Source organism: Tyto alba, unplaced genomic scaffold, assembly GCF_018691265.1.
Source record: "Tyto alba isolate M040663 unplaced genomic scaffold, T.alba_DEE_v4.0 Super-Scaffold_2, whole genome shotgun sequence".
In the NCBI taxonomy this organism is placed as follows: Eukaryota; Metazoa; Chordata; class Aves; order Strigiformes; family Tytonidae; genus Tyto; species Tyto alba.
Window position 1 is genome coordinate 85800927 of NW_024881282.1, and position 240202 is coordinate 86041128.

At 42.8% G+C, this 240202-nt stretch overlaps 5 protein-coding genes and 2 long non-coding RNA genes across 13 annotated transcripts; 3 read left to right on the forward strand and 4 right to left on the reverse strand.

The window, feature by feature from the left end:
- Window positions 1–622: 622 nt before the first annotated feature.
- GATA3 (GATA binding protein 3) lies at window positions 623–31356 on the reverse strand. Of its 4 annotated transcripts, none has more exons than XM_042792827.1 (6): window positions 31226–31356; window positions 20499–21150; window positions 17146–17682; window positions 13938–14080; window positions 8292–8417; window positions 623–2074 (listed from the first exon to the last, which is right to left on the reverse strand). In XM_042792827.1, exons 2-6 carry the CDS (start codon window positions 20737–20739, stop codon window positions 1790–1792), a joined length of 1332 nt encoding a protein of 443 aa, XP_042648761.1. In that variant the 5' UTR covers window positions 20740–21150; window positions 31226–31356; the 3' UTR covers window positions 623–1789. The 4 variants fall into 4 exon arrangements, with proteins under 4 accessions (XP_042648761.1, XP_042648758.1, XP_042648760.1 ...); XM_042792824.1 differs by having other exon boundaries at window positions 13938–14083; window positions 31226–31355; XM_042792826.1 differs by lacking the exon at window positions 31226–31356 and adding an exon at window positions 23825–24107 and having other exon boundaries at window positions 13938–14083.
- Window positions 31357–56830: 25474 nt separating this feature from the next.
- Window positions 56831–178389, reverse strand: TAF3 (TATA-box binding protein associated factor 3). Of its 2 annotated transcripts, XM_042792229.1 has the most exons (7): window positions 178108–178389; window positions 166799–167041; window positions 84136–85952; window positions 79067–79149; window positions 61731–61986; window positions 57735–57841; window positions 56831–56966 (listed from the first exon to the last, which is right to left on the reverse strand). In XM_042792229.1, the coding sequence occupies exons 1-7, from the start codon at window positions 178271–178273 to the stop codon at window positions 56852–56854; spliced, it is 2787 nt and encodes a 928-aa protein (XP_042648163.1). In that variant the 5' UTR covers window positions 178274–178389; the 3' UTR covers window positions 56831–56851. The 2 variants fall into 2 exon arrangements, with proteins under 2 accessions (XP_042648163.1, XP_042648164.1); XM_042792230.1 differs by lacking the exon at window positions 166799–167041 and having other exon boundaries at window positions 178108–178197.
- An 87-nt stretch (window positions 178390–178476) lies between these two features.
- Window positions 178477–179527, forward strand: LOC116962360. The gene is made up of 2 exons (XR_004407529.2): window positions 178477–178610; window positions 178816–179527. It is a non-coding gene; the product is annotated as an uncharacterized LOC116962360 (long non-coding RNA).
- Window positions 179528–181242: 1715 nt separating this feature from the next.
- Window positions 181243–185255, forward strand: LOC116962361. The gene is made up of 2 exons (XR_004407530.2): window positions 181243–181388; window positions 185080–185255. It is a non-coding gene; the product is annotated as an uncharacterized LOC116962361 (long non-coding RNA).
- ATP5F1C (ATP synthase F1 subunit gamma) lies at window positions 183267–190567 on the reverse strand. 2 transcript variants are annotated; one of them, XM_042792569.1, is made up of 10 exons: window positions 190468–190567; window positions 189694–189728; window positions 188618–188749; window positions 187780–187984; window positions 187269–187412; window positions 186811–186875; window positions 186034–186189; window positions 184839–184935; window positions 183946–183983; window positions 183267–183405 (listed from the first exon to the last, which is right to left on the reverse strand). In XM_042792569.1, the coding sequence occupies exons 1-9, from the start codon at window positions 190548–190550 to the stop codon at window positions 183977–183979; spliced, it is 924 nt and encodes a 307-aa protein (XP_042648503.1). In that variant the 5' UTR covers window positions 190551–190567; the 3' UTR covers window positions 183267–183405; window positions 183946–183976. The 2 variants fall into 2 exon arrangements, with proteins under 2 accessions (XP_042648503.1, XP_042648504.1); XM_042792570.1 differs by lacking the exons at window positions 183267–183405; window positions 183946–183983 and having other exon boundaries at window positions 184835–184935.
- Window positions 190568–190610: 43 nt separating this feature from the next.
- On the forward strand, window positions 190611–208545 carry KIN (Kin17 DNA and RNA binding protein). 2 transcript variants are annotated; one of them, XM_042792651.1, is made up of 13 exons: window positions 190611–190770; window positions 194519–194613; window positions 195486–195529; window positions 195654–195776; window positions 196709–196890; window positions 198309–198357; window positions 198672–198729; window positions 202249–202372; window positions 202855–202905; window positions 203593–203661; window positions 204748–204847; window positions 206691–206791; window positions 208267–208545. In XM_042792651.1, the coding sequence occupies exons 1-13, from the start codon at window positions 190657–190659 to the stop codon at window positions 208327–208329; spliced, it is 1173 nt and encodes a 390-aa protein (XP_042648585.1). In that variant the 5' UTR covers window positions 190611–190656; the 3' UTR covers window positions 208330–208545. The 2 variants fall into 2 exon arrangements, with proteins under 2 accessions (XP_042648585.1, XP_042648586.1); XM_042792652.1 differs by having other exon boundaries at window positions 202252–202372.
- A 2533-nt stretch (window positions 208546–211078) lies between these two features.
- On the reverse strand, window positions 211079–239348 carry ITIH2 (inter-alpha-trypsin inhibitor heavy chain 2). The gene is made up of 21 exons (XM_009975625.3): window positions 239179–239348; window positions 237478–237552; window positions 232339–232374; window positions 231438–231610; window positions 230614–230718; window positions 230146–230308; window positions 228760–228867; window positions 227697–227825; window positions 226928–227044; window positions 225513–225681; window positions 223973–224098; window positions 222924–223105; window positions 221607–221792; window positions 220453–220592; window positions 219734–219906; window positions 217041–217175; window positions 214420–214533; window positions 213635–213833; window positions 212789–212961; window positions 211924–212035; window positions 211079–211520 (listed from the first exon to the last, which is right to left on the reverse strand). Exons 1-21 carry the CDS (start codon window positions 239260–239262, stop codon window positions 211373–211375), a joined length of 2847 nt encoding a protein of 948 aa, XP_009973927.3. The 5' UTR covers window positions 239263–239348; the 3' UTR covers window positions 211079–211372.
- Window positions 239349–240202: the final 854 nt, after the last annotated feature.

Consider the following 240202-nt stretch of genomic DNA (forward strand, 5'->3'; position numbering starts at 1 on the left):
TTGTCCTCTGTCATCAAATCCAGCCTTTTGTAACAGGTTCTACCCATTCCTCCAAACACAGGGACAGGGTCTGGTCCATCCTGATTTCCCATCCAGACCTCAGCTGTAAGCCATTAAATTATACCCCTGAGTACCCAACAGGGAAGAGCAGAAAGTGCTTTTCCAGCTCCTGCCCAAAGTCTTTCACAGTACTGACCAAAAAGCAGCCTGGATCATAGGAACCCTGTCATACCTTTGCACTTATCCCAGTCCCAAATTGTCCTCAACATGGGTTTGCCACTGTGGTGGCCATGGTTGACTGAGACCAAAAGGGACCTGTGCCATGTGGGAGCCCAACATCAGGTGGGGACATTCGAGGGTCAGAGAGCACACACCAGACAATGGGGTTAAATTAACATGCAGTCCATCTTTTCCTGAGGGTTTTTTTTTTTTTTTTCTGTGGGGTTTTTTTGTCAAGCCACTGCAAAGACTGCTTTGTCTGTCAGCATGAGTGCACAGACACAAATTCCCGCACCCGTGGTAACTATGTAATAAATACCATCAAAACAAATTTTTAAAAAATAAATTAATAAAGAAAGAAACATATTCCCCTTCCCACCCCCAAGCACAAAACACTTTTAAGTCAACAGAATTTAATCTAGTTTATTCTCAAAAAAAAAAAAAAAAAAAGGAGGAAAAAATATGAAAACAAAACAAAAAAAGCAGGTCTTATCACTAGCAGTAAATAAATTTGTACAACCATTCAGTCTGTATAATAGGATGAAATAAATCTACATCTTTCTTATTTTGGTGCTTTGAATTATACATACAAACAACAATTACAGGAACTTGTTCACAATGCGTATAGACCTGGAGAATGGCTATCTGAAAACCCCTTGTTGGCAATGTCCGCATGTTAACACTGATTGCCTGACACCATTGGTACTTCCTATGTAAAAGGCCCATGGCCCAAAATGAATGATCTCCCTACAGGTTTTATTTATTTAGTTAGTTAGTTATTTAGTTAGTTAATGCATCATCAAAACCGTTCTAGCCAGCCCCCTCCCCCTCCCCGGAAACAAAAATGAAACTGAAAAAAAAAAAAAAAACAAAACAACAAAAAAAATTAAAATAAAATAAAAGGAGAAGACATGACTGGCAGTTGGTCCATTTGTTCGTAAGACCGCGTTTCCTCTTGGTCTGCATTGTTTGTTTTTCTGGTTTTTAAATTGTCCTCCCGTCCTCTTTTTTTTTTCTTTTCCTTTAAAAAAAAATCTCTCAGAGTCCTTCATGCCTTTTTCTTTACAGCTCCCCAGATGCAATAAAGTCTTCCTCAAATGTACAGTATTTCTTACAATATAAGTTATATGCAATGTTCAGCATTTTTTATTTTATTTTATTTTATTTTTTTCACAGCACTAGAGATCCTGTCCAATAGGGAATGCAAGTTCTGAATGGCTTATTCACAAATGGTATCCAGATTCAGTGGGTAAGAATACATAGACGCCATAGTGAGTTCCTTTAAAAAGTGGCAAACATCACTTTTTTAAAACTTTTTTTTTTACTTTTTTCTCTTTTTTTTTCTTTTTTTTTCCTTTTTTGTACTTTTTGTAGTTTTTTTCTGGGTTTTTTTATTTTTTTCTCTCTTACGCCTTCAAATAACATTTTTATTTATTTTTTTTTTTATTCTTTTTTTCCCCCTCCCATTTGATTCGGGACGCCAGACCCATAACCACACGCCTGCAAAAATGCAAGTATATAAAGTAAATCTCATTTTGAGACCGTAAGCATTCAGCAGGGGAGTCTCTCTCTAACCCATGGCGGTGACCATACTGGAAGGATGGTGAGGTCCGAAGGAGAGGCTGGATGGAGGATGCATCGGTGTCGGTGTAGTCAGCATGTGGCTGGAGTGACTGAAAGGTGAAATGTGGCTGATGGAGGACATGTGTCTGGAGAGGGCGGCGGGGTTAAAGGAGCTGCTCTTGGGAAAGTCTTCAAGGTTGTCATGGACCTTTTTGCACTTTTTGGATTTGCTAGACATTTTTCGGTTTCTGGTCTGAATTCCTTCTTTCTTCATAGTCAGGGGTCTGTTAATCTAAACAAAAATCAATTATTTTTTTTGTGCTTCCATCCCTTCTCCCCAGATCACCATGGGATTTGTGCAACCCATGCCTGGACAGTCCCAGGCAAGTGCCCAGGACCACCTGAGCAGTCAGCACCTCCCCTCCTCCCCTTGCACACCCCATGTACCACAGCTACACAAACTCTATCCCCCCCTCCCAAAATTCAGATCCCATCAGGAAATCCCAAGTTCCATTGAAATTTCTGAAGGCAGGGTGACAAAAAAAATTGCTGGCAGAGCCTCACAGGAGCAAAGCATACCCAAATAACTCACAGTGGCTGAAAAATATCAGCTACCTGCACATTAGGTATTTGTACTGTGTTTAGGAACGAAAACAATCATTATCACCTTGAAATATTCCCCACAGACTCTGTCTCACTCCAAGGCTTCCTGACTGATCTAAAACCATTATCAGCAAGAGCTGCTGGGATTTCAGTGCTATGAGGGGTCTCAAACTTTCACAGTGGCATTAGGGAGCGGGGCAAACTCTTCAAAAAAGCAGCAGGTATTTGCCTTTTTTTTTTCTTCTTTGGAAAGATTTTGTTCTGACCATCCTTTCAGGTTTACTTTAGCCAATTTGATTTTATTTCTAAAGCCTTCCAGGGTTTTGGGGAAGGCCTGAAAAAGGTATCTGTGATGCCCAGCAGAGTATTTTTCTACTTGCATGCAGACGCATCTGTAGGAAACCTAATCATTAAATTCTCCTGCATGAATATACACAGCAGCAATAACCATCTGTACACCCATCGGGGCTAGGAAATGGTAACAAAAGGTCTGTTGGACCTCCTGTAAAAAGCTCCAGTTGCTGCATTACAACATGCACTAGCACAGGTGCCGTGACAGCCCCAAAGACCACACTTGAGAAGGGAATTATCTGTAAACATCCTTAAAAACCTGAACTTGTGAGCCTACATGGGGAATTACACACGTCTTACACTGGCTTCTCACAGAATTTCACCCATAGAAGAAGACAGGAGAGCCTAGCAAACCCCCCAGGGCTGAACACCACTTTTCATAATAAATGTAAGCACATGTCAGTGCTGATGGATATTCTGCAAAAGGGAGAAAATGAGGAAAAAAATGGATCTGCTCTCCACTGGCAACTACTGTTTCAACCTCGGTGAAGGACAATGAAAAGAGGCTCCTGCATGAGTCCTGATCAGATCTTCATCCATAAAATCTTAAACCAGTACAAGGGACAAAGCACTCCTTCTTCTCGATCACAGCAAAGTTTCACTTTTTGATTATCAACCACTGCTTGGTGCTTTCCCTGCATCATGGGTATCATTCATGGATTTCTCTCCCTGAGAAGGAAGGGATACAGTAGTTCCCTGTTACATGTGGGGATGGAGGCATGGGGAGAGGAAGGACAAGGCTCATCTGCTCCAGTTTAAGCATCCCAAAGTTTGTCAAAATTAGTGACCCCAGACTCTCCATACTGGCAGTGATGGGAAACTTCACCTCATCCTAAAAATGGGGGAATAAAAGGCTGATTCCTCTACCTCTGTATAAAGGGAATGGGAGGGACAAGCCCTGCTTGCTAAATGCTGGAAGGAGGAATCTGCCCATGCACAGCCCAACAGCAGCCCTGGGGCAGCAAGAAGCAAAAACCTCAAGTGTCATGGGCTTTAAACACAATGTTACCCACCTCTCCGGTTTCCTGTCCTCACTGAGGGAACAGGGATACACATACAAGGAAGGCCCTTTGCTCCAGCTGGATAGCTGGGATGGGAAATCTTTGCCTGTGCTGTTTTAAGTCAGGCAGCAGGGACATGCTGCCCAAGTTCAAAGCCAGGAGGCAGCCCCAAGTGAGCCCCATCAGGCAGCAACACTAGAGGAGACTTGGAAGTCCTGATCCCCAATGAGTCCAGCTCACATCTGGGGAGGCACACACGAGCCCCAGCCTCCCTCACTCCTAATGAGAATTTTGCATCATGACACCAAGCCTCAGGGGCAGCCAGAACTGATTTCCAGGTGAAGCAGCAAAGGTGCAAGCTCAGGATCTGGTGGTGGCAAAGCAACAACAGCTTGGTGCTGGGAATGGGACTTTTACAGCAAGGACAGGGTCCTGACCCTGTGTATCATGGTGTCATGTCCTACAGGACAGTAACTGCTTCCTCAAAGCAACGTCTCTTGTATTTCTCTCAAACACTAAGAACAGATTGGCCCAGGCCATGTTTTGATGTGAAACTTAAGGATGGGGATACCAGTTCAGCTCTGGATGGTGACAAAGCCATGTCCAGCCCCACAACTGAGGTCAGAGATACCATCCAAGCTGTTAGCTGGACACATCATCTCAGTGTACGTGGTCTCACCTTCCTGGCAGGTACCTGGCCCAAGTGCTAAACAGATGAGGACTTGGATAAATGTCAGGAGGATTGAGACCAGCACAGTCACAGCAGCAGGCTGGGAAATTTTTTCCAGGGACTTCAAAGGCCAGTCACAGCAGAGTTCAAGTGGTCCCCAAAACATCAAATACATGGACCTATCTCTGGTTTTGGGATAGAGAAATGAGAGACCTAGAGGGAAGACCTTCTCAATGAAAATTCGTTGTGATAAAAATGACAAACATATGCTAAAGTAAAATTAAACCAGCCCAATGCATGTGTATGAAATTCATTAATTTCAGATGGACTCAATTAATTATGGGCAGGAATTATGCTCTTTGTTTTATACATGCAAAATACCGACTGTGCTGCTCTTGGGATGCATAGCCCTGATTTAGGATGTTGTGAAAGGCCTTTTCTGAGGACTTTTACCAAAAACAATGGCAACTCACTCATTTCTATGGGCACAGGCTAGTCTGCTGTGCATCTCCAGCAAGTTACACTTCCACCCATCCCTGAAGTGAGTGAAGGCTCATCCCACTTCTGAGAAGGACTAAAATAACAAGGATGAGAACCTCACATTCAACAGACCAAATCCAGGGGATAGCCTTAAACATTATAGGTCTGATCTTGCTCTGACTGAAGACAATGGGATTTTGCCATTGACCTCAATAAGGTCCTGTCACTGAAGCGGATTTATCCTTCAGACATAGTCATTACAATGTTGGGTTAATCTTCCAGGCTGGCTGTATCTTAGAAAGCACTCTGGGATGCCACAGGATGAAAGGCGCCGTATCAATGTGAAATATTAGTCATTGTTAATACTGGTGTTAATGGAGCCAGCTCTTGTTGAAGTCAGTGGGAGAAATGCCAGCAGCTTCACGAAATGCACCCCAAGACTATTATGATTATTGCTTATATCCTACTGACAAATGGGTTTGCTTAAGCTGTGGGAGTCAACAGTAAAACAAACTGATATAGCCCCATGAAAAAAATAACCCCATGAAAAAAATAGCTTTTTCACTGCAGTTGTTCCTGGTGTGGACCTTAAAACTGGGTAAATTTCATCCTCAGAGCAATCCATTAAAATACTCTAATGACCTGAATATCCAAGAAAAATTTGTTAAACTAAAAAAAAAAAAAAAAAAAAGAAAGAAAAGACAAAATGGGGGGAGGGGGTAAAAAAGCAGTCAGGAATTTTTTACAACTTAGCCTGAAACATGTGAAGGCATCTTCCAAGCAGATGAAGACCTTCCACTGGCATTGACACAACATCTGTGCAGAAACACTTGGCTGCTTGGGAGGGACGTGCTACTATGAGCCTCTCTATTTCTGACACCTCTCCTGATGTAGAACCAATGCCGGCAAGATACGCAAAGGGGGCAGGACCACACCCTACACAAACAAGACTTGCACCTCAACGGACCAGAGCAATATGCACCAGCCAAGAAACCTTGTCCACATGCAACCACTAAACTTCCTTCCTGCCTTGAGTTAATGAAAGGATGGCACTGGTGCCATTCACCAGGCAGTTAGCACAGCTCCCTTAGGTCCTGCCTCCCCGCAGCCAAAAAGAGAAGGCATCTCCATCAAACTACCCCCGCCTTATCACCGGTCACAGAAAACTCACTCTCAGCTTCTGAAGCACAATGTGGCCTTCAGTCACAGCCACTAAAGCCATCTGGGCTGCAGAATAATACTCCAATGCTCTGCCATCATGGACCTTTAAAGCTGAGGGTTGTGTGTGCAAGGATGATCAGCTGCAGTATTGCCTGTTTCTTACCTCAGCAAATAAGCATCATATTAAAAAAGTAAAAATAAAAGGATCTACCCTCTCATAGCCGAGTTTTAGTATCCTTGCCTAGTTATGTTGCTGCACACAGTAACTCAGTCCTCTGGGGGTTTCATTTAAACAGGTCCCATTAATGGAGTTGCTCACAAGGCAAGATACTACTTGACTTTGGTAAGTAGCTGTGCTGAGCTTTTAAGCAGCTGTCGGTGGTTTTAATGAGTTTGAAAATGGTTCCAATGCGCTCAAGGCCTGCCCCATGTCACAAATTTCACAGCTGGATTGGAGTTTCCCTAAACAGCGGATGTAGGGGTCAATTCAGGCTGACTAGGTTCACAACGTTAGCGTGAAAAAGAAAAGGATTTGCTCTTGCAGGCACATTTCTGGAGAACCCAGGCACCATTCTAGACACCTTAGGGGGGATTCCTCCAGGAAGATGCCTACAATGCAGGTGAACACGTCCTGCCACCTTTTGTAGTCATGGAAAGAAACTACACCATCTTCAAGGATACGAGTTATCGAAACACAGGCATCTCCATCAGGTCCAACCAATGCCACCTGAGAAAAGCCTATTTTCTTCAAAGGGTTTTGCTGGGGTACACGGAGAGCAGCTCAGGTATATGTCTCCCTATAGATCTCTCAATTTATGTGATTTAAGTCCTACCAGTGGTGGCTACAAAGCCAGTTTGAAAACATAGCACAGGCTCCTCCAGTGAAGCTGGCTGACCTTGCTCCCTTCTTGCCATGGAAATAGCAAGCAGAATATTTTCTTGTGATATTCTGAGAGCTTTCACTCCAGGTCCAACCCCTCTGTTTACAGTGATCACACTGAGAGTTTGATGACAAGCTTTGCTTGCTACATAGGACTCAAAACGTGATGAGACTCCTGCCCACTAAAGGGTAAACACATTTTCCTTTTTTCCAACACAGATGCCTCTCACAGAACAGGTGAAAAATTAGCCTGGTTAGGGTTTTTTCCTACTTAATCCAAACTTGTTTACTCATCCCAAGAAACCAAAGAGCTTGAAATAACAAATGGAAGGGACTGAGACACCACAAGGGTTGGGTGCCCCATGAAACCCGATCCATCTTTGATGTGTTTGTGTGGGTGGACATGAGGGCAAAACATAGACCGAGATTTCTAAGTCAAACATAAAACAAATGACCACTAGGAAAAAAAAAAAAAAAAAAAAAAAAAAAAAAAAAAGAAAAGAAAAAGAAAAAAAAGTGATATCAAAGCAGAGAAATTGAAAGTCTTTTCCTTCTTCTGACATAATAATTATTCTAATGCCACATGTGGAATGAGAGAACAGGAGTAGCCTTAAGACTCCTTTATTAGCAGTATTATTCAGTAGAAGACTTTTCAGATTCCTTTAGCTCTTTCCCTGGGGCACATATCCCTGGTTCCTGCAAGCTGGCTTTGCATGGAGATATTAGATTAAATCTGCCAGCCATTTCATTTCATTTCTCCTTCCTTTCCATGACAGACACTTTAAAATTCACATCACAGGTTGAGCAGATTCTGCAACCCGCTAACTAAATCGAGTCCTTTTTGGTTTAGGAATTGCTTGCGTCAACCGGGGCAAACGCAAGACCTAAATAAATCATCTTTGGGGACGGGTGGAGGAACAGGACAAAGGCAGCCACAAACCCAAGAAAGATCTAAATAGTTGCTGGCACATTTTGCTTTTTTTCCAGAGTTTGTATTTGCTGGAGGAACCAAGATACACATAGAAGGGGTATCGGCTTGCAGGACGGCGTGTTGTCTTTTCCAACACACTGAGCCCAATCAGCAGCGGATAATGTCTCTCTGTGTTGATCTACCCCTCCTTTCTTGGCTCAGGCATGGGAAAGCTCTAACATTACCCATGGACAGCCCGGTTTTATACCTCCCCAAGTCGGATCAGCTACGTTTGAGGCGATGCCGACTCATCGCTCCAACCCCCAAGGTCCCCAAAGGGATAAAGGAGGTCTCAGCACTACCCGAGACTTGAAACCCTTAAGTCAAGGAAGAGTTTGGACCGTCGAGCACCAAAACTGAGGCCCCGTTATCAAGTGTTACAGTCACACTTACATTGTGCAGCTTGTAGTAGAGCCCGCAGGCGTTACAGACAGGATCGCCGTTGGCATTTCTCCTCCACAGGGTGGTAGTGGTGGTCTGACAGTTTGCGCAGGACGTGCCTGCCCTCCTGGCTGCAGACTGCAGGGAGGAGGGGGAGAGACAGGGGAAGAGAAGGAGAGGGAGAGAGAAGCACCCTCGTTAAAAAAATAAAATAAAATAAAACATGCAATCAGCAAAATTTCTGAGAGAGAATTCATCAACACTGCAAGACTGACACACATCGGCGGAGGCCTCCAGAAACTGGCTTGTGAGAACAAATAATCATTCTGAAAAAAATCCCTGAGGTACTTTAATCCCAAATTATATATGAACTGAATCAGGTGCCAAAGGGCATCCTAAAAGTGAGTCCTAAACCTCTGATAGAACTCATCAAAATTAGCAGCACTGGCACAGCCCATTCCAGAGGGGAAAACACTATTTAAATGCCAACATGTCTTTCCATCTTAATTCTCTCAGACCCCCCAGGGGTCTAATTCTGCAGTCAGGGCCTGAACCAACAATTGCCGGAGTCAACGGCATGAGTCACGCCGGCTGCAGCGAGCGCCGGGTGAGACCCGCGCTGAGCTTGGTGGGCAGCTGCTCGCCGGATCCGACCGCAAGCACAGCCCGGTCCCGTAAATTCAGCTCAGCTTCAAAGGATACAGGCTCCAGATCGGAAATAACACTGTGGCAAAGAGCGAGAATCCCAACTTTTTAATTACACCCTTTTGCAGCCTAACCCTTCATGTTTATTTAAGGATTGGTAACGAGCCTGAAAGAAGAATTTACCATTTCATAAAGGCGGAACAAGAAAAAAAAGTCTACGTGTCAAGGTGTATACAGAAGCTTTTTTTGTTAGCTGTGATAATGATTTGGCAAAACCAAATTTAGCAAAGTCGCTCTTCTTTCACATGCATGAATTCATCCTTATGATTTAAAAACTGTAACTTTAACAAACAAATTGTTCTTCTGCCACTGAAGGAGGAAAAGGAGTTTGTAGACTTCTATGTGAATGTGTGTGCATGTTTGCGTGTGTGCAAGTGCCTACAGCTCCTAAAAAAAGACCTTTAGATCCCCGTTCTATCTCTTCTCCATCAATATGACACAGTCCCAGAGCTCTGATTTCATCCTGATGCGTTGCTTTCAATGGGACTGCTCATGTGCTTAAAGTTAAAACATGTGCTTAAGCGATTTGCCAGATCATAGCAATGCTTGGCACCTTGCAGAACTGAGCCTTTAATGCTCTCTTTTGTGCTCTTACTGTTTCAAATTTACCCCTCACCCCACACAGTCGCACACTGTAGCACATTCAACATTTAAAAAAAAAAAAAAAAATACCGCATCTTTGGATACCGTACAACAAACCCAAAATGCAAACATGGACACTGGCACAGCGCTAGCATTAATACCAACTCTTGTTAGGTCATGTTTCAATTTTAATCATAATTGAATGTGGCGTAGGTGGAGAGAGGACGGGTTGGTTTTGTTTTAGATAGAGTAGGATTATTTTTTTTTTCTTTTAATTAGGCAAAAAGAACTATCTAAAAAATAAATAATACAATGCCCATGACCATTAGAAAACATCACAGAGAGCCTGATCTGACAACAAGGGGCTCTCACCGGCTGCCCACAGAGACAGTTCCATTTTGCCTGACAGTAAACCGCGCTAAAACGAGCTGATCTCAAGCCCGATGAGGCCTCTTCGCTGACTTCTCCGTGCTGATGACAAGCAGGAGTTAGGAACGGCACACGAGCCTTTGGTTGCAAAAAACCCAGCGCCAGCAGGAGAAGCTGAAGCATCCCACCACAAGCGGCAGAGCCCCCAGCAGAGATACGCACACACGCCCCGGTCCTGTCCTCCTCCAGACCATGCCACGGCCCCAAAATTTGGTTCCCACCAAAATCGCCTGGTTAATACACGTGCTTGAAATACAGCACGGACACAACAGCTTGCAGAGCCGGGCTCTCACTGAGACCCAGGGGACAAGTCTGCAAGTCTCTGCCCCGCCGGCTCCCTCCAGCCTGCACGGGTGGCTCAGAGGCTGGATTGAGGCTCTCAGTGGCAGCTTTGCCCTTATCAGACCCAAAAATCAAGCCTAAGGAAATTTCTAAAAACCAGTGATATTTGACTCAGCCCACACAGGGGAAACATCCTCTTTGAAGATATTTGGGGTTTCTACACGGCGCTTGCCATAATTTCTCTTACAGCAAGTGTGTTTAAAAGATACGCCTGGTCACCACCTTGCTACCTTCAAACAAACTCTGACATTAAATAAATGAGTAAATCACAACATCCACTGTCTTCTCTAAAACCTTTTCCCTCTGCCGTGTTTCCCCTATAAAAATTCAGCATTGTTAGATGAATATTTTAAACTCTGTGCTCTTTTGGTCCCAGACTACACCTTTTATGCTGTATCAGTTTATACTGGAGACACCGGCAGTGGGGAGGAAACAATGAATAATAATGCTATTGTAAAAGCTCCCAGCAATGGCATCCACCGACGCTAAGCACCGACCTGAGCCTAGCCATGTAAGTAATGGGATGACTAATAGGGTGCCCCATATCATCTGTAGGACCAGATCCCATGGCCCAGTTGCACGTGAGCGAGGGCATAACTTCAGAAGCGCCGACAGTGATGAGAAGGTGGAATTGAAGATGGTGCAGGAAGAACCAAGCACTGATAAAGATGCTTAATTAAGGGGCATTTTCATTGTCTTGATTTACACGGGGTACCCAAAAAGCTGCAAGCATCAGCTTCCTAAAATAAGACTGCACATGCACGGGCCTTCTGAGAAATTGGCTATAATCCTCCCAAAATCAGCACGGCTGGACACGGAAACGGAGAGCTCTGCACCCGCATGGGCAGGGAAAGAAAATCCAAAGGAAGGTTTTCACTCAGCAACAGCAGTGATAGGGTTGCTGCTGGTTTCAGTGGGGACAGGAACGGTCTCCAAGAGGGCTATAGACCTTTTAAGCAGAACAGTGGTGTGGTACAACCCGCCTGTTCCTGATGCCCCTGCCAACATGTCCAGATCTTCCACCTTTCCCCCAAAGCAGATCTGCTTGAGCCCCCTCGACCGGCGAGGCTCCATCCGTCTCCCCTAAAGGAAGCCCTTACAGAGACGCCCATTGAGTTTAATAAAGCTTGGGCTGGGTTTTCAGCATCTAAGGATTTATTTGCCTTCTCTCTCCAACCCGTCAGAGTCCTTTCATTAGTTCCAGCACGCCTGGGATCAGAGTCTACAAAACCAGCCCAAGGTCACGCAGGAAATTTGTGGCAAAGGAAGAGGAGCATGCATTGGATCCCCACCCTGAGCCTCCATACCCACGCTGCCTTCCCCAGCCCGCTCACCTTCGCAAGTCAGGAAAAATCAAGTCAAGCCACAGACACACACGTATCTACATCTATGCACACAAAATGCAAACACGGGCCCAGCTTTGGTGCCTTCTGACTTTTTTTTTTGGAGGTTAGCAAGGGAAATAAATACAGATGCAAACAGCATTGCAAATGTTTGTTGTTTTTTTTTTTTTTTTTCTCCAGGCAGTGCTGGAGAAAAAAAAAAAAAAATAAAAAAAATCAGAAGTTCTTATTTAGAAAAGGCCGCATTCAAAGAACAGGAACTTTTTGTAACTTTAACTAAAATGTCCAAGATAAAAGTGATTATGCAAGACAAGATCTTTCTTTACTTTCTTTCTTTCTCTTATTTTTTTTTCCCCCAAGAATGACCTTTCACAATGTATTTATTTATATAGTTCATTTTACATGTGCTGGGCCGAGGGTGACTCGGGACATTCTTTCGTGGTTCCATCAGACACTTTTTGAAAGCTCTCCCCCCTTTCCAGCCGCTTTCCTATTCTGCCTCCCCCTCCACTTGTTTGGATACGCTCAAGCTCCTGTGTGTTTGGGCTGGGGAAACAGAGCTGTTGTTTAGGAGTTATCTCCAGGGCTCAGATATCCGGCAGCTTTTTCCTAGGAAGTTAACTTTACACATAAAGAGAGAACGAGGAGAAAAAAAAAAAAAAAATAAGAAAGAAAACGAGGTGTGTGTGTGTGTTTAAGACAGGAGGACTGGGGGCGAGGAGAAGAAGAGAACAGGAGAGCTGCCCAAAAAAGTTAAAATCCCAGCCTGTACTTCCCTCCCTAGAAAGCTTTTCCTTTTTTCTAACAAGGCTGTGAAAGATGAGGAAGACCGACGTTTTCCTCTACGGAAAAAGCCTGTGTAGGAAGGCACGGAGAGGTTTCACCCACGGGAAGTTTGGGGGTAGAGGAGCAAACCCGCATCTTCCCCAAAACCCGCACAGCCGACGCCGCTGCCCCTCGCAGTGTAACCCCCTCCTGGGCCACATCCTGCAAACGCTCCCCGGCGCCTGTGGGAATAAAGCCAGGCCGGTTTTTGGGGCATCTTGCAGGTGAGGAAGCTGAATTCATGACTAAGACTTGCTGGACCGAGGCCGTGGACACCTTCACGGGGAACACGGGGCCAACGAGCCCCCCCTCTCCTGCCTGCGGGACCCGGCCACGCCGGCTACAACCCTCACGCAACCGGCCAGACCCATCCACCAGCTCAGAAACTCCACGGAGAGGCAAGAGCCACTTTTCCTCCGCATTTTGCGCAGCCCCCGGGAGCCCATCCACATCTCTAATCCTAACGAAACCAAACGTGCCTCGATCCAAAACATTCAATAACTTCCCAAGCAAGGAATATATTTTTTTTCCGCCGCTTGATATACTTTTCCCTTGTGGTTTGCCTGCATTTATTAGCCATGCCCACAGCTTCCAGATCTTTTTGTGGCTTCCAGGGAAATTCATAAATAGATCACTGGGGATGCTGTAACATATTGCCTGTACATAGTACAGTCGTGAGGCTTGCAACTATTATTTCAACTATTTACCCGTGCATTTTGTCTTCCTCCAACTTCTGTGGCCCTGGGCACACGCTCGGCTTTGCACACTCACCAGGTTTTGCCATCCCCTACCTTTTGTCCTTGCTCACACCAACTCAGAGGGGAATGACACAGTTTGAGACCCATGTAGCTCAGGTACAAATGACCACAACGGGCTGAAGGGGCACCAGGTCCATCAGCCAAGCGCTCTGTAGGACCAAGGTCTGGCTGATGCTCCAGTGGCACCCAGTACCCACCTTGGGTCCCTCAAGCCATGACACTGCCAGTCAAGGGGGATGGAAACACACTTGGGAAGGGGAGGACAGCAGTGTGGAGAGCCCAGGAGAAATCCCGCTCTCCTGATAATCTCTTTAGTCACTAGGAAATTATTACTCTGCCCTTAGCCCCTGGACAGAGCTAATGTCCTTGGGTCACCTCCCAGAAGCGCTGTGCAGAGGCATCGGCCTCATTGCAACCTGGGAGAAAACTCCGTTCTGGTTTTCAAGAAGCCCTGGATCTTCATTTTTTAACCTGTTTTGCAGTTTGCAAGAAGTTCAGACAACTGAGGCCCACAGTGTCTGGGAGGATCTCTCCAAACATCTCCCCCCACACACCAGCCCTTTGTGGGACCAGTTTTTGGAGTTGACTGAGCTTCCCTGTCCATCGTAAGCTACAGACAAGAAGCAAAAGTTGCAGAAGGAGGAAAAGAAAGAATAAAAAAGAAGGAGACTCACCAGCCTTCTCTTGGGTTTGATCAGGGGCCGGTTCTGCCCGTTCATTTTGTGATAGAGTCCACAGGCGTTACACAAATAGTGCCCGGTGCCGTCTCTTCTCCACAGAGGGGTTGAGGTAGCCCCACAATTTACACACTCCCTGCCTTCTGGAAACAAGAGAGCACATAGTTCACTTAGGGAAAGCAGAGGTAAAAGGGACTGAGGAAAGTGTGTTCCCCCCCCCCCCAAAAAAAAAAAAAACACAACCCCTCAAGAGACCCAGTCATGCCAGACACTGCCAGTCCTCTCCAAGCTCAGGATGTCCAAGCAAGAGTCCAAGGCCATGGCTGAGCAACATCCCTGGCACAGGCTGGGGAGGGTTGGGGGCGCCTGATCCTGTCCCCCCTGCCCAGTACCACGCCGCAGACAGCATCAGGCCTCTGTCACAGCAGCAGGGAAGAAGGATGGTGATAATGACAACCTGAACCCCATGGTGGCTTGAGGGACTCCCTGAAGAAGCTCTCACCCCTCCTGCAGGTCCCTCCTTTGCGACGGGGGGGCTGGCAATTCCCCCTCACCTCTGGATTAAAGGGTTCTACAGCCCTCCAGACCCTGTGCTGCCATATGGACCAGAAAAACCTTGGCAAGTTCTACAAGGAGCCTCCAACCCTCCCCCTCCAAGATGGATTGATACCAAATTTAAGTCCACATCCCCCTTTCTGATGTGTACGAGGACCCCAGGGTCACTCCTTGAGCACTGCCCCAGCTCCTGGGGGGGGGGGGGGGGGGGCCTGAGCTCAGGGGAGGCTCCTACTTTGGCCTCAGGTCCCACCACATCAAGGACCCCCAAAATAACCACAGATCAACAGCCAAAACCCCACCCCGGCCCCAGCCAATACACAACCACTCTTCCGATATCCACTATCGATTAATTTGTAATTAAGCTTCCAACACCCAATTTACGGAAACCCCTCCATCTTCCCCATCGTGTCTGCAACCTGATGGTCCAACCCTGGTGTTTAGGATCCCAAATCACCCCAAGCCTGCCTGAGCCCTTTTCCTCCTTCTTCTTCTCCTTTTTGGCACCTCTCTATCCTCTCCCCAGCTATCGGGTGGGGGGGGACTCCTCCAGCCCACCGTCTCCCAGCTCAGAGGAGGGAATTGGAGAGGTGTAGACAGGCCTCTCAGCTACTTTCAGAGGGTTGAGTGTTTTTTACGCTGGGTGTTTGGCTTGCTGGGGTGTTTTTTGTTGATTGTTTTTTTGTTTTTTTTTTTTTTTTTCCTTGCACCTAATGACTCTCCTGGCCCATCTGAGAGCAGCAGAAGACCTCAGCCGGCCGGAGCAGAGCTAACTCAGCACAGAGCTGGCTCCCCGCTGCCCCAGCCCGCGCTGCGTTCGAGCAAGAGGCATCCGCGCCCTAACCACAAACGGCAACCGTTTTTCCAGGGCCTTTGCACTAAACCCCTCTCCTCTCACTGTCCCCCCCAGCAAAAGACAAAACAAAACAAAAATACATTTGCAGCCGTTTCTCCCTCTTTCATCCTGCAAAAACACCCCCTCCCTCCTTTTCCTCCACCACTAACCCTCTTTGTCTGTGAGCTTCCCAGATTGCTAAAACCAACTTTAAAAAAAAAAAAAAAAAAAGAAAAAAAAAAGAAAAAGAAAAAGAAAGGGGAAAAAAAAAAAATAGGTGTTGCTGCTGGGGTTGGTTTATCACGAACCGCAGATGTCTCTCTAGAAGGTAAAGTAACAGAAAGTGGCAAAAGGAAAACAAGGAGGGGGGTGAAAGGGGGGGGGGGGGGGGCGCAAGACGGTTTGAAAATACCGCGCAGCCGGTGCCCCGGCGGGAGCTGCGGCTCGGCGGGGAGCGCAGCATCGCCCGGCTTGCACCGGGGACGAGAATAAACCGATCCCTGCCCCGACACAGCCCCGGCCCGGCCCGGGGCAGGGAGGGGACCCGAGCCCCTTAATACCCGGGTCGTTTTGTTCCCCTCCGGTTAAACGGGGCAGCCGCTCCGGGGCTGTTTGAGTCTCTGTCCCTCTCTTTTGTTTCATTCCATCTCTCTCTCTCTCCTGCTTTCATGTACAAAACATACAGGTCTGGGTTTTTTTGTCACTCTAACCGCATCCGGACTCTATTAAAGTTCCTGGCGCTGGATAAACAATGCAACTGTCGCGTGCAGCAGTCTGAAAATAATTGGATTAGCTCAAACATATCAGCTAAATAGAGACAGTCCCTGCTCAGACAGACAGAGTAAATGTCACCCTGGAAAAACCCTGAAAACTGATCTCATTCATGCCAGGCAACCCTGCAGCAGCCTCCTCGGGAAAAAAAAAAAAAAAAAAAAAAAAAAAAAGATAAAAAAAAAATAAGAGTTTTGACTAATCCCCCTTTCCTCTGCGCACACACACACACAAACAAACCCCCACAGCTCACCCACTACCCCTCCGTGCACACGCACGGAGCGTTCAGCCGTGGGGAGCCGGAGCCGTGCAAACGGCCCCCCGTGTCCAACACACACACACACACACACCGTGGGGTGCGCACAGCGCTGGGACACCCTCAGCACCCACCACCCCCCCGAGTGGCACAGGGGGATGTTTTGAGAGTCTCGCTCCGGGAGTGGTCAAAGATCCGGCTGTGGAGCTGGATGGGGCTGGGGGCTGCGTGGGTGAGCCCCACGCCCCAGGGACAAACCCCCCCCTCCGCATCTCCGGGCAGAGGCCCTGGGAAGAGCGAGGCGGAGGGCAAGGGAGGGAGGGGGGAAATTGGCCGGGATTTAGTACCATTATTAAAATACAGAAGAGATACACTAATGCTGCGGTTCCCTCGGTTTCGCTTCCTCCTCAGGCACCGCAGCTGAGCGCACCGTGGGCGCCGGGGGGGGGGGGGGGGGGGGGGGCGGACCGCCGTGGGGGCCAGAGCCCTGCGGCAGCAGCCGGGAGGGCGTTTGGGGTCCCGGGCCGGTGCGCCTGGGGTTGTACCCCACAACCCGGGCTGGACAAGGGGGAGTTTGGTTAGAAACTCAGCTGTGAGGAAGCTAAAGAGGGGTAATGGGGGGTGTCCCCAGGGGTTCAGCCCCCCGCTGCTTTCATCACACGGCTGCCTGGGAGCATCCCTCTGCATACAGAGGGGAGAGGGGGGTGCAGCCCTCCCCTTTTGCCCCCCCGTTTCCCCCCAGAGCTTCCTCTCCCGAGCAACGGGGAGGAAGAAGCCAAAAGCCCTACCTGTGCTTGACCGTGCTTTCGGTCGCGATTTACACCCGAAGCCGGTGGGCGATCCTCCTAAGAGGCTACTGGGGGGAAAAAGTCCAGAGCCATATTCTGGGACATACGGTGGGTAGGTAGTGATGGGGTGATGAGCGGAGGAGGTGGCTCCTCCTAAAGAGGCCATGCTGCTCCGAGAGTGAGAGGACTCCAGCTTCATGGTATCGGCCAGGGACACCTGGTATTTGATGCATTCCTTCTCGTCCTGCCGGGTGGAACCGGTGGAGCCGGGAGTGGAGATGGACGGATCCGGGGACACATCTTTAGGAGGGGTCGGCGGGAAGGTGAAAAGGTGCGGGCTGGAGTGGCCGGCGGATAAAGTGGAAGAGGAGGCGGGCGGGTAGACAGAAAGGGGTCCCGGTGAGCTGTGATGGATGGAAGTCTTGGAGAAAGGGCTGAGGTTCCAGGGGGAAGCGCTGTGGTGGCTGCTCAGCGCCTTGCTGCCGTCCAGCCAGGGCAGCGAGCCGTGCAGCAGCGGGGGACGGCACACCTGGCTCCCTGCTCGGAGAAAACACAGCGAAATGCCTGTTACACTCCCTTCACCACCCTGGCAAACCCGCCGGGGGGGTGCCGGGCGGTGCCCCCCACCCTCCTCCTTCCTAAAGGGCTCAGCATGCAGGGGGAAGCAAGTAAAACTGCACCTGATGCTTGAAAGTCCACTTTAAAAATTAAAAGTTGAAAGGTACAGCAGCTCCAAGTGGCAGCCCTGGTTCTGCTCAGGAGCGAGGGTCGGGGTCGGGACCCCCCCGAGCAGGGATGCCAGCCTTGGGACACGGCATTTGGCCATCCCTGCTTCACTCTTTCCCTTTTCCAGACAATCCCACGCAGACTTTGAAGCGAAGATCCTGCATGAAATTGTCAAGCCCCAACTGCAGAAATTTATTTTTTTTTTTTCTTAGCTGGAAAATAAATTCCTGAATGCAGCCATGGGCTATAAACTCTGGGAATATTCTGACCAAATGAAGAAGATCAGAAGATGACCACAGATGTGATAATAACCTTTCCAACAGAGCTGATAAATTTTGCAAATTGCCCGGTTTGTCTTTTTTTCTTCCATGAGGCTGCACAGAAATGTTAGACGGCTTTTTCGTGGCACGATGACACATGCAAAGAGTACCAGCTGCCTCAAAAGAAACTCTCCATCCCCTTCTTATGACAAAAGACCTTTCACTTGTATTTTAAAATACAAGACCTGGACTGTGCAAAGGGAAAAAAACACTACATTTATGCAGTTAAACCTTTTTTCTTTGGTTATAAATGTTCTTAAAGGATGGTATCTGTTATTTTAAATTAATCGCAGCCCTTGCTAAATGTGTGTATATATATATATATATATATATATATCTCCAAAGAATCAAATCTACCCAAATCCACAGCAACTTGAGCAAATCGCTATAAGCTGAAAAACACAGTTATTCAACTGGAAGAGAGCAGGTTTGTGCCTGCTAATAAAGCCCTGGAAATGCATTGACATCTAGAGAACCTTAACCTCGGTAGGTAGCGTGGCATGTGTATAAAGACTGCTAAATATACAGAAAAAGAGATGCAAACAGAGATCTATAGAGTCACAGACAGTTAAAGAACTGGTGTAGTGTGAACACGTATGTCTGCATGGGAGCTTGTGTGTGTCTAGAAAATCTCCAAGCTAGTTTTCAGTGTACCAGACATTTGTGAACAATACTGAAAGTAACTGCTCGAAAGGAAGGGAAGGTGGGTTATACGAATAGAAAGGGTCAAGATTCATTATCTTCTCCAGGAAGTAGCATAGTAAATAATATTCAGGCTAGATCAGAGAGACCGCATTTCCACTTTCTGCTGATATATTGGAAAAAAAATAAATGAAAAGAAAAGAAAGACAGGACAAAGGCTGCTGATCCTTAGAAATAATTGTTTTAAAGGGACTAATAGCAGAACAATGCAGTTACTGAGCAGAGCCTAATGCAGACTTGCATTCAACAAGTAGCTGAGGGCTGGGAGCAGCCCCCTGAACCCAGCTCGGCTCCATCTCCACTCACTTGTCCCACTTTCTTCTCCTTGATTTTGGGGTGATTTCCACTGTAAACCTCAGGTATTTAGATTCCGCCATGACAGAGGTCACTGTCCAGCTTCACAAACCAGTATCTGCTTTTTTCCCCTCTTTTTTTTCTTTTCTTTTTTTTATTTTTCCCTTTTTTCTGTTTTTCAACTGTACAGGTAAACTCCAACTATAAATACTGGATCTCTGTGATTTTTCATAAAAGATGGCACCAAAGCACTCATCCCTCCATGGGTCTGGGCCCCATCGGCCCCAGGTATTTCACCTCCTTTCTAAAAGCTGTGACCAGCAACGAAATTCACGTGGTAGATCATTACTTTCCTGCAGGACCCTCAGGAAAACACCCCAAGTCTGGTACCTAATTACACCAAGGGATTTTTTTCTTTCTTTCTTTCTTTCTTGTTTTTAACAAACGCCGTGGTGCGGCCCTGGGTGCCTGTGCAAAACTTTCGACCCAAGACTAACAAGCTCACCAAGTGCGAATGAGATAGCCCAAGCGTGAGGACAGCAGGGTCATTTTCACACCCCTGTTCTCCAGCTTGCATTTCTTCTCCAGAGCAGCTTAATCGTGCAAAAACTAAACACAGTATGAAAACCCTAACTGTTAACCTAATTAAAGAGAGGGGGGGAGGGGGGGGGAGGGAACTAAAGAGAAAGAGAGAGGGAAAGAGAAAGAAAACAAGAGAAAGATGAAAGGGAAAGAAAGAGAAAGAAGGAGAGCAAAGGGGGGGGGGGAAGGGAGACAGAAGATAGAGGGGAGAGATAAAAGAGAGGAGAGCGCAAGAGAAAGAATGAGAGAATGAGAGCAAGAAGTATAAAGGAAGGATAGAAAGAAAGAGAGAAAGAAAGGAAAAAATGAAAGCAGGGAAGGAAAAGAAAGAGAGAGAGAAAGAGAGAAAGGGGAAAGGGAGAAAGGGAGAAAGAGAATTAGAGAGGAAGAGGGAAAGAGATGAAGAGAGAAAGAGAGAAATAGAAAAAGAGAAAGAGAAAAATAGAAAAAGAGAAAGAGAGTAAGAGGGAGAGGAAGAAAGATGAAAAGAGAGAAAGAGGGGAAGAGAGGAAGAGAGGAAGAGCGGAAGAAAGAGAGAGAAAAAGAGAAAGAAAGATAAAAAATAAATAGAAAAGAAGGAAACCTGGATTTTGATTTATTTCCAATCAGCCAACCCCAAAATCCACCCGTGACGTCGTTTCCCCGCCGGCAGGAGAGGGTCAGCCCGCCGGCAGCGCGGAGCCGCCGGGGCCGCCCCGTGGGAGCCGCGGTCTCGGCGGGGACACTCACCGTGGTGGGCCGTGGGGTATCGCTGCACCGTGGCTCTCACGGAGTTGCCGTAGTACGGAGGGACGGGGTTGCCTTGTCCGTCGATATTAAAAAGTACATCCACTTCCTCGGCGAGAGGATACTGCGTGGGGTCCATGTAGGTATGGCCAAGCGTGGGGTGATGCGAGTCCGGGTGCTGCCCGTTGAGCACGGCCGGGTGGTGGTGGCTCACCCACCGCGGCTGGTCCGTGGAGACCTCCATCTTCCGCGCTCGCTGCTCCGCCGCTGATCTTCTTCCTCCTCCTCCTCCTCCTCCTCCTCCTCCTCCTCCTGCGGAGGGCTTGAGATAGGAGGGGGAGACGGTGCTGGAGTTATGCGGGGCGGGGGGGGGGGGGGGGGGGGGAAGTGCTCGGTGAGTTTGGGGATGTTTCTGGTTAGGTTTAAAGTGGAAGGAGGGGGGTTATGGTGATAAACGATCGATTCCAAAAACAAAACAAAAAAAAAAAAACAAAAAAAAAAAAGAGAGAAAAATTAAAAAAAAAAAAAAAAAAAGAATGTAATAAAAATTTTTTAAAAAGGGAAAGCAAACAAACTCAGGGGGAAAAAATCTCTACGAAGTGAGATCCCCTCGGTATCTTCCGCTCTTTTGCAGATGTTTCTCTTCTTTGATCACCTGTAACGAGAAAGAGGAAAGGGAAGGAGCAGAGAGAGAGAGAGAGAGAGAGAGGGAGGCAGAGACAGAAACGTGCTTGAGAAGTTCTGAACTTTAGCACCTGACTTTTTAGGCAGGAGAAAACCCATCCCATCCCTCGGCAGCCATCCCTGGGAAGCGCCTGGACCCACCTCTCCCCAACGCCTCTTTCTCTTTCGCTCTCTCCTCTCCCGGCTCGGAGCGGAGCCCAGCAGCTCTAACCGCGCTCCTGCCGCCTCAGCTCTTACTCTTGCTAATTTTTGTTTTGTTTTGTTTTGTTTTTGTCGTCGCGGTTGTTTGTTTATTTGTTTATTTGCTCCATTTGCACCTGAGAAGCTCCCGTGGCTTAAGCCGGTGAGAACTTGTGCCGTTCGCTGCTCTGCAGCCCCGAGTCACTTTGATTGCTCATTAATTATTATGCAACCGAGAAAGAGGGGAAGAAGGGGAAAGAGAAGTGGGGGGAAAAATAAAAAATCGAGGACGGGGAAGGGGAGGGGGGGGGTAAAGGGATGGAGAAGAGGGTGGGGGTGAAGGGAAGGAGCGAGGAGAAAAGGAAGGAGGGAGAGGGGGGAAAAAAAAAAGCGACAAGTTGCTAAAGAAATTCCGCACAAACCTTGGTGGAGAAGCAGAATGTGACCCAGGAGGGATGAAGCTGAAAGTGCTTGATCAGATCAGATTGTGCTCGCTCGCTCGCCCTATTTTTTTCCCTATTTTTTTTTTTCTCCCTCTTTTTTTTTTTTCTTCCTCTTTTTTTTTTTTTTTTTTTTTTTTTTTTTTACAGGGAAGGCATTCTTTCTGAAAGGAGCAGGATGGCGCCAGCCGGCTCAGTGCTTACAGACAGCTGTGGCGAGACGCAACTTAAGGAGGTTCCAGTGTCATAAGCCCGGGGGAGGCGGAGCCTGTCCCCGCCTGAGGAGGGGACCGGCGGGGCGCACCGGCCGCCTCCGCGCTGCCCCCGCCGCGCACCCGCGGGAACCCCCTTTTACCAATTTATTTTAATTCTTCCCCCCCTCCTCCTAAGTTTGGATGTTTGTTTGTTTTTGTTTGTTTTTTTTTTTCTTTCTTTTTTTAATTCCCCCTTTTTAAGGGGGAAAAAAAACCAAAGTTTTCCCGCTGGCCGGGAAACTCTGCGAGTGACCGCTCCAGGAGGTCGGAGACGGGCTCGGTTCTCCCGCCGACAGCCGGGGGGGACGCGAAGAGGGACCGGAGCCCCCCCCGGGAGCCAGGCCGGGCCGAGCCGGGATGTGCCGGCAGGTGCAGGACTCCGGGGACAGACCACCTGAAATAAAGCCGCCTCTCCTCCTACACCGACGGGATAAGAGCCGCTCCGTCTCACAAAGGAGTGAATTACTACTAATGTTAAGGACAGAAGCGCAGAGAGGAGGCAGCGTTTGGAAAACATACGATTTGGGGTTGGTTTAAGGGTGGTTTGGGTTGGTGTTTGGTTTGTTTTTTTTTTTTTTTTTATCCCTCTGAGTTACACGGCGGTGGGCGAGTAGAGACGGGGAGGCTGCGCGGGTTCTGAGGGCAGGAGGAGGGAAGGAAGGAGGGAAGGAGGCTCCCCGGCCGCGGCGGGGCTGCGGGAGGGACCCCCGGGCGCCCCGGCCCCGCCGACCCCCCGCGGGCTCCGCGCCCGCAGCGCCGCCCGCCGCCCAGCGGGGGTCGCCGCCACGGCCGCCGCAGCCAATGGGGGGCGAGCAGGAACTGGGGCGCCGGCCCCGGCGGGCGCTGATTGGCTGCCCGCCCTCGCCCCGCAGGCCGGTCCGGGCGCTGCGTTAGAGCCAGGGCATCCCCTAGCGGCCCCGCCGGCACCTCCGCCCGGCCGGGGACAGAGCCGGGACCGGGGGTCGGGAGGGGGAGAGAGGGGGAAAGGGAGAGGGACGGAGGAAAGGGGGAGAGAAGGGGGGAAAGGGAGGAAGGGGAGAGAGGGGAAGGAGGAGGGAGAGGGGAAAGAGCGAGACAAAGGCGAAAAGCGTGGAGAGGAAGGAAAGACGGGCGGAAAGACAGACAGATGGAGGGGGGAAAATAGAAAAAAAGAAAGAAGAAAAGAGGACAAAAACAAAAAAAAAAAGAAAAGAGAAAAAATAAAAGAGGAAAATAAAATAATTAAAAAAAAAAAAGAGAAATATAAAAGGTTAAAAGGCAAAAGAAAAAAAAATAAAAGGTTAAAATGAAAAAGAGGAAAGGAAAAGAAAAATAAAAGAGGAAAAGAAAAGAGGAAACTAAAAGAGGAAAAGGAAAGAGGAAACTAAAAGAGGAAAAGAAAAGAGGAAAAGAACAGAGGAAAATAAAAGAGGAAAAGGAAAGAGAAAAAAAAAGGAAAAAAAAAAAAAGAGGAAAATGAAATAGAAAAAAAAGAGAGAAAAAAAGAAAAGAAAAGAAAAAAAGAAAAGAAAGAAAAGAAAGAAAAGAAAGAAAAGAAAAGAAAAGAAAAGAAAAGAAAAGAAAAGAAAAGAAAAGAAAAGAAAAGAAAAGAAAAGAAAAGAAAAGAAAAGAAAAGAAAAGAAAAGAAAAGAAAAGAAAAGAAAAGAAAAGAAAAGAAAAGAAAAGAAAAGAAAAGAAAGAAAAGAAAAGAAAAGGAGAAAAAAAAAAGAAAAGAGAAAAAAAAAAAAAAGAAAAGAAAAAAGAAAAACAAGATCTAGAAAAAGTCACTTACAGGGTGCCGTTGCGCGCTGTCTCTCCGCACGCCGGCAAGAGCGCGTCTGCCCGGGTGCGAGGGGAAGCGGCTCCCCGGCGTTTTTATACAGGGGGGTCTAATTAAAAACTGGGGCTCCGCAGCGGCGGCCGCGCCGGTGCCGGTGTTGCCGGTGTCCCCGCCGGCTGCCGCCGGGGCGGGCTCCCGTCGGCGGGGCCAGCGCCGCTCCCCGCGGCGGCAGCGCCGGGCTGGGCTCGGCCCGCAACCTCCCCGGCCCGACCGCTCCGCGCCTCGACGGGCGGAGGAGCCGAAATTCCAGACGGGGCCTTGCGCCCATTTTCAACCCGGTTTTAAACATCCCCCCCCCCCCCCCCCCCCCCCCCCCCCGGTGCGGCCCATCCGCTGTTGGGCGTGGGGAAGCGCCGCCGGGGTTTCGTGCTTCTCAGTGGGGATGCGCATCTCTCTATATTTATTTTATTAAAAAAAAAAAAAAAAAACCAACCCAAAACTCTGGGGCAGGTATCAAACCGGGGAACCGGCTGTGCTTTGGGGTCGAGGGGGAACCAGGGAGACGTTACCCGTTGAGAACAGGGGGGTGGACAAGCCGGAATGGGGGTGACAGGTCCGACACCACCCCCCCACACACACACTCCCCTCAGAGACAGATCGGGGGGGGCAGCGGCAGGACCAGCCTCGCCGACGCCGCCGGGCCGAGCCCCCCCGCCCGGGGGGAGCCGGGCACCGCTCCCGGCAGCCCATTATGAAGACGAGGAAAGGGGGGGTACTGGGAGAGCGAGGGGGGGGGGATGGGGGTGGGGATGCTCATGGCCTTCCCCGAGCCGGGGGCTTTGACTCACCTCGGGAAAACTCGTGTTTCCCTTTCCCCCCCTACCCCCCACCCCCCCAGTTAGACAGAAGACGCTTTGCCTGAAGCTTCATTTTTTTTTTCTGCACAGTGCCCCCCCCTCCCCGACTTTCCCTACTCCATTTATTAGGGTACGCTGGGGAGAAAAGGGAGGAGGAACCAGCGCGATCTCTTGGGATGCCCCGCCGGCCGCCTCCGCACCGGGGGTCCCACGACAGCTCCCCCGGACCCTCCCGGCAGTAAGGGGGGGCAGCAGGGCGCCCCATCACCGGGAGTGTTCCTTGCCCACCCCTCCTCCTTGGGGGGGGGCGATTTCTTTGAGAGGAGGAGAACAGTAAAGAGGGGAGCATCATTTGCAAAGCATTTATTTGCAGACAAGAACACAAACTTTCCAGCTCCCCCCTCCCAGGTTTAAGCGTTTTATGGACGTGAGGACAATGTGTTTCCCCGGGATTTGGCCCTTTATTTGCTCCCCAAATTTCCTCAGATCCGAAGCAGATCCTGCGGGAGGAGTTGGTCTCCAGCACTTGGAAAAAGTCACTTTAAAAAAGAAATCTCTTTTAACATCTGGGGGGGATCTTAGTGTCGATCTTTGGACAGGTGAGCTGAGATTCCCAGCACACACACCCCCCCTCCAGTAGCTACAGCCCTGGGACCTACAGCCATGGGATCACAGGAGGGGAATTTCCATCTAGAGGTCACAACATTGCTAAACTATCGAGAAAACGTGCCTTTCCCCCCTGTCCGGGGGTAGGGGAAAACCGCTTTTCTTCAGCTGTTTGGAGGGCATAGAATGTTTAATGCAAATTCGAATGAATAAAGTCCAAAAATCTAAAATAAAATTTTAAAATAAAATAAAATAAAATAAAATAAAATAAAATAAAATAAAATAAAATAAAATAAAATAAAAAATAAAATGCTACACCAAGTCTGATCAGTGACAGGGGGGTGAAGAAGTGAGAACAGCCTTGAGGGCCCCGTCTTGCCCGGGGAGACATGGTGGGTCCCTGCGCGCCGCCCCCCCCCCTCGCAGCCACATCCCCAATGTCGGATGGAGAACACCCGCTTTCAAATTCTAGTTTTTTCAGCCTCTTCCCTGCATTTTCTCGGCCTCGATAGCTGCAATCTTTCTATCCACTTCCCAGCCGGGAGGAAAACCGCGGTGGGGAATGAAAAAACACCACCCTTCAAGAGGAAAAAAGAAAAAATAATAATTTTTTTCCTCTCTCCTCGGATGAATCTGTGATTCCCGGGGGTTTAGCGAGGAGTGCTGGCCTTGACCATCCTTTTCCCAGGCTGTGGCTGCAGATCCATCACGTCGCCTCCCCCCCCCCGCCCCGGCAGCCCCCAGCAGGGTTTCCAGTGACAGCTCGGCGTTAATAGGAGCCCATTGTTGGAGCAATTAGCCCCAAGCTCGCCACCAGCCGTCAGATAAGACTCGGGGGCTCGGGGGTTAATTCTGCCGGGGGGTGGGGTGAGGGGGGAGGCTGCGGGGAGCGGGGCTCCAGCATCCCTCCTAGCTAGGGGAGGGATGGAGGGGGGCAGAAAATGGGTCTGACGCTAAAAGGTCTGTGGAAACGCTTTTGACAAAAGTCACTGAAAGTCCCAAAAGGAGGGAAATTAAAAAACAAACAAACAAACAGACCAAAAAAAACACCCACAACCTCGGGGAGATGGGGCGGTTACCCAGCCTACCCCTCCCCTAAAAATGAGCAGTCAAAGGGCACTGAAGCTGCCGCCCCCCGTCTCCCCCCGCTTTTTTTTTTTTTTTTTTTTTTCTTCCTATTAAAATAGACCGAGGGGAGGTTTTGCTGGTGCCGGGACCCCGCCGGCTCCGGCCCCAGCGGTGCCCATCGCTGCGACTGGCACCTCGGGGCGGGGACGGGCAGAAAAAGCCCCCCCACACACACACTTTAGCCCCCTTTTAGACGACAATTGACTGAAAGCGGATTAAGTTACGTTTGCCGGACTGGGTATTTTTTTTTACAGGGTACCAGAATAGTACAGGTAAAGCTGTACAAACAGCCGGGAGCGACGAATCGGAGGGTTATGGAGAGGACACGGCCCAGGGCAGAGCTCCGAATATTTTTTTTTTTTTTTTTTTTTTTTTTTTGCCTGTGTACAGCAACTTGCTCTCTTGTTGAGGGAGACAGACCCGGGGTTTTGAGCTGCGTTGCCATCCCCATGGCTGGACCGGGGGAGGGGGGAGGGAACAGCCCCTCCCGGGGCACGGAGCCTGCCAGTCCCCGGGGACGGGGACGGCTGGGCCCTGCTAACGCTACTGAGATAATCTCGGGTTAAACAAAGGTGGAGAGAAGAGGGAATATTTTGTTTTCCTCTCTTTTTTTTTTTTTTTTCCTTTCCCCGTCGTGAATCAGGCAGAAATTATGATCTGTTTGCCAAAGGCCAACCCCCCCCTCCCTTTATCAGTAAAACGGTAGTCAGCATCCCTCCAACTAGGGGCTGGCAAATAATAATAATAATAATAATAATAATAATAATAATAATAATAATAATAATAATAATAATAATAATAATAATAATAATAGAAACGACACTAGACTGGCATTTCTGCGTCTCCCCCTTCTCATCCCATGCGAACCTTCCCTTCCGCTTCAAAACCAGACACATGGGTGGGTTTTTTTCTTTTACTGCTTCTTTTAATTTTTTTTTTTTGCTATTGTTGTTTTAAATATATGCATGCATAGTTCTGGTTTTCTTCTAATAATTAATTTGCCTCCCCTTCGCGAAGATCGGGAGGAAACACAAACACACTCACACAAAGAAATGCCGAGCCATGCAAATTCAGAGAAAAAAATCAATGTTTGATTACACCGGGTCCAATTTTTTCTCCCTTCGTGCAACACCCCCCCTCCTGCCCAAACAGTTTTTTTCAGCGTAAATGATGCTATTTGATGGGGGGGGGGGGGGGGGGGGGGGGGGGGAAGAGGGAGGGAGGAAACCGCGCTCTGCCGAGGAAGAGAAATTCGAAGAATTAAAATTGGGAGGAGAGAAACTGGGACTTTTATTTCCCCTCCCCCCCCGCCCGCCCCCCCCCCCCCCCCCCCCCTTTCTTTGAAGCTGAGAGGAGGGCGACTGCCCCGGGACACTGCAGGAGTAGGGGGAAAAAAAAAAAAAAAAAAAAAAAAAAAAGTCTGAGAAAGATCAAAAACCGGCTCCGCAAGTCCCAGAGGCGACCTCTCCCCCCCGACACATTCCCCAAACTGCGCGGCAGAGACGCGGAGAGGAGCCGGGCAAAGAGGAGAAGGGGGGGGGGGGGGGACCGTGTCACCCCCGCTGCCTGTGCCCCGTCCTGCTCCAGGATGGGAAGCAGACCCCAGCTCCCTTCCCTCCTTCCTTCCCTCCTTCCTTCCCGCCTTCTTTCCCTCTCCTTCCTTCCCTCCTTCCTTCCCTCTCCTTCCTTCCCTCCCTCCTTCCTTCCCTCTGCAGCACAGCCCCGGTTTCAAGCTCAACCCGGTAAGTCCCTTTCCCCCCCCGCCTCTTTCCCTTTCTCAGACAGCAAAAAGGTGGCTTGAAAAGGGGTTCTCCTTCTCCCACTTTCTTTTTTTTTTTTTTTTTCCCCCCCTTTTTTCCCCCCTCTCCAAGCTGCCGGGAGATGCTCCCCGCCCCGCCGCGGCACCGGGCTTCGCTGCCGCCCGCCCGGCGCTGGGGTAGGGACGGTGGGGCAGCTCTCCGGAAAGCCTTCTGCTCCAGAAATTAAAAAATAAGAGAAGAAAAATAACCTAGAAATCCGCCTGAACAGCCTCCCCAACCCCCCAAATTAAGGTGAGGTTAAGGACATGAGCAGTAGCAAAAAAAGAAAAAAAGAAAAAATAAGGGAGGGAAAGTCGTTTTATTTCGGGTTTCTCGGCTTTGCTTCATCGTCCAGGACCGTTCTGAGCGACTGATTTAAAGGCGAGTTGAAGCGAAGGCAAAGCATCTTGCGGGCTTTAAATTCGAGCCGCGCCGTTTTCCTCGCACCCCACGAAGACGGTGAAGCTGCCGGCGGATTTAATGACTTTTTTTTTTTTTTTTTTTTCCCCACCCCAAAAAAAGCAGAAATTACCCCGGGACTTAGATAAAGCAGAAAACACAAATCGCCAGGCGGTTGGCGTGAGAAGATGCGGCAGAGTTAACACCAGCGCCTTGGCAGATCCCGACGTCCCGGGATTAAAACCGGAGCGATTTACTCCGGGAAATAAATGTCCGGCTGCCTCTAGTTTACAGCTGTCCCTGCACCGCCAACACCCCCCCAAAACAAACCTCCCGTGTCCACAGACACCCACCCCTCGGGTGTAACCCGGCACGAGACGGCCACCTCGCACTGTGGCAAACCCCCTCCGTAAATGTGGGACTCCCATTTACTGTCCCAAATTCAGATAGTACCGGGATGGGCGGGTGTCTGTGTGTGAAAAATCCGCACGATTTCTTTTTGCTTTAAGCGGGGAGACTCTTTCTCCCCAGATTCCCCCGAGGTGCCCGTACAGGCAGCCCTGAGATGCTATTCCCCGCCACCCCCCCAAGCACAACAAAGATGCTGCCCGCATCCTGGGGGCTAGCGGAGCCCCCAGCCGGGTCGCCCCCACCCCCACCTCCCCCCCCCCCGCTCCCTACCTGCCCTTGTGGAGAAGCACTTCCTAGTATTTTTTTTCCCCCTTTGAAATCAAAAAAAAAAAACCAAAAAAACAAAAAAACCAAAAACAACAACCCAAAACCATCCCCGGGGGGAAGGAAGCGCTTTGCCCCAGCCGGGAGCAAAGTGCCAGGGGGGAAACCTTCTCTCTCCCCCCCCCCCCCCGCCTTTCTTCCCGACAGCCTGTTTCTCCTTTCCCATGCGCCCCCCCCAGCTGCCGAGACCCTTTTTGTCCCCCCCACCTGCCCCGGTGGACCGGGGATGCCGGCCCCGGTGTGCCCGGGGAGGGGGGGACTGGAGCCCCGACTCCCTCGCTCTGCAGCTGCGGCCCATAAATAATGGAGAAAACAAGCAGGGCCGGTGATTATTAATTATCCGGTTGCATTAAAATCCGTCCCCCAGAGCCCGCCGCCTGTGTATGGACACGTGAAGGTAAGAGGAGCTGGGATGGATGGATGGATGGATGGATGGATGGATGGATGGATGGATGGATGGATGGATGGATGGATGGATGGATGGATGGATGGATGGATAGATAGATAGATAGATAGATAGATAGATAGATAGATAGATAGATAGATAGATAGATAGATAGATAGATAGATAGATAGATAGATAGATAGATAGATAGATAGATAGATAGATAGATAGATAGATAGATAGATAGATAGATAGATAGATAGATAGATAGATAGATAGATAGATATTTTATCCCCTCTCTGTTTTGAAGACGCTCAATGACAGCTAATGCTCATTACTGGACAGCCCGATCCATTTCCAGCCTCCCTCCCGAAACCTCCTTCGCCCAGTCTGGAGGGTGGAAATTTTTCTTACAAAGGAGGAAGAAGGAGAGAGACCTAAATCCAGGGATGCCGGGAGAGAGGGGAAACTCTCCTCTTGTCCTTGGGGCACCGAGTCCTGCCGGAGCCCAGGAGGGCCCGGCCCGGCCCGCGGGTCTCCCCGGGCGCTGCGGGGTTGGGGGGGGGGCGGGGGGGGCCGGGCCCGGAACGGAGCCATCTCCCACCTCACCTGACCCTAACGGCACATCTCTCCCCTGCGCCTGGGGTAGCCCTGGTCTGGTTTTCTAAGGTATATAAAAAAAAAAGGAGGAATATCTGCGGAAAAGGGCGGAAGATCGCCCTGATTAGATCCTATTAGAAGCACGGTATGCTTGTTAGGCATTCTATATGTTTTAACAAAAGCGTATAAAGTGTATATTATGTACTATTCAGTGCTGATCGACCTGACATGATCAAATCAACATCGGTGAGTATTATACATGGGAACAGGATAGAAACGCAGACGTCCTGCGGCTCACATCGGCACACGCCTGCCCGCACGGACATCGCTGTATACAGAAATATATGAGTGATACTCGTATGCAGGTGTCTATACACAAAGGTATATGCCCATAGGTATGAAGCCAAGCACGGAAAGGCCCCGATCCCGCATACACAGATCCAGCCCTTCCCGTCCTGAGATTCGTATTTCACGCTCCAGATATGACTGCCACGTCTCATCTCCCACCCGCGACCATCCCAGCCTCGCTCCTTCGCCACTCACACACAGGGGGAAAGCAGCTTTTTCTCACACGTTTCCCAAATTTCGGCTCCCGGGCCGAGGAGGGGGTGGGGGGGGAAGGGGGGAATGCCTTTCCCCAAGGTCACCGAGAAAACCTAACTCCCCCCTCCTCACCCCAAACAAGAAGGGGGGGTCGGGTTGAGTTTCAAGCCGGCGGTCGCTGCCCTTTGAGCCGAGATCCCCATCCTAATTCCCTCCACGTGGAGGAGTAAAAGGAGGAGGTGAAGGAATTATTTCAGGGAAAAAAAAAAAAAAATGAAAGAAAAAGGAAAAAAAAAAAAAAAAAAAAAAAAAAAAGGAGAAGGGACATACAGACACAGAAACCGGGGGGTTCACCACTGACCTGGGCAGATGCTTTTTATTTTGTCCGGTTGGGCTGGAGCTCTCAGGGCAGGAGTGCGGCAGGAGCGGAGCCGCGGCGGAGGCTGCTGGCATGTCGCAAGCTCCCACCGAGGGGGAAAACCTGGGGAGCCGCATCCTCCAAACGCCCACCCTTGCCCTCCTCCTCCTCCTCCTCCTCCTCCTCCTCCTCCTCCTCCTCCGGGCTGGGCTGAAGATCAGAGCTCTTCCGGGTTGGGAGAGGGCAGAGAAAGAGGGAGAGAAATATGATGGGCCATTTCTTTACACACCCATCCCGGGAATCACATGGGGCGGGGAGGTGGAGATTGGGGGGGGGGGGAGGGCGGGGAAGGGGGACAGGGGCAGGGCCGGGGGGGGGACGCGCCAGGTACTGGGGCTCGCAGAGGTGTGAGCGTGATGTAACCCGTCCCGGGAGCAACTGTCACTGCCGTGAGCCTGCAACGCCTGGGGAGAGAGAGAGAGAGAGAGAGAGGAGGAAAAAAAAAAAAAAAATAAACGTATGATCATACAAATAACGCCGGGGCTCTCTCCGGTTGCATCGAAAGCTTTCGAGGAAGAGCGGTGACATAAACTACCAGGGGCTGTTTCTTCTTCTCTGTCCCCTCTCCTCCTCGAGGAGGACATTTATTCACCATATTTTCCTTTATTTTATTTATTTAAAATTATTGTGCTTTTGTATTTTTATTTTGCATATATGCCTGTGTAAGGCTCCAGAATCTGGATAAATATATATATATATATGTAATCCACATGCATGTCCTAGCACTCCGAGAGCAGGGGGAACTGTGTTCCTGTCCCCCGGTCAGTGTGTCTTCGTGTCATTCCCCCCCCCCCCCCCTCTTTTTCGGTCAGGAGAGTGGCATCTCTGCAGGCAGCAGACACCGGCCTTAGGGTTCAGTCCCAGCCCGGGGGTCTGTCCGCCTCCCCACTGTCTGTTTTTCCAGACCTGGACGGGCTTGAACCCGGGGCCGATCTCGGTGCGGAGCGAACGGGACGGCCAGGGGGGAGCTGCACCCCTCCCCAGTCCCCCCCTCCCCCTCAGGGGGGTTTCCAGGGCTGAGGAGGGAGATAAAAGTGTGTGTCCTGTCGTGTCCGCCCCCCCCCCCCCCAAAAAAAAAAAAATCCGGCTGAAGGAGAAGGAGAAGCCTGGAGCCGCAGGCTCCGGGGGATGCCCCAAACCTTGTAGCGATGAGATGGAGGGACCAGAGGGTGGAGCGGGGGTGTGTGTGTCTGATTTGCTACACTTAACCCCCCCACTCGTGTCAGTCCCCAAAACCTAATGCTGCAACATCAGTGCGCCCCCCTCCCCGCCCTCCCTTGGTGCTTGCAAGGAAACTTCCCTGCGGTTTGGTGATGGTGATGTTCTTTTTTTTATTAAGGGTGTTGTTAAAGTGCTAATTTCTGCACACGCACTCCCACCCCCCCCCGGGGGGTCGTGTCCTGCCAGCAAAGCCGGACAGAACCCCGAGGACCAGCCTGGGTGGGGGGAGGGCTTCGCCACGGAAAACGCGTCCCGGAGTGGCCACGCTGTTCAACCAGGGGGGCAGCCACTTCCCGGGTGGGAGAAGAAGTGGGGAGGGGGCAAAAGTGTGTGGGTTGGGGGGGTTGGGGGAGAAACATCCCTTTCCCATTTAACATCAAACCCCACTGGCGTGAAATGCTCCCACGGATATAAACCAGAAGTGCTTCATTCCCAGGGCTAAAAAAGGTGCGTGCGGAGTCCCCAGGCCCCACACGTGGGACACCCACCCGTGCTGGTGGGGGGGGGAGGGGGCATGCAGAGCTGCCCCACCCCGGCCCGTCTCCGCGGCACCCGGCGGAGATCCCTCGCAAGTCAGAGGCGCTGAGTCCTGACTCAACCGGCGCTTCAGAAACGGGGGCGAAAAAGAAAAAAAAAATCTATATATCTATATACTCCTGGTCCTGGAGGGATTTTTTTTTTTTTTTTTCTGCTGACGTTGGGGGTTCGCTATCTCCGCTTCTAGAGTGACTCTCTGTAAGGTGAAAGGTAACGCGATCGCCTCCCAATTCTATCTTTAGAAAACACATTCAATTAAGGTAATAACTTAAAGCTCATTAGAGCTGCGAAGGGAACCTTCCCACCGCGAACCACGGGTGGAAACAGCTCGGGCACCCCAAGAGCGGGGGGAGGCGGGCTGAACCCATCTCCCCTCGCCACGAAATGTGGCTTTTGCTAAGGAAAGGCTTCGAAAATTAGTATTTTAAAGCCAGGAGGCTTGTGTGGTTTGCACTGAGTAGAGCGGAGGAGCCGGGGCTAAATCATTGCACAGTATGGGGTAAAAAAAAAAAATAATACAGCTGAAGATCACTCGGGGTATGTGTTCCCCATCACCGGGAAGGGAAAATCCCTGGGAAATCTGTTCGCCACGATTTCTGCTCCCCCAAACAGTGCTGTGGGAGGGCGACGAGATCAACGTGGAAGAAGATGTTGCCGGATCCCTCCAAAACTGCCCAGAAAAACAAAACAAAACAAAACAAAAAACAAAACAAAACAAAACAAAAACCAACCAAACAAGGAGAGGGGGAGAAGGGGGAGGGAGCTGGCTCTGGGATGTCTGAGGACTTCGTGGAAGTGGGGAAACGGAAAATCAAGGATCCTTTTGCAAAAACCGCTTGGGAAACCCATGGGGATGGTGTCCCTGCGCTATTGTCTCTATTCCCCCGGTTGGGGCTTGCGGGGTGCAGAGGGAAGGGGGGGGGCGGAAAGAGAATTTGGGCACAGGCGCAGGCGCACCCACATCCCCCCACCCCCCACCCCCCCCCCTTCACCCCGCACCGTGAAGTTCATTTCCAGCTGTGATGGCTGGTGATTCAAAGGTTAAACATAACTAATGAGGCTTTAAATGGCACCCGGTGTTTATCATAAATATCACAGACCTTCCCTGATGCCTGCAGTTTAGGTCCGAATATACCTTAAAAGCAACAGTCAGGTAGTCAGAGGTCATTTAAATAAATAAATACACGCATAAATATACATACACACACACACTTGTTTTTTCCTTGTATGTGTGCCTGTGTATATATATATATATATATATACACACATGGAATATATATATGGTAAGCATGTCTGTATATATATATATTCCATATATACAGAGATATATAGAGAGAATATATTTTTTTTCCTTGTCTTTTCCAACTTCCTAGGGGAGCCTGTGATTTTCCGAGTGCATGCGGCTAATTCCACTTCTTGCTCTCCTCCTGGCACACATTTAGACGTGTATACATCGAAATAAATACCTACTGAAACACACACACACACACACACACACACACACACACACACAATCGATTTCGGCTCCGCCTGAACCAAGATTTGCAGTCGGACCCTCCATAAATATAGTCCATACGTTATTGTTAGTGATAACCGTTCCGTCGGCTGCAGAAGGGAGGTTAGGGATGTTTTATTCGCTATAATTAAACTGCCTTGTCTGATCCGGAGAGAAAACCCACCCTGTCTGCCCCCACCCCGGAGTAAAAGTTGTCAATAATCAATAATTTCCCCTTCCCCGGCTGTGAAAACGGAGTCTCAGATAGGTTATTTTTTAATATCATGGTTGCAATCTTCATTTCCAAGGAGAGGGAGGCAGCCCCCTTCGCCCTGATCTCCCCAAATCACCCGGTTTGGCATTGATCCTGGGCTTTGTGTGCGCGGAGTATATTCGCTTTAAAACGATTTCCATTAAACGCAGCCTCCTACATTGGTAGGATCGACCTAATGACTTTGTGTGAACGGTGGGGAGGGGGAGCGGGCTGGGGGGAAACCTCGGAAATTCAAATAACACCCCCCCACACACACACACCCCTTCCATTCACCCAAATCAGGGACTTGGAAATAAAGTCAAAGCCGGTGCCGAGCAAATAGCCCCGGTTGAAAATTCCTATCCATTACAACCAAGGTGCAAAATATATTTATAAAAATATATAAAGCACGTGGAAGTGGAGAATTTTAATTAAATCTTACTGCGGCTCTAACAACATCGAAGTGATATTTCATTCGGAGCCCGCCTCTTGCTTGTGTTTTATAGCGTTTTCTTGCCTCTGACTTTTTTTAAAATATTAGTCGAGGTACAGAATTATAAATGACTCTTTCCTTATCTGTGCTGCTCACATATCCAGGATCAGAGGAGCTGATTAAGAAAGAAGTCAGAGGCAACGTTGGATTCATAATGATTCGGAATAATGAATCCTTATCTCTGCTTTCCAGATTATCACCCTTTCAGCTCCCAATGTTTTGTTACATGGGATAATTTATTGCATCTAATACATCACAATGAATCTGATGGCGGAAAGCGATGGGCAACGTTGGGGAAAAAAAAAAAAAAAAAAAAAAAAAAAGAAAAAACGGGGGTCCTTATTTTAGTTTAGTTTTTTTTCCTGGGGGTAGCGAAACTGATTTTTTTTTTAATTATTATTGGGAAAATATAAGGTAAATCTGATAATAATAATAAAAATAATGGGGGGGGACGGGACGAGGCACTTTAATTAGTGTGTCACTTTCAGACTGAAATTAAGAAAATCGACCGGAGCTTCTCTTCTCGGTGGCTGCGAAATCCTAATTTTACATGATTTATTTTTTATTTAAGGGGGAGATAATGCATCATAAACATTGAACAAAGCACGGAGCCGGGTTAAGATAAAACGCAATTTGCATCTCTATTTTTTTTCCCTCTTTTTTTTTTTGTTTTTAAAGGGAGGGCTGCCAATAATGTTCATTTTTTCTCCCCGCCCTGTTGCCAAATAAATACATGCATAGCAAAAAATCGATAAGATTTCTGCTGGGAGTCTCTGCCCTCTCTCTCCCAGTGTCTCTGCCTCCTTTTTTTTTTTTTTTTTTTTTTTTTTTAAGGCATTTCTCATAAACTGGAGAAACTCCGCGGCTTGCTTTGTATGCAAATGAACGCTGCTGTGTGTTTCTGGCTGCAGAAATGAAAAAGGGGGGGGCATTCACCTGGAATTATTGATATTCCTGTGCCTGGGGAGGGGAAGATCTGCTGATACTTTGCTGGATTTGAATGTATTCGTTTGAATCCTTGAAGGGAAGCAGCAGCCGGTGTCTGCCTCCTCACCTGCGCAGGGAAAAGATGTTTTTCAAACATTTTCTGCGGCGAATAAACCCTCTTTGCTCCTTTCTGAGGGATGGGGGAGGGAGGGATTCCCACAGCAATAACAACTCAGCCCCAAAGTTCATCTCGACTGAACCACCGCGTGGGTCCAACCCGATAACGGCTCAACCCACCCCCCAAAATACCCCGCCGAGGGTCTGGGGATGCTCCCGACCCGCGTTAGAGCATCCCCGACTCTTCATTTCTTGGCCAGCACCGGAGAGAAAATGGTGACTGAAATCCTCTTCGTGGTCAATTTGCTGCGCCTCGGGTTTGATTGTGGTTTGTTCCCCCCCGCCCCGCTTTTTTTTTTTTTTTTTCTCTTTTTTTTTTTTTTTTTTTTTTTTTTTCTTTGTGTACAGGCACTCCTGATGCTAAAATTTCTGGGGACAGGTGCTGGCAGCCGTATTCTGCCTTGGTTTAAGTTTCCCTGGCTCCTTCTCATCCCTTCTTGGCTCTCACGGCACAGGGACGGTGTTTAATCATTAACCAGGTCTAAGCACGGTCCTTTTTTCCAGGAAGCGGGAGACGCTTCTGAAATGAGGTTGAAAAATAACTCGTTTTTCCCCTTTGCCTAAAGGGAAAGGCTCCCACCTGGGGTCTTGAGTGGGGGGGACCTTCCCTCCCCCCACCCGTGTGCGTGTCGCAACCGCACGTCTCCCTGCTATAGGTGCATCCTTTTATATGCGGTGTTTCACAAATCCCATCCGAACGGTAATCTCTGCTGCTTTACTCTTCCTCCACCGTAAATTCCGTGCAGTATTTGTCAAGGAATTTCAAGTATCAATTATAACCGCAATTTTTGATCCCCCCAATTTGAAGTGTAGATGGTTTGATAGGAATATACATATATATAATACCAGTTCTCCCTCAGATGAATTTATTGGACCACGTCCCACCCTCAGCTGAACATTCAATATTCCAGCATTATCTCCGCACTTAAACTCGCTTTCTCCATTTCTGTGCCAAGATAAATTTGCATAATATTTGCAGTTGTAATTAGCTGATGAACATCTCCCAGCCTTCCCCTTTGTTTTCCGTGCGTTTGGTCTTCAATTGATGCCACTTTTGATCTTTAATATTACAGTATCCCGATAGAGTATTTTATATCTTATCTGCAGCACATGAAAGTCACGCAGAAAGGGAGCGAGGGGGGAAGAAAAAAAAAAAAAAAAAAAAGGATAAAAACACAAAACTGAGGAGAAAGGAGAGGGAGGAAAAGGCACTGAACGAAGCTGAACTAATCAGAGTTTCGAAAGGTTGCTTCAGATGCCTGAATCTGCAGTTACGGGGCAAATGCAATAAATGTTGAAATTAGAGCCATTTAAAAGAATCTAGGGCTTGATCAGGTGAGGTACCGGCAGCATCTCTGCACCAGCCGAGGAGGGTGCCAGGGGGGGCTGTGGGGGGGACAGCGGCTGTGTCCCCCCCACCACCACCCCGGGCTGGGAAAACCTCGTGGGAAGGCGCCCCGTGGACTTTTAGTCACTTTAGCAACACCAAAGTTGGTTTGGTTTTTTTTGCTTGGTTTGGTTTTGTTGTGTTGTGTTTGTTTTTTTTTTTTTTTTTTTGTGGGGGGGGGGGGGTCGGGGGAGAAGATGCTTTTTTTCACCCGGCAATTGCATCAGGAGCAGCCCGTGCTGGCTGCCCCGTATCCCCCCAGCCCCCTCCAACACATCCCAGAGCATCTCGAGTGAGCAGTCCCCCGCTTTGCGCGACACCACCCCCCCACCCCCCCACCCCCCCCCACCTCCAGGGTCACCTCCGCTCGCAGAGCCGGGAGTAAAGGATGTTATCACGTCGGGAGGGTTATTAAACCGCTAATGAATGAGTGTCTGTGAGACTCTGGACGGGCTGGAGAGACTGCGGGAGGGGGGCCAGGGGGGGAGAGGAGGCAGAAAGGCTCGATCTTCATGCCAATCTCTGGAACAAATAGCTAACATTTAACGTTTACACCCTGCTTGGCGACGAACTGGCGCTCCACGGACCCCTGATCCAGGCTAAAATGTCCAGAAAGCCTTTGGAGAGAACAAGTTCCTAGCTATCAGGTTCTTCTGATCTCTCTCCTCCTTTCATAGGGCTTTGGTTTCAGGCTGGACTTGTCCAATGTCTGCTTTACCGCTGCGCGCTCCTAAATGAGTGTCAAGGAGGCGAATATCAAATAGCAGAGAGGTCAAGGCGATTTGGTTAACCGTTGGCTGGGCTGATGGCTTTAAACTTGTGTGGGAGGCTGGGGACGTGGCAGGGGGGGAGGGAAGGAAAGGGGGGAAGGAGTGGGAGCCGAGGGGAAATAAACCTGAGAGAAAGGAAAGCAAGGAGCGGCGAAGGAAGAGGATAGGGGTGTGGGGAGAGATGCGGGGCTTGGAGAGCCCCAAAAAGCCAGGGCCGAGGGTTTCATGGTGGTGGAAGGCTGTGGGAACCTTTGGTGGAGGGTTTACTGGTGGCCCTGGGTAGGCTGGGGGGTGTCCCTGTCCGTAGGGGCAGGGCGATGCGTTTGGGAGCGTCTGGGCACTGGCGTGTGTTTTGATGGCATCTACCCTTCTGGGGTTGTGCGTGCTTGATCCCGGGTGGTTTGTACGGGAGGTGCACCCCGGATGAGCGGGTGCAGCCGTAGGGGTTTGAAGACACCGGGGGGAATTTGTAGCGTGTGGGCAGAGTGGCCTCACGGTGTTTGTGTGTGTGTGTGTGTGTGTGTGTGTGTGTGTGAAAACCCGAAGATGCATCTGAGAAGATGCGTTTGTGCAAAGGGTGTGGGAAGGCAGGGCTGGCCGGGAAGGCTGGGCCCCTGGTTGTGGTCCTAGGGGGGGATGTGGGGCACGAGGGCTATAGGGACAGCTAGGGAGATGCCATATGTGTCTGTGCATTAGGAGGGGAGAAGGATGTATGGAAGCGTTTGCCTGTGGTGATGAGGGTGGGGCAGGATGGGGGCAGGTGAAGAGCCTGTGCACGTATGGAAACGTATAGCAGCTGTGCCTGTAGCTGAAGCATGGGGTATGAATCAGCTGTGGGTGCAGGGTGAGATGAGCAGGGGGCTCGTGGAGGGACGTAGGCTCGTGGGTGTGAGGGGCCCGCGCTGGGCCCACGAGTGGGTGTGAGTGGGACGTGCTGGGTGATGAGCACAGGGAGAGCCTTGGGCTGGGGAGGGCTGGGTGACCCAGCGTAGCTTTTGGGGGGACAAATCCCCTCCCCGAGTGCTCGTGCACTTCCCAGCATGGGGGAGGGCTGGGCAGCTCAGGAGGCAGCTCAGAAACCAAAGAGAAATTTTACTTTCCCTGTAATAATCATCTGCTTTAAAAAAATAAATAAAAAAGAGAGAGAGAATTTCCTGGAAGAGAAAGTTTTCTATTACTGAAGTGGCCAATGAACAGAACAAATACTCGAGGCCTTTTCCAGCCACACTCCTCAGCTACGAAGCCGCACGAGCCCTCCCTTCCCAGCAATCACATTTTGCTCCCGACATTAGCAGAAAACTCACTCTGGTCCCAGGTAATGTAAAGCTCGTCAGCTGAATCAAGGCAAACAATCGCCATAGGAAATGTGTGCACAGCTACACACGGCTGAGCAGCGCCGGGGGTTGTAACTACCAGAGAGTTTGCAATAGCTAAAACCAAGAGGGAGTTAATCGTGGGTTTAGTTCCCATGCCCTTGACCTACAAGTTGCAGAGCTCAGGAGGGCGACGCTGATGGAAGATATTCAGGTGAAGCCACCGAGGCCCTCAGTCTAAAGCTATAGACTCCATATTGCCTTGGCTTTTGCATTTTGAGCGCCTTATAGGGGAACCACTTCCTTCTGCTCTCCCTTTTGGAGGTGCACGAAGGACTTCAGGGGGTTCAGCCCTTGGGCTGACCTGCAGGAATGAGGGATGCTGTCAGGGACACTCTAACGAAGCCCGGTGAGGACAGGAGAGAGGATGAGCAAAATTCAAGATCAAAATCGTATTTTGGATTATTTCAATTTTTCTTTTTTATTCTAATGGTTTTCATTTGCTTGGCTGCTCAGGGCAGCATGGAGCCCAGCAAGGATGGGGCCGCGCATCGTATAGGCATCACAAAGGTGTGTCCTTATGGAGAGGTGCTTCATGCATGGGTTTGGACACAAATGTATAAGTAGCATGTGTGCAGGGGGTGCTTGTGCATGTGCTTACCAGTGCCCGCAGATATCTTGCACTATATGTATCAAAATATATATATTTTCCATATGCGCTCTCTCTCTATATATATAAAAAAATATATTCCACACAAGGCTCAAAGCTATACATCTCTCCATCATGCCTGCATACATCCACATACATACACCCACTAAGGTTGCGTTTCCGGAGACATTCTCAAATAGAGCAGTGTAATTTCTCCGCTGATTTTGATTGACATGCTGTCCCTGGGATCATGTGTTAATCCCTTCTTCACTCAAGCCTTTTCATAACTCATTTCTCTCTGCTAGATGGAGACTCTGATGGTTACCGAGGCAACGATGATAGCACTAAGCCATTTCCCTCTCTGCACGGAGACCATTATTCCGCATGCATAGGCCATTTGCAACAAAGGTCGCCACAAAGTCATCCACAACACAGCACACGTTTATTAAACTTTTATTCTTTTTTTTTTTTTTTTTTTTTCCCCTAACAGAGAAACTAGCCAGCACGTGTGCAATCTCTTTTTTTTTTTTTTTTTTTTTTTTTGAGATCTTTGTAATACAGGTAATAATAACCGTAGCAGATATTATTGTACCCAAACTATATATCACACAGATCAGGGGCTTAGAGTTCCTGGTCCAGAAAGATCACGCTTAGATGGTGAGGTTTTGCACCAATGATTCCTATTTGTCTTTTGTTCTCCGATGAAATAGTAACTTTAATAGCAGTTGGAGGAATAAACAGCCAACAGTAACAACATAAGAGCAGTGTAAGGGGAATATCTGAATGTAAAACCCACATGGAGATGCGCCCAAGCACCTCCCAAAACTGAATAACTAAATAACCATCCGCAATGACCACCCCCTCGCCAGGGTGATTTTCTTTTTAAGTCCAATTTCTGTCTGGCTCCTTACCTGTTCTTCCTGGCTCTGGGTATAAGTTGTAGCGGGTCCTTCTCATGATGTTAGGAGCTGATTTAAGGATGTTAAAAGCCAGCTCCGGCTGCAAGAGGACAACGGGTTAATGCGCTGCTGGAAAGGGCCCCTGCTAACCTGAGGTGCTCCCTCCCCACCAGCGAGGCTTTGCCCATATGGGGCCACGCTGCTGGATTTGATTTCAGCCCCATCCTTCGCCTCTGGAGACCGAATGCGATGCACCGCTTTGGGCTGGCTTTTAGCGAGCAGCCCTTTCCCACCGGGAACGGCGCGGAAAAAGGCACAAACGCCTTTTCGTGGGCTGGTGAATTTAGCACTGCAGCTAACCTCAACAAATGTCCACGCTCAGCATCTGCTGGCCACCAGCCCCACCACCTCTCAGCGCCTGGGATCACGGCGAGTCCTTGGCCTGAAGATATATATCACCTCTTTCTGGCTGTTTTAAGGCAGCTAAACATCTCTGGATGTCTACATTTCCAACTGCGTCAGGACAGAGCCCCCCACCCTGCTGTGATGGGTCTTGCAGCCACGATGCCTGACGGCAGCAGGGCTGGGCAAGGGCTGGCAGGCTTCTCGGACAGTTCTGAGGCTTCAGGTCTGCCGCAGATGTGAAAGAGGAGGAGAAGATGGCCCACGGTGATAAGCTCCCAGGAAATTTCTATGGTGCCTCCTACTCTTCTCTGTCCAGACAGCTCCAGCACTGCTCTGGGATCTTATCTCTCCCTATTGCTGCACCTCTCTGGCCTCCCTCCTACAGTGTCCTGCTCAGCTTGGTGCAAAACACACTTCTAATTGCACCGGCCTGGCCCAAAGCTCTGATCCCATCTGCCTTCCCCGACTCCCCTCACTGGCTTCACTGGTTTTATCACCTATTTCGTTTAAATGTTTGATGCCACCTCTTCAAAGCTAGGCAGAGGTCAGCCCAGCCCAAGCTCCTCTGCTGTTTCTCCCCTTATTTTTAGTTTGGGAATTTAAAAAAAAAAAAAACAAACAAACAAAAACCCCAATATTTAAACATTCATATTTTTCTCTTGGATACATGGAGCCACTGAAATGACTGGGAAGTCCACATGAGTTGAACCTCTGCAAGTGCATGAAGTATGTCCTGAGCTTGGAGCTCCATCTAGAAGAAAATATCTCCCAAGAGCAAACCATCGCTCGGAGACAGCCACAGTGGTTTCCAAACCAGGCTGTGTGCTTGTTTACAAAGTTTCTGTTTTAGAAGATATTCAAATAATCAGAGACAAACAGGAGTTGGAGTTAAACCTCCCAATCTGCCATTTATCTGAAGAATCACTCTCCCACTGCAATGCAACCACCGCAGAGGAAGGTGAAACACCATCGGTCTGGCTGACACACGGGAGCGTGGTTTATGGAGTGGGGTGAAGTGGCTCCTCTGCTGAGGTGCTGATTTAGCAGAGGTGTTTGGAGAAAGCCCTGGATCCTCGGTGGTTGGTGCCCAAGACCTGCCACATCCGCCCCTTTGAGCTGGTGGTGAGCAAGAGCGCGGCTCACTCTACCAGTGTGATGTGATGGTGGGAGGACCCGGGAGGGACTGATCCTGCAGACAAGGTCTTGCTGTCAGGAGGGTGCACTGTCTCATGGCATTTTTCACTGTGTTCCTCAACCACGTCCAATCTTTTTGACCTAAAGCCCATTTCCCTTTTTCCCCATCCCCTGCACCATCCAGCGCCCTGTCTGCCCTTGCACTGCTCCTTCCATGGAAAGTCTCCAGCCTGGCCTGGCTTTATATAAAAAAAAAAGGGTGGAAAAAAATACAAGTATCATGATTTCCACTCATAACGAGCTCTCCCAGCTCATGCAGGGATGCTTGAGGCTGGGAAACGCACAGGAATATTTATTTGTGATGCAGCCCTGGGATGGTGCTGGGACTTTTGAGTGAAACGTGGCAGGTATTTCCAAGCCCCCTACACTAATTGATGGGCTCTCTATATATCATGCCAGATAAAGGGCTCTTGTGCAGTAAATGCTGATGTTTAGAACATCCTGATAGTGTTTTGTTAACAAGAAGATAACGGGAGAGCAAGATACGTTTGTTTAGCTGCCTATAGATAAACCCAATAGGGTCTTTGTTAAGTTTTCATGACTGATGGCAGGTACTAAATGCGATAAATAATACCCCAGGTCCTGATTGGAGCTACTGTAGCACAAATTATAACCCACAGCACTGACCTGTGAGGGAGGACAGAGCCGTTGAAGGCTACAGGAGTGAAGACCTGGGATTTTTTGGGGGCAGTAATCCCTTCTTTCTGGACTGACAGTGGTCTGCTAAGGCTTTTCCAACACTCCTGCAAAGTGATACCCACCAGAAAAGCAAGGGATGAAAAGGAGGTTGGCAATAAGGTGTTTTTGGCAGAGGAAAGGCAGACAGAATGCAAAAATTCACAGGGAGAGGGTGGCAGTGGAGAGCCACAGTCTAAAACCAGTGGTGACCTTTTCTCCAGGGCTCTTCACCAGCTCCTCCAGCATGGGATGACCCAGGAGCCTTTGGAAATGGAGGGTGAGCAAGTCTATGTCACAAAATCATGTCCAGCAGATGCCAAGCATCCTTCTCCCCCTGCCCCAGGAGGACGCTGAGTCAAGGCAGAGTCCGCCTCCCTCCCAGGTTCACCTTCGTCAAGGTGCTTATTAATATTTCTCCCTGAACAACCTGTTAATTGCAAGGTGGGTCGCTGTCAGCCCTCTTACAAAAGACAGAATTGTTATTGAAAGGTTATGTGGCGGCCCTGGGTGTGAGTCATGGGAGGAGAAGAGGGGCCATGGGGTCTGCCCACGATGCTCCCCGGTGATGTCTCAAGGGTGGCCCCACCATGCACCAGCCTGCGAAGCCAAACCTCATCTTAAACCCATGACAAATTACCAGCAGGGGGAGAATTGCTCAGCAGAGGTTCTCCAAAGCCTACAGCTGCGAAACCTCTCAGTGTTCAGAAGACAGGCTATGAAACAACTCAAGTCCTTTCAGCTGCTGAAAGGGATTATAATCACACCATCTTCAGCGCCATCTTCCCTGAGAAGTCAGTAATTTGCTCCCATTTTTTTTTGTTTTATTCTTCTCGTGTGATTTTTTTTTATTTTATTTTTCTTGTGTCTTCTCCTAAAAAGGAGAAGAGACTGCAGAAGCTGTGCCGGGGTGGTGCTAAAAGCATCCACGAACCCTGGGTAGGTGCCTTTCTGGTGCATCCCGCCAAGCAAGGTACCCACCAGAAAAGCAGGGGATGAGAAGGATGTTGGAAATAAGGTGTTTTTGGCAGAGGAAAGGCAGAGAGGATGAAAAAATTCGCAGGGAGAGGGTGGCAGTGGAGAGCCCCAGTCTAAAACCTCCAAGCTTGGCTTCGTGGCTGAAAACCTCTGGGATGCTGGGAATCTGTTCTGTGTGGAGATGGAACCAGAGAGCAACTGTGGCACTTCCGAGCTGCTGCTGACTTTGCATGAGAGCCTGAGGCCCTGCCTGATGTCAGGTTTTGGATCCCCAGAAACTGGGAATGAGGAGTTCAGAGTCCTGGTTTCCACCTAAGAAAGGTGTCACCGCGAGATGAAATGGGTTGCTGGGGAGATTGTGCAGTTTGGGATTTGGTTTCCTATCCCAGCAGCTCACATGTGTATTTGTACGTTGTGGAATTTTAATACTCTTAAGGAGATGAAAAAGGCTGGAGAAGAAAGCACTGAACCGGGTTTGTATATTGTCCCAAATTATTTATGTTACTACCTGGACTGGCCCTGCTCATTGCCCAGGGAGATTCTAAGAGCTCCTAATTTCTACGCCTGCTTCATGCATGCCTCTCCCATTCAGCGTCAGTGCCATGCAAGCCCCCCAACCTGCTGGGTGGCTCAAATCTGGGAGTTCACGCAGCATCTCTCACCCCGCTGGGTCCTCATGAGCACCACACACCAGCTGAGCAATCCAGCTCACAGGAGACAACTGGGCTAGAAATAATGCAGGGAGAAAGAAATGGGTGATTAAGCAAATTTTAGAGGTTTTTTTGCCTTCTTTAGTTTTTCTCGTCATTGGTAACAATAGCCAGAGCATATTCATTCCTATCTTCTGGCCAGCTCCACTTTTGTAAGGGCAGCTGTAGGATCTGGTTGTAGATAAACCCACTCCTGGCATATATGCTCTAAATCCAGATTAATTTCCAGCTATGGGTTCTCCTCAAGCACAAATCTCGAAAGAGGAGGAAGACTTTGTACCTAAGGCTGGAGTATACACATTCAAACACTCAAAGCTTGAAAATTTGTGGATGGGGGTAGAAACTCTGTCCCATAACTGTTGGGAAGACACTAAATCTCCATTTCACAACCATCTGCGATGCAGGACTCATGCTGCGCTCCTGAGCGAGCACTCAGCCCCGGCATCAGAGCCGGCCAAGAGTGATGGAGAGATGTAAATGAAAACTAGTGGGTCTTCCTGAGAAAACTTTGAACAGGCATCCAAAAAACGAATGCGTTTTCTTCTAATTAGGAGTGTTCGTTATATCTCATGGTGATCTACAAAACAAGCCACATGCCAGTTATTGTTGGTACAAGCACAACAATTCTGACTGTGGGAAAAAAATATTTCCAGGCATGTAGGACACAAAACGTACTAAAGGCATTTTAATGACACTTTAATTAATCTCTAGGCATAGGTTAAACAGAGAATATCTAAAAAGGTGTGTATGTGTGTGTGGGGTAATAACGAAAGTTAGGACTCAAATCAAAAGATACTTTAGTACCTGCAAAAGCTATTAAATATAATTATATTCATTTAAAATATCCCCACGCACAAAAAATGGTAAACTGGAACGAAGGTTGCAAGAAAATCTCAGTAAATCAAGGCTTAAAAAAAAATGTATCAAAAGAATGCTGTGATTATCATATGAACAAAAACAAACCTGAATAAATTTAGAGGCAAGGTGAGACTTAAAAAAAGAAATCCAAAGAAGTTAGGTGTGGAAAATTACAGTGGAGGCAGCTTCAAACCACTTCAACTTGGAGATGCCATGCAATAACTTAAAGAAAAAGCAAGTGTGGATTTAGAAACACATTATCCTGACCTGGGACCACAGAAATGGAAATGCCTTTCTCAGATGTCTGTTGGCTGATAGAGTTTATCGCAACCAGTTGGGAGACTCTCATTTCCAGTTTTCTTACCAGACCACAGTCCTGTCTACATGTTGTGACAAAGCAACTGGGGTCTCTGCAGAGGTGTATCTTTTGGTTCAAGAAGAAATGAACCTGAATTTATCCAAAATCATCACTTCCTGCTCAATTCCTGCAAGTGCTTTGCTGAGCTCGCCTTGCATTGTATCCCAGTTGTGGTTGGGAGGTGTGTCAATCAGCCTCGGGGGGAGCCCATGTACAGACATCTCCTCATGCCTTTGGTTTGGAAGGACCTTGCAGAGGGATCCAGACTTCTGCATGTGTCTTACATGGAGATCTTGGCAGCCGAGACTCACTTTTGGGATAAAAACTCAACGTAAGCTGGTGCCCCCAGTAATAGGTTCATATAAAGGTGTCTGGAAAAGTACCTGGAGAGGTACCCAAGGATGAAGGAGGCTCAAAGGTGTAGTTTGCAACAGATGTCACTATTAAAGCAAGGATTAGCTGCTAGAGGGGTCCTCAAGCTTAGCAAGCAGAAGAATTTCCCTTCTTGTATCATCAGGCGACTCTTCTCTGCAGATACTGACCCTCTTGGCCTCGGACGGCTCTGGCACCAGCCTCGTCTGCTTGGTGTCGAGGGGAGCTGGGAGCTCGGAGGTGCCCGTTCCCATCTCGGCTTTGCCCCTGACATGCTCTGTGACCTGGCACAAATCACTTCACCACCCTGCTTCGGTTTCGCTGTTCGTAATGCCAGCAGAAAACAAATCAGTCCTTGTTCACAGAAAGCGAGTGACGCTAGCCTGGCCCCATGATTTCTTCAAGCACATCTGATGGGAACTATCACAGCTTTTGAGTCCTTAAGCCAATAAACTAATACCCACCTTGAATAGTTATCTGTTTTTATTAACCTCTCCCAGTGATTGTTGGGGCCATCTACTCGCCTTGCCCAAACACATGCAAGTGTAGGAATGGCATGATGGGACGTGTTGCACTGTGACAGCAAAACTTGACTAGATGTCTCAGGAGGTCCTCTTATGCCTTAAATTCATATAAATACTGATCAGTTGTGCTGCCTGGCTGTAGAATATGTTGCCAGCAGGGAAGGGGCAGGTTGCTCTCTGCTAAGGTCTGATCTCCAGCAGCTTCCATTCTGCTGGACACCAGAGGTGTGTCATCCAGCAGATGACAACAGGCACTTCTCTTCCACAGAGGGGAAATGTGCAGTGTCAGACCAGTAAAAGTGAGGGACCCATTGCAAGCAGCAGGACACTGGGATAAGGATAACTCAAAATGGAGAAAACCAGCTCAATTACTAAGTTGTTGCAGAAAATTGGAGTACCTTGGGGGAGGTAATGCCAAGAGCGCACTCAGCTCTGCAACTATTTTGCAATGTGTGCAACCAAGGCTGGATTCATACCAGAAGTCCGAGTAATAGTATTTGGTAAGTGCTAACTCCATGACCAGTGCATGCGATCCAGAAGGGAGCAGAAAAACAAAGACGTGATGTAGCTCTGCAGCCATTTAAGCATGGCTTTGGTAAACAGAGCTGGTATAATACTCACTGGAGCCTCGGGCACGGGCTAAGGCACTGGCTCCTCCCTCCACCCACCTGCACACTGCATGACTTGTACAAAACTTGGCCTAGTGGGAGACCTGGCAATTAAACTGGTCCCCCCGTGTCTCCCCACCACCCTCCTTCTCCGACACCAAACCAGCACGCTTGGTTCTGCTTGTAAACACAACCAGACCATCAACTGAGGCCAACTGAAAATAAGGAGTTGGGAGGGCATCAAGAGATCTGTAGTCTGTTAAAAACCTGGGGAAGGTTTTCCAGCAAGCTGGTGGAGCGTAGCTTTGCCAACATGGGCACCTGGGTGTGGGAAGAATGCTGGCAGGGCGATGTACTCATTAAGGTGGAGCTCTGTCACCACCTCCCGAAGGAATCTGAGATGAGTCCATCGCACCGCTGTACCCTTGTGCAAGCGAGTGTAGGAAGGATCAGTCACTGGAGCTCCGCGCTCCCCTGCTCTACACGCCAAAGTCAACGCCACCAGGAGAAATAGGAGCCCTTTCCATGTAAGCGAACTGATCTGGCTGATATCAAGTGACTCATTAACGGCTTACAAAACTTAAGTAGACCATAGCGTTGCTCTCTAGTAGTGGGAACTTGTTGGCTTGAAAGGAGGATTTGATACCTGCCAAAAGCTCACCTTGGGCCTAACCATCATCAGCAATAGCAGATCTGCCCTTAGACATGCTTGCAAGAAGTTGCAAACTGTGCCTGTTTTCACTCCGAAGAATTAAGTTTTCCAAAGATCCGGGGCACAGAGGTGAGCTGAACCTGCACTGGGCAAATGATGAACTCCAAAGCTTGCAATGCGGGTGATGAGGGGTGAAAGTGGAACTCAGCTGTTCTTATGCTGGACAAATTCACCTACTCAAGCTGCCTATTTTCTCTGTAGTTTATAACATTTCACCCTCTTCTTGCTCCTTCATCCTTTTCCAATCCAAGCCCCTCAAAAAGAATGAAAATATCCCGTGATGATTAGATTCATTAAGGAAAAATTAATCTCATTTTCTATATTCATAGAAGCCATGCTAAGAAAAAATGGGTCCATGCCCTTAATGGTACAGAAGAATCAGTGTTTTGCCACCCGTGGAGAAAAGAAAGGTACACAGAGGACAGCTGAAACTTTGCCACCAGCAGTATGGATCATGTAGGAACTACCTGTTTCTCCTACACTTTTGTTACCACGATAATAAAGAGGAAAAAAGCACCACAGGGTCCTGAGCATTGGTTTCATCACGTAGCCGTGCTACCTCATGTGCTATGGGTGAAAGAGTGAATACACATCAGATTTACTCCTTACAAGGCATATTTGCTTTAGTAGCTGCTAATCTAGAGGCTACACAGAAAAGATGAACTTGTCAGGAGTTGCCTTGGTGTGCTGCTCCTGCCTGCATTTCTGTTCTCCATGGCACAGGTGCATCCTTGCTTGAAAGGGGAGGTACGTACACTGTTTTCAAAATAGCTAATAGTCATCTTAAACACATCTGAATTGGAATCACTGACTTGGAAGCACAGGGCAAAAAAACAGTCCATCCTTCTGGCCCCCATAGGTCATGTGGCCAAATTTTGCAGAGCACAGAAATAACAGACAAATAATCAAATGGAGGAAGATCAGCTTCAAAAGGGGTTGGTAGGTAGGAAACGTTTTTCCCAATTATAAGGGACACAAGGGTTTTGCAAAATAGATCCATTGTGATCTGATTAAAATGAGTAAATAGAGTCTGAATAAAGGTTAAGTGGATGCACTACAATGGTTACTTGAGCTCGTGGCTTTGCCATGTTTGCTATGAACTCTCCAGGTAGACCTAAAAAACATCCCAGACAGAATATACATATAACACCCGAGGTTTAGGTTCAGTGAATTTGAAAGACTTTTCTCCGTTGCAAACTGTCCACCAAACCAGATCATCTCTGTGGGACTGTTGTTGGTTCAGCTCAAGATTTGCATAGGTCATGGTTATATTCCCTAAACACCATCTCACGTATTAGATAGCTATGACACCTTCAGTGGGATCCTCAGCACAAAATCACTGAATATCTTGCTTTGGGCATTGTGTTTTTTTTTTGTTTGTTTGTTTGTTTGGTTTTTTTTTTTTTTTTTTTTGGTCTGGACAAATCAATCCTGAAAGCAAATAAATGGGCCATTTAGCCAGTGGCAACTGGGAGGGTTGAAGGGACGTGCTTCCTCCTGAGCCGTGGCACTGCAAATCCAGCCTTTTAGAAAGTAGGTGGCATCGAGAGTCAATGGTCGGGCTGGGTTATTAGATACTGAGGCCAAGGCCTGGATTTTGGGCTTGACTGAGCATCAGTCTTTGCTGAAAGTATAGAGAACAACAGCATCACTTCATCCTCAGCATCTCAATACATGCCAACTCCAAGCACTAACGCAGACATTTCACAGCCCACAAAGCCCAGAGAAGGCAGCTATTGTACGAATTATGAGAGGTGTATTTTGACATCCCTGAAGTAATTTTAAGCAAGAAGTTGTTTCTCAGATAAACCCCACCAGATATCCCTGGAAACGAAAAAGAGCTAGGAGCAAAATAAGGGCTCAATGTAAGCCCAGCCAGGCTCCTTTCACAGAAAGGCTCAAAATCAGTGGATGAAAGACAGTTGGATTTACGTTGGAAAACTTGTTGGAAGAGGGTCAGCTGAAACCTGCAAAGCTAAAAGATCTATCTGGTTCAGGAGTGTAGCAGATAGTTTCCAGTTCCTAACCTCAATGAAAACACAAGTGCCGAAGTGCAGAGAAAGGCTCAGTTGAGGAGCGGGTTCAAGGACAGTCCCGGCACTGGGGGAGCTCCTAATTGCTCTGCAGTTTTATCCACCCCGTGAGAAGGGTGTTATTCTAGTTATTTAACCCGTGGGAAGGTCTGGGCTGTCTTTACAAGCTTCACTTCACCTGGGTCCAAGGCCGAAGCAGAGCTGCCAGAGCAGGAAACGTTATCCTCCTCCTGCGGATGGAAACTGGGACACGCACCAATCCTGCGCCGAAATGCACCAGTAAAGTCATGACAGAGTGGAGAACTGTATCCAGCTTTCCTGATAACAAGACGGTATTTCTCCCTTTGAATATGTGCAATGGTTACCATGTGGACAACAAAACCTGCAAGCAGGTATATACCCTAAACACAACAACTCTTACAGCACTTATTAGAGAAGCGCCGTAAATGACATCTCAATTAAAAATAAACAATTGCACACTACTCCCTGCCCCTATTTCCTAATTTATTTCTGCATAAGGAAAAAAAAAAAGTTATTTTTTTTAAATTCGGATGCCAAATTTTAAAAATCCACAGCAAACAGTGCCCAGTCCCACACCTGGGGCGGGATCAGATTGAAGGAAGAAGGCTGAAGGTCTCCTGCACGCAGCTAAGCAGCAGTGGCACTGGGGGCCCTGTGTGACACCAGGGTGGTGGGACGGTGACACCCCATCACATTTATCATTAGTCCCACAGAAAGCAAACGACAGGCACAGTAAGTTGTCAAAACCACACTGGCTTAGGGAGGAATTGACAGGCAAGACTTTCTAATTTATAAACCAAATTCCTACTTGTGACAGGTGATGAAACCTAAATTTTTGTAAATGTGTTTTAAGCCTCTTTCTCCCTCGTTCGGACAATAAAATAATCTATTTTCTGTTTGGTTTAATACATCTGTTTCAAAGTCCTTATGGGAATGTTCACACTGAGAACACAACCAGGAGCTGTGTATTCATTAGAAACGACTTAGTGTTTTTAAAAAATACGTGGAGGATCTTCCACCTATCCAAGGTTTACTTAACATTTTGCTTTTTGAAAAACTGGCCTCCTTGGTTTTAGCTTGAGGCAGCAATATTCCACAAAATCTCAACTATCAGCCTCTGCTCGGTGCCACCATATTTGAATGCAAGTCCCGTTTGTTCAAGGCACCGAACAGCCGCCGGGCTGCTGTGGTTTTGGCACTGGCCGCCAGAAACCTGAGTTAAGGGTCAGGGTCTCTGGAGCACACAGGGACTGGAGGGAAAATGAAGGGTGAGACTGCCAAGGGGGAGCAGGCAAAGCGGGCATGGTGGTCTGGTAGCCCCCAGCTCTGCTCCTCTCTCCCTCCAGAGAACGTCACAGGTTTTAAAGCCCTGGTGCAAAATGTCACTCCATAAACATGAAGGGCTGAACCTTAGAATCACAGAATGGTTCGGGTTGGAAGGGACCCTAAAGCTCATCTAGTTCCAAACCCCCTGCCCCGGGCAGGGCCCCCTTCCCCCAGGCCAGGGGGCTCCCAGCCCCGTCCAACCTGGCCTGGAACCCTTCCAGGGAGGGGGCAGCCACAGCTGCTCTGGGCACCCTGGGCCAGCGCCTCATCACCCTCATAATAAACCATTTCTTCCTTAAACCTAGTCTGAATCTACCCTCCTTTAGTTTAAAACCTCTCCCTTGTCCTATCACTACAGGCTCTATTAAAAAGTCTGTCCCCCCTTCACCCATTGCAAACCTTAGACAGGCTGAAACAGCACCTTCAAGGGAAAGCACACCAGGATCAGTTGCCATAGCTCACGTTTAAAGGCTTCTGCTCACATCAGCCAGGTACGAGCTGTTTGCTGGCCGTAAATCTCCCGTTACAGCCTCCTCTGCCATACAGCACACATGGATTAATAGCAGCTTTCTACTTTTTAGTTTACAGCTGATCCGAAAGTCCCCAGAAGAAAGGGAGAGTTTCCTAAGTAGCATGACTGACAAGACTGTGAAGAGGGAGTTTATTCAGAGCATTATCTAATTCATTCCCCGGCGAAGGAAACTCATCTACTTTTGAGACTTAAAACTTCTAAAGAAAACTGCTATGATCTAAAGAGATTGGCCATAAAACTATTTGTATTGAAAACTTAGCCAGCATGCCTTTAGTGAACTTCATTCATTAACATTCTTCCTGGCAAGGTTTCCATATCTCAGCGTTCATTTTATACTTTAATTTGGTTAGTAGGTCTTTGTTTAATCGTCCTATTGAAAGGAGAACAAAGAAGGTTTAGGTGATACAGTGAAGTAATACACTATATTTTATCTCTGGAAAGCCCAGACAAAGTCAGCAGGCTCTGATACCCTCCAGTTCGGGGTTTTTTATTCCCTTTCTCTTCCAGGACATTTGGAATCACAAATCAGTTGCAGAGCATAAAGATCCTCACTGTACTTAGCTCCGGACACCTTCAGAAGAGAAACACCTTGTCAAGCAGAGAAATGATGCTTTGAGCACAACATACAGCCCCGAAGGAAGATTATCTCAGGAAAAGTGCATCCCCATTACTCCGTGGATGGATGCTCTGCATTCATATCTCTGTCCTCCAATACAAATCAGTAGTCAAGATAGTTTCTCCTACTTCTGAGCTTTGTGCTTACCATCTTGATATTAATGGCATAGATTTTTCTGGGTGCAAAACTCATTAAGAAGTTGCAGTTTGGCCTAATGACTAACACGCTTTGCAGCGAGCACCCAGCACTGCCGTTTTCTCCAGCGACCTGCGGGCACAGGCTGCCCTACAGGAGGATTTACAGGATAAAAAAACCTGCCTCATTTCACAATCAACGGAGCTGCTCCCCGGCCCCGACATCGGCCGCGCGAGCAGGCAGCTCCTGGGCTGGTGTAAACTGACACAGCTCCAACTGACTCCCAACTGACTCCAGATAATAATCTGGCCCCAGAGTAAAGGCAGGATTCAACAAGTTTTTCTCACGGAATAGCTTTTACGCTCTTTTCTTGAATATTTGCTACCAATACTCACTGTACTGCTTAAATCCACCATGTATGGCGCATCAGTAAAGGGGGGAAAATTGTAGCTGTCTTCTCTTTCTACCGTGGGTAGATGGTGAGTTGTCTTCTTCTCACTGAAAACCCTTTAATTTTTTTAACTTTCTAAACCTTTAACCAGTTTTACTCCAACTACCCATGGGAACAGATGTTTTCCAGAGGCAGTGCTCACGACAGACTTTCCTCTTGGATGAAGCTGCCCTCTGAGGCAGGAAAACCATTCGGTGATGCTCTCCCATGACATCCAACGAGCAAACCAACCTGCCACCCACCCACCGTGGCCCCTTCCACAGACAGGGGCGCCCAAAGCCCAAATCACAAAAGGATTCAAAGGAATACAAACGCCCAACCATAAAGTCAAACAGAGGATCAAGGGAGCAGCCCTATAACTGGCAGAGGTTATGGAGAAGAAACACAACCCGTGAAGTTAGAGCAGCAAATATAAACATCTGGGGAAGCAGCTGGGCTTGCTCGGCGTTGGGTGGTAAGAGGGGCTGTTAGGAAGGTCCATGCCACATGGCTGCTCAGGGGGTAACTATTTTTGGAAGCTGATTATTCTTTTATACCACCAATTCTTGAAACACACCAGCGTAAGTGAAAGGGGAGGCAGGCTCTGCACGGCTACGGACCCAGGCTGGCTTCAAACCGATGACCCGGAGGTGAAGGGCCCCTTCTCCCGTTACTAATCCTGTCAGCCACACAAGCCTCCTGAAAATGATGCTTTGGTTTTATTGCCACAGGGGTCATTTATAAAATCATAAAACCCAGGGTAGGAAACCAACCCGGCGGCAGCAATGCACAAGCATGCATAGAAATAGCGGAACGGCCGTCAAAACAGCAAAGTTCAGCCCTCCCATGGTACCCTGAATAATTTAGTTGATTAAATGTGAGAAGTTCTGATTAACGGAGGGGAGGAGGAAATGGATAAACAACTTACCAAAAGCTAGTTCTTTATTATCGCAACCAGAAATGACCAAAGACTGTGTAGTATGTATGTCTGTGCATTACACATGGAAAAAAAAAAAAACAAACAAGAATCAGGTTTGCAACATCCAACAATTCAAAATAAAATAAAAAAATCAAACCCATGAACTTTCTTCACTGGTAATTAGCAGGGACAGAATATAAATGAGGTGGCATTGAACAAAGAAGGTAACAGTGCACTTTTAATAAACCAATTTCATCCATATCTCCACTGATTTTCAATTTAACAGTTCTATCAGCAAAGCCTCATTTCGCTAACTAGACTGGTACTTTTAAAAACATGACTAATTCATTCTCATTAATATCAATTTGGATGCATTTAAAAAATAACTCTTAATATCTGTGCAACAGGTTAAAGGGCCATATTCTCAAACATCAAATGTTTCTCACTGTATGGTTTAAAGCAGAAATATCTCCAAATTAACCAATGAAGTCTTCAATTGCTTCAGGAAACACAAGGTATACATTTTTTTCCAGATTCAGTCTTACAATAGCTCTGAGACTCATTGCACTACAATATCTAATACTTTTTCTTTTGTGCAATTTCCCCCCTCATTTTTGACGGGGAATACAACTCGTATTCACTTTATTGGTCTTTCCAAGGGGATACACAAAGCAGAGTTAACGCACCTTCTGGCTTCGACGCTATTCCGCATCTCCTTCATCTAAACAGGAGCCTGATCGTTTTGGCAAACTCACTACCACTTGTTACAAAAAAAAAAAAAAAAAAAAAAAAAAAAAAAAAAAAAGCAAAAAAGCTCAGTTGCAGCTACAGATTAACACACTGTTGCTACCATTAAAAGTGCAGAGCCCCCTGGCCTAAGCTCTCAATTCAGACGGCATTTAAGCACATGTATAACCAAGTGTGGGAACAGGCTCCTTGAAGGCAATAGGATTACTCACTCCTTAAGAAGTTACCACATGTTTAAGTATCTGAATCGAGGCCTAATTATGGTGCTGGCCGACTCCTCGTGCACGCACCACTGGGGCAGATCTCGCCAATCCCTTAAAGCCATAAGGACAGGCGTATGTCGCGCGGGCTTTTAATAGCTGCTAGGTTTGTATTCTCAGGCAAACGAAAATAAAAAACCTGAAGCCCTAAAACATAATTAAAACAAAAAGTACTTTATAAATATCGGGTATTTACACGTGTGAAAATCTTTTAATGGGAAGTGTTTTTACACACCAATGAAATGTACAAGCAATGAAAAGGTACATTGACAAAGACTAAAAAACAAAAACCAAAGTATAAAATATATTACAGGTCCACCAAAATAAATTCACACGGAAGAAAAAAATCGACACAATAGAAACTTTTTTTTCTTAAAAATAGAAGATATATCACAAAAGCTTGAATGTGTTTATTTTATGTTAGTACTAAAAATCAAGGAAAAAAGCTTCATATATTCTCGTCACAAAAATATTTACCAGCCACTTTTTATTTCCACATTATGATTATCTGGCTCAGCAGGAGTAGAGGCTGAACTGTACCCAGACTACAGAAATCATTCAGAAGGTCTCCTCAGTTTACAACTTACTGCAATTTACATTTTCTCCTCCTCCCGGCGCCTTACTGCAAAGGTCCAAGAGGGATTAATAACAAATCGAGAAAGAATAGGACAGATATCTGTATTTACAACATTCATCTTTGTTGCTGCCGAGCCACAGGAGCGGTACCATGAACCACCGAAGCCTTCACAGCGCTCTGTGCAAATTCCCCTCGGTAGGTGACAGGCAGCATCGGGATGTTCCAAAATCCAACCCCCCGGGCTTGGGCGCTCCGCGACACGCAACGGCCCCTGGCAGGGAGCATCCCCTCGCCCCCGGTCCCCTCCAGAGCCGCAGCCCCAGCAGCCGGTGATGAGGGTGAGACGCGAGCGGGCCGGCTCCCCCCTGCCCCCCCCCCCCCCCCCCCCCCCCCCCAAAACCGAGCCAGGGCAGAAGGTGCCGTGGTGACCGCGCGACTTCAGTCCGCTGCGAAAGTCTTCAGTGTGCCCTGTGCTTCCTCTTCTTGTGTTTTTTATCCTTCTTTTTGTTGGCACACTTGGAGCAGAACCATTGTATCTCTTCTGGGGGTGCAGTCGTAATCCCAACGCAAGGCCTGTGAAGGACAGGAAAATATCCTGTCACCTCAGTGGAATAACATTACTTTTGTTTCGTACCCAAAGAAAGGAAACTTTTCAGTGGGAGACAGGATCTGGCCTTCAAATTACTATAGCGATTATATTATCATTATCTTAATGAATGTAACGATCAAACAGAAGCCTAAAAAACACCTGCTTTGAAACAAAACAAAACAAAACAAAAAATCGAAAGAACACTTGGATAAGAAATGTTATTTTAACAGAAAATGTGAGTGCTCTTTCAGGTATAATAGGCTAGATTTAAAATAATTTCAAATGCTCCCTCAACACATCTGCAAAAAACCTTACAATTTTATGTAGCTGTTTAAGAAGAGGCCTAAAAAGTGATTAATTTCCTCCAACCCTTTTATAAGAGCTGACATTTATATTACTGTTCATACAATGCTTCATAATTTGAAATGTCTATCTGTATACACTATGCTCATAATCCTGTAGTTCTCACAAAATTACCGGTATCAGCAATATTTCCCAGCAGTTTCAAAAACAACTGTTATCACCAGTGCCCATTAATTAAAAAGTAACTCTCCTTCACAGCTTAAAATTTGCTTTTTCAAATTCCAGAGAAAGAGAGATAAAAATATCTTCCAGATTATTAAATTGGACATAGGAAAGTCATTCAAATATTCCCAGCATCAGGAACCTTAAAAAAAAAAAAAGGGTTTTAATAATAATATAGCCTCAATCTGCCAGGGAAGAGCAGAATAGGATGGATGAGAGGAACTTACCAGTGATACCAATCATCACAGTCATCACAACCTATCATTGGACTGCCATCATCTGGCTTGTTACAGCCAGGACAGATCCAGATCTGGTTACCCCACTCGTCTCGGATCTGGTGCAAAGAAAAGGAAAGTTAGCTGGATTTCAGGGCTAAGCAGGCAGCAAAATTGACATTAAAAAAAAAAAAAAAAGTTTATTGCTTATTCGACAAAGCTATTCAGTGGTCACTGTTGTTATTTAGGAATTCTCCAATTGTTGTTATTTATGAATTCTCCGTAAGTGCTCAGCGTTATGTTTAATTGATTTTCCTATACTGTACATGACAACAAAAGCATGCATTTTTCTGTATTGTCCTGTAAACCAGTAAAGCCAGTTACACCACCCGACCTAAGCACAGGCATTCACATATAGCAGCCAGGGCTTAAGGACACAATTCCTTCTCTGTCTATACTATCTCGACTTTTTAAATTCTACCCTGTTAATGGCAAGAACAAGCAACGGCAGCCTCCTGCGTAAGATAACAGTCCTATATGCATGTAAAATATACAGTGCCATGTGTATATATTGCCGTATTACTTATTAGCCAAAGTCTTCAACTTCAACTAGCTGATAAGATCAGGATATAAAAAAAGTTGTTACTGAGTAACTTTCCATTCCCCTTATGACATTTATGTCACAGTACAATTTACTAAAGGGTAAATGAAACAAGAAAGGCAGATCATTTACAGCATTAGGCAGCTGCTTACTGGATTTATCATATTCAGAGTTTTATGATTTTTTTAATGCTTATATCATGCTAGACCCATTATTTGTATTTTTTAATTTCAAGTGGTTTCTTTAACAGTTCTTTGGTAAAAACATACATGCAAAATGTCATGAAGTCCACCCAAAGAAGTACAAGTAACAATACAAATACAAAATGTCTGGAGTTTTACCCTGATTTCATCATTTCTTTATGAAGATTTGCATGTTATCACTGAATCTCAAAAACATAAACTGTTTTGTTCTCTGTTTTTGTGCATTTACATGTATCTAAGGCAATATCATTTTGCTATCTGTACAGCTTACAAAAACTATATTAAAAATTAGTAGATGAAAAGCCTCAAATACTCTTAGGAAAAAAACCCAAACCCCTATACAGTGGTCTGTACATCTTACACCACTTCCTGAAAAAACAATATGAACGTACCAGAGCTGCAACCAACACATCTTGACTGACTCCTCTTAAAGCCCTGAAATTTTTTGTAGCTTAAAACTAGAAAATATGAAGCCCAGGAATATTCAGCAGGGAACAATTCCCAACAGCAATATGGAGTAGGCGACGTCATAAAATGAACTTGAGTTTAAAGCTGATTGATTGCAATAATCATTCCTATCTAAGCATCTGATCTCACATCTGCAAAGTCATTTTAAGTCGGTCGAGAAGCATCTGCTCCGCAGGTAAACTGTCTGTGCCCAGCGTGAAAAGGTCCGCAGTCATTTGGAAGTGCTCAAGGGCAGGTTGGACGGGGCTCTGAGCAACTTGGGATAGTGGAAGGTGTCCCTGCCTGTGGCAGAGGGGTTGGAACTAGGTGAGCTTTAAGGTCCTTTCCAACCCGAACCATTCTGTGATTTCTGTGGGGTTATCCTGCTGGGGCAGGAGACGCCGTGCCATGGTGCTGAACGGAGGCAGTGCTGCGGGCTGTCGGGCTGACAGCTACAGCCCTTTAGAACCTGCTTGAGCGATCCAGCTGCACCAGCACCGTCCTCCAGCACCAGCACCAGCACCGGCACCAGCACCAGCACCAGCACCAGCACCAGCACCAGCACCAGCACCAGCACCAGCACTCGCCCCATCCACGGTGCTGCCTGGTTTGGGCACTGGCGGTGCTGGGTGTAGGCAGCGCTGCCTGATGTTGCCCCATTAGAAGATAGATACCTTATCTTTCCCAAACTTAGTTTTTCAGGGGGGATGCTTTTGTCTGCAGAACACCCATCTCAGGCTTTTGGAGGCTGGAGAAGGGCAGGGTGGTCTGTAATCATGGAAACCTCTGCTTGTTTGCTAAACAAGATCTTGGGTTGCTGAATGAGGATGTTAAAAATATTGCGTAACTTCTCACTCCTTAATGAGCCAAGCGTCATGGAACGAGGAACAGTACGTGATTGCTGAATGCTATTTTAGTACAAACCGCTGAGAGTTAATGATCAGAGCACACTTACTGAGATGCTATCCTACAGGGACATCCCACATCCTATGGGGTTTTTTTGTAAACTATAAAATCATCCCCCTGTCCTCCCCTGCAGAAGGGAGTTGCGCACCTCTGTCACACTGGCTCCAATCTTATCTCTAGAAGAGCTTTCCCTTGAGACCTGGGGAAAGCCATTTCATCATTCTGTGTCCTGGATTCCCTTCATACAAGAGGCTAATAGTTATTAATTATTCTCTTCTTCCCCAACCACTCTCTCAGCTTTTTGACTAACAAATGTTTCACATCAGGAGTCTCTCTGCCTGTTGGATCCTAATGCAGTAAAGCCCTGGTTTCCACTATAATGTTGTAAAAGAAAGAAAGAACCTGGAGCCTACACGTCCTCTCATTTCTCCATAAGGTGCTAAGAGTATTACCACTAGAAATACCTAGGGAACTTCAACATAATTTCTAAATTATCTGCTTTTAACGCTTACAGAAGAAAATGGGGTGTAGAACAGTATTTTGGAAATGTTTCTCTCTCAGAGTTAATTTTCAAGCTTCTGGGCACTACTGGAATACGTGACATTGCACTTACACCTGTGATACAGAAGGTGAGGATGTGTATCCTGCACCCTAAAGATACGCATAGCCTATGTGAGGTCATCTAGTGCTGTAACTAACTCGGGAGTGAAATGTAGCAGCTGTTTAAATAGAGACCAGTAACACGATACAACAGTTTAAGTCCAGCAGGGAAGAGCACCTTTTCCATTAGAAACAGCAGGGTAGATTTACACTAGGAAACATTATAAAACCAGGAATAAAAAAAAAAAAAAAAAAAAAAAAAAAAAAAGAGAGAGAGAAAAATCATGCATACGTTGCAATTAAAGCACAGGAAACGCAGTAATAAAAGCAAGTTTTAGGTGTTTTAAAAGGTGAGACTTTTAAATTGCTACTCACTGCAGATAAGCAAGGTGTTACCAACCAAACTGGAACTTAGCCAGGACAGGGAGGATAACAACACTGCTACTGCTGTTAATGGTATCTGCTGCTCTTCAATGATCAGAAACGGTCAGGACTTCTACTCTGCACTGCATCTAAAGCAGAAATTTTCAGTGGTGCAGCAGTGCTAGACCTACCCAGAGGTACGCCTATGTTCTTTTAGAGAATGTAGTTCCTACACCGTGTTAGATGGGAGACTTTTCTAAAAGAGTGAAGAAGTCTTAATGTGAACAGACAGAGGCCAAGTTCACAGCATATGTCAAACAGACTAAGGAACTGTAGATTAATGAACTATCTACAGACTTCCTGAGATGCACAAACATTTGCAATTTCTGTATGTTGAGAAACCCAGAAAAGAGATTAGTGGACTCCACACATTTCAAATGAGGGCTAAGTCAAATTCTTGATGTTGTATGAGGGTTTTTGTACTTTACTTGACTGACAGCAAAATCTATGGTGAGTTTGACATTTGAGGTTTTAATTCAGCACTTATGAAAGCATCTATAAAAAAATCTCTACCTCCAAAAATAAATGTGCTAGCTCAGTTAGCAGAAAATACCAAGTGGGATATAACTGGACTTGTTAGAAGAAACTTAAACACCAAACTTGGAAAGAAGAAAAAATTCAGTCCAAGTAGTAGTGTTTTAATTACATTATTAACCCCTCAAAACACGTGCATGGAAGCTAGGGCTGGATAAAGAGTAGCTTAATAGAGAGCAACATCAAAAGTCCAGGTACCGTCAGTTTGAGATGATGAGTCACCCAGGAGCTCAACAATTCAAGAGGTGAACGTCACTGGCACTGGGACAGAACACGGCAGTGTGTGTCACTTACCACGTAAGTACTGACGGTCTCGGTCACCACGCTCCTAACCGGAGCTTTGGAGCCTCCTGCTGCCGAGACGGCTGGAGAGGGTGGTGGGATCAGGACCGGCGAGACTGTAGCCTGTGGAGGAGGAGGAGCTGGAGCTGGAGGAGGGGTGACATGAACGGGAGCTGGTACCGGTGACGGCACAGGCGGAGGTGTTTTGGGCCGGCTCACAGGGGTGGCAGGTTTGGCTTCTGGAGCTGGCACCACTTTGCTGATGACTCTGTAGGACCGAAAATGAGAATTGTTAAGAGTTGATGGGAAAGAAAGCAATGATCGATCACCTACTAGATATAAAGAAAATATAGTGCAGCTAATTCTCATCACCTTTGAGTCGGCAAACAGGCAGTTTCAACCCAACGCAAGGACTGCTGCCATTGCTACACCCACCCATCGGATGGGATAAAGCACAGAGCCATTACAAAGTGAACGCCAGGATGGCCTGAACCACTCCATAGCTCACTGTCATATAAATATTCTCTGTGGCTTTACTAAACCTTGTTTTGTTAAGTTTTATTACATTAGCTCCATTTGTGGGAAATATTAGAAAGGAGGGTTAATCAGCTGTGAACAGCACTGATTTTAATCTTCATACTGAGAGACGGTATCATCCTCTTAAGATCCTACATTAGGGGGTTCTCCAAATATTTGCTAGTTTGGTATTTCTTTCCCCAAATGTTTATGAAATCAGCAGTGGATCTAGTCAGGACAAATAAATGACGCATACTATATACTCAGCAGTTAAAATATTGCTACTTTCTCGAGTAGCTGAAGTAGACAGGATGTAGCTCTAGTAAATACACAGTATAGAATAATCATGCCCACGAAGGGGGATACATAGAGCACCCAATGTTTATTAATGACTGTTGATACACAGTGCTATTGATGTGCATGCAATTTAATGGACAAGACACAAAAAGCCCTTACTATAAGGCTCCAGATTAGAAACATAAAGAGAAGGAAAAGGATGTTTTAGGAAACAAGAAAACCCCGAATCTCAAACAAAACACAGGATAGGTCTATTTGTTTTACCACATTTTGGTAAATCATTTAACTAATTTATCTTTGAATGGTAACTGTGGGAGTGCAATTGATTTGACAGGACTGTAGGAGGAAGGCGATTTAAAGAAAGGTTAGACATTCCAGAGAGAAGGGTATCTTAAGAAAGCAAAAAATGGGGACATCAGTAGGAAAACCATGATGAAAATCATATTCCAACAACTCCTGAGAGCCAGGAAAGTCCAGATCCACTGCCAACAGGAATTTCACATTCAATTGTAGAGTTTACTGCAACTCTCTTACGATATTCAAGAGGCAGTATCACTACGATCGGAGGCACTGTCTGCATTTCAAGTCAATAATCCAAGCCATCATTTGAGAAAGGCTTGGAATTATACAGTCTTTAATGCTTGGCTGAGATAATAGTGTTTCTCTCCCAAGATATGCCACTTGCACTACTAAATGAGAACTACGGCAAGTTATAGAAAATACAGACTTAGTAAAAGAAAACAGAGCAATGGGTTTGGTATTCCAGCCTAACCTGCCAACTGAAGCATAATACCTATCTTTTGAGATCTACCATGAGTGACTAGGGGAAGAAAACAAAAACCCAAGGAAGTTTAGAAACTTAGAGTGGAGCAGAATCTAAAGTTTTAGATGCTTTTCCATCAGCAACACTGAAGACATTCACACTGCTTCATGTCCCCGTGATTGCTTCAGGTACCTAGTCTGGGAGGTCAGGCTGTTTATATGTGTCAGTAAGGTGCTGGACTGTGAGTCAAAGTATAGGACTCCTAATTTATGTTGTTTGTGACTTCCAGAAGGAAGGAAGTCCTATTATCAGGCCAGCCTGGAAGCAACCTACACATCAAATCCAGCCTCCTTCTCCTGTTAGTGGGGTACAACCGAAAACCCACTGTTACCTCCCACCAAGAAAGTTTTCTCTTTGGCTTTTGAATGTCCGTGATGTGTGTCTGCTTCCATGAAAGTCTTGGTGTGTGGCTCTTTGGGGCTCCTGCCAGACTGGCCACCGCAACTCAGATGCTTCTTCTGTGCCTTCCTCCTTCCACTGCTCCCACAGAGAGCCCTGGCTCCCAATGCCGAACACCTAAGACCTTGGTTGGTGGCAATACTCCCATGGTTTGCAAAGTCACCCTCATGACTTGAGAGCCACCTCTTAATAAAAAAAAATCTTGGCAATAATAAAAGTGAGGAGAGGAACAGGCAACAAAATATTTGGCACGGCAAAAGTCATTTGGCCAGTTTCAAACATCACTACCCCTTCTTTCCCCGACTCTCTCCTACCACCTGCAAGTAAACAAAGTCCTGCTACAAGTTCTTCAGGGAGTCAACCCTCCCCGAGTCTAGACTAGGAAATGTACTAGCTAATACGATTTTAAACACAACTTTGCACGCAGTGTAAACAGTTTTAAAGAAGTATTAGCTAATACAATTTTAATAAGAGTGACCATGCCCAGCTAACATATGAAATTAAATGACACAGTTTCTTGGTCTAGATAAAGCCAGGTTCTCTGCCTGAAGAGGGTCTTCAAAGCCACTCTGCTAATAACTTCAGGAGCTACATGGAACATCACATATGAAATCTTCCAAAACTACAAATATTCATTAGCGGGTGACATACACTCATCGATTGGCTGGCTTGCTTGAAGTGTGCAATTAGGACATATTCAGTATATAGGGCAGCTTGTTTATCTTGATTTTAGAGCTCAGTTATCAAAATAGGAGATCGGCATTTCAGAGCACGCTTGGGCCTACCACTCCCTTGGGCTAATAAAGTTCAGAGACTTTAGACTCCAGAGTAAAGAAATGAATGGCTTCATGCTACACCATTAGAGGTGATGGGGTAATCTCAGCGAGGGTGGTTTAGCCTGTCCTCTTTCCTGAAGAAGGGGCTGCATACATGGCAATATGGAGGTGGGGAGAAATCAAAGGGAAATAGCAGTCCCACGACTAATAATTAATGTTACTTCAGACTCAGAGAGAAACCTGATATCAAAACACTATGTAAATGATGACAAGATTTATGAGCTCTGTTTTATAGACAGGAAAAGTGAGGCACAGGGCACACTGCAAGTAGGCGGTACTCGCTACAGCAAAGCTTCGAGCCCCCTGGTACCTAGGTCACTGCTAGGATTTAAACTCTACATTTGGACAGCACTATATTGTTACTTTCTTTCCTAAATGTGCTTTTCATATGCTTCTAAAATCACCGCTTCTATATTAAAAGGCACTAAATACTAAATAAGTCAAAATTTCATCTCCTTCCCCACCCTAATCCAAAAACTCTAATACTGACTCTGGATTAATATTTTTTGGGTAATCAAATACAAATGAACATCAACCACCATCAACACACTCAAGAGTCCCAAGACAAGAATTACACTTCTCTGCAGGCTGCTTGCCTGGCAAGGTATCACAAACACGTTCTACAGTGAAAGATAAAAAGTCAGTTAAAAGTTGTTTTTGAATCAAAATAGCTGCTCCAGAATGAAGGGGTGTGAGAAAACCCTTGGAATAGATGTGGTAATAAGAGTCTCTATAAATTATAACTAAAGGCTACCACTCCCTTTAAAAAAAAAAAAAAAAGAATAAATGTAAACACTGTGCATCTGGTTGTGTCCAAACTAAGTTCACTTTGGATTTCTTTTGAAATGTTAGCAGGAACTGTATTTCTTTCAAAACTTCAGCATACTTACAACTGAATGCACATATCGATACACCTCTTCATAATGGTAGAGTGAATGAAAACCCCATTTTAATCATTATTCCGGGGCAATCACCCCGCTCACAGCTAGAGATCCAAACCCAAACAGGATGAAAACGAAGTGTCGGCTTGCTTTTAAAGTGCAAATTCTACCAAGATTTTAAGTGTCGCAACAGGTCAGTTGGTTTATAATTGGCTCTAACTGGCATGAACTGTAACACCCTACATCTGGAAAAAAACGAAGCTGCAAGGTGTGAAATGGTTTCCTATCTTTGGAAGTAATTTATCTGATTTCATTCTGATCCTTACGGCTGAAAGCCCCATTGACTGCTTCATATAAACACAGGGAAAAGACATGTGCACCGAAAGGAAATGGCTTTTCAAAAATAGGATATGAACCACAGGGCTGAATGATTGCTATGGGTGATGAGCTCCAAAAAAATGCTGTATCAGTACTTTGAAAGGTCTAGTAAAACATCACAGAAATCTTTGTTTCTCAGAGGCAGAGCTCCAAAGAAGCTGTTTGTCTGCCCAGAGGAAAAAGATCTGAAAAGTCCCAATTCTTTCCTGAAACTATGACCCATTTTCAAGCAAGGAGCAGGAGCTAAAGGGGTCTTCATACGTAGGTAAATGACATCATCGACTGCACTGCCATAACCAAAAGTAGTACAACTCACTTGGATTATTATGACCTACATTATTATCTATTAGTATTTATATTCCTTTATGGAAGTAAGTTCCTCGATGCTAGAAAGCTAAGTGGTGTAACTATTTTATGACTGAAAAAACTCACACCTGGAACTGAGATTATTGCACCAGGAAAAAACAAAATACTCTAAGACATATTGGTAAGAGTGTCAAAACCACCCTGGGGAATTAGGAAGATTTCCATATCGTTTAGATTGTTCACAGATTAGAGGTGATTTTGAAAATTTTATTCCAAGCCTGGAGGAGAATCAGTGTAATTTAAGCTCTGTAACATAGGCTAATTCCCATATTACTTTTAGAAAGCGAAATTTAGTTTTTATCTCTTATGCCCTGCTGAATATTTTATTCTGTGCAAACAAGTCATATTGGCAAATACAAGTTCCACAAATACATGCTATGACCAACTCGTGCAATTTGCAGAGTGACAAAATGTACCAAACCTCCAGCGGAGCCCCCAGCAATTTTGCAAGTGGAAAGACTTCAGTACTTAAACTTGAAATTAAAAAAATATAAATATTTTCATACGGTAAATTGCCTGCAGTGTCATATTCTTCTCTATAAAGGAAAATGAGCTTTGAACACTTATTCCAAGACATTATCCATTTTTATGGACACTGCTTAGTCTCATACAAATGGCACAACTTCCATGTAAGTGTGTTGACCTTCAATGGTGCTCGCTCAACAGCCCATTCTCCATTTCATCACTACAGCAAAACCTCACAAACATCCCTTCCTGGGCAAGTGAGTCTAGTGATTTTTCAGGCATCCTGTCACCTAATTCCATTCACAAGTTTATTGAATTTCATCTTAAAAACGGTTAATCTTTTAGTCCCCACCATTACCCTGTTCCAGGATCACACTGCTCTGGTGGCACAGCAACCTCTTCTAATTTCCAGCCTACATTCATAGCCAATTAAGTCCCATTTGCTTTTGTGCCAACATTGTTCTTTAGCTTAAATTGCTTTTTCCCTCCAAAATATTTACTTGCTTGAGGTATTTGTAACCAGCAATCATATCCCCTCTTCACATGCTAGACTAAACACACGAAGTTGCTCTCCTCTCCTATCGAAACACAGACTCTCCCATGCTCCCTCTCACAGTGCTCCAAGACCTGCTCTGCACCTTCTCTTCTCAATTCATCCTTCCTGGACGCAAGCTGCCTTCAAGAATTGAATATATTATTTCAGAAGAAGTATCATCAGGTTCTCATACGATGACCCAGACTCTTCTATTATCTCTGCTAAAATTACCTCTTGCAACGCATCCTATGGTCGCACTTGTATCATGTTGGCAACTCCATCATGCTGCGATCAACTCATGATCCCTCACCCACTTACTGCACCTCCCGCAGTGATACAACTACTGATCAGCTCTTTACTTCTGGCTGAAGTTGCTATTGGTACACTTCAAATGCAAAGCCTTAACTGCAATTTTTCATTTACCGAATTAAATATCGTTTTTCCCTTCTATTCAAGGGGATTGAGTTCTTTCCAGAAAATCATCAGATCCTCATTTGTACTGACATGGTCCTTCAATCTTACTGCTGACAAAAAGCAACAGTTCTCCTCATTCCGTGACAAAATTTTAAATAAAATTATTAAATCAGACCAGTCCTGAAATTCATCCTTGAGTATGTCTAGCTAGTAACCTCCTCTCTCTGGTTAGAATAGCTCTCTTACAGCTCTCAGTTCCTGTCTTCCTTTGAGCTAGCTCCTTATTGCTAATCCCGTCTTTGTCAGCTTCACTATGAACGTCCTGTGCGACAGTATTAAATGTTTCCCTGAAATCCAGCTGGAATTTGCCACTCTTTATTCATCCAGAAGAGAGCGTTCTTTCTTCCAATGGTAGGACAGATGTCAACTTTATTCCAGCCACGCATGTGCGAGTGAAGTGCCTCACCTCTTCACCGCAGCTGAGACCTTCCCTTGGAGGGGAAGTGATTTGATCCTGCACCCAGTGACTGCGTCCCCAGTCCAGAAGAAGCCGCTTTGCAGTGGGAGGTGGAGGCAGCTGCTCTCAGCATTGGTGGTGGAAATAAATACTTGAGATTCATGGCAAAAAATCAGCCACTGCCAGCCACATCTCTTGCAGGGGCTGCCAACTCGACCTAGAAAAGCAGTTGCTCTGTCAAAGATTGATATCAAGCCTGTTGGTATGGTTTACTTCCGTTCTGTGCTCTGTTCCATTAATTCCAAGCTTTTAATCAGCTCTTCCTCCAAAATTAGTTTTATAACTATGTGCACTGCTGTCACCAAGCATCTAGATCACTTTGCCTTTCTTCTGCACTTCTATTGATTCTATTATTCATTTAAAATAGACATAACAAACATTGCAGTTTAAAATAAAAAGAAATGTATTAAAAATTACTTGTCACTGTGTTTGCATATTCACAACCCAGTTCTTCTAGAACTTGGGAGAAAGATTATCCCATTCTTTGATTTCAGTGCGTAAAGGTCCCTATATTTTGCTTCCCAATTCATTATGGTATTTCCTACTGCCGTCAACCTGCTGCTGTTATCCATCCTGTCCTAGTTTTCAGTAAAGGAGAGAATGAACATAGGATTAGAAGGAAAGTATTCTTTCTGTTCTTGGCTCATATCTGTATTATTGTTCTTCTCCCTGCCATCATTTCCATATTCCTTCCTTCCCTTCTTGCTCAATATTCTTCACAACTTTGAATTCAGCTTGACTTCTGCCAAGCCTGACTTCACCTCCACAGTCTTTTGCCTCGAAGATGTAACTTCTTTGCTAACAGTCCTTTTCTTCTAGAGGTACAATGCTTATTCCCAACATACTTTTGGAAGGAGTTATTCATACAATTCACTCTGTAGTCATTTTGCTACAAGTGCCCCCCTCCCACTGGCAGGAAACACTACTTTTGAATCCATTAGGTCTTCAGTCCAGCTGACATTTCTAGGTAACTCCTTTGGTTTATGGACATTTGCACTCCTGAAATTGAATTACCGGCTTTCTACTGTTTATTTTTCCATTACTTTAAGTGAAACAGAGTTCTGCCCTTGGCCTCCGCCCTCCGTATCTGTTACACCAAAGTATTTCTCCCAACAACCACAAACACTTTTCTGCCGATGACTCCTAAATCTCCCTCCCATTGTTTCTCACCATTTCTGACTTACATCTCCGGATGGTTCATCGCCAGTCTGACAAAACAAAACTGAGCTGGTAGCGTGGCGTCTTGGTATCTTTCATCTTCTTTTCTCTCTTATCATCAATAACAAGCTGCTCAGAGCTTCGATGTGAAAACCACCTGGCATTATCCCCTTCTGCTGAGCTCTCAACAGCAAAACCAGAAGCTGGTAAAACATGTTTATGCCAATGAGCTCTTTGCAAACTTTCTCTTATGTGTTCCTTGCAAACTACCCTTTAGTGCCACTTGTTTTGGGAAATATTATGGGATGCATGATCTAGAAGCTTGCCCGCAAACCAGTCCTACATCTACCCTCCTTAATGGGAACTAGTGTAGAATAGGAATTTCATAAACTACCAAAAAATTATGCCAGCATGGGTTTAGAAACTTCTAAAACTGTAATTTCCAGCTTGTTACTGAGACATGTTTTTGTAAGAATCAAGCAAACCAGCCAGCCCTGAACTTGGAGCTCTGTACAGCTACAGATCAATTGCTTAGAGGACAACTTTAGTAAATTCAGGTAGGATGATCTTTTTCCTTTGTGGCTATGGATGGCTACGTCTCCATGGCCCTCCTGTCCACATCCAGCACGCAGGACGTATATTGTGAATCCTTGGGTCTATACGGTTTACGCATTTTTGTTTAAAAGCTTCAATGAAAGAGTGAATAAAAAAGAGCACCACTGTCAATGACAAGGACAAATTAGTACCCTTCTCCTACAGTCATCTTCTATGGAGGCAAAGTCTATTTTTTAAACAAATACTCATCTGCCTTTCTAATCCTTCACACATATTTGATCAGTTTCTGTTGTGCTTTATAAGCGCAGCTGCTCATGCCCATTTACACAAGCAATTCGGTTATGTGTCTAAACCTGCCTGAAGTATTTTTCTTTTTTTTAATTGTGGTATACAGTATACAATTTCTTTAACTCTTGAGCAATAAGCAGCAAAATCAAAGAATCTCACAGTAGGTTGTTTTGTTTTCTAATGACTCAAGCCTTTTTATGGATTCACTTTTGCAGTCATCACCCAGTGTGGCCAGCAGCAAAATGAAAATAATTTGCCACAGCCTACCAACTACCATAAACAGGATGAATAATTAGTTGGGGTGGCTTCATTAATTAAAACAAAAAAGAAGAAAAAAGCTAAGGACTACATCTGAAGTTGGAAATAACTCACACTCAGGGAAGAAAAAACTCTTATAAATCACCTCTAGAAATATAAACAAAAATGATCATTTAGCTGTTTTGGTAAATGGAATATGGTATTTTTCACTTTTTTTTTTTTTTTTTTTTATTCCATATAAAAGCTGGAATCCTGAAGGAAGGGAGAGGCTGGGGAACCTCCACCAAAGCGAACGAGCCTTTTGGATGGATACAAGACCACACATGGGGATTTTACTGCAGGATTGAGGCCAATATGTTACACTCAAAAAGAACAATCGGGAAAGGGATATGAATCATACCCCAGACAATATCTTCATTAGAATACATTCAGTATTTAAAAAGGCATTGAAAATCAGTCCTCCAGCTCTTATAAATTAAAAGACTACAGAACAGAAAAATGCAGGTATGTATATACACACAGAAACACACACAAAGATTTATGAAAGCTGCAAAGATCACTGGAATTCCTCAAGCACACCTCTGAAGCCTTGGAGAGGAGAAAGATCATTTTTCATTACCCTGCCTCCTCACTTAGGTGGTCTATTGATCATATCAAAAATGATTTCACCATTACATGCTCTTTTCTGTCTTACAGTAAAAGTTGGATTGACACCCAGAGCGTTAATTCTGTTAACGCACGGTTAATGCAGTCTTTCTCTGCTAAGTGCTACACCGTAAAATAATTGGGATACCCATTAGCACTGCAATAAGCACAGACTTTCGCTGCCCGGACTCTATTGTTTAATTTTCCCAAACAGTGGTTTACCCTTCTACATTTTTCTCCCTGAAGTATCACTTTTTCCCTCCTCTTTAATTCCACAATAAGTTCTCCTCCAGAGCTTTCTGTTGAATAAGCAACGTCTCGCAGGGTAACCAACACCGCCCACAGCTGTGTCCCACAATAGCCCCATGCTGCTTGCATTACGTCTTTCGGAGGATTTGGTCACGGTGCCTTAACTGCTCCAAACACTGCTCTTATTCATAAAAACGTGCAGAAGGAGGGGCTTCCAGCAGGATTCCTTTACCTGTTTCCCCACCACAAAACAGTGAAATAAATGGAATGGGTCATGAGCTACTTGGCTGGTAATGCAAACCTACGGCTTGACAAGTCAATAAAAAGCCAATCCTTTCCTCCCCAGCCACACGTAGGGAGCCAAGGCTAGAGGCAAACAATTTGGATATGCCTACACAGGGAGGTTAATGAACCCCATTATTCAGCTATTGTGGGCAAACACTGTGAAGACAGTAATCTAAATTATCAAAGTCTGAGTAGCTCTCCACTAAATAGCACCCAAAGTTCAAAAGTTTCTTCACACAGTCTGATTTACCCATACAAGAACAACCGCATTAAAAACTAAAGCTCCTGAATATCCACTAAAAATGATAATGTAAAAATAAGATGCATTCTTGGAAACTACACAGGGCAGAATTCTAGTTTAATTAAAGCTAACAGCAAAGTCCTCTCTTAGAGATCTAACTTTTTGCCACAACTTCCCGGGAGTTTGAGCAGTTTCAAAAAAAATACATATTCTTGTTACAACTGCAACTACAGGTCCCCAGTGAGCTTAGGGGAACACCAACATGGCCCTTGCCTCATTGCTTGTCTTCAACCAGATCAATAAAAAGTGTATCAATGGATTTGCTAATATCTTCTTCTCGAATCCCTTGGTGCCATTACTTCATTAAAATCTGACTGTGTATGTGTGTATGTATAGTTTTCCTAAGAAAATTCAATCTCTGGAGAGTTTGCAGCTCAACTCTTAGGTAAATTAAGCTTGTTGCAGATAGAAGATCCATCATTCAGGCATCTGTTTTTTGGAGAACATTACCCTATAATAAACTTGGTGGTACCCTGCATGGTGCAGGTTAGATAATAAAGTTTTCCAGAATTTTAAAAAGTATGAATAAAGAACTGTTTTACTGCAGTTCTGTTGCTCAACTGTGGTTGAGCAAGTAGCAGTGGTGACACAAACCATGTAAATTTATGAAAAATAAACTCCTCTGACAGTCCAGCTGTGTTCCAGGTAGGGTTATAGCTTCAATGAGGAGCTTTCTCAAGCTGCATTTCCTCTTAAGCTTCCACTTTTTCAGACACATGCTATTGTGACAACTTATAAAAATACAGGCTATGAGCACCTTACTGTGGTAGAAGTTCTTAGATGGATGATGACAGAAACTTGATGTAATAGAACAGAAAGCAACAGGACAGTCTTCCCTGTCCTCCTCGTCCCAAAAGTATGCTTCTGGGTCACCACTATTACATAGAGAGGTCACATCTACTGGTCCCCAAATAATTTGGTTTATATTGCCACCTGGCTTTGAGATGCCCTAGAAAGGATGTCAGCTAGCTATGCTGGTGGCTTTTGTCATGGGGATATCATGCAGTCAGGAGAGCCTCCAAATGAACATAAATTAGGGCTTGAACTGATAATATCCTACCAAATGACAAAAAGTTTTAGTGGAGCCAATTAAGTATCCGGATAACAGATTTTTAGGATTTTATTTTACAATCCTCAGGTTATTTAATATACATTTTTTAGAGACACATATGCACACATATGTGAGCATGTGTGTGATTTGTTTTTGGAAAAAGTCACACATCTACTCACTTTAAAAATATTTAAGACAAAGGGCAACTTCATTAGAGCAGCAAGCCAGGTTTACAAGTTAAACACTTAAAATACCTGTCCTTCCCTTTCTCATGTCTGGTTTTGAGGTTTTCTGCTGATGGCAGAGCTATGATACAACGCAGTACAAGTCTGGAGCAAAAGCCTGAAATTTTAAAGTAAATCTGGAGACCTGGTTTCACAAAAAATATATATCCTGCTTCTAAGTCACAGAAACACTGAAACAGCAACCACTGAGTGGTACTCTGCTTTGTGGGCTGGTATTAGTGTCAGAAGCCATGTGTTTTTTTCTGAAAAATTCTATTTAAATGTAGAATAAATTTATCTAAAGTATCAAAAATTACAGCACATATTTTTGCTGAAGTTTGTCAACTGTGGTAGCAGCTGGAATGTCAACACCTCATCAATAGATACACTTTTTAAAACCTTATGTGTATGGAAAATGACTGTGCTTAGGAAAAATAACTAGACACAAAGGAACCATGATGCAATTGAATAGAAGTATTAAATTGTGCTCATCATTTGCAGTTGATTTAAAATTGAGAAGTCTATACTAGCTATGGGGTTTTTTTTGTTTGTTATTTTTTTAAAAAAGATAGCATCTCTAGTTCCTTCCTATACTAAATCAGTTAGCAATCTACCTTGATAACACTGGAGTGGAAAAAAACCCAGTGAAAAACCCTTCCAACATATCATTCAAATCATATCTAAAAAGGTGGTCATAAATATTTTAGAACCCAAGCAAACCAATAAGAGCTAGGCCCATTAAGGATAAGATCTTTTACAACAAATTAAATAAAACAATTTATTGAAGCTTGGACTTGAGATAAACTAGATTTACTAGCTGACCTTTTATTCATTTAAAGAACAAAATTAGCTCTAATTGCATTAGAATGGAATCCAGTAAATTTCTTCTAATGTGGCATCCATGCAAGTATTGCTGTAATTGTTTACAACTAAGATGGAAATGCTTTGATTATAATCTACTTTCTTCTTGTTTTACTGTGCAGTTAAAACACTTGCAAAAAACCCTGAAGTAGAACAGTTTTTCCAATATCGGTTTATTCATCCTTCAGCAACGGTACATTTTCATGTCTATTAACCTGATGTTATTAATAGCCATCTCTTTTGAACTGATGTGTGTTGTAAGAATATTTGAACACCAGACAAGCTCGAATGCAGATATCTCTTTGAATCTAGAAGCAATATGGAATCGTATTCACAGAAACAAGAAAGGAGACTTCTCTGCCATTACCATCACTGCTTTTTATGTTGATCCAAGCAGAGGAGCCAAGAAGTAAAATGACAGAGAATAAACTGTTCGCCACACTGCAAAGGCATTTTCCTCACCATTGCTGCATTATTTGAGTAAACTTGTGTTGCTGTTACTGTGCTGTGTTTATGGTGTGATGTGAATCTCCATTTCAAGCACTATAAATCTGACACTTCAGACACCTGAAAGACTCCATGGCCTCACCATGATCTGTAAGTACTGCCATTGAAGACAATGTTTTATGTGAAGTTCCCCCAAATGAACCAACCTCCAGATGAACAAGTACTTAAAAGTACTTCCAAAAGCCTCCAAACAGCTCTTCTCTCTAACAGAGGAAACTGAAATAACTCATTACTCCATCTAGTTTTTACTCATCAAATTCTGTGAATCCCCAAAAACTTCTCTCATACCTTTCTATGGCTGTATTGGGTTTGCGTGGCAAAGTTTTGGTAGTGGGGGGCTACAGGAGTGGCTTCTGTGAGAAGCTGCTAGAAGATTCCCCCATATCTGATGAAGCCAATGCCAGACGGCTCCAAGGTGGACCTGCTGCTGGCCAAGGCCAGGCCAATCTGTGGTGGTGGTGGCACCTCTGTGATAATATATTTAGGAAGGGGAAAAAGAAAATCTGAGCAATTGCAGCTCGAAAGAGGAGTGAGAATAGGTGAGAGAAACAACTCCAGACACCAAGGTCAGCGAAGGAGGAGGGGGAGAAGGTGCTCCAGGAGCTGGAGCAGAGATTCCCCTGCAGCCCATGGTGAAGACCATGGCGAGGCAGGCTGTGCCCTGAACCCAGGGAGGTCCATGGTGGAACAGAAGTCCACCTCCAGCCCAGGGAGGACCCCACGCTGGAGCAGGGGGGATGCCTGAAGGATGCTGTGACCCTGTGGGAAGCCCCCGCTGGAGCAGGCTCCTGGAAGGACCTGTGGACTTGTGGAAAGAGGGAGGACGGTTTGCTGGTTTGCTGACAGGACTTGTGACCCCGTGGGGAAGCCACGCTGGAGCAGTCTGCTCCTGAAGGACTGCGCCCTGTGGAAGGGACCCACGCTGGAGCAGTCTGTGAAGAGCTGCAGCCTGTGGGCAGTACTCACATTGGAGAATTTGATGGAGGACTGTCTCCCGCAAGAGGGACCCCACACTGAAGCAGGGTAAGAGTGAGGAGTCCTCCCCCTGAGGAGGAAGGAGCAGTAGAGACAATGTGTGATGAACTGACCACAACCCCCCATTCCCTGTCCCCCTGAGCCACTGGTGGGGAGGAGGTAGAGAAATCAGGAGTAAAGTTGAGCCCAGGAAGAAGGGAGGGATGGGGGGCAGGTGTTTTAAGATTTGGGTTTATTTCTCATTATCCTACTCTGGTTTGAATGGTAGTAAGTCAAACTAGTTTCCCCAAGTCAAGTCTGTTTTGCCCATTATGAGTGAATTGCTGAGTGATCTCCCTGTTCTTATCTTGACCCACGAGCCTTTTGTTATATTCCCTCTCTCCCGTCCATCTGAGGAGGGGAGTGATAGAGCAGCTTTGGTGGGCACCTGGCATCCAGCCGAGGTCAACCCACCACAATGGTGACTTACGGTATTCTCAAACAATCCCATGCTAGTAAACTCCAAAGACATGCTAATTGAAACACAGCAATTCTCTATGATAATTACCAGTTATTCAGAACTTCATTACCAACGGAGATGAAACATAAGTTTAACCTTCCCTTACCATAACACACCACAAAAACTTCTGTTTCTCCCTATTATGAGCTACTCAAAAGATCGATGATCCTACTGTAGTCTTTTCAACTAATAACTTTAAATTGAGGTCACAGACTTCAGAGGTCCAAGCCACACACAGAGCTATGTAATGCTTTGCCTCAGAGCCACACCAGTCCTTTTCATAATGATCACAACATGTGAAAATTAAAATATGCCCTGAGTTCAAGCTGAATATTAATTGTTGAGGAGGAAAGCAAAAGTATTTAGAGTAGGACAGCTCCACTGTGAGCCCTGCCACATTAGACCAACACACAACACAACAGTTTCCAGAGCCACGTGGCGCAAACTGTGTTTACTTGTGTAACGAAAAATTTCTTCCTGTATTTTCCCTTGGAAAACTTTGACAAATCCTAAAAGCAATTAAAAACCTCAATAAGTTCTTTTTTGCCATCAGCCAGAAGGTGCAACTGAGTGATACAGTCATTACACCAGGACAACTTTAGAGTGCCAGTATGGTGGGCGGTGAGGAGATATTTAAGGTAGAAAAAGGAAACCAGTAAGCAAATAGAGATGGAATGCTAATGACTCAAACCTTGTTTGGTTATGTATCCTAAAGTAATCTCAAGAATGAGTGTTATGTGGAGAAGATGAAGTTCCCCTCCTAGGCCCAGTATAGACGCTGCAGAGAGTTGCAGGACAACCGCTTTTTCACATTTCCTACCAGCTGCTTCCAGGACTCTCCCAACCCTGAAGATGTCAGCCTTGGTGCTTAATTCTCCTGTAATTTATTTAGAAACTTTGAACTAAGTCAGCTTTGTGTATCTCCCATCCTGGAGTTGGGGTTTAAACTCTAGGCTTTGCCGTGCTAAGGATCACAACAACTGAGGCCCTCAGTTGGAGGCCAAGGTGCCACTAAAGATTTAGAAAGGAAACTGGGATAGAAGTGGGTTTCCCAAAAGGCCATGAAACAAGATGTCAGTATCTCCCACCCACTACGGACTGGCAGGGCTGCTGATGATGGCAGAATCACAGAATGGTTTGGGTTGGAAGGGACCTTAAAGCCCACCCAGTTCCAACCCCCCTGCCCTGGGCAGGGCCCCCTTCCCCCAGCCCAGGGGGCTCCCAGCCCCGTCCAACCTGGCCTGGAACCCTTCCAGGGAGGGGGCAGCCACAGCTGCTCTGGGCACCCTGGGCCAGCGCCTCACCCCCCGCACAGGGAAGAATTTCTTCCTTATACCTAATCTAAATCCACTCTCAGCTTAAACTCATTACCCTTCATCCTCTCCCTACACCCCCCGATAAAGAGTCCCTCCCCACCTCCCCTGTCCCCCCTTTAAGCCCTGGGAGGCTGCTCGAAGGTCTCCCTGGAGCCTTCTCTTCTCCAGGCTGAACCCCCCCAACTCTCTCAGCCCGGCCTCCCAGGGGAGCTGCTCCAGTCCCTGATCATCTTAACGGCCTCCTCCGCACTCACTTGAGCAGGTCCATGTCTTTCTGACACCGGTAAGTGTAAAATGTACTCGTACTGCTGGTAAGTAATGATGCACCCATGTGATTTGTAGCAAGCAGATGGAGTCTGAAGTACCTCCTCAAAATGTGTGAGGGTATGAGAAAGATGGCGGTGAGATAAGATGGGAAGCCAAGTCAGCTCTTTGGTGCTAAAATGTGGCTTCAGAACTTTGATTCAGAAGTTCTGTTTTGAAAATATGACTTAATTTTCTCCATATAAAAACCTGTACTGTCCTTGAGAAAGAGGAGTTTAAAAGTATCCATAGCTCCTCAAGGAGGAAAATAGACTTGTGGGCTTTAAAGGGACAGTCTGTCCACCCGTGCACATTCAAATCTGCACATCAGGACAGACAATCTGAGGCACAGAGATTTTAGATCACACTCAAATATTACGAAAGGAAGAAAGCAGAAATGGCTGAAGAGCAGGAAAAACCCCCAATACTTCGGGTGGAGCATGTCCCAAAGAAACCAAGAAATGACTGAAGTCCCATAGCTACTTCAAACTAGTAAAACTCAGTTACCTACTGAGAAGGGGTAGGACAGCACAGAAAAAACAGAATAATCATCAAAGATGCCATTTAACTTATCAAGCAGAAAAAGTAGAGATTAGGTGATTCAGTGCAGAATGGCTACAAAAGAGAAACAACTACATTAGCAATATTTAATGTGATGAATGGAAAGAAAAAATCTGTTTGGTGCTCATATTTACCATCAGACACTGAAAGTGTGCTCTACGCCATTAAAAACATGAAAAACCTGATTAAAAGAAACCCTTCACATACAGTACAGGACCAGCCTAAAAAGCCCAGTGACGCATGGTTTCCACAGCCTCTCCAGTCACCTGTTTATGCTGTATGATCTCAGGATAGGGATCATCCTATTTACACTTACACAGTACAAAGTAACTACTATTTGTACAACAGCACCCAATAATTAGGGAGCTAATGAACCAACATTTGAAATGCGTTAGGTAAACTCATGAATAAACATCAACAGTTACAATAAAACAGACGCGTATAAAGGAATTTCAACTGTTATGTTTTAAAGCATAAAAAACTGTTAGTTGAAGAGCGTTATGAAACTTAGCTGTAGGTTACACCAAGGATAACCGTCCATTACGGAAACCTCACTAAGTATCACCGGAGGCATCATACGAGTCTAGATAGAGTTTTGTAATCCATGCCCTCAAAAGGCATGGTGGAAGAAACGCTGTAGAATGGACAGAAGATGATGGGTGCCACTTGGAGAGCAGAAGAGAAAGGCCAAAACGTCCAAAATGTTTCTATTGGTAAGCGTTGTGCTTGAGTTTTCATTAGAACGGTCAAAAGATGTCAGAGCTGTATATAAGTCATTTGCTACTAATTTTTAAGTGTTTCCCACTGAAAATAAGAGCTACCACAAGTGACAGAGGATGAGCTGTGGTAAGCATACACCTTGCAGAGAGATTTATTTGTACTTACATCTTGTCTTGGCCTGCACCCACTCTTAATGTCAGCCGAGGAATAACCGGTGATGGAGCCGGAGCAACTGGTTCCACCTTTATCTGCACAAGGGAACACAATCATCAATCAAAGACTGAAAGCAGACTCCCAAAATATATTAATTACATGAAAGCATTAATGGAGTTAACCAAACAGAGTACACTGGCTTAATGAGACAAACCTATGACAGACGGATCACTGCTCTCTCACGCTTCATGGTGTGGCATGGATGGTCAGAGTTTGTTGGGAGCTCCCAGCCATAGCAAATCACAAACATGAATTGTAGACTAAAAAAACAACTAGAAACTAGAAACTTCATTGCATTTCTCATACACTTTGTTAACAAATCTTCCTGATTTAGTATTTTTCTAAGAACACAAAAAACCTCAGTACGCTTCTAAACAATGACATGAAATGCTTTGATCTCAGTACTCAAACTTGATAGGTGCCCACTGGTGTTTGCACTTTTTTTTGAGATTTAAATTACTTCCCAGGTTCATCGTATAAATGTACTGTGACCCTCCTGAATCAAAGTTAGATCCAGAGGAAGTAAATAAACCCCAAGCACCAACACTCTTCTCTGAGCTTTTTAAGGCAATTAGGCTGAGGTTTCTAATGGCTATTTTTCAAATGGCCTGGTTTCCAACCTCAGTGTCTGGTGGAGTTTAGATGACTTGAGTATGTCCTTAAGTCTTTGAACTATTATCTGCCAAAAGTACCAACTCTCATTGAGCTACTGCTTTGCAAAACCTGTACAGAATCACCTCAAATTTTACAGTTGACACTGTAATGATTCTCTGTATGTAAGTTGCTCAACTTATATCCATATATATGAGAAATGTATATACATTATATATGTGTGTGTGTATATATATATATATATATATATAAAGAGAGGGAGACTGGTTTCATTTTGAGCATGTGCGTCATCATATTTAATAAAATAACCACTTAGCTGAATCTGGTCCAGGAACTTAGGAGAGCCAAAAATAGTATGCACACACTAAATGCAAACCTGAGCAACCCTCAGTGGGAGAAATTAATTTTAAAAAGCTTTCATAAAGAAAGAAAGGACAATCAATTCAAAGCACAGAAAACAGTGCAGGAGACAGCAGGCCAGAGTGGGAGGACTCAATTAGGACTTACACTGAGGAATGGTAATGACAAAGTCATGTGCCATGCACCTTGACCAAAGAATCAAAGCTGCTCATTAGGAGATGTCTACTCCAGAGAGAGAAGGGCTGCAGCCTGAGTAGTACTTCTGTTTTGACACAGTTAACTGTGCTTTTCAATAAAGCTCTCTGTGGATATGTATTAGCCTAAATCACATGCCTCTATGCTTTTGTTTATGTAGCATGATTTTTTGGTATGTCATTACCCTGGAGTGTTGCAAGAGCTTTTTATCTCTGGAGCTCCTAATGCCTGCAACAATTTCACTGCCACTTTCCATAGGTAAATCTTTTACTGCTATCCCAGCATCTTAACCTGTAGCTTCATCCACTGGACAGAGACATGGAAATGAACCCTGGATACAGGAGGCTCAGGCACGTGACTCTGCACAGACTCTCTTACCTCTTTTGCTGCAGGTTTCTCCTCCTCTGTAGTGCCTACTTCAAATACAAAACTTTATAGGACAAGCACTGCTGCTTAGCTTCCAGGACACAGCACAGCACACCACACCTGTCCTTTGGATAAAGGTCCTTTGTATTATTATTTGTACACCACCAAGACGTTCTAAACAATGGTGCAGTGGGCTCATGTGGCAGAAGAAAAGCACATAAAACACTTCTTTATGCTCAGATACCAACATTGCAGGTGATGTGAGAGGAAAACTGGGCTCCACAACAATCCTAAACCTTACTCCTTTGATACATGAGGAGAGGAAGCATCTTTTTACAACATGGGTTTGTGTGTAGGGTTTGCATGTCTGAAGCAGAGGGAAAACTAAGAAGCATTCAGTTATATCCTGGATATCCTGGTCTTCCTCTACATTGACAACAGGATTTTGATTTACAAATAAAGGCAGTTTACTTCGGAGCAGCTCTGGCCAGCCCTGCCCCGATGCAAGGATGGCTCCATTTCTCATGAAAGCAGTTCCTCAATTACTTCAGTTTATAGATCAGCGTATTAAGGTTAGCTGAAACTGGGTCAGCAGCTGCTTCGTGAGCTGCTCAGTCCCTCCTACAGCACGCCCAGTAATCTCCACAGTAGAAGTGGGGTGTAACTGCTTCAACTGTTTCCTTTTAATTTGATAGTGCATGCAAGGCAGTGCCCCAGCTCACTGTCTCCTTCTCTGGTTCCAAGGGCAGCACCCCAACACTTACTGTGGAGCACAGTACTGCAGGCAAGCCCTGTGAAAAAGCTCTTCTTCCTCGGTGCCACCACCGAACACTTCCAGCATGCAGCCTTCAGCTTCTGCTTTCTGCCATTTATGCAGAGTACTGGTTGCTGTTCTGTGTCTTCCAACAGCTCAGGGCAAAATTACAGGGAAAACTTGATAAAAAAGCTTTACTTCCTCAACAGGATGGGATGCACACTTAGGTAGGAACTATAACAATACTCAAAATTGGAAACATTACCACTGAGTGGCTCTTTTGTTTGTGTATAGGGATATTAGAAATAGAAATCTGGTATTTTCTACTGACCATGAAGAGCTGAAACTGCAGCTAGCCCACACACTCATCTTTCAGGTTGCACCTACGCCTCCGAGGTGGACGCGCCGTGGAAGGTTAAGCATCCGAGCAGTGACTCGATCATTTGCTCTTACAGCACAACTGCTGGCTAAATAAGTCTTGTGTGATCTAAAAGCTAAATTAAGGAAATGCGTACTTTTAGGGGTTAAAACGAAAGAGCAGCATTCTGGAGTAATACTGGGAATTGGGGCCAGGAGAAGAGCATTTACAGTGGATTACTAAGCTTCCCAAATCACCAAAGAGGTAAAGTCCAGCAATATAAGACTCCTTTGTAGCTAACTAAAAATACATTGTCAGTGGATTTGTCCAGTTTTATGTATAAGCAATACTTCTTTCACCTGAACTAATACTAGTAGTCATATAAGCCCCTTATTGCCATGTGCTGCATTTTTTTTGCTAATCTTCAAGGATTTAGCTTCTTTGCCACATACCTCAGGGCACCAACTGATAAAGCTCTAACTCTCCATTTTTCCAGGACACCAGCAGTGCGGCCTTGCAAAAAATGAAAATCGCTCAAGAGATTTAAAGGGGAAATTTATTTTTAAAATCCTGACTTGCAGCAAAGAGGTGGATTTAAAAAAAGCTTATCTATCAAGAATCAGTTTAAATTTTAATTCTATCTGGGGACTCTTTCATGCATTCTAGCTTTAAAGTTTATCTTTTGACAGGGACTTTTTGCCAAGGTAATGGGCAGCTTTGTCAATTTAATTTGTCCAAGTTTTTATTACTGTTGAATTCCTTTTCCTAATATTTATATATATATATATTTATATATATGTATGTTCAGTCTATCCTGAAGCTTTAGCAGTTTGTATTTGTGTATCTGTTATATTGCTCTGAAGCAAACTAGATGTAGAGATTTGCAGAAGAAATGCAAAATCGAATGTAGGAAAAACAAGCAACTCTTCTCTATTTTATATACATGTGTATTTAACTTAAATCTCTGCAGAAATTCTCAATGAAACACTGACAAAACATCTCAGGCATGAAGAGCAGACAAAATGGGGAATCTGTGAAAGTGTTGCTGCAGTCTAAAACCTGGACATTAAATTAACACAGACAACTGGACCACCACCCTGTCAATCACCGACTCATCCACAGCAGACATATGTTAGTTCTCCAGATCACCCAGATTCTGCACTGAAAAACCACTTGTGAACTTAAAAAATATGTCATATTTTGAAATCAGCAGTTTGTTTCAAGTCCAGCAGGTAGCACAACAGGGTACAGTGGCAAATAAGGAAAGTGAGGAATGTGCTAAATCTGAAAATCTGAACTTGTACAAACTGAGTATTACACTCAAAGCAGGATGTAAAGAACATCTTGGTAAAACCAGAACTTACATAGTGCTTTCTAATGCTAAGGAGAGGGATTTAGGAAATCCTGTATCCAAGGTTATCACATATGAAGGCTATCTCTTCTTTTCTTCTTTTTTTCTCCTTTTTTTTTTTTTTTTTTATATATTAACAATTTAATGTGTATAATAAGGTGAAATGACAAAAAATTAGCTCAAACCCTGATTTAGGGGAGCTGTTTCTAATGGGATTTCAAATCTGATAACATGCAAATATGCTGGTTTCATTTCTTAAATATTAAATATATTCTCAAGATTAGGCGATATTGGAAAGAAGAAATTATCTTCAGCTGATGTAAATCAGTAAGAGTTACAGAAGTGGAAGGACTTCAGCCCACATGAAAACTATCTCTCCCTTTCTCTCTCTCAAGCATAATACTCAAAATGAAAGGTGACATTTGAACATTTAGACCATAATTTGAAAACAATTTTCTTCAAACAAATTGGAACAATAAGGGGGCGGTCTTGATAAGAGAGGATTCAGCAGCTCTTCTGAGCATTGGAGGTAACTGGTGAACTTGTTTATTTGAAGGCAGCCTGCTCCTCATTTCTGTCCACCTCGTAATTTACAGGCTTCTGCAAGCTTTGAAACAGTAGACTTTTAGAAACTAGATGTAAAATTTATATGGAAGGTATACAGTTGCTGGCCCTACTAGTGCAAAACTACAGAACAAAATTTGTGCACTGCAACACTACATACATTTGGTGTGTGTGTGCTGTTGTTGAGTCTGAGCCCCAGCTTTTCAAAGTGAAGAGTGAGTTGAGGAAAACCAGAAGGACAACCTCACATTTCAAAGTCACAGAACCGAACTTCCATTGTTTTGTCTTCCAAGGGATGGGACAATACCTGAAACTTCCAGCAGAGCTGTTATTTTTAAGAAATACCAAACTTGTAATCACACAGCTCCTCAAACCTCTCAAACAATGCTCAGCAGCAAATATGGGAATCCACATGCATTTTTCAAGCAAGTACGCCATCTCAACTCATCTAAACAGCTTACCTTTTCATGTTTGTGTTTCTCTTTTTCTTTCTCTTTCTTTTCTCTTTCTTTCCTCTCCTTTTCCTTCTCCTTCTTTTCCTTTTCTTTATCCTTCTCCCTTTCTTTCTTTTTCTTCTTCTCTTTTTTGTCTTTTTTCTTTTCTTTTGGTTTCTCTTTGTCCTCAAATAGTTTTTCAGGAAGCATTGGAGACAAGGAAGGTAACATGCTGGGAAGCCTCATAGCAGTTGGTGTGCTGAACAAGGGCAAAGACATTTCTTTGGAAGGTAACACATGAGGTGCTGATGGAGCCTTTATCTTATCTTCCTTACCCTTATCTTTAAGTTTCTCTTTGTCTTTCTTATCCTTGTCTTTTTTGCCTTTCTCTTTCTCTTTCTTTTTATCTTTATGTTTTTCTCTCTCTTTTTTGGTATTGCCATCTTTCAACTTTACTTTTGTGTCAGCATCCTCAAAGTCTTTTAGTTTGAATTTATAGGGATCAAGATCATCATCTTTGAGTAGTTCTTTCCACTGAAACTTTGCTTCCTTGTTTCCTTCCTTGTCTTTATCCTTCTCCTTATTCTTTTCCTTCTCCTTATTTTTCTCCTTGTTTTTCTCTTTATCTTTTTCTTTTTGTTTTTCTTTCTTCTTCATTTTTGTCTTCAGCTCTTTTTTCAATTTCTTTTTGACTTCTACTGATGAAGCCAACTTGGTTTTCTCCTCATAAACTTTGAGAAGAGGTTCTGGAGTTGGTGGTGAAGCAGAAGGAGAGGAGAAATAAGTGAAGTTTGTAGGTGGATTAGAAGGTGTCCCCATGTTTGCCTTTCGAATGACCTCATCGATTGAGTCATCCATTGTCCATGAAATGTCTGAACTTGAAGTCCCACCCGAGGGAGGTATTGGAGTTGCTCCTGCCTTATTTGCATTATTGGCAGAAACGGAAGGTTTAGGAGTTGTAGTCTCTGAAACAGAAAGTCTTTTAGGACTGGTAAAAATTTCCCCTTCTGATTCAGAACCAGAGGAAAACTCAAAGGGATCTGGTTCTCGTTCTGCACATGCACGAGCAATCACAGCATCGATTGAATCATCAATGGTCTTGTCCATTACTGGTACTTTCTTAGTCTGGTTTTCAATATTTGGCTTGGTGGCAAGCTCAGGTGGTGTCTGTCCTTGTTTTACTTGGATGTTTTCTTTTCCGATCTTGTCACTTAACGCAGCCAGAGGGGTTCTACTTGGTGTTTCAGGCTTGACAGGTGGTTGGGGAACATGAGCAGGAACCTTTGGACTTTTAGGACTTTTTGGGCTCTTGGCGCGACCTGGTGACTTTTTCTCTTTGGATCCAGTTTTTGGTGAACGTATGGGACTTCCAGTTACCACTGGTGAGGGCGTAGTTTTAGGTGATTTTGTCTTCTGTCCTGGAGAACTTGTTTTGGACTTTGTTTTGGGTACAAACGGCTTTGCCTCTACAGTTTTGGGGGTTGGGACTTGTGATTTTGCAATGGGAGCCAACATTGGTGGTTCTGGTGAAGGAGGGGCTAAGTCTGTACTGTCCTGAACATGAACTGGAGAAAGCATTGGTGGTACTTTTTGAGTATTGATTGAACTAAGAGGCTCACGTGGTTCCAAAGCTCCATCCAAGGAGTCCCCTTTGGAAACAGACAGTTTTGGCCGTTTCACAGGTGGAAATTCCTCAGCATCAGGACTTTCTAACGGTCTCTTGCTCAAGTAGTTCTCATCATTAATTGCCTCATCCTCTTCCATATCTCCTTCTTCTTCCAGTGGCACCTGCATGGCCTCTGCAGATGTACCTCCATCGGTAGGTACTTGTTCCTCTTCCTCTTCTGTAACAAAGAACATTTTTAAAAAGCGTTAGGATAACTGTGTTTTACAGAAACAAACAAACATCAGATCAAATGTTAATATGCATCTGAGCCCATATGAGATAAACGGCCACCTAACAGCTTACTGGTCTACTTGGAGGGAACGTGCGGCATCTCCTCCGTTTTGCATCAGCCACCATCACAACTGACAGGTACCCTCATCACAGTGTAACGTCAAACCCATGAGCAAAGGATATGAGGGTAGAGATCACCAATGATTGTCTACCTTGTGGAGCAGGTCCAAAGTGTCAGTTCTACCTAAAACGTCTCACTGCAGTTGTTGGGATTACAATAACACAAACCAGCTTCATTCATTTTAAATGAAGGGAGAGAGGTTGAACCATTTTTTGCTGTATCAAAGTGGACTGTGAAGCATACATCAAAGTAAAGTTCACTGGAATTAGCTGCCTTGCTTATATATCGTACAATTTTGACTGCAGATTAACCACTAGGAAAATGTCTTCCTAAACCTGGTTTGTTTTTCCTGAAGCAGCACTGTCTGAAGGTTAATGCAGAGGACTAAGCCCCATTCAACCTGCCCCGTTCTGTCTCTGATATCATCTTAAGAGCTTGCTGCAGATGGACGTTATCTGTTATGATAATATGGGAACACCCCAGCACTGCCTGTGTGCATGTTGGTTTGGATCAGGAGCATGCTTTTGAAATGCATCTTCCCTTCATCCCTCTGTACTGTTGTTTTGTTTGCATCATGGAGCAATCCTGGAGTGCATATGCTGGCTTCTTGCTGTAGTGAAACCAAAATGAAAGATAAGTTGTTAGAGGAATACACCTAAGATGTTCCAGTTTCAAAGTGGGCATTCAAGCTATAAGACCAGAAAAAAAGCTTCTGAAAATAAGATAAACCTGCAACATGCACAGTGTAGACATCAGGCACCAACTGTTTCAGGCCAGTGCGATTGCTCGGTATTTTTGTTTAATAGAGATTTTTTTTTTTCCTACATATAACACCATCTTCAGTCTTACACATGTGACTTTATGGTGCGGAGAAAGGAGAAAACTCGTTGGAATTTCCCAGCAAATCCACGGCAGGTTTAAGAAGAGAACCTCTGATCTCCCCAACCACAGCCAAGCACTTTATCCTCTTGGATACACTTTCTCACTTTAAAAATTGAATTATCCAAGCAGGAAAAAGGATTCTTAGTCTGGAATAAGAACGAGCAGACTGGCGTTAACGTGACACTTTATATTTGCTGTAATTACGTCATTACACCTATGCCGGTTAACATTTCTGTGTAGACAACCTTGCTTCACTTTACCCCATGTCTCTATGCACCTGCAAAACCTCATGACATTTTGTCTAGCAGGGTTTCTGCAGAAAGATATCAAGTGCCCTAGGATTCTCACATGAAATACAAAGTAAAAAATATTGATTATGACAGTGAATAAAACTCAACTTCTTAATGAGCAGGTGGTTTTAAAGAAGCAAACACTGAGAAACTTATAATGTTACATTAACACCATTTAAAGCTTTGTAAGACAGCATCTTTCTGAAATATCTTTCCAAGGCATTATTTTCAGGTTTTCTGTGCTGGTGTTTCTCTACTGTAATGTGTCAATGCTCTGATTTAGGAGAGTTGAGTCAAGAGCCCTGGGCTGCAGCACAAATCTTGCCAGCATCACAAATTAAGTAAAATGAGCTAGCAACTCTGGCTTTTGCCAGGGCCCAGAGGATTTACAGCAGCCAGCCCAGAGAGGAGACTTTGCCTGAGGATAAAGTCTTAGCCTTCCGTGAAAAACAGAAATGTTAGGGAGTTAGGTTTTGCCTGGCTGGGCACTGACATTAAATTTTTTAAACTGCAAAGTTAGAGTATAACTGAGAAATCACTGTGGACCGAGCCTGCACCTGCTATGGGGGAAAAAACCTGCTTCCAGATCATGGGAGTCATTTCAACCTCTGTTTAAGCTGTTGCAGAAATCAGCTGCCTTCATCTCCTCAAAACTGTTTTGGGGATGAAGAATTAGCATTCATCAGATGTTAGACAGCACTGCTTGCTACCAAGCAATTCCTTCCCAACCCCATTCAACCTAGTTTGCCACCGAGAGTTTGTTTTCATTTAAAATTTTAAAGAGCACTAAAATTTAAAACAAACACCATACTTTAAAATCGGTATTTAGAGAAGTCTTCTGCCTCAGCTACAAGATGAAAAGTGTAGACAAATTCAAACATTGTGAAAGACAGGGTTTGATCATGCAAACCTTAGAGACAGCAACATAAACCATTTTAATATAAAAAACACGGGGATAAAAAGAGTCAGTAAAGTGGAAGAGAAAATACTGCAATGAACAGTAAAAAAAAATTATCTTTACTAGAAAAACCGAAACATTTATTTGATAAAGATTTCTGCCCGGTGTCTGCTTAAACAGCCACGCTGTTACACTGTGTCTCACGGAAGTGCACTGCAATATTTCATATTTTTGTAACTCCTTCCCATCCCAAGGTGCTTCTCATGTTTTACCTACTCAGGATTGCAGAATACCAGCAGCTGCTGGATCAAAGGTGAAAAAACAATTTCAGAGGAGGTTTGGAGAACAGGGACTGGAGTTTTGTACAACAAAAAAAGAGCAATGCTTATTTTTTTTTTAATAAGGCCAAGCAAAGTTTGCACCAGGCCCACGAAGTTTCTGTGATCTTGTGTGGAGATGCCAGGGAAGGGCAGAAAAGGTTAAAGTGCAGTTTGTAGAGGTGAGACTAGAAATCGGGGTGTCTTGGCTCCAGCTTTCATGCACATTCCTGCAAGCCACAAAGACAACTTAGTAAGGAAGCAGAAGCATTACCATCCCTTTTATATGGACTTGGATTCCCCAGAACATCTGGAAAAAATTGCCTGGGTCAGTCCTGAACAATCCAGGGACTAAGGAAGTTCATGAGCACTTAACTACTGACACACATTCACCACTTTTCAGACATGCTCAGATGACAATCTGGAATCCTATCATGGTCAAATGAAATCCAAATTTCTCTTGGAACAAGGCCATGGTCTGATCCTCAGTGAGGACTGGTTTTCTGCCAGGCAGCAGCTTTCAAACCTGAGCCACTGCAGCTGTGGCCATGGCAGAAAACAATAAAGCACTTTTTTTTTGGGGGGAGGGGTTAATTAGAGAAAGTGAAATCTCTGTTTTATGTTCAAGAGCTACAGGCTCTTTTTTCTCCCAAAGGATTCACACTGGAGCAGGAACCAAATATGGGAAAACATCAGCTTTTAAGCGTAATCTGCTTGACTTGGTGACGAGCATTTAAAACCTTGTGGCCACTTTTTCACCTCTGTCCATCTCATTCACCACCCGGCACTTCTCGACGCGCAATCCTTTGTGCACAGGATTGCTTTTTAACTCTCTTTACTGCCCTCTCTCCCTATCTCTGGCCACCTTATTAATGATCCGACTCCTGAGTTAGCATCTATAGGTCAAATGGATATCATCTCAGCCATCTGCCCTAATAACTCTCTCCTGTAATGAAAGGAGACTAGAGCTGTTTGGGAGGTTTCTCAAGATAACAGATATGTATTTTTTTTTTTTTTTGGCTGTTGTTAGAGAAGTCAGTGCTGGATCAATATTAATGCTCACATTACTAAAGCTATACAGAGCAATTGTTTATTATGTCAGCCGGCCCCATGTGCAGAGCCTGGCTTCAGACGATGCACAGGCTACAGGAGGGATGAGTTCAGCCGTCACAGCACAGCCCCGAAAGTGAATTTGTCCACCGCTAAAATAAAACAAGCTGATAGCTGTTAGCATGCTGCTTATGAGAAAACTGTTTGCTAAGACAGCATTTCTTACTGGAGCATATTAGGATGTGTAACATCACCTGGGGATGTGTAACGAGGCAAATTCTTCACTTTCATGAAAGGATGATTTTGAAGTTAAGGGAGGAAGGAATCCACTCCTCCCTCGACACAGGTCTGCAGCGTGATCTCAGGCAGGTCACACTACGTACTGCTGTCTTCCCATCTGACAAGCAATGATAATTTCATCTCACAGAGGCGCTGTAAAAGCTGAACTTGATAAATACATAGCTCCTCAGGATCTCTGGACAGAAGGCATCAGAATCCCAAATACAAGCCATGGGGATCTGTCACCACTTCAAATGCTGGAAAATTTCTTAAGGTGAACAGTTCAGGCAAGAAACTGAAACTCCTGCACCTTTTTAAGAAAAAAAAACACTAAAGAAGCACAACATTTTTTCTTGGTACATCATGTTCCTGTAGCACAGCAGGGACTCTAAAACCAAAGGCTTATTGAATATATACCTTCTTAATTTGGCCACGGCTCAGTTTCAGGACAGCAATACTCAACACTTCAGTAATGAACTTCCAAGTTCACAATGATCGAGGGACTATGTGTCCCTAAACCTGACACAGGGGTATACAGAAACTGAAATTCTTTCTTTTTTGCAGAAAAAGAAGTGCAGTCACCTGTACCATGCTATCATGCTCTCCTGGCTGCCCCATTAGAGGAGGCTGCACACATTGCTCTTTCAATAACAGGTCAGATGAAAGTGAAGGCAGGAAAAAACAGATGTAAAACTCTTCTGACTGAAGAGAAAGGCACCTACGTACAGGCATTCTTCAAGCCAGGAAACCTATTTTTCTGTCTGTCTGTCTATTTATCTATCTATCCATCTGTCCATCCATCCATCTATAAAATCAACATTTTCATCATTTTGGTCACTACCAGACTTTACTTGGTAGCTTCAGAGACAGCAGCATAAGCACTTACAGCTGGGTGATGTCCTAGAGAACATGGCACAGACTGGGACAGACAAGATCCCTGCTCAGCTCCTGGCCCTGCCAAAAACTTACCCTGTCTGTTGGCTGGTATTTAATTTAAGCAAAGTTCCAGTCTCTCTTCTGGAAACTGGATTAATATTTACCCATGTCACAGGGTGGAGACAGAATAAAACCATCTGGCTAAAATCTGGAGATCTAAGAATAAACCAGTATTTCTTAGGTCCAAGATGAAGCAGAGGCAGACACGCTAGCCTAAAGGTGGACATCACTTTCTGAAGGAAGTATAACATGATGTTATTAACATCAGCCTCTTATCTCCCATGCAGTGGCTAATGTTTTAATTGCACAAAGATCTGGCAGGTAGAAGTTCCTGTGGAAGCCAATTCTTGTTATTATAATAATGGAAGATTTTGGCATTTGGTATTTGATATTAACTTTAGTAAAGTAGATAAACAGTATCAGCTATCAGAGCAAACCCATTAAGGATACAGTTCTGAATGAGCAGATGTTTCCATGCAACCCATACATGCCTATTTTCAACAATTAAATTTCTTCCATAACCCTTTCCTTTTTAAACAGAATTTGAACATTTTATTTTCTAATGGAATGCAAAATAACTAAATAAAGATCTAACAGTAGATCACACATTTCTTTCACACACAGTTCTGCTCATATCAGGACTCTCTGCTCCTTTGCACTGCATGGTACCAAGTACATAAGCAAGGAAGTTGAAAGCATCAGGGTTTTTAAGGAAAATTAGGACTCACAAAAGGAAATAATGTGGCAGTGCCTGCACTGAAATCTTCAACCTGAAATCTTCTTGTCTTTTCAAGCGTATGTTCCTTAGGATTGCATGGTTATTGAGCTGAAGGTTTTACACACAGGCCAGCTCAGTTTCTCAAATGCAAGAAAGGAAGGGATCATTCCCACCCAACCAACACCGAAGCTTTTTAGTGAAAAAAAAAATACCAAAAAACTTCCTGCAGACTTCCAGAATAACCTTCCCATTGCTTAGATAAAGCATAAAATTAAGACATAGATATATTTTGAGAAATTTTAAGTCACTAAGTTAAGAGCTTAACATCCCTATCATATCCTAGCAAGTAGAGGCTTTTGACTTCTGCTAAAAGTGAAAAGTCTTTTTCTTATGCCATAACAGGTTTTATCTATTTAACTTGTAATAACAATGGTCTCTCCCCGAAACAAACAGAAAGTGTGCTTGTAGTCCATAAAGGAAATTAATGGAAGAGTGTCAAAATTCAATCCTGATATCCTACAGGCCAATATCCTGATACCCCAATGCAAAATGAACACAGTAAGATACCTGCAATACATTTTGAGCTTAAAACACCAGATTTGATATTGATATATATGTGTGTGTATATATGGTATAAATATATTATTATATATATAATTTCTCTGCCATATGAACCAACTGATCACTGATGTGACTTGTTTACTGAACAGGCAAAACATCAACAGATTTATCTTCTACTGCATAAAGGAGATCAACCAGCCTACTACCAAACCCTGACATTTTCCAGTTGACACTTTCTATGGGAAGAGAGCTGGTAAGAGAGCACCATCAAGGAGCTCATCTTCCACGTGTCTCAAATTTTTCCACTGACATTGCCAGCAAGTTCATTCCAGTGCCTTCTCAGTATGTTCTGAACTGCAGAAACCGCAAATACATAAAAAAAAAAAAAAAAGGCACTTTCAGGTGTGGCTAGTGATTTTGCATACATAACTGAAACACTGTAAAGTGGATGTTAAAGGTGCCTGAAGCATCCAGACTTGTTAGTCACACTGGAAAATTTTGGCCCAAATGTCTGGGTGGTGCCTTCAACAATCAGTATTAGCCAGTATTGAACTTTGAGGTGTTCAACAAGACTAAGACTTTGTGTATACATTTATCAGTCACTCCAAAAGTAGTTATTAACCTGTCCAAAAAGCTACAAGTGGTCAACAAAACCCCTTCCATCCCTAATGACAAAATACATCCATCCATCTTGTAATATGGATGATAGCAATAATCTGGTTCAGGACTCACAAATTTCCAGACCAATTCAGTAACCTCTCCACCCTGTTGAACAACTGCTTCACAGTCTTGATTAAGCATTTCTTGGTATGAAACCAACAGAGATGAACTCTTGAACACCAGCATGAGAATAAGATATCGATGGTTTGTGAGAAACAAACCACAACTACTAAAACTGTAATTTTACATCACAGCGTTGCTTTAAAAAGAAACAGTCCCAATCTTTCTTTTGTCCTGGTTCAAGAATTTCTGCAGGAGAATGGGGAACTAACTGAGGCTAAAATGAGAAAGATTATCTGTTAGTTTGAACTCAAATCACCAGTCTGGTCTCTCATGATACTACTCAAACTTCTGGGCTAGAACAAGCCAGAGGAAGGTCCTGTACCTCCTTTCTTGTATCACTCTTCTCCACAGTGAAGGGACTTAATAGGCTAACTCAGATGGAAATGTATCTGGGGGTGGATGGGGAAAAAAAAAAAAAAAAAAAAAAGAAAGCATTTTTCTATCCAGTTGGCAAAGTAGAGAATCTACCTCAGGATCGCGCAAGCCTAAGGGTGAGGGAAAGAAGAGGCAAGAGGCACAGAGCATCTGTCTTCAGGCATCAGATCTTGGCTTAAGGTAAAATGTGCAACTTTGGCTTCCAGAGATGATTTAGGATACTGGATATGATGAGAATAACACTTTAAAATACTTACTAGTGGTGGTCCTCATTGTAGTACCTTTTAGAATATGCAATGTTTATGAAGCCAAACTACCCAGGCTTCTCAAAATGACACACCCAGCTTCCTGCTGAAGACAGAAAAACAGCGTTGGCAGATGGTTATCAGCTATACTCATAATCTCTCTCTGACCTGACAAAATATCAGTCCTGCACTTGTGCTGAATATAGCAAGCAAAAATATGTCTCTGTCTAAATACAGAGAGGGAGACTTGATTTTCACTTTGACTTTTTAATAGCGGCCAAACAGTTTTTGTAGATCATGCATACATACGTGAATAAACGCATGTGCATGGCAAGGCTATGCTAATGTGGCTGAAGCTGTTACGCAGACTTTGGATGGAGAGTAAAGACAACCACAGAAGCACATTTAGGAAGGTGCTTCCTAAAATTGGGTGAGAAGATAGGTGAGAACCAGCCAACGCCGTATCAGCAGGGCAGCCCTGGTTCAGTCGCTCTGGTGTTGAAATCTGCAGAACACTGTGACGCAAAAGCCACCGCTGTTTGATCAAAACATACAGCCAGGGACCTCCATAACAAAATCTGGATTAATCTGCATGCTTTTTATTTTACTTTTTACTCCCTCTGGGGTGTACAATCCTTAACAGAATCGGGAACTCGCCCCGAAGTACACGTGCAGGCGTAGGGGTTTTCTCTTTAAAGGAACATTTTGACTTCTAAAAAATGGAATTATTAGCAAAGACAAGGTAATTAGGCAATGACAATTCATAGAGTACAACCAATCAATAACAGAGTACATTAGCAAGACTGACAGAGGTGTGAAGCCGATACGTTATAAATGGCTCTATACTGACCTGTAAAAATGCAGCGTTTCCCTAACATTCGGCACAATAAAAAACTAAAATGCTATATAAGCAAGCCAACCTGAAATGACACCTAGTATTATAAATGGCCTAATCTATATGTTAATACTGTTGTATCACATAACTGCAGCAAGACTAAGATAACAATATGACTTTGGGGTTTCTATGGCTACATCCTGGGCTAACGTGCCTGAAAGGGCTTGCTGCTGACACCACACAAGCTTTCTGAGTGCTTCTCTTTGGTTATTTATGATATGATTTATGATAACGACAACATCTCCTATTTTCTCCCCTCGTCAGATACAATAAATTGCCATCGTTAATCACCGTTCTTGCTTCAGCTATGATTACAATAGTATAATAGGGCCTAGCTATGGTAATACTGTGCATTAAGGTGTTTTTTCCCCCCCTTTAAAGAAATATGCACAAGTAGATCTTTGTAGCCGATGTCAGTACCTGTAGTATTTTAATAATCTTCCTGGGAGTATTTCTGTATGAGAATTTCTGTTACAACCAAGATTCAGCACTGCTCCTCTTGCAAAGATCGAATTTATGATCTAAAGACTCAAAATCCACATCGTATTATCTGTATGTAACAATTCTCAAATCTAATACAAGGGGCTTATATGTATTTTTCTTGACAAAAGGAAAGCAGACGGTCAGTCTTTTCACTTTGCACCTCCGTATCTAATCTTCCTGGCTGAGCTTTCCAGACCAGCTTTTCAAGTATCACAAATCTTACCAAAAACAAAAACACTGAACCTATATAAACATCTGGAAGGATTTTACAGTGTCTTTCCTTTTATATATTATGGTCTTGTATAAGAAAATATACTGTTCTACCTTCAATAAAACCCTGTGCTAAAAAGCCCCAGACTCTTACAAATATTTTAGGAAGCAGCTATTTATACCTCCTATCAGAGGAACCAACTAGGTATTTATTACATTGGGGTACCCGCACTTCTGCCATACTAATAATTTTTACCTGGCATTGCAGAGTATGTTTGAGTTCTTCACAGATTTGCAACCTACATATGCATTCAGGTACTTTGATTCAGAAGTGAGAAAACAGTGATTATTTAATATCTTATTTTGCAACTGAGCTAAAGAACCCCCAAAATGTAAGGCGTAACTGCCCCATATACATCACATATTTCTTTTACCGTATTACTTCAGATCTTACCTTTTCTTCCCAAAAGTTTAAAATTTAAGCCCCAAAAGCTTTGCTTTCTGTGTAACGCACCCATGACAGCAGAAATGTGGTTTAGGGCACAGGTACTTGAATTTAGAAGTTGTGTTTCTTGTCCTCAGGAGTCTGAGAGACAGCGAGTAAGAGACAGACATGATGGCATGCTGGCGTATTTCAGACTGTATTGATAAGGTTATTTCTATTTATATTGCTGCTATAAATAGCTAACATACCCTTCAGCCCACTGATCATTAGTGACCCAACTCGTTACTGGTTTTGTGGCAAAGATTGCATAGATCATAGACAGTGGCAATACTGATCAGGACAGGGAGGATGTTTGATGTGTAAGTGGTAGCGTGGAAGAAATGGGAACATGAAGACAGTGGTCTCCTATCAAATGATTCGCTCATCTCAAAGTTCAGAGGATAAACACGGGCATTGCTGTGCTAGGTGTGGCACAAAATCCACGTTGAGAGAACACCTCTGGCAGACTGGGTCTGCAATCAGCTACAATTACCTGCATCTGCCTGTGACTTGATTTACTGCCTCAAAAGTAAAACCTGGGCTATTTTGGGTATTAATCTGTTATATACTTGCTCACATGATGGAGTTTCTGAAAAAACGCATTATCAGAAGGAAGCTTTGGCTCAACACAACCTAAACACCGTCATCACTCTTGCTATGCAGGACAAAGATGCAGCTTTACCATCGTAAAAAGGCTGCGAGTGTTTATATCACCTTCAAATAACTTTTTAGTTCAACAACTCATTTGGCCATTAATTGCCTTTCCTCTCCTCTTCCTATTGCGCATTACTTGCAATTGCAAAGGCACGTTCGAAACCAAATGATAAGCTGCTCAGGGCAAGAACCGTATCTGTATTTTTCAAAGTGCTTTGGTTACTTCTGGGCACTATAAAAAAAACCCAAACAATGGAGCACGTATTTAGAGACTCTTCCATCCATTTGATTGTCTCCATTGGATAGGAAAGGGAAATTAAGTATTTTCTCAGCAGTAAAAAAAATACTTTATAAAAATGACAAAGACTGGGGGAGGTAGAATTTCATTTTCATTCCATGAATTGAGATTTATAAGAATGTCAACCAGATCCTGTGCTCTAGAATAAACTGCAAAAAGTCTGTCTACACTTTTAGGCAACACCCTGATCTGCAGTATCCATCCACAGTGGCACAAATGAACACAAGTCACTGAAATTTAATTTAAAAACAAACAAACAAACAAACCAACCCCACTCAGCCATTGACTGGAAACTCCCACTAATCCAAACAGAGTAACTACATCTTCAAAGTAAAAAAGGGCATGTACTAACCCTCTCTCTTAATATATGTATGCACACCATACCCAGAAGTGTTTACCAAATACTCCAGCTGTTGGGAATGGGTGTATCAGCTCATTTCTTTAGGGATACCGGCTGCAATTAGGAATGCTTTTGCCATCCAGAGCAATGCATTTATTCCAACAGTTTCTAACACAGAAATACAAATGCAGTTCCAGATTATGATTTTGTCTGAGCAGCATCCAAAGTCTTCAAGAAAATGTGCTGGCAACGCACACCTTGGGACTTCAGTACTCTGAGTCAGTAGTGGTGTGTCTTGCTACATACGTGAAAACCCACATTTGCTGGGAAGAATTCTGGGACACAATACGAATCCCATAACAAATATAATCTTCTTGATCTAGCAGAGAAGGAAATCACTGATGATAAGGTTTTAATAAAGCTTGACAAGCCTCAAAATTAAATTTGCTGGGAAGGGTTCACCCCGAAACAGATACTTTCAAGCGGTCTTCACGAAAGAAGGCAAGGAAAGACTTAAAGAGAGGAAAATGTTTACTTTAAGAGTTTTTTTCTCACAGCTACAAATCCAATTAGTGACTCTCTTTGTCTTTCAGTCTCTCTGCTTTATTCTTATGGGAGCACATGTGTGTCCCTGGCTTTCCCTGTAACTCTGCCCTGCAGAAGGTGCCCATAGGCAGAGAGAAAACTAATCAGGGCATCGTGATCACCTACACAGCAGCACTTCTCAGGCGGCACTCAACAGCCATTTGAAACCGGATCGGACAGCCCCACGCTACGGCGGGTTCAAACTGCTGCTGTCAGCACGCTGGAAAAAAAAGTGCTATGAGAGCATGGGGTGACCGTGCTGAGTAATAATTCTGCGGGCAGCTTCCCACTCCAGCAAGGAGCCCAATTCCGGAGGCTGTAGGAAAATTTAAACCACATCCAATTTAAAACCTCTGCTTTTTTTTTCCAGCGACCTTATAATTTTTCAGGGACAGCTGCTAAAATCTATTGCTTCTTTCCGTAGGACCTCATGGATCACAGCAACATCTTCAAATAAATCTCACTTCCAAGGGAGCTCAGAGGCTAAAACCAGAGCAAAGGAGTCTGTTAGATGCTCTCACCATACAAGAGCTTTTTTGGGGGGACAACTGGATAAACCTTGTGGTCATTTGCAAAGCCACAAAGCAATGCTACTCTTCTGCAGTTGCTGCAAGCCTTTGTAGGACAATTAACCTAAGCAAAAAAGCAGTGCAAAAAGAGAAAAAGAATAAAGGAGAGATTCAGAGATATCTGAGTCCTGCATGTACATTAGGAGAGGTAGGCACGAAGATGAAATGATTTGTGAAACACTCCTCACGGTATTGCTTGCAATGGATGCAAAATAACAGGGGATAATTTTGTGGAAACATTAGGCAAGTTTCAAAACATTGTCTCTGTTTAGAAGCATTCCAACCTATTTTTTTAAATAAAAAATTACAGCTCCGACAATGACCTCAAAGCCAACGTAGCGTGATGCTGTACTTTACACTCAACTCTGAAGTACACAGCAGCCTTAATTTTGATGCAAGGTCTGCCCCAGTGCTCCCAATGACCTTGGCAAAATTCTTAAAACAAAACAAAAACAAAACCAAAAAACACACAGAAAAACCTTCAGGACCTCAGGCTCTAAAGCTATTTTAGAATTAGCTTTGAATAATTGTCCCACAATAGGAGTTTTCTTGATTAATTGCTTAAGATAAGGCCTCCTTTTCCTTGCTGGCCTCCAGTGACTCCCTCTACTTCCCATAATCACTTTTGTCTCAGTCTCCTGTTCACTGGGAACTGCTAAGAGAAAAATCAGAGATACACTAACTCCATTACCTGAGGATTAGCCACGAGATAACCCTATGTATTCCATTACTGACCATTATTTGAGTAATTATTCAATCAAGTTTAGACCATGTAAAAGATGCACTAATTGCTTTGCAAAGCTTGCCCAAGCTGTATATGGAAGGGATGCAACTTGTGTCCTTTAACAAAACAAAAATGATGTGGTGATTGCAAAGGAAAATGAGAAGTGGTTTTGTATCAAACTCTGCTTTTTTTTTTTTTTCTTTAAAAAAAACCCAAAGAAACTAATTAGGCTTAACTAGGAGTTAAGGATCTATTTTGATCAAGTATCCACACAAGATGGATTGTATTCATACTTGATTACAGAAATTTTGCAGGATATTGCTTTTCCATCTGAATTATTTAAAAAATGGTACCTGGCAGTTAGTTTTCTAGAAGTTTATGAGATAAGCATCCTGAATGTAGGGAAAGCAGGGATAGTGAAGAAACAAAGAGCCAGTAACCAGCAGGCTTAATTTAAACAAGAAGGTTGTGCACACACGTCAGTACTAGACTCAGAGGTCTTGATACCCTGATTTAAACTGAATTAATGTCTTTTAGCTAAGTAATATTTTTCTTGGACACACGGGAAAAATGAAAAAACCCTATGAAAACAAATTTAGCGATGGAATTGGCTTCAGTAGGCTGTTTTACGTAACATTAACTTTCCACTCAGACATTAAAAAAAAATTTTTAAAAACCCTTCATTATAGAGTTGTCGGGTTCCCTTGTAATCTTCCTATTTCAGGGACCTGAGACTGGTACACTACCAGGTGAGTCCCAGCCAAGAGGGAACTGAAATTCCCAGGGACACCAGCCGATGTTCTACAAAGACTCCCCCCAAAGAAGCTACAAACTAAAGACAACTTCTTCATCTCCAGATACAAAACTTCCCATAGCTATCAAACGTTGCACAGGCATCTACAGCCGATGCAAAATTAATTTGTAACTATTTATTTGATCTTTTTGTTGCCACGCTTTCTAAGCCTGTGTTCTTAAAACTGCCACTGTCAAACAAAATCTAGAACCTTTATTTTCAAAAGCCCATCAACCTTCCAGCTCCAGCAGATCTCAAGTAATACCTCGCATCAGCTATTTTCTAGACATAGTTTCCTCATAACTGTAAGTGCCATTCTGGTAGGTGGATATAACAAGCCCTTGCAAGCATCCGGAGGGGTAGTTCAGCAATTTTTAACCTAGGTTGCTTGACTGTCTTCCAGCTCTTGGCTAATGCAGATGAAACTTCCACAAGGCTTCCCCAAACTCAGACCTTTACCATCTCTATCTTCCTGAGTTTTGAGGGGTGGAGGGGAGATTTATCTGCGGGAGGGAGCACAAACTGTTGGTATTTTTGGGATTCAGGCAGAATGAAGCATGCTCAGCCATGGCAAGGGAGCTCCTTCCAAGCTAGAATTAAAGCCATTGGTAGGGAAGCTTGGGTTTTAATGGATAAATTGTTGCCGAGTTCGCTCAGCCAAACACCTTTGCTGATGAACAGGACCTGAAATTTGGTGGGGAGGGGATTATCTTCCTGCTGTGGCATGTAATTTTTAAGAACACCCCCCTATTAATCTAGTTACGTGCCAAATAGTAAGCAGCAGTCTGACCCAAATCCTATTAGCAGCAACAATCTGTTGTTACCTCCTCTCCCCAAAATGAAATATGCTCTGGGATGCGTTACAGAGAAATAAATTGAAACATGGGAGGTTTTTTCCATTCATTTCTCCCACCTCCCAGTTCAAATTGTAAATTCACGGGGCAGGGACCTGAATTATATTTGTAAAGCACTGCCTTCACCCACACTGCTGCATGAATAAATCATATATATTACGCTTTATATCATAATGCATAAACAATTATGAAGATTTTATTATTTCTTTGTTTCTTCTTTTCATTCTGATTCTCTGTTTTCCCTCACCCTTGTATTTTCCTCCTTTTGTTTGGTCTCCATTGCTTGCCCATCCCCAAGCTCAGAAAATATTAGTTTTTCTGTATTACAGTTTTTCTGCCTTTTCCTGGCTCTCACTAAGCTTTCTCTTTTGCTAGCATTTAGCAAGATAAAAACTAGAAGAGGGAAGAACACATTTGCTTTTCGTGTCACTCAGGATATTTTCATGAAGGAGACTGATGGCCAAAGGCAAAAGTGAAGCAAACAGTAAAGGAAAAACCATCCAGGAAACACGAGGCTGTAGGAAGCAGTCAGAAGAGGAGATAAAAAGGAGTTACAATAAACAAGTATTTCAGGGGCAAAATGAGGAAGATGTGACAAATAAAGGTGTTGTGGACACATGGTCAAAGTGGCTGTGGAAGAAGCCAATATGTGAATGGGCAGCAATCGCTTGCTAATTTGGTTTCGCCATCACGTGATGCTAAATCCTGCAAGTTTTGGTCCTCAAACACTCATTTAGGGAAAGTTTCTTCACTCTCGAGTTCTTCCATCTCATACCTGTCACTGAAGATACTGTGGCTTCATTTCTTATGCACATCCAGCAAAATAAAAAATGCCAGAGGATACTCTTAGATAAGAAGCTGTTCAGATGTGACATAGCAGTTATTAAAAAGTAATTACACCTCATTTTCACATCAAGCATTCATTACTTTCAGAAGCGATTTAGATATCTAACTTGTAGATATGTAACTTCTGCAGATCCTGCTTTGTTATTCATATGTTATAGCAGTAACCAGGAATAGCTGAAGAATCCCAGTTTGGTCACAAAGTTATAGATAGTCTTGCTTAAAACGGTGAATTCAGTGTCACCATGCCAAGCCACAAGAACACATCTGTCTGGCACATTACAGCCAAGATGAATTAGCTTACAACCTCTGGGGTTTTTCTGGTTTCTGATATAATGCTCAAGAGGATAAAGTTGCTTGCAATAACCAGCAGCTTGGGACATGGGGTACCGACACCATTTGAGGTAGACTACCTTAGAGCGTGGTTGCACATTACCCTTGCTTCAAGCACAGCCATTTGTCCTCCAGCATCCAGCAGCTGTACAGCCACAGGGCAAGATCAGTTTGGAGAGCTGAAGGAAAAGCCAAATTCTCTTCTCCCTCCTCTCCGAAAAAAAGCAACTTTTAGCCTAATCAACTTGTTGAACCAACTCAAAGAAAGGGGAGAAATGACCAGCCAGAGATGAGAGCACGCCTCCTCCTCCTCTTGGCAGTGTCCCACAGCTACAGCAGATAAACCTTCCACCCAGGATGCAGCAGCCTATGTCAGACACAGCAGTATTAGTCCTCTGACTTAAAAGAACTGCACGCGATGAAAACACAACGTTCAAGGTCAGTATATCACAGTGTACCTACATCATTTCCGTTGCTAATTTTGCTTTTTCTATTTTAGTACTTATGAGCCCTTCCAGGTGAGATGGGACTTCATTTGTCTTCTTCTAAGGGTAGATATGGACGCCTGTGTACCGATTCAGCCTCATGCTGCAGATGGAGCAAGTTCAGGAGAAGACTTATTCAGACCTCTTACTTTCCAGTAGGACAGAGGATTCTTTTTCCAGCTGGGGCAGGAGATGTATTTATTTTTCCTGAATGGCTTCTTTGACTTGGCAGATATCACACCTCAATTTACCTTTTAAATTGTTTCATTTCACTCTCTTTACACCATATTATTCCCCGGTAAAGTGGGAGAAGAAAACTTCTTTCCTTTCTCCCTCCCACTAAGAACTGTCACTATTCCAAGCTGAAAGACAGACAGCAGGAGAAGAACTTCAGATAATGTCTAGAAATCTCTTTCAAAGATGAAATATCACTGAAATGTAAAAAAAAGGACCTGCCACCATTTCTTTTGCAGAGAGCTAAAGAGCCTTTAACAAAGAATTTCAGATCCACAAATATCTGAGTTTGTTTCAAGTGCTTCATAAGGCCCTGGCAGAAATCAAATTGTTTTATTTCTGAGCTTCTCTCCCCTCCTCCACAATTTCTGGGCTAAAGAAACAAACACAAAACTTTGGTGTACTCTGTGTACAGCCAGGAACTCATTAAGTTCAATCAAAATGACCTCCACAACTGTGGGATGAAGTAACAAGAAAAATAAAGCATTAGGAATTTTAATACAATAACTACTTGCTTCCTTTTGCCATAAATTCTTTATGGGTCTCTAAGATACAGCTGCTACCGTAGGATAAATATATTGTGCTCTGGCTATTAAAGGTTTCCTACAAAAATCTAAGATTTACTCAGCTATCTGCCCAGAAAGCTCAGTAAAAAATCTAGGTGCATTACAGGGAGAGAGAACTCTAACCATAAAATCCGTGAGCAAGAACAAGGATACCTTCTTAATCCTCTAAGTAAAAAAGGTCTTGTCAGGACTTGCATCTATGCCTTCTGAAACTTAGAATAGAAAAAAAATAGTCAGTTATCGTCAAAAGCGTAAGGAAGTGGGAGAAGGCAGGTAACCATTTCAGTCAGGATACCTGAGAAACTGTAAATACATTATTTCCATTTTCAATATGCAACACCACTGTGAGGGAGTATTACCCATGACATATACAAGACATGCTAGAAGACAGAGTGGTAAAAATTATAATTTATCATAAGCAATATGATTAATAAGCTCTATGACTGCTCAAGAACAGCAGGTATTTAGAGACACAAGATACCTGATTCAGAATAAAAGTCTAAATTCATTCTTGTTCAAGAATAATATTTTTACCAAGTCACTGTTTTGGGAATTTTCTGTTACCAAGACCAGATATTTCAAGACAACCTGCTCATGGCATGGCCACATATTTTTACAGGCTCTTCATCCACAAGTGGCAAAGAATTTGCACAGATAAACAAAATCACAGGTCTCATCTTACAGAAAAGATAGGAAATAGGGCTCAGAAAGGACAAACTATTTATGTATGGTCACTGTCACACAAAATAATGGTGGCAGAGCTGAAAATTAGAAGGATAGGATCAGTTTGGAAATCTAACACTGAACCTACCAGCTCACCTTTTGCTTAAGAGAAGGTATAATCTGGCTAATCAGACATTTTTTATACAGTCAGAAGGAGAACGAGTCCTTCTCTCACTCCTCAGATTAGGGGAGATACCTTAAAAAAAAAAAAGGAAATGTTATTTGTTCATCTGCAGTGTGATCCTACATCTCTCCTTAGGAGAGGCAAACTTCTCCTGCCACTGAAACCATTAGTAGTTTCTTCTGGAGAAAAAAGTAGTTTAATTCCTTGCAATTCATTAGCTACTTAGTCACTGGCCTGTAACTGATTCGGGAATGACCATCACTTTATGGCTGATGCGCCATTCAGAAAAGGTATAATTTTAAATTTTAAAATAAATTGCAAAAGGACCATGAGATTGTAACATCCTCTTTTTGTACCACATCCTTCTCCCTGCCTCCACCCCCTCCCAGTGTGGATTAGGATGGGGAGAGGGATGAATTATCTCTGGAGAACTATAAAAGATAGAATTGATTTTTGGTAAGAACTCCAAGGAAGTTCTTAATACTGCCTTATCTTTGTGAGTAATACAGAAATGTTCCTCCACTGAGTGAGCGCCTATCTTCGAAGCTATCCTTGCCAATGTTATCTCTACAGAAAAGCAGCTTTGAAGGATAGAAAATAATGTATGTTCCCCATTGGTTGAAACAGAGTTGTGTCAAAACTTGTAATACAGAGTTTAGGTTCTACACTAGGTATTTCCATAACTTAGGGGAATTCAACAAGTTCACTGCTGTGACACTAGCATGAGGCCAAGATAAGATTTGCCCATCTCACGTAATGAAATTTAATAACTGTGATGAACTTCAGAGCACCTGCGCACACCTAATGATGTGACATTGCCCAAATTTACAAAATCTTGCATGTTAATATTCTTATTACAGTGTGACTTTGTGAAGCTTCTTTAAATAAATTTTAAAAATCCATCATCTTTAAGTATTTGTTGAAGAAAGGCAGCAAAGTCTAGGTTTATAAGGGGAAGCAATTTCCTATTAGACTAGTAAGAAGAGATGAAAAAAATGGACGTTAGTTTTGGATGAACAAGCTATTTCTCAGGATGGAGGCTTATATGCTTGAAAGTTGTTTTTTTTTTGTTTTATTTTGCTTTTCTTCCAATCACAACAAGATGTCTAAGAGGAGATACTACCTACTCCTACAAACTCTCTGATCCTGGCTGCAACATTATTAACACAAATATTGGACTGTCCCACCCCTAATAATTTAGGGTAGTCCCTCTACCCAACTTCAGAGTGTTTAGGTCAAATGGTTGATCTTCTGAGAAACGGAAGACTTTGATTCAAAAGTTCCTGTGTCTCAGACAGGCTCATTTAAATGTGCATGAATCTTTGAACATCATCCTCTTGCCAGTCCAGGGTTATGCTTATGTATAATACTTTTCTCTTTATTTTCAGCCCTTGACAAGTAGCACAGAGAATACATACAGAAAGCATCTTGCAGCTCCTCTAAAAACAATCCTCTGCAGCAGCTGAGCAGTGTCTCCCGAGAAAAAGAACAACTTTTTGGTCATCTGCCGAAGCCAGTAATTCTGTTCTTCAGACTCCCAGGATTTCTGCTATCTGATGGAATATTTAAGTGGAGACTTCATTCCCCCGGCAGAGTGCCGACGGCTCAGCTACTCTGGTGTTCAATGAGCTCTTGTGTTCTATTACAGAAGAAATGCGATTTTCTGCCCAGCTGGAAAATGATACTTCTTCCTAGTGCAGAGATTTGTACCCCACTCTAACCCGTCTAAATAGGTCACAGTTACATTTTCACAATAGTACCAATATATCCCTTCAGAAAATGCAAGAGCTTATTGCACCCAGGGCAAAGACTATCTAACGTGGAATACTTCAGACTCTCTCCTTAGTGAGGAAGAATAAATAAATAAAACTGAGGAACATGTTACATCTCTCTATAAAACCTCTTCCTATGATCCAGTGGGTTGGAATAGCACTCTCGTATCTCCTTCTCTCATCAACTTTCCCATTTCAAGCAGATTTGCAGGCCCTGCTCTGCCAGTGACCAGCTCGGTGGTGCTTGACAAGACACAGCTCTGCGCCTTACTCCCGCCCTCTATCAAATGGGGATTATTGATATTTTTCCCCAAGTGCTTTGAGCTCTCTGAGGGTACCAGGAAGCCTTATTTATTCATTTGCCTGCTGCAAAGGAAACAAGCTCAGTCAATCCTACTGGGCAGGATGCTGTAACGTTACTTTACATGGTGCAAGTCTGTTAAAAAAAATGGAGATGTCCAAAATTATTAAAACTTTGAAGTCTAGTGAGATGTCTTAAGGAAACAAAACTGTTTGCCAGCTGTTCCCAGCTACCCTGGTGTAAATCTGGACTAAGCTTAAAAAAGCCAAGAGAGTTAAACCTTGCATGTGAGCAGACTGAAACTTTCAGTGTCAAAATACATTCGAGGTAAAATGAATCAAAATGTAGAGAAAGGGGATGCTCAGAATTGATTTTTTCAACAAGGCATTTACAGGCACTCCAAACACGATCTCCACTTCAAACATAAAATAGTCATTGTGCTGATTTGTTACAGTACGACTTGCTAACGTATTTGATTCCACATTATCTGAAACTCCTAGTTATCCGAGGTCTCATCTTCTTAATGGAAGGGAATGTACAAAAGCAGAGCACTCACTTTAACACACAATATATTATCTATACAAATTGGTACTCATTCAACAGACAAACTTAAAAACCAAATTATGGTTGACTATCAATTTGATACTCTGCAGCAGAAAACACCACTTAAAGCCTGATAGCTTATAAAGCCTTTTAACGACATTTCTTGGCATTATAAAATACCAGATCTTGACTACGTGCTAGAACTCAGTAGAAAGCTCCCATGAGAAGAAAATTTTTGCTAGCTGGTTGTTGAAGCTGAGACCTTACCAAATATTAAACAAATACTGTGGGCTAAGATACCAATATTATAAAAATGTTTTTTGGTGTAATACCCCACTGCTGTATCAAAAGCAAAGATTCCTGCTGAAGCAACATGCTGGGTATCTCAAAGGAAATGATTTGGAAGCAAATTTCACAGGCAAACCTGCACCTAAGACACTGATCCAGCAGCCAGTGAATTTCAATTTTTATCTTCGTTCTGCCACAGATGCCTCTAAACTAAGTTGCCTGAAAAATAAATTCAGAGCCGTGCCTCAGTTTCCCTCATTTGCCTCAGCTTCCCCAATTTTAGAGACTGCAGAACCTATCTGAAAACAGTGAATTCAAAGTGAAGATGGAAACAATTTCTCAAATACGCATATGTGCACGCATGCAGAAATGCAAATTGCATTCCAACAGACTTTCTGCATTTAAAAAAGTCAGATGCTAGAGGTATTACTATTTATTTACGTATTGCTACATGGTCGTAAAACTTTCTAAAGCACATGGGATTTTTGCCATCAGCATAGGTATTTTTTAACTCAGGGTCACATTCTCAACAGCACTTTAGTAATTTAGGAATAAGGATCCCAACAACTTACAGCAGAAATAATAATTTTTACTTCTTAGGCACTCAGAAGAACCTTCCTTAATTTGCTAACTCCTTTAATTAAAACTTATTAGAAGTTCTAACTTTCAATCAAAACACTGCAATAAAAATAGTAAACCCCACATCTCATTCTACAGCTTTTCATCAGGATATAAGCCAGATTCTAGTTGTATAGCATCAGACATGCTATTAACAACACAGCACACTTTACCGAATAAAAATTCAAGTCCATAGTACAGTGACAGATACTTGGATGCTACTGGGCAGTTCATGTTATAAACAGAGGCATTTCTCTTGAAAGTTCAATAAGGTTGAAAGCCAAAACAGTGATACGGCATCAGGGATTTATCATCTAATAATAAAAGAGTGTTTGTTCCTCTGGATCTGCTCCTAACAAGTGGAGTCTCATGCTGAAAGAGCAGGTTCAGTAGGCATGCAGCTTTTCAATTGCACTCCTTATTGTATGCTTTATATTAAAGAAAGCAATTTAACTTTTGAGGACAAGAAAATTATCTTGAAACTGAAGTCCTGCCTAAGCTCAAGGCCAAGCTAGAAAAGAACATATAAAATTATTAAAAGGTCTTCAATTATTACTATAGCTGGAACACTCGCAACAGCTATAATTCAGGGTGCCTACACATTTTAATTATAACCCCCATTTTCAGCAGGTTATAGCTTTCCCTATCATGCTAAAATTTATCAGGTCTAGCCTGTCACAGCCTTTAAAAAAACAAAACAAAACAAGTTTAGGACATATTGCTCACTCCTGCTCAAATTATGGGAAAGTAGAACAAAAGTAACTGCAGTTGTGCTGCCCCACGGTGGAAACCACTTGAGCAACCTCTCTTAATTGCTTTGGAATTTTTTGATGAAAACTAGCTATGGTATCATTGAAGCCACCCATGTAAATTCCATAAACTATAAAATAATGAAACCAGGAATTTACACAGCTGTCAAAGCAACGTGAAACAGAGGGTCACCATCCTCCAAGCTGTATTGTACCATGCAAAAATGTGAATTAATTGGACCTTGTTCCACTAGTACAAACGAGGTTTCCTACTTAAGCAAGTCAGGGTTTTTAGATCTTTGCCTCACTCTTCATCAAGCAAAAGTGAACAAAACTGGACTCTGCAGAAATGATCTAGGACAGCATCTTCTGGATCTCATTTTTCTACTCATGGGCTTTCCTACAGTAGCAAATCCTCTTCCCCATCCATGCAAGCTTTGATGCAAGGCACAACTCTGGTCACGTACAGAACAGACAAATCTGATAGTGTGAAGTCAAAATCAATCCTACATAAAGACTTTTTTTATGGACACTTTTAAGATTCAGATAGACAGGGTGCTAGGCCATCTTGTCTAGACTGTGCTTTTGCCAAGAACGGTTGAACCAGATGATCCTTGAGGTCCCTTCCAACCTGGTATTCTATGACTTTATGATTTCTTTTCGTTTAAATATCCAACAAATTTCATGTAAAACCATCCCGAGAGAGGGACAGGGATGCCTGTTAACTCTTGAAAGGCTGGAAGCACTTCAGGTCAAGTTATATATATATATATCTTTGGCCATGCAGGTGAGTCCAACTGATGATCTGCTGGTTGTGTGCGCCCTGCCAGAAGAGAGAAACCAATCTGCTGCCCACTATTCTACAGTAGCATGTCTGGGGAATAAGTGGAAAATCAGAACAGGCTGAATGATTTGCCCTGGCCAAGGCATCTCGTTCCCGTTGTTTTCTTTTCCTAGGTCTGCTCAGAAATGAGCAGGGATTTCCTGTGCACACAGGCTGGGCTGCCAAGGCACAGTCAGCTTTAAACTGGGAAGCACTGGATGAACCAGGCATACACAGAGCACTTGTACTGGGCTTCAGCAGTAGGTTCATACGCATGACATACACTGATTAAAATTTTGCTGTTGTTCTTAAATGCTCCTCTGGACTCTGACATATTCAGTGTAAAGTATAATATTACAAGCGAATAAAATTAAAGCAGGAAAGAATCTCATATGTACACAATTATGAGTACATAGAAGAATTATACACCAATGACTGAATTAGACATTAGGTGCCCAGATGTAAATATCAAGCAAAATGACTATATTGCAGTTCTGTAGATCCAGATTTGTAGAATCAAGCTCCAACAAATCACTGCTTAGAGTGCACAACCTCATCCTGTTCTACTTACAGAGTTCTGATAAGTCAAATATTAATGATATCATGAACTTGAGAAATAAGTTGTGATGGTAACACACTCATGCAATGACATGTTAAGATTATATGTCCAACCTCAGCACTGGTATTTCCTGACTTTTTTGAGCATAATCAGTATAACCTCATACATCTCAATGTTTAAAAGAACGATGTTACACAGTAGTAGCATTGAATTTATGATTTTTTTTTAATAAAGAAGCATCTTGGAGACCCCTGCTAACAACAGAACTCCATTGTGGTAGATGCTATCCAGACTTAACCTGAAAAGCCCTCAGTCAGAACAGTTTACAAATCATATACGGAAGACATACCTAAGATGAAGGACAGGAAATATTACTGTAATAATACTGATTTATGGAGGAAGTGACCTACCTAAGGTCACAAAGCAAATCTGACCCTGATCTTCTGAATCCCAGTCCACTGCACTAATTGCAAAACTGTTCTTCATCTTCCTCCTGAGATGAGGAATTGGCACAGCAAGGCTGATGCTGCACCAGGAGAGCTCAGGGCTCCAGTCAGGCAAGGCAACAAAACAGTATTACAGCTACAGACAGCAATGATAATTTTAAGGATGGGAAGACAAAATCTTTAGTTGCCTTCTCCCTTTATCTCATTTTTTTTGGTTTGGAAAATACAGCTCCAACAGTCTGTGCAGGATCTCAAAGGACTTTTTAAATGGGGTACAAAATCTTCCTTGGTGGATTAAAAAGTTTTATTCTCACACAGTACTCAAAACCCACAACTGTACTGTCCCTTCTACACTCCCTGTGTCCAGAAAATTTAGCATATACCACTGCCCTACCACCCAGCAGCAAGTTCTCTGTACATAATATTCTGTTTATTTGCAGGATATACTTGTGTATTAAGTGCATTTTTAAAGTATTACATCACACTAAACTGTTAAAACATCCATTTTGCAGATGACCAAACTGAGATTAAATGATATAAGGAGACCGTTTGCTGGATCATCTGAAGGCTCGACACAAAATCAAATTGCTCTCGAAGTAAGACTTGTTATTCACAATAATGAACTTGCAAGATGTGCAGAGAAACCTGTTAAAAATGCGTTTAACAGGATCCACAATACAGAAAACAGTCACTGCAAAGATAAGTGGTCCAAAACCTTCAACTTACACTGGCTGAAGCTGATCAAGAACAGTAAAATGGGTCACCTTTAGGTCAGTGCAGAAGTAGCCACCCTTCCAGTGGCTCTTTAACCTTCCTGGATGCTGATATGGCTTTTGTATTTAAAACACACAATACTAAGATATTTTAGGTCAGTCCTAAGGAATTTACACACAGATTTCGTTATGATTTCACTGGGAAGTTCCATATATTTAAGCTGCTAATGTAAATCATCATTATGATGATTAAACCATAAGCATCGCAATGCCCTTTCAGCAGACACAGTCTGAAAACACCCGGGGCTTGGAAGCTGACCGCTGTTCTTGTTAGTTTATTTTTGTCTCCATCTCCCTGAAAGAAAGCAAAAAGCTCCCATTCTGGGTTAGCACAGGATCAATTAAGAGCCTATTTTAATTGAGTGGAAGCCAAGCTTTCCTTCAGAGCTATACGGGCTGTGTATTCACTGATCAGATGAATTTCTCCCTTGTGTGACTCTTCAGGAAAGTTTCCCTGTGTGTACATGAGAGCTGGAGAGACTCAGACGTCAAATCTTAATTGCTGGGCCAAGTTTGTCTTGAAGTTGAATTTTAGGTACCTTTAAACTTTTAATTTAAAACACTAAAAACAAATAAGAGGTCAACCCTTCAAACACAGTCCATGTTAAACAAGAGTATTTATAGGGTTACAACTAAGGAAACAAGCACATTTATAGGGCATCAAGAGAAAAGCAACTTGAGCTTCTGCTAGAAGTGAAAGGGGTGTGTGGGCAGGGAAAGGAATATAAAGAAAGTTTCGGCCAGTTTTTGAATGACCTGAATATTCTGACTTCTGATTTTTCTGACTATCAAATGGTAACATGCACAGACTCAACAAGTAACACACATCAGGGATTGGAATCATCTCAGGAGAAAAATCCTGAAATCCTCTGTCAGAGAAGCTTGACTAGAAGATTCTGGCCTGAGGGAGAAGAAAGGACCACTGTGGTTAGGAACTCAGAGCAAGTAACACCAGTAACTTAAAGAGCAGCTGGTTTGCAAGACATGCACCTCGCTAAAACAGGAAAGCACCAGGATACCCTTCCTGTTACCTGGAGTAAAACCCATTTCACCAGGGCTATTACAGAACAAGACAAGATTTTAAAAAAAAAATAATAAAATAAAATCACACACATTGTCCACCCTGTAAAATCTACGAAAAGAAGAAGTTTTGCTCTTCCCTTCTCTCCCGCCCCTCTCTCTGCAGCCTGGCGCCAGGCTCGGCCCAGGGAACAAAACCCACGTCCTAACAACTGATATTTTCAGACGCGAACCCATTGACGACATGCAGCCATGAATACCTTCTCCTCTTACTGTAGGGAATGAAGAGCGGTCGGGTGGCGTTATTGTTTTTACCCAGTTACATCCTCGAGCCTGTCATCGGGTATAGAAGAAGCCTTTATGCAGCAGTTGTACCGTCCCATTTCCTGGCTTCTGTCAAGCTTAACAAAACCCAAGTACTAAACACGTTTTATGCCTTGGAGTATCAAATGTTCTTTGCTATCAGTCAAAATGGAGCTCTGTTCATTTTCATTATTGCTTCATATGAAAATGTTAGCTCTATTCATATTCCATATTCAAGATGTTTAACCTGGGTTCACTGTATGAAAAGTCAATCATGTGTGCATAAATTCAATATATTTTCCCCATTTATTGCAGTACAATGAATATCTTACAGAGAGCAATGTTTGTGTACTGATTCAAAAATATTATCTCTTTCTTTTGCCCAATTTATTTCGTATTTATTTGAGGTGAGGCAGGTATATTTGGGTTAAATAAGCTTTATCATTGCTCAGGGTTTATTATGTTTAGCACAAGAAAGAAAGGCGGCGTAAGAGAAGGAAATAAAAAATCCATCTTCGAAATCATGCCAGCAAGTGGGAAGAAACACTTTTGCTGATAAACAGGAAATATTTTATTTCTAAAGTTAACATTCTTAAGTAAAAAAACAAACACATCAGCTAAATTTGTGGGTTTTAAAACAAACTGTGGAAAACATTAAGGGAACTAAATAGAAACCATCTTTCAAGATGGTAAAACTAGGACAACTACAAACATGAGGTATTAAACAAGCCATGACAACGAACATACACAACAGCGAATTTTAATACCAATTAAACATATCTGTGATCAAAGCCTGAAAAAAAAATCTTTGAGAAACGTCAATCAAATTATTATGTAATAACATAAACCCTTTGCATTATTTTTTATATTTCAGGAAGTTGCACATGCTCCAACTAGTGTCCAGTATGTCCAAAGCACCCTACAACCCATAAAAGATAAATGAAGAGAATCCTTACTCCAGAAAATGTGTGGCACAGAGAAATCTGGGGTAGAAGAGGAACAGAAGAACAATTAATTGATGCAACGCATCTTGGTAAAACAGCAAATGTTCGTAACGGTGTGCCTGGGTTCTGCTCTAACTCTGCAAAAGCACTGGTTTTGTGCTGCTCATGGGAGTTTTGATCGACGGCAATGGTACATACTGATGAAATTAAAATAAAAAAAAATGCAAGCAGAAAACGTCAGTCTTCAGCATCTTTCCCCACCCCTCCTTTCTACAAGTTTTCTCAATAATTTAAATGAAAGATCTAAAGGGAGTTTTCCATTTCTACTGTCCTGTGCTGAAAGTGAAAACTGGATTTCAGACACTCTTTTAATAGAAGAATTGTAAGGCTTCCTTCAGAATCGAAAAAGCAATTTTGCTGTATTTTTTTTTGCACAGGAAAAAAAAAAATCTAGTACACACACGGTTTTTCCATCAATCTGTCTATTCTATCAAGGTTTTTCACCTAATGGGTAAACAGATTGAGCCCAGTTTTTTGTAGTACAGATTAACATGCAACATGCGCTGACAACGATCGACTACCCATAACAGGCACAGGTTTCTTATGGGTAAATGTAGTTTTTTGTGCAAGAAAATTAAGATTTTTATGGTCAGTGTAATACAACACAGACTATGTGCTAGGGTGTAACAGGCAGAAGTGACTGACATCTGTCGGACTAGTGCCCACCAGTGCCCTCACTCCGGGCACGCTGCTGTACAGCGGCAAGTACTGGGCAGACCGGGACATTGGGGAGATCAATTAATGTGTGAGAAGTGCTTTGAAGCTGAAAAGCAAGAAGTGCTGAGTATTATAGCCCGTTTCAGCATGCCATTTCAACAGCTGCTCAAGCTTACGATAAACATGAACTACCTTGAGAAAAAGGCACGGAAGTATGGAAAATTTGGAAATTCAGTCCCAAGTTTCTACCTGGAAAATACTTGATGGGATCAGGCATCACGCAGTTGTTATAATCAATTAATGCGGTATGGAACGGGCACACAAGAAGATCCCAAAAGTGCCAACAAACACCCAAACAAGCTTAAAACTTTTCTTTAAAGTACTGGGGTCGAGTCAGCAGCCATGCATTTTGCTTAAGCGTGGAGCACTAAAGGAACTTAATATTCTTGCGAAGAGAAGCGATCGGGAGGAAGCCCTGCTCTAATTTCTCTCTTCTGTTTAGATTCATATACCAACGCCAAAACGTCGACGACTAAAGCAATACGAATATTATGCTATCACATTATTTACCTATGGTGGGGGAAGTTAAAGAGTTTTAACGAAGCAAAAGCAAGTAAGAAAAACTCAACTTCAAAGCAAAAACTAATTATGTGTTTTACTAATTACATTTTTAAAAGATACACAGGGCATTACCAACGAACCCTGCAAAACTGAAAACACAACTGTGTCTCAGGCTGCCTTGGCCTGGAAAAGAGCTCCCGAGAATTACCAAGGGATTCCTGCTTCCCGCAAACACAGCGCCACTAATATTCTCCAGATTTGCTGGCCCTGCTACGAACCATCTCAAGAAAATGTTTACATTAAAGTCGGGTTCAGCTAGGAGGTCAGCTAACTTTAAGGCTTTAAGAAATCAGCAGCCGTCTTGTCTCCCTAGCAGTGCAGGGGGATGGGGAAAGTTGGTGGTTTTTTTTTTTGTTTTTTTTTTTTTTTTTTTTAAAAAAAAGGAAAATCATTAACTTGCTGCATGGACAAAACCTCAGTTTTTCACTCTGTTTCATTTGCTGTCAGGGATGTGAAAGGGTTTTTTTTGTTTTGTTTTTATTTTTTTTCCTCCCTGTCTTTAGGCATCCATCAATAAATTGTCAGCATATCTCCAAAGTTTCTGCATACTTCAAAGCTGCTTTTAGACTAAGGCACGACATCTCACGTTTTAAACCTGTAATGAAAATAACAGGTATTATCTCACACAATTAGCTGCGATTTTTATCAGAGTTCTGACTTTCGAACTGCACGCGTATATCAAGTAAACAAGATAAAGAATTTATATTGTACGCATTCAGCCTTTACTCTTCAAAAATTGCTTCGATGAACACCGAGTGAATGTCAGATGATTTTCTGTTTCATTCTGTACCACACAATAATCAATACAATCTGGTTTTATTTGAGCCAGGCTCCTAAGCTTACGTCTTATTTACATCTTGCAACTGATAAATGATAGCAATAAAAGTGTGGCATTCCACAGGAAGAAAGTGAGATTACACTTCATCTAATTGTTTAAAGTAGGAGAAACAGTATTCCCACTTGGAAATAAATACCTTAAAGGCTTCCACTGGTATAACTGTATTGCAACGGTCTAACAAGTCTATACTGAACAAGAACGGCTGCAAATACAACAATAAAAAATCAGGGTTTTTTTTTAATTTAATTTTATAGCTGTGTATACATGTAAACATGTCAGAAAAACACAGCCTTCATTCAAGGTTCTTAGAAATAATCAAAAAACCTCTATGGCAGTGTCCGGATAAGAGACTGTTCACGTGCACTGTTAAATAAAATCAGATGCACGTTAGCAAAGAGCACGAAGGCAACTGTTAATATTTGCTTCTACCACAAAATGTGTTTAGCAGATCCAGGGTTATACACAGGGTACAACTTGTGGCAACTGTCCCATGAGATATGAACTTGTATCGTGGTTGATCACTTTTTTTTTTTTTTTTTTGTTTTAAATCCCAGAACCAGTTCCTAGCAGCACACAAACAGAGGGAAGGGAAATACCTGCAGTGTGTTCTGGTTCTGTCTCATTAACTTTAATTTATCTCTGTACTAAATGCAACTATTTTACCAAAGAAAAAAGCATGAGCATGCATGTGCGAGCTACACAGTTAAAAAAAATGAGGTAGAAACTGAGAAGTAAATCCAAATTAGAAACAATCTGTGCACAGAAATAGTCTGAGTAAATTAAGAGACTGAGTTAGCATGAGGAATGGATGCAAAAATCTTTTGGAAAGGAATTGTTACTGTCCATTTTTAACTTGCAAAGTTAGCCTTTCTGCAGGGTCTGACTCTTTCAAGCAACTCCTTTTCCTGCTCAATGAATCCCAAAATGATTTCCAAAGCTTTCACTCATTTTGACACAAAGGATACAGGAGACTGTTTAGACTTCTAATAAGCCAGGAGCCGTTAAAGCTGCACAGTACTGTTAAACACTGGATGGCGGCAGCCAAGAAAACAATTCCTTGGAGAGGAAAACAGCCAGCATGTGCCCTCGTGTAGGAATCACATACCACAGGAAAGGAACTTTTTTGGACTGGCGTGTGACGTGACTGTAAGATGCTTATTGTGCACGGAGGGGCTCCGTTTCTGTGCCCCTGGAACTGGAAAAGGGGCATTTATTTTGGCCACCCAACCTCGCTATCACCTGCCGAAGAGCTCAGTGCTTGGCAAGGCCTGGTGTTGCCGTCATCTGGCAATTACTAATAAATGCCAGCGACATATTACCATTTTATCTTCAGAAAGTTATGCAGAAAGATTTTTTAATTCTACTAGAAATGTTGCCTTTTTTTTTCCCCCTCTACCAGAAAAAGTCAGACAACCCTTAGAGGTGCACGTAAAATTGCGCTCATCTAAAGTCCAGTAATCTCTGACTATACCACAACAAGGGAAGGAGCACAGCACAGTAATTAACACATCACTACCGTATTTCTTCCAATTCAGCAAATTTACAGCTGAAAACAATTCCATGTAACCCAATTTAATTACATTAAAAATTACGCAACTTATTTTATTAAAACGGGATTGATTGCTCTACAAAGAATTTAGATCCAACAATGACCTTCTGTGCTACTGTAAAAGGTGTTCAAAACCCAATGAACATACAATGAAGACTCTAAACCAGAAACTAATTAGCTCACACACAAAATATTAAATCTGTTTCACAAATTATGTAAATCATATAAAAAATGAGGTATAATACCAATGGCAAACTTTATAGTGCCAAAATGGAATAAGCTGTATGTATACCTGCCTTCAAATTAACTAAAGCAATTATACTGTAAAATCATTAGCCCAAGACATAGTTTAAAGTCAAGCTTTAATAACTTAATGCTACATGTATTTTCTAACCACAGAAAATGCATTACATACATTTACACTTCCCACTAAATTTAGAGGAGGTTATGCTGCATTAAACCAAGCAGGAAAAATAAAGTATTAAAAAAAAAAAAAAAAAGAAAAAAAAGAAAAAAAAAAAAAGAGTTATGCCAAAAATGTTTACTCTAGGAAATATGCACAAAATCAAACCATCCTTTCCTCTGGAGCTCTGTTTTGCCATAAAAAAAATTGCATTATTATGCCTTTTAAAACACTAGCACGTTTATTATAACTGCCACCATCAAAAAAATAATAATTAAACAACTCTCCTGAATGATGAGAATATAAAACATAATTTTACATGATCCTGGCAATGCTTTTAAATGCCAATTATTTGGTCTCGTGCCTCTGTGTCATATGGCCAAAATCTCTTACTACTTTGCAGCCAGCGTAGGTAGAAGTAACAGCAACTCACAGTACAAGTAGCAGTACTACCTCTGCAATCCTAAGGGATGGGCTGAAATGTTTAATTTTTTTTTCAGATGTGGAGTGCTCAGAGACCCTTGTGTGGAATCCTAATAGGATTTCCAACCTGCTTTTCATGCTTTTAAGATAACTGTTGTGGAGCTTGATGGATCTATGTAGGAGTGAAGGGACTGCAAATAAGGCAAAAATAAACAAGCTTTCTTACTCTGCTCAGATGTTAAATTTGTTATTACAATTTGTCTTATACACCCTCATGTTGTGAAAAGTCCTTTGTGCCACCATGCTAGAGGACGAAGTTGAGGCAAAGGGCTGTGAACTGTCTACTTGTTAGTTTTCACAAGAGATGGTTGAACTGTATCTTCATGTAGCCTTATGCAGGTGTGACTTTTCAGATGCTTTAGGATTCCCTCAGCATAAACCCAAGACACTGCGTGCATGATTTATGTCTACAAATGAGCACAAACAAAATACCTGCGTAAGTTTTCCTAGCCTGATTTGAGATAACTGAATTTTTGGGGGGTGAAGCTAAAAGCCAAAGCACAACTGTGATGTGTATGTGTGTGTATTTAGAAATAAAGATATAGTTCATCTTTAACAAATACGACTCAGATTTTAAAAAATTTCTTTTAGCTGTTCACAGCCAAGGTGTTACTGTCACACTTCTAAGGGACAGAAACACTTTTTGGACTGCATTTTTTTTTTTTTAATTTAAAAGAAACAGCTTGTTTTGTGCATCAAAACTGTTTGATATATTATGAACTACACAAGCTAAAATTTGGTGCTCCATACCACTTCTGAATAGCTGGGGTAATGTACTGTCACAATACACAGAACTTAAACACCGCACTAGGAATGGATGTGGCTTTAGTGTGTTACACAGGAGGAACTGAAGAGGACCCTTCAAAAATTGAGTAAGAATGGTGAGAAGTTTTCCTTCTCTTTCCAGAAAACTGATTAATAAAAAAGCAATTTTCTGAATTTGTTACAGAGCTTTTAATACTAGAAATCCAATGGGAGACTGATCAGCAGCGAGGTCAACTGGCCAGAGAGGTACAACAACTATTTTTGTGTTTATACATACCTACAATCACTAATCCCATGTAATCAATACACACAAAATCCACATTTACTAGGTGCTGCTATTATACTGTTTTAATATCACCTTCCTACAAAGAAAAATATAAAAACAATGGGGAGAAACACTTGGGATGAGGGAGAGAATGGAAAGAAATATAAAGGGAAGAAACTGGGAAAATCAGAGCCATATCTGGGCTAACCTGTACTGAAAATTAATAACATCCATGCAGCCAACTGAAAAAAGGAAGACTGCAAGGCAGGATCAATGATTGAATCTTCTAATAAAATGCATTTGATTGTAAAAAGTATTTCCTTGCCTCAAACTACTCGCACAGTGATCATGCTACGATACAAGTTTTCTCCTAAATATCAACTGCCTCTTATGTTGCATGACCACCTCCCTCACCTTCTGCAAACAGAATATAAACACTGTGGTAATTATGGTGACTGATGACATGTAAATATTTAATACAGTTTAGTTTTTGTCTTTAAAATATGTTTTAGAAAGGAAAGTAAATTAGTTTCTGGAGCTGACTTTGGAACTTAGTTATGGAGAATAAGTATTGAAAAGGAGATAGTCAAGGGAAGTTGTTTTGTCTGCCTGGCACTAAATTTAAGGGGAAAATACTTGCTGGTGTAAAGTGGATTTCTAATTTGTCAAAATAATTCAAAATTAAATCTTTGTCATCAAAACGGATGCAGCAAAGTCAGTTCTCTGACAATATTTTATCTGTGTCTTTTTGACTTACTGCTTGAATCTGCACACGTGCCAAATGCCACAGTACTTGCTAAACACTTAATCTGTTTCCTTTGAAACTCATCATCAGATGCTCATTTCTGTACAGTGAACAGCAGGGTCTTTGTAATGTGTTTTCTTTTTAAAATGTAAATCCAATGTCTTGGGGAAAGTTATTAAAAAAAAAAAAAAAACAAAAAAAACCAAAACACCCCCCAAAAGAAAACAACAAAAAAAAACCCCAACATGAACCTATGAAGTCTCATTCCATGCTTTTAAACACCAATGTTAAGTATAACACATTAAAGGAAAAAGATGTCACTGATTTGAAAATTCCTTAGTCATATTTCCCCTTCAACAAATGTCACATATATGTATTATTAAATATTTTCTGAGAGAACAAAATTATAACCTTTTTATCTGTTGTTTCCGCAGCCCTAAGCCCTTCTTTATCTTAAAAATATAAATTTCTCAAAGCTAAAGGGAAAAGACAGAAAATTAATGAATAGGTCATGAAATATCCTAAAAACAAACAGCAAGAAAAACATCGTTTCAACTGTATTACAGCTCCAATTACTACTTACACCCCATTTTCTTGGGTTAGACTGTATCTTGATCAATGATATCCCAGCTGGTTTTAGTTGAAAAAGTTTCCATTTCTATCTCTACTAATGGTGCCACTGATAAACAGGGAGAAATCCATCGCATCTGCAGCAGAAATGAAACTCCATCGAGGGATATATATTCATATACACATGCATGCACTGAAACCGTCGAGAAGCATATATATGTATGAACCCTTGTCCACACACATAACATTTAGAAATACAGAAATCCAAACAGGAAAGTAGAGTGCAAGGAGCGTACCAGTATTAAAAAGTATGCCAGAAAAAGGACTGCAAATCTTACATCTCTAAATGCTGAATAAAAGATCAGTGGAAAGCAGGACGTTTCTGCAAAGCTACCTGAGAAACCCTCAGCTTTGCCATATCACCCTGTAGCACAATATTTAATTCCCACTTCTAATTTTTCTAAGAGCACACTGTCTGCAGATACATATGCAACAGTTAGACAAAAAGAAAGTAATATATGCAAGGTTAAGCACCTTCAGGAAGTGACTTTATAGCCCAGCTGATCCTTAACACTGTCCCTTTCCCTTGTTTTATTGCTTTTCCAATTTACAGTGACGTGAAGATATAAAAACTCCAGAAAGGTGGCAGGAGGATATTCTCATTCCCTGCATCTGTCCAACTTTGGCAGGGAAAGAAGGCATGATGCAACAGTGGTAGCCTGTCTTAAACAGCCAGTTTCCTCTTCTACGCAAGCCGAAAGCGTGACCGAGCCGGTGTGGGTCTCTGCTGTGCCGGGGACCTGCAGCCAGACACCGCGAGTCGCAGCCGTGACCTACAGCATCCCCATCCCCACCAGCAAACCTGCCCGGGAGCTCGGCCCAGCTCCCCGCAGCCGGCTCCATCTATAAATTAGCAACACCACCAGCGTAGGGCCAAAAAAAAAAAAAAAAAAAAAAAGTAACAAATTCTAACCCAAACTAGTCTGAGGTTTTGCACATTTTGCTTCTCTCCGCTTGTACTGAGGTTTTTGGGCGAATGTTTCCTCTTCTTTTTGGGGAGGGAGCAGAGGGGAAGGCTTAGCCTGTGTTCAGAAATGGTACACAAACCATGAAAATATCTCACCACACGGACCCAGGCTGCAAACTCTTTTTTCCCTAAACATTGCTACTGCATGCTTAAAAGACAAAACAGACGAGCGTGAAGCAAAGATTTGGCTAATAGGAGTAAGCTGTAAAGTCCAATTACTTTGACAGGGTCCTTTTCAAATTCACATTCATCTTCCAAGCAAAGCCAGTCTGGCATCGAGGATTCAACAAGTCATAGCGTAACTGGGTACTTGTGCGTTCTTAAAATAAACATTTCTTCTCTTAGCATAGAAATGTCATCCCTTTCAATTTACATCTTTGGAAACAAAAGCCCCCGGAAAAGTATACAGAAAAAGCTGGAAAAAACCCATCTCAGTTTGCAAAACTGAAGTAAGATATACAAAGGAAATGAACCTGTGATACTATTGCTGTAACACAAACATTCACTGTCCACCACTGCATTTAATTCACATTACTGCTTGTTTAAATCCCGGGTTCTTCAATTTAGCAAAGATGAGCCACTTTAAAAATGAAAACTTAAATAATTGCATTTTTGTAGACTGTGTTGTGTTTAAGGCCAAAACAATGTGATACAAAGAAGGAAACAACCTTTTTTTTTTCTTTTGCTAATGGATTAGTATAAATCCGTGTTGGAATGACAGGGTGAGGAGAAAAATATGGCAGAATCCAAGGTATTTGTACAATTTTCTTTAGACATGCAGTTTAGATATCCAGTATTTTGAATCATCTTCCTGGAGATGTCTGTTCAATGCCTTTATAGGGATCTTTGATTCCTATATGTAATCACTTGTCAAACAACTTGTATCTGTTAGTCTGTAGTAGCAAGTGTGATTATTCCCATACATGTTTAAAATGGATCCTGAACCAATTTGGATTTGATTTTTTAAAAAAACATTTAGACCTAAATTTTGGAGCTTAAGTCAGCCTCTACATTCAATTAAAAGAAAAGTTAATGAGATTAGAGTCAAACAACCATATGAAGGCCTGAAAATACACTTTGTAGATTAAATTACTTTGTTCTAGGTTTATTTTTGAGTACATATTTCAATATAAACTCTCCCATACAGGCAGCATATCCCTGTCTATCCACCCCAAATGTTTTGTGCTCTGTGCATAGCTCTTCCACAGCCAAAACCAGATTTCCCATGCATGCTGAGTTTGGTATAACTAAACCCATATTCATATACAACCAAAGCACATAATTTAATTTGTGGACATTTTATGAACTATGTATCACAGAATGGTTCGGGTTGGAAGGGACCTTAAAGCTCATCTAGTTCCAACCCCCCTGCCCCGGGCAGGGCCCCCTTCCCCCAGCCCAGGGGGCTCCCAGCCCCGTCCAACCTGGCCTTGAACCCTTCCAGGGAGGGGGCAGCCACAGCTGCTCTGGGCACCCTGGGCCAGCGCCTCCCCCCCCGCACAGGGAAGGATTTCTCCCTTGTTTCTAATCTAAATCTACCCTCTTTCATCTTAAAATCATTACAGTGTCCTATAACTACACTCCTCAATAAAGCATCTTTCCCCATCTTTCTTATAAGCCCCCTTTAAGCCCTGGGAGGCTGCTCGAAGGGCTCCCCGGAGCCTTCTCTTCTCCAGGCTGAACCCCCCCAACTCTCCCAGCCCGGCCCCCCAGGGGAGCTGCTCCAGCCCCCCCAGCATCTCCGTGGCCTCCTCTGGCCCCGCTCAAGCAGCTCCGGGTCCTTCTGCTGTTGGGGGCCCCCGAGCTGGCCCCAGCACTGCAGGGGGGTCTCCCCAGAGCGGAGCAGAGGGGGAGAATCCCCTCCCTGGCCCTGCTGCCCCCCCTGCTCTGGCTGCAGCCCAGGGCACGGGTGGCTTTCTGGGCTGCGAGCGCACGGTGCTGGGTCATGTTGAGCTTCTTGTCAACCAACACCCCCAAATCCTTCTCCTCAGGGCTGCTCTCCATCCACTCCTTGTCCAGACTGAATTTGTGTTTCGGATTGCCCCGGCCCACGGGCAGGACCTTGCACTTGGCCTTTTTGAACTCCATGAGGTTTGCACAGACAGACCCCTCCAGCCTGTCCAGGTCCCTCTGGATGGCATCCCTTGGTGACGACAGCTTGGTGTCATCGGTGAACTTGCTGAGGGTGCACTCAATCCCACTGTCCATGTCTCCAACAAAGACGTTAAACAGTGCCGGTCCCAACACCGACCCCTGAGGAACAGCACTTGTCACCACTCTCCACTTGGACACCAAGCCATTGCCTGTAACTCTCTGAATGTGATCATCCAGCCAATTCCTTATCCACTGATTGTTCCATCCATGAAATCCATGTCTCTCCAATTTAGAGACAAGGATGTCATATGGGACAGTGCCAAATGCTTTGCACAAGTCCAGCTAGATGACATTAGTTGCTCTTCCCTTATCCACCAACACTGTAACCCCTCTGTAGAAGGCCATCAAATTTGTCAGGCACAATTTGCCCTTAGTGAAGCCATGGAGGCTGTCACCAATCACTTCCTTATTTTCCATGTGCACTAGCAGTTTCCAGGAGAATCCGCTCCATGATCTTGCTGGGCACAGAGGTGAGACTGACTGGCCTCTAGTTCTCCAGGTCTTCCTTTTGAACTTTTTTAAAAATGGGGGCTTTGTTTCCCCTTTTCCAGTCTTCACCTGACTGCCTCAGCTTCTCAAATATGATGGATAGCCACTTCACCCACCAGCTCCCTCAGAAGCTGTGGATGCATCTCATCAAGTCCCATGGATTTGTTCACCTTCAGGTTCCTTATATGGTCTCAAACCCAATCTTCTCCTACAGCAGGCAGTTCTTCATTCTCCTCACCCCTGCCTTTGCCTTCTGCGTCCTAGGCGGTATGGCTGGAGAACTTGATGGTGAAGACTAAGGGAAAAAAGTCACTGAGCACCTCAGCCTATCCCAGGTAACCACTATAGCATCATCTGTCCCTGCCCTCCCTTTAATCCTGATCCATAAACTCTCAGTCAGCTCCTCATCCATCCCCAGGCAGAGCTCCCTGCACTCCAGATGGTCACTGACAGAGAGGGTGACAACCCCTCCTCGCTGCCCTGCTCGTCCTTCCTAACGAGCCTGTATCCTTCCATACCAACACTCCACTCAGAGGAGCCATCCCACCACGTCTCTGTGATGCCAATAAGATCATAGCCCTGCAGGTGTGCGCACATCTCTAACTCCTCTTGTCTATTCCCCGTGCTATGTGTGTTTGAACAGAGCTATTTAAGTTGGGCCCCCAATGAAGGTGACTTACAGGCTGGAGTGGCTGGAATTCCTTTGCGCTGCTCTTCAGGTGCTTTCCTGCTCACCTGTGATCCCCCTCCAGGCTCTGGGCATCTATTGCTGGCACTGGCATCAAACTGGTAAGAGTGGGATGGATTGAGGTTCCCCTCCCCCAGCAACTTTAGTTTCAAGCCCTCTTCACCTGCTTAGCAAGCCTATGGCCAAAGATGCTCTTCCCCTTCTCTGACAGATGGACCCCATCAGTCCCCAGTAGACCAGGTTTCTCAAAGCTAAGTAGCCAAACTCCTGGCTGTGGCACCAGTGCTGTAACCATACTGTCAAATTAAAACAGCTACTAAAATTCCAAGCCTGATTTCCTGCCTTTTTTGTCCTCATATTTCTACTGCATCATGTTAATAATAACTTTTTTTCTGTTGGATTTCCTCCTAAGGAAGGGACCGACCTGCTATCGATCAGCCGTTCAGACACAGCACAGTTTATTTGAACGAGCAAGGTGAGATTTGAATGAAGGCACTAGCTATATCTGAACGTCCTCACGTGTGTACAAGATCACACACACTGAAATAAACACAGCTGGGTCAAATTTTGATGCGCTGAGTGCTCCAAAAACATGCTCCCATTACACTGGAGTTGAAGATCTGAAGGGCTACAGCTTGCTACTTGAAAAGTTATCATTTGGCAAGGAGGGAAATATGTACCACGAGCAGCCTGTAAACACACAATTTAGAATCAGTGAAAAAATTGCAAGAACCTGGGAAAAGCCACTGTTTAGAGTGAGAAGGAAGAAACCATCCCATGACATCAAAATGCTCAGAGTTCAGGCTTCGAGGTTAAGAATAAGGAAGTGCATTCTAAGTGTTCTGCTTCTGCCCTTCAAATAAAGTTTTATGGTCTTAAAAATATATTGTGAAATGGGATTCCTCCACCACGGTTACACAGCTGCATTGCTTTGGCACTAGACAGATCAAGCACAGGGATGCTGTAACAAAAAAATACTTCATTTGGAGTTTTCCCACTGGACAAACTTCTGGGAATTGATTCACGCTTTTTACTGCTACAAAAGAAAACCCCAATCACACAAACATGTAACTCCTGCCATTCCAAGTACCATGAAACCCTGATTTTATGGTATATGCGTAGCTAAGATATTTTTACCATCTCCATTAGTGGGGAGGACGTACCTCCAACCTGACTGATGTGGTGAGCAGCCAAATAACAGAACCATTACACAGGAATCTGTGGCAGCCTATTGCTATAGCAACTGCTAATAACTAAGAACATCAACAAAGTTGTTTATTCATCTATTATAACTCTGATTTTGCTTGTTTGGGCTGAAACCTCTGAAATGATGACTGCCAAAATGAAAAATATGCAAATGTTTTTGGGTTTGTGTTTTTGTTTTTTTCACTGAAAACCCTAACAAAACACCAATTATTTCAAAATTACCATGCCATTTAATTCAGGTAGAAGGACAAGAATCATGCTAATACTAGTCTGGCCACTGTCTTGCTACACAAATTGAACCAAACAGCTCCAGCAGAATTTGGGAACTATACCTGGTATTGCAGCAACAAATATACATGGTATTGAAGTGACAAATATTTATAGGGCAATCCAAAGAGACCCATCATTACGTTCACGAGGTATTTTCTGACATTATTTTGCTTTAACACAAATAAATGTTGATGTTACACATATGGGAAAGGAAGCTTAACAGGCAAGCGCACAGTTCAGCAAACACTAAGTGCTGCAAGCAAGGATCACTGGGACCACGAGGTTGTTTTTTGTCTAGAAGATGAAGACCCAACACACCCTTCTAGAGCCACCATCGCTGTATTTCATGGGCATTACAGTTTGGTGCCTCTTTTTTAATCCCTCCTCACTGCTCTCTATATACGCAGCTTCCCAACCAGACTGTTTGCTCTGGTTTACCAGCACAGCTCAATGAAAAGGCACAGTCATTCGGATGAGGAAACTGAAGTCCACTCAGGGAACCCTGGCCAGGAAGAGAAGGCACACGAGTCGACCCAGCAATGACTTCCACGCAGCGTTACAGCAGCATTTCCAAATGAAAACTCTAGTTTCTCCCTTGAAAAAGTTTTGCTGTATCAATATTTGGTGAAAATGTCGCATTTTCCAGGAAAAAGCCAATGTAACCTCCCCGTTTCCCCTTTCTTGTCCCACACATTTTTAAATGTTTTAGGCTGCTGTCCCGTCTCCATGCAGGCTGCTGCCAGTGGGAACAATAAGCACAGTTTCAGAGGTGAGAAAACAGGAAAGCACTGAAGCAGATAAAGCTGTCAATAACAATTTTGGGGGTAAAAAGACCCTGGTATTTCTTTTCTTTTTTTTTTTTTTTTTTTTCTTCTGGAGTACAGGCAAAGGATAAAAAACCAATGACCTTTCCTGCTTTCAGTAAACCTCACGTAATGTTGATACTTTAGCATTTAGCTTCCTTAGGTGAGATGAGAAAAAACTGTAAGTGGTCTTTGCTTTCTCTGTATTTTAAAGCTGGTCAGAAAATGGTTTCCTGCAAAGAACTCTTCCCTACAAGAGAAAAAGTCTTCTGGTTTACCACAAAAAGACAGTTTTCTACATAAAGCAAAATCCCTTTCACGAAAAGTATTAGTGCAATTGAGAACCTAATTTTCTGTTAAAGAGTAGCTTGCATTTTTTTTTTTTAATCAGACATTACAGTTACAACTGTACAGAATTGGTCATCGTTTACTGCTTCCTGCATTAGTAAATCCTACATCTGATGCCCCAAGATGGGGCTTTTCAGGGCAAAACCTTCCCCTCTGTGTACATACAAAGCACCCAGAAAATGCTGCTTAAGCACAAAGTAAGTTAACTATTTCCATAACTAATGAAGTTATGGGAATATGAAGATAATGAACTCTTTCAAGTGTTATTTCAAATTTTTTTGCCACACGAAGCATCTATAAAACTCTACCATCTGTAACTCTAATCCAAAATATTAAGCTGTTAACATTTTCTCTATAATAGAAGTAGGCTGCCTGAATTGAAAAGTACACAGAACGGTCACATTTACACAAACAGTCTTTAAATCCTCACTGAAAGCTTAACCGTCTGAAGAAACATCTTCTGAAATGCCAATATAGAATGTTAGTTTATATTTTACTGACGTGCCATGAAAAATAACCACACAGTGTAATCTGATGCATTATCACCTCAGAAGCTAAATGCGGTGTCAAATTTACTGAGCCAATTTAAATCGGTAGGAAACTGGAACTCTCTTATTATTATTATTAAAACAGCTTCATTTTGGTGCAAGTTTTGAGCTCCACGGTGTATCTGAGGTTCCTTCCTACTGGCCAACAGCAAATCCTCTGGAAGGGAGTCAACGGCAGCAAGAAGATAGCATTTTGGTGGCTCTGATTCCCGGGATAAGCAAAGAGCAATGGCTTAAACAAAACGGTGTGCTGATTTCTTTGCTGCAACATTTCTGCTTCTCTCTGCCCCACCTCCTTCGAGCCGCGTGGCTCCGTTTGGCTACCCCTGCTGTTGTCTGGGCACTACAAGGGATGTGCCAGCATGGAGCAGAAGATAATCCTGTTAGTGACAGCATTAGCTTTTCACCTGAACACTCATACACGGATGAAGGTGGTGTACCAATCTACTGCCCAACCTCTTCTCCCCTGGCAAAGCCCCTGATCTTCCTTGTGCCTTTGAAGGGAGCAGAGCACAGGACCCCACATCCCATCTCAGGTCACTCTTTCAAAAAAGAGTCTGTAAAATAAACAGTTATCAAAAGCAACTCCAATACATCTCAAGCTGAGAAAATAATTAGTTCATGCTACAATTGTTACAAAAATGAAGAGGGAATAAATGACCAAATACAGCTCTGCACATGCACTGCTCCATGAACCACTGTAATCATGAAACATATTCTTCATACTTCTCAGTCTAGTATTAACCAGTAGCAGAAGAGATAAAATGTCAAACTGTTCAGGAAAATATATACACTGAGGAAATAGGCTCCACTTACAGTGACAGGGTGTTCTTCTACGAATTTGAAGGTGTCTCTTTTTATTGACAGTATGTAACTCTGGTCTCGTTATCAGAGGACCATTTAAATATCAGATGGAAACATAACATATGGATGTTACACATGGTTATATGTGTGTGTGTATATCTGTGTGCATATGTGTTTTGTTTAACCTTAAAAGACTGGTTACGCTGTCAGCACATTTGGGGCAAAACCCTGTTCAAGTCACTCAAAATTTCACATTTGTGGTATCACAGCTGCCCTGCAAACACAGCAAAGCACAGCGAGGCCTCAGTCCTGCCTGGAGCTGCTGGACACTGCTCTGCCATTGTAATTTAGAAAAGCAAAACAACTGGAAGGATGTGAATTGTCTTACAATTCATTGACACCCTTGACACCAAAGGCCCCTAAAAAGTAATGCAAAGTGCAAAAATATTAAAGCAAAACTAACAGCAGTTTGACTTGGACTCTTCTGCAGACTTCCGCACCAAACAAACATCCAAAGAGCAGTTCAGCCACAGAGGCCAGAAGCCTGTGGGACCACACCAAGGGTGGTTTTAGCAGGTAGAGATCAGAGACTGCTTGGTGACTTAGCTGGGAATGAGATCCAGACTCGAATCCCGACTGCAGATCCGAACAGCAGAGCCGTGGATGGAACAGAGAGCAGCTCCGACACGCATGCCTCTGTCTCACCAAGATTATATGGACCAGCTTTTTGGAGTTGTTAGCAGCAAAACTAAAAGGCCAGCCTTTGACTCAAAACACAATTGTCAAAGAATGGGGGAACGAAGAACACTATGTTAGGGGGACATGCAGGACCTGGTGTAATTGGGCAAACTGTCACAGGCCCAAGGAACGGTGCTGACAAGCAGCTTCTGGCGAGCTCCCCGTTCTTGGAAGCAGCCCTGTTGTTGCCTCCTGGCTCATAGGAGGGCTGCAACGCAATGGTAGAAGGGATCAGGGGAGGGAGAAAAGCCTTAAAGTTTGAGGAAATGAGTAAAGGAGAAAAAAAAAACCAAAACAGACATTAAGGCCTAAGCGATGGAGTCACTGAAGTGGCTTCAGTGAAAGGTGATCACCACCTTCTCCCAGCAGCACCTTTAATCATCCTTGATGCAATTTCACTAAAGCAAATTCTATTTAATTTCATTGTGCCTGACCAAGCAATGCAATTCCTACTAGCTGGACACTTTCTAGCCTTCATCAGGCTTTTGCAATAGCACTCATTCCCTTGAATTTATCAGAGCATTTATCACAGCGGTTCCAAAAGCGCCAGCTCCATGAGGCAGAACCTGGTGCTCAATACTTTATTTGTATTCAGCAGATCGACCTTTGCATTCTGTCCTGGTACACTGATAATTTCCCCTGTTTCCAGGAGAACTCCTACTGCCCTGCCACGTAATCACTCCCTCGTTTGACGAGCAGAGCACTTTCCTTCACATAAGCTCCGGTGCCTTGCATATTTATACAGCTTTTAGCAGTCCAACCAGCCTTAAGTTTAACCCATAGATATTTAATTTTGTTCTGCTACAAGAGCAACAAAACATGTCTATTTAGATCACCGGACTTAACACCAAATTTAACAATTCTAGTGATCCTTCTGAGAAAAAAAAAATCATATATGACAATCAAAGATCAGTTTGAGAATCTCTATGTACAGGATGTACTTTAAAAAAAAAAAAAAAAAAGATATATCTTGTAACAATTAGATTTATACCACCAGTCTAAAGGGCATGAGGCACTCAATAAAAAGATCCCAGACAATCTTTCCCTTCCAATTGTTTCAGTACACAATCGTTAGCAAAGCAGCAGGAGGCTAATAGTGAAAGGAGATTATAAATTATGTTGATGTGTATACAAATAGGTAAACATTCTAAGAAAAAAAATAGTTATTTAAGTAAGTATTTCTCATGCATTTCTCTCAAAATATATGTCATTACGTCACCTCAGCATTTGGAAGTCAATATTTCTTAAATTTTGGGGTTAACACTTGCACTGTTTGCCATTTTAACAGTAGAAAATGTGATCTACGAGACATAATTCATCCTTAGCTTGGATTGGATCCAGGTCAAAGAGCTCCATATTTTCAGCCCATTAGTCATGGGAATTAGAATTATTATACAGTTGCTTTTAATTGGTAGTTCATGCTCAACCACTGCAATCCAGTCTATGATTGCAAAACTAGCTAAATTATATTCTCAATAAAACATCATCCAGCCTACAAAAACCCTGTCCCAAAGCAAATTACATCTCACATGCATCAGTAAAATATAACTAGCTCCACAGTCAACGATCATGGGAAAAATGTTGATGACCAGCCACAACTGGCCGCTGGAGCAAAGCTCCAACGCAATGCCACGTTCCACCCCAGCTCCCTTTCAAAGGAAAGTCGTTCTCAATGCTCGACTGGTCAAACACAACATTAAGTAGCAAGCACTAAAAAGTTAATTGAATGTTTGCCAGGAGACTATGCCCCATTTTTATACTGGATAATTAATTTCTTTGTTTTTATAAGAATTTTAAAGAGTGACCAACATGTACCCCGAGGGTAATGATCTTCATTCAAGGGAGACTTCTGACTTTTTGTGACACGGGACTTATTTGTACTTGGAAACACTCCAAGATTATTCTCATGTAGGTGCTTGCTTTTAACATTACAGAAACTCTTGCATCTATTTTATCTCAAGCAGTTGGTATCTTTGCATACCTCTCCTAAAAGACCATTTTGGTTCAAGGATCTCAAAAATAAATTTGTTCTTACCACTGTTTTACAAGCAAGGTGAGAGAGGCACAGGTGAATCACTTTGGGCTGGGGCACGCTGGAAGACTATGGATGGCTGCGGAGAAGGGGCTACCTCTACTTCCAGTCATGTAATTTAAAATGTCCTTTCCCACTGTGACAGTCTCTAAACTCTATTACACGCAGTATCAGAACTTTGCTGTTGAGAGTGACCTACTCATTAAAATAAACCACAGTTTTGGTGTTTTAAAAAAAATTTCTTACGTTACTATCAACCCTGTCAGAATTAATCATTTAAAAGTATATTAAAACTGTCAAAACAGTTCCATATTTAAAGCCAGAAAGGAAGTATGGACTATTAGCATCTCACAACATGGGCCAAAGCTTCAACATACCCACAGATGTCTGGTCTACTACTGTTTTGGAACTAAAATCCAGAATGATCTTTACCATGATTATGCCTTTGCTGCTTACAATGAATGTTGATATAATTTAAAACCTTAATCATTCCTAGACCATTGCATTCTGAATAATTTTTATTGCTTCTGCAAACAAGTATCCAAACAGTCAGTCCTCCATAATACAGAAAATATTGACTAGTAAACAAGCAACACTGTGCCCCTTTCTTCAAACCCTCCCTGCAATGATTGCAGGAACTACTGCTGATTATAGCTTTCATGAAAACATACTATCTACGCACATGGCATTTAACATCTTCAGGCTTTGCCATTACACATGACCAACTATCAGAATGACCACAGAAACACTAAATTCCTGAACAAGTGAACTCTAACATTTCTTTAACCTTTCATCTGTTTTAAATAAAAGTTTGTGTAGTTTTGGGATTGTGATTTTTGACTGTCATCCCAACTGCTTACGTCATCTAAAATTATCCCAGTTAACATAATGAGATGGTTTTTATAATCAATAAAAATAGAACCAGGACAGGAGACTGAAAGAGTAACAGGGTGAGGACACAAGTTTAGCTGCTAACCCGGGCTCCTGCAGCTCTGAACACGTCTCCATTCTAACATAATCAACAGACATGCACTCTGCATGGGTACCTCCAATCTTCTTACTGCTTTTACTACTACATCTTTAAAGAAGTTTTTCTTCACTGCCTGAACACCTGTATGAGAGTAAATTGTAACTATCCACACATCATAAAAGGCAAACTGGTGTAAAAGCGTTCGCTGATGAAGCATCTCACTCGTGCTAGCTGGACCTTCTAACTCTCAGCTGAAATTGTTGGCAATGGGAGAGGCAACAGCAAAAGAAATTCTGCCATCCATCTCCCTTCGGTCTGCTTGCTGTCTAGGTTACCTGCGCACTGGTTTGGGGTAAAATAGCTGGGGTACAAGCATTCACACTGTCATGACACCTTCCAATTTTATTACTCTTGGGATTGTGGTTTTCCTGCTTGAATGAAATTACCCTCAACCTGTACACCGCAGCTCCAAGTAAACTGGAAGACCTGAGCTGAAGGGTACAGTGGTGTTCTACTGGTGAGTCTCAGATGATGGGCACAAAGGTTAGCGTGGATATTCCCACAAGGAAGCCAGGTCTTTTTGTCCTTGCCTGCACCTGGAAATGTAGCCCACAGTTACATTAAGACCATCTAGGGCTCTTTCCCAGTCAGCAAACTCAGCTGGAGGAGAACTTGCTTGTCCTCTGGGAAGAGCAGCGGGGAGACACCGGAGCACCACCAGCATGGGGATTGCTGCCTGGAGCTCACGGCCGCACGTTCCAGTCTGCGTGCAGGCAGCACCTGCACCCCCAGCAGAGCCACCCAGTCCATGGTAAAAGCACCTACAAGTCAGATCTGCAGGTCTTCTGCGTGAGGATGGCAGCAGAACTCGCTTCAAATCCAAGGCTAACTAGGAGGAGTATCTTCTCTCCTCACACTACCAAATTGACAGAGAAGATGTAAACCTAGTAACTAGCTTTTTGCAGAGCAAGAAAAACCTGTACTCTGCCCTCTCCCAGATCTTTGTTGACATGATGACAAATAAAAAACTTTGTTTCTTTTGGAAACGGAAATATTTTTAGTAACGTGCGCGCACACAAATATTTAGGAGCAAACAAAGTTGTGGTGGTGATGAGAAGCTCACATTGTCCCACCATCAGCCCACGGCAATAATCCAGTTCACTGTAACATGCCAACTGGAAGAGCTGCAGAAGCTACCTGGCTGGTGACATCTTACGTCTGAGGTTGTAGTAAGCTCAGGTTTATATGCTAACTTCTGTTCTAAACCAAACCATGCATATTTACTGATCAAATAGGAATTACTTAAATGCAAATGCTTTCACAGCTGTAGCCTTTCCAGACACTGTACTACCATGCTATAACACCGCCATAGTCAAGTTAAAGCTGATACTCCACTCACACTGGCAATTTTCCACTAACAACAAAACCAAGTCTAGTAGATGCAACATTTCAAAATGCATGTAAACTATTTAGATGAGTTCTTTTTATTGACGATCCCAGGGGAATGGAGAGAAAATGATTTGTTTTACCCTCAGAGCTCAAAGCTCTCTTGGGAGGTAATTCAATTGAAATTTCACATTCAGTCTAGCCAGGCAGTGATAAACAGATGCTTAAATTAGCTGCATTACACCATAATCAAATATCTTAAGAAGGGGGAAAAGTTTCCAATAAACAATGGGGGTGGAGGGAGCTTCCCAGTATTTTTAGAAAGAATGTTTTTCATACCTCTCTAAAGCTCCTGCAGCAGCTAGCGCTCCTTCAGACACAGAAGCATCTGACAATGCAGCGAATATACACACAAACATAAAACCAAACATAACTGGCATTCCACTGAGATCTCTAGCAGATTATGCTACCTGTACCCCCCAGCACTTCCTTTATCTTCTACATTTAGAAGACAACTTCTATTGTGATGTCCCGCTACACCATGCCACCTCTTCTCCAATTTTACAAAAATGTTTCTCCTCGGTTAAATAAACTGTTGCATAAAACACTGGCACACAAGGGAGGCAGAAGAAGTAACTGGACCGGTGCTGCTGTTCAGCATGTGCTGCCCAGATCCAAACACCTCCCTACGGCCCTAACAATATCGCTACCAGCATCTCCAGCCCCTGCTGCCACCGCCCGAGCCACCAGGTACTCTCTCTCCCCCTCCTTCCTGGTCCTTCCCCAACCAGCCAAGCAAAAAAGCAGCAAGAGCAAGAAAGCCCCATGTCTTGCTCCTGCTCCAACTGTTGGGAGTGAGAAATCTCTCCAAAAAATAATTGCTTTGTCCATGCGGGGGGAGTCCCCTTATTACTCCTGAGAAACCCTTGGAACAACATGAATGGTTCGGGAAAATATTAAAAATACAAACTGTATATAGTTCTCCCAACTAAATTTCCTAATCCAAGAAGCTAAGGGAAATAACAGAGGGGAAAAAGCTGCTCATTAGAAGTTTTCTAAATTTGACCACTTTTTTTTTTTTTAAAAGAGGTATTTTTTGTTTCTTTCCAGACTTTACATGCAGGTCCATGAGGCTGCATGAATGATCCCAGCTTTCACTTTCTAGCTCTCATAGTTATGAATGTAATGTGCTTTAAGCACATCCAGAAGTTTCAAAAACCAAGAGGAACAAAATAATCAAGACATTCTAGTAATCAAGATTTAATCACTGCGGAGTTTTCAGTTGTGGGGTTTGGTGCTCACTTGCTGTGTCGCTGCAGACCCACAGCCACCCCTTTGCATCCAGTACAAACCAAATGCCCTGAAACAGAGGGTCAAGTTAGCAGAGGTCAGGCTCTCAAACACTGTGTATTTTAGGTTTTGTTTTGTTTCTTTTGAAGTTCACTGTCACTTTTCCTTATCAGTAAGTGCTCCTTAGCCTGCCCTGCTAGTGAAGGCATTTGCTGGCTGCAAGAGGTGCACACAGGCAATATTAGAAGGGAAAATAAGATTTAAAACTCCAAATGTCCTGGGCTACATCCAAAGCAAGCCGATGAAAAATCTACTGCCTGTAATACTGAGGTTGAAGTAAATGTTATAATGATTCCTCTGGCTTAAAAAAAGAAACCCATGAATATATTAAACTGACTGGAGGCTCAGTCTGGTTGAATCATCTTGTGCATCATCACAACTGTAAAATCCAAAGTGTAAATGGCTCCTTGGGTTCGTAATGCTCAAAACCGGAAGTTACTATTTCACAAAACTCGTATTTTTTTATTGGTATTCTTGTCTAATTTGGAAAGTACTAAGTTTTAAGCAAGACTAAATAGCAGTACTGGGGGAAGTTCTTAAAAAAGCAATTTCTCTGTCCTCCAGGTCAGCTACTAGCTGCTTTTAAACTACCTTTTCAAGCAAGCGTTTAGTGTACGAACACTTATAACAGAGCCACTGCTACAAACGCTAGATCGTATTTTAAAACAGTATGGAGCACCACAATCTGAAAAATGAGACTAAGAGCTAGTAGTTACTCATGGAAAGCTGGATTTTACTGTTACCGATTTGAACATTAAGTGAGCATCAAAAAGGTGCGTGCTGGATCAAATAAAATGCAAAATGCTGCATTGACATTTTTAGTCCGTGGTAAAAACAACCTACACATTAGACACTTAACAACTCCCGCCGTAAGATAAACATGGCATGCCAAAACATATTTCTCTTTAAAAAAAAATCACATTACGTCCCATCACAACAGCTCAGGCAAAGTTCTCAGCAGTGAGTGAAATGGGAAGGTAAATGCTCCTTCCGTCCGGAGGAGGCGAAACCAGTGGATGACATGTATTTCTCTCCTCTTCCGTGCCAAACGCACCGGGAAGGAGCTGCTCTGAAAACTCGTCAGCAGCAGCAGCAGCAGCGTGCCAGCCCGAGTCAGTGGCGCAGGGAGCACTGGTTCACAGGAGAAGTTTGATAGATGTAACGACAGACCTAATGCTGCAGTTCAAGTTCGCCTGACCCTCGGGTTACCACCACACGGCAGGCGATGGCGGTGGCGTCTGTCTCTGAAACCCAATGCATCCAAGTAGCTGGGGTTTTGGGGGTTTTTTAAGGGATAGCTGAGTTTTCAACTTCATTTACTTGTAAGGTCAATACACAGTAATTGCAGCAGATAAAAAGGGTCTCAAGCAATCTCTCCCTTGTGCCTTATACCTATGCTTTTGTAAACTAGATGGACTTCAAGTTTCTCATCTCCTAAAAAAAAAAAAAAAAAAAAGTAATAAACCCCCCTCAAATCCACAGCTTTCAGGCACCCAAAGCTTTTAAGTGCTAATATTTTCAAATAGAACTCATGGCTTTAAAAGGCTCCATGAATTAGAATAATGCCATGAAATCAGTAATTTAAATAAAGTAATATTTTAATTGATTCTGACATTCAGTGACATTTCTTAGCATTGCCACCTCTTTCTGACCTTTCACTCAAGTGTGTTTTGCTCCAGTGATGGGGACCAGCTATTTACTGCTGTCTTCAAAGTTATAAATGCGCAGTAGCAAAATCTGGCCCCAAAGAAATAAGGGGGATATTTCCTACTAATCTTATAGAGAACAAGATTTGGCCATGAGAAGCATAAACAAAATTGCTTGAGAATACTGAAGTAACATACACAAACACATCCAGCAGAAGGACTACAAAATCAGAGGCTGCTTCAATTATTGTGGTTTCCCTTTATAGGAGGGTCAGGAAAAAATAATAATAGGTGGCTGTTACATGCCAAACAACATAATACAGCAATATAACAGGGCAGCTAATTAGACCCCCAAGGGCAGAACTCACTGGCCAAAGTTGTGACACAAATATCTGGTCATCTTGCATGCTTACTTAAATGATGGGAAAAAAAAACAAAAAAACAAAACAACAACAAAAAAAAAAAAAAAAAAAAAAACAAAAAAACACAAAATTAAAAGCTGTATAGGTAGATGTATAGAGAAGGTAAAGATAAATTAGGCATTTAATTCCCAAAGATAACAAATTAGAAACGCATCTTTTTTTCACCCTATCCCAAAAGTGTACCAGTAAATGCAGGAAACATATTGCCAAAACCCTCTAAAGTTCATTAAAAACTTGGACACAATTTGACACATTTAGTAAGACTAGCCAAAGCTCTAATAAAAAGAAAATTTTTAAGTCCTTATGATTCAGCACACGAGCCTTACAGGGAGAGGGAAGAGAAAATAAATGTTTTCAGGGAGTGGGGGAGTGTAGGATATTCTATAGTTGTCCTCCAAAGGACATTCCACACTTTTCTGTGCTATATTTGGAATTTACCTATCACACACGGGATAACAAACCAAATCCTCTATCAGGATACAGACCCGACATTACAGCACCTGGATTTCTGCATTCTTAAAAGAAGTTAGAGATCTTTGTCATTCCAGCTTCTGCTGACTCCTATTTTCACTTCTGTTAATTACTAAATTCTGAAGAACTTTGTCAGCTTCTGACTCATCCTTTACCTAGTACTCCTCCTCCTCCAACCTTCATGTGACATACCTTCCTTACTGATGTCTAATGATTTATCATTTTTCTAATCATCAGCTCTCCGGAAAACACAGAACTATCTATATTCACACACAGCAGTACAAACATTTGAATTTAAGACTCTAGTAGCCTGTATATACAATACTCCAAATGTTTCAGATACATAATACACTACCACCTTCAATAGAGCAAAATTACCTCACAGAGAAATAATGTTTCCGTGTTTTCCCAGAGTGAATATATAAATATTTCCTGAGTGCAGTACATTAGCAGAAAATTGGGCAACAGGGGCAAGAATTCAAGCAACATATATGGGAGCATGAAGGCTGCAAAGGTTTATCTGACAAAAGCATGAATGTGAATGCATATGTGAAGTGTAAGAAGCTCCATGCAAAGCTTTACAACTCCCCTTTAGCTCTCATTTAAAAATAAAGGTTATTTTGAAAACTTTTGGTTTCTGTTGTTTGTAAAGTCAATTGTTTATTTAAGCAACAGCAAGTTATAGTATAATCCTAAATTATTTATCTGCAGCCATAAGAGTATTTTTATAAACTTATGATTATTTACAGTTCTACTTGGTTTTCCTAAACTTCATTTTCCTAAGCTGTGCAACATGCCTTATAAATCAAGCACACTCAGTTTCACATCAATTAAACATAAGCAGAAATTAATAGTGAGCACACAAACCGCTTTACTTCTACTACCCTAGGACTGATGTAACCACTCTTAAATGTAAGAGACAAAAGTTTCTCCCCCACCATCACACTTCTACTTTGTTTCTCCTCACTTTTTAGAGTATCACAGGTTGTTGTATCTATTCGAGCAATATCAATACATCCGTTTTCACAAGCGCGTGACCCAAACAGGCAATTTAACAATCCTACTTTATATTTCTTTTACCTGCAACTGCTACTAGCATGCTTTTGAAAGACGAGATTAAAATCAACCGTAAAAGAGAAAAAATACAATGCAATTTATTTGTATATACCATCCACATGACAACGTACCTCCTTTGTCTAATCGACTCCCAGGGAAAAAAAGGAGGTCAGGAGGTGAGATCTGAAGAGAGGATGGAGCTCAGTGGGATGGAGGAGAGCAGAAAGCTCCCCAGACCGGGGCAACACAAGTGAGATACTGTGGAACCACAGGAAGGGGAAAAGGAGAGACTAGAGGTCAGATCCTGGTGTTTTTGCACATCAAACTCGCGCCAAGGCTAGTATTTTGCACAACCACTTTCAGGCTGCAATCCCAAGGCACCAGAGTCGAGGCATGGATTTTAACGAGGCATGGTGCTGTGTTGGGGGAGCCGAGCATCCCGGGATCTGCCCGAGACTTGTCCTAGAGGGGTACGCAGTCAGGCAGGGCAAAGCGCCTTCTGCACCGGGAGAAAAAAAAAAAAAAAAACAAAAAAAAATCAAAAAGAAAGCAAACAAGGACGAGAAATGGAGAAAATGAAACAGAAGAACAGTTTGGCTCTTGCTTTCTGGCCTCGTAAATCCTTACTAGCAGAAGAGAAGTCGGATGGAACAAAGCATAAATAAAGTATGAGGTGAGTTTTAACCATTTTTCAGGGCAGGGAGAAGGAAAGCTAAACAGACTGCACCTCTCCACCCTCATTGAGATGCAAACCACACAAAGGCGAAAAACTCATCTTGATGCACTGGTAGTTACGCATGTAAATTCCAGCGCAGGGAGCAAGATAAGCCCAAAGAATGCAGTTTCTCTCACCAGAAAGAGTCAGCTTTGTGTATAAAGCTGTAGTTTAACTACTGTAACCATTGGGACGACTCTGTTTAATATCAATAAAGTGAGCAATGTGTTTGCCTCATGCTAAACAAGCAGAAAACCCAGAGCAACCAATTCCCACAACCTAGAAACACCCATACGTGAAACAGCATCCAACTTCGCTCCAATACAAAAAAAAAACCCAAAAAACAAACAAAAAAAAAAAAAAAAAAAAAAAAAAAAAACAAACCACCAAACCACAACCACAACTTCTTTCCACTTCAGGCTCTTCTTTCTTAACTGGAAAGGCAGAGAAGAGTCTGAAATGAGAGCCCACCTGTACAGCGCAACGTGAACCTCGTCTCCTCTCCTAGTGGAAAATAAAGTTTTATTTTAATAAGACAGGCCTGTGACATGCCCTTGTAGGAGCCCAGTACGATAACACTGACTGTACCACTTCGCAACCTCTTTCTCTTTCCTCTGCCTCATCTCTGGTTAATATTTTTTTTTTTCTTTAGTTATTTTGGCAGCTGCAGAGCATACAAATCTGCACACAGCACAACACTAGTTATCTAGATGTGAAATTTTTTATTTTAACTATTAACAGCAATTATGAAGCGCTTCTTTTGAAAGGCCATAATTAGGGATGACAGACAAACAGTGGATGTGGCAGAAAAAGATAGTACCAGTTCTTTGATAGTACAAAGAAACCCACCAAGGCAGCATGATATTGCTAGTTTCATTCCTTTTGGAGTTCATCAGTTGTGAGCGATTGAATTCTGCCTTGTGACTGATAAATGCATATTTTGATTTGTTTCCCCTTGAAAGCCAAGTACTCTTTTATTGGCAGACTGATTAAAGTGGAATTAAAATGTTCTCTGAGGAAAGAGGTGAAAACTTGTCACCTTTTCTGCAATGCTCTTTCCCCCTCACCCCTTAATAGATAAGGGTTTTTCTGAGTCACAGACACCGGATACATGGGGGTAAATTAACCAAACTAGTCATGTTTTAAAAGGACAATTGTTCTATTTTTAAAGCTGTCATTTTCGGAATATTTGATTAGGGCTGCATTACAAAAGATAACTTTTGCAAACAGTCTACTCTTCCCCCGCACCCCCCTCCCCCCCCCCCCCCCCCCCCCATTAATTTAACATTGGATTTTGACTCTGTTCCAGCAAACCCCATGGTGAATCCCTGCTCCATAGAGGCTTCGTTACTACAGCGAGCTCTGCAGGATTTCAGGACGGCAGAGTTCAGCTACATCAGCAAACAGGCAGCCAGAAACCTCAGGCCCCGAGCCGAAGTGCAGCTAAGCTTGAAAGAAATACAAATATTTAAAAGACAGCACGGAGAACCAATAAAAAGCTACAAAAAAAAAAATCTACGAAGCATTTACATGACATAAAGCTACTACACTAAAATAAATGTGGCCCTTGTGAATTTGCTATACCAGAAGTTTATGCTTCCCTCAATTTAAAATTTTCAAATAAAGAGACTAAGTACAAAGCCCTGGAGAGAAAAATAGTAGAAAGTAATATAATTATGAGAGCAACATCAGCCATTGCAAGTGATATTGTTATTCTCCATCAAGGAAGCAATAACTTTGATGAATAATCCCCTTAATGAACACCAAGATGGGGTTCTGCCTCCCTAATTAAATTAAATTAAAAGTGTCAGGTATCAAACCTCCGTGGTAAAGACGAAGAGAAGCTACACAGCAGCTTCTGAACACAATATTATCAATCCCAATTTCTAAGTCCAAAGTACTAAAATACAAAGAAGCAATCTTTGGGTGTTCTGGAGCCAAGAGGGGCAGAAAACATACCTATAAAAGATGACAATGGGATATAGTAAAACACCCAAAAGTAAGTGACTGTGGCAAAGGTGGAAACTTTCTCCTTAACTTCATCCTTATGCTACCATGGCTGAATCACATCGTTTAAAAGATCAACTACAGAAAACAGAGAAAGCAAAATGAGTTCAAGTGAGCCATGCAGTCTTATCAACAAATTATCTTTACCGGATATAAGTCAGATCTTCATTATTACTTTAGTAGGATTTTTTGTGGGTTAATTTTCTTACTCTCTATCTGATGCAACAGAAAAATACAAAGCCTGAAGGAAAATAATCCTATAATTTGCATTTTTAAATGCCCCTACATAAAATACATACTTAAGTAGATGCATCATAATGGCTGGAGTTATTAAGTTACATAAGTATTTAGAGAGATTATGAAATACTTATTGATTTAACTACATAAATGTGTACCTAGGGAAATTTGTATCACAAATGAAACTGGACTAAGCCACTCTGTCAAAGCCAAAACAAAGACAATTATCTTGTCAATAAAAAATGGAAAGTAAAATTCCAAAAATCTATTAGTGTGCTAAAAATAGAGCAACTTTATAATCGTAACAGGTAACCTGGGGATAAGCCTCATAAATCCCTATACAGACACCGAAGTGAACAGAAAGTAAACACTTATTTTGATCGTGTCTTAAGAATCTGTTAGGATTTGCTGGAGGAGGAACATAAAGCTCCATCCCCATTAAAAAACAGAAAGTTGTGCATTTTTTTATTTTTAAAAAGTACCTAACTCTATAATTGCATAGGCCCCATTATAAACAATCATTTAGGGCATCCACGCTACACTGACTGAGTCTTACCAGCTTTAAAAATTCATTAGGATCTTGGCAATAAATATTGCCAATGTATTTTACTGTAACTGTATCGATCCTAATGCACTTGACTTATCTATAGAGATAAAACTTATCTTGACCTTGTCGAATACAAACAGTCTGGACTAAAAACCTGCGATAGCCTCTCATGGGGAAAACATACAACAGATAACAGCTACAGAGATGATACAGGAGCAGTACATCAGTATTAATGTTTCAGACGAAACAAGAATTTCCTTGAATATTAGCCTACCAAGCAGATGTAAGAAGACACTAATAAATAGGAAACAGTATGAAAGAAAGCTTTAAAGAACAAAATGGTACATTTAATTAGAGTCTTCTTGGGCACAATATTAGTCCCCCTAGAAAATATGTAACGCCAGATCGTTACAACCCGCTGCACAGCAATATTACTGAGTAGGCTTTTTTTTTTTTTTTTAAGGCAATCGCCTCTCTTTGTGAAAGTAAAAGCCAGTTGCATTGCACTGCCAAGAAGGAACGCAACCAACTTTTTCCTTTGTTATTTCAACTTGCTGTTTCCAGCTGCAATCCTAGCGGCGACTTTAGACGGCGGCATTGGCCTTGAGACATGAATCCTGCCGCACGCAGCGGGGCAGCCTGCGGACAGATCCTGCAGCGCAGGGCCCTGCGCTCCTAGAGACCCCACAGACCACGAAGGCACCAGGTCCACGGCAGGATCAGGCCCCGACCCCGGGATTTCCTGTGGAAGCCCTAGAAGTGAAGAGATGTACTGATCCACAGCGTACGCTTTCCTTTCAAACTCTTCGGTGCTCTTTTTCTCACAATCCTCCCCGACTGCGTGTAGCTGACAATAACTTAATTAACATTTTCAACTACCAAAGAAAAAAAAAAAATATTTCCCCCTATTTCTAAGGCAAAAGATTTTTGGAGATGATGTCTTTTGTGGTTGATTTTTAAATGAATGTAAGAGTATCCTGCCAGTCAGCAGCAGAGCATATCCCTCGATCTTTAATGCAAACTTCTCCACGTTGTTCATGTAACAACCACTTACGGACAAAGAGTCAGCTTCTGAAAGAAAACCAGAACATGTTTTTTGTAATTTATTCTGTATGTATTTGCTAATTTAAGAGCCAAACACATCAGAGTATGAATAGACTTCCATCTTGTAAATATCTTCTCTTTACAAGCAGTAAAAGCATTCTAATGCAATGTAAGCATTAAGATTTAAGATCTCTAGTGCCTCAGAAAATTATTTCTTTCTGACACAATGTTTTGTATCTGGTCTTCATAAATTATGAAAAAATTAGGATGTTTACAGGTATTTGGACAAGCAAACTATTTCTAGGTCACAGTAATTACTTTGCATTTGCAATTAATGAAAAATAACTATGCCTGATCACTCTGTAATTAATATTTCAATATGCTAAACAGCACCAATACACTACAACTTCTTGCAAAGATATAGAGGAAAACAAATTAAAAAGGAAAAAATATCTGCCAAATAAAATCAATGGTTTTCCCACATAATTAAATATTACGGGTTTGTGTATATATTTTTAACAACCTGCAAGTACCGACAGTCCAAAAATATTATAATACACATTCAGATACAATGGTAAAATTATTATGGCACATTAACTCTATTTCCCAACCCACGAGCAGGAATTTTAAAGGTTTCCTATTTACTCCGAGGAACTAAATGAAGCTAACTACATAGCTTTATATTCCCACCTTTAAATATTGCTTAGCTTTGAGAGATAGCAATAAAACTTTCCACATTTTGATAGGCAACAGTATTTTGCATTGACTGAAGGAAAATAGAGACAAAAATAATACTATCCACAGCAGTGGCACAAAGAATAAGGCTCCATTGCTAATTATACAGGGAACTGAATTTAATTAGATGGAGAACATTAAACACTTTCCAAAAAAAAAAAAAAAAAAAAAAAAAAAATCAAGAAAAACTGGAGATGAGACTTTCAAGTGCCTTTAATGCTACAACAGTGCCCTCTGCTGAGGCATCAAAATAATGCTGAATTATCGCACGAACACCAAACAGGACACAAAACCAGGCATCGGTATTTTGGGATCATTTCTGATTAAAATTAGGCACCCTCACAAAACCAAATTAATTCAACTTTCTGCAGGATGAAAAGGCCAGAGTGGCATCATGGTAAGCATGCATTTTTCAATGAAATTGCAACTAATCTTTTCAAAGATATTCGTAGTTCAAAGACATTTAAAAAGCAATGTCTGAGATCCGAATTATTTCTTTCTCACTCACAGGATCATCTAGCCAGAATATTCCCCAAAACTCATCTGTTTACGATCCCGTACTAAAGCCCTGCTTTTCTTAAGATCCAACTTAGTTTGCGTATGCACTACGACAGATACAACTAGATGATACTAGAAACACCTTTGAAAGCAAACAGGCCACGAAATAATCGAAACCAAATTAAAACATCTGTTTCATTATTCAATATATTTTAATAAGAAAACCGATTTTTTTCCCCCCCCTCCAGATGCTAACTACACCCAAAATACTGCTGTCTGGCTCCTCACAACAAACCAGCAAACTAAACGCCATCCTAAACACTGAGGGGGAGACTGGCCGATATTTTTCAAAATTGCAGTTTCAGATGGCCAAGTGGAAAAAGGAAACTGGAGGCAAAGGATCTTAGCACAACTGAAAAGTGTAGCACAGAAATTTGTGACAACTCCCTCACTTTTCCTTTTTTCTTAAGAAAAAAACCCAAACAAACAAACAACACCCACCCTTCTCCTCCCCATTACAACTGGGATTTTAAAAGGACCAAATGAAAGTGACTCTTCCTGAGAGAGTGAATTTTTCACAATCTGGTTTCAGTGCAATCATTACAATTTTATGTGTTTGGGGGAACTATTGCAGCAGCACAATTTCACAGCTAGGAAAAGGGAAGTTCTCAGGACCGACATCTTGCAGACATGAGGTAGGCAGAAGACCCCCCCCCCCCCCCCTTACATCCCCCTTGGCTTTCCTACCTTAATCTGGGAGAACAGAAAGAGCAAAGAGGTTTTTGCTTCCGCTTTGATGTTTTGTTTCTTTGACTGAAGTTTTAATGATTTCAACTAATACAAACAAACCACAATTTTGAAAGCCTGAGCGCTGCCTTTGCCCCAAATTCATAAGTTATTCAGTAGCTCTCTAACAATCAACTTGCAGTTTTTTTGTCACCTGCAAAAAACTACAGCCACAAACACCTAGATATTTTAGATTAGACTGTAGCCATAAAATTGAGACCATTTTTATGGCTGCAGGAGGCCCATGATGCCAAAATGGCCATGAATTGTATAAGCCCGTTTCCTGCCAGCAGCTCCCTGAAACTCAGCTCCTCTCCACCGCAGACACTGTGCTCTCGGGATACGCAGAGGAGCAAGGTGGATGGCATGAAGGGGCAAACACAGACTAGGCTAGAACTCACATCTTTCTACCTTAGTGACACCTCTTACAAAACCGGGGGGGAAATGGCGATCTTCCTGCTTTCATTTTAAAAATCGGACTTAAAGAAACTATTCTTGAGAAATCTTCGATTCACGTGGTTTAAAATGATGGAGAACACGCAGCGTAAAACACAAATGCAGGCTGGCAGCCCTGAAGCGAGGTTTTTTTGCACATACTGTAATTACAGTAACTTTTCCACCACCTCGCAAGCCTCCTGAGAGGTGGCAATCTATCAGACACTCATCTAGATGGCGATGCTGGAGAATGAGAGCGGGATGCTCGCTCAGGCTTTGATACGGACACCGTCTTCTGCGATCTTTATCGAGCACGATGGTTTGAAATCAGGATGCTAACTAGGTATAAACCTCCAGGGTTGGGAGTACCTACAGGTGCTGCTAATTTCAAAGAAAGATATGAGTTCTTAGCAATCCTGACAGCCTTTTTATTTACTGTTACCAGCCTTGGGCTTTCTGCATCCAGTTTTATGTCTCTCTTGCCTCTGTTTCGCATCAGCAAAGCTGAATACTTTTGGTTAACCGTGTCCTGAAAAATTAGTTGCTTAAACACAGTAGTATAGAAAAGGCTGAAATTAAAACTGTGTCTTTTTGAGGAGTCAGGCACTGAGGCTCACAACACAGATTTGAAATTTAAATAAATGGTGTGTGAGGACAATTTTCACAAGTCTGTCTTTTTTGTCCCCCACAAGAGACCACTGCAGAGATCATGGCAGGTAAGACTCCACTGGATATATATTTAAACTCATGCACACTGAAGGTTAAATGGAGGTGATAAAATTACTTTAAGCCACATCAGTGCAGTAACAACAACAAAAAAGCATATTAATAATGCAATATCAAGGATGTGTAATTTTACTGTAAGTTCGAGCTAGACAAAAACATTTATCAACTTGCTTACTCAAAATGTTATGCAAATGATGGAAGATTTACTGTTACTGTTGAATCCTGAAGGTCTGTTTGCTGTCTGCTTAAATGTATAGCCCTAATGCAGTATCTGTCTGCTTTTAAAGGGTGGCTTGCTTTCTGCCTTTCTGAAAGCAGTGTTAGTTTTGCAGGACAGTTGTACAATCTAAAATCTCAATCACTCCTTTTTATTATTCCTTTTCATTTCCAAAAGGGAGACTTTTGAATTCAGTGTGTGTATTTCTAAGAAAGTCCAACACACTGCGATTCACAAAAGTCCGGCATAATCTAATCTCCATGCCAACAAAACTTAAAAGATGATTTCATAGTTTTCTGAATAATCACAATAACAAAGAATCATGAGAGGTTTGACAGTTCGGTGTGCAAAATACTACAGGGGTCCAATAAGCAATAAAGGCAAAAGTATTTTCTTCCTCTAAGTGTTAAATTGAGGCTTTTTAAAGGGCCATGGAAGATAAAAATGGGAAAATCAGTCCGCTGCCTTTTCCTACAGAGAGTTTAAGCAGGTTTGTGTAACCAAAATAGCGAGCAAATAATCAAAAAGAATATATATTCTTCATTTACTACAGATCTATCTATTCACTCATCTGAAAAAAAATCCAGATTTTCAGAAATTCTCCACTCAAATGTCACAGGAGGACACAGCAGCCACCCAAATTAATTTGCCACCTGGGGTTTAAGCACTGATAACTTTCTAGAGTTTCCCCTGATCTTCGAGATCCATCTCAGAAGACACCAAGCTCTCAGCTCTCTCCCTCCTCCAATATCTGCTGCTAGTCACTACAATAAGGAGAAAATGAAGCCTGGAGCTAGCAGAGGGGAGGAAAGGCGAATCAGAGTAACACAGGAGTGCCTGCCACCCCCTAACTGATCAGTGCTGTCCATACAAACTGGAAAGCTATCTGTGCAAATTCAGGTTGCTTATAGAATAAGGGAGCCCATTTCAGGGGCAAATCATTCTTTTTTTCCTCCAACAAATGTATTTTTTTTTTTTTTTTTTTTTAACCAGGGGAAAAAAACTGAATCCATGTTTTAGTCGCAAGCAATCCGTTCACAAAATCATATGGAAAGACAGAGTGGAAATGCAGATGTCAAAGCAAGCTAAAAATGGAAAATATAAACCCACCTTCCTCTGCATGCCCAGCACACTTTATTACACCTACAGCACAGATTTCGCAGCACACAACAATAACTTTACAAAGTAGCCTTCCTCAAATCACAAAAATCTTGGCTTCTGCCCTAAAAGCATTTCTTTAGCACCTGGTCAGGATATGTTCAGCTCAATTTCTGTGAGCTACAACAGCACGATATACAGCCAGTTGCCAATAGCTGGGATTATGTTGCAACTTTTGTGATTACTATTTATTATGATGGTCAATTCAGGCTAAAATATGCAAAGCAATTTTTTTTTCCAAGACTAAATTTATGGTTTTACCATATGTTCATGTATTATCTCAAACTAATTTTTTACAGTTACATTTTCCACAATGTGAAAATCAGTGATAGCAAATTAGATCTGATTTTACAAGCACCATTTTTTACATTCAGTAAACAAATACAAGAAACATCTTCCAAAACAACCTATCACTAACAAAGCACTAAAGGGAGAATTTTTTACCCACATATTGCTCCTGTTGAAGTTAATGGAGTCAACACATTTAAACTTTGGTTGATAAGGGAAACAAAGCTTTTTATACGCATATACTATTAGCCCAAAGAGCTGGTTTAAGGTGGGTGATTTAAAAATTATGAAGTGCACTGAAATCTGATCTCTCCCCACTCCCAAAAAACTCCAAGCCAAAACAGAACACCTAATGAAAAGGAACAAGAGCAGCACATTATCTCCAAGTTAAATTGTTAGACAAATTCAGGAAACAATATAACCCCAAAAATTCTCATTTCAGAGTATCAATAATTTGCATATTAAGGTAGCAGACTCTTGTCAAAGAGTGATGGCTGTCAAATCAAAATTGTATCATTCTCCTCCGAGAGATTTCTAAAAGATTCAGGAAAAATTCTGAAAGTTGAGAAGAATCATCGCAAATATAAAGGAGTAATTTGAAGAGGGAAAACTAAACGTGACTGTAAGAACTTTGCTAGGAGACACCTACAGGGAACATTTTACTTTTTTGGTACCTTAATATTATTATATTTGTTCCTTTAGATTTATATACAGTGGTAACAAATACTGTTAACAATACAGTCTGCTCATTAGACCAAGCTACTCACAGCACTGCTGCTCTGTACAAGCTGCGAGAACAGCAAGACAAGATGCTCAGTAAGATCACGAGCAGCAGTGGCGAAAGCGACCTTGGATGGTCACATCCAGCCTTTTGCATTCTTGTCCACTCTACTATCTAAGCTTCAGAAAGCTCATCTAGGACCTGATCAAGGTGACTGAGCAGGTTGCGCCACTGGCAAAGCCATCAAATTTTTCTTCCTTTTTAGACAGCTGCACAGAAGTTTGTTTATAAAAATTAAGCCAATCGTTCATTAAAGAAAACCCCAAACTATTTGCTGCCTTAACAGACTAGCATACTTCCAGTGAAAATGAATTTTAAGTATTTTCAGTCATTCTTCTTTGTTACTTCTGTTCCTTGTATGCTCTGTATCTCACACTAGGCTTTACCTAAATCGAAATGGATGAGAGTCTTACTGAATATTAGGATAAGGGGTCTGTAAGAAGCACATTTAATAGGGAATAATAATTGGATATAATAGTAAATCTTCTATTTGATTAAAAACAGTGTAGTTAGCACTGATGCAACAGTGTCAAGATACACGTCAAAACTTTTTTCATGTTAAGAAGACATAAACATTCAAACCTCTAAGACATGCTAAACGTGTACCACAGCAGCCATCGAGTTTGGGTATAACACCAGCGACACAAATTAACAGTCAAAGACTCCTGCGCTGTCCAGCTATGCAAGGAAAACCAGAACACCACAAACTAGGGAAATAAAAGGAAACTCTAGTAAGAAAAGACTGAAAATCATTTGATTTTTATCCTTTAGCACGAAGTCTAGAGAAAACCATTTGCCTGTAAGAGCAGCCATGGGTCACAGCCACATCTCTGTATCAGCTACGATGTGCAGCCAGCCCCCAGTACGAACCCAGGGCAAGTTTCCAAGAAGGTGAACAGGGATGGAAATACAAACTGCAAACACTTTATGCCTCTCTCCTTCTCTGCACTTTATGCTGACTTCTTCTAGCTTCGTGGGCAGTTTTACTTTTTGGCTGCTTCTGCTCACTTAATAATACCTGCACATTTCTATTCTACAACTTGTACAGATGAAAAACTTGTTCAGTGATATAGAACAAGCATATTGTATTTTTGGTTTGCCTTTTTTTTTTTTATTTTTTTTTCTTCATTCTGAGTAGTCTCAGACTGTAACCATCAATACCAAATTCCAGAATTATAAACAGCCAGTCGGTACCAAATGGCGTGTATCCTGAACCCAGGAAACTTATACACAGCAGGCAACATTGTTCTGATACTGAAACGAAGGAAATTTGGCTCATTTTGCCTTGCTGCTCGAGAAAATTTATCTCTCAAACTATTGTGGTGTCTCTATCGGGAGTTGACTAATTGCTAAAGCTGCTTGTTGTTACATGTATCTAATTAATATTATCAGTAAGTCCAGAATATACTCACATTTCAAAAGAATGACCCTAACAACTAATACTTCAACCCATAACAGAAATAAGATGTATTAAGGAAAAAAACCCTCCACACTCTAAGATTAGACAGGGTACAAAAAAAAAAAAATAAATATATAACTTGATCAGTTTTCAGATTCTTCTGAAAGAACTATAAAAATAATAGATAACTGGAAATAATAATAGAAGCTTTAAAGTTCGATACCTGACAGTATCACAAAATCTGACTTGAAAAGTCTTGGACAAAAAATTAAACGTGCTGAAAGAATGCAGACAAGTGGCAATGAACAAGTGGAGAGAGCTATCTAGTAAGAAACTGAAAGAATTTAACTGCATTATATTCTAAAAACAAGGATTATCCCATTTAATGAAACTTGTCAGAGAGTATAACATTGAAAGTGTGGCACAAATGTTCACAGAAAACAACAGCTAGGAGAAATACATGCATAAACTATTATGCTTAGAACAATGCAAGCTGATCTCGGCACTAGAAAAAAAAATATTTAATGAAAAGAAACCTGCTAATTAGGAAGAGAAGAATGAAGTACTTAGGAGTTGTAACTACTAGTAAGAGGCATGCACTGGCAGAGAGAAAAAGCACAGCAAATTTGACCACAGCATTTAGGTCAGTCTTAGTATTAGAAGACCTACAACATTGCATGGAAACAGTACAGAACTGTTTGTCAAAACAAGTTCCACTTCCAGCTGAGAAAATGATACACAAATTAGAAGAGGCTTAGGAAAACTGAAAATTTCAGACTGCTGGAAAGACTGGGCTTTGAGGAAAAAAAAAAAAAAAAATTGCTAAACAAGCCAGTTTAAGCAAAGCAATACACGTGTAAAAACTGAGATAGGGAAAAGAGTATACGAGGTTTGCAAAGCCACTAGCTAACAGAGAAAACCAAAACTCACTCAGCACCAATAGCACTTAGGCTCCTCAGTCCCTTTTGGTAACATACATTGCACATATATACATGCTCTCTTTTGCATTAAGAGCGAAGTGCATTTAAATAAAAAGACTGCAAGATACTATCTGATAGCTCTATTCAATCTATTTTATCTTCGCGAATGGTTTAACTATAGCAAATTGATAGTGACATGACGGTGAAGGCTGCGATGCTATTTCCATTTTAAATCATGCCTCAGACATTTGTAATTCTCAGGGAAGAAAAAAAACCCAAACCAACAAAGAACTGTATCTATTAGAAATAAAACATCTTATGCACAGATTCCACTTAGGAGCTGAATTTCTGTGAGAAAGTTACCGTAACACTTCAGCTATTTGAGTTCACAAAATACTTGCTTTCACATTCCTTTTTTATTAGCAAAATGCAGCTAAAATATAAAAAAATGTTTTAAATCAAAGTTTATTGAATACATTATTGCACATAATAATTAGAGCTTTTGTTGCATGTGAAGAAGTGTTTAAAAATAGCAGAACTTGCAGCTGTCTGAAAACGACATGTTCAATAGCCTTAAGTCATAACTTCTCTCAACTTGAGGCTTGGAACGATGCTATAAAATTTTTGCACGTGTGGTATCTGAAGGGAGAAAACTGATATAGACCTTTTGGGCTTTTACACGTCTGGATTTTCTAGCTAATCTAAAGAAAGCTTACTGCACTTTCAGGTCGGAAATTTCTCTGAAAATAGTGTGCAACCTACGCATTTCTGCAGCAATTTGTAAAATATTACTGTTAAAAACACACTGATGCAGTCACTGTAGGAATCTGAACCAATATGTTTATCAAATTTGCATTAAGCAGTAAATGAGATATGATAACTAAGGTGAAAAACCACAGCTGTGTTACCAGAAAACACCTGATCTCATCTGATTGAGTTTTAAGAGGGAAGAGGAAAATACCTCATTTTTCAGGATACCTAGAAGACTGATGAAGATGAAAAACCGTGAAACATATATTTTCTGTACAAGTGGCTCATTAGCAGACTCCAAACCCTGACTGACCCCACTGTTTTGCAGGAAGAAAGGACATCTCAAAACCAGTTTAAACCTGAGTGGTGCACCCGTATCCCAAATGCTTGCTCAGTTAGCATAGCTCCTTTAACACGGCACTCCACCTGGACTGATGTGTCCTGTTTCTCAGTACGATTCCTGATCTTGCTTAGATGGATCCATCAATGAACACTGAACAAAAATATGTGGATGTAGCCTTTGAATAAGAAAATCCTTCCAACAGAAATCATTACACATGCCTGTGATACAAGGGCATTGTGCAAGTTCTGATCCAAAGCATTCTCTGAATGCTCCCAACACAGGGCATCCACCCAAACACAAGTTCAGCTTGCCAAGCACAGCTGGGCTTAGATTTTTCTCAACAGTATAAACTGACCTGACAGAAGTGTCCTGCTGGCATGGCTCTGCTGTTTCTAATAACCATGTTAATTTGTTTAGAACCATCACTGTTATCTGTCACTGCAACAGACCTTAGGCACATACCTCAAGACCTGGCTTACACCTCTTTCATGTCATACACCAAAACCTCCCCTTACCAAGTTAAACACCAGAACTACACTACCACAACAAGTTTATGGGAAGGGTTTGGCTCCCTCCAAGTCGTCATCTCCCTTCCCGCAGCATCACCACGTCCTCAGCACCTCGAATTGGTGGGGGTGCAACAGAAGACAAGCTGTGGTCTGTCCTGTGCTTTTCCTAGAGCTGCAACAAGAACAAGCGATGATGTTGCTGACAACTTGGAGTGCCCTGATGGCTCTGGTTCAACTCAACTGCAGAACATGTTCTTCACTAGCATGGATAATGTTTTAGATATTTTCCCTTTCCCCCAAACTTTAGCAACCGTTAGAGCCAGACCACTTTGGTGTCTCTTTTTTTTCTGTCTCCCAAGAACAGAGATTGCTAGGAGCAAACCGCTGAACCTCATGCTCCAAACTGTGCCAGGTATATCACACAATAAGCTCTTGTTCTTTAGTAGAAAATACTATATAGTAACTATTAATATGACCTCCAAGAAGATACACCATGACTGTAATTATCTGATCCCCACTGCTCAGATCGGCCTGAAATATTTCATTTTCTTTGCATATGCTCGTCCGGCTCCTCTCGGCTTCCCTCCTGAAGTTTCCATTCTGAAAGCCAGTGTGTGGTGTACAAGCAATCACCCTCTCTGGATATATGCTCCTTTGTTTTGTTTTTGAGCAAGAAAAGAGGCGGTGGTAGAAAGAGCTAGTAAGCAATTTAAGGTGAACTTAAAATTAATTAAATGTGTTTATTTCTAACTAAAATGCAGTAAACATTAATATTAGTCTTTTCATAATGCTGAATTTTAAAAAACTACAGATTTTAACACAGTGCTTAAAATATTCCACTTGCGCAATGCATTTTATAGCCATATAACACATAGCAATATATGATGCTATAAGGACTCAGATTAGAGAAAGCCTTGATCTTTTGTATTATTTCTTTTGCCTTATGTAACCAGATTATGCTGCTGTTATTTTAAGAACACATATTTTGCTATGAATGAGACATGTACATAAAAGGCAAAATAAAAGCTTGAGAGAAATGACTTGGGTTTTGCAGAATAAAAGTTTCAGCCTTGATACTGCCTCAGCAGAGTGAAGGTAGGTGTGATATAACTCAATATAGATAGCTAACATTAAAGAAATCTAAATCCTTGATGAGTACAGTATTAATACACTCTCAAATATAAGTGTGGGGGGGGGAAAAATCTTGAAAACCTCCACTTACATTTCTAACTTTCCTTACATTAAATCAAAAGGTGTGATGACTGAACAGTTAAGGTGCCTCACTCTGCAATGAGAGGCAACAAGGCTGAGTATTGCTCTGGATTTTTGCCAGATGTCATTTTTTGTCAACTCCGTTGTAATTAGGAATCCAGCTCTTTGCATGAGGAAGCAAGACTTTTCCTTGCATGCTGTTTCTTACAGAAATTGGATTGCCTTAAATATGTTCATGCACCATGCTACCTATGACCAGGACAGGTTCTTGGTCTAACAAAGCTTTGGCTCATTAAAATGAAAAGGTTACAGCTGCTGTTTTAATACTAGAGTGAGCTACTGTTCAGAAGAAGAATGGCACTAATGCAGCTTTAGCTGTTCAAAAAGTAACCCCGACCTTTGCAAGATGCTGGGACACTAAATGCAGGAAAGGAAACAAAGTCACCTAATTCTGGAGAATAGTGTTTAGCGTGTTATCTGATAGCTCATGTGTTCCCTCCCTGTTAATGCGATACGAACTGGACACGACTTCTTGACAGGATCTCTCACTCTGAAGCTCACTTCTTCCCTCATCTCACTGCCCTTTCATAAAAGATTATTTGGGAAAGCAAAACTTACAACAACTAAGGCAAAGAAACTACAAAACTGGACATTTGGAGACTGCAGTAACTCCAAGTAGTATGAACTGCAGTCAACTCGTGAGAACCAGAAGAAAGCAGGTTTTTAAACCACATCTAAGCTTTTCCTCAGAAAACCAGCATCTAGAGTCTTTCCCTTGAGATACTATCAATATATTTCATCTCTTCTAAACAACATTAGAAAGTAGTAACAGCTTAATGCAAAGATGTGCTGCACTGAGAGACAGATCTAAGACAATTAGACTGTAGCAGAAACCTCCTCTGCTGTTAACAATATGGAATGAAAACATTTTCATTTCTTTTCACTTAAAAAGAAAGTCAGAGTCCTGTGACTGCATTGATAGGAATGATGTACACATACTTCTGGGCGTATTGCCTTGAACTAAGGAAAAAGGAGCTGGTTCTTTCAGATGGAGTGGCAGCACACAGAACTCTTCGGCTCTGACTCCCTTTGCTCTCGATAAAAGCTTGGAGCAATGAACTCTCAGATTAGCATACACACACACTAGCTCCAAAAAAAACTTTACGCAGCATACATGTTCCTTTGAGTCTTGTACATGTGTTGTGTATAATGTGCTCTTTTTGATATTAAAAAGTTGCTAAGTTGTTCTCAAGCTGGAAAGGGTTTTCCATTTAGATAAGCCCAATAGCTACTGCACAGAATAAGCACATGTGTAACACTGGAGTCTGAAAGCAGCCCAAGTGTTAGCCATTTTATCAGGGGCTGATAAGAATTATTCCATTTTACAAAAATCCTACTGTAAGTTATTTAACCCCAACATGCATTCTTCCGGTGGCACACACGCCACTGCCAGCATCACCTCTCCATGTCACACACCTTTCTTTCACAGCAGATTATAACCAGTTGTCCCTCTACTTGGCTATTTGCATCTAATTACTCTGACAGTCCACACACCTTTTCTATACATTGACTGCTAAAAATACCGCGGAGAAATTATCATCTATATTATGCACAAAAGCAGCCCTCATACACATGTGAAAAGAGTAAAACTATTTAGATATAAGGAATCAATACTTCTGTTTATTTGTCTCAGTTTCTTCAGAACATTCGCAGCACCTGCAGAATATACACGGTTCTCTCCTCTGCAAACCCAAGATGGGCTCTACTCCCTGTCCTGAAAGAGTCTAACAGCTTTGCATTTATTTATCATCATTCACACATAAAAGTATAACGCTAACCTAGAAAACACGCATGCACTGATGGATTTACCCTTAAAAAAGAAAAAAAAAAAAAAACAAACACAAATGCTTGCTGCATGCATTTGATCGATAGGACCTGGCCTCAACTCAGCATCACTTCAATTACCACTGAAATGCAGTAATCTTGGTGGGAGGATGCAGCAGCTATTCAGCGGCACAGAACAGTGCTGAGCGGTTTCTCCTCCACGAATTTGAAACTGCTCGGGGCATTTAGGTTGGCAGGACTCTATAACCCAACTGGAACTGCGCCAGCAGGGTTAGCATGCTACTCTTGAAAAGTGAGCCACTGAGGCTTTAATCACCACAAGTGGCAAGGACTTAATTTTTCATCTCATTTGAAATATGCCCAGCAGACCAAGCTTCTTATAAAATGCCATCTACTAATCAGCACTATTTCCTGCTTCATTGGATTGCCTTGGCTGTCTCCTGTTAGGAGCACTGCAGCAACCCTGCTTGGCTTAGCCTGTCACCTGGGAAAATCATAGCCTGCTACGGCAGGGCACAGGACAGATGTCCCCACACAGGACATATGGGCCACTGGCATTGCAAAATTCAAGCCCACGTTTCTTCACTTCCCACATGAGCAGAAGCATTTTGTCTTTGACCAGGCAGCAGGGCTAGTTTTTAAGATCACAGTTTTCCACTGGCATCCCACCCGTATGAAATTACACCAAGGGGGGGGAGGTCTAGAAGATGTGTTGGGAGTTCACCTCGCCCAGCTCTGCCTCTGCACAGCAGAGACAGACCAAAAATACATGCAAGGAGCTGAGCTTAGTGAGCTCACATGAGAAGGAATGTCTGTGTGAAGTAAAAACTTAAATAGACAGGCCAACTTATAAAACTGAGGTTTACACTGAGGTTTTGAAGAAATATAGTGTTTCAGCCTGAATCACCTTAAGTTTTACATAGATACTATGCATAAGCTGTACTCTCTGAAAATCAGCTCATCTAAGGGAAGGTTGTTACCTGCAACATAAGCATTAAGATACTTACCACTTTTTAATTCACAGAAGGTTTACTTTTCTCAAGAGTTCTAAAAAAGTATATTGATTTGTGTCAATATATGCAATATCATGATAAACCCTTCATATGCTGCAGTTTGTAAGTGTAACTGAAGTACATAGCAACACTGGAACAATAAAATTGCACCTTGATTTTCCAACTCTTCACAACCAATATGATTTTATATCACATTTTTAGGGACTTTTTTAAAAAAAAAAAAGTTAAGGTATGATAATAATGGAGGATAAATGGATGGCTTAATCTCACTAAAATCTAAATAGATTTTCACTTGTAATTCTAAAGCTTAAAAAAAAAAAAAAAAACAAACATCCCAAGTTCTCTGGACAAGGATACATGATTTTAACCATAGATTTTATCATAACAACAACAAAAAAAAAGTGCATGTTTTGATCACATTGCAAATATTTGTTTGTAGACTATTTTATACACATACACACCCCAAAAAGGTAACTGAATTACAATAAACCTTGCTGATCTGAACATGTAAAGCCTGTATTACAGAAAATGAAAACTGCTGTGTGTAAGAATGGTACAAATCCACCAATTTTCTTTAAAACAGCAAAAGAAACTAGCTATCTCTGAGAGATTACAGATGAGCTATCACCTTCAGCAATATTGTGATTTAAAATATTCAGAACAGAAAGAAAGCCTCTTTAATGAATGTGTTAAAAGTTTCTCATGCAAAACCAAACGCACCCTTGTTTCATATTTAATTTGCAATAGGATACCCAGCAGCTGAGCTATGGGAGCTTTTCTGGCTGGTCACTAACTGCCTGCTGAGACGGGCTCCACGCGTAGGTAACACACAATTGAAGACTAAATTCTCAGAGCTGCATCTCAGTTCCTTTTAAAGTTAATCTGAACACACTGGACTCGAAAGGAAATGAAAAGTGAGTTTCTCTCCCTTCCTATGGCACCAGGACTTCCTGTGTTTTAGCGATTGGTCAAGAACTATTATTTCCTCCATGCTATTCCCAGTTGTGACTGTCAGACATAATTAGCGTTGTCCGCACACAAGCGCAAACATTTGTTTAAATACGCCTGGAACCAAAGTCCCACATCCACAGAAACCTGGAGAAACGTGGAGAAACTTGGACAATATTAAGATTCAAGTATGCTGTACCTGAACGAACATGCTGCTCTAAACATTTAGAAATGCAAAGTTATTTGCTGAGATGAATATCCACAAAAATCTATGCAAGATAAGGGGTATTAAAATTATTCACTCTCCAATTCAGGATGGATTATTTGGCCAATCTGTTAAGCCGTACCTCTCAGACGCACAGAATCAGTACCATCCTCCTCCCCTCAGGGAAAAGAGCTCATAACGTTTGAAGAAAAGTATGCTTCATCCCAACTGTAAGAATACACATGAAACACAGAGTCTTCCTTTAACACAACTCTTTGGAATGGGAAAGCAGCAGACATCAACAGTGCGAATGCAGAGGGCAAACAAGTTCACCAAAGAAAATAAATTAAGCAGAATGCTGCAGATTGTAAAGTGGCCAGAATAAAGGCCATTTAAGTTGTTATCGAACTGTTTTAAACACACACACGCAGAGTTGAACTTCTATTTATCTCTCCATATAAAATACCACCTCTGGCAGCGTGGCGTCATCACTTATAACCATGATTGAAACATTAATCTCAAACCAAGTCAGAGAAATTTGTGACTTACTGTGTTACCACCTGAAGACCCTATGTTTTCCAGCCTTGGGCTAAATACAAGCCAGATCCAGCCCTGCTCAAGTTTGACATTGCTTCTCAAAAACACAGGTATGCTATGGTAGCTTTTGCTTAACCGATCCAAACAACATACAATGATACACAACATGCAAACAGAATTACATTTTACCTAGTCACGCAATACACAGCTGTTCAAAGAAACAAAATCCAAACTAAAGAAATATATAAAAATACCAACTTGTCAAGTCATCAGAAAGCCGTTAATGTTTCTAATGAGTGCAATTACAAAAATGAAAGATTCCAAAAACCCACTCGGTTACAGATGTACTTTAATTATCCAAGCATCTTGCTACATGAACCAGGGTCATGTCTCCAAATGCCCTCTAATTTGAACTCTCCCTGTTTTCCATCCAACTTTACATTTCTCAGGCTCTTGCAGAATGAATTGGAACTGTCTACACACAAAAATGAGTTATCCCTTCCTAATGACTTACCCACTCACTAATATCCCCTTTAGTTGAGAGTTGAAGAAAACGGGAACACGTACCAAAGGTGAAGACTGGAAGAAGACACTGAACCTGCACAGTAAAGTTATAGTGCTTATCTGTGTGTGGCAAAAGACAAATAATTCAAATGAGCATTCTTAGTCATAATTTTAAAAATTAGAAGGCAGAGCTCCTTGGTCTTAACCTGGACTCTACCACATACTTGTCTGCAGAAGCTTGTAATGAGTCATTCACCTGATTAATGCAAAAGAGATACAGGTCCCGTAATCGACTAGTGATCTTTGTCTAGACAACGGCTTGTTCTGATGCTAAGATCAAGGTTAGGCTCAGCTACACTTGAAAATGTGCGTGTAAACACAGTGCAATGTCTATTCCTGAATAGCTCCAAGCATAGATTTTTTTTTTTTTTTTTTCCACAGAAGGAAAGAAATATTTCAGACACTTCAAAAGTGTTTAACTGAAAAAAGTTCAGGTAACTCTTCTCTGGACAGTAGCATTATTCAACAAAACAACTACCTGGAGTGCCACCTCCTGAACTCCAGGCACGGGCCCTTCCCCGTGCCCATGTACATGCCACAGCTGTTAATTAGCACCAGGAGGGCGCTGGCATTGTGGAGAAACTGAAGTCCACATGTCTCAAAATCAGAGAGACCTGTGAGGTCTCAACCAACATGTTCCATTTCCCTATCCTCCCCAAACAATTCTCTCAAATACAGTACAAAATTAAGGCTTGCTTGGGTTATGAGCCATTTCTCAGAAAGTTTGGCACAAATTCCTGTGTGTGGGGGGGGGAGCAATGAAATTTGTGGTTTTGCTCCCAGTAGATAAAATAATTTTTATTTGCTTTTTGAATGACAGGAATTGTTAGAAATCACTAACATTTTCATTAAGTTAAAACATCCTTGGTGGCAGAAGTCAATGAGAAAAAAGAGCATTGAATGAGAAGAAAAATAGGAAAGGATTCTGCATGAAGTGAAAGCGCTGAAAAATAATAAAGTTACAAGGTCAGCCCTTAAAATAGGCCAGTTGCACTTCTCTTTTATCCTGTTTTAAGCGGTGGCTAGACTTTCCGTTTCCCACCACGCCCCCCCCCCCGAGTCACCAAAAGTACTCAGAGCAGTAAGGGAAAGTCTGAAATGCTTGAGAACAGTAACACACAGCTATCAGAGGATAACCTAATTTGAAACTTATGCTTTCAAAGGCACAAAGGTGTCTGATGATCCAGATGAAATAAAATCCTCAAGTATAGTAGCAGTAGACAGTGCAGGAAGCAACACAGGCACTAAACAAAGTCATACATTGTCAGAAAAGGGAAAAAACTGATCTGACATGACAAGTCAAGACAAGTGACAAAAGTTTTGCTGAAAAAGGATCAGTAGGAAATTAAAATCATGACAGCATTTCTGTTTTAAATACACAAGACAATAGAATCCTTTTATCATAAAGTTCCATTTTCTCCTCTGGTTTTATTATAGCCAAAATTGCAATTTGCATATCACAATGAACTGAAAGAATCCAGGACTTTCATACCAATTCAATGTAAATAATTTACTGCAAAAGGCTGGCTTTTATGAGTCAACTTCTGCATTGTGCAGTTTTTATTTTGAATCCTTAAGAATTACTAACAACTTATAAATTATCTAACCAGGTCTGAAAAACAGAAAAATATTTGTGAGAAGGATTTAAAAGGATGATATCCCCTTGAAGAAAAGTCGTGTTATTTTAATTTGCTATATGCAGCGAATAAAACTAGATAGCCAAAGAAGCTGAAGAAAAACATTTTCAGATTGCTGAATTTTTATAGTTAGTGTTATTAACTCATTATTACTTAAAAAAAAAACCCTGGAATCAGCATCTTTATAAAATAGGTTTTCTGCTTTGCTTATTCAGGTACAGCCAGGTTCCAGCTGGTTTATTTGTTTTGAAGGATACAACATTTAAAAGACCCCAACAAAAACATGAAACCCCATCATGAGTCCTCTCCCAAAACCAATGCAAACACTTTTAATCCATTTCCTTCCATTCCCTACTTCCAGCTGCTACTATGCTCCTTACAAAAACAGCAAGAGGTTTTCTTCCCAAAGACATGAACAATTAAGAAAAGTTAGGTACTAGTCTCCTACAGAATATAAAATAGTGTCTGCCTCTATCTCCATAGTCTACGGATCCCAACTATGTGATTTGGTTTCTGCCATGGATGAAGTTTTACTATGGGACGTATTACACTGTTGTAGTTTGTTTTTTTTTTTTTTTTTTTCCCCCCAAGTGCTGCAAATCAAATGAAACTCTTTGCTGAAAGTCCGTTTAGCTTCACATTTTAAGCTTTTTTTAAAAAGTTTTCCTCATTAAATCCTTTCTTGCAGTATTTCACTGGAAATTATGCTTTCGATTATGATACAACTTCTTAAGAAAAGGTAAAGATACAGTTGTCTTCCCAATTACAGCTTTATCAGCATGCCTTCTATAACAGTTATTTTTCTGTCTAATGGTAAGATTTAAACCAGGCACATTTTCTGTACACTTCTTTTTGTTCCTGTCTCGTATTTTCCTTTTTCTTTGAAACCTGCCTCTCCTATTGGCTCTTTCCCAATGCCTTTCTTCTGTCTGCATCTCAAGCTTGGCTGCCTTTCTCATTTTGTCTGTTTCTCCTGTTGCTTCTTCCTTGCTAGGCTGATGCATACGTGAAGACTCATTCGCACAAAAGCAATCAGCGTCTAACACTCAGCAAACTGCACGGACGGCTAAAGGATGCTTGCAAATACTCAGCAACCAGGCACGGTTAGCAGCCAGGAGCAAAGCATTCAGTCTGGCAGGGGTTTAACTCTTCAAACTGGTTGACTACGCAGTACCTGTTTGTTGATGGGTGGTGGTTTCCTAACCAAGGATACTGGAAAAGCTCTGTTACAAAGATCATTGCTGCTTTTAAATCATCGGTGCAGATGTTAGAACGAAGAAGAGTTATTCTGCGCGGTTAAACTATATCTGGGGAGAGGCAGAAAGGCTTAAAAACGACAACAGTGAGACCTGTGATATCAAAATGGCAAAGTCGATATCCCAGTATGCTTTTTAAAGCCCATCACGCGCTAATTTAGAATGAGGTATCGGCTTTGTTTAACCCTTGAGGAAAACAGAGATTGAAACGGCATTGGTTTGAGATCCAAGTCTTGCTAGATTCAGTTCTGGACCACGGCCAGAGAAAGCACTGCTAGACTGAGGGGCTAGTGACAATTTTAAAATCTGATCTATTCAGCCACTGGAGCTAGACACTAATGCTTTATACCACCATGATGTTTAATGATTTATACAATTACAATTCTAGCACTGGTAGACCCTAGATATCAGATGCAAAAATCATGTTATTTTGATTAGCACCTTGTTTCACACACACACCCCTTCTCGTCAATTCAAATGCCATTTTTAACAACTAATATTGTATGAAAAAACTAGAGATGTTCCGAGTTGATGTAATATTTGACAGCTGGGTTTCCACACTTCCAAGTGGCTGAAAGCATCAGGTTTTGGTGGGTAACAGGTCCTAACATCACTTCAACAGAAAAGAGGGGAAAAGGCAGGACTGTAAGGAGATCAACAATTTTATGCTTTGATCTGCCAGAGAAATAAAATGCTTTGACAGAAAAGGCTACAAATATATCTGAATTTGTACACCGTGCCAAGAACTGATTCTGACTCAATGATCAGAAATAAAATGCGAGTACTTGAACACACATTATCAGAAATGAAACACCATAAAACTTAATGCCCAGTAAAAATGACGCTTGTTTCTACATCATCTTTAAGGGAAAGGAGCTGAGCCTCCTTGAAGTGGGAGTGAAGTGGTATGAAGCAGAAGACAGAAAAGAACGAAGCAAGAATTGAGGAGGAAGTTTGACTCCCTAAAAGCTAACCCTCTCCCCACAAAAAAACCCAGCTACTAAGAAGAGACTCTCATATCCTTCTGACATACCCCAGTACAATTACAGTGTGAGAGAGGAATGAGGGTCTAATGAAAATGTAACATACTATGAACAGTACTGCATATATAAACGCAGCATGTTTTCTTCAGTCTTCCAGTCGGAGAAACAGAGATAGATTACCTGTGACTTCAAAAATTCAGAAAAAGAAAGTAGTTGACAAAGTGGTAATTTAAGAAAAAAAAAAAATCATTATTATTATTTAAAATGAGATAATAACAAGAGGAAGCAGGCACAGGTAGAAATTCATTCCAAGAAGCTTAAAAATAAGGCTACCATGGCACGTGTAGGATTCACACTTCACTTTTCTTTGTTTTAATTATGGAGAATTGATACATATTCTTAAAGCATCAGAACCCATAGCTCTCAATATTAGCACAAAATATAATAATTATTATTATTAGCTGTGGAAAAGTATCTGAGCTTTCTCAACTGGCCTAGTTTAAGCATAGTACTCTTTTGCTTCAAATGCAATCAACAAATACTATGAAGTTGATGTATTATTGCAAAATGTATGTACTTTTACATTAAAGCACAAGAAATAAAGCATGACCATCATGTTTTGCAACTAATTTATTTTCTTCCTCTTTTTTTAATCTGTCTTACAAGTTTACCATGACATTTTAGTGACAACAGCACTAAAATAACTCATAAAACAAAAAGGAGTCTAATTAAAAATAGGCAGGCAGTGAACATCATGATACATGGGCATAAAATTATCCCTTTGGTGTCCTTTGTAAAAATACTGCCAAAACCCCAACATTTTCCATGGTAATACTGAGTCAGATTGTTTTATAAAAGATATAATTCAATATGCAGGTCCTTGCAATGCCAGCATTTGGAATCCGCACCAGCTCATTTAGTTAGTGCATATTATCGTAATGAGGCACAGCATATTTAAGGCAATAAAACATTTTCTGCTTTCTTGGAACAAAACTTGTACCACTGAACTGAACTTCCAACTGACACAAATTACAGATCTTGAAAACCTATTTGCCTTCCTCCCTTTCCCCCACAACTACAGAAATTATTCAGAGAGCTGTTTCAGTATTTCTTACTATCGAGTACATATGGTGGAAACGGCTCCTCTCAGGCTGGACAGGACTTTTTGCTCTTATGGAATCTTTGGCAAGGATAGCTAACACATCGCACAAGGTGCTGTGTATACTGTATACTCTGAACACAACAGCACCAGGTCTAGAGTAAGTGGAAGTAAGAAGTTAGTTACACGCGCAGAACTAGAGGAGTTTTGAGAAGGAGGTTAGCAACACCTACTGGTCATGGTTCATACTGAACACTTTTTAAAAATTTTTTAATTAACAATAAAAAAAAGCTTTTTCTTACTAAAGCACCTAGCTAAAATTACCTGTGAAGGAAGTTTTTCACCAGAGATAATGCTTCTAACCAGATCAACTGACAAAATGAAAAGATATTACCTCTCCCAATAAATCTTGTTCTGCTTATACCCTCAGACCATCATAGCTGCATTATTGCTAAAGTATATCAGAACTAGTAATTTCTGAATCATATCAGTAAATAAATATTCATATCATGAGCTGAGCTCTAGGCTTCAATATAAAATAGGTCATAATGAGTTTTCCTGACAGTTCCTTTAAATGACTGAAAGATTTACATTATACATCGTAACATGCATGAAGCCTTCCTTCATAACTAATTATCTTTATTGCCTATTGAAAGCAACTCAAATGTTACAAACTGCACAATCGTAGCACCAGCACAGGGCTTTTTTCTACTCTAAAAATATCTGCAAACTATTGAAACAGCTTCTGCAATTCTCCAGTATTTTTACAATGCATTCGTTTAATCTGCAAAAGTTTTTATTCCAAATTGTATTTGGAGTATAATACAACAAAAGATACACAACAGAGTTTCTTGATTCACCTCGCCCTTTCCAAAAAAAAAAAAAAAACATAGGGCACAAAATTACAAATAGCATTTTCAGAAAACACTTAGTTCAAAATTAAAATGTCCTCAAGTATAAGTATTTTAAATCAACTAAAACAAACCTGTATTCAGCAGCTGTATTTAATGCTTGCTTTAAATTTCCATTAAAAAAATATAGTATTCATTTTTGAAGTTGTGTCTATAGGTCCTCTGATACACTAGCCTTAGGCATTAGAAGTTTTCCTGGTTCTCATCCAACTTCGGAAATAATATCTTCTTGCTTCGGGTGTTAAAAGGATTCATACATTATTTATAAGGACTGCTAAAATCTAACTCCTGGATCTAACTTGCAAGAGAAAGAGTATAAAAAGTTACATACAAAAAAAGCACACAACTGTCCCCATTTCAATTTTTAGCCTCTGTCATGTATCGCCAGACTGAGGCTGTAATACTCTCAGCTCTCACTCCCCATGTTCAGATATTTGTCTACAGCCGCTTTGAGCCTTGCTGAATTTGATCTTTCTTGCATATTTTTAAAGTATGATTTTCCAAGCAGAAAAAACAAAAACAAAAAACAACCAAACACAAAATGCAAAAGTGCCGGGTAACTTGTTACACTTCAAAGACCATGAATTTCTCTGACAGAACCCTGTTTGTTAACCTCCTGAAAAATCTGGCTAAAATGTTTCAAGAAAGTAGCCAGAACAGGGTAGCTAAAATCCCTATTCAGTTCCCAACATCATCTTCCTCTACAGTTTTCTCTTTTTAATATTATCTACATATATGATATTTACATTCTGTTTGTCTCTTCCTGGTTTAAGACAGTTGTTAGATTTTAAAAACAACCCTTTTAACAAACCTCACAAGGGGGGAGATTTTAGTACCTTCTTATCAATCCTGTAAAATATTTCTGCAGTTTCACTTCCTGGGTTATACTAAGGCAAGAGACATTAAAATGATATTGATAGATAAAATAAATATGTATTCTATGCAATTAAAGAAAAGTCAGGTCTACAGAGCTTCAGACATACTCACCAGCATGAGTAAGTTCTCACATTGTTACTGGAAATCGTATATTTGTTCTGAACACACTAAAACCATTGTATCTGATAGCCCTTTACACTTCAGATACCCATTCCTGAGTATAATTTCACTTAGTCTAACTGGAGCACATAGTAACTGCATCTATCTAGCTGAACATAATGTATGAAAGACCCTACACTTACTACAGCTTATTAAATCACTAAAAAACTGTCCCATGTGACATTTGTACCAGCACAGCAGTGGATTTCTTTCACCCAATAAGGTGATGCTGTTTATGCTCATCTTTACACTGGGCAGAATTTTTACATATATTTCAATGTGGAGACTCTGAGACCTCAGTTCTTAAAAAAGAACAATACGCATAACAGAGCATGCTATCCATTCTGTCCCCACAGAAATTATAAATTAAATAAATATCTTGTGAGGATTGCACCTGTTCATTACATTCTTCTGGATAATAAAGTTCTTCTATCTGGGATTTTTGTACCCCGTCCACAAGCTTACATATGTTTATTCCCCCACAAAGTATAGCTGTGTGACGTTCACTATTCAGAGGGAAAGTTAGACTAAGTCACATTTCTTAAAGATTTATCTTATTAGTAACTGAGTCTCATGTAACTGAAAAATAGAAAAAACGATTTTGCCTTTTTTCACTGCCACTGTTAAAATTCTCAGGCTAACTGCAGCTCGTAGCATTTGTGTAGTGGGTTTCTCTGTTACAGTGATCCTCAAGCCCTGCCTCTGTGGGGCAAGGAAGGGAAGGAGAGCAGTTGGGACAGTGATGATAAAACCCTAGCCAACATTACTAAAGCAGGTACTGTGCCTCTAAATGACCCTTACTTCCTTATTTTAAATCTGAATTAATTTGAACTGGAAGAGGTTTGTTTGGGGTTTTTTTTTTGTTAAATTTGTTCAAAGGATGAAGAAACAGCTGTCAGGAGCTGGGAATGCTGTGCCAGTCTCAACAGCCTTCCTTCTTCTACCTTTACCAAATTATATAAGCTCTTGCAGTATGTGTAGGAGGGAGGCTAACACACAAAATGTACTGTAAAGCATTTATTTCTATTGTCAGCCCAAAACTTAAAATTTAAATGCATTATAGAAACGTTTATTACCACAGTGTATTTTGACACCAGTTAACCGTGGAGGAAAGTAAAAGAGTGGAAAATTAACTTGCCACAGCACTGCCACCTGTTTTAAAACCGTCCCTGTGTAACACCCAGTGGGTCCTTCCTGAGCGACTGCTGCAGGGCAGCACAGCTCGAACTGCTTGAGGATGCAAACAAACATGCAAACACACAGGGACCAAAACTTAAAGCAAAGGATTAATTTCGCACCTTCTTGAGAGGAGACAATAGGTGGCATATAATCAGGGATGTACTCCTTCCTTTCTTCCGCATCTTTACTTCCTGGCTGGGGAAATTGCAGGACATTGTTCTTGCTGACGGGAAACGAAGGGATTTGATGTGCAAAAGTGACAGGTTCAATATTGTGTATATAGTCTTCTAGCTCATGCAGGTTAACCCCCATAAGTTTGAAGGCATCACCTACATCATCCAATATTGGATCTGTGCGGCCATCTGTAAAAAAAAAAAAAAAAAAAAAAAAAAAACAAACAAAAAACAAAAAAAAAAACAACACAAAAGAACAATATTTTTGCAAAAATCCAGTTTAAAAAAAATTGACCTGCAGAACTACGCTTAGAGATTACAATCTGCCACAGTTTACCACCAGTGATAGAGATTACTGCCCCCTAGTTCTGCCAGGTTTACTGTTCATGGGGCTATACAACATTTCAGGCTAAGACCACTCTCATTTAAGTGTTTTGTTTCGATCTGTATCGCTTTGTTTCAATACATACCATTAAAGAACTGCACCTCAAGAAGCAAACCAAGCAAAACCAAGGGAGCAGCAACAGGTAGCTTTACGTGGCAACAGTCAATTAACACCATGCACCACTTAGAACAGTTTTCAATTTCATAATGTAAATTCAGATGAACGAAACAAGCCCTTAATCTGCAGAACATGCCCCTTTACCAGTATGTAACAGACCAAACATTCTTTTTCAACCTAGAAAAGGAACAGTTTCATTTTGTTGAACTGACTGTAGTTTACAGGTAGCAAAAAAAGGTTTATCTCTTGATAACAAAATACTTCACATAGTATCTTTCTACCAGATGAAATCTATAGGCTTCTTAAACTATGAGTCACTTTACCTACCTGTTAGATATACCTCCCAGATGAAACACAGGAATATTAAGTAATAGTCTAATGAGGAGAGAATATTTTATACTAAACTTCAGGAGCTGATTTCCTGGGGTGCAATTTAAGTTTGACCCTACAGCAAAAATCTTCTTTTCTTTATGAAAAGCATAGTGAAACTCTACTGGCCAAGCAGTCATGATCTTTATTTAATATGACCTCCAATAAAACAGTCCAAGATAGGATGGAGTTTGTTCTATACACATAATTTGGCTCAAAGATTTAAACTATACAGAGCAGAAGTCCTTCAAGTGCCTCAGTTTCCCCAACTTGGTAGAGGGAAATCCCTCAGAAGGCCTCTGGAGGGAGAACTGGACACCTGGCTTTGGTTGCCAAGGCACCACTTTGAATCTCATCCTAACTTTTCATAATAAGAATAACACAAAAAAAGATGCCTTATACCCCAAACATTTTTTTTAATTCAATAAAATTATACTGAATTATTAAAATTTTGTATAGTTGACTTATGAAGATATTACATCCCTACATGATGATAAGCTGTGATTTACTTTAAAAAGTAATTACGAAAAACCAGCCCATGCTTATTGAAGGAACACAATCGCTATTGTGAAGCCCCAGCTTCAGAGAACGGGGGGGGATGCTCTTTTGTTTGTCCTTTAACCTAATCTCTTCTTGGTTTATCTTGAAGCCGAAGCAGTCGAGCAGGCTGGTTCTCACATCACTGGATGAATTCAAACCCTCAGCCAACTTACGCCTGCAGGTACGTTTAGAAAATAAGAATTTTGTTCTAGAATTTCTCTTCTTAGTCTTGCGGTGAAGATAAGGGTAATACTCAGATTATGGTTTTGATTCTCAGCTCTGCAACACTGGCCTCTTGTGTGACTCTGGGCAAGTTGCTTGTGTTTTAATTCTCTCCGCAGCTAAAAGGGAGATCAGACCAAGTTATCGCCTCTTTTGTCTGTCGGTATTTAGAACGTGAACTCCGTACAGCACGAATCATCTTGGATTTTGTGTTTGTATAATATCTAGTACAAGTGCAATATGACTTTCCCCTGCAGACTCTAGGGACAGAGAAATGTTGGGACTTATATAAACATAATTAAAGGAGGATATCACCCCTCTGAAGTAGTTATGAGATCCCAATAGTTATTAGGCAGGTGCTAGTGTGGTTTATCCTTAAGAAATTATATTTAGATAATTGACACAGCTAAGGAATTTTACGCTGTCACTTTTAGTTACTCTTCAGACTATGAAGATACCTTTGAATTTACTGAACCATTTTCTAAGGCGTCAAGACTTACCAGGTATAAGTTGGACAGCCAGTTAAAAAGAAAAACTTGGGGAAAACTTTTCAACAAGCCCAGAAGTAGAGCATATTTATTCCCTGGACACTCCTGAAATGACCAGCTGTGCTGTTTGTAGGACGGGGGGAATTTGTGGGGAGCCTTGCAGCACTCATTCCCGGGTGGGCACTGCTGAGACCTGGAATGTGTACTGCCAGGCACGGACACACACCTGCCTGTGCCCAGTTCCCCTTCGGGAACAAAAAAAAAAAAAAAAAAAACAAAAAAACAAAAAAACCCCACAAAACAAAACAAAAAACCCAAGTGTACAGGCATGGAAAATGCTGCAAGAGGTTCTCCAGCTGGAGAACTCGGGCACAGGACTGCAAGATGCACCACACTGACCCCGTTACTGGGGCTCTGCAGAGGTGTTTCCAGTACCTTGCTCAGCGTATGCCTCTCGACACCAGCACCGTCATGTACTTAGGGTGAAAGTTTAATCTAGTTTACCACTGCAATAGGAAAAAGTCTTTTCCTAGATCTACACACGATGTTTTTGACCTCCAAAAAAGTGTACCAACAAGTGATAAATGCTAAAAAGGACTTCTTCCTACAAGTGCTTACTAAGAACATGTGGCAGAGAAACAATTATTAAGTGTAACTGAAGCACAGAAATATTTAAGGAACCATATAAAAAAACAATTACATGTGTTAGAAAGCATGTTAAAAAGTGACCAAAAAAACCCCAAAGATTTAATTTTCCCATGTTTTTAATGTTTGCCTCCATACAGACAATGTTAAGTCATAACATTGATTAAAAGCTAAAAAATGTTTAAACCTGCAGCTGACAAGAGGGATAAAAGGACTGATCAGCTAACCTCTTTTCAAAACAGAGTGGCCTCAGTGTCAAAAGTGTGCAAAAAAAGTTTCAGCTCTGAATTCATATCAAAATAGTTATCAATACACAGTATACACAGCACAAAAATGCATTAAATGTAATTTCAGGTGATTCATCAAATAAAGGCTTCATACTTTTATTTCAACAGTTTAGCATTCCTCTTCTCTCTCTGGTTTAATAAAAATTCACTAAAATAGCAGAAGCCAGACACATGAGAGAGGATGCTGACAAACATGTAACGCTCTCTCCTGATCTTTCATTTAGTCTCAGGCTTTTTTCTGTAAGTAAACGATGCCAATAAAAAAAAAAAAAAAAAAGTTTCATTTGTGCATACTGAGCTTGTCTCAATATTCTTCAGATATTTGTGCTATCCTCAGTTTAAAATTTCAGATGTTCAAGCCTCCCGGTGAAATAATTAATCCAATGTCACACAGCAAGTCAGTGCCAGATCACAAATAGCTTTGGAGCTTTTGGTTTCCAGCCTCTTGCTGTTCCCTATACCATGACACTTTAAATATTATCTGTTGTCCAAGATCAGGAAGAGATAGAATGAGGTGGGAATAGTTCACCCAGCAAGTTACAACTCCCCTCCTTACACCGTGAATAGTGAACTAAGAAAATATCTTTCTCACAAGCTTTTAAGCTGTACGATCTCCCTGAATAGGAGCTGTGCTCTGAAACCGATATAGCTACGGCAAACAGCAGAGCTAAATTAAGACCACTCAGTCTCAAAACAGCTCACCAGAAACCTGCAGGAACGGCCGTGCAGTTACGTTACTCAGCTTCCCTGTGTGTGAGGACGAACACTGTGTGAGGAGGAATCCACACACAGAAATGGATCCCAAAAAAACACACAGCACTGAAATGATGGGAAAATAGAATCCACGCAGAGCTGAGTATTTGGGTGGAAAGTTATCCAGCCCTCAAGCCTGATGCTCAGCATCACCTGCAGATAAATCTAGCTGTCCACAAGGGAAAACAAATCAAAAAGAACAAGGGCAGAGCACTAACTCCTCCTCGAGCAATAAAAGCTCACTTCTGGTTTGTAGGGAAAAGGAGTTTTTAGAACCTACTAAAGCCTAGTTATTTTTGTAATTGTCACAAGAATTCCTCCAGCAAAAAAGCTGACCAATGCTCATGTCACCTGAAGAAACTGGGAGGGTGTTGGTGGGGGTTAGGTAAAAAACTATCTTTCCTAAAATTCAGTCTCAGGAACAGCTGCTTTACTTTTGTCAAACTCACTCCCATCACCTCCTCCTTCCTGATGCAAAGTTCGTATGAATCAGTGAAAACTTAACAACTGAGTAAGTACAGAACAGAACAGAAAGGCTTTTAGATTCATATCTGTTTTTTTAAAAGCAGCAACTACAGCTCTGTAATAATTATATTGAGAAAAAATAATGAGTCACTACCCATGCAACATGTACGGTCTACTATAAATAGCTCAGATTCACCTTCATGTCTAATATTAAAGAGGTTTTTTTAAATTTTTATTTTAACCAGCAATTAGGTATAGCTCCTCGGTATTTTTATTACAGGCTCTATCACGGATTTCTTGTGCTCCAGCACATCACACAACCCTGCCACACATTCAATAGCCGTGTATCTGCTCTGAATAGCTACTCCAGGATAACTCTTTCAAGCAGACAACACATCACTTCCATCCAGCATCCACAAGAACAGTCAAAAGCATACACAGTAGATTATTTAATAAGTATATATGCATTACTTGAGTGCACTTAAGTGGGGAAAAGGGGTCCTATTAATGTAGTTACCAGGCACACAAAAGCATTTTCTTGCTATTGCTGCTCAGAGTCTGCTCCTTTTCCTGGTAACCTCATAAATGTCAAGCAAAAACTCAAACTGTCCTTCTTTATTGGTAGCCAGCAAGAAGTTAATTATCTTAAAAACATCAACATTTAAGGCCATCAGGAAGTAGAGGTACACTTCTTATAACAAATGGTATGGGCCCTGGATAGATACCTGTTAACAACAGTCATTCAGCATCAATATAGGGAATCAGCTCGTTTAAATTCATCATCCAAATCTAACACTTTGATAGAGATTATTATTGTATACTGATAAGACTGAAGTAATTTATAAAAAAGAACAAAAATGACAGAACATAGGAGGTAAATTTGACATTTAATTAGAAAGAAATAAAAATCTGGTTCATGCCAGGTCAATTCTTCCCACTGTGTTAATTCCCAATGAAAATATCAGTCTGTTTGCATTCTCCAAAGCAGCGGTTTGCTATAACGAAGTTAAGTTTTTCTTTACAGGAGATTTTGCAGTGACATTGGTGTAGGTTTTAAGCTAGCCCTATCTTGGAATCACTTTTTGTGAGATCTGTCATTTCTCCTTCCAGTTACAATGTTCTGCTCACCAGATCAGAACCTGTCCTTTTTATATAAATGCAGCTGCATTATTAATATAAATTTTAATATATTTAATATGTATATCTATATTCAATACTAATTTTGTTTATATATGGAGATAATTTATTTTAGCTAGTCCTGCAAGGAGCAGGCATATGGACTTGATGATCCTTAAAGGCCTCTTGCAACTTCAGATATTCTATGATTCTACGTTTACAAATAATAATCTTCAAAAAAGTAGTCATACAACATGAAACTAGAGAGCAAGTTTTTGAACTTTATTTCCTCACTCTAAGCAAGTTCAGCAGAAAAAAATATAAATAAATTAATAAAAAGTCACAGCATATCCAAACATATGCTCAACACTGAAAATTTAAGGAAAGAGTACTGAAAATCCTACTTCTAGATCCAACACGCAAGGTTAATTATCTCGTTTATTGCACTTCTAGTTTTAGCTGCAGATAATGTAAATTTGTTCTGCTAAAACATGCCCAGGTGCCCTCAGTGATTAAAGTTAAGTGGCTTCTACCTGGTTGTTTTTTAAAGCAAGGTAGTAGAAAAATCAGGCTTTTGGGGTCATAAATCACGACTCCCCTTCTCACCTCCTTCCATGAATTGCACTACCCACATAAACATACTGGAAACTGAACTCTCATACTGAATGCACCAAGTTAAGACGTAAAACACAATGTACTCTGCATGTCTGTAACTAACCATCCCACTGCCAAGCTGCATTAGCTAAATTCATAGCAAATGAATCAGATACTGGTCTGTCTTCACTGGACAGTTACTCAATATAAAAAAAACCAAAAACAACATATACAAGAAAATCCAGAACAGTTAACCCAAAGCACTGGCTGTGCCACCACCTCTACCCAATCACATGAAATGTGAATGTAAAATGAAGCGGCACATAGAGAACTTTTCCCTTTTCACCTCTGCTTAAAACAAACAACAACGTAGAACTCTGCTCTCAAAAACCACATGATGTTAGTTTGTTTTGTAGTTCAATACCTTAATTACATACTCCAACACTGCTTTTCAAATAATTTATTTAAATTTTAGGATAAAAAGATGCATGAAGCGTACAGCATATTGAATAGGCTTTCTCTTACAAGCTTTCCACAAATTTGAACAGCATAATATAGTGTACTTTAACAGGAAAACACTTATTTTCTCCCCTGTAAGTTCACTCTCAAATCCACCCCCAACACAGTATTCAGCAGTATTTCATGGCATCAAACACATCTTAAGACCACTTTGCAAATCCTTTTGCGTTCTCTTTGCAGCCACAGAAGCTCCCATCAACTACAGCTACTGCAAATGCAAAGAAACAACAGCAGAAAAGTAATGAAAATCATGAATGTAGCTCTCCTAATGGGATGTAACAGCTGGAACAAAGATCTAACACAGCTGGGAAAGCCATAATTTTCTTTTGCAACTGAGAAAATACGTGAACAGCAATGACATGCTTTTCAGAGCAATACCACACTGTCTCAATTACGTCAGAGTAAATCCATTCTGTTTCAAATACAAAGATTATGTCCCTCCAGCTGACAACCCTGCTAACTCAAACCCCACTGGTTTGACTCAGAGATAACACACTGACAATAAAGATGCTACAATTGGAATTTAATTAACTCTACTTATGCAAAACCACGGCAAAATTCAGCTCATTCATCCAGAGCTGGGTTTGTACAGTAACTTATTTTAGGAGCAAAAGGAAGCAATTCTGAAAAAGCAGGGAGACATCAGCTGAGCATTAAGATGTTTTTTTTACAAACCTTTTAATGAAATAAGTACAGGAATAATTTTAAGAGGGGTAATACAAGAAATGTCATAGCACTGGCTTGGAAACAGCATATTCCCCTTCTTCACAAAAGAAAAAAGAAGATCGTAATACCTCCTTCTCCATTCGAAGAAGGGGGGAAAAATTCTTTTCTCCACCTTTAGGAAGCACACCCAAAGCAAGAGAGGGATACCTTGTTTCTATGTACTTCAAATTTCTCAAGCACCAAAAGGAAAAAGTTGTATTTTCACCCTCTCCATGTCTTTTCCTCCCAGTCATACAAACACCGCAGTACCTGTGGCAGTGTCAGCTGAGCTCAGGGGGGCAATGCTGCTCAACAACTCAGCTCTTGCACAAGCAATGATCCAGTTACAAAAGCACCTCTCCAAAATTTGTACTAACCATAGGGAAGGACAGCTCCGACCCCGCCTAGGTTAGCTCCTTCTTCACCCCATAACCCAGTTCTCCCCAACTCTCTGTATTACTCCCTTTAATCTCTTTACAGATCATTTCAGTCTGGATTGAGATACAGAACTCATGGGTGCTGCAACTGCATTGGTGCTGCTGGTTTAATATTGCACAGTCCCATTTCCAGACTAACCATACACCGCTTCACATCCAACTAGCTCTCAAATTTGCAGAAAGCTTGTACAAGGAAACCTACTCAATCTAGAATTCAAGGAGTTTTCAGCAATATCACTAAATTCCTCCTAAACTCAGTTACACTAGCAGTGCCAGACTATCTCAATTATTCCTGAAATCATGAAGCAGAGGCAGGGCCAGGTATCGAGTATGTTCAGCTCATCACTTCGCTTTATTGGGGATCATTGCAGCAGTGAGAGCTTCTGCCTCAGAGAAGAGGCACGAGCACAGCACCTTCAGGCCATGGCTGCTCCTCTCTTGATCAAGCTGGGCTTCCCAGCTCATGCGTCTTTGCTCCACAGACTCTCCAAATTCACTCTTGCAGAGTAAGTCAACACCTCCAGCCTTCACAGCTCCTCTGATCTTGAGGCTGCATCCAACACCAGTTGACAGCAATACGCCTGATACTCCTCCCATCCACAGCTGTAACTCCCTCATTAGCACAGCTCCCACAACTTGGACACAAGTGCTGGCAAACTGTTCTATCAAAACATTTCAGGGTTGCCATCCCTGTTACCTCTCCCATAACCTCCCGCAGTCCCCAGCACGTTCTCTGAACTGGTGGTGGCTACAGTAGCCCCAAATCCACCACCAGTGAGTCACCTCCTTACCCAACACTTCGGGTGAGCAATCACATTATCCATCCCAGCTCCAACTCTTGTTTCCTCTAAATGCCTTCCCTGCTGCCAGACCCAACCGCAGCAGTTCTGACCTCTGCCCCAGGGGCTCTCCAGGACTTTCCCCTCCACAAGTACAGACGGAGCAGCAGCACCCCACAAACCCACAGCTCCTCAGCACGCCAAAGCCCTGTTTCCCCACGCACGCACACCCTACACTCAGACCTACAGGGCACCCTCGCTCCCCTCAGCCTCTCCACTATGTTCACCCTCTCTTCACCTGCCTAATACTTACAGATTCAGCAGCAGCACTGGCAGACCCATCTCTGCACACACATCACCGCTGCCCTCCCTGCCATGTACACCCTCCCTGTCCTACACACCGGGCAGCAAAGGCCTCTGCACACACAGACTCAAGACCCTTCAACCATACCGACAGCCTGAGCCTTGCTCTGCACCCCCCGCAACACTCCCTCCATTCAGACCCTGCAGCAACACTGACAGCCTCCCTCTCCCCATATACCACCACCTCCCCACACCCTCCTCGACCTAACAGGACATTGGCACCCCCTTCTTGACATTCCCACACCCAGCAGACCCCTACCACTCTGTCATCCCCCCCATCAGCATTACTGACCCAGGAAGCAGCTGGACATCCCACTCTCCTACACCCCATATTCTGCAGGTACCTCCTCTCAGCACCTCCACTGCAAGCTCTGCAGGGACACAGACAGCCCCGAGTGACACACAACTTCATCCTCTGTCGCACTCCCAGACCTAGCAGTGATACCTGTTGCCCCTTCCCCATCCTGTCCACACACACATACTCCAGACTGCTATGTGACCCAGCCACCAGTCCTTGCACTGACTCCCAGACCTCTCTTCTTTCTCTTTTCCTACTTGGTGTAAACTCACTCCTTTCATGCTCCCACCCCAGCACAGCCTCACCCCAAATCCAGTGAAGCCCTGGGCATCCTGCCCCCCACCATCAATCCCAGCTCCTCCTGCATGTGCCACCTCAATGGCAGCACTGCCTCCTCCAGTCCCCCACATATCCAGCCAAACCTCTTCTACTGCATCCAGATGAGTACACTCACACCTCATGCCACGTGCACTAAAATTATCCCATCCCTCCCATTCTCCATACACATACTCCACATCTCCCACATGCAGTCCCGTCACCTTCCCACATCCTGTGTACTACAGCTCCATCTCCCCCCAAAACCACCCTAGTGCCTCCCTGCTTTCACACACTGCAGCCCCACATCCCCAGTCCCACAGCACCATCACTACACATCCCCAGCCTCAAGTATATGGGCCCCATGCTGCCCTGGTACGTGTCAATTCCTGAGCACAGCCCCCCCTGCCCACCCCCATACATGTGCACCCCTGACACCAGGCACCACAGCTCCACATCATCCCTATACACATACATCCCTGACCCCACATAGCATAGTATGCGTGCATCCCCTGACAGCACCAAAGCCCCACACCTCCCCTTGTACCTCCAGCCCCACAAACCACTGCCCCTTTACACACATATACCCAACCCAGAGCACTCCAGCCCCAGCAATAGTTTCCAGCCACATCTCCCTCTGCCCACACACAACTCCACTCCCCCCTAGGCACACCTCTCCGACCCCATGCACTGCAGTTCCATCTCTTTAGTCCTTACACACCTTCCATGGCAGGGATTAACACCTCCTGCCCCCCTGTCCCATACACCCAGCCCAAACCTTGTGTCCTACAGCTTCAGCACTTGCCGTTGTGTCCACATCGCTGACCCTACACACACATCCCAGCCTGCAGTGGGCTCCCACAGCCTCCTCAGAACTCCCATCAAGGTACAGACTCTGACCCAGTCATGAGCCAGGACAACACAGCAGCAGCATCACATCCTGTCATGCACATGTCCCACCCAGCAAGAGGGCTGGCTGCCCCTTCTCCCCTCACAGTACACCCCTCATCCCATATCCAGAACACTACAGCCCCAGCAGCAGAGCTGACAGTCCCACCTCCCCCTCCTGTACACACACACCCTAACAGCCCGCATGTTGTAGCCACAGAAAGGGGGACAGCAGCCCCATCTCCCCACACTCCCGCCTCACTGACTCAGAGCTCTGTTTCCCCCAAGTCCACAGTCCCAACTCCTCACCCATGCCCACACCCGAGACACACTGCCCCACAGCCCATCCCTCCCTCGCACTAGGGTCCCTGTACACCAGCACTGCCCCACAGTTTCCCCTCTCATCCTCTCTGCCTGTGCACTGCTCCACAGCCCAGCTCCCCTTCATCCTCCCCTAGCTGAAGGAGACCCCAGCCCACCTCCCCCGGAGCCCCTGCACTGCCCCACAGCCTGATCTCCCTCAGAGACCCTGCACTGCCTCACAGCCTGATCTCTCATGCCCTCAACCTCCCTGTCACTCACCACTTCCCCCTGTTCTCTCCCTACAGAACTACCCCCCCAGGCCACCTACCCTTGTTCTCCGACACTGCCCCACAGCCCACACCTCCATTACGTGCCCCCTGCAAATCACCCCCCAGCCCTCCCCTCCAGCCTCCCACCACCCCACAACTGCCCTCCCCACGCCTCCACAGCTCTACCCCACAGCCCTCCACCCCACTGACTCCCCGCGGCCCACAGCGCCGAAGCCTCCCGTCACAGAACGGCCGAGGCTGGCAGGGGGCTTATGGAGGTCACTTGGTCCAGAGCCCCGCTCAAGCAAAGCCACCCACAGGACCGTGTCCAGGCGGCAACCACACCCTGGGCGGCAGCCCCCCTCCCCACAAAGAACCACAACCCGTCCCTCACTCACAGAGCTCGCAGTAGCGGTGGCAGCCCCGGCCCAGCCCCTGCAGGTACCGCTGCAGCACGTCGGTGAGGAGGTCGCAGGCCGAGACCTGCACCGAGTCCCAACCCAACGCCTGGCAAATCTGCGCCACCGACACCCGCAGCAGCCACCGCGAGTAGGTCTCGCACATGCCGGCTCGGCTCGGCTCGGCGCCCGCCCGGGCCCGCCGCCCGCCCTGGGCCGGGAGGGCCGAGGGAGGATTTCACACACAGCCCGCCGCCGCCGCCATCTTGGCGCCGCGCCTCCCCGCCGCGCAGCGCCAGGCCGCGCCGCTCCAGCGCCGAACGCATCGAGCGGGCGCCGCGGCGCGGGCGCATCGAGCGATCGGCAATCGGCGGGGCGGAGAGGTTGATGGCAGAAGGGGACCAGCTGTGGTGTTCCCCCCCACAAAAAAAAAAAAAAAAAAAAAAAAACCGAAATCGTTTTTTTTTTTTTTTTACAGCGGTGTGAGGAAAAGTGGGTGCCAGGTGACTTTCTGGAGGCTGGGCTTTCTTGGGAGCGAGGGGCTGCCGCAGGCCCAGAGCGGCCCGACGGGCCCGTGAGGCGTGGGAGTGGAACCCAGGCGCATCAGTTAAACAAGCAGCAATACCAGAAAAATGAAAATTCTTGGTCAAAAAACAGTTTTTCCGGGCCCTGTTTATAAAAAATGTATTCTTTTTTTTTCTTTTTCAGCTGGGTGGAGGAGTCGGGTGTCAGCCCTCTCTGCAGCCATCGCTGTCACTGGGTTTCCCCACACCGCGGGACCTGTCGCATCCTCAGGCGGCTCATACCCAGACAGACACCAAATGTTTGCTGTCAGGACCTTGCCGTTAAATCTTCACTTGAGGGTCAAGCCCTTTAATTCTTCTTCGTGCTGATCTCGCCAGGTGGGCGCTTTTGGTTTGGAGATGGTGGTTGTGGGCTGTTGGGTCCCCACGGTGTTGCCACATATAGCAGGTGTGGGCAACGCTGCATCGGCAGCCTTGCATGCTCGCATAGAAGCTGCAGGATTAGGCCTGTGCTGCGAGGAATGGGAATCTGAGAAATCAGAGAGGAAGTTTGTAACAGAATCCTTTGACAGTGAAGAGACTCCTCAAGGACACAGGAAGGAACAAATTTGACTTTAATGCCAGAAGACTTCTAGGGGATACTTATCCTTTGCAGCAGGAAAAAGTGATTTCTTACATTTCTGCCTCTTCTAATTTCAGTAATCCCTCCAGTGTCATAGCTAAGAAAGAGAAGACTTTTGTGAATTTCTTCTGGAACTGCAATTTTTTGCATGTGGTGTAATTTTTTGCCAGTGAGAGATAAATTGATGGGATGTTTTGGGCATCTTTTGGGGAGTAGAACCTTGGAAGGTCACCTGTATGGAGGCAGGTATATAAATAATTACATATAAAGCTGAGATTGCCTAGGTAGTAGAAACATCAGCTTTGAGAACAGGTGGGACAAATTTGTAAACAATAAGAAAAAAGTGGTTATGGTGCAAGCTGTTGGGGAAAAAATGAGCAAGGAAAGGATGAAACTGGTGGCAAAAAAAAAAAAAGGAGCATTCAGAAACAAAAATAACAGCGGTGTGGGAGGTAGAATGAGGAGCAACAGAGCTGCTATTCAAGGGAACCTGTGTCTGCTTTAGTAACACAAGTGCTAAACTGCAACTCGGTAATTGTGTGTAACTAATCAGTGTGAAGGACAGATTTGTAAATAATAGCAGTCTATTATTAGATGTTAATTAGTTCACAAATTAGCCCCTTGATTTACTAGATGATTAGTAGTGGGTCAATTAGTCAATAAACAGCCCAGTCTCTTGTACCAGTCACATCTCGAGTCTGCAGCCAGAGGAGAGAGGGGCAGGACCTGTGACAAAGTCCTGCAGCTCATTGTCAGGGTAGGCGGATGTTCTTTGCTCATTTTTTCAGTCCATTGAGAAGCTTTGGGCAGTTTTGAACTGGCATAACATTTCTCCTCTTAAAAATGTAATTTTTTCTTCAGTGCTCTAGAAGCCTGCAAATGCACTGACCCCCTTTTTGAAATTTCGCAAGTGTTCTTAAGGGAATTAACACAAAATTTTGACCCTGTCCCCCACAACATCCTTCTCTCTAAATTGGAGAGATATACGGATTTGATGGGTGGACTGTTCAATGGATGAGGAATTGGTTTGGTGGTGCATCCAGAGGGTAGTGGTCAACGGCTCAATATCCAGGTGGAGATCGGTGACCAGTGGTGTTCCTCAGTGGCCCATACTGGGACCAGTACAGTTTAAGGCCTTCATTAATGCCATAGGCCATGGGATCAAGTGCACCCTCAGCAAGTTCACTGACAGCACTGAGCTGTGTAGTGCTGTGACACACTGGAGGGCAGGGATGCCATCCAGAGGGACCTGGACAGGCTGGAGAGGTCTGCCTGTGCAAACCTCATGAGGTTCAAAAAGGCCAAGTGCAAGGTCCTGCCTGTGGGCCGGGGCAATCCGAAACACAAATTCAGTCTGGACAAGGAGTGGATGGAGAGCAGCCCTGAGGAGAAGGATTTGGGGGTGTTGGTTGACAAAAAGCTCAACATGACCCAGCACCGTGCGCTCGCAGCCCAGAAAGCCAACCGTGCCCTGGGCTGCAGCCAGAGCAGGGGGGGCAGCAGGGCCAGGGAGGGGATTCTCCCCCTCTGCTCCACTTTGGGGAGACCCCCCTGCAGTGCTGGGGCCAGCTCGGGGGCCCCCAACAGCAGAAGGACCCGGAGCTGCTTGAGCGGGGCCAGAGGAGGCCACGAAGATGCTGGGGGGGCTGGAGCAGCTCCCCTGGGAGGCCGGGCTGAGAGAGTTGGGGGGTTCAGCCTGGAGAAGAGAAGGGTCCGGGGGGACCTTCGAGCAGCCTCCCAGGGCTTAAAGGGGGGACAGGGGAGGTGGGGAGGGACTCTTTATCAGGGGGTGTGGGGATGGGATGAGGGGTAAAGGTTTTATACTGAAAGTGGGTAGATTCAGACTAGATATAAGGAAGGCATTTTTTTTACACTGGTACAGGGTGCCCAGAGAGGCTGTAGATGCCCCATCCCTGGAAGGGCTCAAGGTCGAGCTGGACGGGGCTCTGAGCAGTCTGATCTAGGTGAAGATGTCCCTGCTCATTGCAGGGGGGTTGGACTAGATGACCTTCAAAGGTCTCTTCCAACCCAAACCGTTCTACAATTCTATGAACATGGGATTCAAGGACTTGGAAGGAACTTCTGTGATCATGCTGCTCCTCATGTAGATGGACCTGACCCAGGCTGCACACCAGGTACACGTTTACATCTTGAGAGGGGGAAGAAAGGAAGGCTGGAGGTTGCAGAAAGGATTTCCTTGCCTATATGAGAGGAATTAAAGGACATATTGTGTGGGGGGAAAGGAACAGTCAGATGTGTTGGGGACAGCAGGAGCGTGGCACAGTGCCACTGACCCAGGCAGGTCCTGCCCCTGCTGCAGTGTCTGCTCTGCCAACCCTCCCAAACACAGCAGCCTTTCCGTGCCCTGCGTTACCTCTGTCACCCCTCTCACCTGAGGTGACACCGACGGGCAGCTGCCTGTCCCCCCTAGCCCATCCGCTGCACGCTCCACCCTGCAAGGGGGTGGCAGCCAGCCAAGCAGCAACAAAAACTCAGACACGGTAGGGAAGGTTTGGGCCTAGGGGTACAGACCTGGGTTCTCATGCCATCAGGGTGGGAGGGTGGTGGGAGCTACGCTAGAAAGCCAGCAGTAGCCTTAAATTATTCCTTAACGAGGATGTTATTTCACATGGAATAGAGAGGATGGATAAATTTACAGAGGAAAATGGGAACATACATCATCAGGATTACCTCCCAAAAATGGAAGTTGATGGGGCTAGCTCTCACCTGCATAAGTAATAATCTACTGTCCTTTTAGGCTTGCACTTTCAAAGCAGTGTTTCCTACACTTAGGTAGGAAAGGAAACAAGACAAAATATGATTTAAAAGGGGTTCTAAATACAAATAAAATTATGCTTAAAAGAATTACAGGCTAAGGTCATGAACTGGGAATTACATAGATCTGGGACTTCTACGCTATCACAACACCCAGTGGCTCCTTTGTCTTCCCACATTTTAGTACCTCCTGAATTCACTCATTCTGACCCATCTGCTGCTGTGCGAAGAGCGGCAGGATTAGAACTGTAGTTCCTTAAAAGAAGTCATTAGAAGCATTTTCTAAATATGTAACACATCTGCTTCAAGACAGTCTCTCTCCTTTCCCTGAATCCCATCTCAGGTCATGCTGCTGCTTTTCCTTTATCCACGTGCACACCTCGATGTACACGCAGAGGCAGCATGCTGAAAGCTGCAGGGCAACATCAACACATCCCTTCATTAAGCCAACAAATTACCTCTAAAGAAACATTAACTCAGGCTCAGCACTTGGTTGTACAATTTCTAGACCAGCTGACTTAGGTCCAACTCAATCCAGCAGGGTGTCTCACATTCACAGACTGTTTGGAAGCTTAAGGCCATTTCCATTCTCCAGATTTGCAAACCCTCCTCTCGTTTCTGTCACGCTGTTACTGAGCCCTTCCAGGCTCTCCTTCTGTCTGTCAAACTGGGAGTGGCAGCTTTCTACTTCTATAGCTACACGGCACTGCTTCCATTTCTTTCTTGCACTTCTGCTATACTCTTTTTAGATTTTATCCTTTCTCACATTCCTGCCGTGCCCAGTGAGGGCCGAGAACTGCAGTGTTACCGTATTTTATAGCATGCAAATATACACACCCACACTGAGCATGATATGACCAGCATGCATTCTAAATAAACACTGAAATGACTCGTGTAGATCAGCTCAGTTCATTTTAGAATACGAACATCTAGAAATAGTAGTAATATGGCATTCAAATAAGCTAGAGATCCGTGTTTAACTGCACAGTGCAGAGGTTACTCTGCAGCCGCCTCCTTCAACACAGCACAATGTACATAAACCAACACTATTAAACACAAAGTGAATACGAGCAATATTCCTCCACTCTTCAAAGAAACACCTGCTTGTATGTTTTTGCATGCCAGATATATTACCAAATGTAGAGCACAGCTTTTTAAAATTACGTTTTAAAGAGCAACCAAGTCAAACCTAGATATTTAAACACCAAGAACATTTGCTCCATGGACAACCATGAACATTTGTTTCATGTAGGTGGTTTATTGTAAGAATTTACAGATTTCTGGGGCTTTACTAGCTTCTTCACAAAATAACAGAGCAGTCTTGTTAACATAGACACAGGCGAGTTAAACCATACGCTCAGAAGATCTCTTCTTCACCTGTAAGGAAAATTGAAGCAAATTAAAACCCTTTTAATTATTTAGGTTTTTATTTAAAACTTTTGTCTCCTCCAGTTTGAATACTTCAACTCACTGATATTCCTTAACACCTCCCCCCCACCCACCCCCCCATTTATCAAGCCTATTTTTCCTTTAAGTTTTAAATATGCTTATTTTGCTACAAAAACCTCTTTTGGTACAACATCTTACATACAGACATTTTTAAGTCATTACATAAGGTCAGGGCACTATGAAAAAATTAAAACAGTAATTGCAGATGAATCCAATAACACAGGAAGAAACCACAGAGGATTATGTCAAATGTGGATGTATGCTATCATGGATGTATTTTGCTTAAAATTATTGACCCTTAAGAACTTTTTGTTCAGGCAGATTCAAACCAGCAGTGGGAAGTTTCCCAGCTCTTTGGGAAGAGAAGTTTGTCTGACCAACACCACTGAATTCTGACTTCCTTATCTGACTTCAATATTGTCTGTGTTGATTTTAAAACACAATCTAGTTTCCAGTTCATAACTTTACCTCTTGGATTTGGCTGAACCGCTTTTTCCGATTAATCCCTGGTTATGGTATTATGAGAAAAAACAGAACAAGCAGGTTAGGAAGCAACTCATGCAAATTCAGGCAAAACTATGCAAGTATTTATAACCGCAAATGTATTGTGAGGAGCACAATACAGCACGTAACTGCTATATGGTATGTATTCCAAGCTTTTTGTAAACACACAGTATATTAACACATGTATTTGCATCTGAGTATAGCACAAATTTTTAGCTGTTAGATGTAAATGTAATACACATTAGCTACGTGCAGTTACAAATTGTGGTCTAAGCCCACACATTTGTAATCTGCAGTATACACCTTCACAAAGTTTCTTTTTCAGGGAAATAAGCAAAATACTGAACTTAAAGTAAAATACACATTCTGTATCAACAGACTGGAAATTCCCTCCTTCTTCCAACCCCACCCCCAAACTCTCAACTTCTGAACACCACCACAGGCTGAGTTTTCCAAAAGCATTTCAGTCACCCGAGTTGCTCTCCCCCACCCAACACTAGTGGGCTGTTTCAGCAGACAGAGTAGGAAAGGCCCAGGTCGAAGGGAGGAGCAGGGGGGAAATCCACTGAATGTGAAAATGAAGGAAAAACATCACCTGTTCAAGCAAGGATGGTGTTGAGGCTAAAGATCTATTGTACCAGCTTTTTAACTTTCACTGGCCAAAAAAGACTGCCAAACTTCACACTTGTTAGTAGAACTGCGCAAGCTGAAAAGCTTGGGAGTCATGCCATGGATTGTCTTCTCTGGTTTTAGGACCTACATGCCCCAGCCTTCCCTGTTAACCCGACTGAATCAGGACATACAAGCATTACATGACTTTGCAACAAGTCCTATTTCACGTTTGTACAGGTACTCACAGAGCAGCAGCACCAGAGATGATCTCAATAAGCTCCTTGGTAATGACAGCTTGACGGGTACGGTTGAATGTCAAGGTCAATTTGTCAATCATCTCAGCTAGAAAAAAATTAAGGTTGGAATTTAAACACAGAAGTATTCAAATACAGAGAAGCTGTATGAACAGAGTATCAGATAGTCTCACAAATCCATGTGAACAATCAAGAGGCTTATTGCACTTTTCATTTTTTTTTTCCCCTACAGATAACACTACTAAGTAGACGATTTAGAAACCTGATAATTTGGCTTGAGGCATCAGAGTTAAACATCTGAAGAACAGCTGACAGACTAGCAAATACCGTGGTATGACATAGCCTATTTTAACATAACACAGGCATGCATTATTTGCTGTTAAATTAGATTTTACTGTCGGTTAACTACATTGGTGTTTCCTTCAAGTTATTGCTCTTCAGGCAAAGGGAGCCAGATTTCTTTTTCTTTTTTTTTTTTTTTTTTAAACACAGAAGGTATCATCTCTTTCTCTCAAGATAAGGTGGTCAGCAGAGTGCCACACCTACAGTTCCCAGTAGCCCAATTACATATCACATCAGCTTCGCTCAGTCACCAGTATCCTTTATGCAACACCACCTTCTTAAGGCTGAAGCCTTATCACCGTGCCACACTACAAGCTATTGGCTGTCTCCCACTAATACCAACTGCATACTCTGCGCTGCACTCAGTTTGGACACCTTCCAAGGAATACTTGTATATTCTCAACTTGCTGCATGACAGGTGGTAAAGTATTTAACCATTGTTTCCATTTCCCCACCTTTAAATCAGTGCAGTACTAATTACATTTGGCCCACAAGTAGGTACAGCTTTATAAAAATTTTGGAAATTCTCAGATCAACAACATGAGAAGACTGTAAAGAATATTTGGCTATGACAAGATTAGTATTTCATATTCTTATTAAAGAATCCAGTTATCCCATCTTGTTCCTCATATACTTGACAGTAATCCCGCTTTCCAGGTACTGAGTAAGATTCGTGTGCTCAGAAAAGAATCCCAGTTGAACTGGCTCAAAAAACCAGACCCGAAATTAAAGAGAGAAACCAGCTCATTTCTTATAATTTTGGAAGCAAAGACTTACAGAAAAGGAGGTCAGTACTTTCATGCTTAACTACTGAAGTCTCAGGAAGCCCACGGTATAGACTTACAAGCATTCTTGCTAGCGTTGTCCATAGCAGTCATCCTAGCACTCTGCTCGCTGGTGGTGGATTCTTTCAGGGAGTAGTACAGAATATTTGCTAGTGTAAATTCCTGGTAGTTTCTCAGGACATCAGCATCAATATCATCATAGATACTTAGGCTTTCTGTAAAATACGAGAGCACGGACTTAGAGAAATCCAAGGTATACTTCTTCTAGCAAAACAATACAACGCCATGCAGAAGACTACTAGGCTAGCCTGCTTCTCTACCTAATGCAACGTAGAGGGATTTTCTCTACGTACTACATGTACTTTCATAATCTCTCTGATTTTTAAAATTTTAGTAAGTAATTTATGTGTTTTAATTCAATTTAATACTAGAGAAGTCAGATTCTGACCAAGGCCAAATACATTATTGGTGTATTATGTTTAATCTTCTCATGCAATGCTGAAGATACATTTGGGAGTATTTTTACTGACTAGTGCAAAGTCACTCGGTACCCAGGCCGTTTGTGATGAAAACATTGGAGCTGACAGAGTTTTGCATGTGCACAATTCTTGCTCGAGAGAGAATCTCAAACCAAAATTACTACAAGCTTTCCTTCTAATCTCCCTGCTCCGTAACACCTTGATAGGTCAGCCTTGGAGCGCCAAGATAAAACAATCTGTTAAACTTGCAATACATGCGCCTTAATAAGATGTTTTAATACCATATTCCCATGTTCAGAGTATTTCTTCTGTCACTTATCACTTCATGTAACTGGTGACTTCTAGGTTAATACTTACCAGAACCAGCAACTGTTTCAAGGGAGAAGATTGGTTTTTCATCGGTCTTGTAGGAGATGACAGACCTGTATAAAAACAATGTAATAGGCTCTTTAGCTCAACTAACCCTAAATTGAGTGCTTAAAATCAAATTAGAATAGACAGCTTCTAGCCTTTCAATTCCACAAAGTTCTGAAATAATCCTGATGAAAAGATCTCAGATACTACGTGGACACTACGACATGCTAACTGTAAATGTAATAGCACACACTATACAAGTAAAAAAGGAATTCCAACCACAGCTATTAAAAAAAAACCCAACCAATGGCTCTTCACACACAAGAAAATGCACTCACTCCTCAAGAAATAAAGTAAACATGACAAGTCACAGTCAGTTTTCATATTACTTCATTAGGCCAACATGCTCTTCAAAGCCTTCTATCCAATATTTTCCCAGTGCAGTTTCAGTTTAATCTTACCTGAACCGATTGTAAATGACAGAGCCTTCATCAAATTCATACCCAGAGTTTAACAACTCTGAGGCAATGACTGAAGCATCTCCAAAGCTTGGAGGTTTCCGTCCCACTTCTTTGAATGTCAGCAGCAAGTAATTGCCATGAGTCCTGCAATAACATCAAATCTGCGTTAGAACAAGTGGATGCTCTAAAGTACATCTACGTGGCACCAAGAGGCAATGAGTCCCAGTAACTTACTATTATGATAGCTTCATGATAATGTGTAGCAGTGTTAAGTGTTGCTAGCTTTCAGACTTTTATTCCAGAAATATAATAATACTGTGCATCAGTTTCACAGATGTCTAGATGATTAAAAGCCATATTAGCAGGTTTGGTTTTATTTTTTTAAAGGAACTTGAATCTAGAAGTTTAAATAAATGCAATTGACTGTGAATTCCACACTTTCCAAGCAGTCTTGAAATTTCTAACACAGAAAACAACCAAAACCACCAAACCAAACCCTTCTTTTTTTTACCTCTGAAGTAAGCCTCTGATCTTGTCACCTACTCCGACCACCATAACTTCTTTCCCTGCGTTTGAGAGGTTGGCAATCTCATTCTTCAAGGTTTTAGCAATAGACGTGTGAATAGCACCACACAGACCTCGGTCAGAGGACACACCAATAAGGAGATGCTTCTTCTTGTCCTCAGGCGCCTTTATTTCTGCTTTCTCATAGAGAGCTAGAAAAAAAGATGGGTAAGTTATTTGAGGGTGCCAGGAAGCAAACAGGCCATATCAAAATACCTTTGAATTATTCTAACTAAATTTCTGAAGCGGTTTCAAATCACAGTCAGGTTATTTTTAACTCCTTCACAATCATTCAAGCTTGCACATGATCTGACCAGAGGTGACAAAGAAACAATTCAAAGCCAGCCACATCTCTGCATCTGCTATCACACAATCAGTGTCATTACTCAGTGAAGTTCACTGTGCAAGTCCACTGCCACAGGAGCACGTGCAGCCCAAGAGTTTGCAAGAAGGTTTGGCAGTAGTTGTAGATGCTACACAGTTAGGACACAACTCCAATAAATGACAGAAGCAGGCCAAACATTCCAAGTTATAGTGCTTTTATGGCTAACAACCAAAATTAAGAGAGTAATCGGAAATCATAATGCATTTCATAATAGAACTCTTAAAAAACACTTTCCATAAATTACTTGTAAGGAATAGTCAAGGTGACATTGGCCTAGAGATACAAATTCTCTTGGAAAAAAAATCTACCAAAGGTTTAAAAAAGTCTAGGCATTTTATCACCACCATGAAAGCCTTCCTCCTCTGTTCCCACATCACACGGTGCAAGAGTCTTCTCTCACCCAGCGCTCCTGTTCCATAGATCCTAGCAGGCTTCAGCTCCCTCTCAGCTCTTGCGTATTTTGCTGCAGAAACCATCTTCATGGACTTTGTAATTTTCTGAATGTTCTTGATGGACTTCAAACGCCTGGTAACTACAAGATTAATAGTTGAAGGTCATGGGCTGTACTGGGCATAATGACATCAAAACCAAGCAAGAAAATGCTAGCAACAGCCATCCAAAAATATCTTGTCAAGTTCTTCAAAGAAGAAAAAATAAACAATACGTAAATAAACCTCATAAAAGACCTTAGTATTTACACTAACAAACTATTAAGAATAGTAATCTGGCTAACCCAAATGTATCTTTAAGACAGATATGGTTTCTCCTCCAGACATAACATTTACTTAATATTTAGCCCAACATAAATTCTATTTACTATTATCTTTCATTCCACTTCTACCTGTTTCACAAATATGTAATTTGAGGTATAGTGTCATCTTTTCCCAGACAACAAGGCAGGGGGAAAAAAAAAAAGACCCAATGCTATATGAAACAGAATAAAATTTCTCCTCTGTTTAGGCTGTAGCAAAATGAGACTCATAAAAATACTGGTGTAAAAAGAAAACAAAACAGGTGTCCTAAGGAAAGCACAATATCCCTGTATAAGAACCTATGAGGAACAGCTTAAATAGGAATTATCGAAGTGGAACCATTCAAGTCAACCTTTTTCTTCCCAATGTTGTACCCAGTACTGTATCCAACACACAAGGAAATAAACATAATAGAAAATAAATTAATTCTTAAAGGTGAGCAAAAAATCTGGGTTAGCACATATGATAATGTTATTTTTAAACTATGTTTGAGTAAAACTATATTGGTTTGCTGCAATGACATCTAAATTAGTGCTAAAACCATTTTAAGCAATGCCTTTTCTGAAAGATAATTGTTTAATATAAGTGCCAAATACTCATATAGCAGTGTTACGGTGTATCACAAATCAGTTTATCCAACAGAGGCTAAGCAAAATTATGCTTTAACATCTGGTTTCCTTGCAACACTTGCCCTCTCTGAACAGGAAACAAAAGCAGTACTTACTGTCTTTTAGAGTTGCCATATTCCTGATTTGGCCCCTGAAAACAAATGCAGGAGAAATCAGGATGGTTCACTAGTTCTCCAGCAAACCAACACCTATCAAGTGCAGGTCCCTTTCAGAGGGATGAAAATTTAGCAATTGCTGTTTCTTAAAAAGCATGTTAGTGAAGACAAGCCGCTCTAAACCACGCCTTGTATCCAGACCTTCCTTCCTTCTCCTTATGTTCTGTGACACCATATGTCATTTAACACATTATCCACTGCCTTGGGTCATGGCACAATGTAAAGAAGGCCAGACGGCACGGCATCAGAAGGGTACTACTTTCAAAAGATATAACTTTTAAAAAAAAAAAAAAAAAAAATGAAGGAGAGGCGGCTACACCATTCCCTGACAAGAGCAGAATCTCCTTGCCCCTTGTCACCCACCAAGCTGTCCTTTTCCCTCCTCTCGCCTCGCCCATTCACAGCCCCCCACGGTCCCGGCTGAGGTCCCTCGCCCAACACCCCCAACCCCCCCCTCGCCCCCCCCCAACACAGCCCCCCAGCTGAAAGGACAGAACCCCCGTCCCCAGCAGCCCACCGCCGTGCCCCCGAGGAGGACATTTCCCCTCAGCCTCACAGTCCCCGCTCCTCCAGCCCCACCGCAGCTCGCAGCACCTCAGGGGCTGCCCGAGGCGCCACACAGCTGAGGGGAACATCGCCCCTTCAACCTCCCCGCCACCACCGGGACGCATCCCCACAGAAGCATTTCCCCACCCGTTCCCCTTTCCCCGTTACCATTGCGGCTGGTAAACCGCGGCGACAACCCCGCGGGCGAACATGGCGGCCACGCTGAAGGTCAGCGCGCCCGCACGGCGCATGCGCGCAGGCGGGCCCGGCGGGGGCGGGAAACGCTTCCGTCAGGCGGGCGGCTGCTTCCGGTAAGGGAAGGCGGGGAGAGGGGGTTCGAGGGTCAGCGCAGCAGCCATGGGGAAATCGGATTTTCTCAGCCCCAAGGCTATCGCCAACCGCATCAAGTCGAAAGGGTTGCAGAAGCTGCGCTGGTACTGTCAGATGTGCCAGAAGCAGTGTCGCGATGAGGTAAAGTCATCCCGGCGGCCTTTCCTGGGGGAGGGGGGGTGGTGGCGATCCTCCGTGAGGAGACGCAGGGGGCTCCGACTCTCCTGGTAGCGACCTCCGATCTCCTTGGAGGGGGGGGCAGTTCTCTTGGGGTGTCACATCGCCTCGGTTGGCGTCCTCAATCCCCTTGGCGGGGGTGTGTGTGTGTGAGGGGGTCTGTGGGGTGTGTGTGTGTGTCTGTGTGCGTGTGCGTGTGTGTGTGTGTGATCTCTCTTGTAAGCCTCCCCCGTGCCACCAAAGGGGACACGGGAAGGGGTGATGTGTGTCCAATCGCCCTTCTAGGGGTCCCTAATCCTCTTGTGGGGGCTGCGATTCACTTGGGGCGTGACTCACTCGTGTCACTCGTGACTTTCTTATAGTGTTCTCCAGTCCCTTTGTGAGGTGGGTACAGGGCTGCCTCAAACTCCGCTTATAAGTGTCCCTAGTCTCCTTGTGGGGTCTCTGATCCCATCTGTGTGGTGTGATCCTTCTGGGGATCATCCTGGCCTCACTTGATGGGAGCAAAGGGAGCCTTGACTCTCCATAGGGGAGCACTGGAGAAGGCCCTTATTCTCCTTTGGGGGTCAGTCCCTCTTGGGTCCACAGTCCCAATCCACTGTGGGAGAAGTCCTCCTCCACTTTGGAGTAAGCGTGTTGGCCCTGACCCATCTTTGGGAAAGTTGAATACCCTGCAGAGTGACCGATCAACCTAGGGTGACAGGGAGCCCAGGGTGGCCCCAGACCCCCTGGAGATGTGATTCTGTCATACACACCTTGAGGTCATGATGAGGTTAAGAGTTGGGTGGTTCCCACCTGCCTTAGAGGGGAGTTGAGGGTAGCCATGATTTCCCTTGGGGACAGAGCAGGTGTGGTGACATGCCCAAGGGGTTGCACATCACTGATCACTGTGAGGCCTCTTTTCATAAAATTAGAGAATAGTTTGGGTTCAAAGCGACCATTAAAGGTCACCTAGTCCAACCCCTATGCAATGAGCAGGAACATCTTCCACTAGATCAGGCTGCTCAGGGCTCTGTCCAACCTGACCATGAATGTTTCCAGGGATGGGGCATCTGCAGCCCCTCTAGGCAACTTGTTCCAGTGTTTCATCATCCTTATCATAAAATATTTCTTCCTTATATCTAGTCTGAATCAACCCTCTTTTAGTTTAAAGCCATTACCCCTTGTCCTATGATAATATGCCCTGCTAAAAAGTCTGTCCCCATCTTTCGTATAAGCCCCCTTTAAGTACTGGAAGATTGCAATAAGATCTTCCGAGAGCCTTCTGCAGGCTGAACAACCCAGCTCTCTCAGACTGTCCTCATATGAGAGGTGCTCCAGCCCCCTGGTCTGTAGGGGTACTACAGGCCAGTCAGTCTCACCTCTGTGCCCAGCAAGATCATGGAGCAGATCCTGCTGGAAACTGCTAGTGCACATGGAAAATAAGGAAGTGATTGGTGACAGCCTCCATGGCTTCACTAAGAGCAAATCGTGCCTGACAAATTTGATGGCCGTCTATAGAGGGGTTACAGTGTTGGTGGATAAGGGAAGAGCAACTGATGTCATCTAGCTGGACTCATGCAAAGCATTTGGCACTGTCCCATATGACATCCTTGTCTCTAAATTGGAGAGACATGGATTTGACAGATGGAACAATCAGTGGATAAGAAATTGGCTAGATGATCACATGCAGAGAGTTACAGGCAATGGCTTGATGTCCAAGTGGAGAGTGGTGACAAGTGCTGTTTCTCAGGGGTCGGTGTTGGGACCGGCGCTGTTTAACATCTTTGTTGGAGACGTGGACAGTGGGATCGATGCACCCTCAGCGAGTTCACTGACGATAAGAAGTTGTGTGGTGCTGTGACACCCTGGAGGGCAGGGATGCCATCCAGAGGGACCTGGACAGGCTGGAGAGGTGGGCCCAGGCAAACCTCATAGAGTTCAACAAGGCCAAGTGCAAGGTCCTGCCCATGGGTCAGGGTAATCCCAAACACAAGTCCAGGCTGGGCGAGGAGTGGCTGGAGAGCAGCCCTGCAGAGAAGGACTTGGGGGTATTGGTGGATGGAAAACTGCCCGTGAGCCAGCACCGTGCGCTCGCAGCCCAGAAAACTACCTGTGCCCTGGGCTGCAGCCAGAGCAGGGGGGGCAGCAGGGCCAGGGAGGGGATTCTCCCCTTCTGCTCTGCTCTGGGGAGACCCCCCTGCAGTGCTGGGGCCAGCTCGGGGGCCCCCAACAGCAGAAGGACACGGAGCTGCTCGAGCGGGGCCAGAGGAGGCCACGAAGATGCTGGGGGGGCTGGAGCAGCTCCCCTGGGAGGCCGGGCTGAGAGAGTTGGGGGGGTTCAGCCTGGAGAAGAGAAGGCTCCGGGGAGACCTTCGAGCAGCCTCCCATTGCTTAAAGGGGGTACAGGAAAGGTGGGGAGGGACTTTTTAAAAGGGTATGTAGTGATAGGATGAAGGGTAACAGCTTTCAACTGAAAGTGGGTAGATTTATATTAGATATAAGGGAGAAATTCTTCCCTTTGAGGGTGGTGAGGCACTGGCACAGGGTCCCCAGAGCAGCTGTGGCTGCCCCCTCCCTGGAAGGGTTCAAGGCCAGGTTGGACAGGACTGGGAGCACCCTGGGCTGGGAATAGGTGTCTCTGCTCGTGGCAGGGGGGTTGGGACTGGATGGTCTTTAAGGTCCCTTCCAACCCAAACCATCCTATGATTCTGTGATTTCTGTGATTCTCCTCAGGACCCACTCCAACAGTTCCATGTTTTTCTTGTACTGATGTCTCTTCTGATTCTGGCTCAGTTTTTTCCTTTCTTCTCCTGTAATGAAGAGATCCTTTTTTTCTCAGTCTTGACCGTCTTCCTTTCACTTGTCTATTCACTTGGACCCAGATGCCTGTGGTCTGTGAGTGTTGTCTTCTTCCTGATTTCCACCAGTGTTGTGTTCCAAAAGTACCTCCACTTGGACTAACTGCTTTTAGTTTTCCATTCTCCATGAATAGCATCTTTAATATGTGCCTTAGAGAAGAGAAATAAAGCATTCTGTGGATGTTTTATTGTATTGTTCTTTAGCTATTTCTGCCCCTGTTTCCCTTTTGCCCAAGAAGCTCAAATCGTATTCTCTTCCAGTGACTACAAGCAACAAAACCTCACTGTTTTAGAACCAGATCTTTTTGTAAGGGGCGGTGAGGCTCCTATGGAATGAAATTTGCTGTAGATGTAATCATCCTGTAATGAAGGAAGATTATATTAGACAAAAATAGGTGTGGCCAAACACATGTCTTGGTGCTTTTCCAGGAGCTCTCTTGACTTCAGCCCTATCTATGCCAGAGGTGGTCAAACCATCACAGTCCATAGCTTGGGTGCTCCCAGGACAATATCCCCCTCATTACACACTTGGTGTTGGTCAGGCAGGGAGCCAGCAGGTATTTTCAGTGCTCTCACACAAGCACCTGGATGGGTTCCGGGTGGACCTGGGTGGTGCCATGTCTGTCCTGTTCCACAAGGGACAGAGAGGACTGCTGGAATGTCCTGGCTCATAACACCTTTCACAGTTTGTCTGGAGGGTCTTGTCCTCGGGAAGAGTTTTGTTTCTAGCTTGCCTGGTAGGCTATGACTGAGTTAAGGTGTTTTCTGTAGAGCCTACAGGAGATTTCACTTATTATTTTTAATACTCTTCAGCTGTGTGACTGTTGCAAATTGAGACAAGGACAGACAAAATATTTCTTTTTATTTTACAGAATGGCTTCAAATGTCATTGCATGTCTGAGTCCCACCAGAGGCAATTGCTGCTGGCTTCTGAAAATCCTCAGCAATTCATGGATTACTTTTCTGAGTAAGTTTGCTATATACGCTTACCCAAATCTTCACTCCTGTATCAGCACAGCCATATCTGTAAGACCCAGTCATGTCCCACTAAGGACACTTTATTGTGATATATTTTAGTGTCAGCTCTTTTTTTAATGCCAGTTTGAAAATGTAGGCAATGTCACTTTTGAATGCAGGTATGAGGTTTCAGAGAGCCATGATATTTAATCAAATTTGACCGTTTTATGCCATGTTTGAGTTCCATTTTAGATTGGTTTATATTACAAAGTATGTCACTGTTCTGCCCCGGCTAAGTGACTGCCACACACGCAGAGTTACAGGCAGCAAAAAGAATCATTACAGAGAGATAACAAGGCAGGGGTGTGACTAACATCCCACAGTTCCCCCAGTCCTTTGTCCAGCCGACCTGCGTGACAGCTGGGTTGACTGGAGCTGTCTTCGGCACGAATCTGAAGCGAGGCTTTTTACTCAAGCCTATGAATTAGCAGTGAGATGAGTGATCAGTCTACCCCATCTACCACTGCTGCCCTTTGTCCTGCCCCGGGTTTTGTGTCAGTCAACCTGGGAAGGTACCTGGTAATGAAATACCAGCAATTAGTGGGAAGTGTTTAGATTTCATTCTTTCCATTTTATCCCTTTGAAAGGGTATTATCCTTCTGAAGATTTAACTTGTGTGTGCATGTACCATATTGTGTTTCTTTGTGCACGTGTACTGCATTTAATTCTACTTTACTGAAAAAGGGAAATCAGTGTCTGAATTTTGCTCAGTTCAAAACAATACTCATGTTTACATTGCAGATATTTAATTGTTAATGACAATAGAAAATTACTGTGTAATTGTTAACATTTTACTAAAATACTTTCTTTTTATCCCCTAAGGGAATTCCGAAATGATTTCTTAGAACTGCTCAGAAGGCGATTTGGTAAATATTTTACTGTTTGCTTGCTTATTTATTTTTAATGTCTTATTAGTTCTGTGCAATAAGTTTTTGTTGCTTTCTCCTAGGTTCCATACTTACATTTAATAATAATAATTCTGTATTTCAGGAACTAAGAGAGTCCACAATAATATTGTGTACAATGAATATATCAGTCATCGAGAACACATCCACATGAATGCCACACAGTGGGAGACACTGACTGATTTTACTAAATGGCTGGGGAGAGAAGGTAAATGGACTTGCTCAGGGTTGGGAAGTTTTAAAATTATTGGGTAATTGCATTGCTGATAAGTGATCAGTAAACATTTATGCAAGTTCTCCCGTTTCCTTTTTATTTCTTCCTTCCCCTCCTGTATATATATTAACAGATGTCCAAATATATTTCTATGCTAACCATTAGGAATTTGCTTATGAAAAATGTCAGAAGCCTGGGATAAATGCATCCATCATGAACCTTTCCTCATTTCACTTGTTGGTCTGTATTTACTGGAGATACTGCTAAATTCTAAATCAACTTCCAACAGTTGCAATTTGAAAATTAAAAACTATGATAGAACATTTCTTATGACTACAGAATCCTTCCCTTTTTAATGTGACAAGTAGCAAGCAGTTGTTTTCATTCCTGGCCTAGTGAAAACGTTAAGGCTTGAGATCTGTAATTTTGTGTTCAGTGGGAGGAAGAGAGATTAAGTGGCACTACAGTATGACAGAAAGTTTACTTTGGCTCTGACTGCCCGGGTCCTTCAGGATACATTCATGAGTTTGAAAAGTCACTAGTGAGAGCTAGTAACAATAGTGCAGCACAGTAAAGTTTCCTCTAGTATGATGCTATTAGTGTGTATTGTTTATATATGTAAGTTTTCCTTGTTAAAACGGTGGGAAGGAAACATTTTATTCAGTAAGGAAAGTATTATAAAACACTCCACTTTATTATGTACTTTGGCCTATTTCCAAATAGAACCAGCTAGCTGAAGGGCAGAAACAGATACTAAAGATAATTCAAAGTCAATTTTACCAGGCCAGTAAGGGGTACACTGTCTCTGGCAAAGTATCTGCATTGTTATAGTGAACATGGACTGTGAAAATGATCTTGATGTTTTCTTTGTCCCTTGCTTGCTTTTGTGAGTATTAATCTTACTTTATCTTGCATTGACTTTTTAGGTCTTTGCAAGGTTGATGAGACTCCAAAAGGCTGGTATATTCAATATATTGATAGGGACCCAGAGACTATTCGCAGGCAACAAGAACAAGAGAGGAAGAAGAAACAAGATCTTGATGATGAAGAAAAAACAGCTAAATTCATTGAACAACAAGTTAGAAGAGGTTTGGAGGGGAAAGAACTGGTGAGAAAAATTACACTGTATGTCAGCCTTCAGCTCAAAACTCCTCTTGGTTAAATCAGTGGTGAATTCGATGCTGCTGGGATCCTCGCACTGGTATTTCCTTTTCAGTCAGTTAGAGGGTGATGAGTAAGCTTCATGCTTCAGATTACAAACTCATTACCAGCTCTAACTGAGGAACAGTGGGCATATTTAGCTGCACTGCTGTTCTTTTCTAAGCCACAAGGAATAGCCTTCTCCAGATATTTCTGATAGCAGCCTTAACTAACTTGTTTCTGTTGAAACTGCATCTTGTTATGTTTCCTTGACTAGCCAACTTGCTGATGGTTTTTACAACTGATGGACATCAAGATCCTCTATGAAATCGCAATTTCAAAAATAAGATAAATAAAAGAAAGGAGAGTTTCAGCTCCTTTTAGATTTTATATGATTTTGAAATCTAGTAGAATTGTGCCCTGTGGCCCTAGTATCTGACCTTGACCATTTCAGACTTTGATTTAGTCTTCATCCATACTTGAATCACACCATCTGTTGCTTATGTTCTAAATTTTCTGCTATACAGTTATCTTAGATTATAACCTGCTCTGGAGAAAAGCTTGGAGTTACTTTGTACCTGGTTTGCTTTAGTACTAAAGGAGTAATAATTACTGCTCTTCAAGTGATTAGTGACTTAAAAATCACTCTTGAATTTAGGAAGAGAGAGTAAACAGTACAATAACCAGCATGACTTGTCTTTATTTATGGTATTTCACAATTTTTAGGGCTGCATATAACAAGTACCTTGTACAGTAGGGAGGCTGAGATAACCAAGGGGAGCTGACATAATCAAATCTGCGTAGTGAAAAGTTTCATTTTGATAGTGCTGGTATGGTATTTGAGATGTGTTTATTTGACATCATTCCATGACCTCCATGCACGTTGCTGCCTGGGACAGGTACCTCCTATTTGATCCTGAGTATTGATAGGTACATTTAAATGCTGTAGTGAACAATTATCTTTTTCTTAATTTAAAACTAATTGAAATTTAAATGGTCTGAGCCTTCGGTGCTAAAAATTTGGAAAAATTCCAGGATTTCCTTCTTCGAGTTATCAGTCTGTCCAGAAACCAGTCTAATCATCCCGGTTCAAATAGAGAAAACTGTTCCAGTAAGGCCACTTTCCTTTCATGCTGGAAGCAAGCAAGTTTAGACAGCATCTCTGTAGAGAGTGTTAATTAGAGAGTTTTGCACAGGAGCCCGTAATGAGATAATGTTTTCAATTTATAATCTTCTTATGAATCAAGCCAGGTTGAATATTACAGTTACTTGTAATAATCTCACAGTAGTCTGTAAAACTGAGCTAATCAATGATCACCAAAAAAATGATGTCTTAGCTCAGTTTTCTGCTTGACTCTTGAAATGTGTTTTGTGTTTTTTTGGCAGGAAAAGCCAGTCTATACTGAACTGAACAGAGAAAATGAAGAAGAAAAAGGTAATCAGATTTTGATACATGTAATTTTCTAGAACCTACTGAAGCTGATGTTGTGATTAAAACAAGATGAGCGCTGAGGCCTGCTCGGTGCTTCATAAAGTGCTTTGAGATAAAGAGCACTGGAATGTGGAAATACAGAATATTCTTTCTTATAATGCTTAAACTGATTTATTTTAAAAGCTGAACCAAAACATAGATTAGTAAATATTATTAAATTTATGATCTTTTCCATTTGCAGATTTTTAAAATTTTAACATCCTTCAATGCAGTTATATTTAAAGATAGAAATAGAGTAACGTCTTTTTATTTTTTAGTTACATTTAATTTAAACAAAGGAGCAAGTACTTCAATAGCAGCATCTTCTAAAACAAGGTGAGAAAAGAATTAAAGGGCAATGCTTACTGTTGCAACACACTTATATGACAATGATATTTGTATGGGTAGGAAGATATATCTTGTTCTGAAATATTTGGAGTCTAGTATCTCACCCTGTCACGTTATTCAGGAGGGGATACTAGGTGACTTCATGCTTCCTTTTGTATTTAAAATGAATGAATAGGTATATCTTAAGTGGGTGCTGTGAGGAGGCTTCTTGAATTCATTATGGTTCATGGCAGATGCCCATAAAGTAATAGGCAGTTACAGGTTCCTCTGAGAGGATACTGTTATGTGAAAGGGTGGATAAGGGATCCAGTCAAAGCATTTGAAGTGAATGCCGTCTAGTGCCAGCTGCCTTCTATGAATGGGTATCCATGACTTGTTAATTTTGGTTCCTAAAAGGTTTGATTGTCTTGTCTAATTGGAGGTAATACCTTCTCTGATCATCATTTAAGAAGCTGAATCTACCTGATGTAAATCTTTCTAAAGCTCATGAATTTAATTGTCATCATATAACCATGAGCAACACAGGACAAAAGAGATCAATAATGCAAGCAGTACTGACTTAAATCAGTCTGTGAAACTGTTTGATGAGCAGTACATCTTTTCATGTGAGGCAATATTGTAATTAAATGTATTGCAGGTAAAACGAAAGCTTTCCTCTCATCACAAGCTCAGCTCTTAGATAAGGTATCTGATGGGAGGTATGCCAGGCAGAAAATGAAACAATAAAGTAGTTCTTTGCAATAATAGATACAGATTTCAGGCTTTGAGGAAAACTTGTAAATTATCCCTAAGCATTGAGTTGTGCTTAAGATGAGTCTGAAACTTAATTCAGACGCTCACTTGAATAGTTTCAGTCAGGAACACTCAAGCTACTTGCTAACATTTGGCTGAATGTGAAATCATATATCAAGTAGTCTATTTTTTTCATAGCATATGAGAGATACTTGTCTGTAAACTCTATAATGGTGGTGTAGCAGCAAAATTAGGATACCCATTTCGTGCTAAAATGACAGCAGTGGTTTATATGTCAGTGGTGATACAGGCATCACTTCATATATGGAAAGGGCTTCCCTGTGTCAACATAAAGGTGTGTTCTGCTGCTGTTGGCTGTTACTGAGGATCATCTGGGTTCAACCTGGTGTCCAGTACCCCAGCACGGCACGCAGTAGGACATCCTGGCTTCCCACCTTCTGTGCTCACAGCACAAGCTACAGAGACCTGGCACTTGTATTTCCTGTGCAGGGTACAGAAATAGGAGCAGATCGTAGGCTGTGGATGGTAGAGTTTTGAGGGCGTGGGGATATTGGTGGTTGGGCACAGAGATGGAGTTGGAGCCTTGCTGAGGAGGGCAGTGAGAGGGGAGGTGTACTTTCCCTTGAACGTCCATGTGGCTGACAGGAAGCTGGGAGTCACCGCTGCTGTTGCGGGCACGGCTTCTGGTGCTGACTGCCCTTCAGCAAACTGGGAGCCTTGGGCTTGCTTCTTTTCCTCAATAACTTGCATCCTCAAATCCCTGCTTAACGCACTCAGTGGACAAGTAAGATTAGAATTGCTTCTAGTTAAGGAATGAGCAGAAGCTACTATCCAGGTCACTGACTCCTGTCTGCAGTACTGCAAGTGTACCAGCGTACAGTCCTGTCTGCACACAGATCAGCCTCCATTGTACACAGTTAGGGTCTCCCCAGCCCTATAATCCCAAGGGAAGATCCTTCAAAACCTCTTTGCTCTGATGGATAGGACCTTGTCTGTAATTTCCCAGGTAAATGTAGTCATGGCCAGTTTATACCAGTTGCTCTCACATTGGTATGGGCATCTAACATAAATAGTTCTTTTTCTTCCTGATGTTTGCTTTCTCAGACAGTGTATTTGCAGAGAACAGTTTTAGCCTCTCAGCCTTCACTGTGTTGTACAAGCAGGCCTGCATTGTGCTGGCCTCATCTCCTTGTTCCCCTGATCTGCTGAATATCCCTTCCTTGTCCTTGTTCCAGTTTTAACTAATCTTGAACAGGGGAACTGATCAAATTTGTGCATGCTGCAAATGAAACATCACCATGGCTTATACAAGGCACTAATGCTTGTCTGTCTTGATGCTTCCTAGGATTGCATTTGACTCTTTCATGACTGGTCCACACTGGTAGCTGTCATCTGTGATTATAGCCAGACCCCTTTCTGCTTTTGTTGTTCTTAAACAGCTCCCAGTAGATAGAAGGTAATCAGAGTAAACTTTTCCAAAATATGTGAGCTTGCATAATGTGTTGTTGAATTCTGTGGTTTTTTAAGACCTGGTTTTCAAGACAAACCAGTCCCTTCTACTGTCCAGTTCTTTTTTGTGTCTTCCATATAGATGACGCACCCAAACAGTGTTGGTGGTCTCCTGCTCTTTGTCCAAGAGTCCTTAATGAATATATTAAATAAGTTTTGTTTTAGTATTGACACCCAGGAATCCCTTAGTAACCTCACAGCTAGGTATGTTTTTCTTTTTACAGGAAGTATAGGCACTGCAGTTGTTCTGTTTGGATTGTATGTTACCCTTTATGAGATGTTATTTTAAGTACTTGCTATTTGATTTACAATTTAATGTGCTATTTCTTAACTCTGCTACGGAGATTATCCAGACTTCTTCTAAAATACAATTTTTCTCTCAATTTTGCTTCCACTGCCATTTCTGTATCTTCATTCCCATTACATATCTTCCCTTTGCTAGTATATCCAACATCCTTACCCCAGGCAGAACATATGATGTGATGTAAGGCCATACTAATTCTACCTTACTGTCCACCTCACAGCATCCTTCTTTATCTTTCTGGATGAGAGAATACCTACATTTTTTTACTGCATTCAAATGTTTTTTATTAAAATGTCTTAACTCAAGCTGCTTTTAGGCAGTTCTCACTTTACCTAGATGTTCCCTGATCCCTCAGATGTAACTTTTTGTGCTGATTGCACTTTTCTTTCGTAACTCATAGGCTGTTTGCCTACTTTGAATATGATTGTGAAGATGGTGTTTATGTACTTGATGTGGTAGCCTTTTCTACAGAGGCCCATGTGTTTTCTCCCTCTGACAGATAGGTTAAGTATCTCTGTCTGGAAGGAATTCTAGATTTCCACTATGGTTGAGAGTTGCTCTATCCAGGTGGCTTCTCTAAAGCCACAAGTTTGTCCTTTTGAATTTGAAAACTGTGTTTACAGACCTGCTTTTGTCTTCCCCATTGAACTCAAGTCCCCGATCAACTCTTTGCTTTTGACCTGGTGAACTGTTAGGCTGTTTTCATTCTGCTGGACTGCTAGCAGCAAATGTCAGTGGATATGGAGTTTACACCTCAAGGAGATCTATTCTAGCTGCCAAATGCAGTTCTAGAGAAGGAGACATGCAGGGTCTGGAAGGTGACTTGCACAACTGAAATTAAATAGATCGGCAGGCCTTTTTGCACAACCAGTTCTTCAAATGCATCTTGGTAGAAGAAACAATGTAAGCTCTGCTGTGAAAACACCATCTTACTCTTCCAGCAGTGTCCTCGGACCAAATGCACTGAAGGTGGTGGAAGGGGCAGTTAAAAGAAAAGAACCAGCTCATAGCTCTGGTCAGTCCAAAGAGAAAAAGAAGAAATCTGCACTGGATGAGATTATGGAGGTAATCATGCAGGATCTGTGTCTTTGTAACACCATGCCTTTGGCGATGTCCACTTTACCAGGGTGTCGCTTTGAAGTGACCTCAGACCTTCAGTTCATGGGGAATTCAGGCTCTCATATCTTACCAGGCAAAATGATTTCACTTCCCCATTAAAACTGGTTTCTGCTATTATTCTGTACCTATTCTCCAGACGACTGAGATGTTGGAAGTAAAGCAATACAGATTTTGGAAGAGAAGGAAATATCTAGAAACACTTGGCAAAAAACAAATACAAATCTCCATCATTTTATCATGGATTCCTGGATCTCATCAGATTGATTTTTATGCAGCAAACACACACTGACTTACCCTTATTTAGCTTTTTTGTTTGTGATTTTATTCCCAACTTGATGTGGGCATAGAGAATTGGTTCAGCTATTGAAAGACACGGGAAGGCTGCAGTAAAAAGAGGAAGTAAATGGTCATTATTTGTTGTTCTGTAGCTTGAAGAGGAGAAGAAAAGAACATCTAGAAGAGACTACTGGTTGCAGCCTGTAAGTGTCTTAAAAATTATTATTATACCAAATACTACCAGTTGTGCATCTCTAAAGCTGCTATTGATTTGTGTAAAGATCCAAAAGCAGATTCCACACTAAATTCACTCTTATTTTCCAAGCTGCCAAATGTGAAATATTACAGTATCTGGGAGGAATTTCTCTTCTGGTTGAGTATGATCTGCAGTTTGAAGCATCATATGCCTGATCTCAGATAGGGTAGAATTCTCTAATTAAAGAGTTGGTACTGTGAGTCTCTACAGATCATGTTTCAATGATGATATTACTTACAACCCTCTTCTTTCTAAGTAGTAGTTGACTCGCACAGCGATGTGGAAGTCAACATCAGCCTTTGAGCTGCGAGACCCCATCTCAGCTTCTACTTTTTGACTGGAGTTCTAGATCAAGGAGTCCTGCCCTTGACCCATTGTGGACTGTCACATTATATCCTGAATTCAAGTGCAACTGTAATTGTAAAACAATAAAAAAGTCTTGAGAGATGCTGCTTTGAGGAAACAATATGAGAATAAAGACAAACTCCTGAAAGCTGAGTCTTTACTATTGTTACTTCCTGTGTTGTGCAGTCTGTGGTTGGAATCAGTGACCTGAATGTGCGATTAGTTTAGATTGTGTAGTTGTTTTTATATTTTGGCATTTATTTTTTTTTTCTCCTTTCAAATCTTGCAGGAAATCGTTGTAAAAATTGTAACAAAAAAGCTTGGAGAGAAGTATCACAAGAAGAAGGCAGTTGTTAAGGTAAAGTGAGCAAGGGGAAGCATGTGGCACTGGTGTGGCTTTTCAGGTATCAGATGACTTCTGAAATTTTGTTTCATTGTGCAAGTTGTTCAGCCTTGAGTCAACACTGACAGGGGATGAAACATCACCTTAACTGTATTGAGACTTGATCGGGGCAGGGGGTGAGTCTCTGAATTGGTTTATTGTCATTCACTCAGTGATTCTTTTTTAAGCACTGTTTTGACCTGCATATTTCATCCCTATTAACACTTACATCTTGGAGAATAGTCACTTTGTCAATGTGATATGACCAAGAACGGTGCAATTGTGTTTTAATCTCAGACTACTCAGTTTTACACTGATACTTAAGCAGCAGGCTGCCTTTGAACAAGATCCCATTGGCATACAAAATCTTCAGCCTGTAAGCCTTGCTCTGTTGTTTGGAAGTGCTTACTTTTAGCCACTGCCAGTGAAATGATGTTCTACTAGGTAGTCCATGGCTCAACCGTCTCTGGCAAGAGTGCTAAAAACGACACCCAGGACCATTTTGAATGATTGACAAAGAGTATGGAGCTCAAAATCACAGCTTTTTTTGATAGGCATCTGGAGGGTTTATGAGTCCCAGCTCCTGTCTTCCATTGAGCTCTGAAAATGAGAGGTTGAACATGGTTTATGTGAGGCACAAAGATAATCACTGATGTTTTGCTTCATTGAGAGGTGGTTTCCCAGTTGTCACTGTGTGGCTTCCAGCCATCTTAGCCTCCCATGGGCGAAAGTAGCTTCTAATTTACTCTCCATCTTTGAGATAATAGCTAAGATAGATGACCCAAAGGTTGACAAAACCTTCAGACAAGTCTGACAAAATTAGTGGTCAATTAGACCAGTCATTGGTGTTCAAGAGGAGGCCTTTTAATCTAGCGTTAACTTCAGAGTGGAGCCAGTCAGCAGCTTGTGCAGGCTGGATACCTTTAGGACAGCTCAAAAGTCCTTGCTGCTTTTGAAAATGTAGAAGTGCAGACTCATGATCCTGAGTTTGTTAATTTTGAAATGTAAATATAGCAAAATATTTTTTTTATTTTTCTGATTGGCCTCTGCCTTTCACAACAGGAAGTGATTGACAAATATACAGCAGTTGTGAAGATGATTGATTCTGGAGACAAACTGAAGCTTGATCAGACTCATCTGGAAACTGTAATACCTGCACCAGGTACGGCTGTTTTGCTCATATTTCAGCTTAGCTGTCACTGCAAAACTTAAGTTTCAATTCTTTTAAACTATAATTTATCCACTTGAAAGTACCATAACAAGAGCCATCTTGCTCTTGGGATAGCATTTCATAGCTACTCTGATCATTTACCAAATATCCTCTGGTTACTTTCTAGGGATTTATTACATTGCTTCTGCTTTGAGTCTTCACAGTCCCTTCTCTTAAGAATTAGATTCTTTTCTGAGAAGACATGTGCTTTAGGAATCAGTTTGTTCGACGAGATGAAAACATCTCTCTTTAGCTGCCCAGAAGTGTTTCTGGGAGCCCTACAGAGCTCTTGGTCATGTTTATTCTATATCTTCCCTCCAAAATCATACCTTAAGTAACTGTGGACACTTGTCAAAACTTACTTACTTTGTCTCCTGTTTGATTCGCTGGTGTCTCTTTGGCCATACACACTAATGTTTGTGTGTAGCATCTGATCAGTATTTCAGGGAACAGACAGAGTAGCAGTGAGCAGAACAATGTCAGTGTAGGAGGGAAAAGGGATTCACAGAATCTTCAGCAGACCTGCTGCATTCTGTATTTCTGCAGCTGGTGAAGAGCTGGCTGATGGTGTCTGTGAGTGCTCTTTAGCATAATGGTACTTGTAGGTGAGCTCTGCCCACCCTTGCACTGGGATTCATGTCCTGAGGTACTGCCTGTGTGAGATAGAAGGCAAAGAGAAGGTACACTGAGCCTTTAGCATAGGGAATGGGATGTGGGAGAAAGAGCTTTGGTTTCTTCCTCTAAAGCCTTGACAGCCTGCGGAGGTGGGCATGTGCAAACCTCATAGAGTTCAACAAGGCCAAGTACAGGATCCTGCCCATGGGCTGCAGCAATCCCAAGCACAAATCCAGGCTGGTCAAGGAGTGGATGGAGAGCAGTCCTGAGGAGAAGGATTTGGGGATATGAGCAGACATAAAACTGCCTGTGAGCCAGCCCCGTGCGCTCGCAGCCCAGAACCCACCCGTGCCCTGGGCTGCAGCCAGAGCAGGGGGGGCAGCAGGGCCAGGGAGGGGATTCTCCCCTTCTGCTCCGCTCTGGGGAGACCCCCCTGCAGTGCTGGGGCCAGCTCGGGGGCCCCCAACAGCAGAAGGACCCGGAGCTGCTCGAGCGCGGCCAGAGGAGGCCACGGAGATGCTGGGGGGGCTGGAGCAGCTCCCCTGGGAGGCCGGGCTGAGAGAGTTGGGGGGGTTCAGCCTGGAGAAGAGAAGGCTCCGGGGAGCCCTTCGAGTGGCCTCCCAGGGCTTAAAGGGGGGACAGGAGAGGGGGGGGGGGGGACTCTGGATCGGGGGGTGGGGGGTAGGGTGAGGGGTAACTGTTTTAAACTGAGAGAGGGGAGATTTAGATGAGATGTAAGGCAGAAATTGTTCCCTGTGCGGGGGGTGAGACCCCGGCACAGGGTGCCCAGAGCAGCTGTGGCTGCCCCCTCCCTGGAAGGGTTCAAGGCCAGGTTGGACGGGGCTGGGAGCCCCCTGGGCTGGGGGAAGGGGGCCCTGCTCGTGGCAGGGGGGTTGGGACTGGATGGTCTCTAAGGTCCCTTCCAACCCAAACCATTCTGTGACTCTGTCATTCTTTCCCTGCTATAGTTTCAGTGGTTTCTGCCCAGAGTATCAGCGTAGCCTGGAGCAGTAAACTTGGGTGTGTTTGGAAAGGGGCAGGCCGTACGGCAAAGCTGGGCGCTGCTTCCTGGAGCTGCTTGGAGAAACCTGTCGTTCAGCTGTCAGTGGAGTTGAACACAACTCCATCAAAAGAAGCTGGGAGCCTCGTTGTGTAACTGGTTTCCTATTTCTCATTTCAGGCAAGAAAGTGATGGTATTAAATGGTGGTTACAGGGGGAATGAAGGCATCTTGGAATCAATCAATGAAAAGAGGTTTTCAGCCACAATAATTATCGACTCTGTAAGTATCAAACACTGCAAGATCTTGTTTGCATAGGATGCCTTTCACCTGTACATTGGAGAGGTTTCACAAAGAAAGATGGTTTCATTAATCCTGTTTTACAGGTGGGATTTATAGTGTGCAAAGTGCTGTGGTCACCCCCTGCCTGTTCCCAACCAGTAGGAAAACAGCCACATATTCCCTTTTGCAGACTAATGCTCTGCTATTTGCCTTTAAAAAGATGCCAGGATGCTGAATTTAGCAGTTTTGAACTTGAAAGAGACTTGCAAAATATTTTATATGTTTATTTTGAACGTGGCTGTTGTTGTACTATTTTTTGGGAAGGTGAAAACTCTGAAATATTCAAGGAGGTGATTTTTCTTTTTCCTGCCTTTTCCAGACTGAACGTGGGGCTTTATGTGCTTATCTGTTGTCTTGTTCATGGTTAACAATTATGGTGGGTTTTTTTGTTGTGGGGCTTGTTTACTTTTTAATGTATCACCTTTCTCTGGGCTGAAATTAGGCTGTGTCATCATGTCTGTTTGTGTGGCTACCTCTTTGCTCTCCTCTGCAAAACCAATCTTTAAACTCACTGATACAGCAGAGACGATATTGTCTCAAAGTCAAATTTCTTAAAAACAGCTTGCTGGAGAGAGACCCTGTTAGCATCCCATTCAAAGAAGGGCTGCAGAAATTCAGCCCATATTGGATTCTGGAGAATTTGCTTGAGAAGAGCCTGGGCAGATGTCCTAACCACAGAAGGAGCTTTGGTTGGAGCTAACGATCATGATAGTGTTGGCCTTGAAAAGCAAGGGTAGTTTTTCTCAAGTTCTGGTGCTTGTAGGTGTTAAGATTTCCCCTTCCTGCATGAACTCTGAGTCTATAAATTAAAAATGGGTGAAACTACTGCTGGAAACCAGTGAAGTCTGTGAGAATTTTCTTATTGATTGTAGGGTGACCAGAATTTTTATATACATGAAGCTTGCATTCAAACTTAAATATTTTGCTACTTACAAGTTCACAGTGAATTAATTCAAAACAGCTGCTTATGTTTGCCCCAAAATTTCAAGGACTTTAACTAACACAAAAAGTGTCCTGAAAGTGAGATTCCTGGGGCAGTTGAGGCCCTGGCATCCTCTGGTCAGGTTGAAAATAACAAAACAGAAACTACTGTATCATAAGCAAATCCCAAACCTGCAGTTTTTTGGATGTATTCTGCTACGCATCCCCTGTACAGCCTCCTGGGTGCAGCTATATGTGGCTCTTGGACCGAGCACTTAACCAGAAAAGTGCTTTTACTGTGTGCAGCGCTGAGTAAAAACACTAATGCCTGTGATTTCCAGTGCTATTTGCTTGGGTTGTGCTTCTTGAAAAATGTCTAAATGTGGTGAGATTTCATGTAGCCCCTTTAGCTATCTTACTTTAAGCCCCTATTGGGAATTCAACAAGCAAACAAGTTTGTATTTAGATCTTATTTCTACTATGTTATTCTCCAGGGACCTTTAAAAGGACGCCGAGTTGAAGACATCCAGTATGAAGATATTTCTAAACTCGCCTGAGGCATTAATCGTGGTTCAGAGAAGATTTTAGTTCCCCAAAACATCTTTCTGGAATCTTGCAGGCAGACACAAGACTCTACCATGTCAGGGTTTTAATTGTGTGTGTGTATGTATTTATAATGTATATAATAAATTAACCACAAACAAACTGGATTTATGTAAAGATCACCATGGATTTGTTACATGAAGTGTTTGTGGAAATCTTATCAGTGGAAATATTTCATCTGATTCTATATCAAAGTTATAATATTTGGTTCAATTTTCTTTTGTAAAATATAACAGATAGCTGCAAGGTGGAGTATTTTATTTACTGAAGTATGTTAGCAGTTCTGTAAGAGAGAGAATTACCTACAGGATAGCTGCTTGAAGCAGGCAATTGTGTGTCAGTGCCAGTGGAGTCTAAACAACACACTTCTTGATCTGCAGCCAAAACTGAGTTCTGGCTGCAGGAACAAGGGAAGGGATTAAGAGAGTAGCAGGAAGGTAACAGTGCTGCACGGGATTATTTTCCTGAATGTTGTAAGAGTGGTCTGGCTTATTAAGTGCTGTCACCAACTTATTTTTGGTTAGCATGTCGGTGATAATAGAATCCAGTTCATCACTCCTCCATCATCTTGTTTGTCTGGGTTCCCAGAAATACTAATATGTAATTTATCTTCAAATGGATGTTACTTGTGGGGTTTCTAAGGTACCAGCCAAAGTGTGTGCAGATCTGAATTGGTGATTGCTGTTCCGGTTTTCCAGAGCCTTTTCCTTTGTTCATGCTTCCTGCTACATGAGTAACATTACTCATGCTAAATGAGGTAACGTTGATTTTTTTTATTTTTTTAAAGATGTCACATTTTGTATGATGTTTAATTTCTGAGGCAACTCAGGAATAAACATAAACCTTTCTTATGTCAGTGTATTTCTTATCAGCCTTTTAAAGGCGTGAGGCGTCTGTTGGCTTATATCCACCGCAGAGTGCCCAGCTGGTGCGCTGCCTTGTTGGTGTAAAAAAAAAAAAAAAAATAGATGCAAGTCATCCCAGGGAAAATACAGACCATCACCTGATGATCCAGTCTGTGGTGCCTGGCTACTGCGCCTGGCTAGGCTGGGTGTCTCTGGAACCTGACAGAAAGAAAACCGGTAGCCCCCATGCCCTTCAGCGGAGACAGCAGGGTGCCGTTGCGCTGTGCACATGGGGTGTGTTGCAGTTTAAAAGTTCAAGGTCACTCGAGGGAAAAGTCGCTGTTCCTCGTCCCTTTCCTTGCCTTAGAGGGTCCCTGTCTTCTTGATTTGTGGTTTCCAGGGGACCCCTGCAGGAAAACTGAAAGACTGCAGAGCTTTGGTGAAACAGCTGCTGCCCGGAGTAGCCCGAAATAACCTCACACAAGACATCAAACGGCTTTCCAGGGATCCCGGGTGTAAATGCAAGGCAGAGTCAAGCAGCAGTGCAGTGTCTAAAGAATGGAGAAATATGAGGAAGGGAACTGGAGAGAGAAGACACGCTTGTCTGTAAATTCAGGCTCTTTGTGCAACCTGGATTGTGTAAACAGCTCTGCCCTTTCTCAAAGAACGGGTACTGAATGAGAAGAGCTGTGGAGGAGAGTAATGAGGGTAAGAACAGACAGCTTCTGTATCACTGGAAATAATTATATGTAACATTTTGGAGTGAATATAATATGGAATGTCTAATATTAATAATTATGTTAATAGTGTTATCTATTAATAATAATTATTACGTATAATATAGAGAGTGAATGTAATAGACAGGTTAAATTACAAATTGCATGGGCAAGACCAAAGACTGATTATTCACTGCTTGTGTTCACATACAAACAAGGAAACAGACAGTGGAATTACTGATTTGGGGACTTAAAAACACACTCGACAGGTTTTGTCTCCCCCCGCACCGAGCCTAGTTACACTGGGGAACTGGCCGCCGCGGGGCGTGGGGGGCAAAGCTAAGAAATTAATTCAGAGCAGCAATGAGTTTTTTGTAGGGAAGCTGCTTACGCTTCTGAGAGTTACTTTGAAGAGACCCTTCAAACACACTGATCCTCCCGCTCCCGACACCGTGGCTGCAAGAGAGATCATGTACCAGCCTTTAGGTCACAAGTGAAGGAAACCGAAGTTCAGAAAGGCAAGTAGGTTACTGGAGTCCCCGTCCTAGATCAGGGCTACTGAGAAGAATCTGGCCACCAGTTTTTTCTGAGGTTGCCAAAGAACAGGGTTTTAAATCTGGCTCCAGGTACGTACACGGGCGCGTTCGCTTCACCACTGATCTCACTCATTGCCGAATACTCCTGAATTCAAGAATAAGGCATCTTTTGGGAGCTAATCCTACCGGAAGGAAAGTTTTCAGTAGTTTGAATGTTTCCTGCTTTACTAGATTTGTATTTGTGTGTGAACTCCACCGTGATGCTGAAATTTTCACGAAAAATAGACTGCAGGTCGTCTCAAACTCATGTAATTAATTTTCCTGCAATATGGAAGCATCAGTTATTTCAGAGACATTCCTCACCACTGGTTAACTCATCCTTAAAGACAGGAGACTCCTCATGATACCCAGTGCAGAGCCCATGTTCCTTTTCTGTTAAATTTCTTTTACATCTAATGCACATCCTCCTTTTTGCCCAGTCCAGTAGTGCATGAACTTACATTTTCCCAGCAGTCTGAAAAAGCAAAGGTGTAAGTATTAAATCTGGTCGTGTGTGTTACCCACACTGCAGAAGCCACAATGCTGCTACAAGTCTACTTTGAAATGTATATTATAAAACAGTTGAAATTTTTAATGGAGTTTAATATCCACTAAATCAGGCATGGCAAGAGCAAGATGCCTACTACAACCCAGCGTATCACTTTATTACAGATTTAATTTTTTAACAGAAAAGGGAGTTTGCAACACTGATCATTTATAAAGCAAATGGTGGTGAAGTCACCTTGTTGATCACCAGCTGATCTGGTTCGATAAGCCGACAGCTACTGTTCAGAAGAGTCGTTTGGACATGAAGGAGCAGATAAGAATTTTTTGCAACAAACTGGTTTCGAGTTGGAGCATTCAAGGTTTCTTCAGGAAGCTGTACAGGTGGGGGACGAGGTAATCTTTGTAGTGGCCGTCTATGAAACCTTTCCCGCTGTTGTGCACAAACCAGCACCGCACACCAGTGCCAAGCACGCGGTCTGTCCTGTAGTCCTTCTGCACCCCCCTGCGAGGAAGAGGCCACAAGTAGACATCGATCACCCTGCTCACTCCTGGCACTGCTCTGCCCAAGTGGCGAGGGGTGTGTCTTCCACCGGCATCAAGTGGAAACAACTACAGAATGCAATGAATTTTACAGTTCCATGAGCTGCGCCATTCTGTGGGGGTCCCAGGCCTGTCCAAGGTCAGGTGCTGGGCAGCTGTACGGTCAGAACTGTCCGTGCTCAAATATGAAAGAACCCAATTTGTCCCAAGTGCTTTGCCAATTGTTCAACCAGATTATTAGCAGAGGGAAAACAGAGGGATTTTTTTCCCCCGAGATCCTTGAGAGTTAATAAGCCTGCAGTCACTGATGTAATTAAAAAGATGTCAGATTTAGAAAAGAGAGCAATAAAACACATTATTCCTACCTGGTAACAGTGAGCTTGTTGCCTTTCACTTCCATGGTGGCTTGTGGTTTCTCTGGAACTTGCCCAGGTCTTTGGTGGTGGATATACACTTCTGGTTCAGACGCAAACTGACCTGATCAAAGAGAGGTTTAAAGCTCGTTGCATGTCCTAACCTTTGAGGCTCTGGTGTAAGCTGCTGCTCCTGGGCACTTTTGGAAAAACAAAGTAGCTACAGCAGGAAAACCACTCCTGCATGGATCACAGGGCACCATGCCTGAGGTGCTATCGGATCACCCACACTGGGAGAGTGAAAAGCTCTGCTTTTGAGCCAGCAAACTTCTTCTAAGAAAGCAGACTGGAGCTGCGAAGAGTATTTGGGAAAACAACCTCTGCTGCTCAGGATTCCCACATCTTAAAGGGAGCCCTGGGTGGGTTCAGGGCTTGGAGGGCTGATTTTCCCTGTGAACTGAGCCCCTGCTTTTGTTTTATACCATTGCCAGAAAAGGGCTGTTGTTCAGGGGAGAGCTGAATTACAGATGTTTGCACAGAAGTCTTCTCAGAAAAAAGGGTTCATTTCAATCTTTTTATTTTCAACCTTCAGCAGATGAGCCAGACCAGGAAAGCCCTTCCACAGTGTCACCAAGTCTAGTCAGGCCTGTTCTGAAAACACCCTCCCCAGATGGGACAAGGAATAATCTCCTGGACCCTGATGTTCTACAATGTCCTTGGGGCTTCCAGGACATTACAGGACTCTTCCCCATTTTCTAGTGGAATAATTTTCACACCTTCCCCATCAGGACACTGACATCAACTAATTCACTCAAATATCTAGCAAAACAACTTCCTGGTGCCCCACCATGCCCACTGCTTGGCCCACAGCCCTTACCTATCAGCCCATGGGCTGCAGGAGAGAACTGGTTTTCAGGGGGAATGTAGATTCCCAGGAAGTCAACATTAACTGGGTGATTCTTCCACACACGGTGCAGCAAAACCATGAAGGACATTTCCTCACCCACGGTGATAGTAACGTTGCTTTCTTTCTTCACAGATATGAGAAGCCTAGCAGAGATGAACCAAAGGAAGGGCTCAGTTCAGCTGCCCTCACATAAACTCTCAGGACCCCTGAGATGCTCTCGGGCATCCAAAACAATCGCATGGGGCTGGCCGGTATGACAGAGGATCCATCAGAACCCCACAGCCTTAGGAGCAGTGCCTAATAGGACAGACACTTCATGCCCACGTTCAGACAACCAAATCTTGCCCTACAAATTTAAGCTCTTGCTACAATGAATGGAGATTTTGGAAATGATCCCATTACCTAAAGAGGTGCCTAGTGCTGTAGGGCGTCCAGCATGGCTGCCAGCTGTTAACCTGCAGGTGAAGGTCTCCTGGATGTTGTGAGTCATGTCTCCCATCATGTCAGGAGCCCTGAAGGTATCTCAAATAACATTAGGTGCTTGTGTTTAGGCCACTGAGTCCTGGTATTAGCTAATGCAGTCAGCAGCAGGGAGAGAAATTCAGCTCTTTGTAGTTGTGTCTGGTCAACTGTATCAGTCTCTTGGCCCTACTGCCTGATTTCATTAACTATACCATGAGCTCAGGCATCTAGCTAAGATTCACCGTGCCCGAACGTGGGCACCCTGTGACCTGGATCCCACCCCGAGCTCAGTCACTCCCGTGCTGTGTTGCGAATGGTCTCCACGGGGCAGACAACAAATGCTCAGCAACTTACTGTTTCCGAATGATGTGCCCTGTGTCAGACCAGGTCAGGGTGATGCCATAAGATCCATCTTTCAGTGTTATAGTTTCTGTGGTGATCTCCACTTTCAGGCCTTTACTTTTGAAATAAAAACCGATTTTGCCAAAGTATGTGTTGAGTTTGTTGTTCTCTGTTTTCTTGGCCCCAACAAGCTGCCCGTTGACCACAACTCCTGTGAAGAGCAGAGAAGCAGATGTTACCTAAATCTCGGAGCACCACCTAGAGTTTTGGAATTCTGATCTCAGTGGAGAGTACCATGGGATCAGCAGAAACATGTGGCATCGTCACACTGAAAAAGTATTTCCTAATAGCTCACTCCTGCTCTAAATTTCACCTGTTGCAACTTGTTTCTATTGCCTCTTGTCCTCTAGCTATGCATCTTGGAGATGTGTCGGGCTCTATCTTTACCTTCTCATTAGGTGGATGTGGACAGCAACAAGATTCACCATGGGTTTTCTTTCTTAAGATTGACCAAACCCAGCTGTTTCAGCCCCTCCTTGTATGTGCTGTGCTCCCGCCCGATAATCATCTTGGTGGCCACCACTGCATTTGATCTAGTTTGTCACCATCTTGTACTAGCAAACCTCAAACTGAGCAAGTACTCCAGATGTGGAGGGAAATAACCACTTCCCTCACCTTACTGGCCACACCCCTGTTAGCACACAGTCCTCCCTGTAAGCATTTCCCCTGCTCCCTTTTAACATCTTTCAGACCTGAGAGAAGTGTGTTGTAAAGCAAACAACGTTTTATTCCCTTACCAGTACCAGGATCAGAAACCAAATTTAGGATCTTGCCGGGCTCTGAGTTGATATTGAAACAGATGTTCCTTTGGCTCTTGGGCAGGTATATGATGAAATGTGGGTCATTGTCAACTGAAATATAGAAGAGAGGTGTGAGAAGCAGGCTGGTGCCTGCCCTAGATGTAAGGGGCACAAAGACTGAGACACTTTCCTCAGAGGATTTTGAAGCATTTTTTGGGACTCCTCAGAGCAGGAGGAGGGCCCTTTCCTCCCCTGCAGTAGCTAAGGAAGTTCTCAGATGCTCCTCACAACAGCCCCTCAGACACTTTCTCCTCGTATACTCCCCCCGTTTAAGGAAAGGACAAGTCATTACTGTCTTGAGGAGCACCGTCAAGTGTCTCAAGTGAACTAGTGCTTGAACTGGTCAGCTGCACACTAGGGTGCCATAGGCTCAAGCTGGAGTTCTAGAAGCTGAGCTTTACTTCTTCATGATGGAAGCCAGCCTCACGGTAAGACCAAGGACCCATCTGGGCACCAGACAGACAAGGACACACGTTTCAGGACTTGGTGCAGGAAAGGACCCAAGGCATGGAAAGCAGGACTTGGGTAGCACCTCTGTTCAAAACTAATATCCACCCACCCATGCTCAGCTCTTGCCTGTTTCTGGAAGTGACACACTCCTGGGACATCACTCTCTCAAACTAAGAAGCTCTCAGAGGTGTTACAAGTCCATACCACTGTACTGATGTTGGGTAAAGATACATCCTGCCTACCATCTCCTCTGAGGAATACAATCCAGGACTTGTTCTCACAGTACATTTAACACCTTGGTGGTATTGGGCCCCTCTGAAAGTTATATGTTCTTTAAAATTGGTCTCAAATGAGGCAAACACCTGCAGCAGGCACTGAAGGCAGCTGCATCTCATATCATCTTGAGGTTCAAAGCAATGCCCGGCTCTTGCTGGTTTGGTGGTGGTTGGCATCTCCCTGTCACCGTTCAGAGACATGCCTGGACTCAGTGCTGCCTGTGGGGATAGCCAGGCCAGCTTCCATTCATTCCCTGGTGTTCCTCAACTTTTCACAGAATCATAGGACAGTTTGGGTTCGAAGGGATCTTCAAGATTATCTAGTTCCACCCCCCCTGCCACTGGTGGGGAGACCTTTCACTAGACCAGGGTGCTCAAAGTCCTGTCCCACCTGACCTGGAACACTTCCAATGACAGGGCAACCACAGCTTCTCTGGACAACCTGTTCCAGTGTCTCACCACCTTCACAGTGAAGAATTTCTTCCTTATATCTAACCTAAATCTGCCCTCTTTCAGTTTAAAGCCATTAACCCTCGTCCTATCACTACACCCACTGATAGAGTGCCTCTCCATCCTTCCTGTAGTCCCTTCAAGCACTGGAAGGCCACTACAAGGTCTCTCCAGAGCTTTCTCTTCTCCAGGCTGAACATCCCCAACTCTCTCAGCCTTTACTCTTCCTCTGCACTGACAAATCTTAGACCCTTGACCAGGAATGTCTTCACAGGAAACGGGGTAGGTACCCTCCAAGCGGTGAAGGAGCTTTTGAATGTCTTTAATCTTTCGAATACATCAAGCCTCTTGAATGTCAACACTTCTTTATTCTCACCAAATGCCTGATCTTCCTCAACTTGCTGCCAAGGCCTGTTCTGACCAACATCCCCAAGAACAAAAAGAATTTCCAGTGCAAAATGCATGTATGAGTTGGACCAGTAACTTTGCCTTGCTCACCTTCTTTTCTTGACTATCCAAAGTCTTAGATTAAGCCTTGAGCTATGCTGAGGAGTTTGATAGCACTTTGATAGGTACCTAAATACACACATCTGCTCACAGTCACACTCCCAGAGTTATTGTAGCTATACTGCTTTTATAGGCAATGGTTCTCATGGATGGTTTGCTTAAGTAGGCACTAAATTGTGGCAAAGGCCCAAGCATTAACAGGATCCATCAGTCATCAGTGCCTTCAGAGATTTTTATCTACCACAGAACATCCATCTGTCATTTACTATGGCAGTAACTTTACATTAGCTTTGCTACTGCAGAGAAGCTGAGTGCAAGCTTGGTGAGCAGCCTCTGGGAAGCACACAGCAGAAGGTTGGCTTACTGGGATCCTATTGGGATCTAAATTAGTCTCATGCTTGTAACTGAGAGCATATTTTTACAGGCTCATCTATTCAAAGTCAAAATGACTCCATAATTTACAAATAAAAGCTTAATCCTTGGGTGCTAGATGGATTTGCAGAAATTTGACTGAGGTGGCTGTGAGTGGGATGCACATGACTGTGCCCTGCTCAGGCCTTCAGCAGGGGCTGTATCAAGGACCTTTCAGCCTGCAACAGCAGTGAAGTAGCTTCATCAGCTAGTCACGGCAGCTGACTTATTCTCTTGCAGACTATCCCTAAATGAGCATACAGCTTTTACAGCAATTCACAAAACTCAACAAGAAAAATTAGGACAACTGGTAGACTACTCCATCATTATTGTCTTAGCACCTTTTCACAGAAGCTGAAATTCCCAAAGTGCCCAATAACTTCGGTTATATTGCCTTTATTTGTTTATTAAGTGATGAGTGTTGCTGTCTGGTGTTTCTCTGCAAAGAAATACTGTGGCTTTTACCTCTGTTTATGCTCAGAGAGGACACAGGAGGACTCCTTTGCTCGGGCATGAAGCTGACTGGTACGGCTGTGACATTGGCCCAGGCTGGGATACCTTTGTTATTATTAGGTGCATTTGGAGTTAATCCTAGAGTACCTGTTAAATGACAGCCATAATTAGGTTTTTGCTAGTGCTGACATATTTAATAGTGTATTTTTTAAAGTAATGTAGTAGAGCAGAGCCTGATGTTGTTATACCAATATAAAGCAACACCGTTTACATGTACAATGAAGCCAGGATGGATTTACTCCAGTGTCTCCACCAGAGGAATATGACTTACCAGGGCAGTTGAGCTAACCATAAACTATTGGTGAAAAATGGAACCTGACTTTTAAATTCTTATTCATGTGATCAGGCCCTACTAGCGAAGCTCCCAATGCAAGGATTTAAGTGTTTTGCCAAATAAAAAGCTGAATTTTAAAAATTTAGCATGTGGTAAAATCTTTGCTGACTTTGGGTCCTAAGTTTGAGGTGCCTGAGGAAAGGTAGGACTCTTTCTGCATGCCCTAGGATGACCCACATGAATAAAGGTTGCAAATAAGTGCAAGCATTTAATATAACATCCCTTAACATGTCCCCTTCTGCTACAGGTCTCTCTGCCTTTGCCATGATATTGTCCCATGATATTCTTACTTCATAAAGCAATACGATCTTAAATGATTCATGAAACTTGGTTTGTTTTAATATGTTGGGCTGAATATGACAAGAGCTGAAGCAGGGCACATATTCATATCTGCTGACCCTGCTTTGAAGAGGAGGAGGGGGAAAAAGTAGCTGGAGGACATCAGCAGGACAGGAGATTGAACAACTAGATATTCTAAATGTCTGTCAGCATCTTCTTTCTTGAACCCCTAATGCAGACCACAGGCTGTTTTTACTCAGGCAGTCTTGTTTCTTTTAGCACAGTTGTATGTGAAGTGAGTGCAGATAAGAAAGGAACTGAAAACTGGACAGAGCTCCAAGTTTCCAGGTCATATCAATTTCACAGACAATTATGCATGAAGAAGCTCTCTCATGCACAGCCTGGTTTTGTAATAAGTCTGTCATGATAAAGGAACAATTAGTCAATCCTTTGGAAAGTGAGTGATTCCAGTGGAAAACACAGTCTCTGCCTACAAAGACAGACCATGCAGCTCTGATGAGAGTTGTGTAAGGACAGTCAGAAAAATCTATTTCAGATTACCCATTCTATGCCTTGTAGATGCAAACTTTTTAGTACAGCCCATGTGTTGCACAGTCCTAAGCACAGATTTACTTTGATATTATATTTACAAACTCTGTTCTTTGCTAAGGTTCAAGAAACATGTCCCGCTGTCCCTGAAATCCCTAGATGCCTTGATCCTGATTTCGGTGCCGTTAAGTTTTGACTATTCCATCACACACAAAGACACAAGAACCTGTATTAAAATCACTTAAATCCTCTGCATCATCTAAATCAAGATAATTATGGTCTGAATTAGTCATCTGGTGCCATGTATAGAGAATTCATTCTACATGAATGCAATACATGCTATTTCTGTGCTGAACTGTTTGGTGGTTGTGAGTTGTAGTATGCAGTACAATAACAACTATTTAATTTCTCCTTGGGTCTCAGCTGCAAAGTTTAACTTTGTAAAAAAGAATAAATGAACCTAAAAATAACAACTGACAGACATAAGAACCCCATTTCATTGAGCCAGCATCAGGACATTTTTATAGGTATCCAGGAGCATGAGAATTAAACATGCAGAACATGTGCTTGGAGTTTCAGCAAAGTCACCATCACTTCCAGTGTGAAATGCCAGATGGATGATATTGTCTATTGGTCTAATGTAGGTTGCTTCTTTCCTTCACAACCAACTGTAAACGCTCCCATTTATCAATAGGTTTTAAATCACCAGACCCAGTTGTCCAAGGAGTTGATCTTTTACTTCCAGTGCTTCCATTGCATCACACTGGCAGTGTTTTCCTGATGGCAACAGCTGTGCTTTTTCAAATCACTGACTGGTGAGGGCGCAAAACAGCTGCCATTAGGTTTCATTGGAAGCACATGGCTGTGCAGGGATGACTTGGGATATGCTAGACACCCACAAATGTCAACAGCTATTGCTTTGAGACTGACTCTACCATATAACGCCAGAACAAGCCAACCCCGCCTCCTTTGGCTGGACATAAGGTTGCTGTAACAAGGACCTTGGAACATGTACTGACGTGATGGATTTAAATCCGGAAGTTTAATTAATGAGGGACTCTGTTGTTATGACAACTCAGATTCCATGTGGGCTTGTGGCTGATTGATAACAATCTTAGGAAGCTTTCAAGGCTTAAAAGTGGTGACAAAATACAGTTTAGTCAATTCTACAGCTTCAGTGCAGGGAACTAGATGTATCTGTCCTAGTAAGAGGTGTTAAAACTGTGACATTGCAGGCTTATTGGAAACCTTGTCATTGTAATTTTGACACATTCAGTCCTAACTGAAGCCAATGGCTACAAAGAGCACTTGCATAACAGGACGCTCTCAAACTAGCTGAAGATTTGGTCAGCTTTCACTGAAATTACAGGCTATCCTATAAGCACAAATATATGGGCTGAACAATGAAGACAGTTGTTCTTCCAACACAAGAAGAACAAAGCCAGAATAAGAGATAGGGTAATAGACAGACTGAGACACTGACCTTGGCAGCAGCTCTTTCTAGGGTCTTTGGGCTGGTCTGCCAGCATTATCTCATCCTTTTCAGCATTCTCTATCAACATGGATGTGAAGGGGGTAACAATATGATGGTCAAGAGACATCTGTAGGATGGATTTGGTGATATTCCTCTTCAAAGCTGCAGTCGGGGCTGTGTTTCTGGGTGGAAAAAGAAACAGAAGTCATGCTTAGCAGCTCTCTAGGGCAGCTGACATGACAATTCCTCCACAAAGTGGTCATAGAGCCAAACTAGTAGGTGCTGAAAGAAGGAAAGGCTGTGGGCTTGTTTGAATGCACTCTCTGTGAGAAGACTATGGGCTTTGGCCCGGACTTGAAGCCCACTCCATCTCCTGGTCTCAGCAGGAGACCTCTTTCTGCTTCAGAGGGGATTAATCCTGAACCATTCCATAGCTTTAACTCACGCTCCATACAGCAAATCTCCCATTCATTTTCTTCACTCAGCCCCACAGCCAGATCTGTTTGACCCTTATTCGTCTAATTAACTGCTCCCAAACTCTATTCCCTGATATCTGTGAGTGCTAAAAATAGGAGGTATGTGACTGAAGATATCACCCACCTTCATTTTGATTTGCTTACTGTACCCATTTGAAATCCTGAGGGCAGCCTCCTGGCTGTGGTCTCAGCAAGAACCAGATTGCTCTCAGGTTTCTCTTCCCTCCCACTGCAGACCACATTTCTCCTCACCTCTCTGCCAGCATCTGGTTGACAGTCAGATAGGCCCACAGCTTCCTAGTGAATTCAGGATCTGCATATTTGTCTTTCTTCATGAAGCCATCCAGTTCTTCAACATCTCTCAGGGTTTCCATGACAAGCTCTGCGTTTGCCTATGTAATCAACAAGAGATAAAGATAATGGAGGGTGAGCCAGGAGAATGGGGTGGCTCTGAGTTCCCCCCTTAGCATGGTTGGAATTAAGGACCCACTCTGGCTCTGCCCATGGTCACACCTCGATCAGAAAGTCCCAGTGCTGGTGGCCTGATTGTCATGGGGAGGGTATCTGTAGCAAGAGGGTCTTCTGTTAAAGATATTTTTGCGACTGGATTAAAACAGGTAAAGGAGCTGTCAACAGTAGCCAAAGAGGGTGCTACCTCATGCCAAAAGAAGAGGCTCTTAACAAAGCTCTGCTATTGTCCCTTCAGGCTTTTCAACATCCAATTCCTACTGAGGAACAGGAACCAAGTTCTACTTTCTCCCACAGACTCTTGGACTGCCCTGTGTTTTGGCAGGAAAGAACATTGAACATGCTTGATTTTTTTTTCCCAGCAAATAACAAATGGCAATTCCTAAGCCCTGTAAGAGTGCAGATATTTCAGTTCCTCCTCAGAAAGAAGGATCTGGATGTAGTATTCCCACCCTATCCCACTCCACCTGGAAGACCAGCCCTGAAACATGGGGAAAGTCTCCTCACGCATGCCACAAGGCAAAGCATAAGGGACAGTGCTAGGACTTGACACACTGTAGGCCCACCAGTTTGATCTCCCCAAAAGTGGGAGGTTCAGCCATGAAAGAAGCTACCTTAGGGGATCTCTCCTGTGGCTTCACAAAGCATGAAGGAGGACTCCATAGTCTTAGTTTGATTTGCAATTGAATTTTGTACGGTACATTTATTAGAAGGAATTCCTCTGGCAGGCTGTAGGATGACTATTCATGACTGTGCTTGAAGCTATTGTGAAACATCGTTGGACAAACCCCTCCGGTGGGTTTCCCCACGCTCCCACCCAGAACCCAAGTGGACAAAACACTCTGCTGGCAATAACCTCCAGCAAGGAGACTGTACACATGAGTAAATGAACAAGCCCAACCCCCAGGAGAAGGTATTCTAAGGAGACCCTCACTCACTGCAGTCGCTGTGACGATGCTTTCCAAGTGTTGCAGGTTTTCTGTGTCAACCTTCCCAGCCACTACTATCTCTGAGCCACCAAAGTAGTTGTGGAAGCTGCTCTGGGTGACATCTGACACTGACTCCTGGGGGTAGTTGAACTGAATCTTCTTCAAGAGTGGGGTGGAGACCTGGTTGTAGAAATTCTGAGAGGGACGGAGAGAGAAGAGTGAGTCTGTTGTACCCAAAGCAACCCTCCCACATGCACCACTTTCACTGAAAGGACAGCATGTGACAAAAGCCAGACCTCTAACAGGCAAGTGGGATTTTCTTTGCCCCAGAGAATGCAGACTTATTTATGCTTAGACCTTAGTACACTTGTAAAGGTGTACAGCAAGAAAATCTGGTCTGTCTTGTGGAAGTCCAAGGATGGTCAGAAGCCCATGGGCTGTGTTCTTCCTAGACTGAAGAGGCTTGAGCATAGGTGTATCCTGAATCCATTATCTCTTGGCTACTGTGAAAGACACACAGCTGCTTCCTACCTAATTCTTGCCAAAAATTAGACATGTATCTCACTTACATTGGCTTCTGTGTTGTAGACTGTCAACCCTTTCTGACCCTGTTGTACCTGGCTGATGTGAACTGGGGTGTGTGCACAGTGGGTTTAGCATATGGGACCAGAGAGGGAAAACAGACACCTGTACAGTACTACGGATGGAGGCTGACTCATACTGAGGGGCTGCAGCCTCAGAGATGCTCTGTTTGGCAAAACACCATATAGTGTGTCCTGGCACACCCATGTGTGTCCTATCACACCCATGTTGGGAAAGAAGTATGAGAAGCCTGCATAGGTGATGAAAACAGTGAATGGAAACAGAATAAGGATGAAAGAGCTTCTTCATCAGCAATTGCTGCTCACAGAGTTGGAGCCACAGCCTCCTAGAATTGACCTTTTTCTTACACTGGCAAAGTTTGGATTATCATTTAGCATTTATATCTAGGCCTTTTGTTAGTGCTGAGGTGGCCTGAGGTAAAATCCAGGCCTTAATTCTAATTCAGAAAAAGTTTTTTATGGTTAGGACTGTTTTATAGAATATTATTCCTACACAGATCAGTGAAGTATGTATTATAGCTACTACAAAAAGTGTAACTAGGAGCACTTAAGCTAATACACAATTGTTATCTTGCAGGACGCTCCAGAAGAAATAACGCTTTTTGTGACACCCCCCCCAACCCCAATGAACCTACAGTAATTCTACTCTTGCTAGTGGAGTTACCTAGCTCCACAGCTGTGAACAGAATTGGACAGTTTCCGAGGCAATGGGCCAGAAACACACCTTCATTTGGGCAGAAGTCTCCTGATTTCCAAAAATCCTCTGGGCCATGCCGCGGTTGTCAGTTGCGATTCTCTGTAGAAAATCGTAATCTACATCAAACCCAATCCCCAGGCAGAAGAGAGAGAATTCGTCCTTTATGCTCTGCTTCACGTTCTTCTGGATTGTCGTCAGCTTTAGCTCACCTTGGAGACACACAAAGGGTGACATCCATCTGAGCAAGGGAGGAAGTCCCCATCAAGGTAAGTGCATTCACACCCTTCCAATGTCTCTGGTTCTCTCTTAATATAAGTGAAATCTAGACAGCGAGCTCAGACACCAAATCTCCATTTTGCAATGCCTACAGGGACATTTTGACCTTCTCCTGGATGGAGATTAAAAAATTGTTTCCACTGAAGATGACTCCTTCAAACTCTTTTTTTTTTGGTATATCCAAGGCTCTTACTAACTTCCTGTTTGTAATTGTAACACATCTAGACTTCTCCCAGAATTACTGCTTCAAGCTCTCTGCAGACAAAGACATCTCCATAATCGTTTTACTTCGTTTCTTGTACTTAAGATGTTCTTTGCCATCACTGGGCCTGACTTTTTTTTTCAGATTTATTTTTAATGGCAGCCTCCCTCTTCTGGGCTGGCATCTTTCAGTAGTCAATTGCTTTTGGCCTGTACCAAATCCAATCCAAATTAATTTGGTTTCTATGTTATTTTCCTGAGTTTGATATTACACTTGAGACTTCACAGATCTGTGTGGGATAAGGTCATTGGAAGAGGAATTTTTTTTCTAAGGTTGCTGTGATTACCTCTCCTACAGGATCTATGCATCTCTGCAATTGCAAGAAGTACATGACTTGCATATCATAATCTGCTCATCCTTTGAAATTTTCTGTGCAAAGCCCCACGGCACCTACAGCACTTGGCAAAAAAAACAGCACAAGCATTTGAAGAAAGGGGAATGGAGATTTTTAAATTTACTGTCAAAGTGTCTACATGTTGCATGCTTTTCTCAGGCTAATCCCACTGACCTTTCTTCTCACCTAAAGCAGCATCCTTACCTACTGTCGGGTCTCCATCAGACACCAATACAATCATGGAGACTGAGTTAGGGTCCAACATGCCTAAATTTTGGGCTTCATTCAGGATGAATGTAGCTCGGAGAAGAGCTTCATTGATATTTGTACCTGTCAAAGACACAGTGAAGAAAACAAGTTTGGTTCTTTTCAAGTCTCTTGTTGAATCCACATCAGCTCTGAGATTCTAGTGGAATTAATCAGCATAGAAAAGACCTGAGATCAAGGCAGCAAATCCATTCCTCTGTGATGCTTACATTACATCTGCTTGCACTCTGGTTCCCTATTTAATCCCAGCCTGTTATCTTCATATGGCCCCCCCATTCCCCTTCACTAATTCCAGTGGGACCATCTGTGGTGTTGGGAACTGTTTGCTGTGGGGACAAGTACTGGGTTTGCAGGCAGATGATTGAATGAGAGTATGAAGGAACTTTCTTTTCTGGCATCAGCTTGTTCCTTGGACACCTTAATTGGAAAAGAAGAAGTGTATGTTTACTGAGCCTATCTAAAGGTTTGGCTTGTGGCACAGAAGGGACAGAGTAAGAAACAAGTATGAGAGGAACAGGAGTAGGAAGGCTGAGCAGTCAGAAAATGGGTATTTTCTTTGTCAAGAAAGAAAAAAAATGTTAGTAGCTCCACAGACAGTATACTAAAATGCTGCATTGCAAACTGGCTTTTCTGGATGGGAGCAGGTCTCCTAGCTTATTTAGCAATTCTTCTGGGGTAACAAAGTCAGGCTTTTAAGGCACTCATATATCCAACATGGTTTCCTAGTCCCAGCACACTGATGATCTTGGACAAGTCTATAACTTCACGTTGATTCTACCTTACATGTTGTCAATGAAAGGTTTTGGAGGTTATACCAGCAGCCACAACACCAGAAAGTTCTGATGTTGGGGAGAGCCTCTACACTCTGTTGGCCTACAAATAACTGAAAAACTAGACCAGAACTGCACTTCAAAGAGCAAATAAAATGATTGTGAGCCCCTTCTCACAATATAACTCAAACAAATAACTCAAACACTAACAAATGAAGCACCTAAAGTGCTGTTAAGGCTGAAAAAAGCAACTGTCCTTGTTTATCAGACATGGAATGAAGGCACAAAAAGAATGAACAGTTTGCCCAGGGTGTTGTTTAGTAGATCATGGTGTCATCTACAATATACAGCCAGTGGAGACCCCGGAGTTGGGCTACTTATGACTTGATTTGCAAAGGCACAAGATGCCCTTGGTCTGTCAACAATATTTGGTATCTGTGAGGCTGGAGGCAGGACCTACAGATTAAAGGCAGCTCTTCTGTGGTCTGTGTTCTATCTGTCACAGCTTATTCAGGAGAAGGAAATGCCATCCCATCCCCTAACACAATAAGCTGGAACCCTTACTCTCCTTTAGCCCCAGGACATGCTTTTCTCATTTTGGGAATAGACCTTTTATTAGGAATACTCTGCCAATCTGAAGGTTGTCTGAGATACCCATTCCTGTGATAACTAACTTCCATGAGCACCTTGCAATCAAAACCTCATACCGCCGTTGGGATGGATTGTCTGGATGTACTTCTTAGCATCTTCAACCTGTGCAGGGGTGGCTGACACTAGATTATCTCTCCAGCATCGGACATTGTGGTTGAAGTCGATAAGGGAGAACTGATCAGCAGCACGGAGCTCACTCAGTATTGCCTTCATGGCCTCGATGGTCTGAGAAAAAATTTAAGAGAAGATGAGTTTATGCTTCCTGTTACTGAAAGCATCTTCTTAAATTGTGACTACAGGCAAACAGGTGCCTCTGATAAATAAGAACATGAGCACTGGAATCCAAAATAGCATCTGCTATCCAAATCTCTCCTTTTACACTTCTTCCATAAAGCTGAACTTTTCACCAAAGAAATACAGAAAAAATGCAATTAGCAAGAACAAAACCATGTGACTCAACCCATCCTTGTTTAACTCCTGCTAACACAGACTGAGGTTAGAGAAAGAAGCAGTTTGTGTGACAATGAGGTTCAGAAGAGAGGAATTGCTCATATCAGCTCAGGAGACTTAGCTCTCTGCAGTGATGTCACTTCAGGCTGGGTAACATCTGTTTGAAGATATGTGATTTAAACAAGTGACAATTAACCTGTTTCCTAGTTTTGCAGCGTTGATTTCCCTGAGGAAGCAATCTGCCAAGCCTTAGTATTGTGCTCCAAAGTAAATTCAGATATACCTAGATCGTCCCCAACTAATGTTTGAGTAGACAGTTCTTAAAAAACTTCAGTGGCACATGACATAAAATCTCCTGAACTCCCCTCTCAGCTCTACAAAGTTTTTCCTAATATCTAATATAAATCTCTTCTGCTGTAAATCCATCTGGTTCCATTTCATTCTACCCCCTGGGTGGCATGAATGTCAGTTAATGAGTTTCTCTTTTAGAATGATTATTCACATATTTGGGGCCTGATTACAGCTCTCCAAGTCTTTTCTCTTGCAAATTAAAACATCTCCTTTTTTACATTCCCCCCACCCCAGATTATGTTGTCTAAACAACTCTTACTGCTCTTCAGTGGGCTGTCAACAATTTGTCCACAACTTTTTGAAAGCAGGGTTGTAGTATCCCCACTGAGACTTTCCCAGGATTCAGTGGAGGAGATTAGAGAAAAGGGGGTCAGAACTTTTTCAAAAAGTTTTGTGATCTGTCAGTTAAAATTTTAATTTAGAGCTAACCCCCCTATTTTGATGGCATCTTCTCTTCCTTACAACATGGAAGAAGCATTACAAATAAAGAGTAAATCATGAAGTCTTTGATTCACCAAATATTCTCCAAATTCAGTGAGACTTTTGATGGAGTAAAGTGTAAAAAACTAAGCTGGTTATTCTGAGTGCCAGTCTGCTACAGAATTGTATGGCAAGGCACATGGGAAAAGTTGGCAGGAGGTTTGTTTTGCAATAGAGGTCAAACACTTACTTGTTTCATTTTCAGTCCCCACATCGAGCCACTGACATCTATAACAAATAAAATGTTTTTCGGCAGAGGATCAAGATTTTCCGGAGCAAAGAAGTGAATAAAATAGCCATTAAAAATCTGCAAAATAAAATTAAAAAATTCACAGTGAAGTGATCTATAGTGAAGATACCAGAAAACTCAAGACAATAACACAGCAGAAAATGTTATTCTTCTTTATGGGCCAATTCTAACTTTCAGCTCTGCACGTCTCTGCAGCCTTGCACCATTTATATTCCATATAATAGTCTTTATTTTTTATTAAGGAAAGCAAAACCTGGTTTTCAGACAACTGCCATGTACTAGCATAGGGAGGAATGAAAAAATGTTTTAAAAAAGACTATTCTGTCTGTAATAATTTAACCCCATAAATCTGCTTCATGTTAACATAAAAATAGTGATGTTCTGGTTGTCTCCTTGTGACATATCGGTACAATATTCAATGACTCTGTCCTTTGATTCAACATTAAATCACCAAAGTGCTGCTAGGTATAAAAGACGTTGGCCTTTGGACAAGACAGAAATCTGCTCCTGATACACAGGACTATGTCTTACTCATAAATTAAGTAAATCCATTCTGCCCACTTAAAATCTCTCCGCTCTTTCAATTGGATACAGAGCTCTTTCTCATGCTTATTCTCCTGAATGATGAAATTTATTTAGCACAGTTTGCTCAGCGACAGCAATTCTTGTATTCACAGATCTCCCATCACAGTTAAACAGCAATACTTACTTCCAATTCTCCACCTGTGGTTTCTCTGTTCACATCATACTGCACCACAAAATTTCCATCTACTGCTGTAGATGAGCATGTGGGGCATTTTCGTTGTTGGGTCATTGTTGGCTTGAAAGAAACATGAGCCTTGAAATGAGAAGTGATTATCAGTCAAGCAAATGTGTGAAAGGTGAACCACTGAAACAAAGAAAATTCATCTATTCATGAAATATCTTATCTCACTGAACGCTTTCCTTCTTTCTTTCTTTGTATTCTTAGTTTAAGTAGAAAATGGACTTGGTCACTTCAAAACAAAAACCGCACTAAGGTTTGCGTGGATATGCTGATTCAGTAGTAGCAACTGTGACACAAATAAGATGACTCATCTACAGCACTAAATATTTCAAATTAGAGCTGTGCAAACCATTTAAAGTAAGCAATATGTTGGCTTATTTAACATTTTCCTAGTTGAAAACATCGGTAATTTTATCAACATTTTAAATAGATTTTTAATTGATTTTTTCCCAAACAAACAAGAGCTTGTAATTTGTGTGTAAATTGAGTACTAGGAATCATTTGCCTTAGTCATGTGATTGGTTATGCAGACTTCATGGCACTATTTCTTGAGAAAAAATTCTGTACTGTTGGAGGGTTTATTTATACCCAAGATCTATGTTGGAGAAAGCTGGGTTAAGAATGTTAAGGAAAAGAGCAGCCCTAAAATAAGTCCCTATGTAGATATTCTTAGCTGAAACTGAGATTGAGGTGTTATTCCAGGATGGTTATTCTGCTTGATATTCATCACCTACCTTTTTCACATCCAGCAATCTCAGTGCATTGCTCTTTCAGAATGACAAATTAAAAGTTTTGTGCAAAGATGGACAGACTACACACTATTTCTGTACTGCTGTCACTGTAGTATTTGAGCATCTTATACATACATTTAGGTATCAATAGTGAAGACACTATTTTTTTGCCATATTTCCACATACTTCCAGCAGGTATGAAAAAGTGCTATGACTGCATAGGAACAAGTGTGAAAACTGAAGTTCCCATATTACTGCCAGGTTGTGACTGTTACCTTTTTCTCTCCCTTGGAGATGGTGGTGATTCCATCAAAATGATCTCCGAGTGAATTAGGAACATGCACATAGCGAAGGCCCTGTGGCTCAATAATGCGGACATCCACCTAAAGGCAGGAAGGGAGGACATTTAGTTTGGAAGCAGTGCCAATGTTGCACCAGGATCTTATGAACCCTCCACAAGCTCCAGCTGGCAGGTAGGCTGCCCTTGAGAAGACTCTAGTAGGGTTAGTCTCATTCACGATAAGGATCCATGCAGTGCTGAAAATAGACCATGATGCAAAGGCAGAAAAAACAAGGCGTTCAAAGAATAGAAAGAGTTTGGTAGAAATGCTCATTCTTTATCTCTCTTACCCCTGAGGCAAGTGGTAGGATAGGAGTCAAGGGTGATGCCGTTGTTTACACTGAAAGCATGAAAGAAGCATGAAGTGACTCTGCCTCAGTGTTGCTTTGGGTTAGGAGGCCAAGAGGAACACTTGGTGATGAGTTCTCTCCCTCTCTACTCATGCTATTGCAGAACAGAGTGTATTTTTGCTTTTGTTTGGATGGCCAAGGTGATTTGGAAAATAATGTTTTAATCTTGTCAGCCTGAGATAAGGCCTATTTCTGGTTGTGTTTCTGAATAGTTAGTAAGACTACTAGGAGGCAGGAGATGGTGTCCTATTCAGTAGGGCTAAATCAGGCCTTTGGGCAGCTTAAAGCAGGTCACCACCTGCACCAAGGAAACATGGGCACCAAACTTTCATATACAGCTTGTGCTGACCCATGGAAAGCTGAAGAAGACATTTATGAAACAGGAACATAAGAATGGCCAGATGGAAATGTCCATCTAGCCCTGTATTTTGTGTCTGTTGATGAATGACAGAGAACACCTTTGGGTGAGCGTTAAGAAAGAGGGAAGAATAAGACAAATCATCTTCTGGCAGAGAGTTGTAGAGGGACTGTCATTGAAAAAACATCTGGTCTCATAGGACACTATCTCATGAAGTTGAGATTATTGTGAAAAGCACTGTTCCAAATAAATAGCAAATATTCTTTGTTTTCCTTTAGTCAAGACAAGTTTACACAAGGGTATATATAGGCCAAAGCTTGTTTGCCCAAGTGGTTCTGACGTGAGTCAGTCACGATTCAGGAGATGCCCAACTGTGTGTGTACGGAAGGAGGCAGGACACATTTGCTCCTCACTCATGTAGCTACGTAGTGCTTGGTTTGAAATGTTTCATGCTGGTCTACACAGTGACCTTGAGACTATTTGTACCAAGCCCATATGAAAGGACAAAGCTGTAGATGAAGTGCCCTGCTGTGGGGCTTGTAGGAACCTTGGATGCTTTCTCAGTGGGGATTCACCTGTGGGGTGCTGCCTACGCACGCCAGCTCTACTTTACCTCCATGTGCTTTGCTAAGCGTCCTGGCTTCACAGAGATGATGTGTTCATAAGAGCTCAGTTTCCTTCGAATCATTTCATGGTAGTGAAGTTCGAACTGGATCCTTGTCCCTGGGGGCACATTCACTTCGGTTTGGAAGTTTTCCATATCCAAGGCATTGCTCCTGAAAAGTCAGCTGTGGGGTTATTTTGAGAAAATACAAGGAGAAAGAGAGCTTCTTTGCATTTTGGTTTAGTTATGCATTTGCTGGGTCTGATTCTAACTGTGCCCTATATCAGGGAACTGCAGTTGTTTGTTAACACAGTATGTTTTATCAAGTTGAAAGCAGAAACACAAGTTAAGTCCTTGACAAGCATCAGAGTTGCTGTAAGCAAGCTTCCCCCCTCATCTATCTCCTCCCGCAATGGATCATTTCAGTTCTTCTACGACTAAGTTCAGCATAATATCCATATGCCAAACTCTTTATACCTTACTATTCCAGCAGCTTTGCCTTTGGCTTTTGCTTGAGAGTACAATTTTCTGGCTTCAGATTTTTCCCGAATTTTGCTGGTAAATGTTATACCATTGACATCCCTAGGAGAGAGAAGCACAGTAAGTTTACAAAAGAAACAACTTTACAGTCCACGACTGTTTCTTCACTTTAGAAAAACATCAGTGAAATATAAGCTGACGGGAAATGAAATAATAAGGCTCTTGTTTAACCCCAAAGTAATGAAGTCTGGTTTCCACTAGATCTGTTATCTTTTTCCCTACCTGCTTCTTTATTTCAAGTAGCACTCTTGTACTTTGAGGAGGATCTGCTCTCTCCCACCTCCTTCACCCTTTCCCCTTTCTTTGGGCAGGGCAGGCAGTTACTGATGTCATGGTTGTTTTGGAACATGGATCAAGACATGTCTCCTGACCAGCAGGCTGGCTGCTGCCTCTCTGAATGGATACTGCAGGTTAGTTTCTTTCTGTTCACTGAGGGCTCTAATATGGGTCTCTCTTACTCCTTTGATCTGGTGCCAATTTGCACATGGCAGGTAGGAGCTTAGCCTATTTGAGACTTCTGTCATTTTGTTAAATTTTGTTGATGTTGGCCAATGGCCCAATAACTACTGGAGAGGAAGAGATGGACAGACAGGCGGTAGGATGACATGAGTCTTTTTTCTTTGAGAAAGCCTGCTAAAAAGACACTGAACCTGGAAAATAATAAGAGATGTTTTGCTTTTACAAATATTTCCCTCCCACCACATTCTGCTACCACACTGAACCCTGCCAGAGCACAGGGCTGATACCTGCCCCCTACTTACATAGTGAAGTTGTCAATAAAAGCTCCTTTGGGGACTTGTACATCAAACACTATGTGCTGGGACCGTTTAGCGTTATTCACCATTTTGGCTTGGATCATTGTGTTGGCCAACCGTGATGTTATAGTGGATTGAACTTTGTAGCTGTAAAGACCTATCTTGTCATCGTCCTCCACCTGTAATTGACAAAATCACTCTATAAATTTAGGACACAGATATGAAATGTGCCCTAGAGGGCAATATCAACCCCTTTTATAGCCTCAGGGCCTATTTCTTTAACTGCTGTTCTTTACAATATGTCAGCTAGATGGGACATGACCTAAAGTTTGGGACAACTCTGTATTTTGCCTGACAGTTATGGCAGGATATTCATGTGAATATAGTTCATTATAACATTTCAGCTGGAAGAGAGAATTTATTAAGCTGGAATGTTTCCTTGCTTTTGACCATGCAACCAGTCATTGGAATAACTCTATGGGTGCAATCCAGCATTGAAGGGTACACAATAATCCTCAACATCATATACTGATGAGAAGAGAGCTTATATTTTCAATAAAAGACCTAAATAAAGGAGACATCTGCAGCATTGGTTACCGACCTAGTCTTGTAAATGGTTAAACCATGGCACTAGGACAGCAGTATTAAACTGGTACATTAAGATATTGTCTTTGTCTAATCACTTTTGATGCTTATTTCTTCATATTTACCATAACCTTCTCAGTCCAAGAGCAGTTGTATAAACAACATTGTGCAAACAGTGCTGTGTTTAAAGAAAATAGGTTAATACCCAACCAGCAGTAAAAACAAGGAACTGAACAAACAAAAGGATTGATTTCCAAAAAATGGTTAACCAGAAAATCACTTTGTTCAGTACTATTTTCCACAGAGGAAGAAAAAAACTCACCAGATCTCCAACATAACCCCAGTCTGATGTGCTTCGCTGTGAAAGAAAAATATGGAGAACATATTTCAGCAAAGCTAAGAACACGGATTGTGGCTGTTTCAAGACAGAGATCAGACAGTGGTAACATCTCAAAGCTGCTTTTCAAGATGATGAGAATTGGTTCGAGTTCTTAGACTTAGTGTGCATATTCCTTTTGTCTTATTTTATGTATTTATACATGGGATGTTGGAGCACGTGATCTCCCAGTTGTGATTCAGAGGCTATCAAAACCAGAAGAACAGGTCTCTTCCTCTGTCTTTTATTTTTTATAGAAAACATTCTCTTCTAGAACAAAAACATTCTTCCTGGAAGCAAAACATGGTGTCAAGAAGTCATGCTCAGAAACCCTAGTTTTTAACAGAAAAATTATCTTTTTGTTTTTCTAGTAAAAGTGGAAAAACTTCAAAACCCAGACTTTTAAATCTCATTTTGTTTTCACTTACATTATAGTATACAAGTTTATATTCTTGTATTATATGCAATATGTATGTATAAAAACCCCTATTGTGTAATCAATATTACATTTACATACTTGTATATATGTAAAAGTAGTTATGTATGCACTGCTTAGAAAAGCCATTGGGTTTTTTTCCCTTGCCATATGAATATTTCCATTTGGAAATTTCTGTGAAGAGGTGGTGACATCTTGTGGCCATTTGAATCGTTCTGTTTAATTCCCTAAAATTTAAATTTGCATAAGTAATCCTGGGATGGGATTTGGCTCACCCAGTTCTAGGGGGAGATGCAGTTATTTAATGAAGATATCTACTTTGGTGTTATCATCACAACCAGACAAGCTCAGCTATTCATAGTCAATGGAGTAATCCCTTTCATCTGAAAATAGTTACTCCTATTTGGTTGAATGAGTTTTTTAAATATAAAAAATGTAACAAAACATATCAATCTCTTTACAGGTTTTGTAGTGTTTGAACCCAAAACCACAGAAGATTCTCATGAAAACTTAATTAGTCACATGGTCCATATAAGGCTTGCTATACAGTTACTAAGTTCATTTGAAGCTAATTATTATACTGTTACTAGGAAAATCTTGGGCTGCTTGTGAGGTAATACATGTCATAGCAAGATCATTTTAATGACATGATTTTAAGAATCCTTTAAAGCCAGATAGGGAGAATGCAGGATTTCCACCTGCCTGAGAACAAGTGCGAGTTTTTATTTACTACCTATACAGGCTCCATCTGAAGCATTCAGACCGGGATTTCAGGATCTGGAAGTTTATGGTGCTCTAGAGATCCTCTGAAAAGCCTGATGGACTGATCCTTGCTCAGTCCATCCTGACATCCCACAGGCATCACTGTACAGTGAACTGGACCCTTCACATCTGATAAAGAACCAGACTGTGAAGAATGACTGCTGTCCCCACGCATACTCTTGGCATAGGAAATGTCACCAGCATGAATAAAAATTAAGACTAAACCAAACTTAACTGAAACAAATTTAATTTTGGAAAGATGGAGACCAAGACCTTAGCACAGAAGGGATTTGTTTTGTTGTGATACTTTTCTGGTTCTCAGAAGAGCTTAGGGTTCCTGACTCACCTTATGAATGGTGCTTAAAGCTTTCAATAGGTCCAGGTTTCCTTCCTGTTTGCTTTTGTGAGGGTGAAGGAGAAGGGGGTGGTGCTGATGGAGACGTGAGCTTATCACTTGCACATGTAATGACTCCCACTGCTGTTGTTAGAGATCAGATATGGGGCGGGCCAACCATCCCCCTAGGATTCCAAAGGTTGAAGAGGGCAGCCACTCCAACAGGTCAGGAGAACAGAGCTGTGGATAACTATACTAAAGTTGGGGTCACACACCCCTATAAAGCTTCTCACAAATTTGGCTGAAGATTTATTTCCAGTGGGAAGAAAGCAAGCAACCCAAAATGCAATCAAGCCTGTCTCTAAAGCACCTGGAGGGGTCTGGGTGGGTGGCAGGGGAATAGATACAGACGGTCCCTGTGCTGGTGATGTATTTTTGGCTGCACACCCCAAAACCAGCTCCAGGGCTAAAGCTAGTCTTGGCACTAGGGAAGCACCTTGGGACAAGGCAGTGGGCACTGTAAAACATGGCAAACAGAGGTTCCCTGCCTCCAATCCCATTAATCCTGCAGGAGGTGCAGTTAATTTCTAGTGGACAGAACAGCACTGCAGATATTTGCACTGCTGCACGGCATAATGCTGCCTTTCTCAGAGCTGTGGATAACTATATTTTAGGTTTGAGTGCTGGTGCAGTTACTGAGAGCATGGGCTTTGTAGGGACTTCTGTGGCACGAGACTTGTGCTATTTCTGGCATGAGGATTTAGAGCTGATCCTTGCCTTTAAACCACATCCAGATCTGCTGATGACCACACTCCATGGAAACAGTATCTTGTGCAATTCCTAACATGTGGCTAATTGCTGATTAGGGTGGAGACAAGTGCCTCAGGAACTGTTTTAAGGATCTGGTCTTGATAGATGCTGGGCCCTATCTTCAGGTACTGAGACCCATCTTCTCCTGACATCTGTGCAGGCTACAGGTATTTAATCCTCCATAACGATCTTTGTGAAAATCATTGTGCATGAATATTGCAACTACTATGCAGTTTATCATCAAGAACATACTGGGTACTTCAACTTGTTATCCAGAGCTGCTGACCCTGATTCCTTCTGCCCTGTCTGTGGAAGAAGCAGCCATGGTGTTTAATGGAGAAATGCATTGCAAGATGAAAAGCATTACAGCAGTTGCAGGTTTTAGGTCGTCTGTAGGATGCCTAGCCTACCATTGCTTTCAAGTTGCAGTCCACAGGCTACTTCTCAGGTGTGACTTAATGAAAAAATGAAAGCGGATGCAGAGCAGTTACAATGCATTTGAAGGAAATTACTTTTCTACTGGGGCATGAAAATTCCTAGTGAAGGTCATAAGAATGTGTAAATTAAGGAAAAGGTTGAAAAGCAGATTCCCAGTATGAGAAACTAGAAAGAGGATGAGATCTACCTGGCATGTCCTCCCAGTTCTTTGAGGTGCTGTTTCCTCATAAATCCACTTGTTTTCATGTAAGCCATTTTCTAAGGAGTTTTTAACACACTGCAATTTCACTGCAGCCTCTTCAGACTCCTTTGAGGATCATGACCCTTACTGTGAGGTGCAAGAAGAGCAAATTCAAACCTAGGTTTTGGCAGAGTTTGTATTCACAGTGCCAAAGATGAATTCTGGTCTTTCTGGTCTCATACCCTGGGAGCTGGGAGGCTCTCCAGTCAGCTGATGCCACACTATATTTCCTTCCTGTGATGGTCCTCACGGAGAGGAAACCAGGCAGACAGATCAGTAAGGAAATTGGTATGATCTCACCTGTCTCTGAACAGCCAGAGATCAGGTTCAGGACTGAGGGACATGCTACAGAACATCCTGCCTCCCAGTCTGGACACAAGCTCCATGATCTATCTCTAAAACAGAGATAACAGCAGTGCACCATTACACAGAGGTTCACAAGGTTACCTGCATTCCAGCCCATGAAGTGCTCTGTTTCTGTGGTCACGAGGACCATTCACATGCCTGAGACACAGTATTTTTGAAAATACTCAGGAGCAAATATTTTTCACCAGCATACCAAATCTGGACCTAGAAAACAATTCTTTCTATTTAGAGCTAATCATTAGGTTCTGCAGAAGAGTTCTGTTGTCTTGTCGACGGGCTAGTGATGTTACTGTAGAAAAACATAGTGCTAAAACAATCATTTGGAAGTCAGCCTTTCTCTAGTGATCCACAGTAAGTAACCGTATGCCTGCTGTTGTGCAAGAGCTACTGTCTTAAGATGTTTCACGTAGTTCAGTTTAATCTCATTTATTAATATTTTATTGTGATTCAACTAAGATAAGGGTAGCTCATCCTATAGCTGAGATCTTAGTTCTACTGATTTGCAAAGACTCATTTGACAGGTAAAGGATAAGAAATAATATATGGGAATATAAAGAATAACTGGTAAAATAAAACCACTAGCTGAATTGCAAGTTGCTGCATGCATGTGTCTATATCACTATGTATCCAGAAAGTTGGGGAACAGAGGCAACATCATACAGCATTAATACAGCCATGTTGGAAAGAAATGATGCCCTGAAGAAGTGAAGTTAGAGATGATTTCTGCTTAAATCATGATTAGGTTATTTAAATACTGGTCTGACAAATGTGAGCTGGCCTGATTCATATTTATGCTGAAATCTTCCATTTTTCTGGCAGTGTAATGGGGGCTTTAGGTGTCAGTAAGTTACATTTACACTCTGTGTGAGGCCCTTTTCAAAAAGCCTTAGGATAAAGAATCATAGTTTCCTGTGCTTAACTTCAAAGATGCTAGGAAATCCAACTTTACTCAAGAGGATCTTTTGTTTTCACTATATTGAACAAGCTCAAGAAAGGCAGCACCAGAGCTTGGTGGAGCACAAGGTCCACACTGATCATGAAAGCACTCTGATTGCTTTCACGCAGCGTAATAAAAGTTATTACCTTCAAGCAACAGTTTTAGTGATTATTATTGTTAATTACTACAGTGTAAAACACAAGAAAACTCCTGTAATGTTGTTTTAAATGTTTCTGTTTCAGAAACCAACAGACTGTAATAATCTGCAACCCATCAGCATGCTGGAAACAAATTTTCTTCCCTGGTCTCCAGACTCCACCAGCTCATTACCCATGTGATACTGTGCTGCACTCTTTTGACCTGAGTTAAATATGAATGAATGGACTACCTGCAGGACTGAAAATTTCAGACTACATTGCCAGTATACGAAGTCCTTTTCTATTTTCTCATGACAAAGCCTCACCAGTATCAACAGGATTTTTCCCACACATGAAGTTAGACAGACAAGTATCTCCACTGTTTAGCATCTGTATTGTGGTCCGTAGGAACACAGGCATAGAACAAAACCTTGTGCTAGGTACTGCATAAAGGAGAATAGCAATTCTTATCCTGACAAGAGATATGGAGGTTTTAATGCATATAAGGACCTGCTCATCCCAACTGATTGCACACTCACAACCCTTGACATGGAATAAACCATCTGGAGAGAACTCCCAGGCATTCTTGCTTCCCTTTTTTTGAAGCACTTCTGGGTACTGTACCTGGTACCTGCCATTTCTCATCTTGGACCTTGAAGGAAATCCATCGATTTCTAGGTCAATCAGGTTTCCCACTTCCTAGAGAAGAAAGAAGAAGAAAGAGGTGTTGCTGCTGCCTTACCCTTTGAGTTATCACTTGATTTATTATTGATTAGCACTCTAACAGCATTCCAAAGGAAATTTACTTCTCCTTGGTGCAAAGGGGGAGCAGAAGCACAAACCATCTCAGAGCAAAATGTTTCATCTTCATACACGGTTTCCCTCTGTGGCCAAATAGGTCTATATACTTTTATAAGATCTTGATCTTTACCATAATTTTACAACCTTTCCTTCTGAAACAGGGAATAATATTTAACACACTGAAATGACCATGAAGAGCAAGAGGCAGATTATCATCAGGATGGGTCTAGCCATGGCGAGTACAGCATTTCAGATACTGATCTCACTTAAACCAGAAGTTCAGAGAATTTCTGCTCAAACCAGTAGTAATTGTCTCTGATTTTATACTAATATACCTAAATTTGTCCCATGGACAGCAAAGGAACATCAGGTCTTTTCCAAGTGCAAAGCTGTACTGATTCAATTAGAAGTGTGGTTCTTACACCACAGCAATACTCTTAATTAAATTTTGTTAGAAATTAAAGTTTGATAGAAATTTAATATATGGCAATAAAGAAGTTTAAGTGCATGAGTTATGCTCCAATTTATGTGATAGCATACACGCTAAGGTTTGCACAAAACTGAATTATTTAAGCACACTGATGTTGAACTGATAGGGCATCTGTGGTTAGAAAGGACCACAAGACTGGATTATTTTTCCAAGAAATTACAAACTCAGTGTAAAAATCTCCCTGTGTCATGAAAAGTGCTGTGAGAAGAAAGAAAAATAAAATAATCTTGCTCACTAATTCTTTTTGTTAATCTTATGAAGGAAAAGAGAGCTTCACACCATCCCTAATGACTTCACAGAAACATTGCAATATGGCAATGTGGAAATGGGTGTAGACACCCAAATCTAAGTTCACCCAAGTCTGGGGGTTTAAATTTGGAGTCGGCTTCAGAGTCAAAGCTTAATTATTGCTTTTAAGTCTAATTAGGTCTAAGCTTTTTTAAGTCTAATTATGACTTCTTTTCATCAGCGTATTATCCTAAGAAATTACAAGCTGTTCTACAAATTATCTCATCCCTCTGCTGAGGAATGTACAGTCAATAGGATCTTAAGTCCATATTTGAATTCCTATTAACAAAAACCTGAGTCCATGTGAAGCTCTATTGAAGTTCATAGTGGTCCATACAGGAGTCCCCTTCCACAAAGATATCTAGATGCTCTGTTTCTGCTTGTTCCAGGGCAACAAGATATAAAATATGCTGAAAGTCTGAGCATAGAAGTCCCTTGAATATTTAAAGGTTAAAACCACCAGAAAAGTCAAAGTTGACGTAAAAATATGAATCCTGCTTGAAAAGAAACTTGGAGTTATGCCCATACTATCCCAAGTTTAGTAACAAAAAAGCAATACTATGAATAACAGGTGAAAACCAATTATCGGAACTATCCCATTTACAGCTAAAAGTAGAAGAGAATTCATGAGATACAAGCAGAGATGTAAAGCAGTGACCCCATTCTGCTCCCACCAAAGCCAGCTGCAGCTTCGATATTGACTTCAGCAAGGAAGGAAGACCTAGGCCCTGCCTTGAAATACTCACATCTGGGATTTCGTCGATAACCAGATCAAAGCTTCCTACTCCAGAAATGAGGAACAAAACTAGGAAGCAGATCAGATGCTTCATTTTCTTTCTGCTTGTCTCCTGAGATCAGCCCGCATAGGTACTAGACACAAGATCTTTCCTTCTCTGAGACAAGTTCAAGGAAACAGCTCAGGGTTATGCAGTATTTTGAACAAAGTTTTGAAACGCTGACTTTGTTTAGGCTGTAGGTAAATATTTGCCTTGCAACGCAAGTCTGAGCTGTGGTGCCTGAGCAAGGGTTATCCAAATAGTGTCTTCACTCGCCTCTGCCCTCGATAACAGCTCAGGCTTGGATAGGCTCACTTCTTGCTTTTGCAGCTTCCCATGATGTTTGATTAATTTCCTGCTAGGCACAGACCTTGGAGCATCCAACACTTCAAAAGATCAAAGCAAGACCTCACTCCTAGCTTGTTTGTTTATAGTAAAAGAGGTGAAGACTGGATCTCAGAGCAATGGAGGCAGCAACATTGTGCTGCTCCAAGGGCCTTCCCACCCAGCTATCTCACAGGGGTTGGCAGACACCTTTGGGTTGGATCCTGACTCACACAAATACCTTTTTTCCACTTTGGCTGGGAAATGATCACAGCTGGTTGTGGGATAGTTCAAGTTTTTCAAAGTTAGTCATGTGAAAACATCTGATGCATGTTTCGTGATGCATTTTCAGATGCACGTTGTGCTCCTGGGTGCTTTTAAAACTGTTTTGACCTGCCTGCTTCTTTGAGTACTTCAAGAGATGGGATAAAGTGAGCCAGCAAAGCAAAAGGGGGAAAGAAGGGAGGAAACAGGTCCTGCTGGCCACACTCTTTCTGATACAAGCCAGGATATCATTTGCCTTCTTGGCCACCTGGGCACACTGTTGGCTCATATTAGCCAGCTGTCGACCATAATGAGGAATTGGATTACCCTACTGAACATCTTGGTCTCCCTTTTTAGTCCATGCAAATAAATAGTTTTTTTTTTTTTTTTTTTCCCTGGCCATATG

Coding starts and splice junctions, on each gene's coding strand:
- GATA3 (XM_042792824.1), bottom strand. CDS start 20,739: ATGGAGGTCTCCACGGACCAGCCGCGGTGGGTGAGCCACCACCACCCG. Junction 8,418..13,937: donor TCAAACCCAAGAGAAGGCTG/GTGAGTCTCCTT, acceptor TCCTCCCTGCAG/TCTGCAGCCAGGAGGGCAGG. Junction 2,075..8,291: donor TCTACTACAAGCTGCACAAT/GTAAGTGTGACT, acceptor ATTTTTGTTTAG/ATTAACAGACCCCTGACTAT.
- ATP5F1C (XM_042792569.1), bottom strand. CDS start 190,550: ATGCGCCGTGCGGGCGCGCTGACCTTCAGCGTGGCCGCCATGTTCGCC. Junction 188,750..189,693: donor TATGGCAACTCTAAAAGACA/GTAAGTACTGCT, acceptor TTAATCTTGTAG/TTACCAGGCGTTTGAAGTCC. Junction 186,190..186,810: donor TGAAACAGTTGCTGGTTCTG/GTAAGTATTAAC, acceptor CGTATTTTACAG/AAAGCCTAAGTATCTATGAT.
- KIN (XM_042792651.1), top strand. CDS start 190,657: ATGGGGAAATCGGATTTTCTCAGCCCCAAGGCTATCGCCAACCGCATC. Junction 190,771..194,518: donor AGAAGCAGTGTCGCGATGAG/GTAAAGTCATCC, acceptor TTTATTTTACAG/AATGGCTTCAAATGTCATTG. Junction 203,662..204,747: donor AGAAGAAGGCAGTTGTTAAG/GTAAAGTGAGCA, acceptor CTTTCACAACAG/GAAGTGATTGACAAATATAC.
- ITIH2 (XM_009975625.3), bottom strand. CDS start 239,262: ATGAAGCATCTGATCTGCTTCCTAGTTTTGTTCCTCATTTCTGGAGTA. Junction 230,309..230,613: donor AAAGCTGCTGGAATAGTAAG/GTATAAAGAGTT, acceptor CTGACTTTTCAG/GAGCAATGCCTTGGATATGG. Junction 221,793..222,923: donor AGACTTCTGCCCAAATGAAG/GTGTGTTTCTGG, acceptor CGTCCCTCTCAG/AATTTCTACAACCAGGTCTC.
- TAF3 (XM_042792229.1), bottom strand. CDS start 178,273: ATGTGCGAGACCTACTCGCGGTGGCTGCTGCGGGTGTCGGTGGCGCAG. Junction 57,842..61,730: donor AGACCGTCAGTACTTACGTG/GTAAGTGACACA, acceptor TCTTTGCACCAG/ATCCGAGACGAGTGGGGTAA. Junction 56,967..57,734: donor TGTGATGATTGGTATCACTG/GTAAGTTCCTCT, acceptor TGTCCTTCACAG/GCCTTGCGTTGGGATTACGA.